Here is a 243,321-nt window from a genome sequence, read left to right as displayed (position 1 = left end):
ATTACACAGTTATTACAGCTTTCTTAAGAGACTCTGTAACAAATTCTTCAGCCTTAGTTCTTCTATCCTATAAGTTCCTATGCCTGTTCTAATGTGCTCTGGCTTACTGCAGCCTTTCCTAATTGCACTGTCTCTGTAATAAATCTTATCTCCTTTCCTCTGTCGTGTCTGTCGGGCTAAGGCTTGAATGTGTGGAATGTGCAGGGCTGCTTGTGATTGGATAGAAGCGATACACACCCTCTGCAGGCCCCCTGCACACTCTGTATGACTCACACACTCTGTTTATGTGAGCCTATCACAAGCTGGTTAGTTTGTTTGTAAACAATGCCTAAAACTGTTAATTACAAGCCAGGATCGCAGCAGAGAGTGGCAGAAACAGCACAGAGGGGCACAGGAGAAAATAAGAAATAGAATGGTATGCTTTTTAGTGTAAGAATATTAGAGTACAGATTCTCTTTAATCTTTGAGTAAAGCTAGGCATATGCTGTGCAATATTTCTAATAGCTTAGACATTCTTTTTCATGACATCAGATTCAACAACACTCTCTGGAGAATAAAAGCTGTTTCGTTGGATATCAAGTCTAAGGTGGCCACACACCATACAATTAAAAGATCCAATTTTTCACCAATTCATTAATTTCGATCAGTTGTCCCGAAAAATAAAGATTTTTTTCTTTATTTTCAATCCATAAATCCAATCAAATTTCCTGTTTTCTTTTTTTTTTTTTTTTTTGGGAGATTGGACATCTTTGAAATCTCAGACCAACTTTATCAAGAATTGTATGGTGTGTGATGGATGGTCAATTACTTAATGTACTGTTCCAATCAATTTTTCTCTGAGCTTTCACTTATTTTATTCATGAGTAGGGAAAAATTGAACATAGGTGTGTGGTACATTGGTCAGATTTTTGAATTGTTACAATCAGTCAGAAAAACTGATTGCTACGGTATTTACTTTTACTGTTTTAAAGCGGACCCAAACCAAACATTTTTTGAATTAAAAATATTTATTTGCACCACTCTGACACATACAAAGATAAATAAACACTCCTTCAAACCTATGATCATTTCAGTGCATGCTTTTCACCCTTCTCTTTTCATAGCTAGGGATATACTGGGGGCAGCCATTAGCAATTCCTCCATTGCCAGACACCATCTACTCCACCAGTTTGCTGGAAAAATCCCGGCAATTTGAAAGGAAGGGAGGGGTTCCTCCAATAATAAAATATTCCTCCAATGTAAAATATTTTATATTTGTCATCATGCAGCTGAAAAAAGGCGGATATTTATTATTATAATTTAGAAAATAAACTTTATTTCTGAAATCTTGTATTTTTAATTTGGGTCACTTTAAAGATGCGGGGTAGCTAGTGGGGAAATCACCTAAGCATGGTGTGTTTAAAGTTTCTTGGAGCTCATCTAAGCTGTGGCAATAAAATAAAATGTTAAGAAAGACTAATGGACAGATTCAGAAGGAACAGAGGAACTATAGCAAACATGTACATTCTAAAGGGATGTCTGGGATTCATTTTACTATTGTAATGCCGTTGCGGTGTCCAATTGTACTGCGGGGAAGCTGCCTTCTGCTCACCGGATGCAATCACGAGTGATTCAAATGAGGTTTAAATGGTGCAGGTGTGCGGCGGGGATAGAAGGGGTTATTTACCCATAATTCTGCTTTGCGGTCCAAAGAGCTAGCACGAGTCTTATTGGTCCCATTGCAATCCTCACACCGGCGCACTTCCTCCTTCACGTTCTTTGAGGAAAGCGTTATACTTACTATTTAGTACTTATATAGCGCCAACCTCTTCCACAGTGAGGGCTGTCCCTAACCAGCCCTCAGAGGAGCTCACAATCTAATTCCTATCATAGTCATGTGTCCATCATAGTCTAGGGTCAATTTTTAGGGGGAAGCCAATTAACTTATCTGTATGTTTTTGGTATGTGGGAGGCTGGCTGTCCTACTATCCTGGTTCTCTGAGCATGTATAGAGATACAGTAACATGAAATTGATCCAACAAAATCTCACACCTATGTTGCAGTTACTTATTTAAAAAAAAAATCAATCTTTGTCATCTATTTGTTTTGATATGTGCAGCCAATTCCGTTGCATGCAGTAATATGTCAAATCAGATTATCACGAAGTGGCCTTTAACGTTAGAATCCCACAAGATCAATCGTTTCCGGTCACCGCTAACTAATCTGATCAGATGGACGTCACACTGATCTACCGTCAGCAATTTCAGTCACACACCTGCAACAGGCATGCAGCTAACGAAGGCACAATTATTATTTAGTACATTATATAGCGGTGGCATCTTCCACAGCACTGAACAGAGTATATATTATCTTATCGCTAGGGGCTCACAATCTTATCCCTACCATAGTCTTATGTCTATACATTATGTATTGTGTATGTATCTAATGTAGTCTAGGGCCAATTTAGGAGGAAGCCGATTAACTTATCTGTACATTTTTGGGATGTGGGGGAACCAGAATGCCTGGAGGAAACCCACGCAGACGGGGGAGAACATACACACTCCATGTAGATAGTGCTCAAGCTGGGATTCGAACCAGGGACCTAGTGCTGCAAGGCAAGCATGCTAACCACTACACCACCGTGCTGCCCACAATTTGTTACTGTGAGGTCAGAATACTAGATCTGCATACTCCTTCTGAGCTAGGGACTCAGAAAGCATTGAATGCAGAGGATCAGTATACAACCACGAAACGAACACCCCTGTTTTTACATCTAGATTAGCAATAACTGCTTTCATAATCCCTGGTATAAGTATGCTGTAAGAGACCTTTCTCTGTATAGGGGAGGGAGGAGGCATTAGACACCGGGGAACTGTATAGGGGAGGGAGGAGACATCATACACTGGGGAACTGTATAGGGGAGGGAGGAGGCATTAGACACTAGGGAACTATATAGGGTGGAGGCATTAGACACCAGGGAACTGTATAAGGGAAGGAGGAGGCATTAGACACCAGGGAACTGTATAAGGGAAGGAGGAGGCATTAGACACCAGGGAACTGTATAAGGGAGGGAGGAGGCATTAGACACCAGGGAACTGTATAAGGGAGGGAGGAGGCATTAGACACTAGGGAACTGTATGGGGTAGGGAGGAGGTATTAGACCCCGGGGAACTGTATAGGGGAGGGAGGAGGTATTAGACCCCGGGGAACTGTATAGGGAAGGGAGGAGGCATTAGACGCCGGGGAACTGTATAGGGGAGGGAGGAGGCATTAGACGCCGGGGAACTGTATAGGGGAGGGAGGAGGCATTAGACGCCGGGGAACTGTATGGGGGAGGGAGGAGGCATTAGACGCTGGGGAACTGTATAGGGGAGGGAGGAGGCATTAGACGCTGGGGAACTGTATAGGGGAGGGAGGAGGCATTAGACGCTGGGGAACCGTATAGGGGAGGGCGGAGGCATTAGACACCGGGGAACTGTATAGGGGAGGGAGGAGGCATTAGACACCGGGGGAACTGTATAGGGGAGGGAAGAGGCATTAGACACCGGGGCAACTGTATAGGGGAGGGAGGAGGCATTAGACGCTGGGGAACTGTATAGGGGAGGGAGGAGGCATTAGACGCTGGGGAACTGTATAGGGGAGGGAGGAGGCATTAGACACCGGGGGAACTGTATAGGGGAGGGAGGAGGCATTAGACGCTGGGGAACTGTATAGGGGAGGGAGGAGGCATTAGACACCGGGGGAACTGTATAGGGGAGGGAGGAGGCATTAGACACCCGGGGAACTGTATAGGGGAGGGAGGAGGCATTAGACACCCGGGGAACTGTATAGGGGAGGGAGGAGGCATTAGACGCTGGGGAACTGTATAGGGAAGGGAGGAGGCATTAGACACCGGGGAACTGTATGGAGAGGGAGGAGGCATTAGACACCGGGGAACTGTATGGGGGAGGGAGGAGGGCCACTAGATGCTAGGGAACTTTAAAAGGAAGACCAGTTGCCACTAGGCATTTAGGGTGGCTCGCAACTTGGTCCCAGTGTTCAATTTTGGCCCACTTTGTATTTGAGTTTGACACCCCTGCACTAGAGTGAACATGTTTGACCTGGAATTTTGCAGATCCTGTGAAGAGTACAGTACCTGGCACTAGCAATGAAATGCTAACATTTGTATGTCTGAGAGCTGCAGCCACTTATGGCACATTCAGTAGACCACCCTGGAGTGTTGGGAAGTCTTACCCAAAGATTACTTACTTAGGTCAGGCTTGGACTTGCATCACAGGAGCCTATAGGCACAGATGTCCTGGCACCCTAGACTTTGCCCTCTATGAACCTACAAACACCTGCCGAACCGCACTGCGAGTGTGCTGCCTGGCCCAGCTGTCCCTTCTCCCTTACTTCCCTTGCCCGTCATCCGTAGCTACAGGTGCCCCTTCGTTACTATGTAACCAGAGCTTTCCTCGGTATTAAGAAAGAGGTACCCTTAGTATTAGGTAGCTAGAAGTGCCCCAGACTGAAGGGAGATCTGGTCAGTAGAATGCAGAGACACGAGTGAGTAACCTCTCATTTACACTCTGCTTGGGACGCTGCATAGGGAACCAGGGAGACATTACGAGAGGGGAGCGCGCCATCTTTCTATCATCAGGTGCCTGTAGGCACACGCCTACAGTACCTTATGGTAAATCCAGCCCTGGCGTGGGTTCCAGCATAGAGCGAGCACAGATACTTACAGGGCAGAGCAGTGCTGTCAGGCACTATAATTCCTCCTTTCCCTGCTATGCATCATTGAGTGAGTCTATGTACCATTCACACACTGAGTGCATCCAATGCTTTGCAAGCTAATGCTCCAATATAACATCTACTAAGGAACATCTGTCTTCCTAGAGGCCTAACAATACGTGAGATTAGTCAACAGTTGGCAGATTTCATTCTCTCAAGTTTTCAAAGGGTCTTATTGATTTACAATCCGGATGCCCATCCACAAGGTCTACACTTTGTAGGAAATGATTAAAGGGTCTGTAATTATACTTGTCACTTCTATATGACTGATCAATAATGCTAATTTTCAGCCTAACTGTTTGAGCCATAAAGCTCATGAAACAAAGGAGGAATGGGATTTGTAAAGATCAGGCCCATTGTCTTATGGAATCCATGCTGACTTGACGTACAGTAAGGGAAGCGACGTACGTTTCTCGTGCATTAATAATGTTTCAGCCTGCTAGAGTATGTTCCTCAGCAGAAGGTGCAGGCCAGACCCGCAGTGTGCTTATATCACGCATTCCATCTTCCTGCATATCCTGGGGCTCTGATGAAGGTGTCTGCATCTTACATTATAAACATTATCATTAATGAAACAATCAATACATGTCGCACTCAGGAGCCACTGAGAGAGGTCTGTATCATTACTGGTGGAACTGCATGAGCCCTCGTTTCCCAGCAGTGCAGTCCTGCTTTCCAAGGCATACTCTGCTTATCATAGATCTGCCATATACTACCCACCAGTGCAGCTGGCTTTCAAGACCTGCTTATCCAATCTCCTAAGCTGCCTTAAAGGGTTAAATGCTAATAAGCCTGGTACACACTTCCAATGACGATTGGCCAATCACTGACCGATTTTACCACTTCCATGTAGTATGAGGGTCAACAGATATTAAATACTATGAGTAGATTGTGTAGGTAAACCCTTAGGCCTCTTTCACAGTGCGACACGTTAGAAAAAGTTTTACCGTGGACTAACGCACAGCGATACAAAGTCTGTGCAGCATTCACAGTGCACACGTTGCGTTTGTGTGTAACGTGTAGCGTTATTAGAAAGCGCTGCATGCTGTGCGTTATACACGTTATTAGCTGCGTTGGACTGTTTGCACATGCTCAGTAATAACCGGGAAGCATGCTTTTCATTGCCTGTATGCCCTACTGTATGCGACGATAACAGGGCATAGAGTTGCGTTGTGACATTTTTAGGACGTTGCATTCTTAGTTTGCGTTGCAACTTTAACATCGCATCAAAACGCAACGTCCCACTATGAAAGTAGCCTTATACTACACCGAGGTGGTAAAATGTGATTGTGATTGGCCTATCCTAATTAACAGTGTGTACTAGGCTTAAAGTGGGCTTGAACTCTTGCACAGGAGAGGAAGAGAACTCCGTTGCCTGACTCTCCTGCGGATCCTGTGTCTCTAATACTTTTAGCCACAGCCCCTGAACAAGCATGCGGATCAGGTGCTCTGACTGAAGTCAGGCTGGATTAGCTGCATGCTTGTTTCAGGTGTGATTCAGCCACTACTGCAGCCAAAAAGATCAGCAGGACTGCCAGGCAACTTGTATTGTTTAAAAGGAAACAACCATATCCCTCTCAGTTTAGGTTCCTTTTAAAAGTGGACTGCAGCAGCATTTCAGTGGTCTATTTTCAAGCTGTATATGTTTCTAAATAACTTGCATAAAACTTTACAGCTGCTCAAAATGATTTGCATCTCATTGACCATCCCATACATACTACTACGGTCAGCCATTCCTGTGATTCTCCTGTCCCAGCCCACCTCACTGTTACTGATGCCATTTCCTCATGTCATCGTGATCTCTGCTAATTCTCCTCCCATCTACAACATGTGTCCCTAGTTACTGCTGCCTCCTTTGTTACTGTGCTCCACCTTCACTGATCCCTCCTGCCCCCTGTTCTGTGCTTCACTGCCACCACTGATCCCTGCTGCCCCCTATACTGTGCTTCACTGCTACCACTGATCCCTGCTGCCCCCCGTACTGTGCTTCACTGCCACCACTAATCCCTGCTGCCCCCTGTACAGTGCTTCACTGCTATCACTGATCCCTGCTGCCCCCTGTACTGTGCTTCACTGATACCACTGATCCCTGCTGCCCCACGTACTGTGCTTCACTGCCACCACTGATCCCTGCTGCCCCCCGTACAGTGCTTAACTGCTACCACTGATCCCTGCTGCCCCCTGTACTGTGCTTCACTGCTACCACTGATCCCTGCTGCCCCTGTACTGTGCTTCACTGCCACCACTGATCCCTGCTGCCCCCTGTACTGTGCTTCACTGCCACCACTGATCCCTGCTGCCCCCTGTACTGTGCTTCACTGCTACCACTGATCCCTGCTGCCCCCTGTACAGTGCTTCACTGCTATCACTGATCCCTGCTGCCCCCTGTACTGTGCTTCACTGCTACCACTGATCCCTGCTGCCCCCCGTACTGTGCTTCACTGCCACCACTAATCCCTGCTGCCCCCTGTACAGTGCTTCACTGCTATCACTGATCCCTGCTGCCCCCTGTACTGTGCTTCACTGATACCACTGATCCCTGCTGCCCCCCGTACTGTGCTTCACTGCCACCACTGATCCCTGCTGCCCCCCGTACAGTGCTTAACTGCTACCACTGATCCCTGCTGCCCCCTGTACTGTGCTTCACTGCTACCACTGATCCCTGCTGCCCCTGTACTGTGCTTCACTGCCACCACTGATCCCTGCTGCCCCCTGTACTGTGCTTCACTGCCACCACTGATCCCTGCTGCCCCCTGTACTGTGCTTCACTGCTACCACTGATCCCTGCTGCCCCCTGTACAGTGCTTCACTGCTATCACTGATCCCTGCTGCCCCCTGTACTGTGCTTCACTGCCACCACTAATTCCTGCTGCCCCTTCTACTGTGCTTCACTGATACCACTGATCCCTGCTGCCCCCTGTACTGTGCTTCACTGATACCACTGATCCCTGCTGCCCCTCGTACTGTGCTTCACTGCCACCACTGATCCCTGCAGACCCCCATACTGTGCTTCACTGCTACCACTGATCCCTGCTGCCCCTGTACTGTGCTTCACTGCTACCACTGATCCCTGCTGCCTCCTATACTGTGCTTCACTGCTACCACTGATCCCTGCTGCCCCCTATACTGTGCTTCACTGCTACCACTGATCCCTGCTGCCCCCTATACTGTGCTTCACTGCTACTACTGATCCCTGCTGCCCCCTGTACTGTGCTTCATTGCTACCACTGATCCCTGCTGCCCCCCGTACAGTGCTTCACTGCTACCACTGACCTGCTGCCCCCCCCCCCGTACTGTGCTTCACTGCTACCACTGATCCTGCTGCCCCTGTACTGTGCTTCACTGCTACCACTGATCCCTGCTGCCCCCTATACTGTGCTTCTCTGCTACCACTGATCCCTGCTGCCCCTATACTGTGCTTCACTGCTACCACTGATCCCTGCTGCCCCCTATACTGTGCTTCTCTGCTACCACTGATCCCTGCTGCCCCTATACTGTGCTTCACTGCTACCACTGATCCTGCTGCCCCCTGTACTGTGCTTCACTGCCACCACTGATCCCTGCTGCCCCCTGTACTGTGCTTCACTGATACCACTGATCCTGCTGCCCCTGTACTTTGCTTCACTGCTACCACTGATCCCTGCTGCCCCCTATACTGTGCTTCACTGCTACCACTGATCCCTGCTGCCCCCTGTACTGTGCTTCACTGCCACCACTGATCCCTGCTGCCCCCTGTACTGTGCTTCACTGATACCACTGATCCTGCTGCCCCTGTACTGTGCTTCACTGCTACCACTGATCCCTGCTGCCCCCTATACTGTGCTTCACTGATACCACTGATCCCTGCTGCCCCCTGTACTGTGCTTCACTGCCACCACTGATCCCTGCTGCCCCCTGTACTGTGCTTAATTGCTACCACTGATCTCTGCTGCCCCCTGTACTGTGCTTCACTGCCACCACTGATCCCTGCTGCCCCCTATACTGTGCTTCACTGATACCACTGATCCCTGCTGCCCCCTGTACTGTGCTTCACTGCCACCACTGATCCCTGCTGCCCCCTGTACTGTGCTTCACTGATACCACTGATCCTGCTGCCCCTGTACTGTGCTTCACTGCTACCACTGATCCCTGCTGCCCCCTATACTGTGCTTCACTGCTACCACTGATCCCTGCTGCCCCCTGTACTGTGCTTCACTGCCACCACTGATCCCTGCTGCCCCCTGTACTGTGCTTCACTGATCCTGCTGCCCCGGTACTGTGCTTCACTGCTACCACTGATCCCTGCTGCCCCCTGTACTGTGCTTCACTGATACCACTCATCCCTGCTGCCCCCTGTACTGTGCTTCACTGCCACCACTGATCCCTGCTGCCCCCTATACTGTGCTTAATTGCTACCACTGATCTCTGCTGCCCCCTGTACTGTGCTTCACTGCCACCACTGATCCCTGCTGCCCCCTGTACTGTGCTTCACTGCTACCACTGATCCCTGCTGCCCCCTGTACTGTGCTTCATTGCTACCACTGATCCCAGCTGCCCCCTGTACTGTGCTTCACTGCCACCACTGATCCCTGCTGCCCCCTGTAATGTGCTTCACTGCTACCACTGATCCCTGCTGCCCCCTGTACTGTGCTTCACTGCCACCACTGATCCCTGCTGCCCCCTGTACTGTGCTTCACTGATTTCACTGATCCCTGCTGCCCCCTGTACTGTGCTTCATTGCTACCACTGATTTCTGCTGCCCCCTGTACTGTGCTTCACTGCCATCACTGATCCCTGCTGCCCCCTGTACTGTGCTTCACTGATACCACTGATCCCTGCTGCCCCCTGTACTGTGCTTCATTGCTACCACTGATCCCTGCTGCCCCCCGTACAGTGCTTCACTGCTACCACTGATCCCTGCTGCCCCCTGTACTGTGCTTCACTGCCAGTACTTATCCATACTGTCCCCTTTACTGTGCTTCACTTCTACCACTGATCCCTGCTGCCCCCTGTACTGTGCTTCACTGCCACCACTGATCCCTGCTGCCCCCTGTACTGTGCTTCACTGCCACCACTGATCCCTGCTGCCCCCTGTACTGTGCTTCACTGCCACCACTGATCCCTGCTGCCCCCTGTACTGTGCTTCACTGCCACCACTGATCCCTGCTGCCCCCTGTACTGTGCTTCACTGCCACCACTGATCCCTGCTTCCCCCTGTACTGTGCTTCACTGCCACCACTGATCCCTGCTGCCCCCTGTACTGTGCTTCACTGCCACCACTGATCCCTGCTGCCCCCTGTACTGTGCTTCACTGCCACCACTGATCCTTGCTGCCCCCAGTACTGTGCTTCACCGTTACTACCGATCTCTGCTGCCCCCCGTACTGTGCGTCACTGCCACCACTGATCCCTGCTGACCTCTGTACTATGCTTCACTGCTACCACTGATCCCTGCTGCCCTCTGTACTGTGCTTAACTGCTACCACTGATCCCTGCTGCCCTCTGTACTGTACTGTGCTCCACTGCTACCACTGATCCCTGCTACCACCTGTCCCATCTTCATCTGATGCTCACTTCCTTCTGTTCTGCCTGCATTGGTGCTGTAACTGTTGCATCCTGCTGTTCCCGTCCCATCTTCTGCTGCCATCACCAATCCTCACTGCTTCCTCCCACATCAGCCAATTGCCTTGTCAATATAAGAAGACTGTATCAGTGGCTGTACCCATCTTGTATAATAAAAATAAAAATATGAAGCTTGTTATAAAAATGTGTTAGAGGCAATACTGTACTGAACGTGTATACTTATAAGTGGAATGGAAAGAGAAAAGTTTGTTTCTCAACATTAGTACAGGATGTATTCCATTATGAAAGTCTGTATTAATCAACTTCCCTTTCAGTATGGGATCTTCTCAGTTGCCCCTTGGCACATACATTAAATGGAAGGACACATAATTACATGAAAGCAAAATCTTACTATGACGAACAGACTCTGATTTATTCTGACCATTAGGCCTCTTTCACAGTGGGACGTTGCGTTTGATGCGATGTTAAGGTCGCATAACGTGCCTCTAATGCAACGCATTAAAAGACTATAGCTTGGACGTTATAGTACATTATTTAGCCCCGCGTTTGGTGCGCCGTTTTCGTCGCACAGTGATGGAACAAAAATGGCGCATGCGTTACATGTAAAAAAAAATAATTACCGAGCATGCGCAACACACATAACGAAGCAAATGTATTGCTAAACGCACAGCATGCAGCACTTTCTAAATATTGCTACACGCTGCAGATTTATTGCAGTATTTGTATCAGCTGTAAATGTAATAAAGCAATGTTTTTCTTTAAAGGTTTTTATGCTGTTGCTTATATTTTAGAGCTGAGATGAAGTTCTGAGTTGGGGTCCGCTTTAAAGGACAATGGAGGTGACTTGTGACATGATGAGATAAACATGTGTATGTACAGTGCCAAGCACACAAATAACTAGGCTGTGTTCCTTTTTTTTCTTTCTCTGCCTGAAAAAGTTAAACATCAGGTATGCAAGTGACAGTTTCTGTGCGGGTCGGACTGGGTCAGACTATAGCGTAACCCTCACTGATAAGGAATACAGCCATAAAATACTTTCCTGTCATTAAATGACTTCCTGGAGCAGGAAAGAGGAAAGGGTTAATAATTAATATATTTGAGCTCTGGCATACTTCAGTGAAGGTGTCATTTAGCAGAGACAATGAAACAGTAAAAAACTTAAAAACTAGATTTAAATATAAAATAAAACTGTGGGATATCTAAAAAAGTCATTTTTAGGAGGATAGATGCAATTGTTTTTATCATCCGATTATTTTCACCTCTGATGTCCTTTAAGGAGAACAGTGGGAATAAGGATTTGTTGCTTAGATGCAGTTAAATAACAGGTAAGAAGTGGAGTTATCAGTAGTGTAAATTTACATATAAAGAGAACCACAATATCAATGAGCAGATTTGAGAGAACGCTCAAGCAGCACAGCAGTGAGTACAGTATATTGAGCAAAGCCAGCATACAAGCACCAGGCACAGAGCATATATACTTTCACACAACTCAGTGGCACCTTCAATAAACTCCCAAAATGATTTTGTGTATGGGTAAGTGGTTTCTGAGGTCTTCACCTATTTGATCAATAGCCGGCAAGGCCCTTGTAGGACCTCCACGAACACAGGTGTTAACTGGCCAGTTCATACTTTTCTCCATGAATAAAGACGCCAGAACCAGGTAATTAATCCTGATCTCTGGTGAACAGATTATGCACAGAGACAGCCGCAGCCTCAGTACAAGCGGTTGCTCATACCAGCATGTGATGCGCCACTCCTTCAACTCAGATTGCAAGGTTATTGCTGCTGGTGGGCATTATAGGGTTAATTTATGGGCTGCATGACTTTGTACATGCTCAGTAGCATTTGTATGCTATTTTGATGGGTATGCTGAAATGTTGAAACACCGGCCAATACACTCAACAGACCCCGCAGGAGGCAGTGAGTTGAGTAGCAAGTGAGAAAAACTGACTAGTTTTGCCTGAAAGTATCTGGGCTTCATCAGGACAGGGACTGATGAGCATGCTGCATTTTTTTTAAAAAGGGTAAGCACCACCCATAGTGTTAATGCTGTTGCATACAGCAGGCATTAATAGCATCATATGTTATGCATATGATGTTGATATTGTTATAGTGCATTAACAGGATTATAATTAATTTGTTGTAAATGCGATAGGTATGGTAAATTCAAGTTGGAATAAAGGCACATATGGGTCCTATTGGTGTGAAATGAGCGCTGCTAAAATATACAATAATAGGGTGTTCTGCAGTTGGCTGTGTGTGGCCAGTGTGGCATTAATATTGTATATATAGGTTTTAATTTGTATCACCAAAGAGAAATGTTTATACAGAGAAGGGATAAAGTCCACACTTTGTCAGAAACCGTTTTTAAAAGTGAGATGTGCATCTGTTGGTGTCAACAAGAAGAGACTTATTAGACTTATAAAATTCTAAATAATAATCTTACAAAAGCCTCCTGTCTGAAGTGTAACTTGTTTGAAACCTCCAGACATCTGACTCCAGTAATCAGTTGCTTCTGAATTGACCACCGTAGTGTCAAATTTGCTGCCGACACATTGTAAAGCATGATGGGAGCTGCAGAGTAGTAGGTGGTTTCTTATGAGCCAGAAGCCAACACCTACACTCAGACCAGTGTTGTGACTTACAGTATGCATCAGTCTGACAACCCCACCTCATTCCCAGTCTCAAGAAGATGCAACACCTGCCTGTGAGCTGCACACACAGCATCTCCTCCTACATGGCTTTATTTGAACAAAATTTGAGCATGTGACCAGATCAAGAACAGTCAGTATAGGTATGTGTCTGTTTATTACAAGTGAAATATACTGTAGTATTTTAAGGTCCTCAATTTCACATTAAAATGTCATTCTTACTTGGACTTGGGCCTTTACTTGGGGACCTGGGCTTTAACGCACACCTGAAGTGAAAGAGATATAATGGCTGCCATATGTATGGCCTCATAAACAATGTACATTACCTGGCTGTCCTGCGCATCCTTTGCCTCTAGTACTTTTAGTCTTAGGGCCCGTTTCCACGAGTGCGGAAACTGGGCCGAATCCGCAGTTTCCAGCAGGCAAATCACACGGGGAAACTCTGCCATTGTAAATAATGGCGCTGCTGGCCGAATCGGTTGCCCTAGCGATTTGGCTGACATTGCCATCAGTTTTCCTGCAGGAGGCAGCGAATCCCATAGCCGTGCATGCCACAGATTCTGGGATTCGTCTGCGTGTTCGCAGACCTGGAAGTGCCGCCGCGCGACTCGTAGCCACGCATGGTGGCTAGTGGAAACGGGCCCTAAGACCCTGAACAAAGATGCACATCAGATGTTTGACTATATTTGACGCACGCTATTTTCAGACGTGCGTTTCAGACACTACCGATGCATGAAAGATCAGCAGGATGCCAGGCAACTGGTATTGTTTAAAAAGAAATAAATATGGCAGCCTCCATAACCCTCTCACTATAAAGGACCACTATCGTGAAAAAAGTTGGCAGTTAAAATCTGACAGAACTGACATGTTTTGGGCCAGTACATCTCCTCATGGGGGATTCTCAATGTGTTTTTTTTGTTTTCAACAGCATTTCCTGAACAGCAGTTGCAAAGTCTAACTGACAAACTAGTGTGCAGGTGAGTAGGGAGGCTGGCTGGTATCTTACTATTTTGGCAGTTAAACTGTTGTTCAGGAAATGCTGTTGAAAGCAAAGAAAACTCTGAGAATCCCCCATGAGGAGATGGACTGGCCCAAAACCTGTCGTTTGTCAGATTTTAACTGTCTACTTTTTTCTCGATAGTGCTCTTTAACCTCCCTGGCGGTAAGCCCGACACAGAGTCGGACTAGCCGCCGCAGGGGATCACATGGCCCCGGGAGGTTTTTTAAAAATAAAAACTTTTATATTGTTAAGCTAGCACTTCGCTAGCTAACTATGTGTGGCAAGTCCCTCTGGTCACCAGCGATTGCCCCCGATCGCCGTCGATATACGTACCCCCCAGCGATCCCGCGATGGCGCAGCCTCCCAATCAGCTCCAGGCTTCGCAATGGGGAGGATCGGGACTGCGTATGACGCCATGTCCGATCGTCGCCATAGCGACAGTGAAGCTCATTGGTGAAGCTGCGGCTCTCGCGGGATCGCGGACGGGTAAATATTGCCGAGGGGGGGGGGGGGGGGGGGGAGTCAGAGAGGTGTCGGGGGACTTGCCGGACATGTTAGCTAGCCTAGTGCTAGCTAACAAATAGAAAACATTTTTTATTAAAAAAAAATCCCTCCCGTGGACGCAGCCACTGCATCTGCATACCGCCAGGGAGGGTAAAGGAGCCTGTAGTGGGGGGAAAAAAGTGCTAAACTTGAGTACTTACCTAGGCAGAGGGAAGCCCCTGGATAATCTAGAGGCTTCCCCCATCCCATTACCTCTTCGCCGTTCATCTGCTGGGTTCAGCCAAAAGTGGTTGGCATACCCTTGGCGACAGCTCGCACATGTGCAATAGCACAAACCCATTCAGGTTTGGCTTTTCCACCAGAGCCCATTAGGGTACTTCGCAGGTGTGCTTTAACTACTTTGGCCTTTTGGACGTATAGCATACGTTCAAAAGGCTGCATGTGCACCCCCGCGGCCGATCGCGCATGCACGCGCGCTCCTGGCTCACGGCTCGTTACCCAGGGAATCAATGAATCAGGACATGGTGCCCAATCATTGATCCCTTTCCCCGTCAGAAAAAGCGACGGTTTCTCTCGGAAGCCTCGCTCTTTCTGCCTGTCACGTCCCTCTAAGTGTACATGGCAAGTCTCCCACTGCTACTGCCTATAGACCGTGCCCTAGTGGCTGCTGCTCTGGCGCTTTGAGTCCGCCAGGAGAAAATCGCAATATAAATGTTATTTGTCTTGTCTATTTGTCTTGACGTAATGTAAACAAATTCATGGCTGCCATCTTGTTGCCAAATAGTAAAACTACATCTACATAAAAAAAACAAAACATATTTACATAAAAAAAATTGCTATTTATATCCCACCCTCCCAAAAATACCCAAATAAAAAAAGACAAAAAAAAAAAACAAAAAAACATTACTATAAAAAAAGTAAATATTTACCTAAGGGTCTAAACTTTTTAAATATTCATGTAAAGATGAAATATTTCAATTTTTTTTTATTTTTTATTATAAGCTTGTAAATAGTGATGGATGCAAAACGGAAAAAAATGCACTTTTATTTCCAAATAAAATATTGTCGCCATACATTGTGCTAGGGACATAATTTAAATGGTGTTATACCCAGGACTATTAGGCAAATACAATACGTGGGTTTTAATTATGGAGGCATGTATTATTTTAAAACTATAATGGCCGAAAACTGAGAAATAATGAATTTTTTCCGTTTTTTTTTCTTATTCTTCCTGTTCAAATGCATTTACAGTAAAGTAGCTCTTAGCAAAATGCACCACCCAAAGAAAGCCTAATTGGTGGTGGAAAAAAACAAGATATAGATCAATTCATTGTGATAAGTAGTGATAAAGTTATAGGCAAATGAATTGGAGGTGAAAATTGCTTGGATGCATAAAGTGAAACACGACTGAGGGCTGAAGTGTTTAAAGAGACACTGAAGCAAAAAAAATATATGATATAATGAATTGGTTGTGTACTATGAATAATTACTAGAAGATTAGCAGCAAAGAAAATATTCTCATATTTTTATTTTCAGGTATATAGTGTTTTTTCTAACATTGCATCATTCTATAATATATGCAGATTACACAACACTCAGCATTATTATTGTTGTTATTATTATTTTTTAGTATTTATATAACGCCGACATATTACGCAGCGATGTACAGTGTGTGTGTGTGTGTATATATATATATATATATATATATATATATATATATATATATATATATATATATATATATATATATATATATATATATATATATATCTCTTGTCACTAACTGTCCCTCAAAGGCGCTCACAATCTAATCCCTACCATTGCCATATGTCTATATTATGTAGTGTAAGTTCTGTAGTCCAGGGCCAATTTTTTTTGGGGGGGAGCCAATTAACTTATCCGTATGTTTTTGGAATGTGGGAGGAAACCAGAGTGCCCGGAGGAAACCCGCACAGACACAGCATTCAAAATGAGTCTTTCAGAGCAGTCTGTGAAGTAATGAACTCTCCTCTAGCAGAGGAAAAGTAAACAGTTCAATTACAGTTGAGATAATAAAAGTCAGATAACAGCCCTCTCCACGACTAATGCTGGGAATACACGTTTCGTTTTTGCCTTCGTTTTTGCCTTCGATTCGTTCGGGAAAACGAATTGAGTGTTGAAAACGTATCTGAAAATAGTCATAATCTCATTATATTTTTGATTAATAGACCCCAAAAACGAACGACTAGTGATCGAACATGTTTGATATTATCTCTCTTTATCCATCTAATCGAACCATTGGTAGGCTTGATGGCTGTTCAGATCGATTATATATTCGTTTATGCCATCCGTCCCTGTACTACGTTTCGTTTCTTTGCAGCCTTCGATCATTGGAAAAACGAAACCATCAGAATCGGAAAAAAAAAAACCGAAACCGTGGGTGGTGATATTAACCTTACGATCGATTATTTCGGGATCGAAAAGGACAAAAGGCACAATCGAAACGAAGGTTTAAACGAAGGCAAAAACGAAACGTGTATTCCCAGCATAAGTTAGTCGGAGAGCTTAATAGCTTTTTTGCATAGAGATAACCACTGGAGTTTCTCAACTCTTCCTGTACTGGAAACAATTACACTGATGTATCTGATCTTAATGTTTTATTTCTTAGCTGTGCTACACATACAAATCATAATATCATCATTTTTTTTTCGCTTCAGTGTCTCTTTAAGTAGGTCATTTTATTTCTCACTCACTTGCCTAACTTTCGCCTATAGAATTCCTCAACCCGATGTATGAGGCAGGGAAAATAACGCCATCTTCAGATTCATTTCTATTGCAGCTATCAATAGCAAGCAATGGACTTTGTTGGCTCCACAGTGACCTAATGCTGGGAATACACGTTTCGTTTTTGCCTTCGTTTTAGCCTTCGATTTGTTTGGTAAACGAATCAAGTGTTGAAACGTATGTGAAAATAGTCATAATCTCATTATAGTTTCGATTAATAGACCCCAAAAACGAACGACTAGTGATCGAACATGTTTGATATTATCTCTCTTTACCCATCGAATCGAGCCATTGGTAGGCTTGATGGCTGTTCAGATCGATTATATATTCGTTTATGCCGTCCGTCCCTGTACTACGTTTCGTTTCTTTGCAGCCTTCGATCATTGGAAAAACGAAACCATCAGAATCGGAAAAAAAAACGAAACTGTGGGTGGTGATATTAACCTTACGATCGATTATTTCGGGATCGAAAAGGACAAAAGGCACAATCGAAACGAAGGTTTAAGCGAAGGCAAAAACGAAACGTGTATTCCCAGCATAAGAAAATGATACAATCGTGCTACAGGAGGGAACATACTAGGCAGAATCGCATATGCGTTTTCCACTATGTACTATAGTGTGTTCCTACCCAGATACTTTTCACTTCAGTTGAACCATTGGCAGAGAAGTGATATAAATTGTCCACAGCAGTTGAATAAATAGGCAAAACTAGAATTAGCAAAATATTGAGCCCCTCAATGCTTTTCCTTGTGTCTGAGCCTTTCCTGAAGAGCTTACCTACTTCTAAATAAGCAACGCTAGGTTGCCATTTCTGAGGGATCCGTTCAGCACAGAGCGAAGCTGTCAGTTCTGGGTCTGCTCTGCTCTGTTTTACCATCACATTTGCGTCTGGGGTGGATGTGTTGCACTATAGGTGGCTATGGGTAATGCATCTGCTCGTCCAGCAAAATGCAGCAAGTTCGGACTGTGTTGTGGCAAATGGATCTGTTTTTTTTTTTTTAAACAAGTAGAAGCGGAACCTATCTTTCAACAGCTTAGATTGAGCCTAAGAGCTGGTACTCCAACAAATAGCCTACACCATCAAACTAACCTACACCCCATAGCCTTTACTATCCCCTCCCTAACCCTCCTGCCTAAGCATTTGTCACTGAATGTATGCAGATTTGACAGGTAGGCTACAGTATTTCATCGGCAGACCAGCTCACACAGGCTTCTGCAGGTGGCATGCTTATCCAATGCTAAAAGGTTTTCTGCAACTAAGCAGAAAAGTATTTGGCATTGGTTCCCTTCGTTCCGTCATCGCGTTGCATTTTGAGCCCCATGGGGGGCATGGAACCTCCAATAGTATCTGCCGCAGGACGCTACAGGCAACATTGATCGACTGCAACGGTTGCAGATTTTCCGGCAAATTACAGTAAATGCATTGAGATGAACACTCCCAATCATCTCACTGCGTGCATCAGTCAAACCCGGTGATAAACGACATCTCCGAACAACAGAAGTTGCCCATGTGAACTAAGAGAAGTGAAGTGTGATTGGGTGGGGGGGGGGGGGGTGAGGGGGGGGGTTGTCACCAGTGTCTCGTTGTCACATGGGATGCAGGTGACTTGACATGAAAGCTTTTGTTGTATTATATAGGCTATTTCTAAAGTCATGTTGTTGTTATAGTGATACTCACTGAAGTATCATCAGAGCTTTGGTTGTATTGTATAGACTTTCTAAAGTCATGTTCTTAGTATATAGAATCTAAGTGAAGTATCATCAAATCCATGTTCTTATTGTATGAAGTGTAATTGAAATGTCACGGCTGCCTTATTCCCATAGCCTAGAGACAACCTGAATGGCTACAACAGACGTCTTATTGTTGTTACATTGGCATTGGCACCTCTCAGCCTTGTTATCATATATAAATAAATTATCACAATGACTTATAATGTACGCTGCTCAATGAAATGGCATTACTATTTAGCTTATCTTATACTGTAGGCAGAGCATGGATTCATCATGAAACGGGAACGCGCTGGGTAATATCCAGAACAGAGCTGCCAGCAGAGGAGTAGCTATGGGGGGGCAAGGGGTACATCTGTCCCCGGGCGCAGTTACAGGTTCTGCTTTCCCTGATGCGCCCCCGAAGAGTCTGTGAAAGACAGTGGAAGGATCCAATCTTCTCCCCGCTTCCTCCTGCTTTCTGCCCTGCAGTTTTGTTTTATTTTATCTCCCTGCTGTACTCAGCGCTTGCCATGTTTGCATCAGCAAAGTAGATCATGTGTATTTCTGCGTATCTCCCAACTTTCTAATGCCTGGTATACACGGTGCAATTTCCTGCCAGGTGGATGGGTAAAATTGATCATTTCTGGCATGCCTGATCTGCTACTGATGGAGAACAGGATCGATTTTCAGATCAGCACTGCACAAAATCGATCCTGTTCTCCATGACATGCAGGAAATTATTCTAAAACTCAAACATCTCTGGGAAAGCATGACAGACCCCCTTATGGTTCACACCTTGTCACAAGGGGGCGCAAAAACTGACTTTGTCCCCGGGTGCTGAAAACCCTAGCTATGCCTCTGCTGGCCAGCCCGATAAACTGACTGGCCGATTCATAACACCGTCTTCAGCAGAAAAATGCTGGTCACTCTTTTTTAATTATTGATGTTTTTGTTGTCGCACTTTTTGCTTTTGATATGGATTTTCAAAGTAACTGTATAGCAGACAGTATTTATTGGCAACCGTGTGCTAATTGCTACATCTTTTTGGGTGCTTTTACACTAGTGCACTGTGGTAGTGGTGCGATTTAGAGCATACACACCGTATCGTGCGTTATAGCCACAGTGCAACTGAAGAATAAAAATATTAAGGGCCTGTTTCCACTAAATGCAGATTGGATGCAGAATGGAAGCACAACAACTGACTCCAATGAATGCCTATGGGAAAACTTGCATCAGAAAAATCACGTTTAGTGGAAACAGGCCCATAGGCATTCATTGGAGTCCGTTTTTCTGCATCTTATCTGCGTGTAGTGGAAACAGGCCCTAACACATGATTTCCGGTGCACTTCCAGTAGTCCCTGGTAATGCTTGCAGCTTATGCGTTTTTTCTCCAGTGCCCGGAGCACTTTCGTTGCATTGTGTCACACTGCAGGCAGTGTGTTATGTCTCATTGACTTTAATGGCCGCTGCTACGAGCTGCGGTGGGGAGAGTAACGCGACACCATGTTACACCATAAGTGTAAAAGGGGCCTCAAGGGAAACTGTGATGAGAGACATATGAAGGCTGACATATTTATTTCCTTTTATGGCTTATTTCCACTAGGAGCCACGGTCGCTTACGAGTTGGCCGCAATTCCTGTTCTGCTGCAAAGACGCAGCCCAAATCGCTAAGCTGTCCTATGCATGGCTATAGATAGTGATTTAGGTGAGTGCCTTAGATATATGCAATTTGCCGTCCAGATTCCCACACACCGCAATCTGGACAACAAGCCATTGAAAAGATAGGCAGCGTTTCCCCGCCCCTCTTTAACGTGGGGCAATGCTGTGAATCTGTATATAATATTATTACTGTTATTATTGATTTATAAAGCGCCAACATGCTGTACAACGTCCAAAACCAACAAGGGGTACATAATGATACAGACAATGATAAACATCAAATATGGACAATGGTGCAAAGTATAGAACTGGTGATTACAATGACAGATGTCACATGATGAATACAATGGCTATCATTCATAAAAGTGCTGTCGGTAAAGTAAATCCGTGCGGGGAAACACCTCTGTCGGTATTTCTGCCTTCTGGGTGGTCATTTATAAAAATGTTTCTAGTTGCGATAGGAGTGCGGAGATATCCCACTGTAGGCTAGCGCTAGGCTTTCGGTATGCATGCGGAAACAGGAGAAGCTGGCCGAGTCCCTCCATACGGTGTTCTCTCTGCTGCTGCTTGGTAGAGATGTCGCGAACGGTTCGCCTGCGAACGGTTCCAGGCGAACTGTGGGGGTTTGCGTTCGCCTGGACCATGCGAACTTTTGCGGGAGTTCGATTCGCCCCATAATGCACTATGAGGGTCAACTTTGACCCTCTGCATCACAGTCAGCAGGCACATTGAGCCATTCAGGCTACACTAAGCCCTGGAGCCCCCCCCCCCCCCCCTTATATAAGGCAGGCTCGCTGGCCATTACACTCACTCGTGTGCCTGCTGCAAATAGACAGACTAGGGAGAGCTGCTGCAGATTTTTTCTCCTAGGGAAAGATTAGCTAGGCTATTGGCTTGCTCCTGGCTGATTGTTATTGCTAAAATAGCACCCCTCAACAGCTCTTTTGTGAGCTAATGTTTTCTTGATGTGAATATTTTTTGTGTTGCTCACTGACATTATACAGCCTGTTACGGGACAGGAACTGTTGACCGTCCCACTGCGATGTGGACCATCTGAGCGCAGAGCCTAAGTGCAGGGGCGCCGCCAGGCACCAAGCAGACCAAGCGGCTGCTTGGGGCCTCATGTTTTTAGGGGCCTCGGAGTCTCCGTGACGTCGTTATGACGTCACACCGTCACCGTCCTGCCGCAGCGGCTTCTTGGTACGGGCTCAGGGGGCGGGCAGACTCCGGCGAGGGGAAGGCTCTGTCCCTGCCCACCCACCAATAGAGCAGCTGCTTGGCCGCTTTAGTTCCGCCCCCGCCCACTGCTCTGCCCACCCTCCCTGAAGCCGGGTGTATGCGCCGCATACTTCCGGTTCTGCGTTCCACATGGACTGCAGGAACCGGAAGTACAAATGGTGCATGACTCCCGGCAAAGCCACCAATCTCCTTGCCCGCCTGTCTGCCTTCTACCCCTGCTCCCTGCCCGCTCGCTATCTATGGGGGCACCTACTTATGCCTAGCTATCTACCTATGGGGGCACCTAGCTATGCCTAGCTATCTATGGGGCACCTACCTACACCTAGCTACCTATGGGGCACCTACCTACACCTAGCTACCTATGGGGCACCTACCTACACCTAGCTACCTATGGGGCACCTACCTACGCCTAGCTACCTATGGGGCACCTACCTACACCTAGCTACCTATAGTGGCACCTAGCTACCTATACTGGGACTCCTACCTACCTATGGGGCACCTACCTACACCTAGCTACCTATGGGGCACCTACCTACACCTAGCTACCTATGGGGCACCTACCTACACCTAGCTACCTATGGGGCACCTACCTACGCCTAGCTACCTATGGGGCACCTACCTACACCTAGCTACCTATAGTGGCACCTAGCTACCTATACTGGGACTCCTACCTACCTATGGAGCACCTACCTACACCTAGCTACCTACAGGGGGCACCTACCTATGCCTAGCTACCTATGGGGCACCTACCTACCTATGGGGGAACCTACCTACGCCTAGCTACCTATGGGGCACCTCCCTACGCCTAGCTACCTACAGGGGGCACCTACCGACGCCTAGCTACCTATGGGGCACCTACCTATACCTAGCTGCCTATGGAGCACCTACCTATGGGGCACCTACCTACCTATAGGGGAACCTACCTATACCTAGCTACCTATAGGGGCACCTAGCTACACCTAGATACCTATGGGGGCACCTAGCTACACCTAGCTACCTATGGGGGCACCTACCTATGCCTAGCTACCTACAGGGGGCACCTACTGATGCCTAGCTACCTATGGGGCACCTACCTACGCCTAGCTGCCTATGGGGGCACCTACCTACGCCTAGCTACCTATAGGGGCACCTAGCTATGCCTAGCTACCTATGGGGCACCTACCCACGCCTAGCTACCTATGGGGCACCTACCTATGCCTAGCTACCTATGGGGCACCTACCTACGCCTAGCTACCTATAGTAGCACCTAGCTACCTATACTGGGACTCCTACCTACCTATGGAGCACCTACCTACGCCTAGCTACCTACAAGGGGCACCTACCTATGACTAGCTACCTATGGGGCACCTACCTACCTATGGGGGAACCTACCTACACCTAGCTACCTATGGGGCACCTCCCTACGCCTAGCTACCTACAGGGGGCACCTACCGACGCCTAGCTACCTATGGGGCACCTACCTACGCCTAGCTGCCTATGGAGCACCTACCTATGGGGCACCTACCTACCTATGGGGGAACCTACCTATGCCTAGCTACCTATAGGGGCACCTAGCTACCTATAGGGGCACCTAGCTACCTATGGGGGCACCTACCTATGCCTAGCTACCTACAGGGGGCACCTACCTACGCCTAGCTACCTATGGGGCACCTACCTACGCCTAGCTACCTATAGGGGCACCTACCTACGCCTAGCTACCTACGGGGGCGCCTATTTACGCCTAGCTACCTTTACTGGGACACCTACCTATTACACTCCTCCCCACTTAGTGTCTGTCACCCTCCTCCACACCCCATTAGTATCACCCACCTCCCAACCCAGTCAGTGTCACCCTCTCCCCACCCAGTGTTATCCTCCTCCCCACCTAGTGTCATCCTCCTCCCCAACTAGTGTCATCCTCCTCCCCTTCCAGGCAATGTCACCCTCCTTCCGCCCAGTGTCGCCCTCTCAGCCGCATCCAGTTTCACTATCCCACCCTACTCAGCAGCTCCATCCTGCCAGCACCCAGTGGGCCAGAACATTTAATTAAATTATGTCTAAGGTAACATTTGCTGCATTTTTATATGTGTATTTTTCATGTGTGGGTGGATAATGCTTACTGAATTTTAACGTGTGGGAGGTAATATTTTCCTAATTTCCGATTTGATGCATTTCATATGTCAAAAGTAAAGTTTGCTGTATTCCATGTGTTAGGGAAATCATTTGCTGCATTCATTTGTCGGAAGTTGGGGTTGTTGGATATCATGTTTCAGATGTAATGGTTCTTGCATTTCATGTATTGGAGGTAATAGTTGTTGCTTATTATGTGTCGGAAGTAAGGTTTTTGCATATCATGTGTGAGAAGTAGGGGTTGTTGCCAGGGCTATGGAGTCGGAGTCTGGGCAATTTTGGGCACCTGGAGTTGGAGTCGTTGATTTCATAAACTGAGGAGTCGGAGTCAGGAGTCGGATGATTTTTGTACAAAATCCACAGCCCTGTTAAGTATTAGACTAAGGAGTCGGAGTCGAGGAGTCAGAGCCATTTTGGGTACCCGGAGTCAGAGTTGGAGTCGGGAGTCGTGGTTTCATAAACTGAGGAGTCTGAATCGGAAGATTTTTGTACCGACTCCACAGCCCTGGTTGTTGCATATCATGTGTCAGAGGTAATGGTTCTTGCATTTGATGTGTCGGAGGTAACGGTTGTTGCAGTTTATATGTCAGAGGTAATGGTTGCTGCATTTATTACTTGATGGTCATAGTTGGCTACATTTGCTGCTTTGGGATCATTGTTGCAGCATTTGACATTCTTTTGTCATCTCATGATTACTAAATGGTATGCTAATAAATAGCAGTTTCTGCTGATTTATCATCTGCGCATCCATGATGCAAATCTTCTTTCTTACCACATCATGGCAGAAACACTGCTTCCTTATAGTTTGTGGCATGTCTAATTACTCTTAGGCTCCCTGCACACTGCATGTGATTCCGATTTTTAATCGTTACTGCATGCTGTTTTTTCTGCGTTATTCTGTTGCTAGCATTCAGGGAAAATTGGAATCGCAAATCGGATTTGCAGTGTGCAGGGAGCCTTATGCTGGGTACACACTATGAGATTTTCTGGTCGATTTACTGTCAGATGGATTATTTCCAACATGTCCGATTTGCTTTTCGATTGTTTTCCGAGCATTTTCCGATCGATTTCCGTGCACTTTAATATGAAATCGATCGGAAAATGCTCGGAAAACGATCGGAAAGCAAATCGAACATGTTGGAAATAATCCATCTGACAGTAAATCGACCAGAAAATCTCAGTGTGTACCCAGCATTAGAGTAACTTTGCCTAACTGTTGTGGGAGGAAACTCTGGCCTGCCGCCTCACTGTTATGCGTTACCTATGTTAGCCCCGCTCACATGATGTCATGACCATGCCCATTTCTTTGCAGTGGCGCCGCACTGACGTACCTTCAGGGCCGGCCTTAGGTTTCACAGCGCCCTGAGCGAAACCGGATTTTGTTGCCCCCCATAAGTAGCATAGTTGTCCCTATATAGGTAGCATAGTTGCCCCCAGTGTAGGTAGTATAGTTGCCCCATATAGGTAGCATTGCTGCCCTCAGTGTAGCTAGTACAGTTTCCCCCAGTGTAGTAGCATGGTTGCCCCCAGTGTAGGTAGTATGCCCCCAGTGTAGGTAGTATGCCCCCAGTGTAGGTAGTTTACCCCAGTATGCCCCCAGTGTAGGTAGTATGCCCCAGTATGCTCCCAGTGTAGGTAGTATGCCCCCAGTGTAGGTAGTATGCCCCCAGTGTAGGTAGTATGCCCCCAGTGTAGGTAGTATGCCCCCAGTGTAGGTAGTATGCCCCCAGTGTAGGTAGTTTGCCCCCAGTGTAGGTAGTTTGCCACCAGTGTAGGTAGTTTGCCACCAGTGTAGGTAGTTTGCCACCAGTGTAGGTAGTTTGCCCCCAGTATGCCCCCAGTGTAGGTAGTTTGCCCCCAGTGTAGGTAGTTTGCTCCCAGTGTAGGTAGTTTGCCACCGGTGTAGGTAGTTTGCCCCAGGCAAACCCCCCCCCCCCCTTTATGTGGCAGCGGGCCGGGCTGAGACTGGCTCACCTGACATCCAGCTCCAGCGCCGACGTCACTCTTCTCTCCCCGCCTCCGCTCCATCTGTAGTTAGAGCAGGATACAAGAAAATGGCCACCGTTTGTCTGCATTTGTGGACATCGGTGGCCATTTTCTTGTAGTCCTGCTCTAAATATAGACGGAGAGGGAGACAGCGGGCGGCAAGGGGCGACAGGGCGCATGCGCCCTTGATAGCATGGCGCCCTGAGCGACCGCACAGCTCGCTCATAGCAAAGGCCGGCCCTGCGTACCTTGGCACCTATACTGTTGGCTGCGATCAGGCTTGGGGCTGGTGTACCGGGCTGGCTGTGTGCTCTGTTGTGCATGCTTGGCCGTGTTTGCTCCTGCATATCACAGCGTTCTGTGCTAGTGCATTACTACCGCCGTGACCTCTTGTGCAGCACTTTACAAAGTACATAGCCATGTCACTGACTGCTCTCAGAGGAGCTCACCATCTAATCCCTACCATAGTCTAATGTCCTACTTATGTATTTGTTGTTTATGTATTTTTTTTTCTTTTTTAGGGGGGGGGGGGGGGGGTAAAGTCTACCGCTTTCTACATTGAAATGTTTGTTTTGTTTTTCTGGTCCATATTGACATGTAAGCATCATGCAGTTGGCTCCACCCACATGTCATGGCCACACCCTGGCTCCACCCACATGTCATGTCACGCCCACTTTTCCGCGCAATGAACACACCCCTTTTTTCGGCGCGGCGCGCTTTGCGCGCCGCAAGTTGTGGGCCTCGGCCTGCAGTCCGCTTGGGGCCACAAAAACCTTAGCTGCACCCCTGCCTAAGTGACCACGGGTCTTCACCCACGACCCCTTGAGGGGGAAGCAGGACCACAACCCCAGGAGGGGGAAGTGGAAACTTCGCTGCCTAGTGCCCACCAGGTTGCGCTCAGAATAATCCTGCAGAGGTTTGGAGAACAGGGGACACTGCTTAGCGGAGAAGATAGTCACATGTAATCAGTAACAGGCCAGAGGTCGAGGCAGGCGGCAATCAGCGTTGGTCGGGGTCACAAGCCGAGGTCAGGACAGGCGGAGATCAAGCGTAAGGCGAGGTCACAACCATCACAAGCCGGGGTCACAACAGGAATCAAGGCAGGATATCAGTAACAAGAGCACTGGCACAATCGCCAAAACTGTCAGAACGAACAGCACTGCCATAGGGGGCAGTGCTGTTTAAATACTGTGGCAGATTGAGATTGGTGCCGAAATTAACGCCTGCGCATGCGCAGTGCACAACGTGCTATGCGCACACAGTCTGCGCATGCGCACGCAACCGTTAGCGCGCGTGCGCACACCACGCCGCGCCATACGCCGTAAGTGAGCCTGGTGGACTACAAAGCCCAGCGCACCAGCAAAGACACGCGCACGGGAAGGCCGGAGAAGACCACCGCGGTGAGTATAACGTTGTCCCCCCCCAGGGGCAACCTCCGGGTGCCCTCAGGACATGGTTTGTCTGGAAATCTTTTATGAAATCGTCTGATTAACCTGGGAGTGTGAATATTCCGAGCAGGTTCCCATGAGTTCTCCTCCACACCAAAACCCCTCCATTTAATCAGATACTGAATGGAATTCCTGATCTTTCTACTATCCAAAACTCTTTCTACTTCAAATTCTTCTGTCCCATCCACCAGAACTGGAGGAGGCGGACTAGGAGAACGGCTGACAAAAGTACTAGGTACCACTTTTTTCAGGCAGGAAACATGGAACACTGGGTGAATCCTTAAAGTGTCTGGCAGGGACAACTTGAAAGCCACTGGATTTATTTTCTTAATGACTGGGAAAGGGCCGATGAACTCTGGGCCTAATTTCTTTGAAGGGCAATGAAGTTTTAAATTCAAAGTAGAGAGCCAAACGAGATCTCCTGGAACAAGGTCTGGGCTTTCTCTTCTCGACCTGTTGGCAAATCTCCTCCCCTTTTCTTGTGAGTGTTTTAGCACCTCCTGTAATCTTGAGAAATTGTCGGCCATAGTTGTGATTCTTTCTTGTACTCCAGGAATATTAGAGTTGGGGCTAACACCGGGCAGGAAAGAAGGGTGGAATTGGTTAGTAGATGAATGCACAGCATTATTAAAAGCAAATTCTGCAGTGGGTAAGAGAGAGGACCAGTTGTCTTGGGAGGCTGAAGTAAAACACCTGAGATACTGTTCAAGGGTTTGATTAGTCCTTTCGGTCTGGCCTTTTGTTTGTGGGTGAAAACCGGAGGAGAGAGAAGTGTGGATTCCTAGATTCTTACACAATTCCCGCCAGAACCTTGAGGTAAATTGAACTCCCCGATCAGAAACAATGTCAGTAGGAAGTCCATGGAGTCTGACAATCTCTTTAGTAAAGATTTCAGCAGTCTCAGCAGCGGTAGGTAACCCCTTCAATGGCAAAAAATGGGACATCTTAGAGAACCTGTCTACCACTACAAGGATGGTGGTAAAACCCTTGGAAGGTGGCAATTCCACGATAAAGTCCATGGCGATGTTTTCCCACAGCCGTGCAGGAATAGGTGAAGGGTTAAGTAGTCCCCAAGTGTCACGGTCAGTTACCTGTTCAGAGGAGGCGGCCAGTACGCACGAATACTGGCGGTCGTCCTGGTGGGTCTCGGCGGGGCGACCTGTCGGTGCTCACCAGTGGGCGTTGCATCGCACGGCGTAAGCGTTGGCGTCAGGAGGCGCTGGCGTGAGCGTTGTGTGGTGTTGCGTGCACAGGGATGGCTGCTGTGTATCTTGTTCTGGCGTTTGTGCGCGCGGGCGTTTGCGCGCATGCGCGTGCGCGCGTTTTTGCGTGCGCGCGTGCGTGCGCGTTCACGTGCGCGTCTGCGCATGCGCGCGCGGCGCGGTGCGTTGTGCGCATGCGCGCGCGGTGCGTCGCGCTGTGCGCGCCAAAGATGGCCTATTTAAACCTGGAGAGTGCATTGCCTCCTTGCTGTAGTATTGCAGCTAGTGTTGTACTCCCGTGCCGTGACCCAGTGTCTGCCTGTCTGTTGTCTATTCCGGAATCTGATCTTGGCCTGTCTGACTACCCGCTCTGTTGCCGAACCCTGCCTGTATGAGAACCTGCTCCGTTGCCGACCTCCGCCTGTTCTGACTACCCGCTCTGTTGCCGAACCCTGCCTGTATGAGGACCCGTCCCGCTGCCGACTTCTGCTTACCCTGAGAGTATTTCTACTGCTGTCCACACTGGTTGCTGAGTCCTTGCACTACCCGACTCAGACCAGAGGAGTGCCGTGGTTTCATCCTGCTCAACGGTTCATCGGATTCTGCGAGCACTCCTGCCTCCTGCACACCTTGGTACCCCTGTTCCCACTCCAGGGGTGTCAGGTGTCAAGCTGCAAGAGTTGCTACCCTCAGCACAACGGTCTCCTCCACTACCAGGTGCGTGACATAATACTACAGCCAACAATGGAGACCGCTGAGGTAGCAACCGTACTGACCACCCTCTGCAATCAGATGGCTACACTAACGGATGCTATTAAGGATCTTCAAGCAGGTCACCAACGGCTGGAAGGTCGCATGGATGTCATCTCAGCAGCTGCACCTAGTCAGCCGTCTGCCCCTGCCGCAGTACCACCAATACAACTCCCGGCAACAAGCAACCTTGCCTCTGCACCTGCTCTAGTAGCCCCCGAACCACGGGTTCCCACGCCGGAACGATTTTCAGGAGACAGATCAAAGTTCCAGGCTTTTAAACATGCTTGTCAGCTATATTTTTCGCTTCAACCACGCACATTCTCTCATGAAGAAACCAAGGTGAGTTACGTCATCTCGTTGTTACAAGGAGATCCTCAAACCTGGGCCCACAGGCTGATGGACCAGAAAAATCCCGCTCTGGCATCAACAGAAACCTTCTTTACGCACATGGCTGTCGTGTATGACGACCCGCAGCGACAAGTTACAGCTGAATTGGGACTAAGGAACCTACGCCAGGGTCGGAGGCCGGTAGAGGACTACACATCTGAATTCCGCAGATGGTCAGCTGACACTGACTGGAATGAGGGTGCATTGAAGCACCAGTTCCGCCTCGGACTTTCTGAAGCTCTGAAGGACGAACTAGCCCGGGTGGGAGTACCAGCTACCCTTGATGGCCTGATTGACCTGGCGATCCAAATTGATCGACGGTTGCGGGAACGCCAGATGGAAAGAGCGGCAGGCAGTTCCTCTCGTGCATCTTGGGTACCTACCTTTCCTTCTGCCTCAACCACAGTTCCTACTGCAATAGGGGATCAGGAAGAGCCTATGCAGTTGGGGGTCATGCGCTCCCCCTTATCAACAGAAGAGAGGAACAGAAGGAGACTGGGGAATCTATGCTTCTATTGTGGAACCGCTGGCCACCTGATCAGGACCTGCCCAGTTCGACCCACCGGTAAGGAATTTTCATCTAGAAGTGTACCCTCTAGCTACTCCCAAAGGATGACTAATCACCTGACCATCCCTATCTCGTTTCAGTTCCCAGGAAGAACCATTAGAACCACCGCCATTATTGACTCCGGAGCCTGCAGTTGTTTCATGGACATTGCATTTGCCACTCATCATCAGTTTCCAATACAACCTCGCAAGGAACCACTCCACATCCAGTTAGCGGATGGGTCAACTGTCTGCTCAGGGCCGGTCACCATGGAAACTATTCCTACCAGTGCCCTGATCCTTGAAACTCACCAAGAACTGCTTAAGTTCGATCTTCTAGCTTCTCCAATGTTTCCAGTAATCCTAGGACTACCCTGGCTGCAAGCACACAACCCACTTATCAATTGGATCACAGGGGCTGTCTCATTCAACCAGGGCCGGGCCGAGGCATAGGCTGGAGAGGCTCCAGCCTCAGGGCGCAGTGTAGGAGGGGCGCACAATTCATTCAGCTGTCATTCCTAATTGTGTTTGAAGCAGAAATAAATAAGAAAAGGGGATACATGGCAGTGACTGCAAGCCAGATAACTAGATATTAAGGTGTTGGGGAGGTTGTGGGCCCTGTGGCGCTTCTTAGTCTAATAGCAATCAGTGTGTGATGGTTGGGGTGGCAGGAATGGAGGGGCGCACTTTGGTGTCTCAGCCTTGGGTGCTGGAGGACCTTGTCCCAGCTCTGCATTCAACTCAATTTACTGTGGAAGTTGCTGTTTATCCGTCAGTCCGGCTACTTCCGGCCCATTACTTTGCACATCAAAAGCACTTCAAGAAATTGTTCCATCACAGTACCATGAATACCTCGATGTCTTCGATAAAAAAGGGGCAGATTGTTTACCACCTCACCGGCCGTATGACTGCCCGATTGATCTAGTCCCGGGAGCCAAGATTCCGTTTGGGCGTATGTTTCCTCTCTCTGACCCTGAACAAGAAACCCTCAAGCAATACATCGAAGAAAACCTCAAGAAAGGGTTTATCCGCCCATCCATCTCTCCAGCTGGAGCAGGAATTTTTTTTGTACAGAAGATAAAACACTAAGACCCTGCATAGATTACCGAGAACTAAATAAAGTGACCATCAAGAATCGCTACCCGCTACCCCTAGTTCCGGAACTCTTCCAGAAACTCCGTGAAGCCAGGATTTTTTCTAAACTAGACTTAAGGGGGGCCTATAACTTGGTCAGAATAAGAGCTGGAGATGAATGGAAGACTGCCTTCAGATCTCGGTACGGTCACTTCGAATACCTGGTAATGCCATTTGGGCTCTGCAACGCCCCGGCGACTTTCCAGTATTTCATCAATGACGTCCTGAAAGACTTTATTGACCAATTCATCATAGTCTATTTAGATGATATACTAGTCTTCTCAGTATCATTGGAAGATCATCGCAATCAGGTCTGTCAGGTACTGGCTCGTCTCAGACAATATAACCTATTCGTCAAGGCCGAGAAGTGTGAGTTCGAGAAGACGGTCATACAGTTCCTGGGGCTTATTATTTCTGATGAAGGATTTACTATGGACCCACAGAAGATTCAGGCGATCCTGGACTGGCCAGCTCCTTCTAATAGAAAGGCAGTTCAAAGGTTTGTGGGATTTGCCAACTTCTACCGTAGATTTATTAAAAACTTTTCCGCAATAGTTTTGCCCATCACTCAACTCACACGTCAGAACAGTCATTTTGTATGGAATAGGGAGGCCCAGGCAGCATTTGATAAACTAAAACAACACTTCACATCCGCTCCCGTTCTTAGACATCCGGATCCAGCACTGGCCTTTGTATTGGAGGTGGATGCATCTGACTCTGCGGTAGGGGCGGTGCTATCACAAAGACAAGGAATCAAGGCTTTACTTCACCCGGTGGCGTTCTATTCAAGGAAGCTTTCAGAGGCAGAGAAAAACTACGATGTAGGGGATAGAGAATTGCTGGCTATCAAGGTCGCATTGGAAGAGTGGAGGTACCTCCTGGAAGGCGCAGCACAGCCTATACTCATCTTCACGGACCACCGTAACCTTGAATACCTGAAGACCGCAAAAAGGCTGAATCCAAGGCAGGCCAGGTGGGCTCTTTTCTTTTCGAGGTTTTCATTCCACATCACCTACAGACCCGGATCAAAGAACATAAAACCGGACGCCCTATCTCGGATGTTTCCAGAGGATGAGAACCCAAGCACACCTGACACAATTCTGTCTGACCAGAACTTCCTAATTATTCAGCCAGCACTGATCAGTCAACTCCGTCAGGCATCAGTCAATCCACCAGAATCCATCAGGAATTCTCTGGAAGAAAAGGGGGGCTTGTGGTGGTGTGGCAACAAGATGTTTGTGCCAGAAGATTTGCGCCCCGTAGTACTCGAATCTTGTCACGACCACAAGTTAGCAGGTCACTTTGGTGTAACAAAGACTCTAGATCTGGTACAACGCTCGTTCTGGTGGCCCAAGCTCAGAAGGGACTGCAAGATATATGTGACTTCCTGCCCCATTTGCTGTCGATTTAAGGGGTCGAAGTTCAAGCCTTGGGGATTACTCAACCCACTGCCGGTGCCACCCAGACCCTGGTACTCCATATCTATGGACTTTATTGTAGAATTACCGGAATCGGAAGGGCACAACACCATCTTTGTTGTGGTAGACCGACTATCTAAAATGGCACACTTCTCACCCATGGAGGGTACCCCCTCAGCGCAAGTAACGGCCAAGACCTTCATAAAGGAGATTGTACGCCTTCATGGGGTTCCAGCTGACATCGTCTCAGACAGAGGGACGCAGTTTACATCCCGATTCTGGAAAGCTTTGTGCGAATCCTTGGACATTCAACTACAATTTTCATCTGCCTACCATCCACAGTCAAACGGTCAGACAGAGCGCACCAATCAAACATTAGAACAATATTTGAGATGCTTCCTATCATCAGCACAAGATAACTGGGTCCAGCTTCTGCCTTTAGCCGAGTTCGCCTATAATAACTCTGTTCACTCAAGCACACAACAATCTCCGTTCTTTGCTAATTATGGGTTCCATCCATCATTCCTGCCAAATACTCTTCCAGAAACATCAGTACCTGCTTCCGATAACCTGATCAAAACATTACATGACAATAATCAGATTTTGCAGCAAACCATGTCCCAAGCACAGGAAATCTACAAGAGGAAGGCTGATATTCACAGGAGGGACAATCCAGATTTCAAAGTGGGGGACTCAGTCTGGCTATCTACCATGAATCTCAAACTGGCCTGTCCTTCCAAAAAATTGGGTCCCAAGTTTATTGGACCATTTCTCATCAAAAGAAGAATTGGACAGGTGGCGTATGAATTGGATCTCCCTGATAGCTTGAAGATTCATCCGGTATTCCATTCCGCGCTGCTAAAACCCACTGCTCTGGACCCCTTTCCTCATAGAAGAACAAATCCACCACCACCGATTTTGGTGGAAGGGGAGGAAGAGTTCGAAGTGGAGGCAATCTTGGACTCCAGGAAAAGATATAACCAGATCCAGTACCTTATCAAATGGAGGGGATATGGCATAGAGGAAAACACCTGGGAACCAGCGGGTGACGTCCATGCCACCCGTCTGGTCAAGCAGTTCCACAGGGATTTCCCGGAGAAGCCAGCCCCTGAGGGCATCCGGAGGCTGCCCCTTAGGGGGGGGCATTGTCACGGTCAGTTACCTGTTCAGAGGAGGCGGCCAGTACGCACGAATACTGGCGGTCGTCCTGGTGGGTCTCGGCGGGGCGACCTGTCGGTGCTCACCAGTGGGCGTTGCATCGCACGGCGTAAGCGTTGGCGTCAGGAGGCGCTGGCGTGAGCGTTGTGTGGTGTTGCGTGCACAGGGATGGCTGCTGTGTATCTTGTTCTGCCGTTTGTGCGCGCGGGCGTTTGCGCGCATGCGCGTGCGCGCGTTTTTGCGTGCGCGCGTGCGTGCGCGTTCACGTGCGCGTCTGCGCATGCGCGCGCGGCGCGGTGCGTTGTGCGCATGCGCGCGCGGTGCGTCGTGCTGTGCGCGCCAAAGATGGCCTATTTAAACCTGGAGAGTGCATTGCCTCCTTGCTGTAGTATTGCAGCTAGTGTTGTACTCCCGTGCCGTGACCCAGTGTCTGCCTGTCTGTTGTCTATTCCGGAATCTGATCTTGGCCTGTCTGACTACCCGCTCTGTTGCCGAACCCTGCCTGTATGAGAACCTGCTCCGTTGCCGACCTCCGCCTGTTCTGACTACCCGCTCTGTTGCCGAACCCTGCCTGTATGAGGACCCGTCCCGCTGCCGACTTCTGCTTACCCTGAGAGTATTTCTACTGCTGTCCACACTGGTTGCTGAGTCCTTGCACTACCCGACTCAGACCAGAGGAGTGCCGTGGTTTCATCCTGCTCAACGGTTCATCGGATTCTGCGAGCACTCCTGCCTCCTGCACACCTTGGTACCCCTGTTCCCACTCCAGGGGTGTCAGGTGTCAAGCTGCAAGAGTTGCTACCCTCAGCACAACGGTCTCCTCCACTACCAGGTGCGTGACACCAAGGCTTGGCACGAGAGCTTTTGGATCTGGCACAGATTTCACATGATATGGTAAATTGACTACAGTGTTTCACCATCTCGGGCCACCAGAAAGTTCTTTGAAGTAACTCCAAAGTCTTGGAAGTTCCAAAGTGTCCCGCCAGTTTGTTGTCATGACAGGCCTGCAGGACAGAGAGACGGACTCCTGGAGGAACAAAAATCTTGTCTTTGAGATAATAAATACCTTCCTTGTTGGTTAAGTCTGGAGGAATACTTTGACAGGAAGATGACTGTTTGATAGCTTCGAGAAGGTCTGATTGCAGGAGAAGAAAATGCTGAGGTGACAGGATGGGTTCCGGAGCTGGACAGGAAACAGATTCGGACTGAAACATTCGTGACAAGGCATCTGGTTTTGAGTTCTTGGATCCTGGACGGTACGTTACATGAAAATTAAATCTGGAGAAGAAAAGGGACCACCTGGCCTGACGAGGTTTAAGTCGTTTGGCTGAATGAAGATATTCGAGATTCTTATGATCTGTAAGAATTAGTATAGGATGCTCAGCACCTTCCAAGAGGTAACGCCACTCCTAAAGAGCGGCCTTGATGGCTAAGAGTTCTCGATCGGCTACATCGTATTTTCTTTCAGCAGAGTTGAGCTTCCTGGAGAAGAACGCCATAGGATGCAGCATAGCCTTCGGGTCAAATCGTTGGGATAGGATAGCACCAATGGCAATCTCAGAAGCGTCTACTTCCTGAACAAAGGCTTTAGATGGGTCAGCATGTCTTAACACTGGAGCAGACGTGAAGCATAATTTTAACTTCTCAAAAGCGGACTGAGCTTCAGATGTCCAACGGAAGGTCTGGCGAGTGCTGGTTAATTGGGTGATGGGAGCCACGACTTTAGAATAGTTCTTTATAAAGCGTCTGTACAAGTTGGCGAAACCGATGAACCTCTGTACAGACTTTCGATCAGAGGGTATTGGCTAATCCAGGATAGAAACAACCTTTTGAGGATCCATCTTGATTCCTTCCGGGGATAACTTCAAACCCAAAAACTGAATGGACTCCTTATCGAATTCACATTTCTCCGCTTTAACATAGTCTATGAGTTCGGAGACGGGCAAGCACCTTCTTGACATGGGTATGATGCTCTTCAATGGAGGGAGAGAAAACGAGTATATTATCAAGATAAACCACCATGAAATCATCAATAAAGTCCAGAAAAATGTCATTGACAAAGTGCTGAAAGGTGGCTGGGGCATTACACAGGCCGAAAGGCATCACTAAATATTCAAAATGCCCGAAACGGGAGTGAAAGGCGGTCTTCCATTCATCTCCCACTCGGATTCTCACCAGATTATAGGCTCCACGAAGATCCAGCTTGGAAAAAACTCTGACGGTGCGAAGTCTCTGGAATAAATCAGGCATGAGTGGTAAAGGATACCGGTTCTTTATGGTAATCTGGTTCATCCCCCTATAGTCAATACAGGGGTGAAGGGATCCGTCTTTCTTTTCAACAAAAAAGATGCCCGCTCCTGCGGGGGAGGTAGACGGCCTGATAAAGCCCTTCTGTAGATTTTCATCAATATAGTCTTTTAGTACTTGAGTTTCAGGTCCAGAGAGTGGATAGATCCTCCCAAAGGGAATGGAAGCCCCGGGCTGCAAATCAATAGGACAGTCATAGATGCGATGAGGTGTAAGAACATCAGCCCCGGTCTTATCAAAGACGTCCAAAAAGTCGTGATACACGGCAGGGATAAAGTCTTTCTTAGGAGAACTTAAGCAGAACAAAGTGCCAGAGGGTAGCAATGACGTACACAGTACTCAGAACGGAGGGACACTTCACCAGATCTCCAATTAATCTCTGGATTGTGAGTTCTTAACCAGGGCATGCCCAGGATGACCGGGAACAGTGGAGAGGGAAGCAGATCAAAACAAAGATATTCCTGGTGTACCTCCTGGATGGATATTAGAAGTGGAAGTGTCTCGGAGGTGATGGGACCAGAGTTGATGGCGGATCCAGAGGTTTCTGACGAGTGGGAAGCTGGAGTTGTTGAGCAAGCTGGACATCAAGGAAGCATGAACAGGCCCCAGAGTCAATGATGGCTTTTATCTCAATGGTCTTTCCTTGGAGCCCCTGCAACGAGAAGGTAAGTGGTATATGAGAAGAGGTAGGAGTAATGGTAATGTTATCAACAGAACTTGGAGACAGAGGCTCACCCGTGGGTCTAATTGGACAATTGACTTGGAAGTGTCCTGGAGCCCCACAATACAGACAGAGATTAGTGGTTCTTCTGCGTTGTCGTTCTTCTGGAGACAAGGCCGGGCGGGCCAGACCTAACTGCATAGGCTCAGGGATGTCAGAAGCAGAAGAGGAGACTGGATTATTCACAGTTGGAGAGACGTCCGGAACAGTGGGGAACCAGATTGGACGAGAAGACCCGGACCTCTCTAAACGTCTCTCTCTAAGTCGGCGGTCTATTTGAATACACAGCTGGATCAGTTCTTTCAAGGTTGCTGGTACTCTGACTCTGGCCAACTCATCCTTCAATTGATCAGAGAGTCCCTGTTTGAACTGGAACTTAAGGGCTGCCTCATTCCAGGTTGTATCTCCTGACCAGCGGCGAAACTCTGTCACATATTCTTCCACGGGTCTCTTTCCTTGACGGAGGGATTGGAGAGCGACCTCAGCTGAAGCGGTTCTCCCAGGGTCGTCATAAAGTTCACTCATTGCTTCAAAGAAGGTGTCAAGACTTCTGAGAGAAGTGTGACGCTCTTCCACCAGACGGAGGGCCCAAGCCTGGGGTTCCCCCTGAAGGAGTGATATAACAGCCCCGACTTTGATGTCTTCATTGGCAAAGGTTCTAGGCAGAAGCGAAAAGTGTAGACGGCAAGCACTCTGGAACAAGCGAAACTTAGACCGGTCTCCTGAAAACCAATCAGGTAGAGGTAATTTTGGCTCAGGAATGATGTTAGCGGCGGCTTCCACAGGAACAGACACCGGTAGGACTGCAGGAGCCGGAGGGGCTGCTTGGACTGGAGCAGGAGCAGAAACAGGAGCTGGGCCACGTAGATGTTCCCTGATTTCAAGGTAACCCCTCTGGACTTCATCAACGGAGATCCGGAGCTGAGCGACCACTTCACAAAGCAATTCTACTGGAGAGCTTCCTCCATCAGCGTCCATGATGGCTGTTCGTTACTGTTATGGGACAGGAACTGTTGACCGCCCCACTGCGATGTGGACCACCTGAGCGCAGAGTCTAAGTGACCATGGGTCTTCGCCCACGGCCCCTTGAGGGGGAAGCAGGACCACAACCCCAGGAGGGGGAAGTGGAAACTTCGCTACCTAGTGCCCACCAGGTTGCGCTCAGAATAATCCCGCAGAGGTTTGGAGAACAGGGGACACTGCTTAGCGGAGAAGATAGTCACACGTAATCAGTAACAGGCCAGAGGTCGAGGCAGGCGGCAATCAGCGTTGGTCGGGGTCACAAGCCAGAAGTCAGGGCAGGCGGAGATCAGAGGATAATCAGGGTCACAAGCCGAGGTCAGGACAGGCGGAGATCAAGCGTAAGGCGAGGTCACAAGCCGGGGTCACAACAGGAATCAAGGCAGGATATCGGTAACAAGAGCACTGGCACAATCGCCAAAACTGTCAGAACGAACAGCACTGCCATAGGGGGCAGTGCTGTTTATATACTGTGGCAGATTGAGATTGGCGCCGAAACTAACGCCTGCGCATGCGCAGTGCGCAATGTGCTATGCGCACACAGTCTGCACATGCGCGCGCAACCGTTAGCGAGCGTGCGCACACCACGCCGCGCCATGCGCCGTAAGTGAGCCTGGTGGACTACAAAGCCCAGTACACCCGCGCACGCGTAAAGACACGCGCACGGAAAGGCCGGAGAAGACCACCGCGGTGAGTATAACACAGCCCTTCTGTTGCAGCTGGACCTTGGTAATTGTTATTACTGTGCCAGCCAGGTCCTGCCTAACTATCTATACTGGGACACCTACCTATGCCTACCTAACTACTGGGGCACCTACTTACCTATACGGGGACACCTACCTACCTACCTATACTAGGGGACGTACCTATGCCTACCTACCTATACTGAGACTACCTATGCCTAGCTAACTACTGGGACACCTACCTATGCTTACCTACCTATACAGGGTCTCCTACCTATGCCTAGCTAACTACTGAGGCACCTACCTATGCCTACCTACCTATACTGGGACACCTACCTATGCCTACCTATCTACTGGGGCACCTACTTACCTATGCGGGGACACCTACCTGCCTACCTATACTAGGGGACGTACCTATGCCTACCTACCTATGCTGGGACTCCTACCTATGCCTAGGTAACTACTGGGACACCTACCTATGCTTACCTACCTATACTGAGTCTCCTACCTATGCCTAGCTAACTACTGAGGCACCTACCTACCTATACTGGGTCTCCTACCTATACCTAGCTAACTACTGGGACACCTACCTATGCTTACCTACCTATACTGGGTCTCCTACCTATGCCTAGCTAACTACTGAGGCACCTACCTACCTATACTGGGTCTCCTACCTATGCCTAGCTAAATCCTGAGGCACCTACCTACCTATACTGGGACTCCTACCTATGCTTACCTACCTATACTGGGTCTCCTACCTATGCCTAGCTAACTACTGAGGCACCTACCTATGCCTACCTACCTATACTGGGACTCCTACCTATGCCTACCTACCTTTACTGGGTCTCCTACCGATGCCTAGCTAACTACTGGGACACCTACCTATGCCTACCTACCTATACTGGAACTCCTACCTATGCCTACCTACCTACCTATACTGGGACTCCTACCTATTTGATCAGCTTGACAGTCACTGTTGTTCTATCATTGAGCTACCACAGCCCGGCGACCATATGGGCTGGAAAACTGCCACGGCCTGCACTCTGGCCATGTTGCGCACCAGTCCAGCACGGCCGTCACTACGCAAACAGCTGTTTGCGGTGCGTTACACAGTGAGTTTGGTGTGTCAGTGTGAAGCAGTACTCTAATTACACTCCCTGATTGATGCATACACATGCAAGATGTTTGAAAGCACTTTAGGCCTGCAATTTAGCATTCAATGTGATTTCTGCCCTTAAAACGCTGCTTTGCGTAAAATCCAGATTTTTCCCCGGGACTTTTGGCATGTATCCCACTCCGCCACGCCCCCCTCCAGGTATTAGACCCCTTGAAACATCTTTTCCATCACTTTTGTGGCCAGCATATTTTTTTCTATTTTGCAAAGTTCGCCTCCCCATTGAAGTCTATTGCGGTTCGCGAACTTTTACGCGAACCGAACCTTCCACGGAAGTTCGCGAACCGAAAATCGGAGGTTCACGACATCTCTACTGCTTGGGAGGTCTGTCCCATTCACTTACAGTACATGTATTCCGCATGCTTATCGCTACATCCAGGGGAGCGGTAATCCCCGTCCGCATACTGCTTGCGTAACTTTTTATGAATTTACATTTTGTTACATTTCCGCATAAAATCACCGCACAATGCGGTAATTTATTGCTCTGCTCAGGAAAGTCAACTTTGCATGCGGAAACAGCCTTTGTGAATACACATTTTGCTCAGTGGTCGGTAAAGTTACGCTTTGTGAATGATAGCCAATGTATGTACCAGAGTGTAAGCTATGAAATTAACAACAAAATCCAAGACACAAAAGGGTGAGCGAGTCCTGCCCTTGCGAGCTTACAATCTATAGTGGAAATGGGGCTGTGAGCAATGCACATTGCCTGGTTGTCCTGCCAGGCAACATTCTAATAGATTATAGTCCTGCCAGGCAACATTCTAATAGATGAATAGTTCTCAGGCCTGGAACCCTCTAGAGCATTTATTTTATTTATTTTTTTATTTTTTTAGTGTTTAGGGAGCGCTTTAACCTCCTGGGCGTTACGGACGAGCTCAGCTGGTCCAGTAATGCCGCAGTGCATTGCTCAGACCCTGGTGGGCCGATTTGCATAAATTTTTTTTTCAAATAATCGCAGGACATGCAGTGTTTTGGGAGCATTTCCATTCGAATGAATTGTATTAGGAGCAGGGAAATCGCACCCAAAATCACTTGCGAAATGCTACCTACAAATTGCTAGTGATAGTGCTTTGCGCTTTCTAGTGAGTTCCAGGCCTCATACATTGTCAAGTTCTAATAGCTCCCCTTTCCCAAATAGTAATCAGTCCCCAACCCCCACATTCTATATCAACGTAACCAACTATATGGAAACCACTTATTTACTCCCCCTCCATTCACAACACTTCTTAGCCAGCTAATTATGTTCTCAGCAGGACAAATGTAACTTATGCCAGAATCTGAATGGCAACAACAGAAGCGGCCAGCTTTAGTGCAACAGATGTGGAGTGTGATTGGTACAGCATAGAGGTAACACTTCATTTGGTGTCTTAATATGAACCATTCACAAGACATTATCCTTGTCTAATTTTTTAAGTAAAGGCTGCCATACAGTGATCGCTTTTTATTGGTTTTGGTCAATTTTTTTTTTTGTTTTTTGTTGGTGTTTGTTTCCTAAAGGTAAAGTTATAACCTCTGATCAATTGTCAGGTTAGAACTGGACAGAAAATATGATTGGATATTCCAGACTAATTTCAAATGATAGGCTGGAGACTGATGGACTTGTACAGCACCGACCAATACAACACCATGCAGAGCAAGGAGCTTCCACTGACTAAGCTGCAATTCTGTGGTCTGTGATGGATCCCTAATTCAGAAGTGAACAATCAAATGATCATTTGTGTGCCATATTTCTTTCCTTTTAAACAATATCAGTTGCCTGGCTATCCTGTTGGTCTACTTGGCTGCAGTAGTGCCTGAATAACACCAGAAACAAGCATGTAGCTAATCTTGTCAGATCTGACAATAATGTTAGAAATGCCTGATCTGTCTATGCTTGTTCAGGGTCTGTGGCTAAAAGTATTAGAGGCAGAGGATCAGCAGGACAGCCAGGCAACTGGTATTGTTTAAAAAATAATAAATATGACAGCCTCCATATAGCCCTCTCACTGTAATTGTCCTTTAATAATGTGTCCCTCTTTCAGGACTGATGAACAGGTCTATGTAAATACAGTGGGATGTGAAAGTTTGGGCAACTTTGTTAATCATCATGATTTTCCTGTATAAATCGTTGGTTGTTCTGATAAAAAATGTCAGTTAAATATCTCATATAGGAGACACACACAGCGATATTTGAGAAGTGAAATAAAGTTTATTGGAGTTTCTGAAAGTGGGCAATAATTGTTTAAACAAAATTAGGCAGGTGCATAAATGTGGGCACCACAAAAGAGAAATGATCCTCCTTTTGCAGAAATTACAGCCTCTAAACACTTCCTGTAGGTTCCAATGAGTCTAGATGCTGGTTTAAGGTATTTTGGACCAGCCCTCTTTACAAAACATCTCTGGTTCATTCAGGTTTCTTAATGGCTTCCGGGCATGGACAGCTCTCTTTAACTCACACCACAGATTTTCAATTATATTCAGGTCTGGGGACTGAGATGGCTATTCCAGAATGTTGTACTTGTTCCTCTGCATGAATGTCTTAGTGGATTTTGAGCAGTGTTTAGGGTCGTTGGCTTGTTGAAAGATTCAGCCCCGGCGCAGCTTCAGCTTTGTCACTGATTCCTGGATATTGGTATCCAGTATCTGCTAATACTGAGTGGAATCCATATGTCCCTCAACTTTGACAAGATTCCCAGTCCCTGCACTGGCCACACAGCCCCACAGCATGATGGAACCACCACAATATTTTATTGTAGGTAGCAGGTGTTTAACTTGGAATGCTGTGTTCTTTTTCCTCCATGCATAATGCCCCTTGTTATGCCTAAATAACTCAATTTTAGTTTCATCAGTCCACAGCACCTTATTCCAAAATGAAGCTGGCTTGGCCAAATGTGCTGTAGCATACCTCAATCGGCTCTGTTTGTGCTATGGCCAGAGAAAAGGCTTCCTCTGCATCTGCATAAAGCATCTCCTTGTGTAAAGTGCGCCGAATGGTTGAACGATACACAGTGACTCCATCTGCAGCAAGATGATGTTGTAGGTCTTTGGTGCTGGTCTGTGGGTTGACTGAGGGTGCATACACACATCAGACCATAGTCTTTGGAAAATGAAAGATCACAGCCCAAATGTACTCCCTTCCATGTAGTATGAAAGCCATACCTACAGTCTATTCTATTGAGCTGAACTCCCCATCAGATAGAAATCTTTGCAAGATGCTGCACACAAAGATGCTGCACACATTCAAAAGATCAGTATCTGCAAAAGATCTGTTCCTGCAAAAGATCCATTCTTGCAAAATGCATTCATAGTCTATGATATCTGCAGATCCTCCTACACACCTTGTTTAACAGACATTCATCTGCAGATCAGATCCACCAGGATGGATCTTTAGATCTGCAGATGATTGTCTGATCTGTAGATGAATGTCTGTGTATGGGGATCTGCAGATGTCATAGACTATGAAGGCATTTTGCAGGAACAGATCTTTTGCAGGAACAGATCTTTTGCAGATACTGATCTTTTGTGTCTGTACAGCATCTGTGTGTGCAGCATCTTGCAAAGATTTCTATCTGATGGGGAGTTAAGCTCAATAGAATAGACTGTGTGGCCTGGAACCCACTGAAATCAGCAAACGCAAAACGCAACCGCTAGCTTTTTGTCTGAGCGGTTTGCAAGCGGATTCATGCGCGTTTTTGGTTGTGTTTTGCAACATTGTATTTTTTTGCCCAGCGGGTGCGTAGCGTTTTGCGTTTTTATCCTGATTTGTCCTGTGAATTATTTTTCATTTTGTTACAGTGTGCTGAACCGCAAAACGCTAGCAAAACCGCTCAGTTTAGGTTTTGCTGAGCGTTTCAATACTTTACATTGAAGCGCTAACGCTCCCAAAATGCTGCAGGTCCTGCGTTTGCATTTCTGGGAAACGCAAACGCTCCTGTGGAAGTTGCCCCATCCATTAACGTTAGCCCAGCGTTTTGGCAAACTGCTAGCGTATCGCAGTGCTGCCAAAACGCTGCCAAAAGCGCTCCTGTGGGTTCCAGCCCTGTAGGTATGGCTCTCATACTACATGGAAGGGGGTAAAATTGGTCTGTGATCTTTCATTTTCCAAAGACTATGGTCTGATGTGTGTATGCACCTTTATGGTGTGTACACACTTGAAAGATAAATTAAAGATATCAGACCAATTTTACCCCCTTCCATGTAGTATGAGAGCCATACTCTACACAGTCTATTCTATGGAGCTGAGCTCCACATCAGGTAAAAATCTTTGCAAGATGCTGCACACAAAGATGCTGTACACATTCAACAGATCAGTATCTGCAAAAGATTTGTTGCTGCAAAAGATCAGTCCTTGTAAAATGCATTCATAGTCTATAATGTCTGCAGATCCTCATACACACCTTGTTTAACAGACATTCATCTGCAGATCAGATCCACCAGGATGGATTTTCAGATCTGCAGATGATTGTCAGATATGCAGATAAAGTCTGTTAAACAAGGTGTGTATGAGGATCTGCAGATATCATAGACTATGAATGCATTTTACAGGGATGGATCTTTTGCAGATACTGATCTTTTGAATGTGTACAGCGTCTTTGTGTGCAGCATCTTGCAAAGATTTTTACCTGATGGGGAGTTCAGCTCCATAGAATAGACTGTGTAGACTAGAGTATGGCTATCATACTACATGGAAGGTGGTAAAATTGGTCTAAGATCTTTCATTAATCTTTCAAGTGTGTATGTAGCATTACTGTTCTCACCATTCGTCGCTTCTGTCTATCCGAAATTTTTCTTGGTCTGCCACTTTGAGTCTTAACTTGAACTGAGCCTGTGGTCTTTCATTTTCTTAATATGTTCCTAATTGTGGAAACAGACAGCTGAAATCTCTGAGACAGCTTTCCGTATCCTTCCCCTAAACTATGATGGTGAACAATCTTTGTCTTCAGGTCATTTGAGAGTTGTTTGTTGTTGAGACCCCCATGTTGCTACTCTTCAGAGAAAATTAAAAGAGGAGGGAAACCTACAATTGACCCTCTTAAATACTGATTCTCATAATTGGATTCACCTGTGTATGTTGGCCAGAGGTCACTGAGCTTACCAAGCCAATTTGAATTCCAATAATTAATTCTAAAGGTTTTGGAATCAATAAAATGACATCAGTGGCCAAATTTATGCAACTGCATAATTTTATTTTATTTATTTATTTTTTGTCGAATTGCATCTTACCCCCAACTCAATGGCAGCCTGGAGGGGGAATAGTAATGAACGCCGCTGGGTTTTTTTGCAGGAGCAGGGCAAGCCATTTTTTCGGCTTTACCCTACGCCCAAATTTTCTGCCGCCTTAATTATATGTATACGACTAGGCCACTCTAAAATAGACATTCAAAAGTGCACTTAAAGGAAAACTTAAGTCAAATAAAAAAAATGACATTTACTCACCTGGGGCATCCCTCAGCACCCCGAAGCTGGATGGTGCCCTCGCAGCCCCGCTCCGATCGTCCTGTCCCCGCCGGCGGCTACTTCCGGTTCGGCGACAGCCGCCGACAGGCTGGGAACGCGGCTGATTTTCCGCGTTCCCAGCCGCTGCTATCACCCTCTATGCTGCTATAGCGTCTATATATACGCTATAGCAGCATAGAGGGTGATAGCAGCGGCTGGGAACGCGGAAAATCAGCCGCGTTCCCAGCCTGTCGGCGGCTGTCGCCGAACCGGAAGTAGCCGCCGGCGGGGACAGGACGATCGGAGCGGGGCTGCGAGGGCACCATCCAGCTTCGGGGTGCTGAGGGATGCCCCAGGTGAGTAAATGTCATTTTTTTTTTTTGACTTAAGTATTCCTTTAATGTAGTGTTTTAGAAGGTTGTAATGCAGCACAACCCTCTTGTGCTTCATATCATGGACTGATGACCAGGTGTTCTCTTTTTAGGGCTTTTTGAAACACAACATTATCGGACCAGCATTATTTCAGTAAGCTGAGTTCACTGTACACCAAGATCATGTTTCCAAGAAGTTCAACTTTTGCCTCATCAGAACAATAATCCATACTTTTTGGAATAATCAAATGTGTCTTTTGGCACATGTTTTAGCAGTGGCTTTCGCCTTGCATCTCTTGTCGATTCCATTTTGGACCATATCTTTCTATCTAGTGAGGAGTCAATAACCAAGACATTAACTGAGCTGAGAGAAGCCTGCAGTTCCTTTGATTTCAACAACAGGAAATCTCACATGAATATCTTTTAAGCAACGTAATGGCCCATACTCACGGGCAACTGTTTGGCCTGTCGCCAGCACACGTGAGCGTGTGCGCGACGGGCCGGCGACAGCTCGTCGCCAGGTCCCTCCGCATACACACGGCGGAGGGACCTGGCAACTGATGCGGCGAAAGCTGTCGCTGTTGCTTCTCCCCCCGCCGGAAGCCCAATGCATTTCTTATCTTGTTGCTGTCGCTAGTCCGCGTACTCACGCGGACTAGCAACAGTTCCGGCGGCGGCGACTGTCGCCAGGCGATTGCGCGGTTCAATCGCCCGGCGACATCAGCGACGAGCGACAGTTCGGGGTGCGCGCCCGTTCAACGCCGCATACTCACGGGCGACCTGTCACTGCAACACGCGTGCGCCGCGTGTTGCGGCGACATTTGTAGCCCGTGAGTATAGGCCATTACACTACTGGAAGTTTGGTTCCACCTTTGGCAGAAAGTTTATGGCTCCCCATGTGTCCTATCAGATAATAAACATTTCCTGCACCACCGTGTGCCATCGCTGTAAGGTGTCTGACTTTTCCAGAAACCTAGCATGCCTGCCTGTGTCTTCTGAGTCCTAGCAACCTAGAAACCTAGCATGCCTGCCTGTGTCTTCTGAGTCCTAGAAACCTAGCATGCCTGCCTGTGTCTTCTGAGTCCTAGAAACCTAGCATGCCTGCCTGTGTCTTCTGAGTCCTAGCAACCTAGAAACCTAGCATGCCTGCCTGTGTCTTCTGAGTCCTAGCAACCTAGAAACCTAGCATGCCGGCCTGTGTCTTCTGAGTCCTAGAAACCTAGCATGCCGGCCTGTGTCTTCTGAGTCCTAGAAACCTAGCATGCCTGCCTGTGTCTTCTGAGTCCTAGCAACCTAGCATGCCTGCCTGTGTCTTCTGAGTCCTAGAAACCTAGCATGCCTGCCTGTGTCTTCTGAGTCCTAGCAACCTAGAAACCTAGCATGCCTGCCTGCCTTTGATGGAGTCCTTATAGGTTAAGCATTTTGTCTTTACATGACACCACTGGCTGCCGGATCTATGTACATTTGTCTATCAATCTTATTTACTAAAAGGCAGTTGTAATACAGCATGGATGCAGAGCTGCGCATGTTTATTACAACAACAAATTCTCTACAGATGTGTTGCTAGCATTATTAAAGCAATCCCTGTATTTTGGAGCTCAGAACATTCCACTTCAAGTCATTTGCTGGCCATCAGTCACTGGTCTGCCAGTAAAGGGGAGAACCTGTGAGCTGAAGCACAGCACAGCCCACAATGCTATAGGTCACTGGTTGTATCTGCCGCCACTTCCTCTTCCTGGTGACACCCTATGAATGTCATGTTTTATAAGTATCTCCAGATGCAAGAGGTTATTGCTATAATGGCTGTGAGCGTCACAAACCTGATAGGCTGAGAGCTTTGTAATCATAATAATAAAAATAAGAATACTATACTCCACCATAAGCTTCTATGGGCTTGATTCATCAAGCTGCGTTGCTAAAGCAGAGGAACGCGAGCTCACACGTAGTGTGCACTGGTAACTTACTCGTGCTCCTTCTAAGTAACGGCCACTCTAGTGAATCCGCCCTGAGCCCTGGAGGGTCCAGTGGCTTTAATAGACGTGATCCCGCATTCTGATTGGCCCAATAGGCTGCCTGTCAACTTCAAGTAACCACTGCAGCATAGCGTGCGCTGAGCTTGCGCTCCTCTCATTAAGCTGCGCTGCTTTAGAAGCGCAGCTTGATGAATCAAGCCCTATATTTGTGATTTTCCCCTAGGCTTTACTTATCTAGAGGACTCGAGGAGTTGTTGCTAAGTAAACCTCTAATAACTCATCAATACCATTTACAGTAGAGCTGCACATATCCGGATCTGGGAGATATCCGGATAGTTGCTATTTGGATATCTCCCAGTAAACCTGTGCGGGGGGGGGGGGGTCAATCTTACCTGTCTGACGTCTTCTTTGTCTGTCCCTCGGCGCCACCCCACGATGCGTTCCACGCACGTCACGTGATTACAAACACTTCCTTCTTCAACCCGGAAGGAGGAAGTGTTTGTAATCTTGTGACCGCCGCTTGGACCGCATCGTGGGAGGCGCCGAGGGACGGACCGAAGAAGACGTCAGACAGGTAAGATTGACTCACCCACCCCGCACAGTAAACTGGGAGATATCCGGATAGAACTATCCGGTTGTCTCCCGAATCCGGATTTGAGCAGCTCTAATTTACAGTACACTGTTAGAACTGCTTGTCCAGAACCCTTTGCCAGCATTGTTTTTCGATCTGGACGTTGAGGGCTTTACAACAGAAAAAATGTCAGGATGGAATGAAAATATATCCCTAAAACAGAGTAATGATGCCATGTTGTTTATTAGGATGAGATGGGTACATCAAATGGGTTGCATGCAAGGATACCCAGTTACCACAGAACAGCACTGCAGGCCTGGGTACCGTGTGCACAGCCACATTTGTAGCTGGTCACCTGACATTCCAAAAAAAGTCTATTCAGCAGCCAAGCCGTGTGATGGGGTATCAGGAAAAAAAAAAGGCGCAGGAGCCCTAATGGAAAAATTGACGGCACAATAGGCGCCTAATATAAAACCTGTGATTTGCAGCAAACAATGGAAATTTGGGCCTGCTATCAGGTGTCTCCAAGTGCCGAAACTTACCTTCTTTGCTGCAAATCGCGGCCTTTATAATGGCCACAATATGCGGCAAAGAAGGTACATTTTGGCACCCGGAGGTACCAAGTTAGCAGCAAACAAGCTGTATTTAAGAATAGGATCACGGGTGCCGGGGGCATTCAGATATGCAAATTGAGGCGTTGCATAGTGGGTGCTCCAAAATGTAGGCCTCCAGGCGCCCTGTTTTAGGGTTAGGCACCAGCAGGGTGGTTATGGAAATATTGGGCAAACACTGACTAAATCATTCATTAAAAATCCCTCTTATGTGGTGTGTGTGTATATATATATATATATATATATATATATATATATATATATATATATATATATATAATTTCCTGATATAATCGTGATATTTTACTATTGTATTGACTTTTATTCTAGCTGTAATTATTCCAGCTTTAGGGTTATACCTTTTTGTATACTTGTGGTCCAGTGATGACATTTCTGTTAGGGCTTATATATGACAAAAGGAAAACAAATGTCACACTTCAGTGACTTCCTATGTAGCAGGAAAGCAGTGGGGACACTTCAACTTGTCACTATATATATATATATTAATGGATGAACGGGGACACTTCTGCCAGCCAGTCACTATATACATATGAATAGACCAGAGGGGATGCTTTTGCCAGTCGCTGTATATTAATGGGTGACTGGGGATGGATGAACTGGTAGGTATATATTGATGGATGACTGGGGATACTTTATTACTGCTCTGGTTCTCTGTATACCGGTGGCCACAGCCCATCATCCAGTCTATATAGCACATCACATGAATGGTCACAGCATGTCAGCCCCCAGTGATGACCTGGGATGATCTGGGATGACCACAGGCAGGTCATTGCTCTCTAATAAGGAATCACTTTGACGGCTTAATTTTTACAATAATTATGCATTAATCATTTAGTCAGTGTTTGCTCATTGTAAAATCTTTCCTCTCCCTGATTTACCTTGTTAGGGCTGGAACCCACAAGGGCGATTTTGAGAGCATTTTTGGAGCGTTACAGAACGCTAGCGTTTTGCCAAAACGCTCAGCTAATGTAAATGAATGGGGCAACTTCCACTGGAGCGTTTGCGATTCCTCAAATCGCAAACGCAGGACATGCAGCATTTTGGGAGCGTTAGCGCTTCAATGTAAAGTATATAAACGCTGGCGTAATCGCTCATCAAAACCTGCATGGAGCGATTTTGCTAGCGTTTTAACGTTACCACACACTGTAACAAATTTAAAATTAATTGAAAGGACCAATCAGACTTTAAAACGCTAATCGCTACACAATCGCTGGCAAATTGATACACTTTGTAAAATCACTTCCTAAAACGCTCATGAAACGGCTGACAAACTGCTCATACCAAATGCTAGTGCTTGCGATTAGCGATAGCGTTTTGCGGTGGGTTCCAGGCCTGACTGTTATCTCATGGTGACATTTTTACTGCTGGCAAGTGATGTCACTGAAAGGAGATGCTGCTTGCTTTTTGGGCAGTTGGAAACAGCTGTTATTTCCCACAATGCAACAAGGCTCCCAGAGTGTGATGCCAAGACCTCAGAGCTGTGAGGCGCTGACATCACACTGTGGGAGGGGTTTCACCACAAAATCAGCCATACAGAGCCCCCCGATGATCCGTTTGAGAAAAGGAATAGATTTCTCATGGGAAAGGAAGTTTCAGCTACTGATTGGGAATGAAGTTCAATCCTAGCTCATGGTTTCTTTCTTTCTCAACTGTCCCTCTTTCTTTCTCAATTGTCCCTCTTTCTTTCTCAATTGTCCCTCTTTAAGGACTGATATACAGATCTATGCAAATGTAGGTATTGTTCTACTGCAATAACTGACTCTAAACTGTATCCCCATCATTTACATTTATATATTTCTTATTTTCAAATGTTAAAAATGAACGAAGGAAAACTACCAATAATAGAGAAAACCAGAGTGGTTTGAATGATAACATCTTTTGCTTCTAAATTCTTTGTGGCATGCATGATGAGGGGTGTGGTGGGGGCGTGGTTAGGTGTGGCAGGGGCGTTTCTTAGTGTCCCTCTTTCTTATCTCATAATGTTGGGAGGTATGCTCTCTGTGTGGCCAGGGTTAAATCCTGTTATTAGAATGTATTTACATTACGTCCTCATTATGATCCCCAGATTACTTTATTAATGTACTCTCTGCTGTCTGACACCAGATTCTCCCTTTACGTATTTAAAGGACAACTGTAGTGAGAAGTATATGGAGGCTGCCATATTTATTTCCTGTTAAACAATACCAGTTACTTGGTAGCCCTGCTGATCTATTTGGCTGCAGAAGTGTCTGAATAACACCAGTAACAAGCATGCAGCTAATTTTGACAGATCTGACAATAATGTCAGAAACACCTGATCTGATTTTTTTTTTTTCCCCATCATTGATGTTCTGCCAACTTCACTGCTGATCTCCTGTGGACTGCTCCTTACCAGATTGATTACTGATGCAACTTTGCTGAACCCCTTCAGCCACATCATTGGTGACATTTATCTCATCTTGGTCTAACTGCTGTCCCCCTGTCTATGCTTCCACTCTCCACACCCCATCCTACCTTATCCCATCAGTACAAAATGTTCCCTCCTATTCACTCCCTTACCCCTCCACCATTTCCAAGCTATCTCCCTCCCCATCTCGCTCTCCCCCATCACCACATGCTCTACCTCCACCTCCTTCTACACCTTGTCCCCCTTCTGTTTCCCCGCACCCTCTCCCCTTTTGTCCTTAGACTCCCTTTTGGCCCTCAACCCCCATGCACCTCCCTTCCCTCCCCCCAAACTCTACCCACACACCCCCTCGGCATAACCTTATTCCTATCCATCCTACCCCTAGGCATTCGCTCCGTGTTTCCTGTGGCCTCTGGAATGCCAGGTCCACCCGCAATAAGCTGCTCTCTGGAACTCGCTCCCTCCAGCCACCGGACTCGCCCCCACCTTTAATACCTTCACACAAGCTCTCAAGACTCACCCTTTCATGCTTGCATACCCTCCTACACCAGCACCATAATATGTTCTGTTAGACACCCTCTCAACAGATACACCTATTGTCTCCACCCCCACCCTTTAGCCTCTGGCAGGGCCATCTCCCTTAGTGTTTCCAGCTTGATTATGCAATCTTACTGACAATCACCCCTCTTGTGGACTAGAACAGTCTCTATTTTGACCTATGACACTGTATTATCAAATCATTTGCATGATCTTGTTTTGTTGTGAGTTTCCTGTATGTCCTACCTTGTATGTTAACCCTTTTATCTATTGTGCAGCGCTGCGTAATATGTTGGCGCTATATAAATACAATAAATACAATAAATAATAATCTGCCGCATGCTTGTTCAGGGGCTGTGGCAAATAGTATTAGAAGCTAAGGATCAGCAGGACAGCCAGGCAATTGGTATTGCTTAAAAGGAAATAAATATGGCAGCCTCCATATCCCTCTTGTTACACTTGTTTTTTAAGAAATATTAGGTCAGAGGGATGCATCATAAGCTCCACCTCTTTACAAAGCTACATGCTCTGCCTCATATCTTCTGTGCTAATCAGACTTTGGCTGATGCTGACTTAATGCTAGGAACACACAATGCAATTTTCTGACAGATTTACTGTCAGATCGATTATTTCCAACATCTCCAATGTGATTTCCGACTGATTTGCTGTTCACTTCTATGGAACATTGATCGGAAATTAGATTGGACATATTGGAAAGAATCAATCTGAAAGTAAATCTGTCAGAAAATTGCATCGTGTGTACCCAGCATTACAGAAAAGAGTTGTCAGTCGGGATGGGAGTAAATGTGCCCATACATCAGACAATGTAAGGGTAGATCAGCCAAGAGACAGATCTCTGGTGACACCACAGCCTGATTCCTGATTGATTTCAGTATGAAATCTCTTGGGAATCCGCCTTGTGATGCCTCTGCCCCCAACGCTGTCCCACCTTGGCTCATCGTCGTTCCAGCATGCTCTTAAAGGGGCCCTGAACGGTGCCAAAATAGGAAATCTGGACTTGCCTGGGGCTTCCTCCAGCCCCTCAGTAGCCCGTGAGGTCTTCCGGCATCCTCTTAGTCCCTTCCGTGGTCCTGCTGGCGGCTACAGTAATCCGCTGATGTCACATGTGCGCGCCCCCGGACTTACCTGGAGGAAGCCCCAGGTAAGTCCAGATTTCCTTTTTTTTGCCACTGCTTAGGGCCCCTTTAATCGAATCAGATTGTCGATCGGCTGCCAAGTCGCCTGATGTATGGCACCTTTCGGCTAGGTTCACATCTGCCGCTGGACCATGTAGGCCAGCAGGAGCACACAGTGTAGTGTTCACTCCCATGGTCCTCTGAGGTCTGGCTGGAGCCTGGGGCGGATGCGTTACCCCCATAGGTTATATCCGAAACGCAACCGCCTTACTGTGGACAGCAAAGATGTGTAGTCCGCTTACTGCAGGCTGGCAAGTCTAAATGGCTCCTATATATAAAACAGGATCTGATCACTGTCAGTTTTGTGATGAGTGGAAAATGGACAAAAAATTTCCGTTCTCAGCTCAAGTAGGAACTCTCCCACATCGAGTTTCAAAGTATTAAGACGAAATGGGGCTTAAAGGACAACTGTAATGAGGAATATGAAGTCTGCCATATTTATTTCCTTTTAAGCAACACCAGTTGCCTAGCTGTCCTGCTGATCCTCTGCCTCTAATACTTTTACCTATAGACTCTAAACAAGCATGCAGCAGATCAGGTGTTTCTGACATCGTCAGATCTGACTAGATGAGCTGCACGCGGTTTCTGGTGTGATTCAGACAACACTGCAGCCAAATGGATCAGCAGAGCTGCCAGGCAACTGGTGTTTAAAAAGAAATAATTATGTCAGCTTCCATATTCCCGGACTTGGGTGGGCAATTCGTTTTTGTGCTTAGCGGTTTTCTAAGCGTTTTTTCCAAGCGGTATTCTAATTCGCTCCCTGACACAAGTTAGGAGTGAACTCTTTGACCCGGAAAAGGATAAATACAATGTATTTATTCTTAAAAACGCGATCGCAATCGCCTTAATGTGCGTTTTTGTAAGCGTTCGCCGATTTTCCTACACCTTCCATTGACGCGGAATCGCCCCAAAAATGGAACACACACCGCTTTCCTAGCTGCACCGCGAACGACCCACGCTAATATGAACATTCTCATAGACCTTTTGTCTGATCTGTTGACTGCGGAACGCTTGCCAGATTTCTAAAAATCAGGAGATTGCAATCAGGAGAAACTGCATCGCAAATGCATTTCATTAAGGACCCTTCCACACTGAAAATCACAACTGCAGAGTGCTGCGATTGTTTCACTTTTTGCTGTGATTATGGGTGCCTATCCCAAAGTATACGAAAATCCGTAGCCGTAGCCCTCTGCGCTTGCGTGGTTCCCATAGACTTGAACTGTGCAAGCACAGAGTGCTTCCTGCAACGGCGATCACATGAGGCTTGCACATGCGCAGAAGACCACCGTACTCGAAGCCACCACTGTCCCTTCAGTAAGATCGCAACCCTGCTCTCCAGGGTTTGCCCCTCCTGCCCCCTCTGTAACTGCTCTCCAGGGTTTGCCCCTCCTGCCCCCTCTGTAGCTGCTCTCCAGGGTCTGCCCCTCTTGCCCTCTGTGCAGCTGCTCTCCGGGGTCTGCCCCTCTTGCCCTCTGTGCAGCTGCTCTCCAGGGTCTGCCCCTCCTGCCGACTCTGTAGCTGCTCTTCATGGTCTGCCCCCTCTGTAGCTGCTCTCCAGGGTCTGCCCCTCTGTAGCTGCTCTCCAGGGTCTGCCCCTCCTGCCCTCTGTGTATCTGCTCTCTAGGGTCTGCCCCTGTGTAGCTGCTCTCCAGGGTCTGCCCCTCCTGCCCTCTGTGTAGCTGCTCTCCAGGTTTTGCCCCTCCTGCCCTCTGTGCAGCTGCTCTTCAGGGTTTGCCCCTCGTGCACTCTGTGCAGCAGCTCTCCAGGGTTTGCCCCTCCTGCCCTCTGTGCAGCTGCTCTCCAGGGTCTACCCCTCTATAACAGCTCTCCAGGGTTTGCCCCTCCTGCCCTCTGTGCAGCTGCTCTCCAGGGTTTGCCCCTCCTGCCCTCTGTGCAGCTGCTCTCCAGGGTCTGCCCCTCCTGCCCTCTGTGCAGCTGCTCTACAGGTTTGCCCCTCCTGCCCCATGTGTAGCTGCTCTCCAGGGTCTGCCCACTCTGTGCAGCTGCTCTACAGGTTTGCCCCTCCTGCCCTCTGTGTAGCTGCTCTCTAGGGTCTGCCCCCTCTGTAGCTGCTCTTCAGGGTCTGCTCCTCTTGCCCTCTGTGCAGCTGCTCTCCAGGGTGTGCCCCTCTGTAGCTGCTCTCCAGGGTCTTCCCCTCTGTGCAGCTGCTCTCCAGGGTCTGCCCCTCTTGCCCTCTGTGCAGCTGCTCTCCAGGGTCTGCCCCTCCTGCCGGCTATGTAGCTGCTCTTCATGGTCTGCCCCCTCTGTAGCTGCTCTCCAGGATCTGCCCCTCTATAGCTGCTCTCCAGGGTCTGCCCCTCCTGCCCTCTGTGTAGCTGCTCTCTAGGGTCTGCCCCTGTGTAGCTGCTCTCCAGGGTCTGCCCCTCCTGCCCTCTGTGTAGCTGCTCTCCAGGTTTTGCCCCTCCTGCCCTCTGTGCAGCTGCTCTCCAGGGTTTGCCCCTCCTGCCCTCTGTGCAGCAGCTCTCCAGGGTTTGCCCCTCCTGCCCTCTGTGCAGCTGCTCTCCAGGGTCTACCCCTCTATAACAGCTCTCCAGGATTTGCCCCTCCTGCCCTCTGTGCAGCTGCTCTCCAGGGTTTGCCCCTCCTGCCCTCTGTACAGCTGCTCTCCAGGGTTTGCCCCTCCTGCCCTCTGTGCAGCTGCTCTCCAGGGTTTGCCCCTCCTGCCCTCTGTGCAGCTGCTCTACAGGTTTGCCCCTCCTGGCCCATGTATAGCTGCTCTCCAGGGTCTGCCCACTCTGTGCAGCTGCTCTACAGGTTTGCCCCTCCTGCCCTCTGTGTAGCTGCTCTCTAGGGTCTGCCCCCTCTGTAGCTGCTCTCCAGGGTCTGCCCCTCTTGCCCTCTGTGCAGCTGCTCTCCAGGGTGTGCCCCTCTGTAGCTGCTCTCCAGGGTCTTCCCCTCTTTCCCTCTGTGCAGCTGCTCTCCAGGGTCTGCCCCTCTGTAGCTGCTCTCCATGGTCTGCCCCTCTGTAGCTGCTCTCCAGGGTCTGCCCCTCTTGCCCTCTGTGCAGCTGCTCTCCAGGGTCTGCCCTTCTGTGCTGCTCTCTAGGGTGTGCCCCTCTGTAGCTGCTCTCCAGAGTCTGCCCCTCTGTAGCTGCTCTCCAGGGTCTGCCCCTCCTGCCCTCTGTGCAGCTGCTTTCTAGGGTCTGCCCCTGTGTAGCTGCTCTCCAGGGTCTGCCCCTCCTGCCCTCTGTGCAGCAGCTCTCCAGGGTTTGCCCCTTCTGCCCTCTGTGCAGCAGCTCTCCAGGGTTTGCCCCTTCTGCCCTCTGTGCAGCTGCTCTCCAGGGTTTGCCCCTTCTGCCCTCTGTGTAGCTACTCTCCAGGGTTTGCCCCTCCTGCCCTCTATGCAGCTGCTCTCCAGGGTCTGCCCCTCCTGCCTTCTGTGCAGCTGCTCTCCAGGTTTGCCCCTCCTGCCCCATGTGTGCAGCTGCAATCCAGGTTTGCCCCCTCCTGCCCTCTGTGTAGCTGCTCTCTATGCTCTGCCCCCTCTGTAGCTGCTCTCCAGGGTTTGCCCCTCTTGCCCTCTGTGTAGCTGCTCTCCAGGGTGTCCCCCTCCTGCCCCCCATGTAGCTGCCCTCCATGCTCTGCCCCTCCTGCCCTGTGAGGAGGGTTGGGGGTATCTTTGTGTGAGGAGTTGCTGGGCCGGTGATGGGGGGGAGGTAGGCTGCTGTACGCGGGGAGGTGCTGGAACTGACAGCTCCGAGGACCTGAGGGGGAGGAGACAGGACAGTCCCGGGGAAGAACATGCAGCCTCGCCGCCTCAGCAAGCGCTCCGTCCTGGGCAGCAAGGTGGGCAGCGGCACGGAGGCTGCCCGGAGAGCGGGCACCATGAAGGCGGGCAGGGCGGCTGCGGATGGGCAGCAGCGGAGGAAGACAGCAGTGGCGGCGGAGGAGGAAGAAGCAGCAGCGGAGATTGAGGTGCTGGAGGGGGGAGGACGGAGCCCCCCATGTCCCGCATCCGTGCGGTGCCCGTACAAGGTGGGTGGCAGGCGCGGGCAATGCGCGGCGAGGAGTGGGCGTGCGCGGGGTAGCCATGTGCTGCAGCAGCCAGCTTGTTTCTATCTGTACCATGGTGTAACAAAGGAAACTAGTTCACATGACACGGCTCCCACTCGGGAACGTGGACACAAATGCCTCCGGTGCCACTCAGCCCCGGCCAGCGAGGCCATCCATCAGCGGGCACGGAGAGAGGGATGGGGGTGCGGGGTGACCCGTGTGCGCTCAGCGATCCATGCAGCAGATAAACACTGGCACAAAGCTCACACCCCCTTCTGTAGCTGGAAAACACGTGCCCGCAGCTCCTGTCACTGGCAGCCTCCAGCCCAACTCGCGCTACGCATACACTATTATCTGGTGGGGGTGCAGTGGGCATCTGGGGAGAAATACACTGTCATCTAGGGGGGTGCACGGGGCATACATCACCAGGGGTTGCAGGTGGGGCATACACTATTTTGGGGTGCATGGGGGCATACGCTTTTAACTGGGGGGGGGGGTGCATGGGGTATACACAATTATCTGGGGTGCTGGGGGGTATATGCTATTATCTGGGGGGTGCAGTGAGCATACATTATCTGGGGCGTGCAGGGGGGGGGGGGGGGCATACATTATTATCTGGGTGATGAGATTGCAGAGTGGGGGAGATTGTTTTTGTCAAGCTGTGATGTACCCCCCCCCCCTCCTCCACTACCACCCAAGTGGACCTCTGATAATGTGTGGGGCTTTGTGTGACAGCAGCACCCCTGGGAGTCTCTTCCCTGGCATGCTGTTGCTGTAACAAAGGCTTGCAGCTAAAGCTTTAGATGCTAGGAAAATACTTTCACAGCCTATTAAATCAAAAATAAATCACACCAAGCTCCTTGGATCCTCACACAGCAGTTCTCCAGCTAGCCTCTGCTCTTTGTGCGGATGATCGCGGAGAATGGCAGTGGGATATGTAGAGCACTAGAAAAGTGGGAGTGACAGTCAGACTGCTCTGATACTGTTATGCCAGTTGTAGGATGGATGCAATCACTGTTCAAACAAAGACACGGTGAAAAATGTTTTCATGCCGTCTACTTTTCCTCGAAGGGATGTAAAGTCGTAAAAGCGAGTGCAGGAATTCATCGATCGAGCAGCGGGCACCGCGCCAGGAGACCCCGGGGGGCAGGAGTGGGGTATATGCCAAGGGGGTGTGTGTGACTGCACTCATCATAAACCAAAAAAAAATCCTGCATGACATATGGGGATTCCCAGGACCTCAGGTAAGTGGATGGCTGGTGTCATGAATAGCTAGGTAAGGCTTAAACTCCTGGCTGTCACTATTTGTGACAACTTCATTTTATGAACCTTTGTTTAGCAGGTCCATAGCGGATAGCTGATAATTACTTGTGATGCTCAGTGAAATCTAATGTCAAGCTGCATACTTGGAAAGCCTTTTCTTTCTTTATCAGCAGACGTGTTTGTGTGGTCTGTGCTCCGCATACACACACACACACTCACACACGATTGAATAATTACTTCCATCCAGTTATGTCATCCATATGAGCATCAGGTCCCTCCTCCTACATTGTCTGTCAGGAAGGCTGCTAAACACTTTAAAGAGGCTGTAATGTCAGAGGCATTATTGGAAAAAGACAGAGGCTTTCCAATTTATACTTCTTAGGCCTGAAGTTCCGGAAAATATAGAAAATTCCCTTATTCCATAATGCCAAGCGCGTGTGTAGCTGTCGTTCATTGTTCTCACTGCACTAAACTGATGAAAGGTAAAATGTGATTTGTTGCTATAGGTTACCGAACATTGCCACTCGACATATTGACCTGTATTGAAAGAAAAACTCCTGTCTGTTTTAAAAGCATAATAGCATTTGAAAGCCTCCCATACATTATTAGATTTGTGTTCAATCAGGCAAACGATCAATGCCACCTTGCACCACGACTGCCATTATTATTATTGATTATATAGCACTGTTATCTTCCATGGTGCAGTACAAAGTTAGAGATAAACATGAGTAATACAGACAAAGGATACAAAATCCAGAGGTGGTAAGAAAAGTATAGATGTGATAGTGACTAATGCAATATGTCTAAATGCTCGTACAGACGTCCAACACGACAACATGCCCAACCAAGCGATTGCACGACTTGTATTTTTCACACACCAACCAACAGAACGTCCAACTCATTTGCATACTGCGCACACATGCGAACGACAGACTGCATGATATGGCCACATTCAAAACAAGTGCAAGTCTTTCAAACGACTTGTATACAGTGACCAACTGCCGTGTGAGTTGATCCACTGGTTGGATCGGGCAAACTGCCTGCTAGTTGTTTGTCACACGAACACACGCCCAACTATTGTTCAACAGACCAGATAGTTGAGAGCAAAAGTTGCATGTGTGTACGAGCCTTAACAAAACATACAGCTATTACAAAAAACAAAAGGGAAAGAGCCCTGACCATGTGAGCTTACAATCTACAGCAGAAATCTGATCTAATGCTGATTGGAATGCTGCCACTGATAGTCTTAAGGTGCCTATACATTACTCAGTTTTGGATCGAGGTATTAAGCGATCGATTTTATTGGGCGATCGAAAAAAAGTGTGGTTGATTGAAAGTAAATTGACTAGTGGCCCACGCATTGCACAAGAGATCCCATGCAATTCTTTTTCACTAACCGATATGAACGATGTTGTGCCTCCATGCTGTGAAACCAAAAAACGATTCTGTGTCTATCGAAATCATGTTAACACTAGCCAATTTCTTTATGATCAACCAAGATTTTCCATCCTGCTCGATTAAGTCAATTGGTTGATTCGGGCAGATATCGGATGATTTCCATCTATTGAGCAGAGTGGAACGCAATCAATTCTCTGCCGATCCATTAAAATGATCAAATCCAACGGTCTATGAAACTGGAAAATCAAGCAATGCATCTTAAATTCCAAAAAACAAAGAAGACGGCACTCTAATTTTTTTTAACAAGAATTGTGATTTTGAATTTATAGCAGCAGCATCTTCCGTGGTGCTGTACAATGGAGACTACATAATTGTATGTGGAGGGTGGAAAATGTGTCGCTACTTTGCAAAGCAGTAATAACACATAAGGGGAGAATCGTTTTAGGTGTTACCCTTTTTTCAGGTGTACCACTGCTTAGCTTGATACTTCTGAATGTAGTACAAAGCTATGCAGTCATCCTTTTGCTGGATCACTTAAAGAGACACTGAAGCAGAAAAAAATATGATATTATGATTTGTATGTGTAGTACAGCTAAGAAATAAAACATTAAAGAGAATCTGTAACGACAAAACGTCCCCTGGGGGGTACTCACCTCGGATGGGGGAAGCCTCAGGATCCTAATGAGGCTTCCCACGCCGTCTGCCGTCCCTCGGGGGTCTCGCTGTAGCCCTCTGTACAGCCGTGACGTAATATTTACCTTCCTGGCTCCTGCGCAGGCGCTCTGGCGGCTGTCGGCTCCGAAGGAGGCGGAAATACCCGATCGCCGTCGGGTCCACTCTACTGCACAGGCGCAAGTCTCCGGCGCCTGCGCAGTAGAGCGGACCCGACTGAGATCGGGTATTTCCGCCTCCTTCGGAGCGAAAGCAGCCACAGCGCCCCCGCTGGAGCCTGCAAAGGTAAATATTGAATTGAACAGTCGGGCCTGTCGCCGGCTGTTCGGAGGGCTGCAGCGAGACCTCCGTGGGACAGAGGACGGCGTGGGAAGCCTCATTAGGATCCTGAGGCTTCCCCCACCCGAGGTGAGTACCCCCCAGGGGACGTTTTTGATGTTACAGAGTCTCTTTAAGATTAGATACATCAGTCTAATTGTTTCCAGTACAAGAAGAGGTAAGAAACTCCAGTTGTTATCTCTATGCAAAAAATCCATTATCTCTACGACTTTCAAAGTCGTGGAGAGGGCTGTTTTCTGACTTTTATTATCTCAACTGTAAGTGAACTATTTACTTTTTCTCTGCTAGAGGAGAGGTCATTAGTTCACAGACTGCTCTGAAAGACTAATTTTGAATGCTGAGTGTTGTGTATTCTGCACATATTATAGAATGATGCAATGTTAGAAAAAACACTGTATACCTGAAAATAAAAATATGAGAATATTTTCTTTGCTGCTAATCTTCTTCTAGTAATTATTCATAGTACACAACCAATTCACTATATCATATTTTTTTTTCGCTTCAGTGTCTCTTTAACTCCTCCCCCCAGCACCTCTGGGATGTCAAACCTCCAATGTACAGAGCCCCCTGATGATCCGTTTGTGAAAAGGAAAAGATTTCTTATGGGAAAGGGGGTGTCAGCTACTGAGTGGGATGAAGTTCAATTCTTGGTTACGGTTTCTCTTTAAATTAAAATTTTATTCCCATTCTTTAAAGTATGTATTTCTTATTTTCAATTGGTAATTATAAAGGAAAATGAACCAGGATAGAAAGGACCAGTGTGATTTGAATTTTAAAACAGCATATTTTTCTTATGAAAACTTTGTGTGACTAGGGGTGTGTCAGGGGCGTGATTAGGGGTGTGGTTTAAGTGTCCCTTTTTCTGATCTCAAAAAGTTGGGAGGTATGTCTTATGAATATCATAGGAATCACCTACATGTCGTTTGGTGATTTATAAAACGGACAGAAAGTGACTGTTGGTCTCTAGTGTGAACCAGTGGAGCTTAAAGAGAAACCGTGACCAAGAATTTAACTTCATCCCAATCAGTAGCTGATACCCCCTTTTACATGAGAAATCTATTCCTTTTCACAAACGGACCATCAGGGGGCACCGTATGACTGATATTGTGGTGAAACCCCCCCCACAAGAAACTCTGAGGACCATGGTAATCCTGGCAGTTTCCTGTCTGTGAACCTTGTTGCATTGTGGGAAATAGCAGTTTACAGCTGTTTCCAACTGCCAAAACAGCAAGCAGCAGCTACATCACCTGCCAGCAGTAAAAATGTCACCATGTAATAAATGTCAGCATGTACCGTAAATCCATAGATTTTACAATGGGTAAACACTGACTAAATAATTTTTACATAATTATTGTAAAAATGAAGCACTTTTTTATTACATTATTTTCACTGGAGTTCCTCTTTAAATGCTTGAGAGTTGTAATTAGGGCTTTGTAAACAGTTTTGGAGAACTGGAGTGAGTTCAAAACACTCCCAGTTTTAGTTCAGCTGAATTATGTTAATATCATGAAACATGATTAATTTTCATTGCCAGAAAATTAAAGTTATAAACAGAAATATTTTTTTAAACTCTTGTACAATTGTGTGTGGGTGCGTGCGTGCCTGCATGCCTGCGTGTGTGTGGGTGGGTGCGTGTGTGTGTGCATGTGTGTGTGTGTGTGTGTGCGTGTGAGTGCTTGCCTGCATGCGTGTGTGTGTCAGACAGGGTACATGTCGAAGAATCTGAAAACTGTCCATGAATTGCAAGGATAACAGTTCTGACCCCATGTGATATCTATTATCCCTGGAATTAAGCCTTAGCTGCAGAGTGACAGCACATTGAAGAGTGGTGCAAGAGGCACCACTGCTGTATCATAGCGGCTGAGTGTGTCTTTGTGTTGGTTCAGTACCGCTTAGCAATGACATGCGGGTAGACAAGATGCTACCATTCATAACTCTGCACATTGTTGGCAGATAGAGGCATGAAGATTTCGCAAAGGCTGTTTTCAGAATGAGCGACATGACTTCATGTTATTTATTTCTAATGAGCCAAAACAATGTGAAAACATGAAAACACTCCCAAGCAGATCTGATTGGCTGCCATGAGTGAGGGCATATGACCCACTCTCTGTGCCAGCCTAGTGTCTTTTTTCCTTTGTTCAGGAGGTCTGTGTCACTTTTATGTTATGGGCAGTGCCAGGAATGAAAAGCATAGGTTACAAGGTGATAACTGTAAGTTGCCTTAATAATAGTCATAAATAGGTGAATGTATTGCAGTGTTCTCCCCAGGCTCTTTTAGCCTGGTGCTCCACCCGGCTAGTTTTGATGGGCACCCGGCTGCCATCAGCTCACCTCCTCCTATACTATAAGCAGGGCTGCGCACAGAAGCACCGGCCCTGCATTTCTCATATTGCCCCACCCGGCTACTTTTTCATGCCACCCGGCTGCTATTTCATGCCACCCGGCTGGAAAAAAATTCTGGGGAGAACATTGTATTGAAAATGATTTCAGTATTGGGAATTGTTACCCAAACTTTTCCCAGTTGTCCCAGCATGACTCTTGTGTCACTTGTTGTGTATTAGATACCCATGCATAACACACACACATGAACTAACAGCTTCCACTTAGGACATGGACTGCCCAGAATTCAGGGCTATGGAGAGGGTACAAAAATAATCCGACTCCTCAGTTTAAGAAATCTCCGACTTCAGGTACCCGAAATTGCTCTGACTCCTCAACTCCCAACTCCACAGCCCTTGCAGGCCTATGAAGGGGGTACAAAAATCATCTGACTCCAAATCAGTTTATGAAACTACCCAAAAATTGTTCCAACTCAACAGCCCCGCCTGAAGTGGGCTATGCAGCTTCTCATTTGTGCCTTGTAGGACCTGCCATTGATAGATGACATCTGAGTAAGCCTGGTACCCTATAGGTCAGTTCCTCAGGTAGAGTGAGCTCCGATAGAGGTAATAGTGGCGTAGTGATATAGATAAAAGGCCCGCCTCCCCATGGAGTCACATCTGAGCGCAGCCCTGCTCAGACAGAACAGGAAGAGGAGATAAAGCTCTCCAAATGGACACAGACAGCATTCAAAACTCTGTTTTAAGAAGGATGCAAAGTAAAACACCCGAGAGGTTTTTGTTGTCTTTATTCCGTTAAAGGACCACCATCACGAAAAATTTTAAATTTACACACATACACATTAAAAGTATGTTTCTTCCAGAGTAAAATGAGCTATAAATGACTTTTCTCCAAACTTTCTGTTAATCACAGTAGGTAATAGAAATCTGACAGAACCGACAGGTTTTGGTCTAATCTAGTCCATCTCTTCATGGGGGATTCTCAGCATGACCTTTCTTCTTTATAAAGACACTCCTTGAAAATGATTTATATAAAGATACTGCCCAGCCTCGCTGCTCGCTGCACAGTTTTTCAGCAGATGGACAGACCAACTGCCGTTCAGAAAGTGCTTTTGAAAATAAAGAAAACCCATGAGAAGATGGACTAGTCCAAAACCGGTTCTGTCAGATTTGTAATACCTACTGTGACAGCAAGATAGGACAAAAATAATTTATGGCTCTTTTTACTCTGGAAGACATGTACTTCCTATTTGTGTGTATTTTAAATTGTTTGCGACAGTGGTTCTTTAATAGGATTTCCCTCACTACCAGTAACACTAACCCTTTCCCACTCTCCTTAAAGCAGACCTAAACTCAGAACGTCTTCTCTGTTCTAAAGGATAAGCAACAGCAGAATAACCTTTAAACAAAAACATTTCTTTGTTGCAACTTATAGAAATAGTACAAACCCCCTGCAGTGGTTACTTCCTGGTAATTCCTGGGAGCACAGGAAGGGTTAACCTCCAGTGTGTCTGCTGTGCGAGAGTTTAGGTCCACTGTAATGCTTGGTACACACTGTGTCATTTTCTGTCAGATCGATGGGTCGAATTGATGATGAGGTTTCTGATCAATTTTGTACAGAAACGATCAGAAAAACGATCAGAAATCTGATTGAGCCTGTTGGAAATTATCGGTTTGATCCATCGATCTGACGGGAAATTGCATAGTGTGTACCAGGCATAAAGGGAGCCTGAAGTGAGAGGAATATGGAGGCAGTAATTTTTATTTCCTTTAAAACAATACCAGTTGCCTGGCAGTCCTCCTGATCTATTTGGCTGCAGTAGTGGCTGAATCACTCACCTGAAACAAGCATGCAGCTAATCTTGTCAGACTTCAGTCAGAGAACCTGGTCTGCATGCTTGTTTACAGCTACAGCTAAGGCGCCTTTCACACCGGACAACATGCGGGTTTACAGTGGCAGTGAAGCATACTTTCATTGTACTGTATGCTTCACTGTATGGACGCACTACATGTTAGATGTGTGGTGTGACTTTTTGGCACTGTTGGGATGTGAAAACGCTATATGGTGATAGGAACTGCACGTGGCTCATATCAAAATATAGCGAGGCAAGCCCAGAGTGATGCAGGTTGCAGAATAACAGCTCAGGTCATTCTTTGGGGACAATTGATACCACAGCAATTTTGCTAACCTCATGTTATCCTGATAGTCACGTTTAATATGCACACTTATAAAAGTAGGAAGAAGTTCTTTGTTTGCTGGTGTTTCCAGGCATTGGATAGTGGGTAACAAGCACTGTATGTTGAAGTGGTGATTAATTATCCAAAAATTGGGCTTGATTCACAGAACCTTGCTAAAGCATAGCTGGACCGTGCTGTGCGTTTAGGGCGCAATGTACTGCGCATGAAGGTTTGCGCGTGTACAGATTTACGTATGAAGGTTGTCACGCGCACTTTGCGGCGTTAGCGCACACGTACATATGTATGCACGCAAACCTTCACGCGTGGTACATTGCACGCTAAATGCCTAGCAGGGTTGTGCTATGCTTTAGCACACTTTTGTGAATCAAGCCCACTGTGTATAGTGGCTGATTCTCCATGCCTGTATTTCACAATTGGTGAATAGGGAGGAGGAGGCGCAGTATTCATGTTTCCCTGCTGGAAATTAAAATACACATTTAGATAGCCGGAATTTGCCCTAAAATGGGAAATCTTGATGGCTTGGTTCACAGCACTCAGTTGCTTTGCAGAATAATTCTGCATGTCAGCTCACTGCCCATACAGTTCTAAGGGGCTGTTCACAATAATGGATTGCAGGCTTTGTATTAAAGTCTATGTTCGGTTACCATTGCAGTTCACAATCATTATATCGCATGGGATATGCAACTGACCACTGAATCCAGCCTCAGTCTGACTTTCTGCATTGAGGACTATACCACTGACTTTCAGAGTTAATCACATTAAGCCCCCAAATGTGTAATAGAGGAAAAATCCCCTCATTCTCTTGTCAAGCACCTGCCCATCATTATTATGGATAGCTCACATTTAGTGCTTCCCAGTGATCGCGTTCATGTCCGTGATCGCGATTTGGCAGGTGAAATCTCGCGATTTGCACTTGTGATTCCCGTTCAATAAAACGAGAATCACAGCGTGATCGCCCCCAAAATGCTGCATGCAGTATAAGATGTACCCACAGTCACATTTCCTAGGGCCTGATCGATGTTCTTGGTTCCTATCTGTACCCTCTACAAGTACCCTTACCAAGGACTAGTTTTGCTTTCTATTTAACAGCTACTCTACAGCAATATCCTAAATTTAATTAAAATGCATCTCTGATGTACATAAAAACACACTTTAAGTACACTTAAAAGTTAGAATGTCCCAACACATAGTCTATTTAATAAGATTCACTGGGATTCTGTATTAGCTGAGTTCTGGTGCATAGATCTGCCCCTTTGCAGAAAATTGCCTTGGTTTTTTCTATATCAGATACAGAAAAGATAGAGGCCTTTTTCTGCAAGGTGGCAGGGCCACACACTGGAACCTGGCAGATATGGGGCTCCGGTGTATCTTATTATACAGGCAACATACTGGGGCATTCACATGACAATGACAGGCTGAGGTGGCTGCCAGGGTAGAGTATCAGCTTTCTGGCCAGGAGCTTTTTGTTCCCAAGAACCATCTTATTCCTATTCCTAAGATGCCATCTTATAATAGCTTCAAAATTCCTAAGCGTTTGCAGTGAAATGCCTTTTATGTTATATACTTTCAATCAACAAGATTGTTATATGCAAATTAGAGGAGTTGAAGTCGGTGGAATCGGAAACAGAGGAGTTGGAGTTGGGCGATTTTTGTACCGGCTCCAGAGCCCTATTTAAACCTGATAATGGGTGGGATTGTAGTGGTTGGTAGCTCTTCAGTTGCCTTAGGCTTCAGTCTGCAATATTTTTTTTAGTAGTAAAGATTTTAAAATTTAAAGTGGCAGTACTTATATAAATACACATTTAAATTGGATCTGAGCGGAAGCTTGGATCAAAAAGGAAATACCTAAAAAGAGAGAAGCCTCTGGATTCTATTGAGTCTTCCCCGGTCCTCCTCACTCCTCTTGCTGCTGCTCACAAGGACTGTCCAGAAGATCAGGGCCACGCTCTTTAAAGGATACCCGAAGTGACATGTGACATGATGAGATAGACAGCCACTTACATACCTGATATTATTATTATTATTGATTTATAAAGCGCCAACATATTCCTGATATTTAACTCTTTCAGGCAGAGAAAGAAAAAAAGGAACACAGCCTAGTTATTTGTGTGCCAGGCACTGTACATAATCTTGTCTATCTAATCATGTCACGTCACTTCGGGTATCCTTTAAGCACAAGTGCGGCTATGCTGCACACCTGCTCAGTAGCACAGAGTGCTGTCCACTCAGGTGCGGCCATACTTGTACAGATGCTTTTCTGCTTAAAGAATGAGCAACAGCCCCGACCAGAATCTTTGGTGGGTCCATGAGTGGCAACAGGGGACTGAAGAACTATATGGGAAGCCTCTACAGGATCCAGAGGCTGCCCTCTTCTTAGGTAAGTATTTCCATTTTGACCTAAGCTTCAGCTCGGGTGCATTTTAAAAAAAACACGGTGTTCCTCTTGCTTAAGCATTTTGAATTCCTTGTCCACCAAGTACACTAATGCTCACCTTGGGAATTCAGAGCCTAAGAAAGGAGCACATGGTCTATGACAGTGTTTTTCAACCGCTGTTCCGCGAGATGTTGCCTGGTGTGCCGTACGGCAGGGGTCCCCAACCACCGGGCCGCGGCAGGTCTGGCCTCTCGCTCCTCCCCTCCCCGTGGCTGCTTGTCCGAAGCGGTACAGCGGTTCCCATGTTAATGGCGATGTAATCGCCGCTACAGGAAGCCGCTGTACCGCTTCCTGCTCATCACAGCAGCCGCCGAGCGCGCTGCTGTAATAGGAGATGCCACTGAGGAGAGCGGCTACGGGGGAATCTAATCGGACAAGCGGCCGCCCGCTCATGATAAGGTAGCAGGAGCGGCGGCCGCGGAGGGGGGAGGGGCACTACCTACCCATACTAGGAAGCTATACTGGGCACTATACTGGGGCACTACCTACCTATACTGGGCACTATACTAGCTATACTGGGCACTATACTGGGGCACTACTTACCTATACTGGGCACTACCTACCTATACTGGGCACTATGCTAGCTATACTGGGCACTATGCTAGCTATACTGGGCACTATACTAGCTATACTGGGCACTATACTAGCTATACTGGGCACCATACTGGGCACTATGCTAGCTATACTGGGCACTATACTAGCTATCTGGGCACTATACTAGCTATACTGGGCACTTTACTGGCTATAATGGGGCACTACCTACCCATACTGGGCACTATACTGGGGCACTACCTATCCATACTGGGACTATACTAGCTATACTGGTCATTATACTAGCTATACTGGGGCACTATACTAGCTATACTGGGGCACTATACTAGCTATACTGGGGTAACTATACTAGCCATACTGGGGCAACTAAACTCCCTATACTGGGGCAACTATGCTAGCTATGCAGCCGCACCCCAGCCCCCCTCCCCCCCCATTACCGGCTGCGCACGACACTGTCCACTAGGTCGCAAACCCCCCCCCCCCCCCCCCCCCCCCGCCGTTCCCCGGAGAAAAATTTGGTCAGAAAGTGGACCCCGGGCCGGAAAAGGTTGGGGACCACTGGTCTATGAGATTGGGTGGCACTCTTCTGCTATCTATGGAAGTCTCCCTCCTAAGGAGCAAGCATACCACGTGGGAAATGGGGGTGCAGTAGGTGTGGCGTAATCATGCAAGATTCGGGTTTAATGGAAATCTGAGACGATTAGATTCGATCGCACGCTGTCTTCCTCCTCCTCCTCATTCTCCTGGTAGAAGCGTGGCCAGTCAGAGTGCACTTCCCGGCCGAGTACGCTGGCCCTGCCTCCCTCCCATGGTCGGGAGTGCTTTGCGCCCGCTCAGTACTGCACAGGTGCAGAACTCTTCCAGCCGCGGGACCGAGACAGGCTGCGTGCGCGGGCGAACTGCGCCTGTGCTGACTGGCCAAGCTAATGCAGCTTCTACCAGGAGAATGAGCCGGCAGAGGAAGATGGTAAAGTCTAGAGGTATGTCTAAGACTTTTATATATATTCATCTCAGGTACACTTTAAGGAGAGAGGAAATCTGGCATGATTACGCCGCTGCCAGTGTGCTGAGGGCGTGCTACAGAACTGGAGGCGGGGCTGTGAAAGAGGTAACTCAGACCCCAGAAAATCGCCAGAGCCTTAGCCTTATATGGCGTGGAGTAGGCGAGTGAATGAGTAAATAAAATTGCTGCTCTACAAATACATTTCAGTATGTAGTGTCCCTGATACTAACTTAACTTACACTGAATCTCCGCTTTAAAGTTTGATACTTCCAAAAGTAGAGGGATGCGTCTGGATGGCACAGGGTTTCCCCATTTCCTTCTCAACCCAATCGCTGCTGGCTGGGACCCTCTCCTTGTTCCTGGCTGCACTCGATTCTGCGGTCAAGCATCCAGCACATTCGCTAGTACGTTTCAGTCATACCCAGTAGCACAAAGCTACTTGTGCAAGGAGGAGAAAATCAGTTCGTGAGAAGCTTCATGCTACTGGTCAGGCGCAAACCGTACTTTTACATGTGCAGCACAGCTGCATTTCTTTACGGACAGGGGTGTGGCCACAAGAACATATCAGACACGCCCCTATCAAATATGCTTGGAGGGTCTCGGCACTAGATCGAAAGGAGGGGGGTTCAACATTCTTGCCTAATAGGAAGAGCTTTATATGGCCAATAGGGAGAGTTTTTTTTTACAGCAGGACAGATGTGACATTTCTGTTTACTAAAAACAGATGTGTTTTAATGGATGACACTTGTTGCAGTCCGTGGAACATAGTATAAAACACCCCCACAGCTGTCCACTATTTTCAGTGGGAGTTGTCGCTATGAAAGTGGCCATCTTCTTCATGGGCCTTTATAAAATGGCAGTCAGGTCTGATCATCACTTTATAAATGTAATAAGAGGCGAGGTATATAGAATAAATATGGAAAAGTGATCCAAACGGTTTAGCTGATCATGACTCGTGACATTTTTGTTGTTTTATAAATAAGGGTCCGTTTCTACTGTGCGTGGCTGCACTGTAACCAGTGCACAGCAGTGGAACAGTTTCCATAGCGTGCTGGTTATGGGGAGTGATCTGAGAATCTGCAGCATGCTGCATATTCTTGCCCGGCCGCATCTGCGTCCCGATGCAATGCGGCTAGTTAGCACTCGCATTACTTCAAAGTGGAAATGGGCCATAAGAGCCACACACCTTGTACTGCTTTATAAATACAGTAGATGCTTCCACCTGCATCAGAGCAGAGAAAATAGGAAAGCAGCGATACTGTCTCTACCTTCTGCCATTTGTTGTTGCATTTTAAATAGGAAGAAGCTGTAATGATTAGAAAAGCATCAATAAAGCATCCACAGCTACAGGCAATTCCCTTGTGACATAAACACGCTCTTATAAGGAATTGCTGCCAATTGCATGATAATATTACTAGGAGTTTAATGTGAAGCTTAGCACATTATTTTGTGTTTATATTTTGCTAACAATAAACATTTAAAAAATATGATGCCTTCAGATGCTTGCAGATCAGATGTTTCTGACTGAAGTCGTGACTGGAATAGCTGCAAGCTTGTTTCAGGTGTGTGGGACACTTCTGCATCTAAAGAGATCAGCAGGACTGCCAGGCAACAGGAATTGTTCAAAAGGAAATTAATATGGCTGCCTCCATATGTCTTTCACTCTGGGTTCCCTTTAAAGCGGACCTGAACTCTTGCACAGGAGAGATGAAAAACACAGAGAAATCCTGTGTGTGTGTTTATAGAGAACAACCTGTCTAATTGTCCCTTCTCAGCAAGTAATAAGCTAGTGTTATTCGAGCTCCCAGATGTCTGCCAACTCAACTGAATTCAGAGCTAATATGTAAACACAGGAGGTTAACTCTTTCTGTGCTTCCAGAAATCCAGGAAGTAAATACACTGTAGGGTATCTGTGCCAGTTCTGTAAGTGGTAATGAAGAATTGTTTTTTTTAGTATGCTGTTGCTTAACTTTTAGACAAGAGGGGAAGTTCTGAGTTCAGGTCCCCTTTAAAGTGGAAGGCCAGAAATGTATTTTTGCTGGCCCTCTCCTTTAGGGCCGTATCCCACTGTGCCGGCATGCGTCTTGTGATACCCAATGTCAGCCCTGACTGTAAAACAAGAACGCATCTGAATCCTTTCAGCAGAGCCGTGCACGGCTATAAGGATCCACATGCGGGGAAACACAGCTAATTGCCCCTAGAGGTAATGAGCCCTTAGAGGTGCCCACTAATAATACAATTTTTTTGTCCATTCATATCATTTCTAGAGACGGTAATATGAGGAACTCCATAAAATATCCAAAGTATAGTCACATCCCTTCTACTACATACTGTAGATTTGGTAAGTCTGGAGAAAAAAATATTGTATTGCTAGTGGGCACCTTTAGGGCTGATATACAGTGAAGGAGGATAAAAAAAACTACATTCACACTGATTAGTTGTGCTGTGCTTCAGTTGCTGTGCGCTTTCCTGCACTTTTATTACACACAAGCCAAAAAATGTATTGCAGCAGTGGGTTATTAAAATTGATACTGTATATGTACACTGACCCATAGTGAAACATGGAGATTCCCTTCACATGCTCTGCAAATTAATTGTGCGTTCCATTGAAGCTCCCTGTAACTAGATCATAGTGTAAACCAAAGAAGCTGCGAATAATCTTGTCTCTCCAGTGACAACATTTGACCTCTTCTAATGTTGTCTTTGCGGTTTGGTAATGATGACCCATTACAGCATTCTGACCTGCAGAGAACATACTGCCACTCACCTAATCCTCTACCTTATCACCTTCCCTCTAATTCTTTACTATGAATGGTGCAAGACAGCCACTCCACTTTCACTCCTGCAGTGGGATGTGGCATGTGTATCGAATATCGTAAGGAGTAGCGTGTTGTTTGGGAGATGTGCTGAAGATTGTAGAAGGGGGAAGGTCTAGTCTGTGGAGGGAGGAGTAGATGAAGTGGAGGTTGGGGTAGATGAAGTGTTGTAAAAGCCCAAATCGTGGCTTATGTGAGAAGAGGCTAGGTAGACCTTTCTGAGAGGCTCATGTAATCAGACCCTTAAAGGTAAGTCGTAGACGTTTGGGTAGGGTAGCCATGGGTAGGTTATCCTCAAAGGCAGCCACAGAAGCAAAAACTAAATCTTATGCCTAGTACACACCATACAATTTTCTGTAAGATTTTCTGTCAGATTTACCTGCCAGATAGATAATTTCCAACATGTTGAAAATTATCTATGTAACCATCTCTCCGCCCAGCAATTAAGCACAGCAGGAGATAACCAGAAGACAATGCACCAGAGATAATGACCAGTCTCTACCAGTACTTTATAGAAAATAATCCAATTACAGAAAATCTTACAGAAAATTGTATGGTGTGTACTAGGCTTTAGATTTTAGCTATAAGCTAAGTACATTCTTTTTTTGTCTACCAAAAGATCATCTAATTAAGTCACATCCTGTCCTCTGCTGCCTTCTCTTAAGCAATCAGCCATGTTTTATCAGTCAATTGCTACTGTAGTTTACCAAAGCAGGACACCTACTGAGTTTGAATGACAGGCTCTCACACTCTGCAAATGATAGCCTGTCAGTCAATGAAGAAGACATCCGACTACCAGTGATTTCAGGAAAATACAAGTATTTAGGACCATTTTAGAACACATAGATGTTATTACTAGAGGGAGTGGGAAGGGAGGAATTCAACAAAGAGTTAGTATGAACTTATCTGAACTTACAAAACCAAGTCCTCCTTCATACATACCTACAAGGGTCTTATGCCGGGAATACACGGGTTGATCCAGTGGCCGATTAGCCGCCGTATCGACCCCAGCGTCGTCCGTGCGCGTGGATCGATTGCCGCTCGTCCCCGCCGGCGCTTCCTAATCAGCGCTCGATTCCCTGCTATTGTCCGCCGGCGGGGATCGAGCGAGCGGGAGTCGAGCGGCTTGATCGGGCCAGCTGAATATTATCAGCTGGCCGGATCAGCTGGTCGATACACGGTACAGAAACGTACCGTGTATCCCCAACATTATGCCGGGAATACACGGGTCGATCTTGCGACCGATTAGCCGCCGGATCGACCCCAGCCGCGACCCCGCTCGTCCGCGCGGATTGATTGGCGCTCGTCCCCGCCGGTGCTTCCTAATCAGCGCTCGATTCACTGCCATTGTCCGCCGGCAGGGATGGAGCGGGTGGGAGTCGAGCGGCATGATCGGGCCAGCTGAATATTATCAGCTGGCCGGATCAGCTGGTCGATACATGGTACAGAAACGTACTGTGTATCCCCAGCATTACACTTCAGGATCATATGACCTAACTGGTCAGATATCCAAGATCCTTGCAAACACTTTCTACTCTCATTTTACTGTCCTGACCACACCTCCTCCCTCACCCTCCTGCAACCACATCCAAATTAGTCATCGTCACATAACAGCATACTCTCTAAACAGTATGCTGGGTTGGGGTAGGTGTGTATTTCGCATGGCCCAGCTTAGTGAAAGCATAGCATATAAGCAGATTGATTGTTAATACTCTGGTACTTTGGGTTTTGTTAGTGTTTTAAGCATATCTCCCCATCATTTGCCAAGTTTTAGCTGATTGCCTTAACAAAAATCCCTTTTGTATTGCCTAACAGTAACCTCAATCTTCATGTTAACCCCCTTCCAGCGGCTAACACACAACATCCCAAAATAAACAAGATTGTTGGTGCCACATATCCAACATACATGTGTGTTAAGCCCCTCTGCCGGCGTCAAGGCCAATCTCCTAGAGGGGTCCCTACGCTAACGGTTGATGCATCCCAACTACAACTAACCTCCCGCTACCCTGTCTCCTCACACTAATCCCAAGTCTTATTTTATTGTCCATTTTGGTTTCAGCATCTGGCGCCCAGTTCTTCATATTGCAGGTGATAAACAACCTCATTTCATGGTGGCCTCCATTCCTTTCCCTTGAGAATAACGCAAACGATGACGTTGAACCCTTAACCCCATGATGTTGGCGCATGCTTTGGTGCCAAAATCACTGCACCAAAAACTCCTTGTGGAGAGCCCAGAGGCTGTGACAGGCAAGTGTTATGGTAGATACAAAATATAGGTAAAAGGCTGCGCATCCCTGACCCAATACTGTACAATTGAATGGTTAATCGCTGTGGCGCACACCGCCCCCCCTGGACTAAAATGTACGCCCGCATCCAAACAATGCAATACTGGTCTATGGAGAAATTTTAGCTTCCATCATAGTTTTGCATGCAAAAATATAGATATACTGGACATCTGCACCAACGTTGAGGTAAATCTCCAGAGCAGATGTCCTAACACTAAACTGACCTAAGTTAAAAGCAAATGTCTTTACCCTGGCAGCTGCTATGCTAAAATGTGTAACTTACATTCAATACAGACAGCAGGAAACAAAGCAAGCGCTCACCAATATGGGCCGCATCTGAATGACTCACCACCTCATATGCACCGCTTAAATAGCTCAAATACACACTCAGCGTGTGTTATGGTAGCCCTCCTTGACAATCTTCCCCAGCATGATGGCTTCATGAAAACTTTGGAGACAGCATTCCGGTCGCAGTGCACTGCAGTGGCAGGGCTGCCATGAGGGATGCTGCTGCTTCTAAGGGCTGTTTTCCACCAGCAGCTTTTTATGATGCGATTCCGATTGCTATCAGTTCACAAAACGCTAGGTCCCTACTCAACTGCTGGAAACTGTGCGGGTAAGTTTCCATTCGTGCGCTGCCTTACAATGTAATTTTTCACGATCGTAGTCATCTTCCCTGCTGCATTTTTTCGTCAAGCACCTAGAGTGTCGGAAAGTCGCATAGCAATCATGTCACTAAGCAATTTTTCCACGATTCAGCAATTCATTATATTTTATTGCCTGTTTATTTACTCCAGTTGGAAAGGGCAAATGCACAGCAATCGCGGGAACACCTGGCGGTAGTGGAAGTAGAAACGTGATCACGTTGTAGTGTGATCGGGATTGCGTTTCTTAGTAGAAAACAGCCTGTAGGATAGAAGACTACTCTCCCTCTTATACATGGGACATCGAAATGACTGATAACTGCTAATACAGCCCCAATAGCTGGAGTCTCTTTGTTCTGCTGACCATCGGGTGGCAGTGAAAGAATTAAGACCTTGGCAACCAACTCCCAACCTTATCCCAATGCTGAAGTTTTTTCAGGAAAATACAAGGGATACCAGACAATACAATAATGTAACATTGCACACCATAGGTACAGCATGTAACCTGCTGAAGGAAGTTACATGTAGTCTGATGTGAACAGCGATATTTTTGCTGGATTTTCTTCCTCTCATTTTTATCCTTTGTGAGATGTTTCCTGTCTATGTTGGTTTCCTGGCCCATGCCCATTTCATCTGGTTACATTCCTTCTCCACAGATCTGTCGCTCGGTATGTCTGACTGTGTTTATAATATTCCGTTCTTTACAGCTCCTACTGACTGCCCTGCGGCTGTATTGGTTGGTCCACAAATGATGATTGTTTATTAGAATAAAGCTGTTTTCGTCCTCCGTATAAGGATTTAGATTAAATCTGACTAATAACAATACGTATTTTTACAGCAAGTAAGAAGAGGAAGTAGGGGGATCAGACTTTCTGCTAATCTCACGTGTAGCATTAATCTTCCTGTGGTTATTATTAATGTAGTTACATAATTTAATGCAATGATTCTAAAGCCCCTTCTATTTAAAAAGACAGCCATCTATCAACGCACTCCAAATCACCAGTTCCAGTAAATTGTACTGTACTGTAAATTCTTCCTCCTACTTACTCATAAATAGCAAAATTGAAATGGAAATTAACTTACCAAATCAAATCACTCCACAGATAGTCAGTCCTCCGCTACGGAAGATTGTGAAAACAATTCAGCTGACAAGTTTTGTGGCATACATCCACAGCCTGGACAACTATATATGAATGTATTATATGTAACTAGTGACCTCAGGCCGTTTAAAAACGTACTAGGTCTGTCACTAATCCGCCTTGCGCACGCCCGCCCACACGTTGCACGCCCGCTCTGCAGCCGCACACACACCAGTCCCTTCTGGCCCCGTCCTCCTCCGGCTCTTGGCAGTGTCTCTGCATCTTGTCCCTGCACATGCGCAGTGCAAAAAAGCACTGACACAGGGACAGACGCTGGGGCACTTGCAAATTATATATAGAGATAGGTGAAGTCCTGAGGAAGGACAGGATAGGACACAAAATTGGGCATTAAGAAATAGCAAAAATATTGTATTTTATTGGAGCCTATTAATTACCTTCAGCAGGGAATTAAAGGTGGCTGGGTCCCCACTTCTGATATCTTTTCTCCTCGCGCCACCTCCCTTCCCTTGCAGTTGGAACCAACCCGTAGACTGTCGTGGTATCCAAAGCGATGCAGTCCATGTCATAGGGAACTCCATCTGCACCAACACCTCCGACATGAATGACAGTCAGTAGATGGTCACTGGGGAGGTGTGGCTGTATGGTTGTACCAGTGGACATATGGAGGGGAGGGGGAATAGTGTAACCCTTATCCATTCTAACAAAAAAAATTGTCTGATTAGTTTTCACTTTAGAAGAGTTTTTTTTTTCAATTCTTCACAGGAGAAGAAGTGACGGAGATTACCCAGCAAGCTCATGGTGAACCAGAACTAGGAGTGTGTAAGGGGCTGAAAGGTATCAAAAAGCCTCCTTACTGAAATGCTATGTAAAATAGAATGCTCCCTTCTTGAAAACAGAATCTATTAGCGATTATTCAGTTTGGACTGAGCATATGATGTCTCCCACGATCCATCACTGCTGAATATACATCCATTTGTTGTCCCTGTTAGCTAAACACACCTCCAGAGCCGCAGGTTAACATGGGATTGAGAGGAGAGTTTGGCATTTCCAGGAGACAGACAGCCAGGTCTTTCACATATATTTATTGAAAAAGCATAGATATGAACTGCGCAATTTGTGCACCTTGCTGATTATAATTGCTGCGTCCGTCTGTGTCCGTGCGTTGTGCCTGGCGGGCATGCGCAGCACGCAGGCAGACTTCAGACAGTGGAGGAGGAGGAGCGCGGGGGGGGGGGGGGGGGGGGGGGAATGGTGTGCACGCCCTCGGGTTGCGTCCATGTGTGCAATTCGCTGCCATGTGTGCTTTGTGGGGAGGGTGTCACAGCCAGGACTTAGCGCCCATTTTTTATGCAGTCTGTGATAGTCCTATGCGGTAACACATCTGCCCTGGGCCACAGCCCGACCATTGGCTTCCACTGGCCGCACGTGGTCCTACACCAGTGGAAGCACAGCCTCACAGTGTGTCATAGATTGTCATTCTGAAATATGTTTTTAGTTACTAGATCACATTGGAATTCTTATATTCACTGGGTGTAGAAAATCGCCTTTTTTTTAAATATTCACACTTATATCTTTCACTTGCCTGTAAAAGTTGCATTAAGTAAATACAGCTGGAAAATAATTAGTGTGTGTCTTAATTTCTGGCTGCAAAGCAACAAAATGTGAAGATTGAAGAGAGATTCTTTGTTTTTTTTCTTCTTTTATTTTTGCTCAGGAAGAAATTTCTGTACGCGTTCAAACAACAGTCTGCGTGGGACAGCATTAGCTTTCCTGTTAACCATATTTGTTTTTGTTTTGACAGCTAATTTTATTTGCAGGTTATTGAGACTTAAGTGGGGGCAAAGTTCAGGCCTTAATTTGAGTATCTACGTATTACAAATGTCCATAAAGACCATCTGGGAAATAGTAAATGTAATGCAAGTATTAAAATGTGTTTCATGGAATGACAATTACCCTCCCCCCATTGTTTATTAATAGTTTTTTTGTAAGAGACACACACACACATATTATATTTCATAATAAAATTCATCTTGATTTTTTTTCAAATTCTGAAATATTCTAAAATGAATTGTACACTTTAGAGATCTTATTTTTTTACAAAGCATCCTTCCTGAGGAGGGTCTATCCTAGGTACGCATCCTGTCAGTTAAAGCAGCAGGTGGAGCTCTAAAAATAAAATATTCAAGTGTATTGTAAACTTTGTGAGTAGGAAACCAAATAATTAAAACTAAAATGCAAATTTCCCCATGTCACAAATAAACTATGCAAGAGAGTGTTCACTAATGGCACAGAACAGTCTAAGGGGAAAACAATTGTCAACTACACAGAACACAAAATGCAGTGGCATAGATCAGTGTTTCTCAACATTTTATTGGTATGTACCCCTTTTAAAACCCTGTACTCACCAAGTACCCCCTAGCATAGTAAACATTATCACAAGTACCCCTTGACAAATATATATTTAATCATAGTACATGATAATTGGTTCTAAACAATTTCCAAGCATTGACTACTGCTTTATATCAGTTAAAACACCAATTTGGCGGTGTTTAAATAAGATTTATCATTTTCTAAAACTCAAAATTTGTTATTCTTGGTTAAGTATATGAAGCCCGAGTACCCCCTGGGGTACACGTACCACACGTTGAGAACCAAGGGCATAGATCACCTAATAAACATTGTGAATTGTATATGGTAAACAAATAGAAAAGTCTAAAAATAATATATGTGTAATTTAATACAAATGCTAAACTAGGAAATGAAAGGAAGGAATTGTGTCATTATTTGAGGATCACAAATTGTACAGTTAACCACTTCCCAACCACAGGTTTTTTTCCCGTAAAGAGGAACTCCAGTGAAATTAATGTAATAAACCAAGTTCTTCATTTTTACAATAATTATGTATAAATGATTTAGTCAGTGTTTGCCCATTGTAAAAATTTTCCTCTTTTTGATTTACATTCTGACATTTATCACATGGTGACATTTTACTGTTGGCAGATGATGTTAGTGGAAAAAGATGCTGTTTCTTTTTTGGCAGTTGGAAACGGCTGTAAACAGCAATATGCAATGAGGTTCACAGACAGGAAACTGTCAGGACCATGGTCCTGACATCACACTGTGGGAGGGGTTTCACCACAATATTAGCGATGCAGACACCCTGATGATCCGTTTGAGAAAAGGAAAAGATTTCTCATGGGAATCAGCTACTGATTGGGAAGAAGTTCAATTCTTGGTCACAGTTTCTCTTTAAAAACTAAAGCAATTTTCACAACACGCTCCTCCCATTCATTCGCCAATAACTTTTACCATTACTTATCACATAAAAGTGATGTATATATTGTTTTATTTGCCACAAATCGCCCTTTCTTTGAGTGGTATTTTTTTATAAGAGCTATTTTATTTTATATGCATTTTAAAGGGAAAAATAAGAAAAAAATGAAAAGTTTTCTGCCATTGTAGTTTTAAAATAAAATGTGCTACAATAGCTAAAACCCACACATTTTATTTGCACATTTGTTCCGGTTATTATGTTTAAATTGTGTCCCTAGTAAAATAAATAGCGATAGTATTTTATTTGGAAATAAAGGTGTATTTTTTCAGATCAACTGATTTCGGCACGCTGCTCTGAGAGCCAAGCGCCGAAACTGGGCGCCCTATAGCAGCAATGTTATGCAGCGCGGGGTGTGTAGCGGTAATTCAGGGCTCTGGCGGCTGCCAGACCCCAAATTACATCTCCCTCCGAGTTGCGACAACTCGGAGGGGGAATAGTATTTAACGCCGCCTCGGAATTTAGCGGCAGCAGTGAGAGCCGTAATTTGTCTCTCACCGCGCCGAACTGAGCAATGCCGAATTAATATGCACCCGTATTTTTTCCGTTTAGTGGTTTTTGTACTATATCAATAATTTCAAGCCTTTATTTACAAAAAAAAAAGTAATATACCCTCATGACATACATATTAAAAAATTCCCTAAGGTAACTATTTATGGTTTTTTTTGTTGTTAAATTATGTCTTTTTTTTTTTTTGCAAGTGTTCTATTTTGGTAACTATTGGGTAGGAGTGAAAGGGGTTTAACATTAATAAAAATGTATGTATTTTTCTTTATAATAGTGTGTGGGGGTGCATTTTTACTTTTTGCTTAAAGGGGTTCTGTAGGGAAACCTGGGGATAAAAACCGCCACTTACCCGGGGCTTCTATCTGCCCCATGTAGCAGTGATGTCCCACGCCGTCCTTCTCCGATCCGCTGTTCCCCGCCGCCGGCACCGGGCATTATTCAGGTGGCGTAGTGGTTGGCAGCACGGTGGCGTAGTGGTTAGCGCTCTCGCCTTTCAGTGCTGGGTCCCCGGTTCGAATCCCAGCCAGGGCACCATCTGCAAGGAGTTTGTATGTTCTCCCCGTGTCTGCGTGGGTTTCCTCCGGGTACTCCGGTTTCCTCCCACATTCCAAAAACATACAGATAAGTTAATTGGCTCACCCCTAAATTGGCCCTAGACTACAGTACTTACACTACATAATACATACATAGACATATAATAATAGAAGGGATTAGATTGTGAGCTCCTTTGAGGGACAGTTAGTGACAATACTATATATATATTCAGTATATATACATATATATATATATATATATATATATATATATACTGTACAGCGCTGCGTAAGATGTCGGCACTATATAAATACTAAATAATAATAATTACAATTATTCTTCTGGCATAGCCGAATAATGCGCGCTTCCGTTCGCGTCCTCGGAAGCTTGCGGTGCAGGCGCAGTACGAAGTTTTCTTGTACTGCGCCTGTGCAGTAAGCTTACGATGACGCGGGTGGGAGCGAGCAGGCCACGGCCGCGCAGCCGCAGTTGGACAGCGTGACGCGCTAGACTGGGGCCGGCGGCGGGGAATGGCGGATCGGAGGAGGACGGCGTGGGACATTACTGCTAATGGGGGCTGATAGAAGCCCTAGGTAAGTGGTAGTTTTTATCCCCAGGTTCCCCCACAGAACCCCTTTAATTTCTGAATACTGTAAACAGTACACGGAAGTATTGTTTACTTTCAGTTTTGTGAATGAAAGTCTGTGTCTCTCTGACGGCAGGCTCTCATTCATCACGGCCACTGTGATCAGGTTGGGAATCTATCTGTTCCCATTCACTGATCACAGAATGACGGGATTGCAGCGGAGAGGAACGGCGAGGTAAACAAACTAGTACCTCATATTTACCACTCTGGTGCGCAAGTAAAGTTTCCATGGGCGTAAATATGTGTACCAGCGGTAGGGTACTGGTTAAACGGCAAAGTGAAATTGTGAAAAATTAACAATGAAAGCATAAAAAGTTAGAAAAGTCATAAAAATGCAAGGCATTAAAGAGACTCCGTAACAAAAATACCATCCTGTTTTTTATCATCCTACAAGTTCCAAAAGCTATTCTAATGTGTTCTGGCTTACTACAGCACGTTCTACTATCACCATCTCTGTAATAAATCAACTTATCTCTCTCTTGTCAGACTTGTCAGCCTGTCTCTGGAAGGCTGCCAAGTTCTTCAGTGTTGTGGTTCTGTGATGCATCTCCCCCCTCCTGGCCCCTCTATGCACACTGCCTGTGTATAATGATCTCTTGAGATACAAAAGGAAGGATGTATACAGCCTGCTTGTGTATGAATGTATTTTCTATGTGTGGACATACTGTACATCAACCTACTTCCTGTTTTGGTGGCCATTTTGTTTGTTTATAAACAAACTTTTTAAAACTGTTTTTAACCACTTTTAATGCGGCGAGGAGCGGCGAAATTGTGACAGAGGGTAATAGGAGATGTCCCCTAACGCACTGGTATGTTTACTTTTCTGCGATTTTAACAATACAGATTCTCTTTAAGAGAAACGTCTAACTAGGAAATGAGATTGCTGCATTGGTCACTGGGGACAAGGAAAATGGCCATTTATTAAATTTATTGTTGTGTACACAACTTAACAAAAAGGGAGTGATCTACGCTGCAGCATGAAGCAAGTACTTCAAATGTACCACAGAGACTTATTGGTTCAAAATCAATTAGACAAATTATCAGTTAAGCACCCAGAACAGATGGTTTACAACCATGAGGCCATAAAGAACCAGTCCAGGCTCACACTGAATGGATGAAAAACTGATCCCTGGAAAAACTGCTCAGTGGATTTAATCAGTTTTTAAAAATCAATTTTTCATCCATGACCCTCCCGTACCCCAGGTGCACCGTAATTGAAACACGTCCATTGCTCTGGATTTATAGCGACCTCCCCATACTTGCAGACCATTGCTGGAATGTGCTAAATGGATCCGTTCTAATGGAGCAATGTGAACGCATCCTGTTGATTAACATGGGATCTTTTCACCTCCATTAGGATCCGGTGCGCTTAGTTACGCTAGACAGTCCTTTTTAATGGCAGTGTAAACTGGGCCTTAAAACAGTTATTTGTAAGAATTATTATTATTTTTTTCATTTATTGAGTCTGTTTCAAGACTCAAATCACCTTTGTTTACGGGTAGGGGGTGCTACGGTCTTTACTTGGTAACAATAGACTTGTAATTTTTACCTTGCATTTTAGGAAAAATATTGTAGGTAGAAAAAAGCAAAGGCTTGTAAAAGTAATACCTTTTAATGGCTAACTGATAAAGTTAAATAATGCAAGCTTTCTGGGATCTAGTCCCCTTCTTCAGGCATATTTCCAGATGTTAGCGGTAGTAAAACACTGATGCAGGCAAATAGCAAACATGAAGATGTCAGTTGTGCTGGTTGCTTTTTAAAATGTTAGGAAAGCTTGTTAAGGGACTGCTTCGAGGTGTATGTGATAGCACATGGGCCTCGATTCATAAAGCATTACCGCATGCGAAAACAGCTGACTTTACCGAGCATTGTCAGTTCATAAAAGCTGTTACCGCATGAAAAGCTGAAATTCCTAAGCAGTGAGGCAAATTACAGACTTGTGCAGTAATTACCTCAACACATGTTAGTAAATGTCAATTCATAAACATTAGAGCAGGCGGTAATGGCACAGAACATACCGCCTGCTTTGAAGTGGTGATAAGAGAGTGATAAGAGCTCGGGACTGTGTGATGTTAATGAAGACTCACAAGCAGAAGCAGTGAGATCTCCCCCAAGCCAGCAGCAGAGCGATCGGAACAAACAAGGCTTCCCCTGAATACCCTAGGCTGTGTTTTTAACCTCCTGAGTACCTGTTTTTCAGATGTGTATTTGCTGGAGGTGAACATCACAAAGCTTGGCATGTGTAAAGTTTCTTGAAGTTCTTCTATGCTGTGGCAATTACATATATTGTACAGAAAGGCTAATAGACAGATTCAGAGCAGATTCAGGACAAGCGGAGGCAGTATAACAAAACATGCACATCTAAATTGAAGTTGGGGATGCCTATTTTATTGTAATACTGTCTCTGCACAGAGAACAGCAAATGTAACAAATCAGCCAGCTACTCTTCTGATGTTAGCTACTTGTCTGATGTTACTGAGAGTTTAGTTCGGTAAATCCCCGCATTTCTATTGCAGCTTTGAAAATGTTTATGAATTAGCACACAAAGGTCTAAAATACCGAATGCTGTATTTTCCCAACCAGATTTTTTTACCTCACAGCCTTTTATGAATTGACCCCATAATATTGATTTACTGTATATTTAATAAAAAAAGATATATATATCCAACTGATTCAACTTCTTTAATCAATATGGAAGTAGACGTGTAGAAGGAGGGACGGCTATGAATTTTGCAGTTATATTTGATATGGATCTTCACAGAAATGTAAAGTGAAAATGAACTGTTAGGGCTCTATTCACAAAGCGGTGCTAACCCAGTTAGAGACTTTAGGCGTGATAACCATTGCACCACGCTGGTGAAAAGCCAGTTTAGGCGTGATAAGTTTAGGCGTGATAAGTTTAGGCATGATAAGTTTAGATAAGTTTAGATCGCGCGCAAAGTCCTGCACGCAAAGCAGCGGCATTAAACTCTATGCGAAGTGCACCAGACTTTGCTAGCGCAAAACTTTTGATCAGCTGTGCAGCGCGGTGCTAACCCAGTTGGTGCTTAAACTTATCATGCCTAAACTTATCACACCTAAACTTATCACACCTAAACTTATCATGCCTAAACTGAGTTTAGGCGTGATAAAGGGCTTTTCACCAGCGTGCTAATTTTTAGCACCGCTTTGTGAATCAGGCCCAAAGTGTATTTTATCTTCTTTAATAAAATGCTGTTTGTATCTTTCTCTCTCAGCCAGGACTAAGGGCCCATTCACAATAGCAATCGCAAGTGTTAGCGTTTTGCGCGGGTGATTTAACCGCGATTAGTGCAGTAAAATCACTGTACACTCTTGCGATTCCTGACCAATCACGATAAGCGCTTTTAAAGCACTGTATCACCATTAAGTTTGTATTGCGCTAGAGCTTTAAAAAGGGCTATAAAAAGACAACCGAGAGCCCAATATAGTGTAGTAGGTATTAGCCCAGGAGAGTTAGAATGACAGGTAAGTATTATACTTACAAACATGGGTTACCGCTGAGGTAACCACTGTATAGGCAGGTGGGGAGTATAAACGTGTCCCCACTCAGGATTAAGATGTCGCTCTCTGTGATAGAAGAAAGGAGGGTGTATCACCCTTCCACCAAGGGTGGATCGCAGGATAACTTGATGTACAGAGGCGCCAGTAGAATAAAAGATACTAAAAGGTTTAAAACAATTAGGTTGTGGTGGTGGACCAACCAACCCAAAATAGACACGATGCTGTCAATTAATGTCAACGAGAATTTATTTGCATACTCCAAGGAACAGTGCGACGCGTTTCACGGGTACAAAGCCCGCTTCTTCAGGCATTAAACAAAGGAGTATCACACAGCTATATGTCCAGATAAGGCTTGGCACCTCACCACAACCTAATTGTTTTAAACCTTTTAGTATCTTTTATTCTACTGGCGCCTCTGTACATCAAGTTTAAAAAGGGCTAGCACTTCGGCAATTATCGGGAATCACTCGCTAATCGCCCAAGTGAGAACGGGCCCTAAGGATGGTCAGTGAAGCTCAGATAATTCTTAGCTGATATCACTGGCCAGGATGATATACGTATCCTTACTTTGTGTCTATGATTCCTTAAAGAGAATCTGTGTGATGAAATTAATAAAAAACGGATACTTACCTTGGGAGGGAAAAGGCTGTGGATCCTAATGAGGCTTCCCCCGTCCCCTGTAGTCAGTTCATTCTAGCGCTGGCTCCCCCAAACAGTGCAGAGTAATAATATTTACATTGCCTCCCTGCGCACATGTAATAGCGGCTCTCTTCTTGGGCCCTAAATAACCAAGCCCAATCGGTTTTGCTTTACTGCGCAGGCGCCCAGGTGGCTCTTATCTGCTCAGTAGAGCGAACCCGATCAGACTTGGCTATCTATGCCGGAGCTCAGTTCATCAGAGAGTCACCATCCAGAAGTTTGAAACATCCAATTAGACCTCCCAGGACTGTAACTGATTCCTTGGTAGCTTGGCCAACACGTCATATAAATGTAAAGAGAAAGCCGATGTGCCCTTCGTGACGTATGCCCCTGATGAGTCAGTTCCCTGACGAAATGCATAGGGCGGAGCTACGTCACGTGATCGGCACTATGAGGAAGTAGCTGGTGGAGAGGGTCTGAGGCAGCGTGTGTGTGAGCGGCTACCCGGGACCGTGAACTACACTTGTACAAAACGCTTGTTGATCTTCGACACTTGTGAGTGCAATACTTTATGATTTTAAAGATATTAAAAGGTTTTATACTATCTGGTGCTTTCTAAGTCTTAGATTACTACGTGATTGGAAGTGAACCTTGCCACATCCCCTTGTCTATGCCTTATATCCAGACCTCCGGATTAGTAGGAGGCTGACTGGGTGAGTGCGGGAGCATTGGGGGGAGTGTGATCCTGCACGAGGTGGACTGTGAGGTCACTTTGTTTGGTGACGGGCAAGTTGTAAATGTTGGATTACGCTATGTGCCCCTTTCTCTTTACATTTATATGACGTGTTGGCCAAGCTACCAAGGAATCAGTTACAGTCCTGGGAGGTCTAATTGGATGTTCCAAACTTCTGGATGGTGACTCTCTGATGAACTGAACTTTGTGAGGTTTCTGAGCCGTGAGCGCTTCTGAACTTTATGTATAATTGATGTTTAGGCGATTTACAGACTGCCATTTATCAGTGCGCTCCACGTAACGATTATAATTGTGTTTTTCCTAAGCGCAGACTTTTTTATTTTTCTTTTTATCTATGCCGGAGCCCAAAGGGAAGCTGATATTGCGCCTCAGCAAGGCTTATGACAAGTGGCAACAATGGAATTTTCCGGGGAGCCAGAGCTAGATCCCCTCTAGTGAAGAGGATGGGGGAGCCTCTTTAAGATCCAGAGGCTTTCCCCTCCTGAGACAAGTACCCCCTAGGGGCACTTTTTCTCCTTCAGGTACACTTTAAGTACACTTGAAACCAGTACACATACATGATTGATTTTGCCCGTTGGCTATCGGGACCCAATCCCTTGGGTGATATTGTGGGGCTGAGGCTGTACAGACACAAACAAGTTGACAATGTAGTCTTTTGCAATGCTGGGGGGGCTTAGCGGGCAGCTGGAACAGCATAGACGTAACGTCACTGTGAGAACAAAGCTGTCGGCCGTCGCCCAGCCGAGTTGATCCGCCTAGTAGATCACTTGCCAGTTGGGGCTGCTGTACACACAACGGATTATTGTCCTAGGCGGTCGTTATTGGTTGCCTTAGCTGACTTTAATCTAGCATGTGTACAGACCTTAAAGAGGAACTCCAGTGAAAATAATGTAATAAAAAAGTGCTTCATTTTTACAATAATTATGTATAAATGATTTAGTCAGTGTTTGCCCACTGTAAAATATTTTAACTCCCTGATTTATATTCTGACATTTATCACATGGTGACATTTTTACTGCTGGCAAGTGATGTAGCTGCTGCTTGCTGTTTTGGCAGTTGGAAACAGCTGTAAACAGCTATTTCCCACAATGCAACAGGGTTCACAGACAGGAAACTGCCAACTGTACGTACTCAGAATTTCTTTGTGGGAGGGGTTTCACCACAATATCAGTCATACAGCGCCCCCTGATGGTCTGTTTGTGAAAAGGAATAGATTTCTCATGTAAAAGGGGGTATCAGCTACTGATTGGGATACAGTTCAATTCTTGGTCAGAGTTTCTGTTAAGACTAGGTCCAAGGCAGCACAATGGGATTTTTCCAGAGTATCCGCACCGTCGCAGTGCTTGTTGCAGTTGCTTCCACTGACACCGTTGTGCATCTTTGCTGCAACCGCTTGAGTCTTTCTGCTGCTGCTTGGGTTGCCACTTCTGTTGCCGCCGAGGATGACTGCTGCAATACTGATGGGAGCCCCAGCAGAAACATACTGCTGTGAATCTCCATTGCATTGAAATGAGCCAATGAGAATCCTCCCTCATATGAAGGATTCTCAGAGGTCCACCACTCATTGGACCAATAAGAAATCTCACTGGAGAGGGAAGATGCCTATTGGTCTGTTTCAAATTCAGTGGGTGTTGCAGTGCATGTCCTTGGCAGCAGCAGAATTGGTGACCCAAGCTGCAGCAAGAAAGTAACAGATGAAGACAGATGAGAAGTCGAAATGGGACAAAAGAAGCCAAAAGGTGACGGATCTAGGCAGAAGAAGATGAAAGAATGCAGGAGAGTGTATGGCTATCAGCCTAGTTGGAGTAGATCTTTTCCACCAATAAACGTGATCAGCATGGCAAATGCACTACGATGCCGATTTTCACCATAAAACCAAGCTCATTTTTCATTTTTTGTGGCGATTCACGGTGAGTCAAGGGTTCCTCCTACAAGAAGATAATGACCCAGAAGTCCAAGCTATGCCACAAGTACCTTAGGAAGAAAGAACAAGGTGGGAAGCTTGTAAACATGGAGTGGCCAGGCATAAACCCCATCAGGATTTTTGTGGTGAACTGGACAGAAGAGTGACATCAAAGTCATGTACAAGTGCAACACATTTGTGGGAACTTCTGCCACAGAGTTGGGAAGAACTTTCTGAAAAATACTGTATTTGACTTCCATTGTAAGAAGAATGCAATGTTCAGCAGACAGATTTATCAAAGGTGGCTACTATGATCATTCTTAGAGTACATTTTAGTTTCTACATGGACTCCATGATTCTTGTTATCACTTCAGAGTACAGTGAGAAATTAAAGTCAATCTGAGAGATTGAAAGCAAAATGTATTATATATACCTGAGGCTCCCTCCAGCACCCTGTAGTCCATCTGCTCCCTCTGTGTCCATCAGGCTTCTGCCGCTATGGAGTCTGCAATCCAGCCAGGTTGTGGGCCACTACGCATGTAAAGTCTAGGCTAAGCGCCCCTCCCTTTCGCACTGTTACTTTGAGCGTTCTGTGCAAGTCTAGTTACAGTCTTAATGAACCGCGCATGCGCAGAAGTCCCTGACTGGCTCAGTCGGGCACTTTACCGGAGCTGACGGCAACGAATGGGAGGATGGCAAGCGAACAGACAGACTAGGCTGGAAGACGCCTCGGGTAAGTATAATTTTGCTTTCATTTTCTTTAAATACAGTAGTTTCAATTTCAATAAACAAAAATTGGGATGTTCTAAAGCTTTTGACCAGAAGTGTACATATAGGTCAATATATGTATTCACTGTATATTGTATTTTGATCTATTACACACACACACACACACACACACACACACACACACACACACACACACACACACACACACACACACACACACACACACACACACACACACACACACACACACACACACACACACACACACACACACACACACACACACACACACACACACACACACACACACACACACAATCTTGCACATATGGAGTTTGGTAATGGATTCAGAGCAGCAGTCACCCAGCCATACCGGGATAAGCTAACCAGGCTCTTTTTATTTCCATATTTAAATCTCCTTTTTATACCCAACTGTGTCAAAAGCAGGAAAGCATTAATAATAAGGAATGTATCGTTTTATCACGAGCTCATCATATGTTTATATTGTGACGCGCATAATGATTCCTGACACTGCTAACTATTATGCAAGCAAATGAGCTGTCATAGGTTTGTCTCACATGCTGAGCAAATGACACCATCACAGATGCACAGCACATAGATGCTGCTCTTCACATCTACTTGCCTGTGTGTGGGGCTTTATATTTTATAATTAATTCTGGCTTTCTAGTCATTTGTGATGGGAGAATACACTGCAGACAGGAGTCAGATTTACACCTCGTAGTTCAATGGAACAATGATGTGGTGGTCTTGTTAAAAAGATGTTTAAAGGAGATTTGAAGTTAAGGGAATACTGAGCTGCCATTTTTATTACCTTTTAGGAAATTCTAATTTCTTGGCTGCCATGCTGATGATTAGACTTTAGTGGTTTCTGAGTCACACGTCTGCTTCAAACCGCAGTTGGTGGGGTAAGAACATTCAGTCAGCATATGCACTCTGGGTCAGTGAATCTGAATGTATTAAAGTAGTACAGAGAAATAATAGAACATTAGTAGCCAAGAAAAGAGTCTCATTTTTATTTCCAATTATATAGCTTGTTTTTATAACACTACATCATACTGTTGCCGTTTTAAAACCACACTATGTCTTTTGAACTGTAAAACAAAGCAGAAATAATGACTCTTTGAACTTTCCTGCAGTAAAACCTTAAATTATCTCAAGCGGTATCTCACTGTTTCTAGGCTGTTTAACCATTTCCCTGTTTTTTCACCTTATGCATCTGAGCAATTTTCACCTCCCATTCATTCGCCAATAACTTTATCACTACTTATCACAATGAATTGATCTATATCTTATTTTTTTCACCGCCAATTAGGCTTTCTTTGGGTGGTACATTGCTAAGAATTTTTTTTCTAAATGCATTTTAACAAGAAAATTAAGAAAAAAAGTGGAAAAAAATCATTATTTCTCAGATTTTGGCCATTATAGCTGTAAAATAATACATGCTACCATAATTAAAACCCACACATTGTATTTGCCCATTTGTTCCGGTTATTACACTATTTAAATTATGTCCCTATCACAATGTATAGCGCCAATATTTTATTTGGAAATAAAGGTGCATTTTTTCAGTTTTGCGTCCATCACTATTTACAAGCTTATAATTTAAAAAATATTAGTAATATAATCTCTTGACATGCATATTAAAACGTTTAGACCCTTAGGTAACTATTTATGTTTTTTTTGTTTTTCAAATTGTAATATTTTTTTTTTTCCTAGTTAAAATTTTCGGGTATTTTTTAGGTGTGGAGGGTAAACAGTTAATTTTAAATGTAGTTTATTGTGTTTTATGTGAAAAAAATGTATGTACATTTAGTTTTACTATTTGACCACAAGGTGGCACAGTCATTTTTTTTTATTCCATCCTGTAAGTGAGCACTCTCGCTTACAGGAAGAATAAGTAGGATATGTTTTTATTTAATTATTTATTTATTTGCTCAGAAAGACCATGACTTCTCATAAGAAGCTGTCGGTCTTTCTACCAGGGACTTAGATTAATGAATGGGAACTATGTTACCACATGCTACCATAATTAAAATATCTAATACCACATGCTACCGTAATAAAAATCCACACATTTCATTTGCCCATTTGTCCCGGTTATTGCAACGTTAAAATTATACCCCTAGTATAATATATGGTAACAATATTTTATTTGGAAATAAAGGTACATTTTTTTCAGTTTTACATCTATTGCTAATTTTTAGTCCATGAATTTATAATAATATGCCCTCTTGACATACATATTATTTTTTTTTTATTCCCTAAAGTCAGTAGATGTAATTTTACTATTTAGCCACAAGATGTCCCCAATGAGCAAAATCCTATGTAGTGTACAAGTACACTACATAGCGTACCAGTACGCTACATAGGAAACAATGTGTTGCTACATTGTTACTAGGGAAGTGACGCAAGTTCAATGGAAGCCTGCATCACGGGTGTCCTGCAGGGAGATTAATGAATGGGAGCAGTCGCTCTATTTAAGAATAAACACTGTTTTTGAACAAAAAACAGTTTATTCTCTGCAGACAAGTACGGATTGGCACAGGGGTCTTTTGTCCCCTGCAACCAATTCCCACTGCTACCAGCAACATCACGATCGCGTGCATCTGCCTGCACGATTGGGTGCAAATCCCCCCAAACTGCAGGGACGTGGCTAGCGCATCCCTGCGGCTGTAGCAGCTGCCACTGCAGATGTGAAGCTCACGTCCGCGCAGCATAAATGGTGAAGTGCTTCAGAAAACAGTACTGTTTTCGACCCAGGTTGGGTCGGAGAGCTCAGGGAAGCTCTTTGTATAGATAACAACTGAAGTTTTTTTTTAATTCTTCCTGTACTGGAAAACAATTTGAGAGTCTTTTCCTTGCTACTAATGTTCTATTTCTTAGCTGTATTACACATACAATTAATGATCTCATAAGTTTATTTTCACTTGCTTCAACCACTTCAGCCTTCAGGGTTGTTACAAGCAATTTTCACATTTATTGCTTTTGATTCAGTTTGTCACTAAAAAGAATTCACAAGACACAGGCATCAGCCCCAAAACACTATAAAATCTTTTCTACACTCTTTATCACATTGAAAAGGAAAACCCATATGCATCATCTGATAGCAATCTGTGCTTCTAGAATGCCATTAACCTCCCTGGCGGTAAGCCCGAGCTGAGCTCGGGCTATGCCGCGCAGGGGGAGATCTCAGCCCCTGGTGGGGCGATTTTTAATCTGTAAATTGCTGTGCGCGCAGCCAGCACTTTGCTAGCCGCGCGCACAGCTTGATCGCCGCCGCTCTGCGGCGATCGGCCGCACGCAGCGGCGAAAGAGGGCCCCCCCCCCCCCGCCAGAGCCCTGCGCTGCCCGGACCAATGAGTTCCGGGCAGCGCTATGGGCTGGATCGGAGGTGTCTGACGTCAGGACGTCGGCTGACGTCCATGACGTCATCCCGATCGTCGCCATGGCGACAGGAGAAGCCAAACAGGGGAACGCGTTGTATACGCGTTCCCCTGTTTGCTATAGATGCCGGCGACGATCGCACTAGAGGGACACATGCGCCCTCTAGTGGTGTTTCATGTAGCTACCACTCTGGTAGCTTTACATGAAACAAAAAAAAAAAAATTTAAAAAAAAGTTTTTTTTGCCAATTTGGCAAAAAAAATTAACCGCCAGGGAGGTTAACTCCGAAGTGTGCATGTGGCTTTGTACAGGCCAATTTTTCCTACAAAGTATTTTAACACCATATTTTGTTTGTATATCCTTAGAAGAGTCCAGACAGCAGAAAAAGGCCACAAATGTCACCATTATGGAAAGTTAATAACCAGGGCTATTTAAAAGTGGATGTTTTGTAAGCTACTGACTTTTTTTTTTTGATTGTCGGATTCAATTTGTCCCTACCTATTTTTTTATGTAACATGGGTCCAAGCTATAAGACACATCAAAATGTATTGTACAACTCAACATGATTAACATGAGGTCACACACAGGGCCGGATTTGTACTTTTTACCACCCTAGGCCCACTATCACCAGCCGCCCCGTGACCAACAGCATCCTAACGGTTTACTTTTTTCAAACAAAAGATTCGGCGATTTGGTGGGGGGAGGGGGAGGATTCAGAGTGAGGTAGTCCCGGCGAAAAATAGGTGTGGCCATGATGCAGGCAGTGTTAACTGCAATGTAAGCCAAAACAGGAAAAAGAGACCCTGAGGCCTCATTCCCATTGCGTTCCGATAGCGTGTCCGTTTGCATTGGGCGCTTTTTGATGCATTTTTTTCCAGATTCCCGGCGATTTCTGTGCGCTGGGCGTTTTTGCAGTGCAGTTTTCCAGTGCGGTTTTTTAATTCACTCCCTGACAATGTATTTATTCTTAAAAACGTGAACATAATCGCTGCACAAAGCGATTTTGTGCGCATTTTGCTTTTTTCCTATACCTTCCATTCAAGGCAAATTACCCTGAAAATGGTCCATGCAGCGCTTTAGTCAGAGGAAAGCAAACAATACGCCCCAATGAGAACTATCTCATTGGAAAGCATTGTGTAAGCGCTTTTAGGGCGATTTGTACAAATCGCCTGCTCTTAAAAAAAATCCCCAAAACGCCTCTAGTGTGAACGAGCCCTTAAGGTAACGTTCACACTAGAGACTACGTTCCCCAAACACATAAAAAAGCAGTGTTTCCCCCATGATGTGGTGGAATTAGATGGATGTACATACAAATCATAACTCTGCAAAAACTGTGTGATGCTATCATGTCAGTTAATGTGGATCAAAATTTCAGAGAAATGCCATGAAGAATAAGGAAGTTCTGAATGCAAAAAGGTGTCAAACTCAGTACTAGCAAGACATACCTAACAAAGTGGCCAGAAATAAATCAAGAACCGGCTGTGATTTGGAGTCAACTCTGCCGCCATTGCAGATGCTTAGCAGTGGATAGCTTATCCTATTTGTGACATCACACAGCCATGTGACTGCCTACAGGTGGGATGTTGTGGTGCCAGAGAACTGTAGAACAGAGTGCAGCCGCCATACATCTTCTGGATTTGGGTGGTGGGAAACTGCCCATAGTCCCGCAGCCGGGATATCCAGCGGCAAGCCCAGGACATTGCCTAAATCCAGGACATGTCCCGGGCAAAGTGGGATGTCTGCTCACCACACCTAAAGTAGACCAGAGCCAGTAATTATTCACCACAGGTACAGGCTAAGCTGGCATTTGTAGTGCCTCAAACACAGGCTATGCTCGCACTTGCAGTGCATTACACACAGGTTATACTGGTACTTGTAGTGCCTCACACACAGTCTGTGCCGACATGTAGTGCATCACATACAAGCTATGCAGGCACTTGTAGTGCATCACACACAGGCTATACTGGCACTTGTAGTGCATCACATACAGACTATACTTGCACTTAAAATGCAGGTTGCACTACAAGAGCCAGTATAGCCTGTATGTGATGAACTACAAGTGCAAGTATAGCCTGTATGTGCTTGAGTGTGAGGAAGTAGAAGTACCAGAATAGCCAGTTTGTTATGCACGACAAGTGTCAGCATAGCCTGTACCTGACTTGCAGTGCTTTAGGTGAATGCTATGCTGGCACTTTTCTCTCTCGATTCATGCTGAGCCTTGCAGTCCGCCCATTGTCCCCTCCCCCAGCTGTCACTCACGCAGCCTGTTTCTCTGCATGGAGCCTCCACGGTCCTAGCGGTGCCTCTCCTGGTCTGACGATCTCCTCCGCTGTGCAGTTGCCTCCCGTCCATCCTCCCCCGTTCTTGTCCTCCTCCATACCGGAAGTCCTGGAGCCACTCTGTACCATGGGCCTCCAGCAGCCGCGCACCCGCTGAGTCAACCAAGTGTGAGCAGCTGCACCAGCCAAATTGTGCTGCACACTGTCTCGGACTCTAAATTCCCCAAAATCCCCATACTCCCCCGGTAGGCTGACAGGCAGGAACTGGGGTGGAGAAGCCTGAGGGAGGAGATATGTCTGCCGCCCGCAACACTAAAGTCACCACAGGCAGTTGGATGACTTGGATCTGCGTCTGGTAGAGAGTATATATATACAGTGGCTTGCAAAAGTATTCGTCCCCCTTGAAGTTTTCCACATTTTGTCACATTACTGCCGCAAACATGAATCAATTGTATTGGAATTCCACGTGAAAGACTAATACAAAGTGGTGTACACGTGAGAAGTGGAACGAAAATCATACATGATTCCAAACATTTTATACAAATCAATAACTGCAAAGTGGGGTGTGCATAATTATTCAGCCCCCTGAGTCAACACTTTGTAGAACCACCTTTTGCTGCAATTACAGCTGCCAGTCTTTTAGGGTATGTCTCTACCAGCTTTGCACATCTAGAGACGGAAATCCTTGCCCATTCTTTGCAAAACAGCTCCAGCTCAGTCAGATTAGATGGACACCGTTTGTGAACAGCAGTTTTCAGATCTTTCCACAGATTCTCGATTGGATTTAGATCTGGACTTTGACTGGGCCGGTCTAACACATGGATATGTTTTGTTTTAAACCATTCCATTGTTGCCCCGGCTTTATGTTTAGGGTCGTTGTCCTGCTGGAAGGTGAACCTGGACCCAGTCTCAAGTCTTATGCAGACTCCAAGAGGTTTTCTTCCAAGATTGCACTATATTTGGCTCCATCCATCTTCCCATCAACTCTGACCAGCTTCCCTGTCCCTGCTGAAGAGAAGCACACCCAGAGCATGATGCTGCCACCACCATATTTGACAGTGGAGATGGTGCATTCTGAGTGATGTGCAGTGTTAGTTTTCCGCCACACATAGCGTTTTGCATTTTGGCCAAAAAGTTCCATTTTGGTCTCATCTGACCAGAGCACCTTCTTTCACATGTTTGCTGTGTCCCCCACATGGCCTGTGGCAAACTGCAAGGACTTCTTATGCTTTTCTGTTAACAATGGCTTTCTACTTGCCACTGTTCCATAAAGGCCAACTTTGTGCAGTGCACGACCAAAAATAGTTGTCCTATGGACAGATTCCCCCACCTGAGCTGTAGATCTCTGCAGCTCGTCCAGATTCACGATGGACATCTTGATTGCATTTATGATCAGCGCTCTCCTTGTTCGGCCGTGAGTTTAGGTGGACGGCCTTGTCTTGGTAGGTTTACAGTTGTGACATACTCCTTCCATTTCTGAATGATCGCTTGAACAGTGCTCCGTGGGATGTTCAAGGCTTTGGAAATCTTTTTGTAGCCTAAGCTTGCTTTAAATTTCTCAATAACTTTATCCCTGACCTGCCTGGTGTGTTCTTTGAAGTCATGGTGTTATTGCTCCCAATATTCTCTTAAACAACCTCTGAGGCCGTCACAGAGCATCTGTATTTGTACTGACATTAGATTATACACAGGTGCACTCTATTTAGTCATTAGCACTCATCAGGCAATGTCTATGGGCAACTGACTGCACTCAGACCAAAGGGGGCTGAATAATTACGCATACCCCACTTTGCAGTTATTGATTTGTAAAAATTGTATGTAATCATGTATGATTTTCGTTCCACTTCTCACGTGTACACCACTTTGTATTGGTCTTTCACGTGGAATTCCAATACAATTGATTCATGTTTGTGGCAGTAATGTGACAAAATGTGGAAAACTTCAAGGGGGCCGAATACTTTTGCAAACCACTGTATATATATATATATATATATATATAGAGAGAGAGAGAGAGATAGATAGATAGATAGATAGATAGATAGATAGATAGATAGATAGATAGATAGATTCCACACATTGAGCATGATTCTCAAAGCTTTTTCACCTGTTTTCCTATAATATAATTAAGGTGAGAAAAGTAATATTGAAATGAAGTTAATCAGGAACACTTTATTTTGAGTGATTATTTTGCTTGTAAATGTGCTGAAAGGTTATTTTTTATCAATTAGGTGATAAATAAGTCTTGTATGAGAAGTTTTGTGAATAGAGCCCAATGTGCATTAACCACTTAACGACCGCCTAATGCCGATAGGCGTCGGCAGGTCGTTAGTGGTTTCCTATGGAAACGGGTTCCCATGAAACGGTTCGAGCGGCCGTTCCATGTCAGTTCACGGAGGCCGTCTCCGTGAACAGTCTGCGAGCCGCCGATCGCAGCTCGCAGGCTAAATGTAAACGCGCGGGGAAGAAATCCCCGCTGTTTACATCATACGGCGCTGCTGCGCAGCAGCGCCGTAAAGGAGATCGGCGAACCCCGGCCTCTGATTGGACGGGAATCGCCAGCATTTCACAGGCTGAAGCCTATCCTAAGCAGCGCAGGACGGATTTCCGTCCTGCGCAGCCCAGAGGGAGAGGAAGGGAGGGCGGAAAACGCTGCGGAGGGGGGCTTTGAGGAGCCCCCGCAACACAAAAAAAGGGGGGGGGAAGTCTGATCACCCTGGCTGAAACCTGATCTGTGCTGTGGGCTGGAGAGCCCACGCAGCACAGATTTAGAGCAGAATAGCCCGGTCCTTAAGGGCTCTTTCACATTAGGGCAGATTTTGTGCGTTAACGCAAACGGCTAACGTTTGCGTTAACCAAAGTTAAATGAAAGTCCATAGACTTTCATTTTACCTTTCACACCCGACGCTGCATTTCGATGCGTTGCGGTTCCGACGCACCCGGGCGCAGTTTTTCATCCAACGCACCCGCGAGCCGGCGTTTTCCGTCGGGTTTCATTACCAGCTACTGCCGCTGATTGCGTCGCACCGCAGATACCCGACGACACACCGCAGGCAGACAGCGCGTGCAGGAGAACGGCTCCTGCTCGCGTTGTCTGATGTGAAAGAGCCCTTAGTGGTTAAAAAACATGAACCTGAGCTCCTTAGCTTATAGTATGCTTTCAAATGTTTCTGAAAACAGAATTTACATAGTTCTGTAGTCTGGAAAAAGAAGTGTCCATCAAGTCCATCCTCTTGAGCTTCTTTCTTGTCTTGATCCAGATGAAGGAAAAGCGTCAAAGAAATATCCCCTCCCAACTGCCTCAAAGCATCACCTTCTAACTAGTAAATATAGCTGTGGATGTGAGGAAAGCTTCCAAACCCTTCTTAAATGTGGATATAGAATTTTCCTTAACTATTTATTGTGGCGAGATCATCCATATCTTATAGTGGAATTTAACATGCATTGTTTCCGGGGATTGTGGTGTACACCCACTTACTCCCCAGCATTCTACTACCCTCCAATGAAAGTTTCTGCAAGTAGATAATTTTTCTACTTAAAATGTAAAAAAGTACTTTGAGGGGTACTTACCTTGGGAGGTGGAAGCCTCCGGATCCTAAAGAGGTTTCCCCCGCGCCCCGCGGCACAGGATCTTCTTGTCGGCGCTTGTCGACCTGCGAGCATGTGCAGTACAGCCTCTCCGCTCGGTATCCGGTGGAAATAGCCAAGCCCAATCCAGTCCGCTCTACTACACAGGCGGAAGCCATCTGCACCTACGCAGTAGAGTGGACCCGAATGGAATGGAGAGCTGTGCCTGCAGAGGAGCGCAGATGTAAATAGTGTGGCCGGTTCTCCAGGCTGCAACCGCTTGAGGGAGACGGGGATGCCTTATTAGGATCCAGAGGCTTCCCCCTCCCAAGTTAAGTAGCCCCCAGGGGCTCTTTTTCCCATTACAGATTTACTTTAAAGTCAATGTTACCCGACCTATCAAAACAAAAGTCAGATACTCACCTAAGGAGAGGGAAGGCCTAATGAGACTTTCCTCTCCCAGTGCCCGGTCCCACACAGGATCCCCCGTAGCAGTATTCGACCAGTTCGGTCAAATACTGCCACTTCCGCCGCCGAAGGGAGGTTTCTGAAGTCTTCAGGAGCACTCGGGCTCCCGAAGACGGGCTGCTCCGTACTGCGCATGCGCGAGTGCCCTCTATGACGCAATCGCGCGTGCGCAGTATGAAGCCGTCTGTCTTCGGGAGGTCTCGGCTCCCGAAGACTTCCCGAGGTCCCCCGCGGCGGGCACCGGGAGAGGAGAGGGAAGGTTCATTAGGACTCCGAGCCTTCTCTATCCTTAGGTGGGTATCTGACTTTTGTTTTTATATATCGGGCAACACTGGCTTTAGCGTTAATTTTTGCACTTGGAAAAGTGAAAAAGTACCACAGCATAGGGGAAAACGTACTGCTAAACTTATTGTTGAGTATTGGTTGCTGGTTCAATATTTATTATTAGTATTTATAATGTGAAAAATGTCACTTAGGAGAAAAAGTTAATTGTATTAGGCCCATCGTGTTTTAGGTGCTTACATGTAGAGCTGAAATAAGATTTGCCATCAACCCAAATGCAATATACAGAATAGAGCAAAACTGAGGGAATGGCTTTTTTTCAGAAATGATGGAATATTTCTGTTATTTATACTCGTAAACTCCACCGAAATAATGCAGTATAAATTCCACCTCTGTGCAATGTATGTCAGTGGAAACTGCTTTCACACAATGCTAGGAAGACTCACTTTACATAGCGCTAGCATCTTCTGCAGCGCTATACAGGTTCCATACTCATGTCACTAACTGTCCTCAGAGGAGATCACAATCAAATACAGTAGATGTATTTGATTGTGAGTATTTATAGGAAGTGCAGTAAAAGAAGGTTGTTGTCCTGGGAAGCAAAAATGCTTATATCCAAGACTGGCTGCTCTCCCATTGCAAAAAAAAAAAAAAAAAAAAAACGTCAAAATTGTTATATCTTCCTTTAGCTACTCCTACAAAAATAATGTCCTGCTTGTGCCAAGACTGAATGTAGTGCTCTAACAAAACAGTCATACATTTTCTGGACAACTAATCACAAACATTCATTGTAATAATCTTATTCTTGCCTTGGGGATTATTATGCCCCTTTATATAATTGTATTTTCTTTCTAAACACTTTAGCTCAATGGCCTCAATTCACTAAGATCTTGCTGGAGATAATAAGACAAGAGAAAACTTACCACCACACATCGATCTTGCCTTATTAAGGTGTAGAGGTAAGTTTTCACAGTGAGAGAGTTATCTTATCTCTTCAGTCCTTAAGTTACCTCCTCTGTAGTTATTTTCACATGCAGTTTGTCTTTAACTTTAGAATTCTGGAGTTATTTTAAGGATTGAAGAGTTAACTTTAGAGATCTTACCTTAACTCAGGGCTGGTGCACACCGAGTGGCTTTTTCCGCGTTTTCAGATCCGCTTGCGGCTGCGGATCTGCTTGGTCAATGTATCTCAATGGGGTGGTGCTCACCAGAGCGGCAGGCGTTTTGCAGAAACGAAAAATGCCTGGGTGAGGCATTTTTTGGATTTCGGATGCGTTTCTGCCTCAATGTTAAGTATAGGAAAAACGCAAACCGCTCTGAAAAACGGCACTTCAGAGCGGTTTTGCAGGCGTTTTTGTTACAGAAGCTGTTCAGTAACAGCTTTACTGTAACAATATATGAAATCTACTATACTGAAAACCGCAGCAGCAATCCGCAAAACGCTAGCAAAATGCCATAGAAAAATAAAAAAAGCGTTTAAAAATCTGCTAGCATTTTGCGGATCTGCTAGCGGTTTTTGGTGTGCACCAGCCCTAAAAGACAGAAGAGTTAACTTTAGGTTTGCATGAGGTAAAATGTTTCCTGAATACTACATGCCTTACCAACATGGTGCTAACTCTAGAAACGTTATTAAAGACAGGAGGTAAGCTTAGTGAATTGAGGCCAATGTGAGTTTGAAAGTCTCTAATAAGTACCGTATATCAAATGTATTGTCTTAGCAAAACAAATGCGATCTCCTTGATGGTGTCCATTAAGGGCACAATTTTTTCATACGATGCAATCTTTTGATGCGATTTCAACAATCATAACTAATCGGAAGCCAATTATCGATTGTTCCCATTAATGGAACGATTTAAGAAGTTTTTACATTCTGATTCTATCATAAAATCTTTTGTATCGATAATTTTTCCTTTTACAATCAACCAAAGAATCATATCACTTCGATTTATGCCACAAACAGCTCAGTTTTCTATACAATTTGATCATAAAAAGTGTGTCAAAAGGAAAAGTTTTTCATGAACATGAAGGAAAATTGTACCTTTAAAGTGGACCCAAATTAAAAAATACAAGTTTCAGAAATAAAATCTATTTTCTAAATTATAATAATAAATAGCAGCCTTTTTTCAGCTGCATGATGACAAATATAAAATATTTTACATTTATTGGAGAAACCCCTCCCTTCCTTTCAAATTGCCGGGATTTTTTCGGCAAACTGGTGGAGTAGATGGTGTCCAGCAATGGAGGAATTGCTAATGGCTGCCCCCAGTATAACCCTAGTTATGAAAAGAGAAGGGTGAAAAGCATGCACTGAAATGATCATAGGTTTGAAGGAGTGTTTATTTATCTTTGTATGTGTCAGAGTGGTGCAACTAAATATTTTTAATTAAAAAAATGTTTGGTTTGGGTCCGCTTTAATCGGCACCTTTAGGCCTTGTCCCCTTCTGTTAGTTGCTGGTTGCTTTTTCAGCAATGCAGTGTATCGTGAGGAAGATCCAGTGCATAGACTGCACTGTCTAATGTTTCCATCCAAGCCTTACGATTCAGCACAGAATTGCAAGGCATGGTTGCATGTATTTTTACAATATAGTGCAAGCCCGCTCTGCGCATCGTGAGTAATGACGGCAACCAGGGCGAAAGTAGGTACGTTTTCTTTCTTCAATTACCAATAACACGCTTGATATTTGACTTTTCTCAAATCAAGTATCTGCTACCAGTAATGATCTCTAATAACAGGAAGCTCTTTAGCCAGTCCTGAGCCTAAAGTTGTGTACGCGCACACTTACCGTCACCTGCAGCTATTGGATCTCGATCCCTCAGACAACAGTTTGAGGCTGAGTGCTATACAGGCTAGTGACACCTTTGTTGCTATGGAGGTGGGAGGATGGTGCAGTGATCAATAGAGAGGCTTCCAGTGGGTAGGGTGAGAAGTACAAGGCTAGGTACACATGCTTTAAAGAGAACCCGAGGCGGGGTTCTGAGAATAAAATCCACATACAGAGGCTGGGTCTGTCTATAGAGCCCAGACTCTGTTGCTATCTAGATCGCCCCTAAGCCCCCCCCCTGCGCTCTGCAATCCCTCCATAAAACACAGCCGCGCTGCTGACACACAGCTTGTCAGAGCGGGCTGGGGCTGTGTATACCTTTGTAACGTCAGTCTCCGCTCTCCCCCGCCTCCTGCATCGCTCCGGTCCCCGCCCGCGTCCCTTTCCTCCCCGCTGATTGGAGGGAAGGGACGTGGGCGGGGACCAGAGCGATGCAGGAGGCGGGGGAGAGCGGAGACTGACGTTACAAAGGTAAACACAACCCGCACAGCGAGGCTGTGATTTATGGGGTCTCGCTGAGCGCAGGGGGGATCTGAATAGCAACAGAGGCTGGGCTCTATAGGCAGACCCAGCCTCTGTATTGGGATTTCGTTGTGAGAACCCCACCTCGGGTTCTCTTTAAGTGGATGTAAATTCAGAACTTCCTCTCTGCTTTAAAAGACTATCATGATATCCTTTAGGGAAAAGCATTTCCTTCATAACAATTCATGGAGATCCTAACAAAACAAACCTGATGTTTTAACAGGATGAACTGTGCAGGGAGCACAGAAAGGGTTAAGCCTCTGTCTTTCTCGCAGAGCCACAGCGGTGCTGTGAGTCACAGCTATTGATAAGGCTAATTACACTCTGATGTAGCTAAACAAACACACAGCTCACACTGCAATTTATTTCTACAGCACTTGTATGGGGAATGAAAGCTTTTCATTGTGTGCTGTACAAGAGTTCAGGTCTGCTTTAAGGCTTGGTACACACAATAGAGTACTTTCGACCATCATGATTGAGCTAGATCATGCGGGTTATGTTCGAGAACTTGGTTGGCATGATGGATGGCATATGATTGAGCCAATTCCGGCAGGTGAGGTAAGGAGGTGAGCTGCATGCTTGGGGTTGCTGTCATTTATAGATCAGAGGTTAGCTTAGCATTGTGGTAGCAATGATTCTCAAGACATACCTGTCAAAAACTTGCTAATTGGAAATCTTAACATTTATCATTAAATTTAGGCCTCTTTCACAGTGCGACGTTAAAGTCGCACGTTAGAAAATGTTTTAACGTGGACTAACACAAAGCAATACTAAGTCTGTGCAACATTCAAAGTGCACACGTTTTGTTTGTGTGTAACGTGTAGCGTTATTAGAAAGTGCTGCATGCTGTGCGTTATACACGCTATTAGCTGCGTTAGACTGTTTGCACATGTTCAGTAATGACTTGGAAGCATACTTTTCATTGCCTGTATGCCTACTGTATGCGACCATAACAGGGCATAGAGTTGCGTTGTGACCGTTTTCGGACGTTGTGTTGTCAGTTTGCGTTGTGACTTTAACGTCTCATCAAAACGCAACGACCAACTGTGAACGTAGCCTAAAACACCCGCCGTGGGGGGGATTAGAACTAAAATGAAGCATAGATAATATGTCCTAGCACTTACCTTTCAAGATGTGATGGTTTCCAATATATTACAACTATCTTCTGAATAATGCCTTTTTTATTAAAGCTGAAGTGCTGAATGATTTATGTTACTGTACTGACTTTTTAATCTGTGAATTATATTATTTTTGGCTACACATACTTGGAGCTCCTCTCCTATTGGAGTCCAAGAGGCGTTTCTATTTACAATTTGCAGACATTAGAACTTGCACACTTACTTCCTCGGATTTCTTTTAACCATCTGCAAGATGACAGGAAACTGACTATAATACCACAGGATACAGACATCTGTGTGTAAGTACCACACACCTGATTCATAGAGAAGAGTGAAGTTGCCCAAACCAGTTTCATAAATGTTTTGCGAAATAGCAACAATTTTAACAAAATTTTTGACATTTTCCAAATTTGCATTGAAGTCTATGGGACCAGATTTTGCAGTTGACTGCAAAGCCCCCTTACATATCGCCTCCAAATTTGGTATGGTACCAGGGCCGGTTCTAGACTTTTTGCTGCCTGAGGCAAACTTGTAAGGATGAAAAACTGTGTTTTAAACCAAGTTGGGTTGCAGCAGTTTCAGTCTCATTAAGTCCAACATGATTTAATCTACAAAATATTTTTTGTAGATTTTTTTTCTAAAGCAATTGGTAAAACTTTATTTAAAATGTAAAGGGGCAGTACACTTCCTTGGAAGTAGAGCCCCATACTGTCCATTTTTTTTTAAATTGTCTAATCGTGAGGTAAGACTACGCACATTATTCTTTGCGCAGCTTAGTTAGTATACTCCAATGAGAGACACTCTTATCTCAGGTCTCTTGAGATTAATATTTCCTGTGGTAGAAGCATGTGTTCTATTTTGAGGTTTTACTACGTTCACAACTTGAAACGCAGATGACCATGCCTTCGGAACGCAACGCGTCCGAACGCACGCCATCTGCGTTTCTATGCGTTGCGTGGCTGATCCCATTTACTGAAAGTGAATGGGTCAGCCGCGCATTTTGTGAAAAAATGCGTGCACTGGTCCGGAACGCATGCAGTGTGAACATCAGACAGTGCAGTCTATGCACTTTCTGATTTCGTGCGTGTCGGCCTCCTGCACACCGAAATCCGGACGGCAACGCATCCAGTGTGAATGGGGCCTAAGTATAGGCTTTCACTTATGAACACCATAGAACATGTAGCTTTCTGTTTATGCACCTGCTGCTTTTTTATTATTATTTTTTACTAAAATGTAAGGTAAAGAGCACATTGATCATGCGAAGACTCTATTGAGCAGTGGCAGCCTCTTACAATTGCACTTACAGACTTCAGGTGACAAGAAATCGCTCAGCATATCAGGAGGCTAATAAACACGATTGCCATTTATTGTGTAGTTTTATGAGTCCAGCCACTATGCAGTAAAGTGATTGCATGATTGGGATGCGCTTTCTCTTTTGTTTCAGTTTACAGCCATTCCATCTATTAGTGCTGCCTGAGGTCTGGACACACATGTACAGCCCTAATGTAAAAAAAAAGCCGTGTTGCTGTGCATAATGTATCTATAAACCCCCTATTCAACTGAAAATAGAACTAAGCCAAAACAGTAAATGTTGAAGCTGAGGAATATTCTTTCATTATGGGGGTGAAAAATATTAATAATATATATATATATATATATATATATTATTATTTTTTTTTATTTATATACAGTATATATATATAGTTACAGAGGGAGTGAATAGTTACTGCACTTGGATGATCCTGGAGGAGATATTGGCTGCAATTAAGGGACAGGAGGGGTTAATGGCTGCAATACTGTATGCAGTGCAGTCATTAACCCATCCTGAGCCCCAAGTGCAACTATTAACTTTGCTGGGTAGACTAATACTTGAGTAAATAAAACAATTCCAGCTTAAGAGGTTCCAGCTTTAGTTGAATATTGTAGTTGACTTATACATGAGGTCGACTTGTATTCGAGCATATACGGTACCAGCGATGTATTTCAAGAAAGGCCCTGACACATCAGAGAGCCCTTTGCGGGTCGTTTACGTTTTAAAACTGCTTCCATTGATTTGCATTAAAATTGCAGCAAAATAGCTGCGGTTGCAATTTTTAAAACAATTGCGATTGTGGCAATTCTGAGACAAATTTTAAGCAATTAAATGCCTTTTTTTTAAAAGATGAAAACAATCTGCAAAACGCTCTCTGGTGTATCAGCAGGGCCGGCGCTACCATTAAGGCAAAGGAGGCAGCTGCCCCAGGGCCCAGAGCTTGTAGGGGCCCCCAGTGGCTACAAGAGGAAAAAAAAATTCAAATCGGCCTTATAATTTTTGAGAAAATCGATTTTAAAGTTTCAAAGGAAAAAAAAATACACATTTAAAACCTGCCGACTTTAATGGTTAATAGCAAATCCACCTTAAATGCTAGAAACCCTAAATTTGCAGGACATGTTAAGGAGATCATTAGGAATAAGAGGAAAAAACAATTTTTCAAAAAGACCTTATAGTTTTTGAGAAAATCGATTTTAAAGTTTCGAAGGAAAAAAGTATACTTTTAAATGCGGTAAATGTCACTTTTAGTACCTAACGGTAGTGTAATTTTACATGTATCAAAAGAAAGAGCAATAAATTTCCTGACAGGGTTTCCAGGCGGTCTATACGCAGCCACAGCGCTTTGGCCAGGGATCGCTATACAGCCACAATATGGCTGTATGAAGATCCCTGGCATTTTTTCCTATTTTCCCATTTTTTTTTTATGTTTAGAGTGTGGGAATTTAAAAAAAAAAAAAAAATTATGTGGGGACCCCCTCCTGAAACTTTTTAACCCCTTGTCCCCCATGCAGGCTGGGATAGCCAGAATGTGGAGCTCCGACCGATTGGGACTTCCTGACTATACCAGCTGCAAAAAAGGTCCCCTAATGTCGATTTTTGTTCCGGGGTATATGTTGGGGGGCCCCCAGGTTTATTTTGCCCTGGGGCCCCATTATTGCTTAAACCAGCCCTGTGTATCAGGGCCCATAGGGACATGGTAACCACTGTGTTACATCAATGGTCAAGCAGAGGGCCCAGTGTGAACAGACCCTAAGCTGGAAAGCCCATCTCATTTTAGCCCGGAGGATGTGTCATCCTCGATTTCCAAAACTCCGATTTTTATTTGTCAGGTCCTAGCATAGTTTTCCACTTTGCGCTAGTCCATCTAGGTGAGCTTAGGCCCAGGGAAAGCGGTGGTGGTTCTTGTTTATGTTTATATATGTTTAGAGATTGTTCTGGGTATGACTGTTGTACAGGCACACTGTTCAGCAGCTTTATGTGTTCTATGAAGAAGAAAGGGTAGGACAAACAAGAGGCGCCTTCTGTGTACAGTAGACAACAATAGAATGACAAAAGTGTTTGTGATCCTGTTTTTTCAGTTTTGTCAGGGTACACAGAATTGACCGACGATGAAAATGTATTATGTGTATGGAGATTTCAACCTTGTTTTTTTTGGATCCAAGGTAAAAGTGTCCATGAGTTGAATTTATTTGACTTTTTAGGCATTGACCTCTGACACGACACCGCAGTTGACGACAGGTGGGGGTTTGGGGGGCACATGATCACGATCAAGTGATTGCTGATCCACCTGAGAGATGGAGGAGGAAACACACTGAAGGTAACTCAGTATTTAGCAAAGGATAGGATGCCAGCTCCCATTTTGCCCATTAAAGCGTAAATTGAAAGTAAAAATAAAAAAGTAGATACTTACCTCCATATAGGGAAGCCTCAGGAGAGTCCAGAGTCCTCTATGATCTCCCCCCCCCCCCTCTGTTCCAGTGCTGGGTCCCTCTAAACACATTCAACAATATTGTTTTTTCATCGTGCATGCGTGCCCGGCCAGACTTGTTCAGAACGCACCCAGGAATGGGAGTGTGTTGAGTAAGCGCGCCAAGCCACACATGCGCGATGAAGCCCAACAACTCCAGGCTTTCGGGTAGTATTGTGGGTGACTAGAGCCACCGGGAAAACAGCGAGGGACTGAGCGGCCTCAAGGGGGCTTAAGGAAGCGCCAGGTAAGTATAGAACCTAAAATGGCCTTCAACTCAGGTTCTCTATAAAAGCTTAACTTTATTGTATTACAGCACTAAATGCACAAACAACATTTTAGCACGCAGGCCTTTGTCAAGGGCTCCTCCTTTAGCACTTGAGGAAGACCTGCATGCCGAAACGTGGTGTGTGAATTGAATTGAGCTTTTAAGCTTAAAATCGAGGTAGAGACACGGTCGCTTTTCATTACAATGGCTGTGTTGCCAGACGCTGAGGTCACATGCCTCAGAAGAAGGACCCTCAGAGGAGCAGGGGTGGAGCTTGGGGGTTGGAAGGTACAGTGTGTGGTCAATTAGGCTCAGTTAGGAAAAATAGAAATTGGCCATAAATTCTGCTTTTAATTTCCTAGAAACAGTCATTCTGACCGGTCAGTGTACAATTTAGAATTAGTGTATCTAATAAACTGATGTCCTTTGTACACAGTGGATCTGCTAGCATTCTTCTGTTCTCATTATAATACTTGAAGAACCCTTAGCTGGTCATGAAGAAGTGCATTATCCTCTACATCTGCGAGATGAAGTAGTTTATTTCTGAAGGCTCTGAGCTCAGTCACTTGTTTCTGGGAGAGGGAGAATTTATGAGTTGCCTCTAAGGTGGCAATTTAGGAAATGAATGTATCCGCCTGCGCCTGCTTGTCCTTTTTCATTCAGCCCCATGCTGTATAAATAAAGCTGAAATCACACATTGATGGGTTTCCCACTCTGATGTCGCAGAAGCCTCTGGAGCAACGTGCTCTGTCAGGCATTACCATATCAATTCAGCTATTTTTGTTAAAAGTTTGAATAAAGTGAAATGAAAATAGCTCACCTGATCTTTCATCATTCATGTTTTAAACAGCTCTCACACTCTACCTAAAGGGATTGTCTGCTTTACATAGAGGTTTATTAAAAAAAACAAAAAACTTTTCCTACCTTTTAACATGTTCTTGGTTTTAGTACAGTATATCTACAACCCTTGAGACTTCATCTTAGCCACAGGGGCGTAGATATAAGTACTCCACTGCGATTGCCTGCGTTCTTGTCGTGGCCCGTTACTGCGCTGATCGCTGAATGGAAGCAGATGTTCCTGAAGTGCCTGTAATCAATGATCACAGGTATCAGGGAGATGTCGGTGGTCATTAACAAAGTGAGAGTAAAGACACACACACACACATAGGAATGTTCACAGTACATAGGAATAAAGTCAGGGGACAGCTAGTGGGCAAATAGTAAAAATACACCTACATAAATTACTAATAATTAAATCTCCCATTAATTAAACCCCCCCCCCCCCTCAGTTACCAAAATAAAACATAAAAAATGACATTAAAAAAGCCAACAACACATAAATAGTTACCTAAAGGACTCAGCTTTTTTAATATGTATGTCATGAGGGTATATTACTTTTATTTTTGCAAATAAGGGCTTGTAATTAGTGACATAGTGTACTGTAAACAAACAACAACTCTGAAAAAAATACACCTTTATTTCCAAATAAAATATTGTTGCCATACATTGTACTATTATAGTACATAATTTAAATGTTGTAATGGCCGGGACATATGGGCAAATAAAATGTGTAGGTTTTATCCACAGGAGCATGTTTTATTTTAAAACTATAATGGCTAAAACTGAGAAATAATACATTTTTTTTATTTTTTTTCTTATTCTTCCTGTTAAAATGCATATAGAATAAATAATTCTTAGCAAAATGTACCACCCAAAGAAAGCCTTCTTGGTGGCAAAAAAACAAGATATAGACCATTTCCGTGTGATAAAGTTATTGGTGAATGAATGGATGGAGCGCTAAAAAGTTAAAATTGCTTTGGTCCATAAGGGGAACACAACCTGTTGTGGTCAAGTGGTTAATATTTTAAGTACAGTTTTGCCTTTTTAAATTTTAAGTTTTATTTCAAGTTCATGTAAGCAAAAAGCTCCCATATTGAATCTCTTCCACTCAGTGAGTGATCTGCAAATCATTCCTCCTGTGAAAAATCAGAAATATAGTCTGGGGACGAGGAGGCTTTTCCCGAACGAGGAGAAGGCGTTACCAGCCGGGAGCTGCTGAGATTTCAGAGGCAAGGGGGTGGAATGGGGAGGAGAGAAGAGGAGACGGGAGTGGAGTTTTCACAGGCTATGGGATGGAGATGCAGAGCAGCTTGCCTGTGTAATGATGACACACAAAATATGGCTGCTCTCATTTGATCACATGAAGAAATAATCATATACTGTTGAAGCTGATTGCAGCTAGATTTACCATCTAAACTTTAGATAAGACAAGACAAGTTACTTGTTATAGTTAGTTTTTCACCTCCGATCCGCTTTAAAGGACCCCTATCGAGAAAACTTTGAAATGCCTATGTATACGTATACAATGTATATTTCTCCCAGAGTAAACTGCTCTATAAATGTATTCTTCCTATGTCACTGTCACTTACAAAAGGTTTTAGAAATCTGACAGGCTTTTGACTAGTCCATCTCCTCATGGGGTATTATTATGGTTTTCTTTATTTTCAACAGTATTTCCTGAATGGCAGTTGTTCAGTCCAACTGCCATAACAGTGCACAAATTAGTACGGAGGCTGATTGACATCTTTGTATTGATCCTTTCCATAGAATGCTTTTGTAAAGAATGAAGGAAATGCTGAGAATCACCCATGAGGAGATGGACAAGTCAGATCTGTCTATTGTAACAGCAACATAGGAGAAAATTAATTTATAATGCATTTCACTCTGAAACAAATGAACATTTTATACTTAGGCCACTTACATATATGCCACAGTTACGGGCAAATAGGACTCAGTTGGTGGCATCCTCTCCACAGCGCATGCCGAACACTACTTGGCATCCAGTTGGTACATAAGAGCAGGTGGTGAATTCACCAAATTCCATCTCCTGTGTGAAAGAGGTGTTATGCTGCTAAAAAGGGAGCGAGTCGCGTTCCTCTAATAATAATTAATCCCAACATTCAGAGTTCAGCTCACATTTGACGTTAGGACTTTGGAAGATGAGAACTGTGATCTGATTGGCTGCCGGGTTTATCTTTGGGTAGAAATGTGCCCCAGTAGAGACATTTACTGCTCGGTTTAGCTGAAGCAAATGTACAGAATTCATATGAGCAAAGCCGTCTAATAATTACAAATATTCCAGAGAAAAAATCCACAGGAAATAGTACTTCTACATAGCGTTTTCCTGCTTGCTTTGCAGAATTCTGGCAAGTCCAATATGGCACAACAGCGTGAGAGCAAATTGCAGGGAAATTGTGCCGCCGCAGCTAAGTAAAGAGATATTAATATATCCGTGCATTTGTTATGCAGGCCACGTGAGCTGTGATACGATAAGCAGTATTGGGATGATAATAGCATCTGTGGCTTCAGAGTGTGATTTCCTGAAACTGAAAAGACCAGCAGGGCTCAAATATAAGTGAAACGTTATGTAACGTACCGAGAAAAATCATTCATATTGTATATACAAGTATCAGTTGTTAAAGCAGTTAGGATGACCAGTCTGGACATAGCAAACTCGGTTCTCTCCCACTGTGTGTCCTCTTGTATATAAATGGCAAGGGAAAATACGTCTTGCAACTTGCTCTTTGTGATCGATTGCACCTGGCCAATTACACGTTCTATATGATCTGACTTAAAATGCAAGTGCTTTTAACATATACGGTACTTGCAATGCTCCCCCATTTGTATTTATAATTATGGGTGTAATTAAATTCTTAAAGGGAACCTTAACTGAACGGGGGGGTATAGAGTTTTACTTACCTGGGGCTATTGCCAGCCCCCTGCAGCAGTCCTGTGCCCTCGGCGCCGCTCTGGAATCCTCTGGTCCCCCGCTGTCACTTAGTTTCGTTTTTGACGACTCACCAGTCGCCGGCCGCTATGCGTATTATTGGATGCATTCACCAATGCAATTAGCGCTACTGCGGACCCCAACGCGTACAACGCGTTGCCGCATTCCGCACGCGTAGATATGCGGCAACGCGTACTTTTGCACGCGTTGCGGTCCGCAATAGCGCTAATTGCATTGGTGAATGCGTCCAATAATACGCATGGCGGCAGGCGACTGGTGAGTCGTCAAAAACGAAACTAAGTGACAGTGGGAGACCAGAGGATTCCAGAGCGGTGCCGAGGGCACAGGACTGCTGCAGGGGGCTGGTAATAGCCCCAGGTAAGTAAAACTCTATACCCCCCGTTCAGTTAAGGTTCCCTTTAAAAAAAAAACATTTCCTTTATTTATATATTTTTATATTTAGCCCCTCCCTTGTGACATGATGCTGAGACAAAGTACCAGGAATCTCCTAAAAGGAAGGAGGGGGGTTTCTAGGGGAGACACACAGTGCTCATGTAGCAGAGCCCTGGATAGACAGACACCCCCTTCTACCCATGGATCTTTCTTTTTCTTTTTAAAATAGATAAGAATGATCAGGGTCACACAGTGTCATGGGGAGGTGTATTTTATTTATTTATTGTATTCATAAAGCACCAACATATTACGCAGCGCTGGACATTAGTTATTATGGTTACAGACAATATTTAGGGGTGACATACAGCAATATGACAATACAGGAATAATAGAAAACCAGATCACACAGCACAGTATGAGTACAAGGTAATGCTTAGTCAGTCACTGGATAGAGCATGGAGATTAGGCAAGTTAGGTTCACTCAGATCCATAGGATGGGTGTAGAGTAATGGAGGAGCGTGAACAGGTAGGAGGCATAGCCCCATCTACACCATACAATTTTTTGTCCGATTCGATTCATTGATTCGATTCAATCCGACATGTCCGATCAGAATTCGATTTGATTCAATTTGTCATTGTTTTGCAAGGAGGAGGACCCTACCTGAAGGCTTACAATCTAGAGGACATTCCCACAGCTAATGTAATACGCATATTGTAGATGGCGGGGCTGGAGGGAGGAGCTGGCTGACAAGTGACACATGCCAACCAGCATACGTACCGTAGGTACACTCCACCAGACAGCAGAGTACAAAAAGGAAATGAATACATTTATTCCTTTATTTTCATTAGAATAGTAATCACATGTCTTATGTAATTGGTATCATTTTTTTAAATTTGGGTCCACTTTAAGACCAATCGGTTTTTGATCACTTTCAGGTGGTAAGCTGCAGTCTGGTCCCCATAATAGCTGAACATTACAGGGCAAATCTGGGAAGGGGTTTATAGAAAATTGCAGTGAGAAATATGGAGGTAGATTTTTTTTAATAACAATGATCTGGTCGCCATTAGGCATCAGTCAAAGAGATGCAAATAATGCCAAGTTGATGCAAGATCATGCAAATTTTGTATGTACATTTATGCAACTTGAAAATGGACTAATCGGATTCCACCTCTGTGAAATTTGATAGGTCCATTTTAAAAGTTGCATATGTCTTCATACACAATTTGCATAATCCTGCATCACTTTGGGATGATTTGCACCCCGTTGACCATTCCTAATCATAATTTTAACCCTCTGTCCTCCATGCAGACTAGTATTGGGTGAAAAGCTGAGCCAGCATGGGGCTCCAGCATCTGAATAACACTTTCTCACATATTTCATAAAATCAGGGGGCACTCTGCTAAGCTGTGCCAGTAAATACACCCTTGTCCAAGGTTAAGGACAACAAACCAATCAATACCTCTGGCTTATGGAGGTAGGGGTAGGCGCCAGGTTGACTTAGGGTTGAATCTGGAAACCGACTTTGACAACAAGTGTAGCCTCAGACCCCCCCCCCCCCCCCCCCCACCTTCCCAATAAAAAAAAACCTTGGCAACTTTGATTGAAGAACCCCTTGATAACGGTAGATCTGTATTTGGGCAAAAGCAGCTTCATATTTGGGCAAAGACACTATAAAGATGACCACCAAGGTTTTGTAGGACTCCAGTGGCCAAATAAGAGTTACCGGCGGCCAATCAGGATTTTTTTGTATGAACAAGGCCACTGTCTTGATGGTGTCATGACCCGAATATGGAGCTATTATTGCCAATAAACTCCCCACATTGGCCCATATGCAATTCACTTTTTCTCCTAGGTGATAATTTTTAATCTTCTCTTTAAAATGATTTTTCAGCACTCTGCAATTGGAAAAGCACCAAAAAGTAGGCAAAAAAGTACTGTAGAAATTATTTTGAGTATTTTTTTGCTTGCTGATGGTTTAAAAGGTGTTTAATTGACAACCTGTAAAAATATCACCTTGGAGAACAGTCAGGAGAAAAAATTAATTGCATATGACCCAATGTGCAGTGGGTGAGCTGCGAGTGCGGCCTCCGTATACCTCTTGCTTCACGTTCCCTTTTAAATTGGCCACAGGAAAAACACTCCAGCATAGTGTGAACCCAGAGATTCTCCACAATAAAGACACAAATTATTTAAAAACCCTCCATACGGTAATTATTATAGCTAAATAATGTTGATTGAAGTTTCTGTGGATCCCATTGTAAATCCCTGTCAGAGTGGGAAATAAATAATCTCTTATCCAGAAGGAGTCCAGTACTACCAGTGAGGTGTGGAGACATTTTATTTGTTAGCACCACCGAGGGACAGATAGCGAATTGTTTATTTTGCAAAGGGCTGAAGAAAAATTGTCAGTGCTCTAAAAATGTGTACCATAAACAATAAAATAACATCGATCTCGCAATTTATTTGTTTAGGTAGCGACCACATATCAGGTTTGGCTATTGAAAAGCTAACTAGCTGCTCTTTACTGAAGAAGTGTTTCTGGGCTGTGGAGCGTGTTGCCGGCTCTGCCTGCAGATGGCAGTGTTCATTGTGAATTTTATCACAGCATTGATGCTTTCCAGGAACAAAGCTAATAAGGTTGTAGGAGTTGTAAAAAAAAAAAAAAAAATGATACTGTTTTGCATCATCCAAGTGTACATTTCTATTCTCATTTATGACAGCCCACAAGACTTGTGTGCGCAACTACCGTATATACTGTGTGCTGCAGTGACAGTAGACCTAATATGACCACGAAAGCCTGCAGTGAGCGTGTATAAAGAAAGGGCATGAGAAAATGTGGCCGCTAAATATTAGTCAATAGAATCTTGGTAAAATGTACAGATATAGGTTTTAAAAGTGTAAATTACCATAGTAAAATATTGGTAAATAATACTGATTTTACTATAACTTAACCTAACACTATTCTCACACAGAACCATCCCTTACTGATAACAATAACAATAATATTTATATAGCGCTTTTCTCCCTGGGGACTCAAATCGCTGTGACCCTGCATTATGCAGTCTCAAAGGCTCGGGAAAAGAGGTGAGTTTTTAGCCTTTTTTTTGAAGCTGTCCAGAGAAGGAGCCTCTCGTCCTGATTGTGGAAGTGAGTTCCATAGAGTAGGGGCTGCGTAGGAAAAGGCCCGAGCACCAAATGTTAAGTGTATCCTGGGAATAACCAGCTTCATCTTGTTGGCAGAGCGGAGGGTGCGTGGAGGGGCATAAAGTTCCAATAGATCCGCTATGTATTTGGGTCCCATGTGGTTTAGAGCCTTGAATGTCAGCAGACAGATCTTAAAATTGATTCTCCATTTTACTGGCAACCAGTGAAGAGTTTGCAGTACTGGGGTGATGTGTGAGCTGCGGGGGGCATTGGCTAGGAGTCTGGCTGCAGCATTCTGTACTAGCTGTAAGGGGCGCAGAACCTTATCTGTAGATCCGATGAACAGGGCGTTGCAGTAGTCTAGGCGGGAGGATACAAATGGATGAACCAGGGCAGGTAGGTCTTCAGCTGGGATAAGGTGTTTGATTTTCACTATATTTCTTAGATGGAAGAAGGAAGACTTGACGACAGCTGATACCTGCTGTCTGATGCCTAACTGTAACTGCCACCACCACACCTAAAAATTGCCCCCCCCCCTAGCGTACTCTTAAGAATAACCCCTCCCACCTCACCCCCACACCTGACCATAACCACCCCCACACCTAATCCTTAAAAAACAACCCCCTTGCCTAACCATAACCCCCCCCCCCCCAATTACGATAATGTTAGGGTTCTGCCATACGCACCAATATAAATTGCAGCTATATATCGGGTGGTGCAGGTTCCCAAATTTCACAGTATAGTTACAATTTATAATGGCAGCACCCACGCTTCCTGCTTTGTGCAGTGCCTGGAACATTTCAGCTCTACATACTCTCCTCTATCAAACCAGATAAAGAGGTCTACTATATAGCACTGTATGTTATTTTACATTATCATTTTGAATATTGCGTTCATTGTTTGCATGCACCTTAAACCTTAATTATTGCGCATATTTTGTGGCAGTCACATTGAGAATTGTGTTGCTTCTGTTTCATTGTAAAGAAATGAACAGCGCTACTTAAAAACAGATGAGTGCTTACCTGCAAAAAAGTGCACACCCCACTCATGGGATTCAAATACACAATGAGCACACACATGACCTGTCTACCACTTGGAGGATGTTAGTTTCACTAACAATTTGCAATTGTTAGGTACTTGTCCCTCCCACTGTCGTAGAAGTCTTTCCTCCATGGGAGGGGGACCTAACACTAACTAAACCTACCTGTGCATATGATGCGCTGATCCCACTTTTTCTGTTTCATTGTGGGTATACACCATACAATTTTCACTTTAGATCCGATTCAAGAGAATGATTATGTCGATATTCAGATCTGACAACGATCGGGTATAAAAGAAAGCTGGTTTGATTGTAAGCCCACAAGGGCAGGGCTCTCCCACCCTTTTGTGTCTTGGAATTTGTTACACATTTTATCCATCATGTAACTTTTGTCACAGTCATTACCAATTCTGTATTGTATACCTACTCAGTATGTTGTATATTGGTGTATACCATTGTCTGTATTATTATGTACCCCATGTTTGTTTCTTACTTTGTACAGCGCCACAGAATATGTTGGCGCTTTATAAATGAATAATGATAATGCACGCATATGCGATTTTTCTCCAAGTCCAAAAACTTTTCTGAAGGATGTTGATCGTAAAATGAATTGAAAGGACATACACACCGAACAATAGCCAGTATTTTGATTGATATTTTCCAGCATGTCCACCTGCCTCTGAAAGAGATAAATTTTGAGCTGGGATTGGTCGCTGGCAGTCAGTGGGCTATATATGGTTTTGTCCATTCCAGTCATTTTCTTGATCGGAAATCTAAAGTGAAAATTGCATGGTGTGTACCCAGCCTACTGTACCATAAAGATTGGTTCACAGGGAGGGTTTTATGAGGTAGAGCCTGCAGCTTTTAGTGTATGACTGTCTAAAAACATCTGATAAACTGTCAAGCCCTCTCATTTAACAGAAATGAATGACAGTGGTTGGAGAGGCATTTGTAATTGGTGGGTTTTAAGCTGTTTGTGAAGAGAAATGGTTGAGCCATCGTTCCAGGTTGCTTCATGTAATATTTTGTTGTTGTTTTCCGGTCAGCCACTTGAATTGGAAAGCTTACGAAATGCTTCTCAAATACATTGCTAAGCCCTCTGAGGGCATTTTGTAGAACAGGAAATGAAGTATTTCTATGCCCATCCTCTTCCTGTGCAAGCCAACCATATTTAAAAATGGCTAACAAACACACCTATAATTTTAACACATACTCATGAAAGCTCTTTAAATGCATGTCAACAACCATGTATTGCTATTAGTGTTTGGTTTCAGGCATTTAGAAAGCTGTATCCACACCGCTCCTCAGCCATTCGTGTGAACCAGTCTTTAAACCCAGCCAATAAGCTGGCCATTAACATAAGTCTTTAGTCAGCAGATGGCAGACATCTGCAACCAGCTTAATCAACCCACATACAGGATTCCATGGAGACAGCTACCCAGGTAACTTGTACCAGGGACTATGCAGGTGCCAAGCCTCGGTCAGATTGCTCACACAACCTCGGTGAATACCAATTGAAAGAAAAAGGTGGCACACCACTGGCTGCAAAGAGGCTTTGTATTACGAAACAGATACGCTACATGTTATGGACCACCTTGTGCACCTGCTGGAAGGACCAAGTTAGTCTGTAACATGTAGTTTACCTGTTTCGCAATACAAAGCATATTTGCAGCCAGTGGTTTGCCACCTCTTTCTTTCAATTGGTATACAACCAGCCCAATATCTGCAGATCTGGCCATACACATTGCAGCGTCTGCCTAAATAGGGTCTACTAGTACTTTTTCGACCGCTTTTGGGTTTGAATTGCTGTTTTGTGCCCCCATCTGTAAAATCATCTCTCTCTTCCTGTCCAGACATGAGACATCTAGTTGAAACCTTTCTCAAAGTTCTCAACAACAACAAAAAAATACTAGGTAAAATTTCAAAAAAACTGTTTGAAATAGGAAAAAATACTAGGTGAGAAAAGTGATTTTGTTGTTTGGAAAGTGTTGAAAGTTTAAAAGTAAATAAGTAGAGATAATTCATGAGCTTAGCTTTGTGAATCAAAGCCATAAACACTGGTTCGCACGACAGCCGGGGGCCCCAGCCTCTCTCACTTGCTGGGGCCCCCAAACCACCATGCGATACCCAGAGGGAAATGTGGGCGAGCCCTGGCTCTCTCACCTCCAGGGACTTCACCCCCATCACCTCTAAACTGAATGCAAACTGCAACACACACAATTGCTCACTACCAGTTCAGGCAATTTCCTACCTCTATCTGGCCAGCAGGCGCCAGTCAGCCAATCAGGTGTACGGTCATACACCCTTTGCCTGCCATACCGATCTAGCAGGATCTGCATAAATTAGCATTCAGGTGGGAGGCTTGGTTGGACGTAATCGTTGATTACATCTTTTACAGGGACAGCCAAATGTAGGCATCTCCCACACAGTCCCCTCCCTAACCACTCACCTGTCAACCGCATCCTGGAAGCTGCAAAACAAAAATTTAAAATCACAAACACTGGTTCACACGACAGCCGGGGCTCCAGCCTCTCTCACTTACTGGGGCCCCCAAACCACCATGCGATACCCAGAGGGAAATGTGGGCGAGCCCTGGCTCTCTCACCTCCAGGGACTTCACCCATGTGAATCAAAGCCATGGTGACATGACGGAGTGATAACTTATGCATCCTGACAATTAAAAATATGAGATTGACATGACCCTCACACCACTTGTTCATTCCCTTCCTGGCCTATTGGAAAGGAAATGGCTACTACAGCCACTGCCTCGCTCACAGTGCTTCGATCGGCAGGAGGCTTGTCTTCACCACTTCATGCAATGGAGGCCCAGTTATGACGGATCAGTGCAGGAATTTCTGTAAAGCGATACAAGGGAGGGGCAGAGTTGGGGCAACACATTAGACCCAAAGTGGTTCTAAAGACTGTGGCTGTCCACTCAGATAGTGGGTTCATGATGGTTCAATAAAAGGGAGATGTGTGCCGCTGATTTGCTTGAACATGTAAATGTTCTTCCACAGGTAACTCGGGGAAAGCAGGACTGGGAAGCGAAGGAGCAGTCTGCGAACGCTAGAAGAGTTAGTCGCACTGCCACAGTCCCTCAGATCACTGACCAGTCTGCAGAACTGAAGGACGCTTCATACACCATACTGAAGAATTCTAGCAGAAGATGGGAGTCTGACCAGGAAGTGAGTCACGATTGTGCGAGATCAGTCTGTCTGCTGGAACACAAGCGCAAGGTGGTCTCATGCAATATAGATGTTCCTCAAGCAAGGTAATTAAACATTTCTCAAATGGACATTCAGCCACATAATGCTCACCCAAAAGTGCTATAACAAGCAGAACTGAATGTTATAAACATGATAAGAAACTTCTAATTTAACACATAATTATCATCTCTTATGAAGGCAGAAGCCCCCTTTAACATGGGCAGTAGAAGGAAGCTTTTACTGATCATTTGATGCTGCTATCAGGTACAAGCTATGGATCTTTTTCATTAAACGTCTCTCTTTCACAGAGACTGGAAGTATTCAGCCATGTAATACCTCCGCTAGTGTCTTTAGAAACTGAGATTAACAGCTTTGCTAAATTAGGCCACACAATGTGACTATGAAAGGAAAAACTCAGAGCGATTTTGTCACAAGTGTCATTTAAATGCTAATTTTCTTTAATTATGAACTATATATGTGATTTAGTGATACGCGGGCGCTCTCCTCAGAGGGGAATTATCTGAGGGGTGCCATAAAAGCCATTTCCACATTTCAACCTTTAAAACATATAATCTTCTAGCCGGGCGTTTATTGAATTGGTGATACATGGTGAGAATTAAAGGCTGAGTTGGGTGTGAAATGCATCTCGGATACTTCCATAGATTTTAGTATTTTATTCATGCTTCTGAAACTTGAATCTGAACTATGTTTTTTATGGGAAAAGTAAATGAATCTCTGCTGAAATTTCTTGGAATAGGTAACTGTTGTTATCATTTTATCTCTTTTATTTTCTGTATACGGTAAATGTGATCATTGATCTCTGCTGGGTTATGGATTAATGGGAAGTGCTGCAGTACCTATTCTCTCATTTTTAAATCCCAGTTCCAGGAATCCTATTGGATGCAAAAGTTCCACCTTTGCAAGTAATAAGGCACACCTTGTGGTCAGGTACACGCCCACTGTCACAGGGCATCATGGGAAGGTTTGGTGTGCTTGAGTTGCTCTGCTCACACTGTGGGGAGGAAGAGGCGTGTTTATCAAGACATTTTTTTAACAGATTAGTCTATCTGTCCTAACACTAGCCTTAATGCTTGTGGCATTAGATGATGTATTTGCCAACAGTGATTTTAAAACTAAACATTTGATATTTTACTTTCAAAACTATTTTATTTAGTTGCCAATAAAAATACATGTATTGGTGCACAAATAAGGGCCAGTCACCCTTATAAAGCAAGGGCTAGACAGTTATAGACAGTTGGAATAGAGTGTAAATTTATATATAACTTCAGACTAGTTGTCATTGGCATGATGGGAACTTTGAAACAAACACATAACACTTTTAATGGTCATAGGGACAAAACGTTATCATACAGCCTAAATTCCACATGAGTTCATAAAGTAACAGGTAAGGAAGTTATGGCTATAATTTTGATAAGGCACACCTGATACCCATAGAGGAAACGTTCTGAGTCCAGGGCAGCCACACCTTTTGGTGGTTATACCTGTCAGCCAAATTTGCCTTAATTTTTTCATTTATCATGGACTCGACCAAAGACCACAGTGTATGATAATGACTTCTGATACCACTGAGAAGCTTTATACAGTACGTCTTGGTAGCGTTTGCAATAAATTGTTTTAATTTGTGCTTTGGGTGGGGCACTTTGGTTATTAATTTGGTTATTTCGTGCCATAATTTGGCCACTACAGGACAAGTAGCATTTTATATTTTAAAGGACACCCGAGGTGAAAATAAACTAATGAAATAGACAATTGTATCTATCTTCCTCCTAAAATGACTTTTTAAGATATTTCACAGTTTTATTTGAAATATGCTTATTAAGTTATTATTGTTTCATTGTTTCTGCTCAGTGACACGTTCATTGAAGTACAGTATGTCAGAGCTCAAATCTATGAATTGTTGATCCTTTTATCACTTTCCTGCTCTCAGAAGCCATTTTCTGCTAGGAAAGTGTTTTATAGTTGGAATTTCTTATCAGTGAGGGTCACCCTGTAGTCACTTCCTGTCTGAGTCAGCCACTTACATACCTGATATTTAACTCTTTCAGGCAGAGAAAGAAAAAAAGAAACACAGCATAGTTATTTTGTGCTATGCACTGTACATACACATGTTTAGCTCATCATGTAACATGTCACCTCGGGTATCATTTAAAGGGAACCTAAAGTGAGAGGAATATGGAGGCTGCCATCTTCATTCCCTTATAAACAATGTCACTTGCCTGTTTTTAACTTGCTGTTGTTAACTAACTGTCTCAGTCCAACACCAGACAGGGTATTTAGGGCTTTTTTTACATACTGGTACACTATGGTTGCCAGTCTACTGAAATGGGGAGAAAGACATGGGCTCATATGCAATTCAATTTTTCACCTGAGTTTTCTCCTACAAGAAAAATGTTCATCTTCGATTTAAAATAAAATTTTAGCACTTTGCAATGGAAAAAGTATCAAAAACTAGGTAAAAAGTACTATCAAAATTATTTTGAGTATTTTCTTGCTTTCTGGTGGCTTAAAAGGCATTTTATTGACAGGTTTCAAATATCACCTAGGAGAAAACTCAAGTGAAAAATGGAATTGCATATGGGCCTTGGGCCCATATGCAATTCATCTTTTCTCCTGAGTTTTCTCCTGGGTGATATTTTTAAACTTGCCAATAAAATGCCTTTTAAGCCACCAGAAAGCAAGAAAATACTCAAAATAATTTTGACAGTACTTTTTTTTCACCTACTTTTGGGTACTTTTTTAGTTGAAAAGATGAAAAACTATCTCCTAGGAGTAAACTATCTGGCATAACAGAGGCAGCTAAGTGTCACTTTGGAGGTGCTGCCTCATTTGTCAGTGTTCTCCCCAGAATTTTTTTCCAGCCAGGTGGCATGAAAAAGTAGCCGGGTGCAGTAAGATGAAAGAATACAGGGTCGTCGCTTTTCTGCACAACTCTGCTTACAGCTGAGGAGGAAGTGAGCCGATGACAGCCGGGTGCTGACCAAAACTAGCCGGGTGGAGCACCTGGCTAAAAGAGCCTGGGGAGAACACTGCTTGTGTTTTCTGCAGCATAGATGTTGGCAAGGTCACACTTGCCAATACTGAGAATGCATCTTTTTTTTTTTTGCTTGCTGTATGTATTCTCATGTGCCCATGGTAATGCTTTTCTGGGAAAACACAAAAAGCATTTTGGCCCTTATTCAATTACATTTTTTGTGTGTTTTCTCCCAGGCGATATTTTTTCATCTTCATTTTTCTTTCATTTTTCTTTTAATATAACTTTTTGGATTTTTGCAATTGAAAAAGTACTATAAAGGAGGGTGAAAAAAATGTTTTGCGTATTTTGCTTGCTGGTGTCTTGAAAGGCATTTTCTTAAAGTGTGAAAAAATAACCTAAGACAAAACTATGGATAAAATGGTAATTGTATATGGGCCTTAATGAGACACTGAAGCGGAACAAAATTATGATATAATGAATTGGTTGTGTAGTACGGATAATTATTAGAACATACAAAGCAAAAAAATATTCTCATATTTTTATTTTCAGTTATATAGTGTTTTTTTATAACATTGCATCATTCTCTAATATTTGCAGTTTACACACTACTCTAAATGATTTTATTCTAAATGATTTTACAGAGCAGGCCAGTGAACAGTGACTGACACTTGAGATAACAAGCTCAGGGGACAGAGCTCTCTGTGACTTTAACCTTCCTGGCGGTAAGCCCGAGCTGAGCTCGGGCTATGCCGCGCAGGAAGATATCTCAGCCCCTGGTGGGGCGATTTACTCACTTTAAAATGCTGTACGCGCAGCTAGCACTTTGCTAGCCACGCGTACAGCTCGATCGCCGCTGCGCTGAGGCGATCGCCCGCACGCAGCGGCGCAAGAGGCCCCCCCCGCCAGAGCCCTGCGCTGCCCGGACCAATGAGTTCCGGGCAGCTCTATGGGCTAGATCGGAGGCATCTGACGTCAGGACGTCGGCTGACGTCCCTGACGTCATTCCGATCGTCGCCATGGCGACAGGAGAAGCCAAACAGGGGAGCGCATTATATACGCGTTCCCCTGTTTGCTTTTGATGCCGGCGACGATCGCACTAGAGGGACACATGCGCCCTCTAGTGGTGTTTCATGTAGCTACCACTCTGCTAGCTTTACATGAAACAAAAAAAAAAATTAAAAAAAAAAAGGATTTCTGCCTAAGTGGCAAAAAAAATTAACCGCCAGGGAGGTTAAAAGCCGTGGAGCTTAATGGCTCTTTTGCATAGATAACAATTGGAGTTTCTTAACTCTTCCTGTACAATATTAGACTTATGTCTCTGCTCCTAATATTTTATTTCTTAGCCGTACTACACATACAAATCATTATATCATCATTTTTTTTTTCACTTCAGTGTCTCTTTAAGGTGATCGTGATATAATAAAATGAAAGATTTTCTTTACTCTACCTTTTTTTTTTTTTTTTTAATATAAGCTCATTGCAAGTGCTGGATTTTTGTTTACCAGTTTTTGATGAAAATTGAATGATGTAGGGTAGGTTGTCAATTTCTTAATAAATACACCCAAGCAATTTTGTCAGTGTTTTTAATCATTTTTTTTCATAATTGGGAAAAAACACGTGTGTGGTACATTGGTCAGGTTTTTTCAAATCTCACAATCAGCGAGAAAAATTGATTGTAATTCTTGAATTGAAAAGAAATTTACAAAAATTGTATGGTGTGTGGCCACCTTTAGTGTAAAATGTAGTTTATGTAGTCGTAGTCCCCTCCCCCCACAGATACTACTACTTTAGCTCACCTGACCACATTTTAAAACAGAACTTTAAGCTCTTGAAGCATTATTTGGTTCAGTAAAAGTAACATTTAGTATCCATACTATTCTATCAAATGGTATGTTTAACCCTCCTGGCGGTTTATCAAAATCCGCCAGGGGGCAGCAAAGCCGTTTTTAAAAAAAATGTTTTTTTTTCATGTAGCGAGACAAGGTCTCGCTACATGATAGCCGCTACTCAGCGGCATCCCCCCAGGAAAGAAAGTACGGGATCTCCTGGAGGGCTTCCCCCATCGACATTGCGACGGGCGGGATGACGTCACCGACGTCATGACGTCAAAGGGGACTCCGATCCACCCCACAGCGCTGCCTGGCACTGATTGGCCAGGCAGCGCACGGGGTCTGGGGGGGGGGGGGGGACGGCTGCGACGCGGCGGATCGGCGGGTAGCGGCGGCGATCGGATTGCACACGCAGCTAGCAAAATTATGCAAATCAGCCCAGCGGGGCCTGAGTGGTGCCTTCCGGCGGCATAGCCCGAGCTCAGCTCGGGCTTACCGCCAGGAAGGTTAAAACAGAGTCCATCGGTATGCTAGAAACCTTTAACCTTTTGGGGACCACGGATGTTGAATCAACGTCCAGCAGGTGGTGCTACCGTTCTGACTGGATGTTGATTCAACATCCGCGCTAAACAACCATCCCGACGCAATCGTGCGCACCCGAGAGGGGAGATTAAGCTGTCATATGACAGCTGACATCTCCCCTCAGTGATCAGCAGCCATCGCGTATGGCTGCTGATCACGTGATCACTATGATCGCCGTCGGATCGTAGTGATCACTTTGACAGCGGCGGCAGGGGGGAAAAGAAGAGGATCCACTCTCCTCCCTACTGTTCCAGCGACGATCGGCACCCCCCTCTGCTCTGGCCGGCATCTCTGCTCCGTCTGAGGTCTTCGCCGGGTCCCGGCTTTATGACGTCATCAAGCCGCGACCCGACCTGAGCGTCATTTGGAGCGGAAATGCCGGCTGGAGAAGAAGGGGGCTACTGCGGCTCATCGCTGGAGCCTGGAAGGTGAGTGATTGCTGCTGGCGTAAGGGGGGACACTTGCCACCATGGGGGGGACACTGCCCAGCCAGCCACAGACAGGAACTGGCCGCCCGACCCCCCCAAACACGCGCACCCCCCTCCACCGCAAAATGCCTGGTCCTTAAGGGGGGTTAGGCGGTCAGTCCCGAAGTGGTTAAAGCATTGCATCAGTCTCTATTATTTGCAGTTTAAAAAACTACACTCTGTATTTTAAACTATGAAGCAGAGCAGAGCGAATGACCCTTTGAACTTTCCTTCGGTAAAACCTTACAGTAGAAACAGTGAGAGACACGTTGAGATAAGTGCTTCAGAAAACAGCACTATAGCCAACCAAGCTTGGTCAGAGAGTTGAGAGAAGCTCTTTTGCATAGATAACAACTAAAGACTCATATCTGTGCTACTAATGTTCCATTTTTAGCTGTACTACACATACAAATCATTATCTCATTTTTTACTTCAGATTCCCTTTATAAAAGTAGTCTTGCCCTTTTAAACTGAGTAAAATCAAGTATGACCTTTACTGTATACTTGTGCCATCCATTCTAACATTTGACCTTCCACAGTTTGCTGTTCAGCACATTTGCACATACGAGCAAAATATTTGTATTAATTTCCTTCAGCAGCTCACTGCAAGCCGCAGAGCAGAGAATGAGCCAGCAGAACATTAGTGTTCCACAAATCTAATAAACTTTCATTAGAAAACAGATTCCCTCACTGGCAGGACCCGCTCTCAGCACAGAGATGGCTTGCAGCCAGCATCGCCTAATATGTTTTTGTTGTTTATTTGTAAGAGGACTGAGACAGACAATTTGCAATGCAGATTGTGGCCACATTTTATTTTCTCATTTGTTTCTTACAGTAACTTGCCGTGATGTATTGTTGTATGATCAAACCTGAAGATTAGTGTTTGCTGAGCTGTTGTAAATTTGTTATGACAACTGTTGTCTTGAAGTTTACCCAAGCCGCGTATTGTTTCCATAAAGCACACTTGCAGTGAGAGGGATCTGGAGGCTGCCATATTTATTTCCTTTTAGGCCGGTTGCACACCTAAAGGGTGCGGTGATCATGCGGCAGGTAAGCTTGCCTCTGCATCACCGCACTGTATAAATCTAGCTTTATATGACCCTGCGCCTCAGTGCTGCGACAAGGTCATATGCGTATGCTGGGTCATTTGCTGGGCAGGAAGTACGTCACTGGGATTACTGTCTGTCCGTACATCGCCACGCCGCACTGCGATCTTATTGTTTTTATCACACTCACTGCGTCGCCCATTGTCTTGCATTACAGCACGATCTGTGCTGTAGGCAAGGTTCATGCGGTAACATGCTGCAGATTGTGTAACAGCATTGTGGCAATTTGTATACTTCTGCCACGTCGCATCGCGTTTCCTATGCAAGTTTCCATAGACTTGCATCTCCCTTGCGACAAGCCGAGGCGGGGGAGAGTACCGAAAGAGAGTGCCTAAAACAATTTCAGTCGCCTGGTGTCCTACTCATCTGTTTGGCTCCAATGGTGTCTGAATCACTCACCTGAAACAAGCCTGCGTCTAATCCAGTCAGACTTCAGTCAGAGCAGCTGATCAGCATGCTTGTTCTGGGTCTATGGCTTAAAGTATTAAAGGCAGAGTATCAGCAGGACTGCCAGGCAATGTGCATTGTTTAAAGGATACCCGAAGTGACGTGATGAGATAGACATGTGTATGTACAGTGCCAAGCACACAAATAACTATGCTGTGTTCCTTTTTTTCTTTCTCTGCCTGAAAGAGTTAAATATCAGGTATGTAGGTGGCTGACTCAGTCCTTACTCAGACAGGAAATGACTACAGTGTGACCCTCACTGATTTCCCCTTTTTATCTCTTTCTTGCTCTCAGAAACCATTTTCTGCTAGGAAAGTGTTTTATAGTTGGAATTTCTTATCAGTGAGGGTCACATTGTAGTCACTTCCTGTCTAAGTCAGGGCTGAGTCAGCCACTTACATACCTGATATTTAACTCTTTCAGGCAGAGAAAGAAAAAAAGGAACACGGCCTAGTTATTTGTGTGCTAGGCACTGTACATACACTATCTCATCATGTCACTCGTCACTTCGGGTATCCTTTAAAGGGAAATACATTTAAAGGAAGCCTGGCAGCCGATTTTACTTTCCAGAAAAAAGCTTGCTGACCCAAGGAGCTCTGAGGAGATTCACATGATCAACTGATCAACTGCAAAGGACAACAGGACTCTTTCACACTGAACTCAGCGCATAGTTTTGCCTCCAGTTTTCTGGCAACTCAGTGCCTTCCGGTTGCATTTTAAGGCAAACACAAAGCTCAGCTCGGGGTAACCTGCGTAGGAGGATTTCTCAGGCCCCGCTAGGCCGATTTTCAAATTTTTTTTTTACTGCACGCAGCTAGCACTTTGCTAGCTGCGTGCAGTTTCCGCTCGCCGCCGATTCGCTGCTACCCGCCGCGCCGCCCCCCCCCCCCCCCCTTTAGATCCCTTGCGCAGCCTGGCTAATCAGTGCCAAGCAGCGCTGAGGGGTGGATCGGGATTCCCTCTGACGTCCCGACGTCTATGACATTGGTGACGTCATCCCGCCCGGTCGCCATGCCGACCAGGGAGGCCCAGCAGGAAATCCCGTTCTGAACGGGATTTCCTGCTTACTCTGATCGCCGAAGGCAATCGGAGTGGATAGGGGGATGCCGCTTGTCAGTGGCTATCATGTAGCGAGCTCTGGGCTCGCTACATGATTTAAAAAAAATAAAAAAAATTTAAAAAGTGCTGCGCTGCCCCCTTGCCGCCAGAATTGGAACGGCAAGGGGGTTAAGTAACACATATGTCAGTATTTGACACACGGTGCAGTGATGTGAAGAGCTTACTCATGTCTGAGAGCTGCTGCTCTCATATGTGCCTCCATGAGACAGACACTTCCCAACTGCTTGTAAGGTGCGCTTCCCAGTATCCAGGAGGTGCATCTGAGCTGCTGACATTAGGTGAATTCACTCCCTAAGCTGCCCGTGTGAAACAGGCCTGGTTATTGTTGATGATGGAAATTACTAGATAGTGCACATAGTGATGTGCACCCGCCGTGAACGTAGCACTCAAACCATGCAACCCAAGTGGGTGCAGGCAAGGTGGGAAACGACCAATCCTTCTTTAAGTGGCAAAAATATTTTACCTTTACCTGCTCACCCTCCCACCACATAAGTTGTCTTGTGAGAGTTACTTAAACATTAGGGAAATAGTGGTCATTCAACTGCAGCCATGTGCAGCACTGGTATTTCACAGTGTCTGCGATACATCTAGGCCAGGCATGTCCAAAGTCCGTCTCGGGGGCCAAATGTGGCCTGCCAAGCCTTTCCTGGGGGTCCCAAAGCTTTCTACAGTTGTTGATTCAATGTGGGCCACAGGCTGTGGCGGTGGTGCAGCATGCAAGTGAACAGAAGGCGAGGCAGAGCGGTGACACAAGGTGGCCTGCCTCTGCCTCGCCCTCTGTTCACTTGTAGGGTATCAGTCACCACTATGCCAGCAGCAGTAACAACCACTGATTAGCAGCTGCCACAGTGCTAACTGCACACAGTATAAGGTCTGTTATCCATGGAAATGTTTTATTTGACAAAATGTTACAGACATAGTGTACCTAACAACAATTAGGGATTAAACTGTGTTTATCTGAAGCTGCCTCTCACTGTTTCTTTGATGTATAAGTGCTTCAGGAAATAAGACTGTCTCTGACCCAAGTTGGGTAGGAGAGCTCAGAGAAGCTGTTTTGCATAGCTAACAAGTGACATTTCTTTTTTCTTTCTGTACTGGAAACAATATGAGACTCTTTTCTTTGCTACTAATGCTCTATTTCTTAGCTGTACTACACATACAATTCATTATCTCATAAATTTATTTTCACTTCAGATTCCCTTCAAGTAAATCAGGGCTCTGAACAGGAATCTGAGATTCTGATTTTCTTCTAGCTAAGACTTCTCTCTAATTATATGAGGAAATGCTCACGGCAGGAAATATAAATGTTATTAATGTTAAGATACAAAATGTAATAAAATTAGAGTTACGCCTTAACACTCTTAAAAGTATTTCCTGAGTACAGGAAGTGAAGCTGCCCTATCTATCATTAACACACACACACACGTCAATCCTCATTCTATTTAGCTGTTCTAACCTTTCCTTGTGAACGCTGAGCTTCTCATGAATTATTCATGCTTCAGATTGAGTCCTCCGGAGGTGACACCAACATATTTCACAGCACATGAGAACTCCTGGTTGTTAATTTTGGAGTTTTATGAAAACAGGGTAATCTTTAATATTTATTGGAAGGACAATAAACCAGCTATGTTATTTCCAGATATTAAAAGCAAGAACTTCTCTGTATCCAAAGCGTTGGCACCAAATCCTCACCCCTCTCGTAAATAATCAAATTCAGTAAAAATATTAAAGCTGAACTCCGGGATTACACATTAAAAGTGATGCAACATCTCAACCCCCGTTTAGACACAATCTGAATTTGAAATGCAAAGAAAAGTGGCTGTCTGTTAAGTTGTAGAAGGGCTGAATTCATGACATCATCACATTCTGTATAGTTCACAAGGATTGCTATGGGTGTGTCTGAGACTAGGTTGAAGAACTTATCAGCCCAGCAAAAAGAATTGGTCTAACAGGGATGCTCCTGATCACTAGTTACATTCTTTCCTCTCTTTTTTTCAATTCTCTGATTGGAGACTGCATGTGATGTCAGCAGGACAGAAATCTCTGTCTCCAAAGGTTTTTAGTTGAACTCTGGGGGTGGTCAAGTTTTTGGATCCTTTTGATCTGAGGTAGTGGGTGGTGTGACACAGCTGCAACAAATACTTCAGCTACCCAGGGCCTAGGTTGTGGAGCGATTTGAATGTTAGTATACCAATTTTGAAAAGGATTCTCTATTTTATGGGTAGCCAGTGTAGTGAGAAATGGATTGGTGTTATGTGGCAATGGCTCCACACTCTATACCCACACAGTATCAGAACTATGATGGAAAACACACATAGTCCTCCATCCACCCCCATTACACACTTTGCCCCAAAAAATAAATTGGTTAGCACAAGGTCTGATGATTCAGATAAAGTCTGGGGACACAGTGCTTAATTCAACTTTTACAAAGTACATAGTTACATAGTTATTTTGGTTGAAAAAAGACATACGTCCATCGAGTTCAACCAGAGAACAAAATACAACACCAGCCTGCTCCCTCACATATCCCTGTTGATCCAGAGGAAGGTGAAAAACCCCTTACAAGGCAAGACACGTGAATTAGTGCAGAACTGCATGTGACACATATCCATGCATACTATTATGTCTGTGGAGCAGTTCACACTGAAAATAACTTAAACCCAAACAACATAATTGTGCATCATGTCCTCCCAAAACAACACAATGGTCCAGTGTGTGCCCCCAAAAACAAAATTAGGCAACATACAACACATACAACATAATTAGGTTGCATGGATGTACTTTTTAAGACCTTCTGGTTACTATTGATCTTTTTATCAAATCTAATGTCAATTGAATTACAAAAACACCATGGTGCACGGTCGGTTTTCTCCGCTCACATTTTATGTCTCCTAACGTATCAATCCATACATGCAGCCTGATCATCCCGGTAAAGTAGCTACTGTAAAGAGCCATATGTCATCACATTGTAATTCTTCCATCACACCTTTCACTCTGGGACACAGGGGGCACCCAGGTTTAGGTGGCTTTTTTCCAGAAGCTTTGGATTTGTCATATCTAGTAAGTGTAGTGCACCCCAAAGGAGTAACTGTAGTAAATAGCTCCTGCTTTCCTCAGACTCTGGTGATACCCACAACCATCAGAGGTATACATAAACCAGCTGGATAATGTTGAGCAACTTTATTGGATTTATGTGGGTAATTCCCGAACACTATGGAGTATGGTCAGCAGTTGGAGCTCTGACATTGAGATGCACACGCTAGGGGACTGTGAAAATTACACCACACGCTATACGGCTGTACAAGCTGGGTGAAACACTATAGAGCAGGGTTCTCCAACCCTGCACTCAAGTACCACCAACAGTGCATGTTTTGTAGAAATTCACAAAGGGAGATAAGCTCTGCTGAGACACTAATTATCACACCTGTGAATGATTGTAGTTTCCTACAAAACATGTACTGTTGGTGGGCCTTGAGGACAGGGTTGGGGAACTTAGGGCTCTTTCACATCAAACAACGCGAGCAGGAGCCGTTCTCCTGCACGCGTTGTCTGCCTGCGGCGTGTCGTCGGGTATCTGCGGTGCGACGCAATCAGCGGCGGTAGCTGGTAATTAAACCCGACGGAAAACGCCGGCTCGCGGGTGCGTTGGAGGAAAAACTACGCCCGGGTGCGTCGGAACCGCAACGCATCAAAACGCAGCGTCGAGTGTGAAAGGTAAAATGAAAGTCTATGGACTTTCATCTTACCTTGGTTAACGCAAACGGCTGCCGTTTGCGTTAACGCACAAAGTTTGCCCTAATGTGAAAGAGCCCTAAATAAATGACATACACTACAGGGGGCACTGTAAAGTTGGCTACACAGTACAGGAGATCTTTAAGGATGTCTGTAAAATTTGCACACAGTATAAAGGGCACTGGGCAGCAGGGAGAAACTTGTAACGGGGCACTAGATAGTGGGGACACACTACTAGGGCCACTAAGAAGCTGGGCCAACTGAATAGCACAATTAGAAGCTGGGACACAGTAGACAGGGCACTAGGAAGCAGGGGGACTTGGTAGCTGGAACACACTAGAAGGGGCACTGGCAAGCTGGGACTAACTTTATAGGACATTAGGAAGCTGCTACACACTTTATTAGTCAATGGGAAGCTAGGATACATTAGTATAGGCACAGGGAAGGAGGAACACACAAGTATGGGTATGGGGAAGTGGGAACACACAAGTAGAGGTTCTGTTGAAGGTGGAACACTTTTCATAAGACATTGGTAAGAAGGGGCACAACAGTAGGGGTACGGGAAAGCTGGGCTATACTATATGAGATATTGGAAAGCTGGGACAGACTTTATAGAATATCGTGAAGCTGCTACACATTTCATAGGACATTGTGAAGCTGAAACAGAAGTAGGGCCACTGCAAAGCTGGAACATCCTTTACTTAGGGCCGGTTCATACGGACTTCTGAGGATGTCTTGTTTAGCCATGCTAAACACTTTTCTTCAAATTTACAGAAAAGCATTTGGCATTGATTCGGCCGTTCCATTGTTGAGTTTTGAGCCCCCTGGGGTGGCAGGTAGGCACTAAATGTAGCCGATTCCGGCAGGGCTGTGGAGTCGGAGTCGTGGAGTCGGAGTCAGGCAATTTTGGGTGCCTGGAGTCGGAGTCGGGAAAAAATGCACCGACTCCTAATGAATTTAAACTGTAATTAAAATAGAAAATATGATAAAATGTTCTATTTCTCAGATAATAGTCATCATCATAAATAATTTATACATACAGTAATAGCTGTGCTTAGTCCTCAAAAATGAAATAAACCAATCAAAATTAGTTACTTGTGCTGCTTCAATAAAGCAGTCTCCATATTTTTAAAGTCAGATATACATATCTGATTGAGGACTGTATATATGATGTGTACACAGGAATCTCTTATATATGTTACGGCCAGAACCCGAAGTTTGGCCACTTCGTGTTCTGGCCGGCCAATGTGCGAAGTGGCCGCTGCGCGGCGGCCAATGTTAGGAATGACATTTATTCCTGAAAGATGAATGTCTTTACATGCGGGCGAATGTAACAAAACTTAGTGAATTGAATGTAATTAAGCCGGCAGCAATGTAACAGATCAAGTCGTCGGCTTCAGCTCGCTCTCCTCCCCCCTTGCCTCTCTCCTATACTGGGCAGCCGGCGGGGACATGTGTGTCCCCCAGCTCTGCTTTTCCTGCAGCCACGAACGACTCTTGGGGACACGCGCACGTAGGAGAGAGGGAGGCAGGGGGGGAGGAGAGGAGGCAGAGCAGAGGCCGGCGGCTTGATCTGTTACATTGCCACCGGCTTAATTCCATTCAATTCACTAAGTTTTGTTACATTCGCCCGCATGTAAACACATTAATCTTTCAGGAATAAATGTCATTCCTAACATTGGCCACCGCGCAGAGGCCACTTCGCACATTGGCCGGCCAGAACCCGAAGTGGCCAGCCAGATCGTGAAGTGGCCAGACTTCGGGTTCTGGCCATAACATATATACTAAATAACATCTCGGCTGTAAGAATAAAGCCTGATGTGTAGCTGTGTTACTAATAGAGATGGTCAATGAGATGGAAATAATTCTGCATTGATGCTGATTTATGCAAATTTATGCACTCTCTTTGCTCATGAAATCAAATAATTTGTTATGTTGTTAAAATTTGGTTTGGTGACTACGAATTAAAGGGTACCTGAGAAGGATGAAAAGAAAAGTTTTATACATACCTGGGGCTTCTTTCAGCCCCCTTCAGGCCAATCAGTCCCTCACTGTCCTCCTCCACCACCTGTATCTTCTGCTATGAGTCCCGGTAAATCAGCCAGTCAGCGCAGTCTGGCCGCATGTCGCTTCCACAGTCAGGAGCGTTCTGCACCTGCACAATAGTGCTGTGCAGGTGTAGTACACTCCCAGCGACGGGAGTGTGTGCATGCGCACTACGCCAGCCTGGCTCAAGTGCCTGGAACCATAGCAGAAGATACAGGTGGCGGAGGAGGACAGCGAGAGAATGAGTAGCCTGAAGGGGGCTGGAGGAAGCCCCAGGTATGTATAAAACTTTAATTTCATCTGTCTCAGGTTTACTTTGTTACACAGTAGTACTATACTCTACATATGCACTCCCCACAGAGCTGCAGGGAATCCACTGAGAATGCTGTGCACATTGAACACAGAGGTGTTGTCTGTCACCCATAAACCTGGTTCAGATTGTGCATGAAGAATGTGTAATAGAGGAAGAATCTCCTTATTCCCCTGCAGAGCACCTGCACATCACTCTTACATGTACCCACAGTCACATTGCCTATGGCCTGATAGATGTTCTTTGTTCCGGTCTGTACCTTGTACAAGTACTCTTACCAAGGACTATTTTTAGTCTATGACTAAAGGGAATAAATATGGCATTCTCCATATCCTTCTCACTTCAGTTGTCTTTTAAAATTCCTAAGCGTTGGCAGTTAAGAGACGAATTTCATGTTACATACTTTCAATCAACAAGATTGTAATATGCAAATTAGAGGAGTCTGAGTCGGTGAAATCCTAAACTGAGGAGTCGGAGTCGGTGGATTTTTGTACCGACTCCACAGCCCTGGATTCCGGACACTATGGCCTCAATTCACTAAGCAGTTTAGACTGATGGTTTTTAGTCTAGTGATGGTTGTGGTGTAAATCAGGTGCATCAAGAGGGAATCCATTAATAATTAGTTTTAGACCTTTTTTTTAGACGTGATCTAAAACATTCAGTAATTAGGTCGGTAAAGCAGGGGAAATGATCAAAAGATGCAATTCATAAACTAGTAGCTTTAACAGACATCCTTCTCCTTTGATGAGCTCTCCTCTGAAAACAATTAAACTCCTGCATAATTAATTCAAAAGCTTCCATCCTCATGTCTAAAATACCTCACAGAATTACTTTACCTACAGAAATCACCTGGTCTAATCTCTGTCGGAAAAAGTGGGCATGGTTACTTCTTGTTTGCCTTTGTGAATTGCATCTTTTGATCATTTCCCCTGCTTTACCGACCTAATTACCGAATGTTTTAGACCAGGTCTAAAAACAGGTCTAAAACATTACACTAAACACCAGCAGTAGACTAGTCTAAACTGCTTAGTGAATTTAGGCCTATGTAGCGTAGAGAACAAGACGAGATAACGGGGTTTACATGAACAACACAAAAAGCTGTAACTGTCATTTGAAAATAGCTTCCATTTATTTGAATGGATGGTGCTTTGTTCGATGAATGTCGCAATCACCCCATTTAACCACCTAAGCCTAACTGATCGAATATATTTGTAGAATACATTTTCGTGTGTCTTGAAGCGCACATCACATAAAAAATGGGTAGGAACAAACTTAATCCAACATAAACATTTTTCAAAACTATGTTCAAACTTGGGAAAGTCTAAGCAAAATTGCAAGAGAAATTGCATGGTAACATTTTAACCCTGATAAGTTGTAGAATGGAGTTTAGAGAGTTTTAGGATTGAGGCCCATGTCTTGTGTATTCTTTTTAGTCACAAACTAAATCAAAAGCAATTACATTTTTGCATATTCTGTACCAAAATAAAAGACTTGTAAAATAAAAACAAAGTGACATGCACCAATTACAGATGGAGAGATTAGTGATGCAATTAAACAACTAAAAAATAGGAAATCTCCTGGCCCTGACGGGTTTACTCCCGAATTTTTTAAGCTTCTACGCCAAGAATTGATTCCATATTTAAAGGCTCTGTTTGATAGGATCCTGAAAGAAGGAAAATACCCAACTTCCGCGAACGTGGCCTATATCAAGCTTCTACTTAAGCCCGGCAAAGACCCCACATTACCGGGATCATACCGGCCAATTTCACTAATTAATCAGGACTTAAAATTACTCTCCAAAATTATGGCAGATCGATTAGCAGAAATTTTACCCAAATTGATAAACCCAAACCAGGTCGGATTTGTACGAAATCGGTCGGCAGTAGCAAACATACGCAAGTTACTCCTAGTTCAGGATCATGTAAAGGCCTACCCCAAGACATGCAGAAATTATGCAATTCTTTTAATAGATGCCGAAAAGGCTTTTGATAATGTGAGTTGGGGGTGGCTAACGCTGGTTCTTGACAAAATGGGCTTTAGTGGCCCGATATACCGATTAATTACAGCAATGCATACAAACCCGGGAGCGCGAATATATACCTCTGGCTTTTTATCTGAAAATATAATCTTGGAAAAAGGGACTCGCCAGGGATGCCCGTTGTCTCCACTACTGTTCAACCTAACACTAGAACCACTGGCAAGGATACTAGAAATGGAAAATAAGGGGGTGGATGTTGGTGGTGGCTGGGTATCACAGGCCATGTTCGCGGATGATGTCTTATTGTTTATGAGTGACCCCAAGACCCAACTCCCCCAAGTGTTGAGTATAATTAATGAGGTGGGGAGCTGTAGTGGCTTCAGAATCAACATCTCAAAATGTCAATTAATGTTCCTATCCTCAATGGCTCCAGCAATAGGTAGAGGCCAACTTCCGGTAGAAGTTTGTAATCAGGTTACTTATTTAGGCATAAAATTCCACAGAGACATCGGCCAACTTTATGCTCTAAATTACCAACCCCTCATCTCGGACATAAAGAGACAGTTACAAAGCTGGGAATCCCTACCAATTAATCTAATGGGGAGGGCGGCTCTTATAAAATCAGTAAGTTTTGGAAGACTACTCTACCCACTACAAACACTACCCTTACTACTAAAGCACTCGGATATAAAACAATTAAACAGAGCTTTTTCGGATTTTCTCTGGAGACAAGGCAAGGTCAGGATAGCATTATCAAAGCTTCATCTCCCAAAAGACTGGGGAGGCTTAGCGATACCAAATATACGTTGGTATAACTTAGCATGCCTCACGCGTAATATAAGGGACTGGATAAATGGTACTAGCTACTATTCTAACTTTGCTTTAGAATCTGCTTTCGTAGAACCCTGGGAATTGTCTGGATTACTCCATACTTCATTAAAAGACTTCCCTGCTAAAACAAAATCGAGTAGAATAATTAAAGACACAGTGGTGGCATGGAAGGAACTATGTAAGTTATTTTCCGTTCCCAACCGCGTGTCCAAATATATGCCTCTATGGGGTTTACCGGGGTTCCAGGCTAGCATTGCCCACGGGGGTTTCCTTGAGTGGCAGAAAAAAGGAATAAAAAGACTCGGAGATCTCATTGATTTGAGAGAAGGCAAACTTATGTCATTTTTAGGAGTTCGAACAAAATATGATATTCCTAAAAATCACTTCCTATTTTATGGTCAACTGCAGTCCTATGTCCGGGATGAGGGGGGTAAATCTCCATCCACATACTTTCTGAATGACTTCGACAAATTTATATCTCCACATACAAATAAACTGTCCCTCTCGACCGTACAAACAAGTTTACAACAAATTCGTATTACGAACAAAGCCTTCCACAATTTGTATCGCTGGTCGAGGGATATTCCAGGGGAGGACATAGAAAAAAAAATTATTGAAGGGTACCGCACATCTTATAAACTAATATCAGGAGAGAACTGGAGGGAATCGCAACTAAAACTTATACATAGGGCCAAATATGCATTCAATATAAAGTATAAAAACCCTCCAGCGCACTACTCTCCAGAATGCCCAAAGTGCGCTTCCCCAGAGGCGGACTTATTTCATTGTCTCTGGACTTGTCCAGTAATATCAGCTTTCTGGAACAAAGTAACAAATTATATTGACACAATTAGCAAAATCAAGCCAGAATTGAATCCGTTACTGATGCTATTTCATTATACTCCACCAAGAAATCCCTCCTCGGAATGTCCCTCGACAGCTGGTGTTAATATCCCTACCTTGGCTCACTTAACGTTTATGGCCGCCCGAAAGGTGATTTTTAATAAGTGGATCTATTCTAGCAAGCCCACGGTGTGGGATGTCAAAGAGGAACTCATACATTTGCTGAGAATGGACAGGTTGGAGGCTTTGACACATAAAGATAAAAAAACGAAAAAATTCTTTAAAACCTGGAGACAGTTTATTATAAAGACCTTCTCCAAGAGAGAAATAACGGAGATGGTATCACCTTTCAAGGACACAAAGTGGTATTTAACAGAGCAATTATCTGGCACACTAGGAAAATTAGAGGTGAATAAGTAAATAAAAAAGAAAGGAAGGGAACCAGAGATGACGAGGGCAGGGGAGGGGGGAGATGCTGAGGAAGGGAAGGGGATAAAAGATTTTGTTCAATGGTGTACTTCTTGTCGACCCAATGTGTTGTATTATTGGAAACTTGCTTAAGCTTACAACTATAGCATGACCATTATTTTTTTGAGATAAGGAAGTTATTGTGTTTTATCTGTTTTCTATATAACACCTTGTAATATTGTACTTATATTTGAAAGCACTGTTGAGCAAAGAAAAACTCAAATAAAATTTGTTTGAAAAAAAAAGAAAACAAAGTGACAGAATATAAGAGAAAAAAACATGTATTGTTACCTTAGGAACTTGGCTTTTTAAATATGTATGCCATGAGGGTATATTACTATTATTTTTTGCAAATAAGGTCTCATAATCATCAGTGGTGTACAATGAGAAAGCAAAAAACACAAAACAGAAAAAAGACACCTTTATTTCCAAATACAATATTGTCACCATACATTGTGCTAGGAACATAATCTAAATGTTGTAATATCAGGATGGATGAGCAAACAAAATTTGTGGGTTTAACTTATACTTAGCAGTGTTTATTGTAAATCTATATTGGATGTAAATGGAGAAATAGTGTGGTTTTTTTCTATATTTTATCTTAATTTCCCTTTAATATACATAGAAAATAAGGTAATTACTAAACAAAATTTTCACACACTAAAATCCCAATTTGTCCTGAAAAAAAAACAATATATAGATGATTTAGGTGTGATTAGTAGTAATAAAGTTATTGATGATTGAATGGGAGCAGTGCTGATATGTCAAAATTGCTCTCGCCCTGAAGTGGTTAAAGCTTGTATCAATCGGCCCTTACTTTATAGGACACTGAGACTCACTAGCGTTATCTCACTTTGTGAGTCATATCTCCTCATCCACACTCTCTTCAGCTATGTCCATTAAAGTCACAAAGCCAGGAAGTGAGGTGAAAAAAAGGCCAGTAAGACCCAAAAATAGGTTGTAAACTTTATTCACACTTTCCAGAACTAAAATAACGTTGTTTATTTTCTGGAGTTCAGCTTTAAATCCGCCTTGAAATAACCTGTATTTTCTTCCAATCTGTATTCCTGATTTTTATGAAGGAATAATGATGCTGGCTTGCACATACCCTAAAGACTGATTAAAGAAGTAATAAAAGTGTGAGGAAATAGCCTGTGTTTTCTTTCAGTCTTTATTGCTGCCTTTTATGATGGAATAAAACAATCCACATGCCCATATCCTGATGATAAAGGGAACACATGCAGACATTTTTCTAGGAATTTCCTCCAGACGTTATGTGAACACCAAGACCCTTTTCACACTGTGATGAGGAAATAAACCTGTAGTGTGATCTATGGGAGAACCATGTGTCCTTTTCAGTGGCAGTGGTGGTGACAGGTCTTCTTTAAAGGCCAGTGGGGCACAATAAGCCATTGTACGGTGATCCAATCTTCCTCCATCTTGTACCTCGCATCTGCCTGACGCTCCCGCCTGAAGAGCAGGTGGTCTGTCCTCGGTGACACGCTTTCCGCCATTTATTTACAGAACCTGTTTTATCAGTTACTCTCAAGGAAAGTGTCATCCCCAGGGAAATAACAATGTAAAATCCAATTTAGAGTCTCATGCATGAAATGCAAAATTCTATTTTTATCTCAACAAAACTTCTTAGAAAACACTTGTAAGCAGAAGATGATAAGGAAAATGGTCTGTATAAATTACTGCTCCAGTAAAAGAGCTGCTCAGATACGTTTCATACTCAGCCAGCTCAATATTTTTTTTATTGCAGCTGTGAATAAAATGGTCTATAACAGAGAGCTAATGGAAAATGCTTCCTTCTCTCTCACTTTACCTTCATATCTTCCTCTCCATTTCAGCCCCATTTCATTCCTCATTTCTGTCTTATTCTTTTTTCCTTTCTCTCATTTAGTTGTCTCCCTCATCGCTTTACCCACCTCCCTCTTCTCTTTATTCACATTGTCAGCTTCACAACATTCTTCTCAGATCCCTCTTCTTTCTCGTTTCTTTCCTCCCCATGCTAACAAATTGCTGTCTTTAACTCCCCTGGCTTCACCTAGCCTTGAACATCCTCTGAGCAGTTTCCTCCCCAACCACCCTTGTAGATATCCCCGTTGTATTTCTCTTAATTTGTTATCCCCCCTCTCCATCTCTCACACTTCCTCTTTCTTTTACTATCTTTTCTTATGGATCAATTTTAGCCAATTTGCTACTGAGGTTGTTTTCACAGTTCAGCGCAGCTCTGATTACTTTGGCAATAACTTTATCACTACCTATTACACCTTAATGATCTATATATTGTTTTTGTCAGGAAAAATTATTTTTTTGGGTGGTAATATATTTTTTTTAGTAATTACCTTATTTTGTATGCATTTTAAAGGGAAAATAAGGAAAAAAAATCTGATAGCTTTAATGTTAACAGTTCTATTGTACATTAAACCCACACATTTTACACATTTTATTTGTCTATCTCTCCTGTTTATTAAAACTGTGCCTAATACATGATGAACACAAATTATTTGCCTCTATACTTTACTAACTGCTGCCTCTTTCTTCTCCTGCAATGTTTATTTTACACATGTTTACTTTATAGTCCTGAATTCCCTGGGGGGAGCAAGAGGATTTTCTGTCATTCCTTTTCAACTCCGTAGCCTTTTTTCAGCTTAGAGATAACAGTGTTTTCTAGGATTTTGTAGAGAGGAGAGTGCAATGCAGTGGAAGGTGCAGGATTTTGTAGAGAAGAGAGTGCAGTGACTTATTTTAACATCCTCTGGTAGGAGGTGGTTTTAAAGGCTGTGATAAAAAAATGCAAACTTACAATTATCATAATGCTCCTTATTCAATTCACTTTTTCTCCTAAGTTTTCCCCTAGGTGATATTTAAACACTTTATCTATAGAATGCGTTTTAAAGGGAACCCGAGGCAAACCTCGGGTAAAAAAAAGACATACTTACCTAAGAGGAGGAGAGCCTCTGGATTCTATAGAGGGGTCCTGTGTCCTCCTCGACGCTAACGTTGGTCACGGGGCCCTTCAGAATACAAGGGCTGTGCTCCTCTATAGGCACGAGCTCGTGAAGGAGTGGCTCCAGCTTATGGCACGGACGTTCTCCTGCCTGAAGAGGCTCCAAGTGATGGGAGGACGGCCTGGGAAGCCTCTGTAGGATCCAGAGTCATCCCTCTTGGGTAAGTATGTCTTTTCTAACCCAACGTTTGCCTCAGGTACACTTTAAGCCAGCAGCAGGCAAGAAAATGCTCTGAATAACCTTAGAGCAGGGGTCTCAAACTCAATTTACCTGGGGGCCGCAGGAGGCAAAGTCAGGATGAGGCTGGGCCGCATAAGGGAATCAATCAATCAATCAGCAGCTCCCGCGCTGATTGAGCGGCCCGCCCCTCTCACTCTTCCTTCACAGAGAGGGGCGGGCAGAGGCGGCGATGCACCGCGATTTACGTCGGGAGGGGCAGAGCTGAAGCTGAAAGCTCTGCCCCTTCCAGGAAATGCCGGCAGATTGCCCCCCGAGCGATTTGGGGGCTCTGCAGCCCTTGTTTAGCGGCGGTGATGCGGTGGATTACTTGAGAGCACTGAAGCAAACTATAAATAAGCTTTTGCCGGCGAGGGACACAAAATATTGTATCGAGGGCCTCAAATGGCCCGCAGGCCGCGACTTTGAGACCCCTGCCTTAGAGGAAACCCGAGGTGAGAGACATATGGAGGTTGAAATATTTATTTGCTTTTAAAAATAACACTTGCCTGGCTGTCCTGCTGATCCACTGCCTCTAATACTTTCAGCCATAGACCCTGAACAAGCATGCACATAAGATGTCCCTGACTCAAGTCTGAATGGATTAGCTGCATGCTTGTTTCAGGTGTGTGATTTGGACACTACTGACCAGAAAGATGTGCAGGACTGCCAGGCAACTGGTATTGTTTAAAAGGAAATAAATATGGCAGCTTCTGTACGTCTCTTGCCTAGGGTTTCTTTTAACAGTACTTTTACACCTACTTTTTGGTCCATATGCATTTCACTTTTTTACCTGAGTTTTCTCCTGGGTGACATTTTCACAACTTGTTAATAAAATACCTTTTAAACCACCAGCAAGCAAGAAAATACTCAAAATAATTCTGACAGTACTTTTACAGCCACTTTTTGGTACTTTTTGACTTGCAAAGTGCTAAAAAAATTGAAGATGAAAAAATATCTCCTAGGAGAAAACTATGGAGAAAAAGTGAATTACGTATGGCCTGCAAGATCAGCTCACTCGCCTCAGAGGTGTTGCATGCTACTCAAGTCTACTTTCACCAGCTTCATATAATGAGAGGAGGGGCTATCTACCATGTTCCCATTAGGCAGACAGGTTACACTACATACAAAAAATTGTGTCAACAGGGTTCCTGCAGCAGAAATAAGAGAATTGCAACAATGTTAAAGTGGATCTGAACGCTTGCACAGGACAGAAGAAAAACAGGGAGGAATGCACCCTGTATGTAATTAGAGAGTTTAGCCTGTCTAATTCCCCCTCATCTGTGACCAATCACAAGGGTAATTTGGTCTTTAATCTGTGGCAGCTGGCTGCCATGGTAGAGCAGCTACTTTGTAAACACATAATGTTAACCATATGTCTGATTCCATGAAAGCAGGAAGTGGACACACTGCAGATTTATTGCAGGAGCTGAGATGAAGTTCTGAGTTCAGGTTTGCTTTAAGGTCAATAAAGACACAACCAGGAAGATAACAACAGAGAAACATTTCAAATGTTGAGCTTTGTTTCTGCCTGAATTCAGGGCTTGAGGAAACTTAGTAGCTTTATTTATTACTGTATACACTTTACGGATATACTAGTAGACCTAGGTCCATTTAAAAAAGGGCTCTAGGTCTGTGTTTGTCGGCACATGCCACCCACCGCACGCACACCCGCTGCCGCGCGCACACCCGTCGCACACCCAGGGGGTTGAGGAGTGATCTTGTGGTCGTCAGCAAATTTAGCTGTGACACAACTACTTAAGTGTTCATATGGTGGGATAAGACAGAGGGAAAAATGTACAGAAAGAAAAGTAATCTGAGCAGTTGCTTAAAGAGACTCTGAAGTCTCTTTTTTTACCTGTTTTCTTATTTAGTCCTGTTCAGCATTAAATTCTAAGTGGATTTGCAGCATTCCAGTGGCAGAACGAGTGTTTAATAGCAGAGAAATAGACCTGCAAAGTTCTACGACTTTGCAGGTCGCAGATTCTGTTGCCCGGGGGAGGCAGAGCTTTGCGCTGTAGCTCTGCCTCCTAACCAGTCAATCTCTGTCGATCTCTGCCTCTCCCCGCCCCTCTCTATGAAAGAAGACTGAAAGGGGCGGGGATGAGCGGAGATTGACTGGAGTAGAGGCAAAACTAATGCGTACAGCTCTGCATCTACCCAGAAGAAGGAACTGCAAGCCCAGGAACTTTGCAGGTCTATTTCTCTGCTATTAAAGGGACTCCGAGCTCATCTAAAAAATAAAAGTTGAACTCACCAGGGGCTTTCTCCAGCCCAGTGCTGGTCGGGAGGTCCCACGCCGGCGCCCTGGCTCCTCTCCTTCTCCCCGCTCCGGAATGGCTGACAGGCCGCAGCCCGGGCGACACTCTCCCGAGTGTCGGGCTGCTTCTTCCGCATATGACGCGGATTACGTCACAAGCCGGCCGCCTCGCGTCATCACGGCGGCCGGCGTGAAAGTACTGCGCATGCGCGATTAAAGCGCGCATGCGCAGTACTTTCACGCCGGCCGCCGTGATGACGCGAGGCGGCCGGTGTGTGACGTAATCCGCGTCATATGCGGAAGAAGCAGCCCGACACTCGGGAGAGTGTCGCCCGGGCTGCGGCCTGTCAGCCATTACGGAGCGGGGAGAAGGAGAGGAGCCAGGACGCCGGCGTAGGACCTCCAGACCAGCACTGGGCTGGAGAAAGCCCCTGGTGAGTTCAACTTTTATTTTTTAGATGAGCTCGGAGTCACTTTAAACACTTGTCTATTTCTCTGCTATTAAACACCTGTTCTGCTGCAGGAATGCAGCAAATCTACTTAGAATGTAATGCTGAACAGAACTAAATAAGAAAAACAGGTAAAAAAGAGACTCCAGAGTATCTTTAACACTTTATTTTCAGGTTATGATTCACATGCATGAATCCAACTATTTGTTTCGGTATTGCTCTCTCTTGTCTGCACTGTGCACTGATACATGTTATCTGTTGCTTTAGGAGGTATGAAGATGAGGTAGACATGGACAAAGTAACAGCTGCTATGGTGCTGACCAGTCTCTCCACAAGTCCTCTGGTTCGAAGCCCTTCAGTCCGGCTTACTGGTATGGAACACTGGGAGAAATCTGTAATTTTCCTTACTTATGTATATTAAAACAGGGTAACAAGTTTAATGATTGGTAACTAGCAAAAGGCATACATAAGAGAAAGGAATTAATATCGTCATTGTCACTTGCACCTCCTCACACAATGACCTGGAGGAACAAATTAGCCGAGTCACGGTGAGAGGGTGCCAGCGACAATGAAGACAGGACACAAGACAGCGGAGCTTGCTGACAGGAGAGGTGAGGGCCATATATTCACTGCTAAAATATTCTGCAGGGGTTGTAGGGATTGCCATAAACTTGGGAAGGGGGGCGGGGGGGATGGTTTAAGAGACGGGGAGGGTAAACTGGGTGCGGCATGTATTATTCTGTCCATAAGATGCACAGTCATTTTCCCCACGCCTTTTTTTGCTCAGGTTGTGCTTGAATCCCAAGTGGATGCGCTGGCATTGTTCACATCGGCTGCTACTTTTGCATTGCCAACCGGTCTGCTAGCACTTCTGCCGAATTATCCGCACTGTCCCCTCTTGTCCGGGGACCAGGAATCATGGGGTTTGCTGCTGTTTTTTTTTTAAAAAAAAAACCCAAACATGTGAATCCTATCTAGCAATGGGGAGGATACTCGTTGGTCCACATGAACCAATGAGAATTTTTTCGTGTTGCAGGAGGTTTCCCATTGGTTTTTTGCAAAGGTGCCCCATGCTCTTTCTGGTTATCGATCTCCTGCAGTGAACCAAACGGCGGCGGTGCAACTGAACATCCACAGGACGGTTGAGGGCCTATTTACACTACATGTGGAATGGATGCAGAAAAATTTACTCCAATGAATGCCTATGGGGAAAACTGCATCAGAAAAATTGCATTTAGTGGAAAAAGGCCCATAGGCATTCATTGGAGTCAGTTTTTCTGCATCCAATCTGCGTGTAATGGAGACAGACCCTTAGGGCTTGATTCACAAAGCGGTGCTAACTGTTTAGCACGGGTGTGCTAAAGTTAGCACGTGAAGTGCCGTTCGAGGACTTTTGCACGCGCAAAGTGCCGCGATTCGCGCGATCGCGGACTTTTGTGAGCGCAGTTTGGCGCAAATCGTGGCAAATTGCGCGCGCTAAAGTCCGCGAACGACACTTCATATGCTAACTGTTTAGCACACCCGTGCTAAACAGTTTGCACCGCTTTGTGAATCAAGCCCATAGTAAAACTTTGCGCTAACCAGCACAAAGCGGTGCTAACTCAGCGGTGCAAAGGTTATCACGCCTGAAGTCTTTTAGGCGTGATAACTGAGTTGTCACTGCTTTGTGAATCAGGCCCTATGTGATTAATCAGACCATATGCTCTGTGAATGTAAATGGTGCTACTGACAAGAGTTTTACCTCTAAAGAAAGGCCTGCAGGCTGCGAAACTTACTTTAGGCTGTAAGAGGAATTGGAAAGCAATATACTTCTGGAGCAGAAATTATGTTTTTACTGCTTTATTGCAAAATCTTTTCATTGGATCTGTAAAGCTGATCTTTTAAATTTAATAATGAAGTACAAGTTATGTCTTATGATAATATTGTAATTGTTCTTGTGGGGATAATTATTTAATTGTTGGAGGGTGATCAGTGAAATCAAGAAAGAAGTGTTTATTCCCTTATAACGTAGCCCTTGTGTTGGCAGATGTGAATGGATCATGGAAAGAGGCCGGGTGTGCTCCCTCCAGCACTGACAGCAGCGGTTACTGGAGCTGGAGTACCACAAGTGACCACTCCAATCCATCCACGCCATCGCCGCCGTTATGCGTGGACAGCTTCAAACACTTCCGATGTATGGCTCACCCAGATGATGTTGTCGAAGACACTTACACCAGCAACCTGCTTTTTGAAGATCCAGTCCCAAGAAAAAGAAAGGTCAGCTTTGCTTAGAATTTTATTGTTTTTTGATTTATTTTATAAATGTCATTTAACTATAGAGATGTAGATTTCACATAGTTTTCTCTAGAACTTTGCACAGGATATTCATCATTCACATCCATATGTCACTGAAGGACTTTTCAGTTTAATGTCCCTAACTCCCCTCCATGATGCCCACAACAGCTTGCAAGTAAACTCTAAGCTAAGTACACACGGGGGACAATTGTAGCTGTCGCTAGCACACGGGAGCGTGTGCGCGACAGCTCGTCGCCAAGTCCCTCTGCATCCACACGGCAGCAGAGGGATTAGCGATGCGGCGGAAGCTGTCGCCGAGGTTCCTCCCCCCCTGCCGGAAGCTCTGTGTGCTGTGTGTGGGTTGCTGTCGCTAGCCCGCATACACATGCGGGACTAGCGACAGTTCCGGCGAAGTTGCGGCGACAGCTGTAGCCGGCAATTGAACATGTCAATCGCCTGGCGACAGCTCCGACGGGCGACGGTTCGGGGCGCGCGCATCATACACACGGGCGACCTGTCGCCGCAACACGCGCTTGCCACGTGGTTGCAGCGACTCCCGTACCCCGTGTGTATGAGCCTTAGACCACATGACTCATACATTAGTGGATAATTCAGCTTCTATATTGATGCTCGCGACATGAGAACTAATTAGAGCTAAAACAATTGAACTGACTGTTAATATGCTGCTTTTAGACATATGTGTTTTGGTGAGCTTTCACTAACCACCCACAACACTGAACCGATAAAAAAATTAGATACTCACCTAAGAAGAGAGAAGACTCTGGATCCCATAGAACCTTCCTTTTCCTCTCTCCGTCACCTTGTTCCACCACCAGGCCCCATGGTGGAGTTATCCTTGGAAGGGTTTGGAAGCACTCACATCCCCGAGTACTTACAAAGACCATCCATACTGCATTTGCGTGAGTCTGGGCTTGCACATGCATTATATGGATGTGACTGACTTTGCAAACACTCCGGGAGGTAAGTGCTTCAGAAGCCTTTCCGAGTTGTCCCAAAGGTGCAAAATTTGAATGGGGGACAGTGCAGAAACGAGGGTACAGAGAGAAGACTTGGAAGGCTCTATGCTATTCAAAGCCTTTTCCCTTCTTAGTTAAGTATCTACAGTAAATTTTATTTTAAATCTTGACTCGGGTTTGCTGATATCCACTTTATTTAACATAAAAACAGCATTGCAACCCCTCACTTCGAAGCCTTTCTGAACCCTTTATTATCCATGCAAACTATGATCAACAAGGAAGGCTGAGCCTACAAGCTTGCATTTCTGTGGGGGTTTTTTTTTGGGGGGGGGGAGGGGGCGGAATTGGTCTGTACTCCGCAAGAAGGGGTTTAAATATCCCCTGCCTCAGTGTCAGACTGGGAGGTTGAGAAACTGAGGAAATCCACCTTCTGGCCAAGCAGCAGAAACCCTGTGTTTTCACTCCCCATAGAAACCTGCAGCAAGTCTTCACTGTGAGCAGCAACACCTGATTACTGCTGCTTGGCCAGCAAGTGGATTTCCGCAGCTTTTCCAGCTCCCAGTCCGATACTGCCCTGCCCCCTTGTCCAATGTCAATACCAAGGGGCTCATACCTATGTCAGGGCTCAGGGGCTAATTGTACAAGGAAACTTAATGGTGATAAATGGAAGCCCTGTTTAAAGGACATTTGCAGGGAGAAGTATATGGAGGCTGCCATATTTATTTCCTTATAAGCAATGCCAATTGCCTGGCAATGCTGCTGATCCTCTGCCTCTAATACTTTCAGTCATAGACCCCGAACAAGCATGCATCAGATCAGGTGTTTCTGACATTATTCTGACAAGACTAGCTGCATGCTTACTCATAGTCCTTGGCAGTGTGTATTTTGGTCCCATGCTCAACTCTCCTGGACAGTACCAGGCGGCGTAAGGGATAACAGGTTAAAAACATTGGAGGAGGAGGGGGGACATGCAGTTTCTTTAAGAGTAACAATGCGTAGCTTTACCGTCTTTATCCTGAGTTGAGCAAAATGCCATGTCACCTAGTCAGAGAAGATGAAAGCAAGCAACATACATACTGTAATTAATTAGTCCAGGACAGTAACTGCTGTATAGGAAGTTGCATGTGTGTATGTAAAATCCCCCCCCCCCCCCCCACACACACAACCACACACACCAAGGACAAGAACTTTATCTTAGTTATCTATAATTTTGATATGTTCATAGGTCTACTACTGGCCCTTTATGTCTGTAAAATGGGAAGATTGTATTATTCTTGCACGTGTAGCTGTACTTTGGCCTTGGTGACAATCTAATCTAGCAGATGTGGTTATCATTCCTCTCTAGTACTATATAATTATTAGCATTACAGGTGGTTGGGAAACATACAGATGTATGTTTAGAGGGCTGGAGATATGACTGCAAGGTTAGTGTTGCTTGGCACTGCCAGGCTGCTTATTATTCCCATCCTTATAATGTTACATTCCACAGGCGTCGCACAATAAACCCATTTTTCAGAAATGTGAAATCTCAAGGTCGATTTGATGAAGCACAATCTATATATCATTTTAAGATCGCCCCACTGCCGCCACCGGTGTCAGCGCTTACTGCTTTATGAGGTCTTTAATGTATCTACAGGTGTTGTATGTCATATTGTCTCTCCTGAAGAATGCTAATGGGATTTTTGTAACGTGCCGTAACACGCAGTCTGTTAAGTAATGTTAACCGTACATATTCATAAATGCACCAGATGAAGGAGCCCAGGATTTCACAGGAGGGTTGAGTTCAGGTGTAAGTTAAATAGTGTTTTTATTCTTCTTTGTAAGTCTGGAGTCTGAATTGAGTGACTGAACAATGCCATCAGTAGCTGTAGTTTCCTATACTTATAGTCCTGGCTCATTATCTACAGCATTGGCTCCACACCAGCTATACCAATAGGGATGAAAGAGAAGGTGTCTGTGCCAGATGATAACGCTGCCAGGATATTGGCATCAGAGAGGGAGCATTCAGCTTGGATGGTTCAGGTGCCTTTTTGGAATTAGCTTCTTAATAGGGTTAAAGAAAAATGTTCTTATTAAATAAATATGTTAAAACACCCCACATTGTTGCCTGGTCCATAACCCAATTATAATGTACGGTAGAGTCTTGGTTATCCGGCAGCAACGGGGATCTGCTGATGCCAGATTAGTGTTCTTTTTGGTTGCCTGAGACTCAGTGTTAAAAATAGGCCTAGCTAATTATATAGTACTATACCCTACTTTATATACTGTACATACCATGCACTTTGTATTAAATGTTAAAATGTACAGTAATTGAAACTATATTACCTTGGGGGAGCTATGGACCCCAGCCTTTAAGCACAGCGTAGCCCACAACAGCCTAAGAAATTGGCCCTCAGCACTGTGAGTACTGCCAACCATATGTGCTGGTTGGTTGAGACTGCTGTTGGTTGAGTTCCGGATAACCGTGACTCTACTGTATATTCTCTAAGACCATCATACCCTATGATGGACCAATATTTCACTCCACCCCATCCCACTGTTGCCCATAGCTCTGTGTGACATTCCACCCCACTGCTACCTATAGCTGTATGTACTATTCCACCTCATTCCACCCCACTGCTGCCTATAGCTGTATGTGCTATTCCACCCCATCCAACCCCACTGCTACCTATAGCTGTATGTGCTATTCCACCCCATCCAACCCCACTGCTACCTATAGCTGTATGTGCTATTCCACCCCACTGCTGCCTATAGCCGTATGTGCTATTCCACCCCACTGCTGCGTATAGCTGTATGTGCTATTTGACCCCACTACTGCCTATAGCTGTATGTGCTATTCCACCCCACTGCTACCTATAGCTGTATGTGCTATTCCACCCCACTGCTGCCTATAGCTGTATGTGCTATTCCACCCCATTCCACCCCACTGCTGCCCATTTCTGTGTGTGACATTCCACCCCACTGCTCCCTATAGCTGTATGTGCTATTCCACCCCACTGCTGCGTATAGCTGTATGTGCTATTTCACCCCACTACTGCCTATAGCCGTATGTGCTATTCCACCCCATTCCACCCCACTGCTGCCCATTTCTGTGTGTGACATTCCACCCCACTGCTCCCTATAGCTGTATGTGCTATTCCACCCCACTGCTGCGTATAGCTGTATGTGCTATTTCACCCCACTACTGCCTATAGCTGTATGTGCTATTCCACCCCACTGCTACCTATAGCTGTATGTGCTATTCCACCCCACTGCTGCCTATAGCTGTATGTGCTATTCCACCCCACTACTGCCTATAGCTGTTTGTGCTATTCCACCCCACTGCTACCTATAGCTGTATGTGCTATTCCACCCCACTGCTGCCTATAGCTGTATGTGCTATTCCACCCCACTGCTGCCTATAGCTGTATGTGCTATTTCACCCCACTACTGCCTATAGCTGTATGTGCTATTCCACCCCACTGCTACATATAGCTGTATGTGCTATTCCACCCCATTCCACCCCACTGCTGCCCATTTCTGTGTGTGACATTCCACCCCACTGCTCCCTACAGCTGTATGTGCTATTCCACCCCATCCAACCCCACTGCTACCTATAGCTGTATGTGTTATTCCACCCCATTCCACCCCACTGCTCCCTACAGCTGTATGTGCTATTCCACCCCATCCAACCCCACTGCTACCTATAGCTGTATGTGTTATTCCACCCCATTCCACCCCACTGCTGCCTATAGCTGTTTGTGCTATTCCACCCCATTCCACCCCACTGCTGCCTATAGCTGTATGTGCTATTCCACCCCACTGCTGCCTATAGCTGTATGTGCTATTCCACCCCATCCAACCCCACTGCTACCTATAGCTGTATGTGTTATTCCACCCCATTCCACCCCACTGCTGCCTATAGCTGTATGTGCTATTCCACCCCATTCCACCCCACTGCTGCCTATAGCTGTATGTGCTATTCCACCCCACTGCTGCCTATAGCTGTATGTGCTATTCCACCCCACTGCTGCCTATAGCTGTATGTGCTATTCCACCCCACTGCTGCCTATAGCTGTATGTGCTATTCCACCCCATCCAACCCCACTACTGCCCGTTGCTGTGTGTAACATTCCACCCATTGCTGCCTATTGATGTATGTGACATTGAGCCTGAAACAGCGTCTGTCACTGCTGTTGTATGGTTCATTAAAAGAGCTTTTTTGATACATTTGGTGGTGCCGACCCACTCTTCTTTTATTGATGTATGTGACATTCCACCCACTGCTGCCCATTGCTGTGTGTGACATAATTAGGGATGGTCAGATAGGCTGATTTCCCATTCCAGCGGAATTCCGCACTCGTAGAAGTGTCTGTGGATATCGGAATTTTGGATTTATGTGAAATGTTAATATTTTTTTTTCAATAAAATCAGTTAATTGTGAAATAATGTACGCTATTTGTAATCTGCATTTCTGATTGGCAACAACGGTAAATTTCTGCATTCTCTGATTGGCCTGATACTACCAAGTCTTGTGATTGGCCTAAAATTTCCAAGTCTTGGTAATGCAGTTTTCCTGCGGGATTCTGGTTTCTGCATTTCCATGGCCAAAAGCTCATTTCTGATTGGAAACTCAGAAATCAGAGTTCCGCGGGATTCAGAAGCAGGGATGCGCTTTTGAGTAGCTACATACTCGAAACGACTCGAATTCCTCCTTCAACCTGGAAGGAGGAAGTGTGGTAGTGACGTGAACGCAACCTTGGAACGTGACGTGGGACGCATCGGATCAGATGGCAGCTTGCGTGAGTTAACCCTTCCTCACCTGTCCCCACAGGTGCTTTCATTAACTCTCCGAATTCAAATAGTTTTGAGTATGTAGCTACTCGAAAGCGCCTCCCTGTTCAGAAGCTCATGTCTAGAAATTACTTGTTATGTACATCTGAGGTTTGGCAGGCCAGGGAAGAAATGGCTTATGCTGGGCATACACGGCTCGTTTTTGCCACTCAGTTTTCCCGTTCGATAGTTTCGCCGCTCGATTCTGCAGTCGACTCTCTTATCTTCCGCTTGTTTTTCTTGTCTTTTTCCATTCACTGCTATCACAAATCGAGTGGCGAAACGATCGAGCAGAAGATCGGACATGTCGGAAATTATCTATTGAGCCATCTAATTGGCTCAGAAACATACCGTGTATTCCCAGCATCACAGAGAGGAGAGACCAGACCCAAGATGCAGATAACAGATTACAGATTTATAATTGATGTTATCACTGACAGAAATGGGCAGCAGAGCAGAGTCTGAAGAGAGACTCGAAGAAGCTGACAGACAGTGGCGTACCAATCGGGGTTGCAGAGGTAGCAACCACATTGGGGCCCCGAGGGGCCCTCCCTCAAGCACAATATTAGCTCTTTATTGGCCCTGTGCTGGTAATAATCACTTCTATAGATGCTTTAAATAGTAGTAATCATTAACAAACTGTTTACCATCCCCTTCTTACACCTCTGACACTGTGGAAAGCCTTGACAGGTTTTGGTGCGCCAATTGTTATGTACAGAGTGCTGGGGGGGGGGGCAATTAAAACTTGCACCGGGGCTCATAGCTCCTTAGCTACGCCACTGCTGACAGACCAACACCACAAAATCATTATTGTTATTATCATTTTATTTTAATCAGGGCTGTGGAGTCCTGTTCCTCTCAGTTCAGGTGTATTATAAGTACAGTGCTGGAAATCTGCATGGTTGTAACCGCTGAAAATAAAGCATTCTCTGACGAAAATAAAGTTTGAAGGTCATAATAACTACATTGGTTCAAACCTCTTATTTGTACCTTTGTCACTAGTTTCCTGTTGAACCTTATTTTATGGAGAACAATGACATTTTATGTGTTTATAAATGTTTCAGTGGTAGTGCAGATATAATATACACTGTATGTGAGCAAAATACAAATATATATACACAGATACTGTACAATATATGTATACATACACAGACATACATGTAACTGTATCTACCAGGCAGTATATTTCACGCATGAATACAGATGACTAGCTTAACCTTAATACCATAAAATGTGCTATGCTGGAGTGTCATGTTGTGTTAGTCAGTTGCTGTGTATCAGCATCATTACTTGTGTCTGTTGTCAGAGCTGGTTACCCCAGCGTGTGGCTCACTGCTGCTCCACATTACAGCAGTCAGCTTAGCAGACACATTCTTCCTGAAGGATGAGCCATCTTACGCATTTTCTGTACAGCTTATATTGAATTATGATATTTCAGCTGTAAGATGTGGCTGGAATGACAGGACATGTAGTGGTAAATGTACATGAATGTTGGAGACACACGTAGCAACATGATTAATCCTGATCAGTTTACTAGAATGTTGCATCTCTTGCTATTATTGATGATCCAGTATCCTATCTGTTGTTGTCATTGTTCTTCTTACGAGTTTACAGCAATGCATGCTGGATAAAGTGGGTTATATGAGGTTATACAAGCCATCCAATTACTTGTAGCAGTGGCTGGATAGTGTATTGGTTAAAGAGGAACTTCAGCGTTCAGTGTCATTAAAGGGGAACTGAACAGAGAGGTATATGGAGGCTGCCATGTTTATTTCCTTTTAAGCAATACCAGTTGCCTGGCAGCCCTGCTGATCCTCTGCCTATAATACTATTAGCCATAGCCCCTGAACAAGCATGCAGCAGATCATGTGTTTCAGACTTTGAAGTCAGATCTGACAAGACTAGCTGCATGCTTGTTTCTGGTGTTATTCAGATACTACTGCAGAGAAATAGACCAGCAGGGCTGCCAGGCAACTGGTATTGATTAAAAGGAAATAAATATGGCAGCCTCTGTATACCTCTTACTTCAGTTCCCCTTTAAGGTACATAAGTTATATTAATTAAAATAGGTAGGTAATATAATCTATTACCCACCCTGTTTTAAAAGAACAGGCAAATGTTTGTGATTTCATGGGGGCAGCCATCTTTGGTTGAAAGGAGGTGGCAGGGAGCATGAGACACAGTTCCAACTGTCCTGTGTGCGGATCACCCCTCCAAGTTGCAAGGCAACGAGAACAACAACATCAGAAATCCCATCATGCTTTGCACAGCATCAGGGGAAAAATGCCCGGGCAGTTTTCTTTGATGGGGCGGAGCTTAGCTTCTGTGCAGCTAATACTAAGGCTTTGATAAGAAAAACAAATTTCTGATGCTGTGAAACGGTTGAAGAAACACAAAGCCTTTTCAGTGCTGCTGAGAAGATTTTTAGTCTGAAGGTTCACTTTAAGGGCTCTTCCTCCGACACAGGAGACCAGGGCTCTTCCTGTTCAGTAAGCCAGCACCTATTCAGTGAGGAGAATTTGGGCAAGACCCCCTAACACTGCTACTGCCTATGGAGCGCGCCCTAGTGGCTGCAGCTCTGGCTCAAGGAGAAAAGCACACTGAAATATCCCGCATGCAGTTAGCTGTGTGTATAAAGGACACAAAGGGGCTGAAATATCAAGATGGGTAAAGAGGCCCAGTGTGGCTGTTTTTCCTGAAATACTGTACATAGGAGCATATGGATAAAAGATCATCAAAGATGGACAGTTTATTATTCACTTTCCACTTAAAGCAGATCCGAGATGAAAAACTAACTATAACAAGTAACTTGTCTATATATCTTATCTAAAGTTTAGATAGTTTACACAGCAAATCTAGCTGCAAACAGCTTTAATAGAAAATGATTATTTCTTCCTGTGATACAATGACAGCAGACATGTTGTTTGTAAACATTACACAGAGGCGGGCTTATCTGTATCTTGAGCACTCAGCCTGTGAAAAAACCTAATCCCCCCCTCCTCCCTCCTCCCCTCTGCCTCTGAAATCAATGGCTAGTAACACCTCCTCCTCCTCTTGCCCAGACTGAGCTCCCATGAAAACCTGTGGGCGTGTTTTATTTCGTTTATTTCGTTTATAGGGAATTAGAGTATTAAAACAAAAACAAAAAAGTATTTGGCTTGAGGAATGCCCTATAAATAATAGGAAAGGAACACAATTATGCAATGAGTAAAAGTTCACCTCGGATCCACTTTAACTACATATAAAGACTTGGTTATTTTTAAGCGGCAATTTATCGCTAGCCTATGAAAAGGCTGCATATTGTGTCTTCAGTTACAGTATATACTAACTGTCCCCTTATTTTAGAAGGATTATCTCTATTTTTTAAATTAAACTCCTCTGTCTGTCTGTGCTTAGTGTCATTTAAGGTCTTGTATAGGTCTATATAAATAAATGTATTATTAATTAATATTATTTCGTTTTTATATAGCACTGACATCTTCCGCAGCGCTGTACAGAGTATATATTGTCTTGTCGCTTAACTTTCCTGATCCTTATCTAATCCCTACTATAGGTATAGGACTATGTATGTATCATTTAGTGTATGTATCGTAGTCTAGGTCCACTTCAGGGGAAACCAATCAACTTATCTGTATATTTTGGGGATGTTGGAGGAAACCAGAGTGTCAGGGGAAACCCACACAGAGACGGGAAGAGCATACAAACTCTTTGCAGATAGTGCCCTGGCTAGGATTTGAACCAGGGACCCAGCGCTGCAAGGCGAGATTGCTGACTACCACTGCCCATTATTAAATATGTACTACATTACATGTATCCTTAACCTTTTGTGGGCTGCACAGCTTGGACCCTTTTTTTCAGTTTTTGGCTGTAATCACTGTGATTGGCTCACACTGATCACAGGTTCAAAAGCCAATGAAATAAGCAATGCAACAATTTAACCGGTTCCGGACGTAGCTGATTGAAATCTATGCCCTGTTTGGAGCCTCTTATCCCTGCCGGGTTGTAAATGTTAGTCTTACGCATTCTATCACCGCTCCGAAGCCACTGCACTCCTCTGACTTATGACAGCTGAGCTCCATACGCCGGTCAGGAGCCAATTTCATTGGCTTCTGAGCCTGGCATCACTGTGAGCCAATGACAGAAATCATAGCCAAAAATGAAAAAAAATATTTTGATTAAAGTTGAATTAAAGTCAAAATTTTCCCTGTGCTGTCAAGATGTCTTTACCATGGGACATACGCAAAAAGAATAACCCTATGGTCAATAAAGAGAAGGGGAAAAATTATTACATGTTATGCTTGACAGAGATTTCACTTTAAGAATTCTCCATGGTCTTTGTAACTGGAGGAGTTAAAGCAGGGGTCTCAAACTCAATTTACCGGGGGGCCGCAGAAGGCAAAGTCAGGATGAGGCTGGGCTTTCACAAAAAAAGTCCTCAAATGTCATTATTAACAGTTTTAATTATTTCTTCTGAACATGAAGTGTCCTACCTTATAGTTCGCTTCAGTGCTTCCATTACAAGTAATCCGCCGTGTCCCTGCCGCAAAACGAGCCCCCAAATCGCCCGGGGGGTAATCCGCCGGCATTTCCTGGAAGGGGCAGAGCTTTCAGCTTCAGCTCTGCCCCTCCTGACGTCAATCGTGGCAGATCAACGCCTCTGCCCGCCCCTCTCACTCTTCCTTCACAGAGAGGGGCGGGGAGAGGCGGCGATCCGTGCAGCGATTGACGTCAGGAGGGGCAGAGCTACAGCTGGAAGCTCTGCCCCTCAGCGCAGACGTGGATATTTGCCCGGGGGATTTGGGGGCTCTGCAGCCCTCATTTAGCGGCGGGGATGCGGCAGATTACTTGGGAGCACTGAAGCGAACTATAAGGTAAAATAGTTTGCTTCCGTGTCTCTTTTGCTTTTGCAGGCGAGGGCCACAAAATATTGTACCGAGGGCCGCAAATGGCCCGCGGGCCGCGAGTTTGAGACCCCTGAGTTAAAGGAAACAAGGTGGTTTTTTTTTTCCCCAAGATTTTTGTACTTTTAAGTTTTTCTTTCCAATTTTATGAAAAGGTGTGAGGTTTGTCTGTGTGGTTAATACTCAGCAGTGGCCTATATGGCAGTCTGTCAGTAGTGGCCCATATCATACATACCCAGCATTACTGGTCTGGAGTGATACTGGTGAGGAGTGTCTCCCTGCTAGGCAGAGTACATGTTTTGCCCCCATGATTAGTTGTGATAGGTCGTTCTGTCTATTCTGTTATCCATCGGTTTGTATGGATTCATGACACTGTGAACTGTTTATCAACAGAACTCCATGAAAGTGATGTTCAAATGCCTGTGGAAGAAATGTGGGAAGATTCTGAGCACGGCTGCTGGAATCAAAAAGCACATCAGGACCATCCACCTGGGGTAATGTGCTACCACACCTGTTTTAGTCCATGTCCTCAATGCTTTACTATGCAGGAAACTTACAGCATGAGCTCATTTATCCTTTCTGAGACAAGCAAACGTTAATGCAAAGCCCCACCCAAAATGTCAATATTGGAAGAAGGGGGGGGATTGGTTTACCTACAGACCAACTAGCTAGGTGCTCTGCCAAAACATCCCCATGCTGCTTTCTGTACCAAACCAGGGATCAGTATAACCACATGGGGAGGGGCTTGCATCTTACAATAGAGAATTGGAGGGAACAGTGTTGGAAGCCCCACCTCTCTCTTATATCCTGTACAAAGAAGAGCAAGAGGTCTAGCACTATGAAGTTTGTTTGTATATCAGTAAAGTGCAAGTGCATACATTAGAATGCGTCAATTTAAAAGACAGTGCTGTGCAGGTGGGAGAATCGGCGGTGGGTGCCTGTTGTGCTCGGCTTAATGACTGTTTTGTGGAGGTAATCCTAGCTTCTTCGGAGACTGGGTGCATTGACTCATGCTAGTTTACATATCTAATAATCAAACATAGCTGCTCGATATAAACACATCTAAAAAGAGAGTTAAAGCCCATTTTTAGGAATTATTGTTTTCTTAAGGCCTCTTTCACACCAAGACGTTGCATTTTAGGGGACGTTAAGGTCGCATAACGTGCCCCTAAGGCAACACATGGTAGTGTTGAAGTTGGACGTCAGATTGAGCCGCGTTATAAGGCTCTTGGTGCTATCCTGGGAAGTCCAGATCTTTTCAGTGATTCGGATGATTTGAATCGGATCATTGAAAAGATCCGGATCTTTGATCCGAATCTTTGAATCATTTTACTAGGGAAGCAGGGGTGCAGCAGAGTGAGAGGTGCAGGAGAATGAGGGCACATTGAGGGTGCTAATGGGGAAGGGAGAGATGAAGCAGGAAGATTGTGCACAGAAGCTGCAGTTCCTGTTTCTTCCAGGCATCCACTGTGAACCAAATCCTTCATTGTGATGATCCGGATGATTCGACTCACAAAAAAGATCCAGATCAAAGATCCAAATTGTTCATGATATGGACAACACTACAGTGCAGTGAATATTTATTAGCCAGGTGGCTAGGAACAATAGCGGACTCTCCCCTTACTGAGCATGTGCAAACAGTCTAATGCAGCTAAAACCACCTATAACGCACAGCATGCTGCACTTTCTTTGAACGTCCAGTGTTACAATGTAACGCAACGTGAGCACTGTGGACAGCCCATTGATTTTTCATTACTGCGAGTTGGGCTGCGTTACAGGCTGCTCTAACGTGCGCCTGTAACGTCCCACTGTGAAAGCAGCCTAAAGGAACACTATCAATACCCAACTGTTCTAAAATGACAATATACAAATAATGTCTAAGTAGCTGTGTAAGCATTTTCCTACTTTTCATATTAAATATCAGAAGCAACAGCTTTAATTAATTGGGCTTGAGTCAGAAAGCTGTGCTAACTCATAGCTCGGCCGCACTATGCTTTGCGCATTGTATCGCGCATAAAACTTTACACACGGTGACGCTATAACAAACGTTTTGCGCGCGTAAGGAACCCCATTGGTCTGCTAAGGACCAATGGGGCTCCTTGGAGCCCAAATTCAAAGATGCTTAGAGAGAGCTCTGAGCTATATAGCTCAGAGCTCTGTCGGGTCCGTGCAGGACGCTAAGTCCCCGCCGGCTCCCGCTGCCCTCCCCGCCTCTCCCACATGTCACCCACATGTCACCCACATGTGGGTGACAGATGTGGGCGGGGTGGACAGCAAGGACGCGTAAGTGTATGCGGCGGCTGAGCAGCGAGTGACGTCGGGTGCGGATTAGTTACAATGTAACAAAGTTGTTACATTGTAATAACTTTGTTACATTGTAACTGATAGAACATTTCCGAGGCTATTGCGAGGGATCATTTATTTAAAGGGACAGGTAAGTATTAATGGTTAATTAAGAATATTAAAGGACTTTTTTCGTGGTTATGTTTTTTGTTCAATTAAAATACTTTTTCTAAGTGTTTGTGTGTTTATTTACTTTTAACTCTTAAAGGAAATGGGTAAGAGGTACAAGTACCCCTATACTCATTTCTCCTGGGAGGGGGGGTGGGCATCTGGGGGACCCCTTCTTAAAGGGGACTCCCAGATGCCACCATGAACCCCCCCCCCCCCCCCCCAGGAAATCGCGGCCTCCACCGCCCATCGGAGGTGGAGAAGAGCCCCTTGTCCTTGGATTGGACAAGGGCTCGGAGGGGGAGGGGAAAGCTTGGCTGCCCCTCCCCTTCCGAGACCCCCCAATCCATGGACCATGCGGGCTGGTATAGTCAGGGTGCGGAGCCCCACGCGGCCGGTGCTCCGCATTCTGGCTATCCTAGCCTGCATGGGGGACAAGGGGTTAAAGAGGTCTGGGAGGGGGGACCCCACGTCGTTTTTTTTAATATTTCCCACACTCAGAACGAAGTAAGTAAAACTGACATTTTCCGCATTTAAAAGACATTTTTGCCCTTGAAACTTAAAAATCAATTTTCTCAAAAACTATAAGGTCTTTTTGAAAAAAAAAAATTTCCTCTTATTCCCACTGATCCCCTTAATATACCCTGGGAATTTGGTGTTCCTAAATTTTAAGCAGGCTTTGCTATTAACCGTTAAAGTCGGCGGGTTTTTAAATGTATATATTTTTCCTTTGAAACTTTAACATCGATTTTCCTAAAAAACTATAAGGTCTTTTTGAAAAAAAAAATGTTCCTCTTATTCCTTCTGATCTCCTTAATATATTCTCCAAATTTGAGGCTCTCAGCAATTAAGGGGGCTTTGCTATTAACCCTTAAAGTCGGCGGCTACCTAACATTGATCCATGCGTCAACTTTTCCGCTTGGGAACATTGCCTTACGCATTAATTGCTAGTAAAAAATTATGCGTAAGCCAATAACGTAACAACCTGCATTACGGTATTCTTACGCGTAATTGCGTAATGGCCATGCGTAATTACAGACATGAACCGTAGATAAATGTCTACGCCGTAAGCGTAATTCCGTAATGCGTAATAGCGTAAAATTACGCGTAATGATCCGTAAGCGTAGTTTTCTCCATTACGCCCAGCACTAAGCCCACCCACCAAACCCACAATACTCACCTTTGATAGTCAGACAGTCCATAGATCTGAAACAGATCCAAACTGTGCCAGCTTCCATCCATTCTGCACCCCAAAGACTCCGGTGGTTCTTCTACATTTCCACACTCCTGGAGTGTCCTATTTCCCCAAACTGTACTCCGGCCACTTAATATATTGGAGTGACTGTAATAGCTACACCTCTCAGGTGCGTAACTACACGGGAGCAGCCCCAGTGACCGCAGGGGGGCCCAGAGCTGTAAGGCGCCACAACTACTACTTCACTACCTCTGATAAAGAGGTCCACCCTTCAGATCAGGTGTTTTTGTGGCTACACTTGTTATGGGAGTGCCAAATATGATGTCCACCTTGCAAGATGGACCCCCAGGTTGTAAGCATCACCAGGGGTAGGCAAGGGAAAGGGTGTCAACACTGTAGGGCCTCATCAAAGTTTTGTTGGGCGGCACCATGATTTGTAGTTACGCCCCTGACACCTCCCCTCCTATCAGCAACAAAGGGAGGGAGTGTGGTGCTTGTGGGAGGCTGGAGTGTTGCAGTGATGTGGTGGCCCAACTCTAGAAGCCAGTGTGAAGTCATCAGTGGAACTTTTAGGGATCCTGGTGGGTTTGAATGGTGGAAGGTAGGTTTGGGTGTGGGGGGACTTAAATTAGCTGGGGGTTGGGAAAGAGGCTTGATGAAAACCTTATTTCATGAGAAGGGCTTTTACAGTCACAGTTTAGTATTTATGGTGCACAGACACAGGACTTGCATAATTCTCAATTCTATGTGTCATTCTGAGATGTTCATTGATGTGTTCTCCTCTTCAGTCGCAGCGGCGATTCAGATGACTGTGATGGTGAAGAGGACTTTTACTATACGGAGATCAGACTGAACAATGACTCTGGCACTGAGAACCTGTATAGCTTGTCTACTGTATCTCCAACCTATGCCTCTGCTCCCTCCACTGTGCTCCTTGCAAGTGCTGGAAGCTGTGAGACTATCTGTACTAAGACAGAGGCCAAACTCAACAGCCGTCTGAGCAGATCAGCTCCCAACACCTATTATTTGGTGAACTCCGATCATGCTTATCAGGTAAACCATTAGAATCAAGATAAGCTGATAACTGTAACATAAAATGAATCGAAAGAATTGACACAGCACTGGCTGGCTTGTAATTATATTGCATATATATGTACTTGTGTATTTAAATTGGACCAGAACTCATGCACAGGACATCAGGAAAACACAGATTAATCCACCCTGTATGTATTTAGAGAGTTTATCCTGTGTAATTCCCCCTCATCTGTGACTAATCACAAGTGTAATTTGATCTTTCAGCTGTGTCAGCACAGGAATCTCGGCAATCCTCAGCACATCAGCTAATTTGTAAACACAGGATGTTAACCCTATATCTGCTTCCATGAAAGCAGGAAGTAGACACACTGCAGATTTACTGTAGTATTTCTATCAGCTGCAACAAATATTTTTTTTTTCTGTAAAGGATATTATGCTGTTGCTTAAATTTCAGAGCAAAGAGGAAGTTCTGAGTTCTGGTCCGCTTTAATGCTGTTGTTGGTATGCGTGACAGTTCACACTTATTATGTGATGACCGGTCTGCTGTTATCACTTGTCACACAATTTAAGGTACGCAGAGCTTTGGTGAGAAGAAGAAGAGGAAATAATACTGCCTGATATTTCTGTGCATGTAGGACTTGTAGTGCTGTATAAAGAATGATGAGACCCTCTATATTGAATGGCTGGGTTGTAAGACATTAGACTTTCCTTCACAAGCCCCAATGTGAGAAAATGGGCAACTCTGAATTAATGTTATCTGATTGTATGACAGTGTCAGGTCTGCTAACTCAGGTGTTCAGGGCAAACAACAATGTGAAGGAGGATTGCATGTAAGTGAAGAAACTTCATTGTAATTTTACTTCTAGTGTGCCAGTGTGCTGTTGTGGAGCAATGACATTGCCATACCCTTGATAGATGACTCCAGAATTACATAATGTTCTGATCTGCAAAGCAGAATTAAAGGTGGCCACACACCATACAATTTTTTAAATATCTGTTCAATTCAAGAATTGCAATCAATTTTTCTGACTGATTGTAACATTTCAATAACTGACCAATGTACCACGCACCTATGTTCAATGTTTCCCCGATCATGATAAAAATGATTGGAAACTCTGAGAAAATTGCTAGGGTGTGCATATTATTAAATTGATAATCTAACACACACCATACAATCTTCAGAAAAATTGAAGAAACATTACCAACGTCTCAGATCGATAAAAATCAAAAAAGAAAAAAACAGAAAATCCGATGGGATTTTTCAGTCGAATGAAAAAAAAGCTTTTCATTTTTTCGGGACATCCAATCATATTTATCGAATTGCCGTAAAATCAGATCATTTTATTGTATTGCGTGTTAAGAGAACCAACAAAGAATGTTACCTTCCGTGTTTGTAAGCAGGTTGGCAAGTAGGCTTAAGCTTCATGAGATCAGTCATTAAATAATAACATATTAATTTATACATATAAAAATATGTTTTGTACTTGAAAAGCTATCAGCCATAGGACTAGTTCTGTGTGGGAGATATAGCTTAAAGCCCGATTTCAAGAAAATAAAACAAAATTTTTTTATTTGATAGTGTGATAAGGGGTTAAAATCTCTTTAAATTTGTATTGCTACTGTCATGTTTCCCCATCTACCGTCTTTCCCCGAAAATAGTACCTCCTCCAAAAATAAGACCTAGCTTATATTTCAAGCAAGCTTGAAATATAAACCATCCCCTGAATATAAGGCCTAGTTGGCCGCCCAAAGTCCCCCATTTGCTCCCGCCCTCCCTATGCAGAGTGGCGAGCGGAGCGCCACCTATAAAGCAAACATGAAACTCACCGGCTTCCGAGGGGCCAGCGTTAACACCTCTCTTCAGCAGCGCTTCCTCTCTTTGACAATGGCTCTTGTCGTGTGATGCACGCACGTCCCCGTGCGTCACATGATGCGCCTGGACGTGCGTGCATCACATGACAAGAGCCGCAGTTGTCAAGGAGAGGAAGCCGCGTGCTGCTGAAGAGAGGTGTTAAAGCTGGCCCCTCAGAAGCCGGTGAGTTTCTTGTTTGCTTTATAGGTTCCGCTCCACTCGCCACTCTGCAGAGGGAGGGAATGGCTATACAAGCCTGGGGTGCCACTGGGGATCGGGGATGAATGGAACATGCAGGGGGCTGCCGTTAACTACACGGTCGACACATCTGACTATCGGGGGGGGGGGGGGGCACATCTGACTACGATACATGGGGGACACATCTGACTACCGGGGGGGCACATCTGACTACATGGGGGGGGGGCACATTTTACTACATGGGGGGCACATTTTACTACAGGGAGCACATACAGTAGTGTCACCCCTTGTAATTATAAGCCCTCCATGAAAATAAGCCCTAGCACATCTTTTGGTGGGAAAATTAATATAAGACAGTGTCTTATTTTCGGGGAAACACGGTATGAAAATTTCCATGACTTCCTGTGCTAAAAGAAAGTGAGTTTACGTCTCCAAGAGTGACGGTCAGTACCAAATAAGATTTTGAATCCCTTAATAGTTTTTTATTTGTGTCCCACATTTTTTGTCTCCAGAACCCTCAGCTCTCATGTGAAATTCACAAAGCTCCATGCAGACCCAAGTAGCGGGAAGTGAGGGAAAATGTCTCTATTAGAAGCACAGACCCCACAGACCACATATACACACAAGCATGCACACACACAAAACCCGCAAATGTTTCTAACCCTGTTCCACCCTATTTAAAATTTAAGTAAGAATGTTCCTCTAATTTAGCAGGATATTTTATACTTTTTAAAATACCTTTTAAAATGCTGTTGATCTCAGACTGTATTTAAAGGGACTCCGAGCAGTGCAGAAACTATGGAAAGATGCATATCATTTTAAAGCTCTCTTTCTCCTCTTTCCAATGATATATAAACCGCCGCCCTACGCCTTTTAGTTTTCGCTATTTTCGCGATTGAAATTGCCGCGGCTGCGATTTCAGTTGAAACGAAAAAGAAAGAAGAAAACGAAAAGGCGTAGAGCGACGATTTAGGTGTCGCCAGAAAGAGGAGAAAGAGATCTTTAAAATGATATCCATCTTTCAGGGGCGGCGCCAGGGGGGTGCTTGGGGGTGCTCGAGCACCCCCTAGAATTGTCCAAGCACCCCCAAAGCACCCCCTGGAGTGAACTGACCTCAGGCGTCTAAAAGACGCCAAGTCAGTTCACACAGCGGCAGCACGGAGCAGCAGGCAGGGCTACGGTAAGATGGCCGCCCGGAGCCCTGTTCTGCAGACTTCGAGTCTGCAGTGCATGGCTTCGGGCGGCCATTTTCCCGTAGCCCTGCTCTCTGCATGCAGGCAGGAAGTCTCGTCGTGACGTCGGGAAGGAAGAGGATCGTGGGCGCGCGGGCGTTGCGCGCCACAATGAGGTCGGGACTCGGGACAGGAGGTCGGGAAAGAAGGTCTTTTGGCTGTAGGTGAGTAAATGGGTTTTTCTTTTCTTTTTCAGGTGATGCTGATTGTGCATATTGGGGTCATATCTGCTACGAATTGTGCATATTGGGGTCATATCTGCTACGGATTGTGCATATTGGGGTCATATCTGCTACGGATTGTGCATATTGAGGTCATATCTGCTACGGATTGTGCATATTGGGGTCATTTCTGCTACCGATTGTGCATATTGGGGTCATTTCTGCTACCGATTGTGCATATTGGGGTCATTTCTGCTACCGATTGTGCATATTGGGGTCATATCTGCTACCGATTGTGCATATTGGGGTCATATCTGCTACCGATTGTGCACATTGGGGTCATATCTGCTACCGATTGTGCATATTGGGGTCATATCTGCTACCGATTGTGCATATTGGGGTCATTTCTGCTACGGATTGTGCATATTGGGGTCATTTCTGCTACGGATTGTGCATATTGGGGTCATATCTGCTACCGATTGTGCATATTGGGGTCATATCTGCTACCGATTGTGCATATTGGGGTCATATCTGCTACCGATTGTGCATATTGGGGCCATATCTGCTACCGATTGTGCATATTGGGGCCATATCTGCTACCGATTGTGCATATTGGGACCATATCTGCTACCGATTGTGCATATTGGGACCATATCTGCCACCGATTGTGCATATTGGGACCATATCTGCCACCGATTGTGCATATTGGGACCATATCTGCCACCGATTGTGCATATTGGGACCATATCTGCCACCGATTGTGCATATTGGGACCATATCTGCCACCGATTGTGCATATTGGGACCATATCTGCCACCGATTGTGCATATTGGGACCATATCTGCTACCGATTGTGCATATTGGGACCATATCTGCTACCGATTGTGCATATTGGGACCATATCTGCCACCGATTGTGCATATTGGGACCATATCTGCTACCGATTGTGCATATTGGGACCATATCTGCTACCGATTGTGCATATTGGGACCATATCTGATGTGCATATTGGGACCATATCTGATAACGATTGTGCATATTGGGACCATATCTGATAACGATTGTGCATATTGGGGCCATATCTGATAACGATTGTGCATATTGGGGCCATATCTGATAACGATTGTGCATATTGGGGTCATATCTGATAACGATTGTGCATATTGGGGTCATATCTGCTACCGATTGTGCATATTGGGGTCATATCTGCTACCGATTGTGCATATTGGGGTCATATCTGCTACCGATTGTGCATATTGGGGTCATATCTGCTACCGATTGTGCATATTGGGGCCATATCTGCTACCGATTGTGCATATTGGGGCCATATCTGATAACGATTGTGCATATTGGGGCCATATCTGATAACGATTGTGCATATTGGGGCCATATCTGATAACGATTGTGCATATTGGGGCCATATCTGATAACGATTGTGCATATTGGGGCCATATCTGATAACGATTGTGCATATTGGGGTCATATCTGCTACCGATTGTGCATATTGGAGCCATATCTGATAACGATTGTGCATATTGGGGTCATTGGACGTGTTTTTTGTTAAAATCTGCTCACATTACGTGTATTTTCTTGAGAAAACCTGCACAATTATGTGAATTTTCTGGGAAAAGGGTCACCAAAACTTGGGCCCTCTGTCTTTGCGTTGCACTTTTAAAGGGAACCCGAGGTGAGAATAATATTGAGGCTGCCATATTTATCTCCTTTTAAGCAATACCAGTTGCCTGGCTGCCGTGCTGGTCCTCTGCCTCTTATTCTTTCAACCATAGACCCTGAACAAGCATGCAGCAGGTCAGGGGTTTCTGACAATATTGTCAGAACTGACAAGATTAGCTGCATGGCTTGTTTCTGGTGTAATTCAGTTCACTACTACAGCCAAATAGATCAGCAGGGCTGCCAGGCAACTAGTATTGTTTAAAAGGAAATAAATATGGCAGCCACCATATCACTCTCACCCTGGGTTCACTTTAAATTACAGTTAGCCCCGCCCTCATCCGGTCATGACCACGCCCATTTTTCGCCGCGGCACGCTTCGCGCGCCGCAGGTTGTAGCCACACCCATTTTTTGCCGCGACGCGCTTCGCGCGCCGCAGGTCGTCAGCTCCCCCGGAAATTGGTCCAGCACCTGCATAGCACCCCCTAAAAAAATTTCCTGGAGCCGCCACTGCCATCTTTCCATAGTTACTTGTATTACACAGGACGACACTTTCCCCAGTGTCAGCAGCTCCAATCAGCAGTAAAAGTCGGCCTGTGTAATACAATATAACTATGGAAAGATGGATATCATTTTAAAGCTCTATTTCTCCTCTTTCTGGCGACACCTAAATTGTTGCCCTACGTCTTTTAGTTTTCTTTATTTTCGCGATTGAAATCACAGCCGCGGCAATTTCAATCGCGAAAATAGCGAAAACTAAAAGGCGTAGGGCGGCGGTTTATATATCATTGGAAAGAGGAAAAAGAGAGCTTTAAAATGATATGCATCTTTCCATAGTTTCTGCACTGCTCGGAGTCCCTTTAAGGATCTTGCAAAGCAAACTATAAACTTAGTTAAAAAAAAAAAAAGAGAGAAAAAGTTACTTACAAATGAATTGCAATAAACTTGATATAACTTGGGTGATTATTTTATTTAGTGCATCGTGCCGATTTCTTTCAACATATCTAGTAGAGATGAGATTGACACTCGTGAAAGGTTAGGGCTTATACCATTATCACTGGAAACTCAACAACTGGGTTTCCTATATGAGCTGGCCTATGAATTCTTGTAAAACTCAAGTGATTGAAAATGAGAATCCATTCTATTCACTTTATATTCGGAATAAGTAGATAGGTTTATGCGTTTCCATCTATAAACCACGGTAGACTTTTCACAAAAAAAGCAGAAAGATTAAACACTTATTTTTGGGAAAATCTCCGGGTAAATTGGGGGTGTTTTTATTTAATTAATTAATTAATTTATAATTACTGTAGTTTAGTAATGAAAAGTAATCATGTTTTTTTTCCATACATGTCATCAGTGTTCATCTTAATTCACATTGATTTGAGATTTTATATCTATATCTGGCTCTAAGAGGTCCCATTGAATGTCATGATACCTCCTGTCTGACCCTGTACACTTTCCATCATTCATTTCTAATCTCCAGTCCTGGAAGACATGCTTAGCCATACTGCATTGAATTCGAGAGACATGAGTATTCACCATCACATGGAAAAGCCCAAAATCATCAACCCAAGAAAAGTGGCTTCAAGCTCTAGGGAGGCCCTTGTGTCCCCTTTTTTTTGTTTTGACTTGATGTTGAAGAGCACTATCAAAATGGAGGAGAGACTCACCTGCTCAATCTGAAGACCGGGATCTGTGAGAAAATGAGTAAGAGAAGGAAACTAGATGATCCAAAAAAAAGTCTAGTTCATAATTGTTGTTGGTCTGTGGGTTAAGGTTTTGGTCTGTATCTTTGTTGTACTGGGTGGGTCTGACGGCAAAAACAAGAAGGTATTTGTGCTTGTGTCTGTGTGTATTGTCACTCTGTCTGCCAGTGTTTGGAATAATATTCCTGAATGGAAGTTAGTTCTTGACATTTTGGACCACCTCACCATCACCTTACAGTGTGCCAGGATTGTTCAAAGACCTTCCTACAGCCTGTGGCAAGGAACCCACAAGATAAAGGGAAAATCACGGAATTTTTATCTTTGGCCAACAGTAATAGCTCTCACGGTTGGACCGACTCCCCTCCCCATAATATGTATGTTATTATCAGAGGAGGTATTCCAGTGCAGTGTACAGTGGCAACACATTACTGCCCATATTTCTGTATATTGTCCTCTTTAATGTATTTACAGGACAGCTGAACTGATAAGAATATGGTGGCTACCATATTTATTTCCTTTTAAACAATACCAGTTGCCTGGCTTCCTGCTGATCTTTCATGCATCAGTAGTGTCTGAATCACACACCTGAAACAAGCATGCAAGCAAATCCAGTCAAACTTATGCTGGGTACACACTATGAGATTTTATGGTCGATTTACTGTCATATCGATTATTTCCAACATGTCCGATTTGCTTTCCGATAGATTTCCGAGCATTTTCTAATCGATTTCCTATTAAAGTAAACGGAAATCGATCGTAAAGCAAATCGGACATGTTGGAAATAATCGATCTGACAGTAAATCGACCATAAAATCTCATTGTGTGTACCCAGCATTAAAGAGAAACCGTAACCAAGAATTGAACTTCATCCCAATCAGCTGATACCCCCTTTCCCATGAGAAATCTATTCCTTTTCTCAAGCAAATCATCAGGGGGGTCTATATGGCTAATATTGTGGTGAAACCCCTCCCACAGTGTGATGTCAGGACCAAGGTCCTGACAGTTTCCTGTGTGTGAATCTCATTGCATTGTGGGAAATAGAACCAACAAAGAATGTTACCTTCCATGTTTGTAAGCAGGTTGGCAAGTAGGCTTAAGCTTCATGAGATTAAATTAAATAATAACTTAAAAATGTCACCTTGTGATAAATTTCAGAATGCAAATCAGGGAGAGGAAAGATTTTACAATGGGCAAACACTGGCTAAATCATTTATACATAATTATTGTAAAAAAAACTTTTATTACATTATTTTCATTGGAGTTCCTTTTTAAGTGAAACATCTGATCTGCATGCTTGTTCAGGGTCTATGGCTAAAAGTATGAGAGGCAGAGGATCGACAGGACAGAAAGGCATTGTGCATTGTTCAAAAGAAAATAAATATGGCAGCCTTACAACCCTCTCACTTCAGTTATCCTTTAAATGGTGCCAGTGTCACAACAACCGCTCCATAATGTGCAGCCTACAGATTCTTTCAGTATGAACGGGCCCTTGCTTATATCTTATTTGGTTATCAATATGACTACTTTTGTATGAAATGCTCCCTGGTATTACTCAAGAAATGATGCAGTTTCTTGAATTGCATGTAGTTGTAATTGAAGATCATGTAAACATATAGAATATTTTGCTCTCTTTTAGGCTGCTTCCTCTGTGAACATTTCAGGCTCGAGGCGACTTAACGTCAGCAACATCAGCGTTCCCCGACTCCTGCCTCAAACTACTTTCAATGGCAATTCGGTGAGTTGTGCAAATAGTAAAATAGTTTACAAGTTAGCTCGAGTGCTCTGGTGCTTCTGAAGAAGACCATGCACAAAAATATTTATTTCAATACAATACGGTATCACTTCTGATGAAGAAAATGAATAGCATCTTACGTTATTCTATGCTCCTCCCCGAACCTACAGTATAGAGAAGGTCTGTTCTTCCGTAGTGTAAATACAAAACCTTCCCTCGTAGCAATTCATGAACAATGTATCTGTTCAGGAATGCTTGAGCTTTCCCCTCCACAACGGTGTTTGCTGTTTATGTTGCTCCAGTCCAGTCTGTTCCATTGTGGTAATCCCAGCAGGATAAAGCGGTACTTTAGATGATGATATCCAGAATATGGGGGTACCTACCAAGCACTTTCATAAAGGAGGTAAATGTTATGGTTTAGAACAGTTGCTCAATAATGCAGAAACATATCATGGCATGCAGGTCTAACCTGGGAAAATCCAATCCGGTTGTTCCCCAAAGATCTGTTACCAGGTTGTTTCTCTCTCTTTCTCTGTGTGTGTGTGTGTATATATATATATATATATATATACACACACATATATATATATATGTATATATATATATACACACATATATATATATATATTCTGCTGCAGAAGATGTCAGCACTATATAAATGCTAAATAATACATGAGATGACATTTAAATGCTGATAAGCGGACAGAGCACCTATTAGAGCCCAGTAGTTTCATACTACCCACTACGTAAAATGACAGAGGACATTGTGAGCAATTTGGAGCTAATAAAGGATATCTCATGAGTGTGATGAGTGGACAATTAAAATAATTAGCTGGTATTGAGCTGGACAGATCATAATTAGTGCAATATGAGGTAAATAAGCAGGTTTACATAAGCGATAAGCATGGGGTACTGGTTCTTGGAAGAGTAATACAGAGAAATAGAGAGAAGGCATTATCATTGTTACATAAACTGGAATCATTTATGTCAAGAGAAGGTCCTTGAATATCACTTATTGCTGTTAACACAATTACTTGTTATTTGTGACAGTTCCCTGAGAGTTACATGCTAAAAAGCATCCAACAAAATGATTTAGTTAAGCAGCCTGGCATTAAAGGGACTCTGAAGAGAAAACAAAAATTATGATATAATGATTTGTATGTGTAGGACAGCTAAGAAATAAAACATTAGGAGCAGAGACATAAGTCTAATATTGTTACCAGTACAGGAAGAGTTAAGAAACTCCAGTTGTTATCTATGCAAAAGAGCCATTGAGCGCCACACTTTCAAAGTCGCAGAGAGCTCTGTCTTCTGAAGCTTGTTATCTCAACTATCAGTCATTATATTTTCTTTTTCTCTGCAGAGAAGGGTTCAAAAGTTCACTAGCCTGCTCTGTAAAATCATTTAGAGTGCTGAGTAGTGTGTAAACTGCAAATATTAGAGAATGGTGCAATGTTATAAAAAAAACAAAACGATATAACTGAAAAAAAAATATGAGAATATTTTCTTTGCTACTAATGTTCTAGTAATTATCCATACTATACAATCAATTCATTATATCATAATTTTTTTATCGATTCAGTGTCTCTTTAACTCACTCTTGTGTACCTTAAAGGACCGCTCCAGCGTAAAAAGTAAGCAGTCCTATAGAGACTCTCTGGCCCTTATTCAGTTCATTTTTTCTCCTAAGTTTTCTCCTAGGTTTTCACACCTTCTCAATAAAATGCTTTTCAAGACAACAGCCAGCAAGAAAATACTCAGGATAATTTTGACATTACTTTTTCACCTTTTTGGTACCTTTTCAACTGCAGCATGCTGAAAAGTTATTTTAAACAGAAGAAGAAAAATTATCTCCTAGGAGAAAACTTAGGAGAAAAAGAGAATTGAATAAGTGCCTCTGTAAATGTATGCGCAATTTTGTTCAAATAGTATTGCCATGATTTATGCCTACTTGTATTATCCTTTTTTTCTGACAACTGTTTTGTGTTTCAAAGCATTGTTATATACTTCTTAATAAACATGTTTAAGAGAATAGCCTCAACGTAGACTTTGATGAAACAACATAATACTGTACAGGACAGGAGATGTGTCTCACATATTATATACATACATTTTCATTACCACAGATGTGTTAGTAATGCAAGTTAATAACACAGACTTCAATAATGTTACAGTGGAGAGAAAAACTTGCAGGAACAAGTCTACCACAGTAGGATAGAGGAGCAATGTTCAAAGAGATACATCTCGTGACCAAATCTCTGCTAGTTGTCTCGTTAACGTGCCCATACACTCATCGATTTTCTCATTCGATTCCCTGCAGACTCAATTCATCTGCTGGGAATCGATTCCCCAAAATATCAGATTGATCGTTTTGCGATCGATTTTGACCAAAAATCAATGGAAAGAATTGATTGTAAGGATAAAAAAAATTAGGCCAATCAGGGGCAGGGTGAAAGCTTTGTTAGATTTCCATCGAACAGTGTAACTCTGCTGTTTGATTGATTTTCAAATTTCAATAGATTCTCTGCTGGATTCTATTGGAGATTGATATGCAGTGTCTGGTAGGAATAGATTCTTTTGAGAAAGGAATCACTAATTTTGGAACATTGGGCAAAAATCTATAAGTGCATGGCCGGCTTAACTAGTTGTTGGAGCGGAGAAAGCATATCTACATGTGACTTCATTTTAGCTCCAAGGGCCATAGATATACGTACCTTACCGTGATTGCCCGTTACCATTCACCGATCACAGCGCCTGTAATAAGTGATCACCAGTATCAGTAAAGTGGTCACTGACAAAGTGAAAGAAAAATACACAACACTTCCTGTGTACAGGAATAAAGTGAGGGGCAAAAAGTCAAAAGACACCTGCATACATTAAATTGAATAAAAATAAATAATTGACCCTTTAAATAACCCCTTACTCCCTCCCCCCTCCCCCAAGTTACCAAAATAAAACACTTGTTAAAAAAACATTTAAAAAAAAAAAATACATAAATAGTTACCTCAGGCACTCAACTTTTTAATATGTATGCCATGAGGGTATCTTACTGTTATTTTTGCAAATAAGAGCTTGTAATTAGTGATATATTGTAAACAAACACAAAACTGAAAAATACACCTTTATTACCAGATAAAATATTGTCACCATACATTGCACTAGGGTCATAATTTAAACATTGTAATATCCGGGACAAATGGGCAAATACAATTGTTGGTTTTATTTTAGAACTCTAATGGCTGAAAACGGAGAAATTATTTTTTTTTCGATTGTTTTTTATTATTCCTGTTAAAATGCATATAGAATAAAATAATTCTTAGCAAAACTACCACCCTAAGAAAACCTATTTGGTGGTGAGAAAACAAGATATAGGCCATTTTGGTGTAATAAGTAGTGATAAAGTTATTGGCGAATGAGTGGGAGGAGCACTGAAATGTGAAAATTGCTCTGGTCCATAAGGGGGAACACTATCTGCTATGGTGGTTATGGATTCCACAATAATATGTAATGTTCGTGTGTATTCCTATTTTTTCAAAAATTGTTATAGTATTCCAGCAAGTTACCATTTATAGGTAGGAGAATATATTCTGGAACTAGTTTCCCTGTTGTACATGTGTGGACAGACAAACACATACAAATATACATGCATACATACATAGGCACCTTTTTTATTTCATTACGTTCTGCTCTGATCTGCTTAGCACAAGTATTATAGAATGTTACCCATAGGTGCTGTGTGCTTGCTTTAGGGATTTCCATATATTTATGTGGGATCCATACTGAGAGCATGATTATTTTCTACATAAAAAGTAGCCAAGGAATTTAAATTCTAATTACATCTGGAAGCCTCAGTACAAGCGCCTGCACTCCTCCATTGAAGAGGTTTAGTAACAGTATTCCTGTCTCGTGGACAATATTAAACAATGGCGCCCTACTTAGCGCTAAAATGAGACATGGCGGGGAAATCACATCTGCGGCTCCACAGTAGTTATTAGCCAGTCACTTGGCTGAGCTTCGGAATTAATTGTTTGGGTAGTTCATGTATGTAATTGTTGACTTGTGGAGCAGACAATGGAGTTCCAGTTACCGCTAGCTCATTAGCCTAACAGTGCGGCTACAAGTGATCGCAGCTGCGAAGCCCTTTTGTACAGATCCAGAATTTAGCAAATAAAATAGATTTAAGCTGAAATACATTTGAGTAGTGATTTTAGTAGTAGTTGTTTTTTTTACTGCCTTCCAGGATTTATTTGTTTTTAGATATTCTCTAATTGTCTATTTAAATATGATTCTGTAGCTGCACATCCCCAACTAAAAGCAGCCAAAGATTCATAATGAAAAATATAATTATACTGCAAAAACAGGTTGATGAGGGCAGTAGCCATTAGCAGCCAATCAGATTTCAGGTTATGCTGATTAGTTATGTGACAACTGATCTTTAATAGGTCAAAGGACCACTATCACCAAAAAATGGTAAAATCCTAAATACACGTGTATGAGAAGTACATTTCTCCCAGAGTAAAAGGCACTATGAATTACTTTTCTCCAATGTTGCTGTCGCTTGCAGTAAGTGGTAAATAGTAAAACAGAACTACCAAATATACTTGAGTATAAAGCACATTTTTGGGGCCAAAAGTGGGGGTTTTGAAATATACTCAAATCATGTGCAAAAATCCCCCCCCCCCCCCTCCCCAAGTGCTCATGTGCGCTGCTCCAGGGGTCAGATTTGAGACTGCAGCTGACAGGCAGAGGGATCCCAAAGCAGTGCAGGCCGGTGAGTGAAACACCCAAGGCTGGATTTATACTTTGTGTGCCTCTAGGCCAAGTATGTTGTGGCTCCCCTTTTATGTGCAGCAGCACCCCTCCCATTCTATGCACTGCCCCCTCTTCCATGCGTATCGTCCATGTATGCAGCCACCTTGAGCATCAGTTCCCTCTGTCCTTTATTGCTCCCTATTTTCAGCCTCCTCTTTCCCCCTCTTTCATGCCCAGGTGCCCCTTTCGGCTGCAGCCACCCAAATCCTGGGCCTTTGCGGCCTTCCCCCGGAAATCCGACCCTGGAAACACCACTGTGCTGCATATGCCGGGGGGGGGGGGGGGGGGGGGAAGCACTCAGACAGGAAACTCTGGGGGCAAACTCAAGGGTTGCTACGGCTCTCAAAGGGACATCTGTTCACTGGGATTCCTGTGGCCATTTCCCTGCTGAGTTTCATTTATTTCTGTCTCATTTCACCATTTCTGCCATGCTGGCACAACTTAACCTGCTCGGTTTGCTAATAATGTTGCATTTATTTTCAGGTTTACCTTCCCTGCAGTAGGAAAGCAGAGGAACATTTGCAGCCGGTACAGACAGTGCTATCCTCCTCTCCCAGAGCTGCTGTAGTAACAAGGTATGATGTGGTCGCCATGTGTGTGCTTTTTGAGTCAATAAATGCATCTTATCCCTTTTTTGAGCTAAGAACCTTTGTTTTACTTTTATTGAATGTTGTTCTATCAGTTCTAACACACTAGATGGTTGTCGCCCAGGAGATCAGGATCAATCCCTTGGGCACAGACGCGCCTGAGGGATTGATGCGTCACTAGCCTGTTCTGTTGCTGAGGGCCGAAGGAGTGGCACAGGTGTCACATCGTGCAGGAACTGTGTGAGTGAAGAGGGCAATGTCCACAGCTATCGCTTGGCCAAATCCAAGAGCAGTTGAGTGCTGCTGTTCACACGCTGGATTCTCGGCAGAGGCAATCATTATCAAACACCTCAGAAGAGATTCAGCTGGCGTGACGGGGCTTGAGGTTGACATTTGTTTGCTTTTCTTTGGGTTGAAAGGTATGAGGGGAGGGGGAATTAACCTGTATGTTTTCTGAGAGGAATCCAAAGTGGAGTGCTTGACAAGCCAGCATCATTAATGAGATTCAAACCCTGGACCCCAGAGCAGCGGGCATGACACTAATGACTTAGCTACCGTTCCCTTAATTTATTACTTTTTTATTGTAATGTCCATTAAAGTGAATGAAGCCCACTTAGCAGAATTTATAGTGCTTTATTTACAACAGTTGACATTGACAGGCATTGATATATGCTTGCCGAGGTGAAACAATGGCTAAGCGGGTTTACCTTGCAGCATCAGAATCCCAGGTTCAAATCACAGCCAAGATTTGCAAGTCTGCACGGAATTCTGCCAGTTAGCTCTCGCAGTCCTACTGAAAGGTTAACTGGCATAACCCTAAAATTGGACTGTGATAGAAACACTAGTTTGTGAACTCTTCCTAAGAAACAGCTAGTAATGTCCTTGTTAAACAATAGAAATGGGTGACACGGCACTCTAGCAGGATACATAAATGGTAACCACTGGCAGACTACTGAATGTGGTCAGTAAGTGCTACAGGATGACGCTCCCTTATTTATCACTAATTGTCCCTCCTGGACTATAGCCAAACAGTGTGTCTGTACAGCGCTTATTCCCTAAAATGTTGCCCTAATAATTTTGAGGCTTAAAGATGAACTGTAGTGAAAATAACAATTAATAAAATTGCTTATTTGTAGAATATTAATTTATAAATTATTTAGTCATTGTTTGCCCATTGTAAAATATTTCATCACCCAATTTACATCCTAAAATGGAGGCAACATCTTTGGTCCCGCCAGGTGATGTCTGTGGATAGAACTCTCAGTAAACAAATATTCCACAAAGGGAGATGTTGCTTGATTGGAAGTTGGAATCAGACGTTATTTCCCACAATGCAACAAAGTCACAACTGTTGCATTGTGGGAAACTGTCAGGACTACGGTGTGTAACCAAGACCATTGTCACACTGTGGGAGGGGTTTCACCACAATATTGGCCATACAGATGTACCTCATGATCTATTCCAGAAAAGGAAAATATTTCTTACTGGAAAGGGGGGTATCAGTTACTGATTGGGATAAAGTTCAATCCTTGGTTACAGTTCCTCTTTAAAATGGCCAAGACACTTTCCTGTGGTAGACTTGATGTGCCACATACTCTTGTAGATCAACAGAGAAGTTTCTTGTTTAGTAGTGTTCATGCCACCTGAACAACCCCTAGTCTTTTGTCAGCTGATAGCTGCTGTAAGGTCTGCAAAGATTACTCCTGTGGCCAGATGTTTTTCATAGCATTCTTCAATATACTGGGTTATGTTTAGAAGCCAGTCAGAAGCCAGTCTGTTCAGGTGTCAGTCTCGGCTCAGTGATTGGCTGGAGGTGGTTTTGGAGGACGCATTCAAGCATCTTGTTTGTAGAAGTGGAATAAGATTGAGATTTGCTTCTGATGATTCCTTGTCAGGCTTCAACAGTGCAACAACGCTTGTCTCACACCATAATATCTTTGGAATATTATTTGTTCATTTGAAAAGTCTTAATATCCAAGTGTGTTTGTGGACCACAGCTGGAAATCTGCTCACTGCAAATATCAAAATCCCACAGCTGTAATTCCTGCTACACACAAAGCAATTTCCCTTCAGAACGACAGGTCAAATCCATCATTTCTGACTTGTCCACTCTGCTCCCCATCGAGAACAGGATCGCTTTTTAGATCATTACTGCACAAAATTGATCCCGTTTTCAGGAGTAGATCTGACATGTCGGACATTATCGATTTGACCCGTTGATGTGATAGGAAATAGCTTTGTGCGTACCAGGCATAAGATGTAAATAACAGATAGGTGTTACTAGCCAAAAGCAGATAATACCAACACTATACAGATAGCAATGATATACAGATAAAAGGCAGATATCAGTGGCATGCAGATATTACCAAATGACACACAAATTTCAGTAGCATGCATATATCAACAATCACATGCAAATTCCCACATATGCAAATATTAGAAACTTTATGCAAATATTATCAACAAGAGGATGTCCCATCTCATTGACTCACTCTAGTCTTGAGTGTGGCATCTCTTCTGGGCCTCGCTCTTGTTGTCAGTCCCACCATGACTGGGTAGCAGAGGAGGTGCATCAGACTCCAGAAGACCTCCACGCAAGATGGCAGTGAGCTGGACCCCAGTGATGTAAATACAGCATCAAGCCGGGGAACGAGATCCAGGACACCCTAACAATCAGGGCCCTTCTAGACTTTCTGCTGCCTGAAGCAAATTTTGAAAGATGCGCCACAACTCCCCCCCCCCCCCCCCCTTGAAACGCTGATATATAGAAATAAACATATGCCCCCCATCATATATACCCCCCCCCCCATAAAGCACTGGCGAGAGATCACCATGGCCAGTCAGAGGGGAAGCTTTGGCACGCGACCAATCAGGTGTTAGTGCCGATCATCTCACGGGTGGGACCCATCAGATGTCACTGCTACTGATCGATTGCAGTGGTTGGCCCATTGACGGTGCTGTGGTCCCACCTGCAAGACCATGAGGACCAGTTGGAAAAAGGAGCAGCGGGTGGCTGGGATTGGCTGGTCTGGTGCCAGCACCCCTGCCCGATTAGTCGCTGCAGGTGCCACCAGTCGAATGAGGATGGGGATGCTTGCATGAGGAGGGTAGTGTGTGTGCCAGGAAAGTGGGCGGGAGAGTGTAGAGGAGGCAGGCGCCAGGTGTCCAAATTCTGCCGTCTAGATTTTGCAGCCTGAGTCAAGTGATTCAAGTGGCTTCATGGTAGGTTTGTCCCTGCTAACAATGATTTAGAGAATGGGTCACATAATAAAATGACTAATGACACTACGATCTCAAGTGATGTACAGGCCAGCAATGTCTTAGTATATATTCAGGTCCATTACTTTTTATTTCTCTGGTTACAATATTCCTGGTCTATTTTTTACCTTATTCCAGTCTACTGTATGGATGAACTGAAGCTGTTGTAACACAAGAAATACTCTGTTCATTTTCCTCCAGAAAACCTCGCGGTGAAGGTAAGAAGTGTCGTAAAGTTTATGGGATGGAGAATCGTGATAAGTGGTGTACAGCCTGCCGCTGGAAGAAAGCCTGTCAGAGGTTTCCCGACTGAATGGATGAAGTGCTCCATTCCCCCTGTATGAGACGCTGCCGGAGAGAGGAAATTCTCATGCTCTGTGGCCATGCTCTCCATGAGTAGAATTCCGATGATTTCACATCCGATGTAGAAATATCACCTAGGAAGCAATGGTTCACGCAGAGGTGACACTGACTAAATCTAAAGAGATGTTCAGTCTGTGTTTGCATGATGTTGTACGAGCTTAATGCTCACCAGAAGTTTTGAACATTTCCTACATGTATTTGTGAACGTACACGTGACCACCTGTGATCTTATCAGACTCAGCGCAGATGCACAACTTTTATTCAAAATCATGCTTGTCAACGTTTTCTGATTTGGAGGAGAATACTCGCTGACAGAAAAAAATATATAGGACAAAAAAAAAAAAATAGAAAGCACTACATACATTTGTAAAAAAAAAAAAAAAAAATAAGGCTTTGTGCATCAAGGTATCTTGAGTAAGAATTGTCTCTGTTGCCTCACAGCAGTCTACTCAGCTCAGGCCTGCTCTGGAAAAAGGCGGGAAAGGGATTGTGTGAGTCTGATTGGCTGTTGTGGGGCAGCACAGAATTATTTTACGATGGACACTTTGATCAGTGAGGTCCAACTCTATTGTCCAATATCACTGCAAAGGAAAATAGGTGTGGACACTAAAGTATATTATATAATGCTGTCACTCAACGCATCTGGTGTTTGTGGAGTCTTCAGCCAATGGCTAGTTTTAGTAAGTGCACGCAGATGTATAAAACAAAAACATTTTACAGAAATGTTTGTTTTAAGTTTTGGGGGCTTTTTTTGTAGGAGGGGCTTATTAGCTAAAACACCCATTTACCACAGACCAACTATGAGGTCTCAACACTAGGGACTGGACAGCCATTTCTCCGATTTGTATCATCTCTTCAGGAGAAATAAAGGTGGCCTTACAGAACGAAGCTGTCACACAACACGGACGTATTCAGCACTATAGTATGGTGCCAAGCTGACCAAGGCTAGATGTGCTGTTTTAGAAGCAACTATATTTATTGATTTTGGTTGCTAGCACCGTTTTCAGCACAGCTTTGGTATCGGCCACAGCCGAGTGGGAAGTTTAGATTAGTGACTTTTTAATTTTGTAATTATTTTCCAGGGAAAAGGAGTGCCTAAGGAAACCACATGCAAAAATCTGGTGATTATGCAAGCTCCACGCAAATATGCAGAAAGTGGGAAATAAACCAAAACCCAGCATTGCAAAACAAGAGTACTAAACACTCTGATGAGTTCTATGTTTGTGTATGGAGCAAAATGATTGTATCACTGCAACTCTAAAGACTGGCATTGCAATTTTCCATGAATAATATAGAGATGTTGCCTAGAAAGGCTGTAATGGATAACTGTTTCACCATGCAGTGAACAGGGAATATGCATTTTTGATAATGGAAGATTGTAAGACCTCATAGTTCACACAAAATCTGAATGTTCTATATATGGTTAGAGTAAAAGTTGATGGGTTTTTTATTGTGTGCAGGGATAGGCGCCACTGACAAGTGACGATTTATGTTCTCTCAAACCATGCAGTCAGTAGCTTCCTATAGTTATAATCATGTGACCACAACCCAGGGAAGCTTTTAAACAAAATGCAATGCTTATATATTTTATGCTACAGTCAGGGAGTGCAGGTCATTCACTTAAGATAATGTATATATAGTAACTTTAGTTCTGCTTTTTTAAGCCAATCTCTGAGTGGGCAAAAACTGAAAACCTTTAGAAATCACACAGTATTTCTGTGATAATGTAAAGTATACATGTGCTGGAATTTATTGTTAAGCAGAAAAAGAGTTACACAGACACTTTCTTGCCTGTCTGATCTGCAAGAATAAAACCAAGTGTACCATGATGACAGAACTCTCTAGCTGACATTGCCAGGCACTGAACAAGCTGGGAAGATAGGAGGGAATAATGAGAAATTGCAAATAAAACTTTACTTGTTTGTGTCATCTGTGCACATGACCTCTATTGTTATGCTTAAAGGGACACTGTAGGGGGTCGGGGGAAAATGAGTTGAACTTACCCGGGGCTTCTAATGGTCCCCCGCAGACATCCTGCGCCCGCGCAGCCGCTCACCGATGCTCCGGCCCGCCTCCGGTTCACTTCTGGAATTTCAGACTTTAACCCCCTTGGCGGTATGAAAAATACCGCCAGGGGGAAGCGCAACAGTTTTTTTTTTTTTTTTTTTTATCATGCAGCGAGCCGAGGGCTCGCTACATGATAGCCGCTGCTCAGCGGCATCCCCCCAGCCCCGCCGATCGCCTCCGGCGATAGGCGATCAGGAAATCCCGTTCAAAGAACGGGATTTCCTGGAGGGCTTCCCCCGTCGCCATGGCGACGGGGCGGGATGACGTCACCGACGTCACTGACGTCGGGACGTCATTGGGAGTCCCGGGCCACCCCTCGGCGCTGCCTGGCACTGATTGGCCAGGCAGCGCTGGGGTCTGGAGGGGGGGGGGGGCCCGCGCCGCAGCAGATAGCGGCGATCGCAAAGGGGCCGGCGGCGATCAGAGTGCTGGCGCAGCTAGCAAAGTGCTAGCTGCGTCCAGCAAAAAAAAAATTATTAAAATCGGCCCAGCAGGGCCTGAGCGGCACCCTCCGGCGGCTTACCCCGTGTCACACACGGGGTTACCGCTAAGGAGGTTAAAGTCTGAAAACCACTGCGCCTGCGTTGCCGTGTCCTCGATCCCGCTGATGTCACCAGGAGCATACTGCGCAGGCCCAGTATGTCAGTATGTCTGCGGGGGACTATTAGAAGCCCCGGGTAAATTCAACTCATTTTCCCCCGACCCCCCTACAGTATCCATTTAAAGCTTCATACACAAGTTCAAGGACTGTCACCTGGCAGGGGTCGGATCAATCCTCAGACAGCCTTTCAGGGTCTAATGATGTACAGATAGGTTACTAGCCTGCAGGCTAGCAACACGTCTATTGCTATGGAACAATGAGGGAGGGACAATGAGTGGTGCACAAAGGAGTGGCTACCCACGAGCAGGGTGAGTGGAGACAACAATGCCATCCCAGCCAAGTTTAAGCTAACATGTATGTAGCTATAAGGTGCTCATACATCTAGCGATGTATGAACAGATCTCTCTCTGATCAAATCTTATCAGAGTGAGATCTGTTGGCTACCCATACACCAGCAGACCGATTTCAGCATCTCTGGGGAAACTGCCTCGTGATGCCACATGTGGCACCTCTGCCGCTTTCCCCCCAAAAGAAAATGTGTCCCCTTTGTGCCTGTACATTAAAATCTCTCACCTGTCCAGCTGCTGCCAAGTGTCCAGCTGCTCCTGTTTCCCCATTCGCTCCACATATAGCACAAGGCACGTGTGTGACGTCAGCCATGTGGGGTGCGAATGGGGAAGCAGAGGCAGCTGGACAGGTGAGAGATTTTAATGTACGGCCAGCGGGGGGCACATTAGCCTTTGGCTGGACAGCACCGGAGGTGGCGAATGTAGCAACACGAGGCTGATTGTGTTTTGATTTGATAAAATAATTGTCTGGTCAATCGGGCCACAAAATCTCTAGCTGTATCGCCACTATAAGTCTTTCAGAGGTTACAGGGGATGTACATTAGGAGCTGATATCAGCCTAGAGCAGGGGTAGGGAACCTATGGCTTGGGAGCCAGATGTGGCTCTTTTGATGGCTACATCTGGCTCACATACAAATCAGTAGGGGTTGATTCAATAAACTACACTGCTCAAGCAGTGCAGCTTAGTATGGCAGCGCAAGTAACATTTTCAAAGTAAGCTGCTGCTGTAGCATGCACTACTAACTTTCTCACGCTACCCCAAAACGAACAGCTGCTCCAATTGTCCCACTCTGGACCCTGTCAGGCCCAGTGACTTTGTAGGACGAGTTCCCCGCACTTTGATTGGCCCAATAGGCCGCCTGTCACTTGACAGGCAGCTTATTGGGCCAAAGTGCGGGGATCTCGTCCTACAAAGTGAATCAACCCCCAAGTTAGCTAGCTAATTGTACAAGCTGGTAGTCAGTATTTCTCCTCTTGGGTGCATATCAATTTGGCGCTGCTCAGTTCAGCGCGGTGAGAGCCGAATTACTGCTCTCACCGCTGCCGCTAAACTCCGAGGCGGCGATACTATTCCCACTCCGAGTTGTTGCAACTTGGAGGGAGATGTAATTCCGCTATGCGCCCCGCGCAGCATAGCATTACTGCTATGGGGCCCCCAGTTTTTGGCGCTTGGCTCACAGAGCCACGTGCCGAAATCAGCTGATCAGCTCCTCTCTGGCTTTTAGGGAAATTGCTGATGTTGCTGAAACCCAAGAGAAGCTGAAGATGTGTCTAACACTGCCACTGCCTGGCAGATCAACTCTATACACATCACCATGGCAACAGGGACGTGAGCCCTACTGTCCCAGTTTGAAACATATTGTACGGCTCTCACGGAATACATTTTAAAATATGTGGCATTTATGGCTCTCTCAGCCAAAAAGGTTCCTGACCCCTGGCCTCTCTTCTACTTCCTGCTCTTTTAGTGACCTGAAATGTCAGCTGCAGTGTTCTACCAGTGCCGAGTCATTTGTTTCAGACTAGCAGATCAGATGGGCAGGAATCTCAGAGGAAAGCTAGCTGTCATTCTTTTGCTACTGTATTACAGACTCCAGCATTTTACACAGGGGCCGAGGGGCGTAACTACAAATGATGGAGCCCCTTGCAAAACTTTGATGAGGCCCCTTTAATATTCACATACTTTCCCTTGCCGCCCCTTGGTGACCCTCACAGCCTCCGGCCCATCTTATAAGGCTCATAAAACCAGTGTGGCCATCAGCATCTTCACACCCATAACGTGTAGTCACAAAAACACCTGATCTGGAGTATCAGAGGGAGAGAAGGTTAGTAGTTGGGTCCTCCCCACACCTCTGGGCTCCCCTGCAGTCACAGGAGCTGCTTCACCCTTACTTAGGTTTTTACATTGTATACCGAAAGACTGTTTTCTAAAGTTTTTTACCCAAACATAGGCTTTATTTTCCATATACTATGACTTGTGTCACATCTGACATTCTTTGTACTGTTATTTCCTCTTATTGTGATATATTTCTATTTTTTTTAAAGCTTAATGAAGTTGCAGTAAGCCCCGAGAAGGTACCATGTCTAGTTATGACCAAGGAAGTCTAAAATTACATTTAGAGCCAGTCTACCAAGTGTGATAGTTGTTGGCTGAGTCTCCCAGTTACCCGAAGCTTTGAGTGCATTAGGAGTGCCCATCGATGACTAAATGTTTCATTTTTTATCATGGGCACTCTCTCCTTTTATCTGTTTCTGAAGACTGTTTTGTACTGTCTAAAGTATCAGAAGCTGCTCTTATTTCTAGTTTACATGGCCAATTGACTGAACAGCCATTCAAGAAGCACTGTTAGTGCTTTAGCTGCCTGCAGATATCGTCTTTTTATTGCACCATTGTTTCCCTTTTTGCTGTGGGTATAATGCCTGCTATTTTACAGCAAGTTGGTTTATATCATTTTATATGATTTTAGCCTGACAACTATTTCGGTTGTCTTTTTTTATACTGTGAATAAAATATGAGCTATGTACTGTTCAGGAAATATGAATAACAGAACTGTACACACGCACATAAGTACAGTTCACGTTTTCTAATCCAGTTTTGAAAGAAAAAAAAATGATACTGTGATTCATCAGCTCAAGAGAAAATAGAAGAAAAATATGGTTTCTTGACAAAATAATGGGCACTTCACAAGAGAACATGAAATATAGGAGAAATGGATGGATAATTTACATTATGTGTTATTGATGGACATATTTATAAACTATATTAATGTTACGTGTTAAATGTGTAACTCGATTAACCAATTTTGGTAATGTTAAAATTTGTGATGTAGAACCATTTAACTTGCTGTATCACATTTTTGCACTAGAGGGGGCCATAGATTCATGGGGAGTAATTAGGGAAGTATTCATTTCTGATGTGTCTTCAACTCTTCTAATTATGGCTTCTTCCTATTTGTGTCTGACTGTTTTTCATGAAGACGGGAAGATACTGAACCATGCTCATGAATCACAGCAAAGAACCCGTGGTCATGAGCTGAAGTTGGTTAAGTTCCTCTATGGAGTTCAGTGATCTTGATGTCTGTTGGTTCTTCTATGGAAATCATGGAGATCATTGATTTTCTCGTCTGTGGGCTCCACTATGAGGATCAGGGATCTTCATGTCTGTGGGTTCTACTATGAGGATCAGTAATCTTCATGTCTGTGGGTTCCACTATGGAGATCAGAAATCTTCTGGGTTATTGGTTCCTTTACAAACAATTAGAACAACCAAGGGCTGAATGATACTTTACAAACAATTAGAACAACTTATTGGTTCCTCTATGGGGATTAGTGATCTTCATGTTCATGGATTCCACTATGGAGATCAGTAATCTTCTCTGTTGGTTGCACTATGGAGATCAGTGATCTTCTCTGTTGGTTGCACTATGGAGATCAGTGATCTTCTTGTCTGTTGGTTTCTCTATGGGTATCAGTGATCTTCTTCTCTGTTGGTTTCACTATGGAAACGGATCTTCTTCTCTGTTGGTTCCACTATGGAGATCAGTGATCCTCTTATCTGTTGGTTCCACTTTGGAGATCAGTGATCTTCTTCTCTGTTGGTTCCACTATGGAAATAAGTGAACTACTTGTCTGTTGGTTCTACTATAGGGATCAGTGATCTTCTTGTCTTTCAGTTCTACTATGGGGATCCGTGATCTTCTTGTCTGTTGGATCCACTATGGAGATCAGTGATCTTCTTGTCTGTTGGTTTCATTATGGAGATCAAGGATCTTCTTACCTGTTGGTTCCTGTTTGGGGAGCAGTGATCATCACGTCTATTGGTTCCTCTATAGAGATCTCGATGTACAGTAGATGTAACTGTGTTCATCCATTGTATTGGAATCACTTCATGCATGAGCAGTCAGTCCATCCTTTCATAGAGAACATTGATCTCTTTAGGCAAACGTAACCTCCAAGAAACAGACAAGACACCTGAATGTGCTCATTCTCACTGAAGCTTTTTGCTGATTGCCACACAAACAGAACCTGATTAATCTTTCACATAATACCTCACTGAAAATCTATTGCTTCTCTACAAAATAATTCAAAGCAGTGCAAAATTGTAAATCAGGGAAAACAAATAGTGAAGTAAAAGAAAGGCAATATACACTCTAGTACAAATTCATTTATGATAGACATCCATGATTTCCAGTGGCCTATAGCTCTAACTTAAAGTGGTACAGGTGATTCTGGCTGTACATGAATTTAACTTTCTTAGGTTTTAAGTCAGGGGTCGCATACTGTAGGTGCATTGGGGTACTGAAGCTGAGTTCCTGGAGGAGGACATAATGTGTCTCCCGTTATATACTTGGTAGATATTCAGTACTAGGTAGGTCCCTCACCCAGTATAGGTAGCCAGGTCTGCCCCCAGTATTAGGTAGGTCCCTCACCCAGTATAGGTAGCCAGGTGTGCCCCCAGTATAAGGTAGGTCCCTGACCCAGTATAGGTAGTCAGGTGTGCCCCCAGTATTAGGTAGGTCCCTCACCCAGTATAGGTAGCTAGGTGTGCTCCCAGTATTAGGTAGCTCCCCCACCCAGTATAGGTAGCTAGGTGTCCTCCCAGTACTAGGTAGGTCCCTCACCCAGTATAGGTAGATAGGTGTGCTTCCAGTATTAGGTAGGTCCCTCACCCAGTATAGGTAGCCAGGTGTGCCCCCAGTATTAGGTAGGTCCCTCACCCAGTATAGGTAGCCAGGTGTGCCCCCAGTATTAGGTAGGTCCCTCACCCAGTATAGGTAGCCAGGTGTGCCCCCAGTATTAGGTAGGTCCCTCACCCAGTATAGGTAGCCAGGTGTGCCCCCAGTATTAGGTAGGTCCCTCACCCACTATAGGTAGCTAGGTGTGCTCCCAGTATTAGGTAGGTCCCTCACCCAGTATAGGTAGCCAGGTGTGCCCCCAGTATTCAGTAGCCCCCTCCCCAGTATCAAGGACAGAAGCAGTATCATAGAGGTGTATTTAGAGTAAGGAAACAGTTTAATGATTACCATTATGCCATGCACATATAGAAGTGTTCATTACCAGCATAGCACCAATGATAAGCTAATAAGATGGATGAAGGAGGGCCCCATAGTGGTGTGTTCGCAACCTCTGCATCACCTATTGCTATGTCCCTGATGATAGGGGAAGGGAGATTATTCTGTCAGCAGAAGCTATGGCTCTCTGCTGGCTAACAGCCTTTCACAATTGAGAAATATGCATTTTCTATTGAACAAACAGGAATAAGTGCACTGAAATAAAAAAAAAAAATGATTGCTTTACCAACCAATACATAGATAAGACACAATCTTGAGAACCACAATGACAAACACCTATGACTAGTGAATCTGTGGACATCCTGTTCTTTCAAACATGGCATCTACAGGAACAGCCAGACGGGGTAATGACTCTGCTTCTCAAGCATTTTGGGAGTCTGAACTATTTAATAACATGCTACAAGTTGCACAAATTGGATTATATAACCCCTAGCAGGGGATTAGAAATTGATTAGGCGCATGGCTCACAACGATACCGCTAGTGAGTAATAACAGAAGGAGGATTTATTAAATGCCCTGGAAACATAATGATACTGCAACAGTCAACATGTCTGACTGATCCTTTTTAGTGTTCATTTATTAATTGCACATTTATTGCTGGCTAACCACTTGATCTGCAATGTTTATTTTTAGCACTTTAATATCTTCCCAGCCAGTTCACATGGAGAACTCCCTGCACACATACTGCACTTTACTTAGCTTTATGTATTGCTGAAAATATCATGTAACTTTGCAGCAACCGCACGTTGCCTTTAGTAGTTCCACTTGCACTAAACTGACTAATGTAATATAACAGGGGCCTGTTTATAAAGCACTGGCATATGCAGTTTGCGTGTGTGCCAGTTCTTTTGCTTTGTTAATTACAGAGCTGAGGACAAGGTTCATTGGATGCATTTTTGACCAAATTGTCAAGTTTAAAGACTTTAAAATTCCTTTGTTGACAGAGAACCTTCATGGTCTCTGGACCATTGGGGTATATTAACTTAGAGAGCAAAAATAACCTGCTCTTTGTCTAAGTGATAATCTAGAGAGAGAGAGAGAGAGAGAGAGAGAACCAGAGAATTGGTGAGACTTTGTATCTACAAGATAGAGCAGGAGAGATGGGAGAATGTATGGATAAGAGGTCTAGATATTAGGAAACATGATGTGAACAAACATCATTATGGGTGTATGTATGTGCCAGTAGCACTGGTGGTGCACGGGATGTTTGTGCACAGTGCATGTGCTTGGTGTGAGTAGGACTGGTGGTGCATGGGGTGTTTGTGCACAGTGTATGTGCCAGTAGCACTGGTGGTGCACGGGATGTTTGTGCACAGTGTATGTGCTTGGTGTGAGTAGGACTGGTGGTGCACGGGATGTTTGTGCACAGTGTATGTGCTTGGTGGGAGTAGGACTGGTGGTGCATGGGGTGTTGTGCACAGTGTATGTGCTTGGTGGGAGTAGGACTGGTGGTGCATGGGATTGTTGTGCCCAGTGTATGTGCTTGGTGTGAGTAGGACTGGTGGTGCATGGGGTGTTGTACACAGTGTATGTGCTTGGTGCGAGTAGGACTGGTGGTGCATGGGGTGTGTGTGCACAGTGTATGTGCTTGGTGGGAGTAGGACTGGTGGTGCATGGGGTGTTGTGCACAGTGTATGTGCTTGGTTGGAGTAGGACTGGTGGTGCATGGGGTGTTTGTGCACAGTGTATGTGCTTGGTGTGAGTAGGACTGGTGGTGCACGGGATGTTTGTGCACAGTGTATGTGCTTGGTGGGAGTAGGACTGGTGGTGCATGGGGTGTTGTGCACAGTGTATGTGCTTGGTGGGAGTAGGACTGGTGGTGCATGGGGTGTTGGTGCACAGTGTATGTGCTTGGTGGGAGTAGGACTGGTGGTGCATGGGATTGTTGTGCCCAGTGTATGTGCTTGGTGTGAGTAGGACTGGTGGTGCATGGAGTGTTTGTGCACAGTGTATGTGCTTCATGTGAGTAGGACTGGTGGTGCATGGGGTGTTGTGCACAGTGTATGTGCTTGGTTGGAGTAGGACTGGTGGTGCATGGGGTGTTGTGCACAGTGTATGTGCTTGGTGGGAGTAGGACTGGTGGTGCATGGGGTTGTTGTGCACAGTGTATGTGCTTGGTGGGAGTAGGACTGATGGTGCATGGGGTGTTTGTGCACAGTGTATGTGCTTCATGTGAGTAGGACTGGTGGTGCATGGGGTGTTGTGCACAGTGTATGTGCTTGGTTGGAGTAGGACTGGTGGTGCATGGGGTGTTGTGCACAGTGTATGTGCTTGGTGGGAGTAGGACTGGTGGTGCATGGGGTTGTTGTGCACAGTGTATGTGCTTGGTGGGAGTAGGACTGATGGTGCATGGGGTGTTGTGCACAGTGTATGGTCTTGGTGTGAGTAGGACTGGTGGTGCATGGGTTGTTGTACACAGTGTATGTGCTTGGTGGGAGTAGGACTGGTGGTGCATGGGGTTGTTGTACACAGTGTATGTGCTTGGTGGGAGTAGGACTGATGGTGCATGGGGTTGTTGTACACAGTGTATGTGCTTGGTGTGAGTAGGACTGGTGGTGCATGGGGTGTTTGTGCACAGTGTATGTGCTTGGTGGGAGTAGGACTGGTGGTGCATGGGGTGTTGGTGCACAGTGTATGTGCTTGGTGGGAGTAGGACTGGTGGTGCATGGGGTTGTTGTGCCCAGTGTATGTGCTTGGTGGGAGTAGGACTGATGGTGCATGGGGTGTTTGTGCACAGTGTATGTGCTTGGTGCGAGTAGGACTGGTGGTGCATGGGGTGTGTGTGCACAGTGTATGTGCTTGGTGGGAGTAGGACTGGTGGTGCATGGGGTGTTTGTGCACAGTGTATGTGCTTGGTGGGAGTAGGACTGGTGGTGCATGGGGTGTTGTGCACAGTGTATGTGCTTGGTGGGAGTAGGACTGGTGGTGCATGGGGTGTTGTGCACAGTGTATGTGCTTGGTGTGAGTAGGACTGGTGGTGCATGGGGTGTTGTGCACAGTGTATGTGCTTGGTGTGAGTAGGACTGGTGGTGCATGGGGTGTTTGTGCACAGTGTATGTGCTTGGTGTGAGTAGGACTGGTGGTGCATGGGGTGTTTGTGCACAGTGTATGTGCTTGGTGGGATTAGGACTGGTGGTGCATGGGGTGTTGTGCACAGTGTATGTACTTGGTGGGAGTAGGACTGATGGTGCATGGGGTGTTTGTGCACAGTGTATGTGCTTGGTGCGAGTAGGACTGGTGGTGCATGGGGTGTGTGTGCACAGTGTATGTGCTTGGTGGGAGTAGGACTGGTGGTGCATGGGGTGTTTGTGCACAGTGTATGTGCTTGGTGTGAGTAGGACTGGTGGTGCATGGGGTGTTGTGCACAGTGTATGTGCTTGGTGTGAGTAGGACTGGTGGTGCATAGGGTGTTGTGCACAGTGTATGTGCTTGGTGTGAGTAGGACTGGTGGTGCATGGGGTGTTGTGCACAGTGTATGTGCTTGGTGAGAGTAGGACTGATGGTGCATGGGGTGTTGTGCACAGTGTATGTGCTTGGTGTGAATAGGACTGGTGGTGCATGGGGGGTTGTGCACAGTGTATGTGCTTGGTGTGAGTAGGACTTGTGGTGCATGGGGTGTTGTGCACAGTGTATGTGCTTGGTGGGAGTAGGATTGATAGTGCATGGGGTTGTTGTACACAATGTATGTGCTTGGTGTGAGTAGGACTGGTGGTGCATGGGGTGTTGTGCACAGTGTATGTGCTTGGTGGGAGTAGGACTGGTGGTGCATGGGGTTGTTGTGCACAGTGTATGTGCTTGGTGGGAGTAGGACTGATGGTGCATGGGGTTGTTGTGCACAGTGTATGGTCTTGGTGTGAGTAGGACTGGTGGTGCATGGGTTGTTGTACACAGTGTATGTGCTTGGTGGGAGTAGGACTGGTGGTGCATGGGGTGTTGTACACAGTGTATGTGCTTGGTGGGAGTAGGACTGGTGGTGCATGGGGTTGTTGTACACAGTGTATGTGCTTGGTGGGAGTAGGACTGGTGGTGCATGGGGTGTTTGTGCTTGGTGAGAGTAGGACTGGTGGTGCATGGGGTGTTTGTGCACAGTGTATGTGCTTGGTGTGAGTAGGACTGGTGGTGCATGGGGTGTTGTGCACAGTGTATGTGCTTGGTGTGAGTAGGACTGGTGGTGCATGGGGTGTTGTACACAGTGTATGTACTTGGTGTGAGTAGGACTGGTGGTGCATGGGGTGTTGTGCACACTGTATATGCTTGGTGTGAGTAGGACTGGTGGTGCATGGGGTGTTGTACACAGTGTATGTACTTGGTGTGAGTAGGACTGGTGGTGCATGGGGTGTTGTGCATGTGCATGGTGAGAGTAGGAGTGGTGGTGCAAGGAGTTTTTGTGCACACTGTATGTGCTTGGTGTGAGTAGGACTGGTGGTGCATGGGGTGTTGTGTACATTGTATGTGCTTGGTGTGAGTAGGAGCGGTGGTGCATGGGGTGTGTGTGCACATTGTATGTGCTTGGTTGTTGCATGACTGGTGGTGCTTGGGGTGTTTTTGCACATTGTATGTAGGACTGGTGGTTATAGGGTGTTTGTGCACATTGTATGTGCTTGGTAGGAGTATGACTGGTGTTGGTGTGCATGGGGTGTTGGGTAAGAGAGAGTTGCAGTTTGCATAGATGAGAAGCTGTTTTCTGACTGTTCTCATAGGCCCTACTTTCATTTATTGAATTATTAAGGTCCTGCAAAAAATGACCCTACATCTTTGGGAATCTTTGTCAACAGACCCAAAAGGGGCGCAAAAAGAAAATCTGGCATCTTTAGAGCTGTGAGTGCTGTGAGGTGCTACATGTCTTCGGAGCCCAACTTCTGTAAAAGGATTGGCTCTTGTGATGTTTGTTATTTAGATGAAATGTATTTAGTATAGAGCACTTTGAGTGTTTGGAGTGATGTCTTTATGAGTAGCTCCCCAACATGTAACCAAACACTACAATCATGTAATGGCCACTGGTGGCTTCAAAGACCTAAATTCTCACATCTTCTACTAGAGGACTTTTTCTTCAGACCTAAAAAGTGAAGACCTGAATATTTTGTTTTATATTTTGTTGTAAGCTGAACATATATTGGGAAACCTAGTTACAAAATAATCCTGAAAATATTGAAAAGGGATCCTGGGAAAAAGCGCAAAGTCAGGAGTACAAGCACTAATGCCATATAAGCTCCAAAGTTGATCTTAAACAGCCAATTGACATCAGAAATTCTAGTTCACCCCTTTGTAACTTAGCCCCGATTATTAGCCCAATTTGTGCAACTTGCAGTATGTTATAAATCTCTGCTTCCCAATTAATAAGGCTCTGGGAATAGAGGACATGTACGTGGTCAAGCAGAAAGCAATACAAAAACACAGCGACTTCCTGTCTTGTATCTCCATAGAAGAAAACAAGCAACCATATTTCCGGTAACTATTTTAGCCTGTAGAAAGCAGGGTTTCATGAATAACAGGGAAGAATTGTCAGCACTCTAAAACAAGGCCTCATCTGAAATGACTACCAACAGAGGCGTGCAGAGCCCCCTAGAGACATATACACACCTTGTATTCAAAACAGATGCTAAACTATGCACTTAATCCCTAAACTCAGAATAAAAACAGAATGCAAGTGAACCTGCATGCAAACTGTTTTTGGATGCTAACATCCTCCATTATGTCAATTTTGCTGCATCTTTCTTGAATGCAAGTTGTGTACCCTGCCTATAATTGGGCTCTGCACATCTTTGCTGCTAGTCATTCCGATGCCTCCTTTCTTGGGAAGTCACCTCTCCCTGCTGTATAAAGTTTCATAAATGGCAAATGAGTTGGCACTACTACTTACACAGCTTTGAAAATTAGCAAGTGATGTTACACAGTAGAGTTTTGTTTTAGGCTTCCTGGTACTTTAACAAAAATCTATGCACAGAAGGCTCCATGGATGATTTGGGGGGGGGGGGGGGGGGGTTGTTTTTGCTTTTACTACTTCCACCGCCAAGTTTCTCTTGACCCTTCAATGCGCTGGTTTAGAAGGTGTATACTGTCCATATTTTCACAATCCTTTCCTCCATATAGACATTCTGTTCTCCTTTAGTATATCTGCTACATGCAGAAGGATATAAACTTTTGACACTGCAGGAAAATAAGCTTTAAACTGGACTTGCTGCTATATTGTAGTTGCATGACAAATATAATTTTTTTCAGCATCTGTCATTTATTGAACAGGTCAGTCCTATCAAAACTGATGTTTTTGATTTTGCTTCATAATAAAAATACACTCTTGTGATCATTTGAGTATAACATTATCAAGCTAAATTGGTATGAGATTCCAGTTCCTTCCAATTGTCTTAGCTTATATGGGTCTCATTGTATAGGCTTTGTTTACATAGATTAGAAAATAATACAGTAGAATCCCTTTATAGTAAACTCCAAGGGACCTAGCCAACTTGTTTACTGTATCAGAAGTTTACTATATCAGGATTCATTATACATTGTATTTGTTATACAGGCACATGGCCAGGACCTGGGGACTGCATTTAGTACAGCCAGAGGTTTACTATATCAGAGTTTACTGTAACAGGATTCTACTGTATACATATGCAGCACGGGTTGTGTGAGCTCAGGAAGGAAGGATATAGATCTGGGCAAGTTCTTATTTACGAGACAACTAAAAACTGCGCAGGAAATTTGGGCACACCAGGCGCCGCTGTAGGTCATAATGTGACTTATGGCTATAGCGGTGCTCAGTCAGTATTCTAGGCAACATCAAAAGACGGCGCCCAAATAACTATAAAAACAGCATAATTCGTCCACCAGCAATAGCTGGCAGCCAAATTGCATCTTACCACAGAGTCCATGGCGGCCTAGAGGGGAATAGTAGTTAACACCACCAGGATTTTTGCAGGAGCAGGGTGAGCAGTTTTTCGGCTTTACCCTGCGTCCCCAATTTACTGATGCCTTAATTACATGTACACCTTATTTACCCAAGTCATGGTATATCCTAAGAAAAAATAAGACAGTTTCACCTGGACAGGGCACTCTGTTTCACACTAGATTGAGAAGACATTTTGCTACTACTGCATGCTACTTATTCAGTTCACTGAAGAAAGGAAGATATTCCCAGACACAAATAATCAATTGTTCAAGCTTTTAAAAGCCAAATGATATCCATGTAGAGATAATACACACCTTCCACTAGGCAGGTAAACAGTTAAAATCTGCATGGTTAGCCTCATTTGGGTTTTGTTGGCTGAAGTAAATGGATTAACTGTACTAGAAATGTAGCCATGAGGGCTGCTGTGGGGTTTAGGAAGAGGTGAAAGCCCTGTTTTTCTAAAACATGCCCATTTTGTGTGTCCCATTCATCATTGGCCCAATAGGCACAGTGTGTGAATGGGAGAAGTTGCTGGGTATTTAGATGCTAGCCAGCAGGAAAGCTTTGCCGAGTGTTGCAGCCATTCTCTGCAACACTATAACCAAATAATGTGGCATTTCTTCCCTTCAGGAAGTGACATCACATGTCACAAAACCCTGCAGGAGAGTTATTGCCGTATATTTGGCAGATATACTGTTCAGCACTGGTTTCCTGCATGCTCTGCATACATGGAGGGCAACTCTACTCCCTGCTTCTCATTCACTCTATATTGTAAATGACTGTACTTTGCCAAGTCCACTCACACCAATGGGGAGGACGCTATTGTCTAGGTGGGTCCTGCTTTGGATGCCTCATCTGAATATTGCTATGGCATCCCATGATTTGCCTCTGATCTGTTCTTATTCGTTTGTAGGAATTACCTTTTCCACCTACTTTGAACTGAACAAGTTGCTTGTAACACAAAATGTTGTCCAGTTGGAACCATTTTATTTTTTATTTGAAAGGAAGGTCTCCCCTTCAAGGCAAGCCGGTGGTTTATCTAGGATCTGCCAAGAACTCAAATATCCGTTATGCAAGGACTGACACTTTAAGAATTAACGCAGATTAATCATTGGCAGGTTTAGGCACATACCTGCTTCTTAAATCTTTGGGTACCCCAGAGTGGAGATCCTCCTCCCAAAATACTGATGTCATGTCCCCAACACGGCTGTAGTAATCTCGATCTGCTTAAACCCAGGAAAATTCATCCAGGCAGTATATTTTCTGGTTTTGGGAGGAGATTTAACCACCATCTCTGGGGTGGAGCTCCCATCTGGGAACTCTGAGAGTTTCAACAGAAAGCTCGGTAATTGAAACTGTCAGCATCCACCCGGAACTGAGAGGTTAGTTTTGGGTAAATATACTCTTTAACAAACATATTCTGCAATCATTCTGAATTTATACTTTGCTATTTATCATAAAAAAGATCACTAAAAGCAAAAAAAAAAATTCTAATCAATTTATTGATATAATAGTGCACATCTGCACTTTGTGTTGGTTCGTAAATGACTCTTGTTTCCTGTGTATTCTTCTTGTGTTTTTTATATTACCTGTATGTTTCTTGTGTACTTTTTATATTCTGATAAAAAGCATGTAGTTATATAAAAGCCAGAAAAAAAAACACATAAAAAATAAGTGGAATATTGACGGCTAAAGGATAGTATGGGTCTCTGTAATTATGTGCAATAGAACCAGAATCATACCACACAGAACATAAGTAATAACTGCAAATCTGTACAAAACCAATGTATAGTTTTACACTGAATTCAGTGATATTTGCTTGTGCTCTAGACTGCTATGAAACCATCTAGTGTGAGAACTGCCAAGCACTTCCCATGCATTGAAACTGCCTGATTAGAGGTGTTGGCGCATGGTAGCATGATGCCAGCTCCGTGTTTCTATCTGCAGGGAATTATGGGAAATAATGCATAGGTAGCTCTCTCCATCAGTAGCAACATTCTTCCATAGAAGCAAGTGGCACAGTGGGCATGGTCCTGCTTGCCACTATGACATGCGTCTCATATATTACTACAATCAGGTAAACCCATACTTCTCTTTCGCTACATTGCTTCTGCTACACTTCTTTTTGGTGTTTATAGATTTTGCTATAATAAAAATTTTTAAAATGAAGTTTTGTTTTCCTGACTATTTATTTGGGGCTTACTGCTCTTTGTTTGGGGGCTGTCACATGAAACTGTGACATGTTTTTACATTTACAGATTGCCCAGCAAGCTCATGGTGACCCAGAACTCCTAGGAGCGTGTAAGGGGCTAAAAGAGACCAAAAAGCCTCCTTACTAAGATGCTGTGCAAAACAGAAGTTTGCCTTCTTAAAACAGAAGGTATTTGAGATTATTCAGGTTGGGGGTGAGCTCTGAGGTGTCCCACAATGCATCACTGCTTAAAGGGAAGGTTCAGGGACGCCTTGAAAAAAATAAAAATCCATATCCACTTACCTGGGGCTTTCTCCAGCCCGTGGCAGGCAGGAGGTGCCCTACAGCCGGGCTGTACTGCGCAGGCGCAGAACTACTCCGATGACGTCAGCGCGCCCGCGTGGGACGCAGAAGAGCCCGTCCTTGGAGCGCAGAAGAGCCCGACCTGGCAGCCGGCCTGGCCAGGTCGGGTCGGCCACCGAAGACGACCGGGAGCCTCTGGAGTGGCGGCGAGGGCACCTCCTGCCTGCCACGGGCTGGAGGAAGCCCCAGGTAAGTGGATATGGATTTTTATTTTTTTCAAGGCGTCCCTGAACCTTCCCTTTAATATGCAGATCATCTCTTTGTTGTCCCTGATGGCTAAACACACCTCCATGTTCCATGTATTTAACAATAACACAGGGCCGGTTCTAGACTTTTTGCTGCCTGAGGCAAACCTGTGAGAATGCACCTCCCCTACCCCGATTTGGAATGGTCGTACAGCACCTGACAATAACCCCCCGCCTCCCCCTCCTCACTCACTGTGAGACTTATCATACAGCACAACAAGCTGCTTTTCCCCAACAATGACCTCTTCATCTCGCTCTCCTCTCGCTTCTCCTCCTACTCTGACTGCATGCTGTTAGTGTAAACACAGGACAAACATGCTTCCTCTGTGATTACTGCGCCTGATGCAAATGTTTCACCTTGCTTCATGAAAGAACCGGCCCTGCAATAACAACAATAACATTTCTATACCGCTTTTCACCCATAGGACTCAAAGGAAGATTCAGTCAAACAAGGGATATCGATTGTTATTAGAAATCTCTTTACACAAGAGAAATAACATTTACTGTATATTGCGCTTTTCTTCTAGCTGACTCAAAGCGCCAGAGCTGCAGCCACTATGCACGCTCAGTATGCAGTAGCAGTGTTAGAGTCTAGCCCAGGCCTGGGCAAACGTTACGTAGCCCGGGCCGCATGCTGTGGACCATGGTCCGGATTCCTAAATTACTTTCCTTCCTCCCTGCAGAGTGGGTTACAAGTCACCTGATCGTCGATTCCAGCATCGCGTCTCTGTGGCCACAAGTGTCACGTGACGCACAGTCAGGACGTGCCAGTGTATTACTTGCTGGCTGTCAGCGGATACGGACTGTGAGCCGTAGTTTGCCAGGGCTGGTCTGTGTGGGGCTTTGCAAATGTGAATGTTGTAGTAACATTTGTGGCTGTTCTTACAGTAAGTCAGATATAAAATGTAAACTTGGTGGTACTTTTATATTGGCTGCTGAGTGGCTCTGATTCTATTACGGACATTGATCTTGTGCATTAAAGGACAACTGAAGAGAGAGGTATATGGAGGCTGCCGTGTTTATTTCCTTTTAAGCAATACCTGGCAGCCCTGCTGATCCTCTGCCTCTAATACTATTAGCCATAGCCCCTGAACAAGCATGCAGCAGATCAGGTGTTTCTGACTTTAAAGTCAGATCTGACAAGACTAGCTGCATGCTTGTTTCTGGTGTTATTTAGATACTACTGCAGAGAAATAGACCAGCAGGGCTGCCAGGCAACTGGTATTGATTAAAAGGAAATAAATATGGCAGCCTCTGTATACCTCTTACTTCAGTTCCCCTTTAAGCTGGCAATATACACATCGATTTTTACCAGCAAATTCGATCACCCCGATCGAATCTGCCGATTATCTATGATGCAACGAACCACATCAAACATCATTTTTGTTAAATTCCACACAGCACTGCAGTTCGATAGATTCACTCATTGTGAAAACTTTTGAAAATCTATTTGCAGTGTATGGGGGGGGGGGGGGGGGGAGGGGGGAGATTGATCTGTTTGCCACATTGGGTGGCCACCTTAACTACCTTAATTGTCTAAAATACTTATACAGTAATTTTCAGGAATCTCAGACAAAAATACAGACAAAAGGTCTTTTATTTTAGATTTAAAATAAACAATACCAACCAGTATTTAGGATGACATACAGACAATAGCCGCAATATGTGCTCCAATAGATTCAGCACATTATTCTAATGCCTTGTACACACCATGCAATTTCCTGTCCGATCGATGGGTCAAATTGATAATTTCCAACAGGTTTAACCACTTCGCCGCCCAGGTACAGAATATCTACGCTCCTTTGAATTTCAGTTCCCCGCCCGGAGCGTAGATATACGCACCCCCGACGCTGCTGCCACTGTCCGTGCTCCCGCTTGCAAGTACGCGCGCTCCCGCGCTCGTGCACGCTGTCGGCCGCTCGCCCGGAGATCAATGAACGGGAAAAAACATTCCCGTTCGTTGATCTCTGCCCCCCCAGCAATGATCGACTGCTTCTATGAGAAGCAGCGCGATCATTGTGAAAAAAAAAAAAGTTTCCCAGCCTCCCTGAACTTCCTGCAAGCTTACTTCCTACGCTTGCAGGACGCATTCACAAAAATGTACTGTGGCCATCTTGTGGCCAAAAAGTAAAACTACACCCAAAAACATTTTTCCTATTCAAATACATTATTTTAGAATATAAATTAACTCATTAACTCCCACACTCCCCAATTGTTACCATTTTTTTTTTGTAATAAAAAAAATTACAATTTAAAAAAAAAACAAATAGTTTCCTTAGGGACTGAAATCTTTAAATATTTATATCAAGAGGATATAACACTGTTACTTTATAAATTATAGGCTTGTAATTAGGGATGGACGCAAAACTGAAAAAAATGCACCTTTATTTGCAAATAAAATATTGGCGCCAAACATTGTGATAGGGACATAATCTAAATGGTGTAATAACCAGGACAAATGGGCAAATAAGTTACATGGATTTTAATTATAGTAGCATGCATTATTTAAAAACTATAATGGCCAAAAACTGAAAAATAATAATTTTTTTTCCAAATGTTTTCCTATTTTCCCAGTAAAACACATTTAGAATAAAATAATTCTTGGCATAATGTCCCACCTAAAGAAAGCCTAATTGGTGGCGAAAAAAACAAGATATAGTTCATTTCATTGTGATAAGTAATAGTAAAGTTATAGACGAATGAATGGAAGGAGCGCTGAAAGCAGGGCCGGATTTGTGGGAAGGCCGAATAGGCCCGTTCCTAGGGCGGAGCCAAGGAAGGGGCAGGTTTACAAACAGGCAGTCAACCTACCAACCAGTGTCCTCAGAGCTGCCGACACCATTCCTTATAATAATGTAGTGCGTGTTTGTCTGCAGCCGCCCCCTGCTAAGCTCTACACACAGGAGCATGTCTCTGTGTGTGCAGCAGCAGCGGCTATGGACAGGGTACAGAGCGGGCCGGGCAGCTTGACTAATCTGACTCTGAGTGACAGGCGCAGCGGCTGTATCACTGAAGCCATGCCCGCTGTCATTCTCTTCAAATGTTAAGGCTGCTCCGCCCCTGCTTCCTCCCCCTTCCTCTTCCTTCCTCTTGTGCCCCGGCCACCTGAAGTACGCAGGAGTTCTGTGTTCAGCAGATAGGAAAGTGACAAGAGGCTCTACTCCTCAGCCTCTTTTCCACATGGCTGAACTGAAGGAATGTATGGCTGCCGCTGCACAAAGTCTCACATCCAGCCTGTAAGGAAGTGAGAGAGCACGTGGTATTTCAGTGGAGGAAGGGACCCGGGACAGTGTGAGTTGATGAAAATGTACACATTCCTGAGATTTCTTGCAGCTCCCCATAGTGTTCTTGTTCTTGCCACTTAGTTCCTTAGGGCTCCTCTCTGTCATATTACTGTCACCTGTCCCCTCCTAAAAAGCTGTGACACAGCTAAGCCACATGAAATGACCTGTGTGCACAGCACCTCCTGAATCAAGCTCTTCAGCATCTGTGCACGACAGCCACAACCAGTAATGTTCTGTGCATGTGCGATTTAGATTTATGACTACGCATGAGCAGAATACTCTGGGCCACAGCCGTCTAGCCGCTTGGAAGCATAATTTAGGAGATTGCATGCACCAGTCACAGCTTTTTAAAGGCGAGGTCCAAGCTAAAATCAAAATCCACTTACCTGGGGCTTCCTCCAGCCCCTGGCAGCTGTCCTGGGCCCTCGCCGCAGCTCCGGTGGCTCCCGGTCTCCTTCGCTGCCGAAGCCAACCTCGTCAGATCGGCTTCTTTTGCGCTCCAATGGCATGGGTCACGTGGTCTAGGTGACATCATCAGGTATGTACTGTGCAGGTGCAGAACTACTGCGCCTGCGCAGTACATAGATGATGATGTCAGCTAGACCACGTGACCCATGCCATGGAGCGCAAAAGAAGTCTATCTGGTGAGGTCGGCTTCTGCAGTGGACACCGGGAGCCACTGGAGCTGTGGCGAGGGCCCAGGACGGCTGCCAGGGGCTGGAGGAAGCCCCAGGTAAGTGGAATTTGATTTTTATTTTAGCCTGGATGTGTCCTTTAAGTGTAGATGGAGAGGAGTCTAAAGGAACTGAGGGGCCAGAAGCAGTATCCTTCCCTGTGCCACTGGAAGAAGCCCCAAGTATGTGTAAATCCTGTTTTGTTTTTGCTTAGATCACATATTCTGGAATTGTGTCTCAGTTTTTTTTTTGTTCTTTTAATCACACCTGAGCTGTGCTTTAAGTGATCCTAAGACTAATACTAATAAAAGATTTATACATACCTACGGCTTCCTCCAGCCCCCTCCACAACGATCACTCCCATGCCATTTTCACCTACCTTCTTGTACTCCCGTTAGCAGCCCGGACATTTGGCCAGTCGGCGCATGCACTGTGTGGCTCCATGTGCCCCCCCCCCCCCCTTCTCGCAGTAGTACTTCGCAGGCTCAGAGTGCCTCTGGCCACAGAAGCGTGGCAGGGTGCGCACAGTGCACCCCATTTCGCCAAGCTGTCAGGGCTGCTAACGGGACAATGAGGAGGCGGAGGACGGTGGTGTGGGAGTGATCCGAATGGATGGGGCTGGAGGAAGCCCCGAGTATGTATACATTTTATACATATTATTAATCTCAGGGTCATTTTAAACCTATACACTTTTACTTACCTGGGGCTTCTTCCAGCTCCCCGTAGTTCGTGAGGTCCCACAGCATTCTCTGGGCCCCCTTCATTCTCCAACTGACAGCTCTGTAAGTTTGGCACTCTAACTGCGCATGCACATATTATTCACACACCCTTCCCAAGTATGCCCCCATTCCATCCTGGTCTTTTAACCCACACTATGGCCTCCAGTTCTGGTCCTCCCATCCCCTAATGCAGGGGTGGGAGGGGGGTAATTTGGTTGCCTATACTAAGGGGAGGCAGTCATACTGCTGCCCAAGACCCTCTTCCTTCCCTGTGTGTACACGCACAACTGTACTGGGTATGTGCAAGTACATTCCCAGTAGCACAAAGCAGATTGTGCAAAGAGGAAAAGGCCATGCACAAATGGCTTTGTGCTACTGGGAATGTGCAGACCATACTAGTGCATGACCAGTACAATAGGCTTATAGACAAAGGGAAGTGCAGCCTCGAGGAAGAAGAGGGCGCCAAGCAGCAGTGGTGGGGTCTGAATATGCTCAGAGGGACCCAGCAATGGAACAGTGGGCCCCAGGAGGATCTACTATGGTATGGTTCACTTTAAGGCTATATGTTTGGGGGACAAGTGTGTGAAAGTTGAGGGGTGGGGTTGGTTGAGATGCTGTTGGTCAGATTAGTTAGGTGGGGGGGGGGGGGTGACAGTGGGCCTTGGGTGGTAAAAAGTAGAAATCCGGCCCTGGCTGAAAGATGAAAATTGCTCTGGTGCTGAAGGGGTAAAACCCCTCAGTTGTGAAGCAGTTACCGGTAATCTGATTTCCAATCAGTTTTCCTATTCTGTAAAAAAAAAAGAAAAGATCAGAAAATCAATCGGAAGTCAGATTAAACCTGTCGGAAATTATCATTTCAACCTGTCAGTCTGACAGGAAATTGCATGGTGAGTACCAGGCATAAGAACGAACTCTTGATTGGAAAAAGAGGGCGGTAAAGAGCCTTATCAGTCACTGAGCTGCTGCACTTTTATTTTTGAATGCCAGAGCTAAAGCTTCAAAGAGAAAGCTGTCAGGTCTGAAATTAAGAGAGTGGTGTTTACAGATTGAACCAGATATTAAAGGTGCCCATACATTTGGTGGCCGATCAATCATCCGATTCGATTAGTATAATCGAATTGGACGAAAATCGGTGCCGCCAAGTGCATGCCCGACTGATGAAGCGACCAATTTCGGGATGAAAATTGGTCACATTGTCGATCACGCATGCTGCAGGATGTCGGGCCAAAGTTGGTTGGTCGGGTGTGTGGCAGTAGATTTAGGAACAAGCAATGAAACGACTAAACCCTCGCTGCAATGTATGAATGTTCCCCCCCCCCCCCTGCGCATTTTCATTTATACATTACCTGTCCTGTGGCAGCCTCCACATTGTGTACGACCATATCTCCGGGTTCTAACAGCCGCACACATGCTGGTGACGTAGAGCGTCTGACGTCAGACGCTATGTGCCGCCAGCGTGTACGCAGCTGTTAGAACCCTGAGAGATGGACGGACACTGCGCGGAGGCTGCCACAGGACAGGTGATGTATAAATGCACACACAGGGGGGGGCACATTTATACATTAGGGTGCAGCGGCGGGGCGGACGCAGCAGGCTCAGCCGATTCCCTGAAGATTTCATGCTGAACCCTGCAGTATATGGGCAGCTTCGACAAAGAGACAAATGTATCTCTTATCGGATTCGATTAGAGATTCATTTGTCTTTTTGTCGATTCTGCCCATAATCTTCCGATGTATGGCTACCTTAACTTTTTTACTAGATGAGAGCTTTCAGCCCTAATTGAATCTGAAGAGGAGGAGCTGAAGATTTCTACACCCAGGACTATCTGTGGCTCTCTGGCAAGTGGAGACAAGTGTGACCCTTCTGTAAGTTAAATTTATACTGCCTCAGTAGCCCGATATTGGACAGCTATTGGACTCCATTACTGTTAATATTTTTATCATTGTGAATGTTGAAACTGTAGATTGTTGTTGTTTTTTTCCAAAATCTCAATAAAAAAATATTCTTAAACATGAGCGTAACTATAAATCACTGGGCCCCCCTGTAATACTTTGGATCCCCCCAACCCCCCCCCCCCCCCCCCCCACACCGCGTGCCTGCGTCTTGTAGGTCTCCAGCACCGCTGACAGGTAGTATAGTCATAGAGACATAGAAGACGTAGGCACGCAAAGCTCCATCGCCGCCTGGAACACGGAAGTAAGGGGTGAGTTTCCTGCCTGCTATCATCGTTTCTGGAAGGGGAGCCTGGAGCACTGAAGAGTGGGGCCCAAAGTGAAGGAGGGGGGAGTTGGGCCCCCCTCCTGCCTCCGTGTGTCCACTGCCCCCTCTCCTCCGCTGCACTCCTCTCCTGCCACTGAAAACTTCCCTGGGTGGGCCCCCCACCGGTCTCGAGTCGCCCCTGCACCTGGATCCCATGCAGGGGCTATTGTTACGCCCCTATTCTTAAAAAAAAATCTACACAAATGAGAGTACTTTGGCTGAAATGCAGGCAAGATAACTTTGCTGACAATAAGAAAGTGGGATATCAAATTGTATGTAATGCCAGACTTTACTTTTTTAAGATTCCGAGCATTGTTATGCATCTTTAATATTAGTATTATTTTATCCTGAGTATGCTGTATATGTCTCTCTTATACTCAGTGTTTGAATTCTTTCTTCCCTGTAATACATACGTTGTGGAAACACTTTAACACTCATCACATTGCTCTTGATCTTCAGATCTGGACAGCCAGTTATTGCACAGCAATTCAATTTGATTTGCCATTTTTTGCAATGGCAAATCGAATTGAATCGAATCGAATCCGGATCGGACATGTTGGATTTAATCGGATCGTAAATAGAATCGTAATAGAATCGTATAAAGAATCGTATCGTGTAGATGGGGCTTAACCCCATATCTTTTCCATTTGGAGCTGTGTGTGTGGCTAGATTTACAGCTGCCAGTCAGTGTATTGTGGCAGCAGCTGGCAGCTCAGCCCCCCTCCCCCCCTGCTCTCAATACAGTGTGGGCATATTACTCACGGACCTGTTCAGGGATCTCTGGAGAAGGAACAGGAGGAAAGTGAGGGAGGTCACAAATGGTAAATGCACATTTCTTTTTATGCAGCCATTTACACTTAAAGGGAACCTGAACCAAATACAATTATTTAAAATAAACACATGATGTACCTTCAAATAAATACTGCATACTTTCCTCACCGTCAGTTCCTCTCAGAAGCTTATCATTTTCTTCTAATAACGATTCCTTCCAGTTCTGACTAGTCCTTCCAGTTCTGACTAGATCTTGTCAGAACTGAAAGCCTTATGCTGGGAACACATGATGTCATTTCCTGTCCAATAGACAGGTGATCAGATAGGAAGTTGTATTGTGTGTACATATCCAATCTGCTCCCGATCGATAAAGGGATAGTTTTCCAATGACAATTTCACAAAATCGATTCCTTTCTCAATCGAAAACAGTTCGGAAATAATTGCCCGATTCCTGGCAATTGAATGGGAAATTGCATTGTGTGTTCCCAGCATTAGGGCCCTTTTCAACTATATCAGTTGCTGTCAGTTATAACTGAAAGGACAACTGATGTGCAAGGTAATGTCCATGTTTTCCTATGGCTTAAGTGGGCGATGTTACAGTTTAACAGTGTGCTGACCAGGAAACTGTTATGGGGTCATTACTATTTTTTAAATGGAGGACGGAGAATTCCATTGATCACAGGGGACAAACAGGATGTGGTAGAGGAGTAAGAGATTGATAAGCAGACTACGTGGGAAGTAAGTATGGTGTGTGTATTATGCAGGAGAACAGAGGCGCCAAAAGGATAAAAGGAAGCTAAATGAGCTTAAAAACCAAATTCTTGGTAAATAGAGGAGGTAGTGGTGGACTTACCTCCTCCAAGTAGACACATTAGAGGTGAGATAGATATTAATATCTATCTCACCTCTAATGTTTGATATTTATTTATAGTTATAAGTTTTTATATATATTTTATTTTTTTATATAATTAATGACTGTATGACTACACATGGGTTATGAGCCAATTATCTCTGTTTACAGCTATTGCTCCGTTGTTATTGCCTGATGAAGCGGGATCAAACCTGCGAAACGCGTTGCATATTTGGAGTTCATAAATAAAATATGTTGACTGTCTTTACTACAGTCGTTGTGTGTCTACTTGGAGGAGGTAAGTCCACCACTACCTCCTCTATTTACCAGTAATTTGGTTTTTAAGCTCATTTAGCTTCCTTTTATCCTTTTGGCGCCTCTGTTCTCCTGCATAATATTGAGTCCACCCTGGGTGGAGGGTTGAACCCCCTTTTTCTCATCTACAGAGAGCGACTTCTTATTCCTGAGTTGGGTCAGGAAAATCTCCCCACCTGCCTTTACAGTGGTTGCCTAATGGTAACCCTGGTTTGTGAGTATTAATATTTACTCTATCTAGTAACCATTTACCAGTGCATATTAAAGTATTGGGGCTCTTGGTGTTCCTTGTTTTTATGACGTGTGTATGTTTACTTTGACTTTTATTTTTCAGTTCAGGTTTGCTATAGGATTTAATGCTAATGAAGTACATCATTTAATGTCTTAGTTCAGCCTCCCATTTTAGTGCATATTATAGTAAATTTACACAAAATTAGTAATGCACAAGTTTTTTTTTTTGCACGCCACCTAAAATTTATAGACCATATAAGATTCTATATCTGACTGTCTACAGTATATTACTATTGTCTTATTTACAAAGTAGGGGCTGATCAAGGGATTGTAGCAAAGTAGCACGCTCAAAAGGCATGTCTTCTTAGAAACGCTTTACAGTGAGTTACAGACACAATGGAACAACTATGACTTTGTTACAATCTTTGCAGGATTTTATATGGACTGAACTGCTACTTTCTCAACACAAGTTGAGTCTTATTTTAAAGTAAACTGTACATGGCAGTGGCCACTCTACCTTGTGTAACAGCAGTGGTCACTCTACTATAGCTCCACGGAACTACTGCCCTAGAAGAGCTCTGGCCTAATCAAAGAGATTCGCCAACTCACTCTCCTTTTCACCATCTCCAGCCTTACACCCAAGCCTATGCAAATCTTCCTCCATGTCATCAATGCATATCATTGCATGAAAGCTAGAGATGCCCCAAACCTCCGATTTTAGGTTCGCGAACTGGGTTCACGAACCTTCGCTAAACGTTCGATTTGTGCAAACTTTTGCGAACCGCAATACACTTCAATGGGGGGGGGGGGGGGGGCGAACTTTGAAAACTAGAAACATTTATGCTGGCCACAAAAGAGATGGAAAAGATGTTTCAATGGGTCTAACACCTGGAGGGGGGCATGGCGGAGTGGGATAGATGCCAAAAGTCCCGGGGAAAAATCTGGATTTGACGCAAAGCAGCGTTTTAAGGGCAGAAATCACATTGGGCCTGATTCACATAGCGGTGCAAACTGTTAGCACGCTGGTGAAATGCACCTTATCACACCTAAACTCAGTTTAGGCATGATAAATTTAGGCATGATAAGTTTAGGCATGATAAGTTTAGGCGTGATAAGTTTAGGCGTGATAACTATAGCACCAACTAGGTTAGTACCACAGTGCACAGCTGATCAAAAGTTTTGCGCTAGCAAAGTCTGGTGCGCGAAACGTCGCATAGAGTTTAATGGCGCTGCTTAGCGCACGAGACTTTGCGATCTAAACTTATCTAGACTTATCACGCCTAAACTTATCATGCCTAAACTGAGTTTAGGCATGATAAAATGGTTATCACACCTAAAGTCTATAACTGGGTTATCACCGCTTTGTGAATCGAGCCCCTTGAATGCTAAATTGCAGGCCTAAAGTGCTTTAAAACATCTTGCACGTGTATACATTAATCAGGGAGTGTAATTAGAGTACTGCTTCACACTGACACACCAAACTCAGTGTGTAACGCACCGCAAACAGCTGTTTGTGTTGTGGCGGCCGTGCTGTACTGGTGCGCACCATGGCCAGAGTGCAGGCCGTTGCGGTTTTCAAGCCCATATGGTCGCCGGGCTGTGGTAGCTGAATGATAGAACAACAGTGACTGTCCAGCTGATCAAATTTGGTCTGTCCACAATGAATCAACAACCTTATTATCCTGGGTGTGTCACCCTCCGAGACACTCATATAGCCGTTGGTCATTGCTTCATTGTGATACGCAAGCCCCTTCACCGCGGCAAGGTAGTGATCATGAAGGAGAATTGGCACATGTAGATGCCTTTTGTTTTGTTGTTGCAGCTGCAGTGCAGCCAGAAAAATTAGGCAGGAATGTACACGCACCAGAAAAATTATTATAGCTGCCGCTGCTAGCAGCGGCCTTAAAAAATCAGGAATCCACCTGGAGTCCTGGACCCTGTTGGTGGTGGCGGAGAAGGTAGTCAAGCGGCCTGCAGGCAGAGATGCTGTGTGGGGAGCGACTTAGTCTTGGGCAGGCAGTCACACGGCGTGCAGGCAGAGATGCTGTGTGTGGGGACTGGCTTAGTCTTCGGGTGGGCAGTAGCCCTCTGGGATCCATGCCTCATTCATTTTGATAAAGGTGAGGTACCGAACACTTTTGTGACTTAGGCGACTTCTCTTCTCAGTGACAATGCCTCCAGCTGCGCTGAAGGTCCTTTCGGACAGGACGCTTGAGGCAGGGCAAGACAGAAGTTGGATGGCAAATTGGGACAGCTCTGGCCACAGGTCAAGCCTGCGCACCCAGTAGTCCAAGGGTTCATCGCTGCTCACAGTGTCTACATCCACACTTAAGGCCAGGTCGAGGCGTTGGTGGAGGGTGGATCCGGAAGGGCTAAGGCGAGGCTTTGGACTAAAGAATGTCCGCATGTCCGACATCACCATGAGATCGCTGGAGCGTCCTGTCCTTGCCTGCGTGGACATGGGAGGAGGATTACTGGCAGTGGTACCTTTATTCTGTTGTGCTGTGACATCACCATTAAACGCATTGTAAAGCATAGTTGCCAGCTTGTTCTGCATGTGCTGCATCCTTTCTGCCTTCAGGTGAGTTGGTAACATGTCCGCCACTTTGTGCCTATACTGAGGGTCTAGTAGCGTGGCCACCAAGTACAGCTCATTCCCATTGAGTTTTTTTATAAGGGGGTCCATCAACAGGCTGGAAAGCATGAAAGACGCCATCTGCACAAAGTTGGATCCAGACGTACTATCCATCTCCGCTTGCTCTTCCTCAGTGATGTCAGGTAAGTCCTCCTCCTCCCCCCAGCCACGAACAATACCACGGGAACCTCGAGCAGCACAAGCCCCCTGCAACACCTGCTGCGGTTGTTCTTCTGCCGACGCCTCCTCCTCCTCCAAAGAAACATCTTCCTCATCATCCGAGTCTGACTCCTCTACCCCACACGACTCTTCCTCCTTCTCCTGTTGAGGAAACATCTGGTTCTGATAATAATTGCTCCCACAACTGTTCCTTCCTTAACTGTTTCTGTTCACGCTCCTCCACAGCTTGATCCACCACTCTACACACGGCACGCTCCAGAAGTAAGCGTACGGGATCAAGTCACTGATGGTGCCTTCACTGCGGCTCACCAGGTTGGTCACCTCCTCAAACGGCCGCATGAGCTTGCATGCATTTCGCATCAGTGTCCAGTTGTTGGGCCAGAACATCCCCATCTCCCCAGATTGTGTCCTTTTACTGTAATTGTACAGGTACTGGGTGACAGCTTTCTCCTGTTCTAGCAGGCGAGAGAACATGACCAGGGTCGAATGCCAGCGAGTCGGGCTATCACATGTCAAGCGTCTCACCAGCAAGTTGTTTCTCCACTGAATGTCTGCAAAGCGTGCCATGGCCGTGTAAGAGCACCTGAAATGCCCACACAACTTCCTGGCCTGCTTCAGGACGTCCTCTAAGCCTGTGTACTTTGACACAAATCTTTGAATGACTAGATTCAGCACATGTGCCATGCAGGGTACATGTGTCAGCTTTCCCAAATTCAAAGTGGAAATGAGATTGCTGCCGTTGTCACACACCACGTTGCCGATCTCCAGCTGGTGCGGGGTCAGCCACTGATCCACCTGTTTGTTAAGAGAAGCCAGAAGAGCTGGTCCAGTGTGACTCTCCACTTTGAGGCAAGACATGTCTAAGATGGTGTGACATCATACCTGGCATGCAGCATAGGCCCTAGGGAGATGGGGCTGTGTAGCTGGAGAGTAGATCGCAGCACCAGTAGAGTTGAACTGCCACTCAGCCAAGGAGGAGGAGGAGGACGATAGAGAAGAGGATGTAGCAAGAGGAGTAGGAGGAGAAGGAGAGGAGGTGGCAGGAGGCCTGCCTGCAAGTCGTGGAGGTGTCACAAGTTGGTCCGCTGCACAGCCACGTACTCCCTGCTTGCCATCGGTCACCAGGTTGACCCAATGGGCTGTGTAAGTAATGTACCTGCCCCTGGTTTTACGCTATGGTGGTTCCGATTATGTCTTTTGAGGTGTAATGATCCTATGAGGAGGTGATATCAGTGAACAGGAAGTGCTCATGTGGCAGGGGGCGGCCAGATGACCCCATAGGCGCTGGTGACCTATCTAACAGAGGGTCATATACACACGGTGAGTGCCCACTGCTTGGGGTGTGGTGGTGGTGTCTCACTGAAGCGGCATCCTTGATTGTAACCTGCTGAAGTACTACTGTTAAATAGATTGACGGTCGAAACATTGTTCATGTATGAGGACTGGTCTCTCATAGGAGCATTTGAGCGCAGCTTATACAAACAATAATATATTTTAAGGCAGCGCACCACCAGTCTTACATCCCTGTTTTTATATATCAGCGCAGTATTTGTATTGATTTGAATGTACCTGCCCTGACCGTGCTTGGCAGACCAGGCATCCGTGGTCAGGGGGACCCTTGACCTAACACTGTGTGCCAGAGATGACACCACTTGTCTCTCAACTTCACGGTACAGTTTGGGTATCACCTTTTTAGAGAAATAATAGTAGCCTGGTATCTTCCACTGCGGTGTCCCAATGGCCACAAATTTACGGAAGGCCTCAGAGTCCACCAGCTGGTATGGTAACAGCTGGCGAGCTAACAGTTCCACCAAGCCAGCTGTTAGACGCCGGGCAAGGGAGTGACTGGCAGAAATTGGCTTTTTCCGCTCAAAGATTTCCTTCACGGACACCTGGCTGCTGTGGGCACAGGAGCAGGAACCACTCAAGGGCAGAGGCGGAGTGGAGGAGGGTGGCTGTGAAAGCGCAAGGGAGAAAGCAGCTGAAGATGCTGCACCTGAAGGAGAAAGTGGAGAAGGAGGGTGGCTTTGCTTTTGTGTGCTGCTTTTGCTCAGGTGCTCTTCCCATTGAAATTTGTGCCTTTTCTGCAGGTGCCTTCGTGGGTGTTGGCCTTTCCACGGCTCAATTTTTGGAGGCAGAGAGAACAGATGGCATTGCTCTGATCACGCACGACACACTACAAAATTTCCAAACCGCTGAGCCCCCCTGGGGTGATGGCACTATGGTGGCATCAGCAGCTGACGTTGAAGGGCATGTTGGCTGGCGCCAGACACTGCCACCAGCTGTTTCTGATGACGAGCTCCCCCTGCTTCTTTCAGCAACTCGTCTCCTCCTACTCCTCTCTGGCTGCCCCTCTGAACTGTCCCCTTGGTCATCTTGTCTCTTAGGATCCCACGTGGTATCCGTATCATCATCATCATAATCATCCTGCCCAGCTTTGCTTGCCTCAGACACCTCCAAAACTGCACCAACAGCAGGTACTTCATCATCCTTATCCTCACACGTTACGTCCATAGTGTCGCCACCTAACTCAGACATATGAGGTGGTGTAACTTGCTTAGCGCCTTCATCTGGTTGTAACAATAATGGCTTTGAATCAGTTAATTCCCCACCAATTAACGCTTGCGAAGTGTCAAATGCACCGACTGTGGTGCTTGTAGTAGCGCTGGTGGCTGCGGAAGATGAGGTGTTCTGTATTAAATAGTCAACCACGTCCTGACAATCTTGGCAGTTGATGGCCTGTACTTTGGGCCAGGGCCGCACGAAATCACATCAACACGACCTCGCACAGACCTGCCGGGTGGCCTTCCTCTGGGTCTGTCTCTACCTCTGCCTCTACCTGTTTTGTCCGTTTTGTCCATATCAGGGGGGATGAAGTGAAAGGTATGCACTGACTTGACTAATACAATGTGCAGTTACACACGTGCAGTTAACAGGTATGCACGGAGTGGTATATCACACTGCGTGCGCTCACGTAGGTGAGTGGGTGCACAGTGAACAATAGGTAGATATATGCAGTGATGGGTATTACAATGTGCACCTGTCACACACAGACAGGTACCGGACAGGCACAGTGACACTGCATGCGCTCACGTAGGTAGGTGGGTGCACTGTGAACAACAGGTAGGTATATGCATTGGGTATTACAATGTGCACCTGTCACACACAGACAGGTATCGGACAGGCACATTGACAATGCGTGCGCTCACGTAGGTGGGTGGGTGCACAGTGAACAACAGGTAGGTATATGCAGTGGGTATTACAATGTGCACCTGTCACACACAGACAGGTACCGGACAGGCACAGTGACACTGCATGCGCTCACGTAGGTAGGTGGGTGCACTGTGAACAACAGGTAGGTATATGTAGTGGGTATTACAATGTGCACCTGTCACACACAGACATGTAACGGACAGGCACAGTGACACTGTGTGCGCTCAGCTCACATAGGTAGGTGGGGTCACTGTGAACAACATGTAGGCAGGTAAATGCAGTGATGCGTATTACAATGTGCACCTGGCACACACACAGGTAGTCACTGAATGTGCTGGGCCTGGCAGTGGCACACAGTAGGAATTACCAAGGCTGTCTATGCAATAGTGATGCTCGGATACCCCTTAATCACGGATCCGAATGCGGCCGTTTTTATTGGAGCCGCATCCGGATCGACCCGTGATCACGTCCCGTCTTTTTTTATGCAAAACCGTCTCGACCCATATGTTCCCCAACCTCACCACAAAAGTAACGGTAATCACGGCCGTGACCCGTATTGTTCATGCGTAAGCCTATGGCCGCATGCGTAAAAATGTACGGGTGTAAGAGGTGATTTGCAGCTGCGCAAGCGTACCCGTAGTCGACATACATATAAAAATACGTGTGTCCATGCGTCTCGTAGTATGTAATGCGTAATGGCCGGTTAATATTCAGTCCCTGAATGCGCATGAGCATGCGTAAATGCCGCTCGTACACGTAAAGACGTACGTGTACATATGCCTGCTGGACCTGCGTAGGTGTGTCTAGAAGATTTTTTTCAGGGAAGCTAGCAAGTGCCCCAGGACTTCCAGATTTACTGCTGGATGCTACAAATGGCTCCCAGTGTGCAGTTTGTGCACAGTGCCTGCCTGGCCTGCACTACTAAGCACCCAACAGCAGCACCCACTAGCAGGCAGCACAGTACACTCTGAACTACACTAGACTAACTAAATGACTATTATCACTGGCTAGCTAAATACAAGCAATAACAGCAGTATACCAGCACAGGAATGAGCTTTTAACACTAATTGCCCTTTTCTTTGTGACACACAATGCCTGGAAATGCTCTCAGTCACTCAGTCTCAGCAAGGACAGAGTTTCTCATGATGGCCGCCGGGTTTTATACAGGAGGGGAGGGCATAGCCTCCCCTCCTGTGATTGGTTGCTGTAGCCTGCACTAGGGGCCTCTGATTGGGCCAATGACATAATCATTACATTTTCCCGATCACGGGCGCATCACGGCCGTGATTACGGGCCGTGACCTGTATTTTTTTACGCAAGCCGTGACCCGGATTTACTGCAATGCCGTGATCCTTGCGGATCACGGCATCCGGATCACAGCCCCGTGTTGCGGAAAAATGGCCGTGAATCACGCGTACCCGTGATCACGACCACCCGTGATAGCAACACTGCTATGCAACACAAGTGTCAGTGGGACACACACACAAAAAAAAAAAAATAGATCACAAGAACAAGATTAGCTCTCAAAAGAGCTGTTGAAGGGTGCTTTTTTAGCAATAAGAATCAGCAAGGAGCAAGCTAAGAAGCCTAAAAGAGCCTAACTAAGCTTTCCCTATGAGAGTTTGCAGCAGCTTTCCCTTCTCTAATTACTGCAGGCACACGAGTGAGTGAAAAGCCTGACGCTGCCTGTCTTTTATAAGGGGGGGGAGGGCCTCCAGGAAGCAGTGTAGCCTGATTGGCTACAATGTGCCTGCTAACTGTGATATAGAGGGTCAAAGTTGACCCTCATGATGCACTACAGGGGCGAATCGAACTTCCAGTAAAGTTCGTGGTTCTCCGCGATTGCGAACCCCGGAAATTCGCCGGGAACCGTTCGCCGGCGCCGAACCGTTCGGGCCATTTCTAATGAAAGCCCAGAAGTGGTCTTTCTTGTGGCGTTTGATAGAACGCTGTCATCAGGCGTGCTCTAACTGGCCAATCCAGCATGACTACCGTAACTGGCCTTTACATTGGCGATGATGGTGATGGATCATTGGATAGGTTATATACTGTAGCAATGGTTTAAATTTACAACTGTTACTATGGGCTAATTATAAAAATAATTCAATGTATTTATCTTTAGGCCCCGTTCACACTTGCGTTTTGGCATGCAAACGGACCAGATCCAGATCGGATCAGGACCTGATCCGGATCGGAACCGTACGGTTCCGATCCAGATCCGATCCGGTCCGTTTGCATCAGGCATGCATCAGGCTGCCATCCGGATCCGTGGGGTAAAAAATAAGCAAAATTACCATAAAATTGTTGGGGTCTGCAGAAGGTGCACCTGTAGAATCAGGTCCTCCGCTGTAGGCCTCACATCCACCTCCAACATACTGCCAAACAGCTCCAGTACGTGTGTCACTGCTGCTCCACTCCAGATATGCTGGGCCCATGTGTCCCCATCCGAAATGGCCGCTATAAATAAGCATAGGAAGTGGGGTAGAACGTCGGGTGTTTGTCTCCAGTGTGTTCTGTGCTTTCCGTTACCCATTGGTTTCTATATCCGGATGGTGCAGTCAGGATCCGGCCCGGGTGCATGGGCCGGATGATCCGGACCCAAAAAATAGCGCATGTTGGAAAAGCCTCCAGGGTTCGGATCCGATCTGACTCCGTTCTGTACAGAACGTACGCATGTGAACGACAGACATAGACTTTGCATTGCTATGCGGAACGTACGTTCCGTTTGTACAGTATACGGTCCGGATCCAATCAGGCGGATCCGGAAAGGGAACGCTAATGTGAACCAGGCCTTAATTTGTTTTTTTTTCCTTCAAAGTCCATCATTAGAGTTGGGCCGAACCTCCGATTTTAGGTTCGCGAACCTGGTTCGCGAACTTCCGCGGAAGGTTCGGTTCGCGTTAAAGTTCGCGAACCGCAATAGACTTCAATGGGGATGTGAACTTTGAAAAAAAAAAATAATTATGCTGGCCACAAAAGTGATGGAAAAGATGTTTCAAGGGGTCTAACACTTGGAGGGGGGCATGGCGGAGTGGGATACATGCCAAAAGTCCCCGGAAAAATCTGGATTTGACGCAAAGCAGCGTTTTAAGGGCAGAAATCACATTGAATGCTAAATGACAGGCCTAAAGTGCTTTCAAACATCTTGCATGTGTATACATCAATCAGGTAGTGTAATTAAGGTACTGCTTCAAACTGACACACCAAACTCACCGTGTAACGCAGCGCAAACAGCTGTTTGTGTAGTGACGGCCGTGCTGGACTGGTGCGCACCATGGCGAGAGTGCAGGCTTTGGTGGCTTTACAGCCCATATGGTCGCCTGGCTGATGTAGCTGAATGACAGAACAGTGACTGTCCAGCTGATCAAATTTGGTCTGACCACAATGAGGCAACGACCTTATTATCGTGGGTGTGCCCCCCGAGACACTCATCTAGGCGCCGGTCATTGCTTCATTGTGATACGCAAGCCCCTTCACCACGGCAAGGTAATGATCACGAAGGGGAATGGGCGCATGTACATGCCTTTTCTTTTGTTGTTGCAGCTGCCCGCAGTGCAGCCAGAAAAATTAGGCAGTCATGTACACGCACCAGAAAAATTATTACAGCGGCCGCTGCTAGCAGCGGCCTAAAAAATTCAGCAATCCGCCTGGAGTCCCGGACCCTGTTGGTGGTGGCGGAGAAGGTAGTCAAGCGGCCTGCAGGCAGACATGCTGTGTGGAGGGACTGGGAACGACTTAGTCTTCTTGGGGCAGGCCAGGCAGCCAGTCACACGGCGTGCAGGCAGAGATGCTGTGTGTGCGGGGACTGACTTAGTCTTGGGGCGGGCAGCAGCCCTCCGGGATCCATGCCTCATTCATTTTGATAAAGGTGAGGTACTTAAGACTTTTGTGACTTAGGCGACTTCTCTTCTCTGTGACAATGCCTCCAGCTGCGCTGAAGGTCCTTTCTGACAGGACGCTTGCGGCAGGGCAGGAGAGAAGTTGGATGGCAAATTGGGACAGTTCTGGCCACAGGTCAAGCCTGCGCACCCAGTAGTTCAAGGGTTCCTCATCGCTGTTCACAGCAGTGTCTACATCCACACTTAAGGCCAGGTAGTCGGCTACCTGCCGTTCCAGGCGTTGGTGGAGGGTGGATCCGGAAGGGCTACGGCGAGGCGTTGGACTAAAGAACGTCCGCATGTCCGACATCACCATGAGATCGCTGGAGCGTCCTGTCTTTGACTGCGTGGACACGGGAGGAGGATTAGTGGCAGTGGTACCTTGCTGGCGTTGTGCCGTCACATCACCCTTAAAGGCATTGTAAAGCATAGTTGACAGCTGGTTCTGCATGTGCTGCATCCTTTCCACCTTCCGGTGAGTTGGTAACAGGTCCGCCACTTTGTGCCTGTACCGAGGGTCTAGTAGTGTGGCCACCCAGTACAGCTCATTCCCCTTGAGGTTTTTTATACGGGGGTCCCTCAACAGGCAGGACAGCATAAAAGACGACATCTGCACAAAGTCGGATCCAGTACCCTCCATCTCCTCTTGCTCTTCCTCAGTGACGTCAGGTAAGTCAACCTCCTCCCCCCAGCCGCGAACAATACCACGGGAAGGTTGAGCAGCACAAGCCCCTTGCGATGCCTGCTGAGGTTGTTCTCCTGCCGCTGTCCCCTCCTCCTCCTCCTCCTCCTCCCCCAAAGAAACACCTTGCTCATCATCCTCTGAGTCTGACTCGTCTTCTGCACACGACTTCTCTTCTTCCTCCTCCTCCCCCCTCTGTGCTGCCGCAGGTGTTGAGGAAACAGCTGGGTCTGATGAAAATTGGTCCCATGCCTGTTCCTGCCGTAACGGTTCCTGGTCACGCTCATTCACAGCTTCATCCGCCACTCTACGCACAGCACGCTCCAAGAAGTAAGCGTAGGGAATTAAGTCGCTGATGGTGCCCTCACTGCGGCTCACCAGGTTGGTCACCTCCTCAAACGGCCGCATGAGCCTGCATGCATTTTCCATCAGTGTCCAGTTGTCGGGCCAGAACATCCCCATCTTCCCAGACTGTTTCATTCTACTGTAGTTGTAGAGGTAGTGGGTCACGGCTTTCTTCTGTTCTAGCAGGCGGGAGAACATGAGCAGGGTCGAGTTCCAGCGAGTCGGGCTATCGCAAATGAGGCGTCTCACCGGCATGTTGTTTTTGCGCTGAATTTCCGCAAAGCGTGCCATGGCTGTGTAAGACCGCCTCAAATGCCCACAGAACTTCCTGGCCTGCTTCAGGACATTCGCTAAGCCAGGGTACTTTGCCACAAATCTTTGAACCACTAGATTCATGACATGTGCCATGCAGGGTATGTGTGTCAGCTTCCCCATATGCAAAGCGGCAAGCAGATTGCTGCCGTTGTCGCACACCACTTTGCCTATCTCCAGGTGGTGCGGGGTCAGCCACTCATCCACCTGTTTCTTAAGAGCAGCCAGGAGAGCTGCTCCAGTGTGACTCTCCGCTTTGAGACAAGACATGTCTAAGATGGCGTGACAGCGTCGTACCTGGCATGCAGCATAGGCCCTGCGGAGCTGGGGCTGTGTAGCTGGAGAGGAGAACTGCCACTTAGCCAAGGAGGAGGAGGACAGCGAAGAGCATGTAGCAGGAGGAGAGGAGGTGGCAGGAGGCCTGCCTGCAAGCCGTGGAGGTGTCACAATTTGGTCCGCTGCGCCCTGCTTGCCATCGTTCACCACCAGGTTCACCCAATGGGCTGTGTAGGTAATATAGCGGCCCTGCCCGTGCTTGGCAGACCAGGCATCCGTGGTCAGGTGTACCCTTGACCCAACGCTCTTCGCAAGAGATGACACCACTTGCCTCTCAACTTCACGGTGCAGTTGGGGTATGGCCTTTCTCGAAAAATATGTGCGGCCTGGCATCTTCCACTGCGGTGTTCCGATGGCCACAAATTTACGGAAGGCCTCAGAGTCCACCAGCCGGTATGGTAACAGCTGCCGAGCTAACAGTTCCGCCACGCCAGCTGTCAGACGCCGGGCAAGGGGGTGACTGGCCGAAATTGGCTTCTTCCGCTCAAACATTTCCTTCACGGACACCTGACTGCTGCTGTGGGCAGAGGAGCAGGAACCGCTCAAGGGCAGAGGCGGAGTGGAGGAGGGTGCCTGTGAAGGTGGAAGGGAGAAAGCGGCAGAAGCAGATAATGCACCTGATGGAGGAGGAAGAGGAGAAGGAGGGTGGCTTTGCTTTTGTGTGCTGCTGCTGCTTTTGCTCAGGTGGCCATCCCATTGCTGTTTGTGCCTTTTCTCCAGGTGCCTTCGTAAGGCACTTGTCCCTACGTGAGTGTTGGCCTTTCCACGGCTCAATTTTTGTTGGCAGAGCGAACAGATGGCTTTGGTCCGATCTGAGGCACACACATTAAAAAATTTCCACACCGCTGAGCCACCCTGGGATGTGGGCACTATGGGGACCTCAGCAGCTGATGCTGAAGGGCAAGTTGGCTGGCTGTACATAGGTGGCGATACATGGTGCCGGACTCTGCCACCAGCTGTTTCTGATGAAGAGCTGCCCCAGCTTCTTTCAGCAACTTCTCTCCTCCTACTACTCTCTGACTCCCCCTCTGAACTGTCCCCCTCTTCATCTCCTCTATTGGGAACATACAGAGGATCCCTATTACCGTCATCATCGTAGTCATCCTGCCCAGCTTCGCTTGCCTCAGACAAATCCAAACTTGCACCATCAGTAGGTCCTTCATCCTCCTGACACGTTATATCCATAGTGTTGCCGCGTAACTCAGACATATTAGCTGGTGAAAATTCATCTGGCTGTAACAACAATGGCTGTGCATCAGTGATTTCAACACTAAATAATTCTTGCGAAGTGTCAAATGCAGCGGAAGTGGTGCTAGTAGTAGCGCTGGTGGCTGAGCAAGATGAGGTGTTCTGTGTCGCTAAATACTCAACCACGTCCTGACAATCTTGGGAGGTGATGGGACGTGCCTTCTTCCGAGCACTGTACTGTGGGCCAGGTCCACACGAAATTACATTTACACGACCTCGCGCAGACCTGCCGGGTGGCCTTCCTCTGGCTCTGGCACTACCTCTTCCTCTACCTGTTTTGTCCATATCGGGTATGCACGGAGTGGTATATCACACTGCGTGCACTCACGTAGGTAGGTGGGTTCACTTAACTGCACAGGTATGCGCACTGATGCGGTGGGTTCACTAAACAGAACAGGTATACAGTGGCGGGTTCACAGAACAGGTATGCAGTGGCGGGTTCACTGAACAGGTATACAGTGGCGGGTCCACTGAACAGAACAGGTATGCAGTGGTGGGTTCACTAAACAGAACAGGTATACAGTGGCGGGTTCACAGAACAGGTATGCAGTGGCAGGTTCACTGAACACAACAGGTATGCAGTGGCGGGTTCACTGAACAGGTATACAGTGGCGGGTCCACTGAACAGAACAGGTATGCAGTGGCGGGTTCACTAAACAGAACAGGTATACAGTGGCGGGTTCACTGAACAGGTATACAGTGGCGGGTCCACTGGACAGAACAGGTATGCAGTGGCGGGTTCACTAAACAGAACAGGTATACAGTGGCGGGTTCACAGAACAGGTATGCAGTGGCAGGTTCACTGAACACAACAGGTATGCAGTGGCGGGTTCACTGAACAGGTATACAGTGGCGGGTCCACTGAACAGAACAGGTATGCAGTGGCGGGTTCACTAAACAGAACAGGTATACAGTGGCGGGTTCACTGAACAGGTATACAGTGGCGGGTCCACTGAACAGAACAGGTATGCAGTGGCGGGTTCACTAAACAGAACAGGTATACAGTGGCGGGTTCACTAAACAGAACAGGTATGCAGTGGCGGGTTCACTGAACAGGTATACAGTGGCGGGTCCACTGAACAGAACAGGTATGCAGTGGCGGGTTCACTAAACAGAACAGGTATACAGTGGCGGGTTCACTAAACAGAACAGGTATGCAGTGGCGGGTTCACTGAACAGGTATACAGTGGCGGGTCCACTGAACAGAACAGGTATGCAGTGGCGGGTTCACTAAACAGAACAGGTATACAGTGGCGGGTTCACTAAACAGAACAGGTATACAGTGGCGGGTTCACAGAACAGGTATGCAGTGGCAGGTTCACTGAACACAACAGGTATGCAGTGGCGGGTTCACTGAACAGGTATACAGTGGCGGGTCCACTGAACAGAACAGGTATGCAGTGGCGGGTTCACTAAACAGAACAGGTATACAGTGGCGGGTTCACTAAACAGAACAGGTATACAGTGGCGGGTTCACAGAACAGGTATGCAGTGGCAGGTTCACTGAACACAACAGGTATGCAGTGGCGGGTTCACTGAACAGGTATACAGTGGCGGGTCCACTGAACAGAACAGGTATGCAGTGGCGGGTTCACTAAACAGAACAGGTATACAGTGGCGGGTTCACTAAACAGAACAGGTATACAGCGGCGGGTTCACAGAACAGGTATGCAGTGGCAGGTTCACTGAACACAACAGGTATGCAGTGGCGGGTTCACTGAACAGGTATACAGTGGCGGGTCCACTGAACAGAACAGGTATGCAGTGGCGGGTTCACTAAACAGAACAGGTATACAGTGGCGGGTTCACTAAACAGAACAGGTATACAGTGGCGGGTTCACAGAACAGGTATGCAGTGGCAGGTTCACTGAACACAACAGGTATGCAGTGGCGGGTTCACTGAACAGGTATACAGTGGCGGGTCCACTGAACAGAACAGGTATGCAGTGGCGGGTTCACTAAACAGAACAGGTATACAGTGGCGGGTTCACTAAACAGAACAGGTATACAGTGGTGGGTTCACTAAACAGAACAGGTATACAGTGGCGGGTTCACAGAACAGGTATGCAGTGGCAGGTTCACTGAACACAACAGGTATGCAGTGGCGGGTTCACTGAACAGGTATACAGTGGCGGGTCCACTGAACAGAACAGGTATGCAGTGGCGGGTTCACTAAACAGAACAGGTATACAGTGGCGGGTTCACTAAACAGAACAGGTATACAGTGGCGGGTTCACTAAACAGAACAGGTATACAGTGGCGGGTTCACAGAACAGGCATGCAGTGGCAGGTTCACTGAACACAACAGGTATGCAGTGGCGGGTTCACTGAACAGGTATACAGTGGCGGGTCCACTGAACAGAACAGGTATGCAGTGGCGGGTTCACTAAACAGAACAGGTATACAGTGGCGGGTTCACTAAACAGAACAGGCATACAGTGGCGGGTTCACAGAACAGGTATGCAGTGGCAGGTTCACTGAACACAACAGGTATGCAGTGGCGGGTTCACTGAACAGGTATACAGTGGCGGGTCCACTGAACAGAACAGGTATGCAGTGGCGGGTTCACTGAACAGGTATACAGTGGCGGGTCCACTGAACAGAACAGGTATGCAGTGGCAGGTTCACTGAACAGGTATGCAGTGGTGGGTTCACAGAACAGGTATGCAGTGGTGGGTTCACAGCACAGGTATGCAGTGGTGGGTTCACTGAACAGGTATACAGTGGCGGGTCCACTGAACAGAACAGGTATGCAGTGGCGGGTTCACTGAACAGGTATACAGTGGCGGGTCCACTGAACAGAACAGGTATGCAGTGGCGGGTTCACTGAACAGGTATGCAGTGGTGGGTTCACAGAACAGGTATGCAGTGGTGGGTTCACAGCACAGGTATGCAGTGGTGGGTTCAATGAACAGGTATACAGTGGCGGGTCCACTGAACAGAACAGGTATGCAGTGGCAGGTTCACTGAACAGGTATGCAGTGGTGGGTTCACAGCACAGGTATGCAGTGGTGGGTTCACAGCACAGGTATGCAGTGGTGGGTTCACAGCACAGGTATGCAGTGGTGGGTTCACAGCACAGGTATGCAGTGGTGGGTTCACAGCACAGGTATGCAGTGGTGGGTTCACAGCACAGGTATGCAGTGGTGGGTTCACAGGTATGCAGTGGTGGGTTCACAGAACATGTATGCAGCCAGACAGGAACAAGTTAAGCCTAACTAATCTTTCCCTGAGAGACAGTCTGCAGCAGCTCGCCCTACTCTCACTAACGCAGGCAGCACACGAGTGACCGTAATGGCCGCCGCTGCCTGCCTTATATAAGGGGGGGTGGGGCTCCAGGGGCTAGTGTAGCCTAATTGGCTACACTGGGCCTGCTGACTGTGATGTAGAGGGTCAAAGTTGACCCTCCATGTGCATTATGGGGCGAACCGAACTTCCGCAAAGGTTCGCCTGCGGGACGCGAACGCGAACCACTGAAGTTCGCATGGAACCGTTCGCAGGCGAACCGTTCGGCCCAACTCTATCCATCATATACATACAACTTGTAATCTTTGTAGGTTTCTGAGAAATGATTATGCAGACATTTGAATTACTGAACTCAAACTGAATGTGTTTAACCCCTTTTCACCTCCCTCCCCCAGCACAAGTATCTACATCCCTGTATTTACACAAATATAAACAAATACAAACACTTGGTTCTGTTTCTATTTTTAGAACACACTAACTCTGTATCTCCATCTTGTGTCCAAAAAGTAAAACCACATCCAAATACCCTATTATACACCATTCCATAGAAAAATGAAATACATTTTCATTATTTTTAAAAACCATTCGAGGTGAAATGGTTAATTTTAGAATTTTTTTTGTTGTATACAGGAATTGGTTGCACACACGGGAAGCAGAGGGCACTTGCCTCTCACATCCATTTCTCATAGTCAATGACTCATGCAGTTCACCAGCTAGAAGATGACAAATTACATCTGGAGACCTAACACTAATTCAAATTTTAAACCAGGTTATGTATTGTCCCTAGGCTTAAAGAGTAACTGTCAGGCTGCAGAAGCTAATTTAAAGAGACTCTGTAACAACAAAAACCTCCCCTGGGGGGTACTCACCTCGGGTGGGGGAAGCCTCCGGATCCTAATGAGGCTTCCCACGCCGTCCTCTGTCCCACGGGGGTCTCGCCGCAGCCCTCCGAACAGCCGGCGACTGTGCCGACTGTCATTTCAATATTTACCTTTGCTGGCTCCAGCGGGGGCGCTGTGGCGACTTTCGGCACGGAAATAGACGGAAATACCCGATCTCCGTCGGGTCCGCATTACTGCGCAGGCGCCGGAAACTTGCGCCTGCGCAGTAGAGCAGACCCGACGGCGATCGGGTATTTCCGCCTACTTCGGCGCCGAGAGGCATCAGAGCGCCTGCGCAGGAGCCAGGAAGGTAAATAATGACGTCACCGCTGCCCGGACTGCACGGAGGGCTACAGCGAGACCCCCGAGGGACGCAGGACGGCGTGGGAAGCCTCATTAGGATCCTGAGGCTTCCCCCACCCGAGGTGAGTACCCCCCAGGGGCCGTTTTGGCGTTACAGTTCCTCTTTAAACCTCTATTCTCCTGTGTTAAACAGTTTAGACAGAAGCCAAAAGACATTACTAAAGATAAAAATCTCTCTTACATTTAATGTGTGCTTATCACCAAAGCTAAGCTCCTAAGGAGGACGCAAGCCGCATTCCATACTGCAAAGCATTCTGGGGCCCTCCCCTCGGCTGCTAAGGAGAAGACGGGATCAAGTTTCAGCAGCTTCTAAACTCACAGCACAGATAAATCTCCGGGAAGATTACTCTGCAGGAGTCCGCTATTGTTCCTAGCCACATGGCTCATTAATATTCACTGCACACTGTGTTATTCTGTACGAGCTGTTCTGTGATCAGAAGCAGGCAGGACATGACGACACATTTGGCTTCACAAACATGGAACCTGCCATGGGCTGTCAGGAGCATCATTCTCTGCATATACTATATACAAATTCTGTGAAATCCAAACGTGGACAGTGAAATGCATATGTAATGTAAGTACAGCCAATCTTTAGCTACTGATATATGTGTTTATTTTCTCTGAGACCTTATACCTAACAGCTCCTCTTTAAAGGGAAGGTTCAGGGAGGGTGGGTAAAAAATAAAAATCAATTTCCACTTACCTGGGGCTTCCTCCAGCCCGTGGCAGGCAGGAGGTGCCCTCGCCGCCGCTCCGCAGGCTCCCGGTGGTCTCCGGTGGCCGACCTGACCTGGCCAGGCCGTCTGCCAGGTCGGGCTCTTCTGCGCTCCAAGGCCCAGAACTTCTGTGTCCCACGCCGGCGCGCTGACGTCATCGGACGTCCTCCGGGCTCTACTGCGCAGGCGTAGAACTACTGCGCCTGCGCAGTAGAGCCCGGAGGACGTCCGATGACGTCAGCGCGCCGGCGTGGGACGCAGAAGAGCCTGTCCTTGGAGCGCAGAAGAGCCCGACCTGGCAGCCGGCCTGGCCAGGTCGGGTCGCCCACCGGAGACCACCGGGAGCCTGCGGAGCGGCGGCGAGGGCACCTCCTGCCTGCCACGGGCTGGAGGAAGCCCCAGGTAAGTTGAAATTGATTTTTATTTTTTACCCACCCTCCCTGAACCTTCCCTTTAAGCAAAGGACAAAGGGGCACAACCTGCGTATAGAGAAAAAGTGTTTACCACCTATTAGGAAGAGGTTCTTTACAGTAAGAGAGGTTAAAACAAATATATTACCACAGGAAGTAGTTATTGTAAATTCTATATCTGCATTTAACGATGGTTTGGATGCTTTCCTTGCATTGAAGGACATCCATGGCTGTAATTATTAGGTAATTCCTGGCCGAGTTGATCCATGGATTTTATATGATTGCCATCTGGAGTTGGGTAGCAATTTTTTCCCCTTTTAAGGCCTGTACACACATCTGACTAAGGAGGCCGATAACGACTGCCTGAGCCGGTAGGCGTGTGCACAGCGGCCACAGCCTGTAAACCCGTGAGCAATCCGTCTGACGCATCAACTCACCCCCCTGATGACTGATCACATATCGCACTGTCTGTGGCCCTACCCGCACCTTCAGCTAAATAGTGTACATGCGCCTGTACAAGCCAGCCAGCAATGTCACCCTAGTTTGTACGCACCTTTAGAGCTAATTGGTCCTAGTCTTGTAATGGTCTTTCGCCTTCCTCTGGATCAGCTGGGATATGTGTGGGTTCAGGCTTTCTGGTTAAACTTGTTGGAAAAAAAGTATTTTTTTCAACCCAACAAACTATGTAACTATGAATAGCATCCTACAGTAAGTAGCCTACATTGTTATCAATGATCAGCAGTTTCAAATGCATTAAAATACAATCAGATTTATTCTAAATTATTCTAAACAGGAAACTTTGACAAGAGCAGGCACTTTTACAAATAGGAAGTAATCAAGCTCATTGAGCATGACTCACAAAGCTTTTTCACCTGTTTTGACCTTATCTATGTTACATTTACATTTTTAAAGTGAACCAGAGACGAAGCACCCTCATGTATTTTACCATATATACTGTATCAGTGGGACTATTAGAGAAAACACCTACCCTGCTCTCTGTTTCATTCTTCACTGTTCAACCTGCTTGTTATCAGCCCTGATAAAATCCCCGACTGAGCATTCAGTCTGGCTTTGCTCAGGAATCATTATAGCTGACTGTCTTCTCTGATGTCTTTTCAAGCCCAAGCCTGCCCCCTTCTGGCTCTGCTATAATGACTCAGCTATAATGATTCCTGAGCAAAGCCAGACTGAATGCGCAGTCAGGGATTTTATCAGGGATGATTAGAAGCAGGCTGAGCAGTGAAGGATGAAACAGAGAGCAGGGTAGGTGTTTTCTCTAATGTTCCCACTGATATATATGGTAAAATACATTAGGTGCTTCGTCTCTGGTTCACTTTAAGCTCCCAAAAAGCAAAAATATAATATGATTAAGAAAAGAAAAGTAAGATTGACATGAAGTTAATCAGGAACAACTTACTTTGAGTGATTATTTTGCAGGTAAATGTGCTGAAAGGTTATTTTAATTAATGAGGCGATAAATATGTCATTTATGAGACATTTTGTGAATAGAGCCTATTGTGTTGACTACACGCAATATGCTCTTTGCCTTGATCAGGAATTTTATAAATAGACCCCCTCAGTCCCTTGAAACATTTCAGTGGTTGCTCAGTCTTCTGTAACATAACAGTGGCTACTCAACCTCTGTACATGGTTCCTGGCAGACTAGAGACAGGGCAGCACACACAAAGGTGACACTTGTATCTTTGCCTTGACTGCTAATGGACTTTATTCCAGTTCTTGTGTCATCTGTCTGCACAGATCATACAATAGGTGGGTGCCTTGAAATTAATTCTGCCAGAAAATACCCAAAGCCTTCATAACTGAATTGAAGCCTAATTAGGTATCATCAATCTGCATAGAAATATGGCTGACTTTCAGGTTACAATGTCATCTTCCAAAGTCACAGATTTGTATTGACTGATCCCGGGAGAACCGTCGATTTACATTTGTCATTAATTCTTTTAATTGAATTCTAAAATATCTCTGGGAGTAGGGGACCCTCATATATATTTTACCACCCCAGAGACACCCACTTTTCCATAAACAATTCATTATTTATTTTATTGAGCATTTAATGTAAAAATACAGTTGGCGCGCTTATCTGCGGATGGCGTTTTACTCACATTGAGCTGTGGTAGTAAGCAGAACATTTGCTTGTTTTCATTTACCAAAGTCCTAACAGAAATTAGAAAGCCTACAAAGATTACACAGCCTAGTAGTGCAATATTAATGAGACATTTGCATATGTGTGAATACTCATTTTTCAGTAGCTTGCTCTGTAATTTACAAATCAGAAAACCTCCAGCCTCTAGCAATCGCAGGCAATTTTGCATATAAGTTCTATAAAAAGCTGAAAAAAGGATACTTCTTTGCCCTTTCTGTCTCTGAAGTCTCCATAGTTTACAGACAGCAGTGTGTAACAATCTGTGAGGCTCTTGCAATGTAAAACCCTTATTCATTTAATAACCAATGTTTCGTTCAGCAAAATAATTCTCCCTTAAGACACCTATTCTATATAGGTCTAGTAGACAGAGATGATTCTAGTGAACATCTTGCTTTGTGGAGAAGCAAGGTCAGGTAGCTCTAATCTAGTAAGCTGTACAGTCCGAGAGACGCCAGAACATATTCCTGGACTTTCAAAGACAACAATTTACATGAAATAGCTGGGACTAGGAAACAAGAACAACTATAAGTTTAGTCTGGCTTTTCAGACCTGCGCAGTGTAAAGGCTGTCAATCATAGAATCGTGAGAGCCAATAGAATGCTCCTAATGTGGTTAACGCCTATAATCCACCCACAGCCCACCTACAGTGGGATGTGACTAATTAACTCTTGTGAAGCTGGAGATCTTTCTGTATATAAGATGGAGAGAGGGGACATTAAGATAGGCACATAAAATGCCAGTTAAGTCACCAGCAAGCATGAAAATACTCAGAATAATTTTGACAGTACTTTTTTTTAACCTATTTTTGGGTACTTTTTCAGTTGCAGGGTGCTGAAAAGTTATTTTAAACAAAAGATGAAACGATATCTCATAAGAGAAAGCTTAGGAGAAAAAGTAAATTGAATCAGGCCCATAGGGTTAATTTACAAAGCTTATTTTAAACCTTAAACGTAAAGAAAGCTAATGCAAAGAGATAAACAAATAAGGAGAAATACAGTAATTCACAAGATAAACCGATAAGGAGACATAAATCATGAGTTTAGTCAAATATAGAGTGATAAACCATGAGTTAAGTCAGTTAAAGAGAGATAGGAGAGATGAGTTAGGTTGGATAAGAAGATATTATTTAATTATATATCGGTGGGAACATTAGAGAAAACGCCTACCCTGCTCTCTGCTTCATCCTTCACTGCTCAGCCTGCTTGTTATCAGCCCTGATAAAATCCCCGACTGAGCATTCAGTCTTGCTTTGCTCAGGAATCATTATAGCTGAGTCTGTCTTTTCTGATGTCTTTTCAAGCCCGAGCCTGCCCCCTTCTGGCTCTGCTATAAGGACTCAGCTATAATGATTCCTGAGCAAAGCCAGACTGAATGCTCAGTCAGGGATTTTATCAGGGCTGATATAAACCAGGCTGAGCAGTGAAGATTGAAACAAAGAGCAGGGTAAGTGTTTTCTCTAATGTTCCCACTGATATAATGGTAAAATACATGAAGGTGCTTCATCTCTGGTTTACTTTAAGGTGCCTTTAAAGAGAAACTGTGACCAAGGATTGAACTTCATTCCAATCAGTAGCTGATCTCCCCTTTCCCATGAGAAGTATTTTCCCTTTCTCAAAAGGATCATCAGGGGGCTCTGTATGGCTGATATTGTGTTGAAACCCCTCCCACAGTGTGATGTCAGGACCATTGTGCTGACATCACACTGTGGGAGCCTTGTTGCATTGTGGGAACAGCTGTTTCCAACTGCCAAAAAGCAAGCAGCAGTTACTTCCACTTACATCACCTGCCAGCAGTAAAAATGTCACCATGTGATAACTGTCAGAATGTAAATCAGGGAGAGGAAAGATTTTACAATGGGCAAACACTGCTGACTAAATAATTTATACATAATTATTGTAAAAATTAAGCACTTTCGTTTATTACATTATTTTCACTGGAGTTCCTCTTTAAGGCATTTAAGGTTTTCTTAATCAACTCCCATGCCCTTCATTCACTTAGCGCCGTCAATATTAAGGGCTCGTTCCCACTGTTGCGACGCGATTTCGGCCGCATTCCGACGCTTGTAAAAACGCATGCGGATGCGTTTCCACATGCGTTTTTACCCGCGATTTCGCCTGCGATTTCGCATGGCAGGGTGCCATGCGAAATTAACCATGACACTGCCAGGGCTAAATAAAATTGAAAAAGGTGCGAAATCGCACGCGAAATCGCGGGTAAAAACGCATGTAACAAACGCATGCGTTTTTACTATTAAATACATTAGCGGCGATTCGCACGGATTCCCGACGCAGCCGAAATCGTTGGCTCTTTTGTGCGTTTTTTTCACGCTGAAAAAAACGCACCTCAACAACGCTACAGTGGAAACAGGCCCATCCACTTGTATTACATGTGCGGATCTGCATGCGTTGGACGCATGCAGATTCGCGATAGTGGAAACGAGCCCTTATGGTACTAACATTAGCAGAGTACTGCGTGCTGCACAATTAGAGTGACCTGTGGTTCAAGGTTAATATTTTTTCAATTGCCAGGGGCTGAAAAGTTATTTTGTAGATAAGATGAAAAATCATCTTCTGGGAGAGAACTCTGGAGAAACATTATTTGCATAAGGGCCCCAATCTGACGGTCTCATCTGTTTATCTCTTGAATTAGCTCTCTTTATCGTTGAGGTAAAAAATAAGGTAGACAGATAAATCAAGAGAAAAGCTGTGTGAATCAATCTCTATAATGCTGGGAATACACAATGAGTGTTTTCGGCAGATAGATAGGTCAATAGATAATTTTCGGCAGGTACGATCTGATTTCTATTCTTTTCTGATCGATTTGTATAGTTGTGATCAGAAAATCAATCAGATCAGACCTGCCAGAAATGATCTTTGGAGGCATCTACCTGATGAATAAACTCATTGGACATTATTCACAAAGCTTTTTCACCTGTTTTCCTCTGTTTTCACCTTATCTGTGTTACATTTTTAAGCTCCCACAGAGCAAAAATATAATACAATTAAGGTAAGAAAAGTAATGTTGAAATGAAGTTAATCAAGAACAACTTACTTTGAGCGATTATTTTGCTTGAAAAAGTGCTGAAAGGTTATTTGTATCACTTAGGTGATAAGTCATTTATGAGAAGTTTTGTGAATAGAGCCCATGATGTATTCCCAGCATAATACTGTTTACCCAGCAGTCAGCACAATACAAGGGGCTTGATTCACAAAAGGGTGCTAACTTAGTTAGCACGCCTAAAAGCCCCTTAGCACGCCTAAAGCCCTTTAGGACGCGCAAAGTTTAGCGCGCTAAGTTAGCGCGCGCAAAGCTTAGCCGTCGCACCGGGTGCGATAAAAACGTGGCACCGAGTGCGCCTAACGCGTTGCACCGAGTGCGCCTAAAACGTGGCACCGAGTGCGCCTAACGCGTTGCACCGAGTGCGCCTAAAACGTGGCACCGAGTGCGCCTAACGTATTGCACCAAGTGCGCCTAAAACGTTGCAGTGCGCCATTTTGATCGCACCTGGTACGACGTTTCGCGCTCACCGCTAAACTTTGCGCGCGATCAATAAAAGTTTTGGCCGTGCTAACTGCTTAGCCCCTTAGTTAGCATGCCCAAAGCTGTTAGGAGTGCTAACTGAGTTAGCACCCTTTTGTGACTCTCTAGACCAGTGTTTCTCAACAGTATTTTGATATTTACCCATTTTGAATGTCTGTGTTTGTCAAATACCCCTTGATGTAGTAGAGATTATCTCAAGTACCCCTTGACACAAATATTTTTAATATTGGTACTCAGGAATTGTATCTAAACATGTATTGAATATTGCTTTTTAATAAACTAAAATACTAATTTGGTGGTGTAGTTTATATAGGATTATAATTTTCTAAAACTCTACATTTGTTATGTTTAATTAACTACATCAAGCCCAAGTACCCCCTGGACCCATCAGAAGTACCCCCTGGGTTACGCGTACCACTGGTTGAGAACCTAGGGACTAGACCATGCTGGGTGTGCTCCCCTCTTTCTTGCTGTTTTATCCCATTGTTAACATGCCATTTATGTGTGTCTGTGTTTTTGATCAACTTTTTTTGCAGTTGTTTCTTCGGTTTGTTATTTAAATTCTGCAATGATTATGGTACGTGTTGGCTGACACTGTAATTTGTACCTGACACTCTGTGAGAGCTTGTCGGTGATGTATCATCTGCTTCAGGCACAGATGGGAGGAACGCAGAGCCCAGGGCTGGAGATTATTCAAGGATTACTTGACATCAAAGGAGTATGTTCTATAAACTGCAGCCTGCTCTGATATGAAAGTGCGCTCCTCAATAGTCACATATGTGCATGTAAACTAGCGCTGGAGACTTCTTATTCATCCTGTGTTCGTAAACACTTTAATATTTTCACCACGCACTGGCAATATCTACAGAGTGCTACGTTTATGTCAGTACAGCAAGCCCTTCAGAAAGGGGTGATCGTTCTGATGCTGTTTGGCTGTATGAAGCCTGCACTAATTTGCTCCATTCAGGAAGATTTCCGTCATTGGTTTATCCTGTGTGTGTGTCAGACAGGCATTAATGATGCCCTCTGTCAATCAAATACCAACTGACTGGCAAATATTTGTATGGAAAAAAAAAAGGTTTGTGATTTACTGCTGTAGTAAAATTAAAGGACGTCCGAGGTGCAAATAAACTGATGAGAAAAACAATTGTATTTATCCTCAGTCTCCTAAAAATTACTTTTTTAGATACCCCACAGTTTTTACTGTTCCATTGTCTCTGCTAAATGACACCTTCATTGAAGTATGTTAGAGCTCAAATCCTTCAATTATTGACCCTTTTTATCTCTTTCCTGCTCTCAGAAGCCATTTACTGACAGGAAAGTGTTTTATGGCTGTAATTACTTATCAGTGAAGGCTATGCTATAGTCTGACCCAGGCAGAAACTGTCACTTGCATACCTGATGATTAACTTTTTCAGGCAGAGAAAGAAAAATAGGAACACAGCTTACATCTTTGTGTCTATCTCATCATGTCACATGTCACTTCAGTTGTCCTTTAAGATGGGTCCAAAGAATGCAGTACCTGAACTCTAATCTTCCTCTGTGCTCTCAAAAATAAGCAACAACATAATAACATTTAAAGAAAAACGTTTCTTTGTTACAGCTGATACAAACCCTGCAATGCATCTGCAGTATGTCTACTTCCTGCTTTCATGGAAGCAGACATATTGTTAGCATCCTGTGTTTACCAATTAGCTCTCTGCCATGGCAGGCAGCTGACACGGCTGAGGGATCAAATTACAACTTGCACATAAATGTTAGGCATTACTATTTGCTCCGAAGCACTGTCTTCATCTAACCAAAGCCCTGTGTATGCGAGATTGTGTGACAGATGATAACAGCTGACCGGTCATGACATAATAAGTGTGAACTGTCACGCAGACCAGCAACAGCATTAAAGCGGACTTGAACTCAGCACTTCCTCTTTGCTCTAAAAGATAAGCAACAGCATAATAACCTTTACAGAAAAACATGTATTTGTTGCAGCTGATAGAAATCCTACAATAAATCTGCAGTGTGTCTACCTCCTGCTTTCATGGAGCAGACATAGAGTTAACATCCTGTGGTTACGAATTAACTGCTCTGCCGAGGCAGCCAGTTGACAGATCAATTGCACTTGTGATTAGTCACAGATGAGGGGGAATTATACAGGCTAAGCTCTCTAAATACATACAGGGTGTATTTCTATAGGGTCTCCTTCTGTCGTATGCAAGCATTCAGGTCCAAAGCAAACCTGGCAAGGTGTACACTAGAGGTAAGGTTGCATGTTATGTATGCCTTGTCCACATGCCAAACTAAACTTGGCAGATACAGCCGGTTGGGGCCATCACTGATGAGAATGTAGCATGTGCACAGATGCCCTGATGTGTCGCCGAAAGACCTGCAATGCTAGTTGATGTCGGGTGAGTGCAAAAGTCCCCATCTTACCACACCCACCGAAAGTTGCTCAGTCATGCAGTGCACTATCACACCTTCCCCCTCCATGGCAACAGAGAGCATTGCATGGCTGTACACATAGGTACATCACTTGGCACCAAACTATTGCCTGAGGGATAGAGTACTGATGCCATGTATTTGTACCTTTACCATCTTTTCTACAGAACAGGCTTTGGTAAGTCTATGGGGAGCTGTAGCAGGATTCATATTGTTCTGTGCTTCTTGAAAGCTCTGCATTGTGGGTAGAAAGGATGTGTGGCCATAACCCCACTCCCCTGACTTGAAACCAGCCTTTTGGAATCAGATTAGAAGACATGGAATTCAGGTAGGTCAGCAATACAAAAAAAACTAGCACGAGCAGCCTTATGCCCCCTTCTTTCTCCTTAGTACAGTAGAATCTCATTCTAGTAATCTCTGATATAGTAAACCTGTGGATATAGGAAACTCAGTCCTCAAATGCGCCTGTAAAAATATACAATGTATGACCAATTCTGCCCAGACTAAACGCCTCCTTGGGCTTTTCAATATTATCTTCCTCTTTTTACCATTTCAGTTATCCCCAGTAAACCCTGGACAGTATATATTAATTTCAGATCCAATTAGTCATCCAATAAACTGATCAGATCATCGGATTGGATTGCGATGATGACCAATTGGAAACAACTGTCTTCAATAAGAAGATGAGCAATTACCCATGTTGGTAAATAATGATTAGTAGCACACATATGGTGTGAGGATATAATGGACTTTTAAACAGGATCGCATCGGAGCGGATAAGTCACATCACGTGTTATGTGTCGGGCGCGATGCATGCAGTGAAGCATAGAGTAAATACAGATTATGCTTGGCTGCCACTGATAAAGGGACTTTGAACAGAGCCCAAAATGGAATACTGAACTTACCTGGCGCTTCCTCCAACCCCCCCCCCCCCCCCCCCCTTAGCCCGTGAGGTCCCTTGGTGTCTTCTGGGCCCCCTACGTTCTCAGCATGGCCGGGAGTCGGGCACAACTGCGCATGCAAGGTCCGCCCGCCCCTCCTGATCACGCGCCCGTCGCCGTGAGCGGTCTGCACATGTGCATTCTTGAAAGAATGAACCACGCATGCACAGATCATTCACAGCGACGGGTGTGATTGTGACGGGCGTGCAAATGGGCCACGCATGCGCAGTTGTGCACGACTTTTGGCCATGTTGAGAATGGAGGGGACCCAGAAGACACCAAGGGACCTCACTGGCACGGGGGGCTGGAGGAAGCCCCAGGTAAGTTCAGCATTCCATTTGGGGACTCTGCTCAGGGTCCCTTTAACTTGTATGTAAGCAGAGCCAGGACAAGGTCCTCCGGCACCCAAGGCTGAAACATCAAAGTGTGCCCCTCCATTCCTCCCACCCCAGCCGTCACACACTGATTGCTATTAGACTAAGAGGCGCCCCAGGGCCCCCAACACCTTAATCTCTAGTTATCTGGCTTGCAGCCACTGACATGTATCCCCATTTCTTATTTCTCTCTGCTTCAAACACAATAGAGGAATGATAGTTGAGAGAGTTGTGCGCCCCTCCTACACTGCGCCCTGAGGCTGGAGCCTCTCTCACCACTGCCTTGGCCAGGCCTGCATGTAATGATATACTGCACTTCATGCACTGTAAAGTTGGAGATATTCTGCTACAGGCAATGGGTAATACAACAGTAGGATATCGGTAATTTTTACCAATATTTTACTATCGCTAAAACCCCATTCTTACTTGAACGCTCACTCTATCGATGCCTAACCCTAAGGGCCCAGTCACATTTGCAATTGCAAAAAGGTAGCAATTTTTTGTTTTAATTACATATTTTTCACTGTACTTTTTCCCGATTTTTGAGTGATTGCAATCCGCATTTCTTTAACATTAATCGGGATCAATCAAAAATCGCCGAAAAGCACTGCATGCATCAGGTTTGTGTTTACCGATAATCGCAAATTGCCGGCGATTGCAGCAGTGAGATCACTGCCATATACTTTTAATTGCACTAGAGATTCAGCGATTAGCGGTAAAGGCCCGCTTATCGCCCGAGTGTGAACGGGCCATTACTGTCCGCCCTGCCGCAATTCCTGCCGATATCTGTGCCACATTGAGGCTGGGTGCACAAATAGCAGAAACGCTAGCGTTGCAGAAAACGCTGCGTTTTTGCCACTAATGGAAGTCTATGGGCTGCAGGAAAAAACGCATATAAAAATGCATATGCATTTTCAAACCTGCGTTTTTTTAAACGCTGATTTTGTTGTATAATATTCATGAACGCATTAAAAAAAAAACACATAATGAAAGTCAATGGAAACGCAATAGTATGCGTTTTCCATGCGCTTTTCTATGCGTTTTTTGGGAAAAAAAAAATTTAAGATGTATTTCCGCTTCCTGTTGTCTTCCTAGTGATTTGCATAAAATGCAAAAGAAAAATGCATACAAAACGCATATGCGTTTTGTATATGTGAACCTCAAGTGCATTAAAACACACGCAAAACGCTTAAAAAAACCGCATCTCCAGTAAAAAAAACACTAAATCAAACGCAGTAAAAATTAAGCAAAACACACAATATTAACATAAAATGTGACATGAAACGCAGCCTTTCATGTTATGTTATGTGTGCACTCAGCCTCACTGCTAAAAAAAATACCATGGGCCTAGTTAAAATGATTTTAAAAGCAAGGGGGAGGTTGTCAGGCTGTACACTTTGTTGGCAGAAAAGGATTTCTCGGTGACAGTAAAAAAGAAATGGGCATATTATGATTTAGATATCAACAAGTAATATTTTCAAATCAGGTTTCATTTACTGCCAGATAGGCGTTAAAAAACCTAAACACAGCCAAACAGCAAAAATCAATAGCTGTAGTAGCCAAAATGTCTTTGTTTCACTATTTTATTTTGTAGGATGCTTAGTTAAAAGCTCTAGCGACCTCTAGTGGAGGTAAGAGATATTGCAGTCACTTGGAGCAGTACAGTAGCTGTTTCAGGAACCTCCCCCCACCCCACTCTCTTCTTTGTCTGTTGATCTCCACGAGTATATGATAAAAAGCAGAGGAAAGGCACGTAGAATTATCCATCTACTATCCTACCTATAAACCATGGCTTTGCATGAAACCTTAAGTGTATTAAATAATACTCATCTAATATTGCAGGTCTTCCTGATTCTGGCCACACTAGGCAACACATTAGCAGAGCTTCAAGCGGTATTAAAACTCAATATATAATGAATTAAAAAAATTCATGATTTGGCATCCTCACAATAAATGTACTGTAGCTGTAACACCTTTTCCCCTGTCTGAAGCCACCACCAAGGTAAATGCTTTCTTGTCTTTATATTCATCCTGGGTAAGGCTTCGTTCACATCATATGCGCTTCCGTGTGCATATGAAAGCGCGTATGATGTGCTGAAACGCAGGAACGGCAGAAGGGCATAGACTGCCCTTCTACCGTTCACATCTACTGCGCTGCGAAGCAGTATGATGCGCTGGGAAGCGCTTGCGTACTGCTGCCTGCATTTTGCCCGCAAGCGCAGAGCTGATCCCATCACTGTCAATGGATGGGATCAGCGGGCAGTGGTGCAGATGGCGTGCGATCGTACACGTTGCGTTCGGATCGCACGGCCATCTGCGCTAGTCAGATGTGAACGAGGCTTTAGCATGTTGAGTTCCAAAATCCCAGTCGCACCAAAATCGCCATCGCACCAAAATCGCGTTACAATCAGGGATGATCGTAATCAGCAAAATTACGATTTTACAAAATTTTGCATACATTTTCACAATTATGCCTATATGTAATTACGATCTATAAACTAAATTGATTTCATAGTCATTTGTAATTTCGCATAAAAATTTGCGTAAGTTCATGAAATTTCGCATAATTTTGTGCCGACTTTGGAGGTTAATAGCACAGCCCCCATACATGCTACTGACACCAAAATTGCTACCGATGTTAAAGGGAATAGTGGGTACCCGGGAAAAAAAGAATTTTCCAAAAAGGCCATATTGTTTTTGAAAAAAAAAAACGATTTCAAATATGCAAAGAAAAATGGTTTTTAAACTTGGAAAAATTACAGTTTAAAAACCCTTTTTCTTTGCATCTTTAAAATCGATTTTCTCAAAAACTATGTCTTTTTGAAAAATTCTTTTTTTGACTTGTACTCTATATTCTCCTTAACATATGTTCCAATTTTGGTAGCAATAGCATGTATGGGGGCGTTGCTATTATCTGCCAAAGTCGGCACAAAATTTCACGAAATTGCGTGAAAATTACGTGAAAAGTTACGCGAAATTATGAAATACTACTATTACATACAAAATCAATTACAATTTTCCCTGAAATTTCACATTACGATTACGATGCAAAAATGTGAATTTAGATACGAAATTTCGGCCCATCACTGATTACAATTACTGATTACTGGTCAGCACACTGTTAAACTGTAATATCACCCACTTTAGCCATAGGGAAACATGGACATTACCTTGTACATTCAGTTATAACTGACAGCTGCTGTTATATAACTGACAGCAACTGGTATATTTCAGTTTTGACAAAATATTGTCAGAACTGGAAGGGATCACAGTATTTATTTATTTATTGTATTTATAAAGCGCCAACATATTACGCAGCGCTGACAGTAAAAAGAAAATGGTGAGCTTCTGAGAAGAACTGACAGTGAGGTAAGTATGAAATATTTATTTGCAGCTACGTCACTTGTTTATTTTACTGCGCCTGCGCGAGCCCCGCTGTCAATCACGCTCACGTTGTCTGGAGTGTTCTGTGCAGGCTCAGTACTTCAGCATCTGGAGTGTTTTGCACAGGCGAAGTACTGCGCCTGCACAGAACGCCTTAGACCACATGAGTGCGATTAATCAGTAGCGCTCGCACAGGCACAGTAGATGCCAGCCTGGCAAGGTTGGCATCTGGAACAGAGGAGATCCCGGGACACCAGAGCTGCGGCGAGGGAGATATCGGCTGCCAGGGGCTGGAGGAAGCCCCGGGTAAGTAGATCTATTTTTTTTTTGGGGGGGGGGGGGGTAGCTCGGATGTATCCTTTAACAGTTTGAATAATACTTTTTTTGGGTGTGTACATTACTTTTTTAAATATTTTATTTGTGAAGTTTAACCTTACACTAATAAATGATTGAACAATTAGTTGTTACCAAAAAAAGTCTTTTTTTTTTTTTTTTAACTGGTTGAATGGACTGGCAACCCATTTTTCTGCACCTCCATACTGGCACATAATGTCCACAAACCTTTTTTGTTTGTCAACATCACTGGGCCATCGGCCTGGCAGCAAGAACTTTCCTCAACCAGGAGGCCATGATGAAGAAGATTTCAAGACCACATTTCTGCACTGTGCACCACTCCAGTAAAAGCTCTCGTAACAGCATTTTGGAAGGGTATACTGTTGGTGTATTTGTTTTTTATTGGTTTCAATGGCTAATCTTAAAGGACAACCGAGGTGACATGATGAGATAGACATGGGTATGTAAAGCACACAAATAGCTATGCTGTGTTCCTTTTATCCTTTCTCTGCCTGAAAAAGTAAAACATCGGGTATACAAGTGACAATTCCTGCTTGAGTCAGGACTGGGTCAGACTATAGCATAACCCTCAATGAAAAGTAATTCCAGCCACAAAACACTTTCCTGTCAGTAAATGGCTTCCTGGAGCAGGAAAGAGATAAAAAGGGTCAATAATTCATAGATTTGAGCTCTGGAATACTTCAATGAAGGTGTCATTGAGCAGAGACAATGAAACAGTAAAAACTTAAAAACTAGATTTAAATATAAAATAAAATATCTAAAAAAAAGTCATTTTTGGGAGACTGAGGATAGATACAATTGTTTTTCTCATCAGTTTATTTTCACCTCGGATGTCCTTTAACATGAACAATTTATGGGGTGAGGTAGGAACAAAACTGAGGGTAGGAATCATGGTATAGTAGCACTGCTGATAGTTACATGTATTGAGGCCCAGGGAAACTAAGCTAAGAAAAATCCTTGCATACAATGTACCGGTATTTCACTGAGCTCCACTGAAACACAGGCACTCTGGGATGGGTTGCAAGATGTGTGTAGTGTGGAGATTGGGGAATGAGGAGGTACTCACACATGTAGAGTCTACAGGGAAGCTGTACTGTGTGTTCAGCATTTCTACTGAGCTGTTTTCTACTGATAGATGTGGCCACACTGCAGTCCGATCGTGCCTCTCACATTTCCCACTACCGCAAATTACTTTCTGATTTCCGTCCAATCCGTTGGGCACATGCCACAATTGTGCTGCATTTGTGATTACCGATGGGAGAAACAAGTGGGCAAGAAAATCAGATCGGATTTCCTGGTTTTGAAACTCGAACTCAGAAATGGTGGATTTTCTGATCAATTTTTATGAAAATTGAATGGTGTGTGGTAGATTGTCATATTATTATTATATACACCGAAGCAATTTTCTCAGCGTTTCCAATCATTTTTATCAAAATTGAGGAAAAAGTGAACATAGGTGCGTGGTACATTGGTTAGATTATTGAAATGTTACAATCAGTCAGAAAAATTGATTGCTATTCTTGAATTAAACAGATATTTAAAAAATTGTATGGTGTGTCGTGTGTGGCCACCTTAAAAATGCAGCACAGACATCTGTTACACTAGCATAGTACTCAACAAAGAAAGCAACTGAAAGGATACAACAAAAATCTAATATTGATGATGAACCTGCTTACATCAACAAAGAACAGTCACACAATCCATAAGACATTCCGGTGGCATCCTTAATCTTGTTTAATTACACTAAATCATACTTGATGGCATCGGGCCACTTCCTCAGAGACATAACCAAGCAATAGATCATGAATACAGAATTCACACACAAAATGCAGGGACTGGCAAAAAGGGTATTGTGGGTCTTGGGAATTAAAGGCAATCTGAAGTAAAAATAAACTTATGATATAATGATTTGTGTGTGTAGTACATGTAAGAAATAAAACATTAGCAGCAGAGTTATGAGTCTCATATTGTTTCCAGCACAGGAGGAGTTAAGAAACTTCACTGATCTCTCCTACTTTCAAAGTTGCAGAGAGCTCTGTCTTCTGAAGCTTATTATCTCATGTGTTTGTCACTGTTCAGGAAAGTTAAAAAGCTCATTAGCCTGCTCTGTGAAATCATTTGGAATGCTGAGTAGTGTGTAAACTGCAAATATTAGAGAATGATGCAATGTTATAAAAAAAAACAAAAAACGATATAACTGAAAATAAACATATGAGACTATTTTCATTGATACTAATGCTGTATTAATGATGCATACCGCACAACATATTCATTATATCATTTTTTTTTTTTTGCTTCGGTGTCACTTTAATCAGCAACCTATGGAGTTGCATCATGTACAGAGGCGGACATAGGCCCGTGCATCCACAAAGGGGCCCCATGCCCTCTAGGGCCCGTGCAGCTGCACAACAGTTAGGGCATGTTTATCCTGTAGGCTCTTCTCTGTGTATTTCTCTCAGTAATCCAGGAGGAACAGTGATATTAGCCTGTGTCCCAGTCATACACAAGTATGCAATGTGTGCTACATTAACACAGTGCCTACAGAATGTAGCCTAGATTCATGTACTTTTATATTATCAACATTATTTGGATCCAATTGTAATTATCTGATATGATTATGAGCAGTCAAATGTGGCCCCTTTATTTATTCTGCACAGGGGCCCACTGTTGGCTTGGTCTGCCACTGATCACGTTATTATACTGTACAAATATAGTATTCCTAAATAGAGTTGGGCCGAACCTCCGATTTTAGGCTCGCGAACCGGGTTCGCGAACTTCCGCGGAAGGTTCGGTTCGCGTTAAAGTTCGCGAACCGCAATAGACTTCAATGGGAATGCGAACTTTGAAAAAAAAAAAATTATGCTGGCCACAAAAGTGATGGAAAAGATGTTTCAAGGGGTCTAACACCTGGAGGGGGGCATGGCGGAGTGGGATACACGCCAAAAGTCCCGGGGAAAAATCTGGATTTGACGCAAAGCAGCGTTTTAAGGGCAGAAATCACATTGAATGCTAAATGACAGGCCTAAAGTGCTTTAAAACATCTTGCATGTGTATACATCAATCAGGTAGTGTAATTAAGGTACTGCTTCACACTGACACACCAAACTCACCGTGTAACGCACCGCAAACAGCTGTTTGTGTAGTGACGGCCGTGCTGGACTGGTGCGCACCATGGCGAGAGTCCAGGTTTTGGTGGCTTTACAGCCCATATGGTCGCCTGGCTGATGTAGCTGAATGACAGAACAGTGACTGTCCAGCTGATCAAATTTGGTCTGACCACAATGAAGCAACGACCTTATTATCTTTTGTGTGCCCCCCGAGACACTCATCTAGGCGCCGGTCATTGCTTCATTGTGATACGCAAGCCCCTTCACCACGGCAAGGTAATGATCACGAAGGGGAATGGGCGCATGTACATGCCTTTTTTTTTGTTGTTGCAGCTGCCCGCAGTGCAGCCAGAAAAATTAGGCAGTCATGTACACGCACCAGAAAAATTATTACAGCGGCCGCTGCTAGCAGCGGCCTAAAAAATTCAGCAATCCGCCTGGAGTCCCGGACCCTGTTGGTGGTGGCGGAGAAGGTAGTCAAGCGGCCTGCAGGCAGACATGCTGTGTGGAGGGACTGGGAGCGACTTAGTCTTCTTGGGGCAGGCCAGGCAGCCAGTCACACGGCGTGCAGGCAGAGATGCTGTGTGTGCGGGGACTGACTTAGTCTTGGGGCGAGCAGCAGCCCTCCGGGATCCATGCCTCATTCATTTTGATAAAGGTGAGGTACTTAACACTTTTGTGACTTAGGCGACTTCTCTTCTCAGTGATAATGCCTCCAGCTGCGCTGAAGGTCCTTTCTGACAGGACGCTTGCGGCAGGGCAGGAGAGAAGTTGGATGGCAAATTGGGACAGCTCTGGCCACAGGTCAAGCCTGCGCACCCAGTAGTTCAAGGGTTCCTCATCGCTGTTCACAGCAGTGTCTACATCCACACTTAAGGCCAGGTAGTCGGCTACCTGCCGTTCCAGGCGTTGGTGGAGGGTGGATCCGGAAGGGCTACGGCGAGGCGTTGGACTAAAGAACGTCCGCATGTCCGACATCACCATGAGATCGCTGGAGCAGTGGCGGGTTCACTGAACAGTACAGGTATGCAGTGGCGGGTTCACTGAACAGTACAGGTAAACAGTGGCAGGTTCACTGAACACAACAGGTATGCAGTGGCGGGTTCACTGAACAGTACAGGTATACAGTGGCGGGTTCACAGAACAGGTATGCAGTGGCAGGTTCACTGAACAGAACAGGTATGCAGTGGCGGGTTCACTGAACAGTACAGGTATACAGTGGCGGGTTCACAGAACAGGTATGCAGTGGCAGGTTCACTGAACAGAACAGGTATGCAGTGGCGGGTTCACTGAACAGGTATACAGTGGCGGGTTCACTGAACAGAACAGGTATACAGTGGCAGGTTCACTGAACACAACAGGTATGCAGTGGCGGGTTCACTGAACAGTACAGGTATACAGTGGCGGGTTCACAGAACAGGTATGCAGTGGCAGGTTTACTGAACAGAACAGGTATGCAGTGGCGGGTTCACTGAACAGTACAGGTATACAGTGGCGGGTTCACAGAACAGGTATGCAGTGGCAGGTTCACTGAACAGAACAGGTATGCAGTGGCGGGTTCACTGAACACAACAGGTATGCAGTGGCGGGTTCACTATACAGTACAGGTATGCAGTGGCGGGTTCACTGAACAGTACAAGTATACAGTGGCGGGTTCACTGAACACAACAGGTATGCAGTGGCGGGTTCACTGAACAGAACCGGTATACAGTAGCGGCTCCACTGAACAGAACAGGTATGCAGTGGTGGGTTCACTGAACAGTACAGGTATACAGTGGCGGGTTCACTGAACAGAACAGGTATACAGTAGCGGGTCCACTGAACAGAACAGGTATGCAGTGGCGGGTTCACTGAACAGTACAGGTATACAGTGGCGGGTTCACAGAACAGGTATGCAGTGGCAGGTTCACTGAACAGAACAGGTATGCAGTGGCGGGTTCACTGAACAGGTATACAGTGGCGTGTTCACTGAACAGAACAGGTATACAGTGGCGGGTCCACTGAACAGAACAGGTATGCAGTGGCGGGTTCACAGAACAGGTATGCAGTGGCAGGTTCACTGAACACAACAGGTATGCAGTGGCGGGTTCACTGAACAGGTATACAGTGGCGGGTCCACTGAACAGAACAGGTATGCAGTGGCAGGTTCACTGAACACAACAGGTATGCAGTGGTGGGTTCACAGAACAGGTATGCAGTGGTGGGTTCACAGAACAGGTATGCAGTGGTGGGTTCACAGAACAGGTATGCAGTGGCAGGTTCACTGAACAGGTATGCAGTGGTGGGTTCACTGAACAGGTATGCAACGGTGGGTTCACTGAACAGGTATGCAGTGGTGGGTTCACAGTACAGGTATGCAGTGGTGGGTTCACAGAACAGGTATGCAGTGTTGGGTTCACTGAACGGGTATGCAGTGGTGGGTTCACAGTACAGGTATGCAGCGGTGGGTTCACAGAACAGGTATGCAGCCAGGAACAAGCTAAGCCTAACTAATCTTTCCCTATGAGAGACAGTCTGCAGCAGCTCGCCCTACTCTCACTAATGCAGGCACACGAGTGACCGTAATGGCCGCCGCTGCCTGCCTTATATAAGGGGGGTGGGGCTCCAGGGGCTAGTGTAGCCTAATTGGCTACACTGGGCCTGCTGACTGTGATGTAGAGGGTCAAAGTTGACCCTCCATGTGCATTATGGGGCGAACCGAACTTCCGCAAAGGTTCGCCTGTGGGACGCGAACGCGAACCACCGAAGTTCGCATGGAACCGTTCGCAGGCGAACCGTTCGGCCCAACTCTATTCCTAAATTTCTGACTGCCATATTAGCATCTATGGCAGGTCACATGGGACTTGATTAATTAAAGGTCATTTAATCTATCATGCACATACAGCGCCAGTTAATAGTAGCGCACATACGCTGCGCGTAATCCTCTCAGCGTTTGCTCTTAACTAACTGCCGTGTGATGTGCTGTAGCGCGACCAAGGAAGTGCACTAGCGTGGTGCTACTACATTAATTAACGCAACCGCGTGGCCGCTACTATGTTAATAAACGTAATAGCGACTGCGCTAGTGGACTACCGTGGTCACGCTACAAGCACATTGCACGGCAGTTATGAGCATTGTGCTTAAA

The 243,321-nt window shown here is 45.1% G+C and overlaps 1 protein-coding gene across 1 annotated transcript; it reads left to right on the top strand.

Annotated features, from left to right (window-relative positions):
* Positions 1-56,733: 56,733 nt before the first annotated feature.
* Positions 56,734-178,733, top strand: ZNF704 (zinc finger protein 704). The gene is made up of 9 exons (XM_068237559.1): positions 56,734-56,961; positions 118,476-118,729; positions 143,627-143,730; positions 145,386-145,615; positions 156,717-156,817; positions 160,758-161,022; positions 169,465-169,563; positions 174,856-174,947; positions 178,419-178,733. The coding sequence occupies exons 1-9, from the start codon at positions 56,812-56,814 to the stop codon at positions 178,528-178,530; spliced, it is 1,407 nt and encodes a 468-aa protein (XP_068093660.1). The 5' UTR covers positions 56,734-56,811; the 3' UTR covers positions 178,531-178,733.
* Positions 178,734-243,321: the final 64,588 nt, after the last annotated feature.

This window comes from Hyperolius riggenbachi, chromosome 5, assembly GCF_040937935.1.
Source record: "Hyperolius riggenbachi isolate aHypRig1 chromosome 5, aHypRig1.pri, whole genome shotgun sequence".
Classification (NCBI taxonomy): domain Eukaryota; kingdom Metazoa; phylum Chordata; class Amphibia; order Anura; family Hyperoliidae; genus Hyperolius; species Hyperolius riggenbachi.
Note: the sequence above shows the minus strand (reverse complement) of the source record. Positions and strands in the feature narration are given on the sequence as shown.

Bases quoted from the DNA above. Each gene is read 5' to 3' on its own strand.
- ZNF704 (XM_068237559.1), top strand. From the start codon at position 56,812: ATGAAGGCGGGCAGGGCGGCTGCGGATGGGCAGCAGCGGAGGAAGACA. The intron at 143,731-145,385 runs GTATGGAACACT...TTGTGTTGGCAG, and splicing joins CCCTTCAGTCCGGCTTACTG to ATGTGAATGGATCATGGAAA. The intron at 145,616-156,716 runs GTCAGCTTTGCT...GTTTATCAACAG, and splicing joins CAGTCCCAAGAAAAAGAAAG to AACTCCATGAAAGTGATGTT.